A 288358-nucleotide genomic window follows, 5' to 3' on the forward strand; every position below is an offset into this window, starting at 1 on the left:
TATGTTTGTAACTGGAGAAGCAAGAAAATTATTCAACTTTTTTTTGGTTTTGGAGTTTTTTTACTCAAAATCTTCTTCTTTCCTAGAATGCTATCTCTGGGTTCCTAGGGGCCGCTTGCTGGGAAGAGACTAGGTGAAGAACTGAACATCGCCCCTCATTACTTCCTAACATTACACCAGCATCATTCAACTCCAGATTTCCTCCTGTGGTGTTTTTAGCATGGGAAAAGTCCCACACAGAAATTGAGTCAATGTTCCTCTAACGCAACTAATATGATCATGGAAATAAATGGGAATCTCTGATGCACAAGGAAACCCATGAAGTAACAGGATATTTTTTCTTACGGGTCATGTATCTAGAGGCAGTGTCTGACTTGGAAACCAGTTCTGTCACACAGAACTGTCATTCTTGAATAGGAATTGCCTTTTCATTGTCTTTAAGATTCACGAAGACAAGCATTATGCCTGATTTGTTCATAACTGTATACTGAGCTCCTAGCATTAGTGTCTGGCACACAGAGGGCACCCAAGGTAAATTAGGTGAATAAATAATGCTCCAAGAAAATAAAGTTTTGTAGGTTTATAAAAATTAAACAAATGTCACAAACCAAAATACAATAGCTACAAACATTTTTAAAGGTCTGAATATTAATAGATATGTACATCTAAGAAAAAAAATCATAACATTCATTCATCCAACAAATTCATTTTAGAAGCACCTACTATGTTGAATATGCACCATGCTAGAAGCTGCAGATAAAGACAGTAAGACACAAACCTTTCTGGGAAGCACAGGCCTACAGTGTAGTGTGGGAAAAGAAACTTCTACAGCAGTTCTCTGCATGCTCTAATAAAGTAGGGAGAGGCGGCAGCTCCTCTGGGTGTTACTGGTGAATAGAGGAGGAGAAGGTCAAAGAACCCTGAAATGCTTCCTAGAACAGCTGAATCTAAAAGATTTTTTTTCACTGTGCTTTGGTTTTTATTTTAGGCGAAATCTAATATGTTTATGCAGAACATTTACAGTTCAAATTCCACACCTCAGGAACATTTCCCAACATCTAGAAGCAGACATCATTTCTGATGGTAATGACTGGCTACCTGCTACTGGACTCTATCAGGAGAGGCCAAGGACATGTTAAACATCCTACCATGCACAGGACAGACCCCTACAACAAAGTATTACTCAGTCTAAAATGTCGATAGTACCAAGACTAAGAATCTCTGATCCAGCATGAGAGAAGAATTTGGAAGTCCCACACAAACACAAATACACCATTGAGCCAAGGTTCCTCTAATGCAACTAATATGATCATGGTAATCGTTTAACCAGCTGCTCAACTATAAATGAGTAAGTACAGATAAAATACTCACATTTTTGTGATGACTATGAATAACATGAGCATGTATTATTCAAATACATTAACCACATTGCTAACATTACATATCAAATCCAGCATCTCAAGAAAACACTGCTTATTTAGAATTCCAAGAAGAATATTATAATTAAATCCAAATTGTGAAGTTTTTATACCTTTCAGCTTTTAGCATGGAAAAGGCTTAGCCCATTCTTTTGAGTTTAAAATTATATTACATAGTCATATGTTCAGCATCCTTTAACTGGATACATTTATTCCCTATAGGAAGTTTATAACTTGTAAAAGGAGTTTTATGCAGAATACAAATTGGGAGTATTACATGACTACCTCTTGAGGACACAGAGTTGTGAAAACAACATTGCTTTGTCTGACGTAGTGGTTTTCTATTGGTCTATCTGTTCACCCAAGGGCTGTCTGGAATTATAGATTAGGGACATCACTGCCATACCCCAGCTGCTGCAGAAAGCTACTAGAAGAAAAGGAGATTTATGAGCATTTTGGTTTATATTGAACCAAGAATACAGGAGCTATACAACAGGGAGCGTGGTGGCTCTAAATTGTAGACATTATGCAAAAAAAAAATGTAGAGTTGGATGTCATGGGAGTCCTCCAGAAGCAATAGGATATCTTTGTAAAATCTCTAAAGAATAAATTTAACAGTTATTAAAGAATACCACTCTGTTGTTGCAGACACTGAACTTTATATCACCAGAAGGGATACAAGGGATTTTCAGGAAAACATCTGTCATTTAACAGTGATAGTGACCTCAGCACTGACAATTCAAACCCCAGTACAGCAGAGTAACTTAACCCTTTGCAGGTGGCCAAGCTTGAAACTCTAATATTAGCAAGTTATTGATATTCTTGTCAGCTGAGGACTTTAGATGCCAAAGGAAAAAAACTGTTAGCAACTACAATTAATCCTGTTATATGAGACATACATGGATTATTTCCTTTCAATTGTATCAAATCATCAGGCCTTGATTTTGTTAATTTTGACCAAGGCCTAAGTAAACTTTGAGTAGATACAATGTAATTTTTCAAAACAAGTTATGAAAGATCAAAACTAGGTCAAAATGATTTTTTTTGAAAACCTAAATGTATTAACTTTACATAAGGATTTACCAGGCCAATATTTTTTCTTTTATTTCTAATTAAAAACACATAAGTGGATCAAACGAGTGGCTCAAGTGGTGAGTTCATATCCCAGTACCGCCAGAAAAAAATTAAAAATACATAAACTCATCATAAACAAAACTGGTTTGTCTTCACTCAGGGCACCATGAGGATAGGTTGGCTGTTTGTTAGCAGCTTCTGATCTTTGCAGAGTTAAACATAAGCTCTGATTTCATGTAACAGTAGGAAAACCCATACTTTTACACTAAGAGCCAGCTAAGCACCCCAGACAGTGCTAGGTGTTTGCTTTACATTCATTTAATCTTTGTAACAATCCTGCAAGGAAAGTAACATTATATTCATTTTCTAGACAGAAAACTGAGGCTTTTCATTATTTAAACGTTTTTCTTGAGATGGGCAGAACTAGAAAATAGTGATATTGGAGAACACAGGGAATCAGCCGGATGCCAAAGCTGATAATCGTATTACACTGCCTGCCATGAGAAATCTCATTTTCATTTGTGTCAAAGGCATGAATAGTAAAATTCACCACCTGAAAGGAACAGCACTAACAACTTGTTGAACATGAGCTCCCCGAAGTGCCACAAACATGTATCCAATTGTCCCTTGGGCAAGCCAAACCTTCCTCCAAACCTTCCTCACCAAGCCTGCTCTTCTGTTTCTTAAGTCAAGAATAGTATTAACTTCTGTCTTGCTGCAAAGAAAGATAAGGAAGCATACAGAGGATCATAAGGAATGTACGAAAACTGCAGTAGTGTGATTCTGTCAATGATTGGATGCAAGGTTTTCATTTTATTCTGTATATTTCTGTTTTTAAGACTTTTGCTACCTTCTCCCAAGGTGGCTACTCTACAATCTCTACTTTATATTTTACCCATGATTTTAACTTAAACTGTGCATCTACAGGTTACACAGGAACACATGTAGAGTGTAACACATGTTTTACCTTACAACAAATTATTACACCTGTATTGATTTAAAAAATAAAAAAACAAGGCCAGACATGGTATCTCACCCTGGTAATCCCAACTCTCCCTGGAAAGCAGAGATTGGGAAGACAAACAATTCAAGTCCAGTGCCAAATAAAAGCCCAATATCCTATCTGAAAAATAAACTAAGAGCAAAAGAGTGCTGGGCGTGGCTCAAGTGGTAGAATGCTGAAGGCCCTGAGTTCAGTCCCCAGTACCGCCAAAAATAAAAAATCAGATAAAGTTGGGCAGGGGAAGAAGGGAGAGAGATAGGACACCTTCCTAATGAAAGTTCCCTCCTCACAGGTAAGCACTATTTGTATGTTTCCAGACATTTCTTCTATGTAAATATACACATTGCTGTACACATAGGTAGCTTGGAATTTGTATATTTACATACATATAGTTTTTCCTAAGTGGAATTCTAATATATACATCATCCTGTAACTTGCTTTTTCCTCTCAACACCATAGCTGCAGATTTTTCCAAGTCAAAACCCAGGGTTCTCATTCTAATAGCTGCAGGGTATTTGACTGGGACACCTGTGCCATAATTAAATTATTCCCCTTACTGCTGAATATTTGTTTTTTCCAGTTTCTCATTACTATCAACAATGCTGCAAAGACCATTCTTATATTGTTTCAGCAATTCTTAGACTAAAAACAAATTTCTCTCATGTTTTGTCATTTCTGCTGCTTGAATGCCTCTGACAACTGATGGCAGTGTTACGTTGCTGTCAGCTAGGTGGATCTTTTTTGAATTGACATCTTCCTCTGGGCTGGGGGGGGTCTCACACCTGAAATCCTAGCTACTTGGGAGGCTGCAGGTCAAAGCCATCCAGGGCAAAAAGTTTGAGAGACCCCCATCTCCAAAATAACCAGAGCAAAATGGCTTGGAGGTGTGGCTCAAGTAATAGAGCACCTGCTTTGCAAGTGTGAGGCCCTGAGTTCAAACTCCAGTGCCACCAAAAAATTTTCATCTTCCTATAATAAAAAAATTAGCTTCAATACTCCCTCAATACATTTTGGGTTAGATGAAATAGGTGATCTTTCATTCATTAGTACTTCAGGCATTTATTTGTTATTCCAGGCAAATACATATCTATTTATGGGTGGGACTGCTGGATTAGAGAATATGTGTTTTAAATTTTGCTTAGCTACACCCAAATTGTCCTCTAAATAAGGAACTATAGAATCATCAATTATTCTAGAAAGGACTTTTATTTAACAATAGTGTCTATTACAAATGTCCAAATATTTATAAATATAAGGGTTGATAAACTGAATTTATTGACTGACTTTTGTCACTTATATGGTATTACAAATATTTTCTCCCTTTCTGTTACTCTTCTTTCAATTTGGTTTATGATGTCTTTCACCCTCCAATTTTTTTTTTTTTTTGAGACTAGCCCAGGCTAGTCTTGAGCCAGTGACCCTCTGCCTCAACCTCCAGAGTGCTGGGATTACAGATATACTGTAGATTGGTCTACAGTTATCTTAGATGGACAGTTTTCTGGAGTAAGTTATGCTAGCTTCAAGACCAACTGAGGCATTTCAATATTCTGTATAATCGGCAACAGGTCAAAATAAAAATTTTCATTTTTAAACTTCTAAGAACAAGTGTTTTGCTTCTGATTAGATTTTTTTATTAATTGCCTTATTGTTATACACATCTTAATTTCCACTTTAATTGCACTGTAATGACAAGATGAAGCTTATGAGATTTCTACTTAATCAAAATTAGTTATATTTTGTGTTCTGCTTTGTGGCCATTTTTTGTTTTTTCAGGTTACTTGAAAGGAAATATTCTCAGCCAGGTGCCTGTGGCTCACACATGTAATCCTAAGACATGAAGGAAAGGAAGGGGAGAGGAGAGAGGAAGGGAGGGAGCTAGAGAGGAAGGGAGGGAGGGAGGAATGGAGGAAGGGAGGAAGGAAGGTTGGCTCTCTATAACTATTAAAACTTATGCCACTACAAGGGAGGCCAAAGCACAAAAACCTGCCTAAAAAAATTAGATTGAAAATAATCTACTGTAATTTGAGGATGGTATTTCTAAAGCATTATGATCTGCAAGTCAGAATAATAATCTATATATATATAAAATTTATTAACTATGATTCAAAATGTTTCCTTAATTTTGATTTCTGTATCTGACTTGAGAGCTGTGTTCAAACATTTAGCTCCAATTGCAATTTTGTTAATGTTTATTTACCCAACTTTTCTTTACATAATTTGGTATGTTGTCTAGTGAATAGTTTTATGGCAGTTAACATCTGAATCCCCTCATGTTCTAAAAGTGCTAAAATGTCTTTATTGTGTTCTCCCTTCACTGGCAGTTAAAGATAGAGTGAAAATTCAAAATAATTTTCCTCAGCTTTAAAAGCAACCCTATCTCCTAGCCCCCAATGCATACATGACATGACTGAAACCAATGTGATTTGGACATTTTAAGATTTTTCTCCTTATGCTGGGACTATGAACATTTGTCAGGATTTATCCTGCATGATTCCCTTTTCATTATTTTTTCTCATTACTTCAGCCTCTTTCCCTTCGTCAGAAAACTTTTCCCCTATTCTATTTTGTTTTTACCTTCTGGAACTTGTACAAGCATATATTTACTTGTTCAATAGACTGAACACTTACCAACTGCCTGGAACTGTGATATGTGCAACTGTGACACGTGCAAGATGTATAATGGTGGTTTTCTCCATATGGTTCCTAACCTCAGGAACTTTTAGCTTAAAATGGATGGTGCTCTCCTGGATCTCTTCTTGTCACTGTTTTTTGTGACAGGGTCTCATCATGCAGTCCAACCTGGCCCCAAACTCCCAAGTGCTGGAATTATAGCCCAGCTTTCTTTTATCTTCTTTTTTGCATAATTTGTGTGTGTGTGTATGTGTGTGTGCGTGCACGCACATGCCTCTTCTATGTCAACATGGCTTCTGACTTTTTTCATAATTTCCATCTATTTGATTTCTCCAGTCATGTTCATTTAACGATCCTAATTAGCAACTACTTTTATCTCCAATAAATTTTTGTTACGCTTCCACATTTTAAATAACTGCAATAACTTCTAAAATCTTCTAAAAGATGACAAGATATATATGAAATCAGTACTATTATTTACTATAATGCTAAAACTGTAACTCCAAAGTTAGGTTTTTCCCTGCATTGTTTCCAAGAATTCTTTCTATACATTGAGTCTGCTGCCTCTTTCCTGTTGCTCCTTTCCTGAAGTATTCACTGTTTCTTGATTGTGTCTGTCTTTGTAAATGAAAGCCTAGAGAGTCACCATCTATTCTGTAAAGCTCCAAATATAGTCAGTACCTTTCACATATTCTTATTTTGCCCTTTGAAAATGCAAAAATCTGGTGGCTCAAGCTTGTAATCCTAGATACGTAGGAGGCAGAGATCAGGAGGACTACAGTTCAAGGCCAGCCTGGTTAAAAAATTCATGAGAACCCATCTCAACAACTGGATAGGTACAAGGTGCCTCATGGTGGCACAAGGCTGTCATCCCAGCCATTCAGGGGAAGCACAATTAGGATTGTAGTCCAGACCAGTCCAGGCATAAATCAAGACCTTATCTAAAAAATACCCAACACTTAAAAAGGCTGACAAAGTGGCTCAAGTGGTAGAGCACCTATCATCAAGCATAAGGCCAAATTCAACCCCCAGCACCACCAAAAAAAAGTAAAATCTAGGCCAGGCTTGATGGTGTGCACCTATAATTCCAGCTACTTAGGCAGTGGAGGAAAGTTCAGGAAGATCACAATTCAAACCCAACCTAGTGCAGGAAAGTTAACAAGACCCTATCTAAACCAGCAAGTCAGGTATAAGGAAACATATATACAATCCCAGCTACATGGGAGGCATAGGTAGGAGGAATGCAGTCTCAGGTCTTTTTCCTCAGGCAAAAACACAAGCCCCTATCCAAAAATAACTAAAAGCCAAAAAGGGCTGAGAGATGGGGACCACATGATAAGAGTACCTGCTTACCAAGCTTGAGGCCCTGAGTTCAATCTCCAGTACCCTCCTACCCCCAAAAGAGGAAAATTTATACAAAAACAGATGGTGGGAGCCTAGAGATGATAGTTTTCTAACCACTAGCTCTTCCAGTATTATTATCTAAAGTTTTTCTCAGATTGAGTGAAAAAACTCCTTGGCAGATTTTCATTGCAAGGAACCCAGCATTTCAATTTTGTGAAGTAGGAACAACCAAGTAGATAAACAGGGAAACCAACAGCCAGCAGGTTTTTGTTGATTGAGGTATGAGGAATCAGAGCCTTCTGTAGTATTCACAAACCACCTGCCACATTGCACACTTTGATGGCATAGATAGACAGGTAGACAGACAGATATAGATCTTTACACACATACACATATGTGGAAAAAGAGGAGGGAAGGGAGGGAAAGAGGGAGAGAGGAAGGAAAGGAAAGTGAGAGAAAGAGAGGTGGACAGAGAGAAACTCTCCAAATAAGCATTGCATTTAGCAAACAGCAAGTCATGTTAATAGCTTTAGCTTGGAGGACTTCTGTGGATTAGCAGTTCTAAGCTAAAAAATTGTTTAAAAATCTGCTTTTCCCAAACCCAAAAGTAGTAGACAAAAAGAAATAATAAAGATTAGGGTGGAAAATAATGGAGAGTAAAACAACAATACAAAGTTGGCTCTCTGAACACAAGATACCCAAGAATGGCAAACCCTTAGCCAAACTAACCAGAAGAGAGAGAAGACCCAAACAAATAAAATGAGAGATGACAAAAGGGATATCACAACAAATACCAATGAAACTCAAGAATCATTAGGAATACTTTAAAAACCTATATTCTAATAAACTGGAAAATTTTGAAGAAATGGATAAATTTCTAGATGCGTATGACCCACCAAAGTTGAACCAACATGATATAAACCACCTAAACAGATCAATAAAGAGCAATAAAATTGAAAGTCTCCTAGAAAACCCAGGATTCAACAGTTTTGCTGAATTCCAACACACCTTTAAAGAGAACACAAATCCTATTTGTGTTCCTAAAATTATCCCATAAAAGAAAGGTACACTACCAAACTCATTCTATAAAGCCAGTACCACCCTGATGCCAAAACCAGATAGGTATATAAGAAATGAAATTATAGACCAATTTCCTTGATGAACATGGACACAAAAATTCTCAGTAAAATACTTGCAAACCAACTGGGCACTGGTGGTTACTGATTGCTTTGGATTCCATTTGTTTAAACTATTCCTTTCCATCCTTTTATTTTCAGTCAGTGTACCTTTGCCAGTGAAATGAGGTTTTTGAGGAAGCAAATAGTGGGATGTTAAAAAAAAAAATCCATTCAGGTGGCTCACATCTGTAATCTTTGCTACTTGTGAGGCTGAGATCAGGAGGATTGCAGGTCAAAGGCCAGCTTGAGCAAATATTTCACAAGATCCCATCTCCAAAATAACCAGAGGTGTAGCTCAAATAGTAGAGTGCCACCCTAAGCTAGCAAGCACAGAGCCCTCAGTTCAGACCCCAGTCCCACCGAAAATAAACTTTGCAAACCAAATTCAACAACACATTTAAAAATCATACACCATGATCCAGTTGGTTTCATTCCAGGGATGAAAGGATCATTCAACATACACAAATCATAAAAATAAAACAGCACAAAAAAAGAATCAGTGACAAAAATCACAACCTCAAAGGATGCAGAAAAGGCCTTTGACAAAATTCAATATCCCTTCATGATAAAAGCCCTAAAGAAACTAGAAATAAAAAGATCATACCTCAACATAATAAAGGCTAAATATGACAGATCTATACTGAATGGGGAAAAACTAAAGTATTCCCTCTAAACTCAAGAACAAGCTGGAGGTGTAGCAAAAGTAAAGCAGAATTAAAGCTTGAAGCCCTAAGTTCAAACTCAAAAAAAAGGAATGAGACAAGGATGTCTACTCTCACTACCATTATTCAATATAGTAAATGAATTTTAGCCATAACAATGTAGCAAGAAAAATAAAGGGGATACAAATAAGAAAGGAAGAACTCAAATTATTCTTATTTGCAGATCATATGATCCTATACTTAAAAGACCCTAAAGACTCTACCAGAAAACTTTAAGACTGGATGCATGCTTTCAGCAAAGAAGGATATAAAATGAATATGCAAAATCAGTAAGTAGCTTTTCTATATGCCAATAGTGAACATGCTAAGAAAGAAATCAAGAAACCAATTCCATATATAATGGCCTCAAAAAATAAAATACCTAGGAATACTTAACCAAGGAGATGAAATACTTCTACAATAAAAACTATAAAACATTGACAATATAAATTAAGACACTAGAAGATGGAATGACCCTCCCCCGTTCATGGGAGGAGGGTCATAAAATAGCTACCAAAACTACCAAAAGCAATCTGCAGAGTCAATATAATCCCCATCAAAATCCCAATGATGTTCTTCACACAACTAGAAAAACAATTCTAAGACTCACATGGAAGCACAAAAGACCCCAAGTAGCCAAAGCAATCCTGAGCAGAAAGATCAATGGTGGAGGTGCAACAATTCCAGATTTTAAATTACATACAGAGCCGTAACAAAATCAACATGATACTGGCACAAAAACAGAAATGTGGACCAAAGGAATAAAATAGAAGACACAGAAATAAACCCACAGTTACAACCACCCGGTTTCTGACAAAAGTGCCAAGAATATATGTTGGAGAAAAAACAGCTTCTTCAAGATATCTACTTATAGAAGACTGAAAGTAGATCACTATTTCTCACCTTGTACAAAAATCAACTCAAAATGGATTAAAGACCTTAACTGAGACTTTGAAAATGCTACAGATAAACATAGGGAAAACAGTTCAAGACATAGGAATGAGCAACACTTTACTGAATAGGACTCTAATTACTCAGGAAATAGCAAATATTGACAAATGGGATTACATTATATCAAAAAGCTTCTGTACAGCAAAGGAAACAATGACCATAGTGAAGAAACAGCCTACAGAATAGGATGTTTTCCAGCTATCCATGTGACAGGGAATTTCGTATCCAGAATTTGTTATAATAAATCAATCAGTAAATGGGAAAATGAACTGAACAGACACTTCTCAGAAAAGGCACCAAAGATCAATAAATGCATTAAGAAATGTTCAATATCCTTAACTATAAAGGAAATGCAAATCAAAACCACACTGAGAGTCTACCTCATCCCAGTAAGAATGGCTAATCATCAAGACAATAAACAACAAATGCAGATGAGGATGTGGGAAAAAGGAACCCCTATACACTTTTAGTAGGATTATAAATTAGTGCAGACACTATGGAAATCAGCATGAAGGATACTCAAAAAACTAAGAACAGAACTATCATATAATGCAGCTCTACCACTCCTGGGTATACACCCAAAGGAAGGAATCTAAGTCAGCATACAACCGACATACCTACATGTTCCTTACTGATCACCAGTCAAGTTATGGAAAAAGCACAGGTGCCCGCTGACAGACAAATGGGTAAAGAAAATGGAGTTTTATTCAGGCATAAAGAACAAAACTGTGTCATTTGCAAGAAAATGGGTGGAACTGGAGATCATGCTAAGCAAAATAAACCAGACCCAGAAAGACAATGTGCTTGTTTTTTTAAAGGGGGGGTGGAGGGGAGATTAAAGTACAAATGTGACTACTTGTTAACAGGAAGGGAACTAGTGGGAAGGAGAGAATAGAGACAAGAGAGGATAAAAGGAGGGCAGGAGTGAATATGATCAAAGTACTTTATATCTATGTTTATAAATCTCATGATGAAACTCACTAAAAGTGCACAAAAAAGTTTTTTAAAAATCTAACTTACCATTTATAGTCATCCCCTCTCATAGTTGCCTCTTGTTAGGTCCCTGGCATTCTTGAGGCGGGTGGAGGGTCCAGAGGCTAGCATCGAAACCAGACCCCCTCCAATTTATGACCACTTGCAAAACCGCAGGAACCTCCTGTTTCTCAACTAGCTATGCATCTCGACCCAGTCCATCTGGTGATCACAGATAAACAGAGGCCAGCAGCCTGGCTGTTCTCTGGGAGGAACACCCTCCCTCCCTCATGGTGTGGTCCCTCCTATAAAGCCCCCTACCCATTCCAGCCAAGCTGCTGCACTCTGAACCCAAGAGTCAGCCTGGCAGTCTGGCCCCCAATAAATGTTTCTTTTTCTACACATGGCGTGGTCTTTGTTCGGCAGTTCCTTACACCTCTAAAACTGGAGGCTAGTTTATTATCATCCATATGTGGCCAATTCCTGGGATCTCTTGGTTCCACCAACATCTGACTCCTTATTGAACATCTTCTACAAATATCTCCATAGCACACTTGTTTTTCAGGGTGGTTATATACTTATTACTATAATTTTTTATGTGTATTTCTTCTGTAATTTTAGTAGCAATTTAGAAAATAATGAGTTGAATCTAGCATGCCATTTCAACCTGGAACTCTAAGTACATACCTTATTCTCATCTAATAAATCAGTTCTTTATAGTTCCCTCCCACATCCATGCTGTTTCATCTTTCTCTGTCATCAGGGAGGCCACCTTGTTACAATCAACACCACACCACCTTATCCTATCCCTAAAATATTTATTGAAAATTTTGAGGTCTGACATGGTGGCTCAAGCCTGTAATCTTAGCCACTTGGGAGGCAGAGATCTCAAGGATCATAGTTCAAGTACAGTGGTTTGAAGCCAACACAGGCAAAAAGCAAGACCTTTATCTCAAAAATAACCAACACAAAAAGGGCTGGCAGAGTGGCTCCGGTGGTAGTTTCTGCCTAGAAAACACAAAACCCTGAGTTCAACCCTCAGTACCACCACCAAAAACAAACTTTTTTGGTTTTGAAAACAATAACTAGGAAAATCAAGAAAAGTAGGAAGCAGCTAGTATAACTGCTTCCAAGAAAGCCTCAGACATGGCAGGGCCTACAGCATCTACCAGTCAAGAAATCTGCCTTCAAAAGGGAAAAAAAAAAAAAAAAAAAAAAAGGAAGAATCTGCTCTTTGTTTGCATGTCAAGAAGGATTCAACTCTCAGGGTACATGCTATAATTATTAAATAAAGTCACATTGTTTACTTATAATATGAACTGTAACAGACTGGGACATTTCTGCCAGCATGACTCTGTTTTCTGTTTACTAACAGATGTCAAACTGTAATCAAAAGTTTGATTATAATTAGTGCCATTCAATTGTACACTCAACAGTGACTACATTGCCTAGACATATTGGTGCTACCTATAATCCCAGCACTCCAGAGGCTGAAACAGGATGATGATGAATTCCAAGCCAGTATGGGCTACATGGTGCAACCCTGCCTCAAAACACCAAAAACTTAAATGGTACATTTTATGCTATGAGTATTTTATCATAATAAAAAAGTATGCTTATATTCAAAATAAGGATAATTTGATAGACAAACCAAATGCTAAATATCTAAAATAACTTGACAACTACTGTAACAAAAGCAATCTTTACAAGACAAACAAGTCTCAAATGTTTCAGTATGTACTATTTTGCCTTTGGGTGTATGTGTGTCTGTCTGTCTGTCTCTCTCTCTCTACCTGAACAAGACAGCGTTTACATGGGAAACACTAAACTTTACAATATGGTGGTTAAAAAAAAACAAAAACCAAGGCCCAGACCCATTTTCTGACTCCCACAGGTCTGCTACACACCATTTCCAATGCTTTCATAAAATATGAATGCCACAAACCTATGCCTATTTTTCAGAAAGGCAGATACTCCTCCTTTGATGTGAGGGAACTAGTTACCAGAAATTTGTTTCAGGGTCTATTAATGTTCTTAAAGTGTAATTGCTTATACCCAAAAGACTGTGACACAGGTTACTCCAGAGGCACCTGCACACCCATGTTTATTGCAGCACTATTCACAATAGCCAAGGTATGGAAACAGCCAAGATGCCCCACCACTGACGAATGGATTAAGAAAATGTGGTATCTATACACGATGGAATTCTATGCAGCCATGAAGAAGAACGAAATGTTATCATTCGCTGGTAAATGGATGGAATTGGAGAACATCATTCTGAGTGAGGTTAGCCTGGCCCAAAAGACCAAAAATCGTATGTTCTCCCTCATATGCGGACATTAGATCATGGGCAAACACAACAAGGGGATTGGACTTTGATCACATGATAAAAGCGAGAGCACACAAGGAAGATATGAGGATAGATAAGACACCTAAAAAACTAGATAGCATTTGTTGCCCTCAACATAGAGAAACTAAAGCAGATACTTTAAAGCAACTGAGGCCAATAGGAGAAGGGGACCGGGAACTAGAGAAAAGGTTAGTTCGAGAAGAATTAACTTAGAAGGTAACACACACGCACAGGAAATTAATGTGGTTCAACTCCCTGTGTAGCTATCCTTATCTCAACTAGCAAAACCCTTGTTCCTTCCTATTATTGCTAATAGTCTCTCTTCAACAAAATTAGAAATAAGGGCAAAATAGTTTCTGCCGGGTATCGCGGGGGTGGGGGGAAGAGGGAGGGGGCAGGGTGGGTGGTAAGGGAGGGGATGGGGGAAGGGGGGAGAAATGACCCAAACATTTTATGCACATATGCATATAAATAAATAAATAAATAAAGTGTAATTGCTGATTACTACCTTCAGAGTCACCTGTAATACTTGTTAAAATTATAGTCTCCAAGCCAAGGTTGGTGGTTCACACCTGTAATCCCAGCACTCAGGAGGCAGCAGTAGGGGGACCAAGACTTTGAGGCCAGCCTGGGCTACACAGACCTTGTGTCAAAAAAATGAAAAGAAAGAAAGAAAATCATCACCTCCTGCTCTAGTTAACCAGGGTTGCTACTCCCCAAATCCTCACTTTTACAAAAATTTAAGTACTTCCCTATTATGACCTTAAAGAGAAGTCAGCCAAAGAAAAATGACAGGTATAAGCTACAGAAAAATGCAAAAGCTTTCTGTAGGGAAGTTTTGTCCAAAAACTAGAAAGCCATTATGGCTAGGGAAAAGAATGACATGATATAAACTCAGAACACCAACCCAGGACTGATCAGGTACAAAAGGAGATGACTAGCATTATCTCAATTACACTTTTAAAAGATTATACTTCCATGTGGGAAACTAAATCCAGCAGTGTAAGAAAGAGAGCAAGATTAGTTAACAAGCTATTTTGATAGTCCAGCAAAGATGATGGTGATTTGAACTGTATTGGTAGCAGAGGTGAAAAAGTAGACCAGTCAATTTTGAAAACAGAACAGACTTTCTGACAGATTGGGAGGAAGTGATAAAAAAGGAATAGTGGAGAGTCCCTAGGCATATGACTTAACAGTATAAGTTGTAAGTAGGGCTGAAGATGTGACTCAAGAGTACCTACCTAGCAAGCATGAAGCCCTGAGTTCAAACTCCAAACAAATAAAGAAGTTTCCTTGGTTATTAGAACTTCATATCTCTTTTTAATAAAGAAAATAACATTGGAAAACAGAAGTTGAAAGGTTATTAAAGTTCTTACATAACCCTCCTGATGCTTACTTACCACAGGCTGTTCTTATACTGACTATATAAAAAGAGGAGGGAAAATAAATCTACCCCATATACACCTCAGCCCAGGCCCTGTGCCTGCCTGGTCTGTATTGTGAATGGGAAGACATAGGTTGGGAGGAAAGAAAAACAAAAACCTTCTTATATAAATCCTTCTAAAAGCAATGAAGATAGAAACACTAAGGATCACAAATACTAATCTGCAAATCTATAAATTAGTCAATGGAAAATACATAAATTTGAATTTCTGAATTGATAAAATATCTTACAAAAAGCTGAAAAACTCATACTTCCCACAAAAATTACTACTTAGGTGCTCTTTCCTATCTCTCACTCTAAAACATTTTTGTAGAAGTTGTTACACAGATTCTTCGTACACACTTTCCAAATCTTAATCACATTACCAGAGACATTGCATTTAAGAAACCCCAAGGACCAGGCACCGGTAGCTAACGCCTGTAATCCTACCAACTCAGGAGGAAGCCCTCAGGAGGACTGCAGTTCAAAGCCAGCCCAGGCAAATAGTTAGCCAGACCGTATTTCAAAAACACCCATCACAAAAAAAGAGCTGGTGGAGTGGCTCAAAGTGTAGGCCTGAAGCTCAAGCCCCAGTACTGTAAAAATAAAAAATTTTTTAAAAACCCAAATTAGTGCAAAACAAACAAATATAATAATAATCTATTATTCCTTTACACTAGCATTTACACAATTTTTTGGGGGGGAGATTGGAATGGGGTTTGAACTCAGGGCTTCACACTGGCAAAGCAGATTCCACAAATATTTTTAAATAAAGGAGAATCAAAAAGGTTGATCAAGTCCTATTTGTAAGGTACTGCCGAATGAAGACCACACCACGTGTGGAAAGGAAAGATTTATTAGGAATCCAGACTGCAGGGCTGCCTCCTCCCCCCCCCCCCCCCCCCCCCCCCGCCCAACCCCACCCAGGTCAGGGAGCAGCAGCTTGGCTGAAATGAGTGGTATGTTTTATAGGAGGGTCGACGCCATGGGGGAGGGAGAGAGAGTCTGGTCTCCCGATTATCTGCAATCACCAGATGGAACAGGTCGACATGCCTGGCTAGTTAAGTGAGTAACTGGAAGTTCCTGAGTTGTTTTGCAAGAGAAACAATCAGGCAGAGAGAAACAAGCAGTCATAAATCAGGGGGTCTGGTTTTAAGGTGCTAGCCTCGGAACCTTCCACCCACCCCAAGAATGCCAGGGACCTAACACTATTAACCTTAAAATTTGAACTCTTGAACAAAAGGCTTTTCTGCTAAGTAAACAGACTACTAGCTGGGACCCAAATTTTCTTGTCATCAACCAATCTTCTCTTTAGTGATTAGTTCTCAGTGCTGTTTGGATTTGAACTCAGGGCCTCATACTTCTTAGGCAGGCACTACCACTTGAGCCATTCTGCCAGCTTCTAAGACTCATAATGATGCACGGATGACACGCACAGGAATTTCAGGTGCTCAGGGTTCTTGAGCCTGCTCTGAGAATGAAAGCACAGGCAGACTCTAACAGCAGAGGTCAGAAAGATTTTATTTGTAGAGAATTTAGCTGGAGAAAAGAGAAGAGAAAGACTGCATATTGGGGAATGCAGGGGGACCCAGAAACCGGTGATCCCCTGGGCCAGGGTGGGGAGTGGGGTTTTATAGCCTATTTTTGCATTGCCTGAGGGCAGAGATGCCTTTCAAATGCAAACAGGCATTTCCTAGGGAGGAGAAGTGTCTCCTTGACCACTTACCGCCCTTTTGGGACCTCCCGCAGTCTGTCCTTCAGTCCTTCATTCCCCCCTCTCAATGGTAGCCCTAACTGCTGTTAGGAATAGGGACAACGAAGTCTGTTCAGTAACTGCTTCCTGCTGACAGGGGGCGATGAAGGGGCCCGCAGCGTCAGGGCTGACCTCGAGAGGGGTTGTCAAGGGGACTGCGGTAGTAGGTCATTTTCATCTCCACCAGAGGCATTTGTAGTTTGATGGATTCTAGGCGAGAAGAAACAAACTTGACAAGTAAGTTTAAAATGCAAGTCCCAAACACAAGCAAGAGGACAAGGGCAACTATGGGCCCCAGAAAGGGTAGGAACCAAGTCTTGGAGGGAAGCCAGGATTTTATTTGTTCCCATACCTGAGTAGAAACCTGAGTTTCAAGAGATTGCTCCCAGAGCCATTTAGCCTGTTGGAGAATGTAATATACACGTTTCTCTACAATGCCTGAAGTGTTTATATATGTGCAACAGGAGATATTGGCGATGGCACATACCCCCCCCCCTTGTTTAGCCAAAAGAAAATCTAGGGCCAGGCGGTGGCCCATCACCATACAGGCAAGAGACGACAAAGACCTTTGCATGTCCTTAATGGCAAGGCTTACCTGGTCTGAGGTGTCCTCTACCACTTTGGTTAGGATTTTTGCAATTACATGATTGACAATCACCCCATAGCTGATTCCAGGAAGGGCTGCAACTAATGCTCTTATCCCTAAAACTATTAAAGTAACCTCCCTTTTATCCCTATGGGAAGCTGTTCCTGTTGTAATTAGCATTTCTTTTTTCTTCCAGATGGCTGCATGAGCATGCAGGATCAGGAAGGCATACTTAGAATCTGTATAGATGTTGACTCTCTGTTCTTTTGACAGTCTTAGGGCTTCTGTTTAGGGCCACTAATTCTGCCAGTTAAGCACTTGTATTAGGAGGAAGTGGACCTGATTTGAGGGTGCCAAATTCTGTCACCACTGCAAACCCTGCATGTCTGACACCATTCTTGACAAAAGAACTGCCATCAGTGTATAATTCTAGATCTGGGTTTTTTAAGGGCTGATCAGTTAAGTCAGGTCAGGCAGCATAATTTTCCCTAAGTACTTCCTCACACGAGTGTTCAGGATTTCCCTGTGCCTCTAGTAAAAGGGATGCAGGATTTAGGCTCCGACAGGTTCTTAAAGTTATTTCTGTTCCTCCCAGAAGCTGGGCCTGATATTTAAGTAGATGGTTGTCAGATAGCCAAAGTTCTCCTTTTGAGTTTAAAATTCCCCCTAGGTCGTGTGGGGTATAAACCATTAGAGGGCGGTTTAGGACAAGTTTCTGAGCTTCAAGCACTAGAAGGCTTACTGCAGCCATTGCTCTGAGGCATCCTGGCCATCCCTTGGCTACCTGATCTAACTCTTTACTTAAGTAGCCTACTGGCTGGGGAGTGATGCCCTGGAGTTGAGTCACCACACCCAAGGCCAGCCCTCCCTTTTCATAGACATATAATTGAAACTTGTCTTATACTGGGAGACCCAGCGCAGGAGCTGTCATAAGAGCATTTTTTAACTGGTGGAATGCATTTTCTGACTTGCCATCCCATTCAATAAAGGGCTGGGTATCCTTCCGTGCTTCCTTAAAGATTTGATATAAGGGCCTGGCTAGGTCTGCATATTCCAGGATCCAAATTCTACAGTATCCTGTGACCCCCAAAAAGGCCCTCAATTGTTTTAGAGTTTTAGGTAGAGGAAATGTCGGGATTGGACGGATTCTGTCTTCTCCTAGAGACCTCAATTCTTTCTCCAGGACAAGACCTAAATATGTAACCTTAGACTGACACAATTGGGCTTTTTCTTTAGAGATCTTATAACGTCTATCTGCTAAGAAGTTTAGTAAGGACTCAGTGGCTCATGAAATGACAGGCTCATTTGGTCCACAGAGCAGGAGGTCATCTACATATTGTAGCAGAGTAGCTTGTGGGTATTGCCATTCTGCCAAGTCTTGAGTTAGAGCTAATCCAAAGAGGTGGGGGCTGTCTCTGAATCCCTGGGGGAGGACAGTCCAAGTGTCCTGTCCAGACTTCCTTGTGGGGTCCTCAAAGGCAAAGATAGGTTGACTTTTAGGGTGTAAGGGAATGCAAAAGAAGGCATCTTTTATATCCAGGACAGAGTAGTAAGTAGTACCCGGAGGTATTTGGGCTAAAAGCGTATAGGGATTTGGAACTACAGGGTGGAGAGGCACTACTGCTTCATTGATCAGGCGGAGATCCTGGACTAGCCTCCATTTGCTAATAGGAGTATTATATGGGCTGGACCATTCTATTAGCAGTCCCTGTCTCTTTAAGTCTTTGATTATGGGAATTAGCCCCTGCTTAACTTCTGGCTTTAAAGGATATTGTTTTTGATGGGGAAACCAGGAGGGGTCCTTGAGATGAATTAGGACTGGGGCAGCTGTTCGTGCCCATCCCACAGTGTGTCCATCTGTCCACACCGTGAGGTCTACTTGTTCCTCTATTAGGGGCAAGCAAAAGTATTCTCCTGGGGGTAAAAGTAGCTGTACCCCCAATTTAGATAGAAGGTCTCACCCTAGCAGAGGAGTAGGGGATTCTGGGACAATTAAAAAGGAGTGACAGAAATGGAAATCTCCCCAGGAGCAGGCTAAAGGCTGAGTGAAATAACGTTCTAGAGGCTGGCCTGATATGCCTCAAACAGTAATTTTCTTGGAGGACCTGGGTCCGGGAGAGAAAGGAATAGCTGAGATGCTGGCTCCAGTGTCGATAAGGAGGCTGACCTTGTGCTTTTCAATTGTGAGTAAAACCCGGGGCTCCCCTGCTTTTATGGTGGTCAGAGAAACCTGTATGGGAGGCCCCAGGACCCGTCATTGGGTGGGAGGCTCTGACCTCGTTTCCCCAGGGAACCGGGAACAGTGTGCCTTCCAATGTTTTCCCCGACAAATGGGGCAGGGCAGGGTCCCAGAGGTAGCTTTCTCCAGGGGCACTCCCTCCTAAAAATGGCCAACCTGTCCACATTGAAAGCATGTCCTCGGGTTTGGACTTTGCCCCGGGGGAGCCTCTCGGAGCGCTGTGATCAGAGCCTCCTGCTGCTTATCCTTTCTCTTTTCCCTTTCCAAGTCCTTCCTTTCTTTTTCTAAGTCCCTGTTATAGTATACAGATGTGGCTACACGGACCAATTGGTCCAGATCTCTGCTCCCTTCAGCCACCAATTTCTGAAGCTTTTTACGGATATCTGGTGCTGACTGTGTTAGGAATTTATCTTTTAGGACGATTTCCTCTTCCTGTGACTCTGGTATAATGTTGGTATGCTTTTGTAAAGCATACTTAAGTCTCTGTAGGAAAGCTACTGGAGTTTCTAAGGGTCCTTGCTGTACAGCTGTGACTTAGGAGTAATTAAGAGCCTTTACCTTGGCTCTCCTTAGTCCCTCAAGAATGCAGTGGATGAAATGATTACGACTCCATTCATCCTTGTCATTTTCAGGGTCCCACTTAGGGTCATACCTAGGCACTGCCTGATCTCCTGTTGGAATTGGGAATCGAGGCTCCCTTCTAGGTATCCAATGTCTTTGTCTTTCTTCTCCCTCCCCCTCCTCCTCCTGTGAGGGCCTAGTAGGAGACAGGCCTGTAGGGCCACTTTCATCTAAGTGATAATTGTCTCCAGCTGTGACTGCCTGATCTAGAACCCGCTGTTTCTCCAGAGAAGTGAGGGTCTGAGATAGCAACAGCATTACATCTTTCCAGCTCAGTTCAAAGTTTTGGCTGACTTCTCTAAATGCCTGGATGTACTGATCTGGATTTTCTGTGTAATTTCCTAAATCCTTTTTTATTTCTTTAAGTTCGCTCACTCTAAAAGGAACATGAGCTCTGACCCTCCCGGAATTAACTGGAGGGGGTGGAGTCCTGTGGGACAGCGTCTAGCGTGTGAGGTGGCTGGGTAAGGGGGAAGAGGGGGAGCTGATGGAGCATTAGATGGGTTTTTTTGCTCAAGGGAGTTTGGGGGCTTTTTGCAAAGGGTTACCATGGTCTGGCTATCTAGCCTGCATTTGTTTAGCCATTCTGGGTGGTCTCTTAGGAAAAAGAACAACTGGAACGTATGGAACTTCGGTCCATTTTCCCTCCTTTTTATAGAACATATCTAATTGAATGGTATTATAATTAATGCTCCCTCCTTCTGGCCATCTTTCCTCATCTCCCAGAGGATACTGTGGCCAAACCTGGGTGCAGTAAAACTTGAGTTAATAAGCAGGCAAGAGGGGATCCTTCCTGGATCCTTGAGGCTTGATTTCCCATCTAAAAAGGGAAACAAGGGAAAATTGGTCACCTTAACAGAGGTTTCTCCTTTTATCTAGACATCCCCAGATGAGGAGAAACTCTAGTGGGAGAGGGCGTCCCGCTCTCCCTTGCTTCTTCCACTGCCACTCATGGGTAGTCGTGGAGGATTTACAGATAGGTATCTCAGTTGCACCCACCCCCCTGAGATGATCTTTGACCAATCTCTCATCTATTTTGACTTGCCTGTTTGCCCTGCGACCCAAGTAGGCCTAGTTCTCCTCTACCAGCTGAGCACTTGTAATTAAAAAGTAACTCTATCAAAGTAACCAAGAGGGCTTGCATGGCCAGGAGGACCCATTTAGGGCATGGATGGGGACTCTTGATGAAGTAGACTTTTGTTCCCCCATATATCCTGTGAGACATACATGTTTTCTATGAAAGGAGAGCATCTGGAGGCTTTTGCTCTGATAAGGGGCAAAAAAAACCGGACACCTGAGGTTTTTGCCTTTTAACTGTTTTTTTCTTTCCCTGAGGGCAGACTGTGGAACCTGTTTAACCAGTTAATCTGATGCTTGACAAAGACAGTTAAGCCTAAATTGGAGACTAGCACTTTCTATGCCTGTAGGGATTTTCCCAAACTCCCTGAAGAAAGCAGCTCACTGATACTTACAGCAAAGGCGGAGAGGGGGACACTCATCCTGAACTGCCTGGGAAAGGGGAAGGAGAGGCTGAGGGTTGGGGAAAAAGAGAGTTTCCAGGCTCAACGCATGAGGGATTATTGATCATCCCTGCTGTCCAGGTCGATCCTGCCCAAAGGCAGTACTGGAGCATTGGAAGCAAGAGGTGACCTCCACTCTCGGGCCATGGAAACCATGAAGAAAGCATGAGAGATCTGATTGTCTGTTTGCCACGGACATGGCTGGAGAGGTCCAAGACTTAGCCGCCTTTGGGGCCTCAGGGCGGGTCAGGAAGTTGCATCTCTAGCCTTTGGGTGACACCGGGGAGTGCCCCAGCCAGAACACCTTTTGTGGCTTGAAGACAAACTTTCCTTTCCACCAGCTGTTTTCAGACCTCCACTTAAGCTGGTCAGAACTTGAAAGAGAGTGTTAGCGTTTAAGGAGAGGAAAAAAGAAAAAGCCTTGGTGCACTGAAGTCGAGTTCCACCCACGTAGCATTGGCAGTGCAGTACAAACCCCTGCCCGGCCTCTGAGTTTCCTCAGATTGCCTGCCGTACAGCTGTAGTGGGCTCGGACCTTTTCCTCAGTTTCCCAAGGAAGAAACCCTCCTTAACAAGCCAGACAGAGAGGGAGGAAAGGTCGACCTGAGAGTTCCACCGTAGCTAGGCCATGGTGGGGGGGGTCTCTCCTGGAAAACAGACTCCACCGGAGTGCCGGACGCTCACAGTCATATTCCTAGGTAGTCTTTCCCAGTTTGGCACAACCTATACCGACCTCAGGTGAAGGCTGGTCCCTTCGTGCGTCGCCAAATATGATGCACGCATGACACGCGCAGGAATTTCAGGTGCTCAGGGTTCTTGAGCCTGCTCTGAGAATGAAAGCACAGGCAGACTCTAACAGCAGAGGTCGGAAAGGTTTTATTTAGAGAATTTAGTTGGAGAAAAGAGAAGAAAAAGACTGCATATTGGAGAATGCAGGGGGACCCAGAAACCGTTGATCCCGTGGGCCAGGGTGGGGAGTGGGGTTTTATAGCCTATTTGCATTGCCTGATTGCAGGAGATGCCTTTCAAATGCAAACAGGCATTTCCTAGGGAGGAGAAGTGTCTCCTTGACCACTTATAGCCCTTTTGAGACTTATTCTTAAAAGGACTATTTTTGTTTTGTTTTTCTTTTTGTTTTGAGGACTTTTTCAATGACATAGTAGTTTCAAAACAAATGACTTAAGAATATGAAAAACAAGTCACACAAAGGGGATGTCACTAACAGGAAAGGGAGGCTATAAAGGGAAGTTAAAAAGGTGAACATGGTTGATATACTTTCTATACAAGAATGAATATTGGATTTTTAAGCCTGCTGAAATCACCGTAACAAGGGGACTAAGGTAGAAAGGAGAAAAATAGAGGGGATGAACCAATTTGCCTTATAATACATATATAAGTGGGAATGTCACAATGAAATTCCCTATAGCTAACTTATATAAACAAAAATGTCTTTTTTCAACAGAACAGGAAGGTAAAACAGGTCCTATCTAGGGGTTGGCACCAGTTGGGGGAGGGTACATATAAGCAAAGGAACATGACAATGAAAAAAAACAAGACCTGTTGAAACTATTCCAGGAATGCGGGGAGAAGAGATAAAAGGAAAATGATGGTGGAGGGAGTGTGAATTCAACTATGATATATTGTAAAAACTTTGGTAAATGTCACATCCAATACTAATAAAAATAAATAAATAGAAGAGTCTCGTGTTCTCTTGTTGAAGGTACAGAAGAGAGAAATATCTGAAAGACAAGTAACTCATTTCGTTCTTGGTTCTTCAGACAGAAACATACATGACAAAAGAATTAGCACAACTGTGGTAACTTATTTGTATTCAAATGTATTTCCAGGAAGATTTCAAGATTTGACACAGGCACAGAGAAAGGAACAAACTAAAACAAGTATAAACGAGATCAGTTTACAGACTGATCTCTGAAATGTCTTAAAAAATATATTTCAGTCACACTTTTTAAAAATATGATTCAGAAAAAAAAATTTTTAATTCAAGTCTTCTTAATCAGTTTGAAATACCTATGAGCTAAACTCATACATTAAGGCAAATATTGATTTTATATATTCATTTAATTGATTGTATCACTTAAATTGTTAATCCAGGGAGAGTTTTTCTAAAAAAAAAAAACAAAAACTTTTTATTGCTACAAAGGGAACTGTGTACACAAAAAGCCTTTAAGGTATTTTAACTCAAATTACTATTCAATGTCCAATAGGGTTAAAAAAATACACAGAGCACAAAATACTTGCCCAGTTTATCTGTTCTAGGGTAAGTATTCAAAAAAATTAATACACACTTAAAAAATCACTCCCAAAAGCAGCATTTAAGTTCAAAAGATTAGAACAGATATACTAACAATACACGTCTATTATTCTTAACACCAATAAGGTAATAAAAATTAAGCATAAAAATTATACAAAGAATTTTATCAGATCTAAGTTTGGTAGCTATAAAAACTAAACTAAAATAATCTTGCCTTTATTTTATTAAACAAGTGGCAAACAGTTAGAAATTATATAAAACAAATTTTTATTTGTAGAATGCATGCAACATGGTTGTTAATTCATATTTTAAGCTATTAAAATTCTTACCCTTTTCCACAATAGGACAGAAATTTAAAGCTCTGTTTAAATCTAAAACCTTACATTTAATTTTCTTCAGGTTGCTCAACAGGGAAGTGAATAGACTCTCCCTTTATTGCTTCTTCCTCCACTTCTACTTCCCCTGCTCCCTCTAGTTTCCCCACTGCCTCATCATCCCCTACTGTCCCATCTTCTCCCTCGGTTCCATCTTCCCCCTCTGTCCCATCTTCCCCCTCTACCCCTATTTCCTCCCCTCCTTCTAGGTCCCCCTCTCCCTCTACTCCTCCACCTCCTCCTGCTTCCTCTCCTTCTTCCACTTCTTCTGTTTCCCCTGCTTCCTCTTCTTCCTCCTCTTCATCCTCCTCCTCTTCAATAGGCTCATCGATCTTTTCTTCGTCCTCTTCATCTCCTTCTATTTGCTGATCCTGAGAATGGTCTGGAATCTCAAAAGGATTCTCACCCTAAAAATATGATGAATGGCTTTTAAAATCAGCACATTCATTTATGTATCAGTAAAATTTTTATTTACTGTATCATGAAAAATACTGTAAGACTTTTTTTTTTACTTATGACAAATCCATTAAATATTTGAGTACCTACTTCATAACACAGTAGGATATAATTTACTGAAGTCATTACTTTATCCAAGCCCTTACCTCAAAAATAACCAGAGGAAAAAGAGCGGAAGGTGTGGCTCAAGCAGTACAGTGCCTGCCTAGAAAGGATGAAGCCCTGAGCTCAAACCCCAGAACAGTCAGAAAAGAGTGAATAATGGGAAGAGACCAATGCAGATTAAACTTTAAGTATGGTAAAAAGAGAAAAGACACTAAAATGGGCAGGGCCAAAGTTCAGGAAACATTAGGTCATTTTTAGTTTAGGGGATTCATAAGAACAAGATAGATGTCTGGATAGGATAAAAAATAAGGAAAAAAATCAGATCCAAGTAAGGGAAGAAATAATGATGAAAAGACAACACAGATGAAAGGCTAATACAGGTATTTTTCATGACTGGTAACATGTGAGGCAGGGTCTCACTATTACATTGTCCAGACTGTCCTCAAACTCCTGGGCTCAAGTGATCGTCCTGCCTCAGCTTCCTGAGTATCTGGGACGCAGGTAAATGTCACTGTGCCTAGCTCCGTGGCATTTTTTTTTTTTCACAATATCATTAATACAGCTAACTACAGGTACTACAAGTGTGAGGAACTGGTAAAGTGGTAGAAGAACAAATTTTAGAACAGCAGCATTGCATGTTTAAAGTGATGACCCAGGTGCCCAGGGTAGGGAGTGAATATAAACCAAGGTATGACTAGAAAATTAAAGAGAAATTTCTGAGCTAATTATCTTGATGAGGATAAATATTTAAAAGGGTATTTTGTCAGACAGTACCTGAAAGGAAGAGTGTTAAGTCATGACCAGAGCTAACTATGAGCAGAGAATGTTCTAGGGAATGACAACAGGAAACAGAGCAGGTAAGAATGCTGAACAAAGGGAAATCACTGTGCTTGAATTTTAACATGCAGACTGAAATTCTGCATTTCTAATGAGCTGCCAGGAATCCCAGTCAGAGAAACAAGGTCCTAGAGGAGTCCACCTCAATTCAGGTACTTTCTCCACAGTATTCAATGGCAAGCTGCTCCCACCAATTCCATGAGGTGACTCAACTGTGTACACTGAAAACACTATGTAGAAATCCTAATCTGTATTCTTCTCTCATTAAAAATTTCATACATCAATAGAAACCACAAACTTCCCAAAAATTTGTGATAAAGCAAGAATAAAAATATACTTTTCCTAATTTATTATTTTATTTTTAGCATCAGTCTTTTTGATGCCACACATCATTTTTTATTTTTTTAAAGTAGGGTCAAATTAGAAAACAGGCCCCAAGGAATAAGTCGAAAGAAGTGAGCTCGTTCAGTTTCGAAGTCATTTGATGGTTACCTTAACAGCTTCTTCAAAGGAGCTGCTAATCACCACAAAAGCCAAAATACATTACTTTACTGAGCCTGGATCTCACCAAGCAGCCCAGTCTGGTCCTGAACTTGTGGGCTTGAGTGACACTCCTGTATCAGTCTCCTGATTAACTAGGACTTCAGGCCCAAGACCAGTTTCAAAATAAACTTCTTTAATACGTAAAGATTTACTTACTAATACACACAACAGACTTTTTACAAATCTTCACGATAACAGTGTAGATTGACTTCAAATTAGATATTTTATAGTTTTAAAAACTAACATCTAAAATTTATTTCTATGATTTCTTAAAAATAGTAAGTTCTTGTTTATACAATAAGTGTTCACAGTAAGTTTCATATAAAGATGCAATCAAGCAGCTGGCATGCTGGTGCATGTCTGTAATTCCACCTACTCATAAGTACATGAATGAATGAACTGGCATCTTGTTAAAATGAAGCTTCTTACTCAGTAAGCCTGGGTATGAACTGAAAGGTTCATGGTCCAAGGCCAGCCTGGCCAAAAAGTTAGTTAAGACCCCATCTCAACAAAGAAGGTGGGTGTGGTGGTACAGGCTGTCTGTAACTCTAGCTACGAGACAGGCAAATGCAGGTCCAAGGTTAGTTCTGAGCAAAAAGTGAGAGATCCTAACTGAAAAATAACTAACAAGGGCTGGAGCTGGGTAGGGATGGCTTAAGTGGTACAGAACCAGCCTAGCAAGCATGAAGCCCTGAATTCAAACCCCAGTACCACAAAAAGAAAAAAGTTAAGCAATAATGTATGGCAAAATCCCTGAGTAAGGTGGGCCAGGTATACCAAGTAGTCCCCATCTGAGCTTCCTAGCAGAAGGAGAAATGTCCTTTCTCCTAGTCTCTTGATACCATGAGGGAGTTTCTTTGTGGAAAAACTCCTATGCCCTCTAGTAGGCTTGGAAGACAAAACTGGACCTGCACCCAATCCCTCCTGGGACCCACCTTTTGAGTCTTGCTAGGAACACAATGAATACATTCTAGTCTGTTCTATGCCACCTAATAAACAAGGGGAAGCTTGTGGCTGCACAGCCAGGTCAGGAACACAAAGTGGGGAGAGATTAGCTTATGTAATTTAGGAGTGAAAATATTATAGATCCATAACTACATATCTAAGACATATTCTCCAAGTCAACCTTTAAAAAAAAAGTAAAGCTAACATTTCAATCTTCTGTACTACTCTTGTTTAGCTCTCAACTGATTGAGAACTAAAAAGAGGATGACAGAACTGCTTACTGCTCCCCTTCCCCCCATGCTAAAATTAGGAAAAAAAGATGTTATTACCTGTATGCAAGATTTTAAGTAAAATTCTTCCTAATATGTTGTACTATGTTTCAATATCACAAAAAGGTATTAGTACTTCACCACTTAATTATTACAGTATTACAGTATTTTCTAAAAAGCTTTTGACTTAAAATCTTACCTTAACAAAACGTTCATATCGTGCCTTCACTATTGGATTGTTTAAGATGCTTGTAGCAGTCAAGACACTCTCTCTTTTTATTTGTTCCTTGTAAGCCTATGAAAAACAAAACAGTAAGAATACTAAAAAGCCATGTAATAAAAAATGTCTATATTAAGAAATGAAATTTTAGAGTCAACTTCTTAGACTTAAGACACTTCTTTTATGGCAAATTAAGCTACAGAGCAACAATAGCTATAGTGACCACAATCTAACCTACCTAAGGATTAAAACAACAAAGATTCATAAGTCAATCAGCTTCAGTAAAAAACACACATTCCCCAAATACAAGTTTACATCTAATAGACAGTTGCTTTCTCTCCTTTCTATTCTACACACACCTCCCCTGCCCCCAAATACTAACTTTCACGGTATCAAAAGCAGAATACTAGCCAGGCACCAGTGGTTCACACCTGTAATCCTAGCTTCCTTGGAGGCTGAGATCAGGAACAAAGAGGTTTGAGGACACCTGGGGAAATACTTCACAAGACCCCATCTCCAAAATAAGCACAGCAAAATGGACTAGAGGTGTGTGGCTCAAGCAGCAGAGCACTTGCTTTACAAGCATGAAGCCCTGAGTTCAAACCCCAGTCCCACCAAAAAAAGAATACTTTTTCACACTAAAAGTTAATCAATCTTTCTCCAGGCTACAGTTACAAGACTGTATTATTCAGAGAAGGGAAGGTAATAACATGGAATAACATGGAGTATCTACTGACAATAAGCTGTCAATACATGTTCAAAGTGCTTAAAGAAATCTGAATTAAATGAAGTTCATTTCACTACAAAATGGGAACTTATGAGTCAGATATGCTTATTTATAACTTAATGCTTTAATATTTGAGCCTTTAAATGTACTTTTCAAATGAACTAATTTCCTATAATATGAACATCTGAGTTATCTGAGGTAAATCCAACTAAATAAAACCAGCTAATATTGAACTACACTATCCAGGAAAACTAAATTTTTCAGGGATATCCCATTCAAAAAAACCTAACAAATAAGGCTGGTGGAGTGGCTCAAGTGGTAGAGCACCTACTGAGCAAGTGTGAGGCCCTGAGTTCAAACCCCAGTACTGCAAAAAAAAGGTAACAACAGATAGTAAGTTGATAATTCTAATTTGTAAGCTTTTGTAACTTATTCTTCCCAACCATCAGGAAAATGTACCAGCTATAATCAAATCTTCACTTTTGTTTTAAATCATACACACTCCCAAATCATTTTACACCAACTTTAAAAATAGTAATAACAGCAACAGTTCAACAGCCATGACTTCCTAAATGCTTACTATTTCCAGCCACCATTTTATATGGCCTTATGTACTAATTAAACTAATCCTTAAAGAATGATCATCCATCCTCATCTTACAGACAAAGAAACTTAGACAAAGAAAGATTAATTTACTTATTTAACACTTTTTAGGTACTGAGCCATAATTCAATACCACAAAGTCTTCCTCAAGAGCCCACAAACTTAATCAATACATGATTCTGCCTCTGAATAAATACAGTTATTCTCATTTGAGACTAATAGAACTGTATAAGGATAGGAATGAAACAGTGCCCAAAAGATAATACAGGATTGATGGATAATTCAAAGACTTTTTAAGAGAAAGGAAAAGTTACCTGTTTCCCTTTGATATGCTCAGGAGATTTTAGGTGCTGCTGAACTGAACTGTGCAAAGCAGGGACATACACACTGCAAGCACTGCAGTGAACAGTCTCTACTTTCATCATGTGATCATCTGCAGTAACACCTACAAAAGAAAGCCAATTATTAAAGAAATGATACACAAATCCTTGATGTTTGTTTGCTTTGTTTGCGATGGTAGGGATAGAACTCAGGTCCTCCACTTGTTAGGCAAGTGCTCTACCACTTAAGCCACTACATTCCCCATCCTTTTGCTGCTTTTGGTTTTTCAGACAGGGTCTCCAGCTAATTTTTCCCAGGCTGGCCTTGAACCTTAATCCTCCTGTTTTGCCTCCCAAAAGTAGCTGGAATTACAGATGTGCACTATCACTCCCAGTTTGTTTTTAAGATAGAGTCTAACTATTTGCCTGGGCTGGTCTGGAACTGAGATCCTATTGCCGCCTCCTGGGTAGCTGGGTTTACAGGTGCATGTACCACTAAATTTAGGCAAGATCTATACATTCTTATTTCTGAAAAATTTAGTTTTCACTACTTAAATTTTTCATAATCATTTATTTAACTTCCAAAAAAGGATCACAGTATATAGGTTTATGTTGAGCTCTTCTACCATATCTTATAAGTCTGTCTGCATAGTTTCTTTAAAATATGTAACTGGTTAAAATTATAAGGTGTAATTATATCGTATTTCCTAATTATGTTAAGACACTTATGTTGAGACCTATAAATCTATCTCCCAAACAATATAATATAAAGGAAAGAAAATATTTATTTTGTAGTAAAATAAGAATTTTCCTGATTATGAATTTGGGTGGGTAGAAAAAGAGGAAAAGATATCAAAATTAGACTCATAAGGAGCAAAAATTGATGTTGGATCTTAAAAATGATCAAGGTTTATTATAGGCAGAAGTATAAAGTAGTATGCAAAATATATGCAAGGGAAGGGTGTAAGGAAAAATAGCATTTTCCAGGAAATGTAATTCAGTATGCTAGGGCACCTAGTATAAAGAACAAAAGATAGAACAGAAAAATAGAGGAGGGCCTAAGTTATAAAAAGCTTTGCATGCCATGCCAAAGAATTTAAACTTATTCTGTAAAGGATGGAGAGTCACTGAAATTTGCTGAAGTAAGAAGATCATATCATAGAACTAAACATAAGAAAGACTGGAAGAGAACTAGCTAGTTAGAAAAATACTACAATTGTCAAGAGACCAGATAAGGATTTGAACAAATGCAGTATTTAAAGAAGTAAAGAAACAGTCTTGGTAAAAACTCAAAAGATACAATCAACAGTGCTACAGATACAGTAAAGGAAAAGTACCTCAGCTTCATACTTTGATAGATACTGGAACTTCTTTTCAAGACAAATGAAGTAACTATGAGTTTTTGTTTTCTTTGTGGCATGTAAATATGCCAAAGGAAATGACAAATATTTTTGGTATGTTGACTTTGCATGACTGTTTAATAAGTATCAACAGGCAGCTGAGTGAATGACACTGAAGTTGAGAAGACAGATCTGTGCTAGACACACAGATACATAAGTAATCATACAGATGTTAATTTACGCTCTTAAGTAATTGAATTCATCAGGAAGAAATATAAAGGGAAATGCTAAGGACTTAGGTTAATGACAAAGGACTGGGAAATGCCAAGTTCTCAAAGACTGATTAAGAGGACTGGGGACGTGGCTCAAATGGTAGATCACTTGCCATACAAGTGGACAGGTCCAGAGTTCAATTGCCAGTACTGAAAAAAATAATAAAAAGACTGCTCAGAACAGCAACTAAGAGATAGCATAGATAAATGGGACCTCATAAAACTAAAAAGCTTCTGTTCATCAAAAGAAATGGTCTCTAAACTGAAGAGAACACCCACAGAGTGGGAGAAAATATTTGCCAACTATACATCAGACAAAGGACTGATAACCAGAATATACAGGGAACTTAAAAAACTAAATTCTCCCAAAACTAATGAACCAATAAAGAAATGGGCAGGTGAACTAAACAGAACTTTCTCAAAAGAAGAAATTCAAATGGCCAGAAAACACATGAAAGAATGCTCACCATCTCTAGCAATAAAGGAAATGCAAATTAAAACCACACTAAGATTCCACCTCACCCCTGTTAGAATAGCCATCATCAGCAACACCACCAACAACAGGTGTTGGCGAGGATGCGGGGAAAAAGGAACCCTCTTACACTGTTGGTGGGAATGTAGACTAGTACAACCACTCTGGAAAAAAATTTGGAGGCTACTTAAAAAGCTGGACATCGATCTACCATTTGATCCAGCAATACCACTCTTGGGGATATACCCAAAAGACTGTTACTCCAGAGGCACCTGCACATCCATGTTTATTGCGGCACTATTCACAATAGCCAAGTTATGGAAACAGCCAAGATGCCCCAGCACTGACGAATGGATTAAGAAAATGTGGTATCTATACACAATGGAATTTTATGCAGCCATGAAGAAGAACGAAATGTTATCATTCGCTGGTAAATGGATGGAACTGGAGAACATCATTCTGAGTGAGGTTAGCCTGGCTCAAAAGACCAAAAATCGTATGTTCTCCCTCATATGTGGACATTAGATCAAGGGCAAACACAACAAGGGGATTGGACTATGAGCACATGATAAAAGCGAGAGCACACAAGGCAGGGGTGAGGATAGGTAAGACACCTAAAAAACTAGCTAGCATTTGTTGCCCTTAATGCAGAGAAACTAAAGCAGATACCTTAAAGCAACTGAGGCCAATAGGAAAAGGGGACCAGGAACTAGAGAAAAGGTTAGATTAAAAAGAATTAACCTAGAAGGTAACACCCACGCACAGGAAATCAATGTGAGTCAATGCCCTGTATAGCTATCCTTATCTCAACCAGCAAAACCCCTTGTTCCTTCCTATTATTGCTTATACTCTCTCTACAACAAAATTAGAGATAAGGGCAAAATAGTTTCTGCTGGGTATTGAGGGGGGGAGCGGGAGGGGGTGGAGTGGGTGGTAAGGGAGGGGGTGGGGGCAGGGGGGAGAAATAAACCAAGCCTTGTATGCACATATGAATAATAAAAGAAAAATGAAAAAAAAAAATCAGAAGACAAAAAAAAAAAAAGACTGCTCAGAGATAGAAAAACACAAAGACTTAAAAAATGACAAAGGAATAAAGAGAACAGTAGGTCACTGAGGTGCCTAGGAAGAAACTAAGGAAGAAAATTCACAAAGAATATAGTTAGTAAAAAGCGTCGCAGAAGATAATGATTCAAAAGAACCATCAGGGCTGGATATGAGGCTCAAGCAGTACAGCATCTGCCTACCAAGCACCAGGCCAAGTTCAATCTCCAGTGCCGCCGAAAAAAGTAAAACCAAAAGAACCTATGAAAGTGTGTGTTGGTAACATCTATCAGAGCAGTTTCAGTAGGCTAACACAGCACAAAGTTGTTTACTGTGTATAAAGTAATAAATGGAAGATGAAGAAGCATAGACTGGTGTGGACTACACTTTAAAACACATGGTTATTGGGCTGGAAGTATACTTCAGTGGTAGTGCTTGCCTAATCATGGCTGTTTAAAGAGAAACGGCAGATTTTGTGAAACCTGTGAAATTGTGAAAAGAGCAATTTGTGAAATTATGAAAACAGCAATTTTTTTGCCTCTTTTTGTCTTTTAAAATTATAGGCTTAGAGATGGAGTCAAAAGAGAAGGAAAGACTGAAAAACAGAAGAGTTCACAATCTGAATTTAAGAAGATGAGAAGGGGTAAGAGAAACAGAGGAAACGATACTTCCTTTATCTAAAGGAAAAAACCTACTTGCCTCTAAACTAAAATGAAGGAGGTAACTGGAGGCAATCATAAATTTGTAAGCTTGGAAAAGGAAGTCAAAGAAATTTATTTCTGATAAACACCTCAGAGCAACAGCATTTATGACTGAGTAATATATTGCTCTTGGGTATCATTTATATTCAAACAGGTTAGGACACATATAGTATACATGTAAATTTGTAAAACAATGTGTCTAAATACTCACCTTCCATAACATCTTTTTCAATTATCTTAACTTCTGTTTGATTATTTGTCTGTTGCTTACGAATAGATGTTTTTTTAAATTTATTCACCATACATTCCTAAAACACAAAACAGAAAGAATTCAAACTGTTTCACTGAGCACTTAATACACACTCACCACAAAGTTTATCCTCTGGAAGACACAATATCTGCTCTATAAGAACTAATACTTGTTCATAAGGAGTTCACAATTTAGTAGAAAAAGTTATCATAACATACTAGGAAGCTACAGAAAGTATTAACTTTTCAAGATGTATTTTTGGTCATTTAGAGAAAAGATCAGAAAGCTGAAATACTTAACAGGTCTCTTCAGGTAGGTAAGTCATTAGTCACAATTATGCAAACCCATTAAACAAAGATATTACACAAAAGAATTTTTTTGGGGGGGGTACTAACTAGGGCTTGAAATCAGGGCCTCAGCTTTCACTCTATCACTTGAGCCATTCCACCAGCCCCAGAAAGGAATTTTAATCAAGAGACACAATTCTATCTGGATATAAAGGTCTAAATGATCATGGTATTTCTAACCTAATAATTTCATCTCTTGTGCCCTAATCAGTTTTATGTACACTAACCCAGTTCAAGCCTCTTTTTGTAGCATTCCTGGTCCCAACTATCTTTTCTTTCTCCAAGCCCTTAAAGTACTTCTGCATTCTTGGCATTTCCACCAAAATAGATATACTCTCTGTATAGCTGTTCCACTTCTAATTATAATTTTTTTTAACTCAGGACCTCATGCTTGCTAGGTAGGCATTCTACCACTTGAGCCACTCCACCAGCCCTATTTCTAATTATTATTGATTCACTGAATGCAGTGTCTGTGATCTTCAAGAAAATCTATTAAATTGAAGACCATATACTGATAACATGAAGAACACTAAACAAATACCAGTGTCTCTACCTCTGAATTCAGACCTTGCCCTGTCAGTAAGTGGACTGACAGGGTCCTTTAGCTATTCTGAGTATAAACTTTTAATTATGATAAAAATGAGATGCTATGAGGCACAAGTGAACTAACACATTCAAGAACTGAGTACAATCCCAGGTATAAGAGTAAACTCTCAATGGATGATAGCCAAATCTATATCAATAAACAATTGTTAAAGGAATTCTTTTTCTGATACCTCACAGAAACTACTGCGAGAAATGTAAAGGGCTTTCTTAAATAACAAATCCAAATTGTATTACAGAAGAATTCACATCTAATGCTAGGTTAATTTTTAAATTTTCTTTAAATGAATAGTTATTAAATTTTTAGAAACAGAATGGGAAAGGTAAGGAACTATAAAAAGAAAAAAAATATGAAATAAACTCAGATCAGATGAAAATGTTTCTCACTCTGAAAATAGCTACTTACATGCAAAAACTCCATAACTATTTTATCAAATTTGGTTTGTTTCTGAATATGATCTAATGTTTCCTGATGTGAAGAACTTTCCAGATGCAGTTCAATATCTTTTTCTTCAAATGTTCGAAATTTACAAAATGAGCATGTGAATGCCATTCTAGAAGAAAAGTAAGTTTTCCTTTAAATGTTACATTTACTTAGCAATCATAAGAATATACCATCAAAAAAAGTAATTTTACTAGCATAAATAATTTCCTTTCTTCCATTTTGGAATTTGAATTTAACTTGAAAAAAACCAGTATTTATTTAAGTACCTATTTGAACAACACAGTCATTATACCACTTGGCATTTCTGGCTCACCCTCAAGCTTGTAGATATGAAAAATGAATGGAATCAGTAGATCTGTAAGGTATCCACTTCAAGCCTGGCCCAATTAAAGAACCAAATAAACTGCAAGAAGTATCAAGTTCCAGAACTTTTTGTGTGTGTGTGTGGTACTGGAGTTTGATCTCAGGACCCCATACTTTCTAGACAGGTGCTCTACCATTTGAGTCACTCCACTAGCTCTTTTATGTGATAGGTTTTTTCAAACCAGGGGCTTGCAAGCTATTTGCCCCAGAGGGCTTCAAACCATGATCCTCCTGATCTCTGCCTCCTAAGTAGTTAAGAATACAGACATGAGCCACCAGTGCTCGGCTCCAAAACTTATTTTACACTCTGTTCCATCCTCAAGTTTCTAAGTTGAAAATCCACCCCAGAATGAATTTCCCCATTGTTTCTACTTTATGTAAGCTGTTATTTCTTTTTTCTTTGTCATCATAATTTCTTGAATTATGACAACCATCTTCTAACTGGTTTCTGATTCAGATCTCCATTTTCCAAGTAATTCCTTACACTACTATTATATTCTCCTGGTTGAGAGCATGAGCTCCCAAGTTGATTGCTGGGTTTTTATGAGTTTATATCCTGGCCCCCTTTTGTGTCCACAGGCAACTTACTAAATTTCCCTGGCCTCATTTTTCTGATACTGATGCAATAAGAATCCTCAGAGGTGTCATGAGGATTAAAAAAAAAAAAAAAGGTAATACATAAAAGTCCTTAAAATAGCTCCTGGTACACAGTAATTATTCAATTAATTATTACTACTTTCTAAAGGAGGTATTAGCATATTACTGCTCAAATGCGTCACTGACTCCTTAAGGCTCAAAAAGCTCAAAAAACTAAGTCAAAATACTTTCAAGCTGCCATCCAGGAAATTTCCAAAAATCTCTTTCTCTTGTTTCTACCTGCCAATACCTTTAACAGTATATTGTACATTGTAGGTCTTCATTAAACATTTAAATTACAACTTTCAGACCAATACCATCACTTTAATCTACACAGTTTTCCATTTTCTAAATATCAATAAAACATGTCTATTTCTGTTTTTACCTCAAGCCATATATTCTACCTGCCTCTCACAGCTCCTCCTACAATCCTACCATTCCTAGAGATCAGTTCAAGTACTACCACCATCACATAGATCCCCCATGATTTGCCTGCTTTCTTACTTAGAAGTTATTGCTCATAGACCACTTTGTACTTCACTTCTTGCACTTCTTCACCATATAGTTGTCTGTTTATGCCTCTCACACATTCATCCCTTTCCTTCTCTACCAAAGGTTCCCTTAAGTTGGTATACAGTCACCTTCCCATTCTCTTTATTATGTTCAAAATATTCAAATATCAAAGGATATATCAGAAACAGTCATTTATCATCAAGCTCTAATCCTCCAAACTCAAAGTAAAACTACTTTGGTAAATTAAAATAACTACAGGCAGCTCAGAGGTAGAGCTCTTGCCTACTATGCAGAAAAGCCCTGGGTTCAATCCCAGCATCATCCAAAAAAAAAGTCTAAAATAATTGCTGGGTATTTTTAAAGTATTCTTATCTGAAAATAACAATAACAATTTAATTGAACTGACATTCTGTTGATTATATCAGATTTGTAATTAGTCATGAAAACAGCCATTAAATGAAAGTTCAGGTCCTTCATTTTCTTCAAATTGCAAGATTTATTGTATTAACATGGTTGCATCATATTCAAATATATAACTTTAATGGGAAAGTGCTCATGGGTCATTGAATACAAAAACTAATCTTACAATGCAAAATCATCTTTAGACTTCCATACATATGATACAAGTGTCAGCTTCAATTTATTTCCACACTAATAGTAACTATGCCCTTTACTTATGTAAAAAGAAGGTATTACAGGAAATGAGGAGTGGCAGAGATAGAAGAACCAAAAATAGCAGTCCTTCTAAAACTAAAACTGCTCTTTATGGATTCTAAATACAGTTAATTCTAATGTCTCTCAAATCCCAGTAAATTAGGGGCAACAAGCCAGAAACAGAAGATTGTAAAAGTATGATACAAAGATTACACAAGTATATCTAAGAGGTTAAAATCAAAGACACACCAAGGGGAGAAGGAGGAGGCAGGAACAGAGAAATGACCCAAACAATGTATGCACATATGAATATATGAATAAAGAAAAAAAAAGACCAAACAAAAGGCATCTGGGAATTCACATGCAATTTTCTTTTACGTTTCATATAAACAAAACTAATGTATATTCAAGACTGAGCACTAGCAAAGAGTTCCCTGTTTAATATGGGAGGAAATTCACTTTTAAAAACAGATCTCTATCAAGGGTCTAAAGACTTTAAATACTATCATTAAGTTTTAATTTTAATACCTAGAAAATTTCCTTATGCGAACATACTCTTTTTCTGCTACACAAATAAGTTGAGTTTTAGACTTAAAGAACAAAAATGTATTTTTAAATGGGAATTATACTAAATTTGCTTTTTAAATTTTATATTCTTTATTTTGCTAATATAAGCAGTACTTGGGAAGACTTCAGAAAAAATGATGAAAAAAATCAGCCCTCTTACAAATTTCCTAGTAATGTTTTTTCTATACATAATTTGAATTGTGTATGTCCTTTTATATTGTGCCTGCTTTTTCTCCATGTTATTCAAATTCTATAATCTTCTTTTTCCCCCTTGGTAGTACTGGGGTTTAAACTCAAGACTTTGCTCTTGTTTAAGTGGTAGGCAGGTCATGTGCACAATATGGTAGAGCACCTATAATCTTCATTTTTAACAATAACCAAAGAGTTCATGAAGGAATATGTCAAGCCTTACATCTACTTGATCATTCTCTAGAACTGGCATTTGATTCCTGGAAGGAGCTATTATAAATAACTTTGTAACAGGCATCTTTGCAGATTAAGCTTCTCTATATTTTCAGATTATTTTCTTCAAAAGATCAACAAGTACAAAGAAATTTGGTATTTTTAAAAACTGCTAGTTGCTTTCCAGTAGTTAGAACATTGTACAGTCACCAACAAATTTTTAAGTGTCTTTTGGGTGCACCTCAGTTAGCGAATCAATTATTTCGTTTCACTTCACTAATAAAATAGCATGCTATCACTTAAACTTTGTTTATTTAAATTATTTTGTTTCAACATTTTCTCTAAAATATTAACTAGTTGTTTCCCCTTTACCAAATTATGTATTAAATATCTTACTTCTCTTACTTAAAAAAAAAAAATTCAGTGATTTTTATCTAATTTACAAATGTCATGTGTTGTTGTATTTTTCAAGTTTATTTGCTTTCAAGTATTAAATCTTTATTTAGCCAAATCTGTTCATCATTTCCTTTGTAAATATAAATATAAACCAACAGTGTAGAGAGCTGCCTAGCAGGTACAAGGTCCTGAGTTCAAACCCTAGTACTGTCAAAACAAATATAAGTCAGGAACAAAAAAATTCTTACAAAGATTAAAATATTCCATTTTATAGTCTCAGTAATTTTCCACTGCTTTTAGGTTTTTAAACTATCTTGATTCATTCTACATGGCATAATAAGAGAATTTAAACTTATTTTTTGTTATTATTTAGTCTAACCAAATCCTCTTTTGTGTGTAGTATCTTCATTAGTATATATTACATTCAGGCACTGTGATCATAGGCTAATAATTCTGTCCCATTTGTCTACTACTTTTTTGCCATGCATTCTTCCATTGAGCCCCACATTACAGTCGTTTAATGTTTCAATACCTAGAAAAGCGAACTCATTTACTCTTCTTTTTCAGAATTTTCTTTGGGATCTGGAAAGAACTCCTACCTTCAAAATACTCAGCTTTCCTATCCAAGAATATCACTATGTCTCCATACAGTCAAATGCTAAGACCAGTTTCCTTCAATGCTTTTCTTTTTAAGAAAAATATTATTGCTACTATTTATCTTTTTCTTAATACTTTCCAAGCTGTAATTAAATATAAATACTAAAAACCAAAAGCATTTCTACGCATCTTTGATCAAATCTTTTCACTTGACTCTTAGGAATTTTTTCATATTCTAATTCATACATTTGCTTTTTATAGGAGACTTGATTTTTTTGGAAATAGGGTCCCACTACATAGCCCAGGCCAGTCTTGAACTAGTGATCCTCCTGCCTCAGCTTCCTAAGTGTTGGAATCACAGGTTTGTAACACTGTACCCTGGGTTAGAAAACTGAATTTTTTATTTGTTTTTATTTTTGGTGGTACTAAGGTTTGAATCCAGGATTTCACACTTACTGGGCAGGCACTCTACTGCTTGAGTCACACCTCTAGCCCAAGAAACTATTTTTCAATCTACGCACAATTTTTTGACCTTACTAAACACAAACCTGTATCCATCTCCATATTTCTCACTGTTTTTTTCTCTTCTACGCCTTTGTTTCTCTCGCCGAGCCTCAATTCTTCGCTTTTCTTCTTCTTCATTTTTAGAATCAGTTTTTGCTAGGATATCAGACAAAAAAGTCACAACTAAAATTCAGTTTTCCATTCTCCCTTTCAAATCACGTTTATAAAGTACAGACATACAGGGTTTACTCAGTCATCATAACCTACATTGAACTCACCAGGAAAATCAGAGTTTGAGACCACCCAAAGCTTGTAAAACGCTAGCAAACAAACTGCATTTCAATATACTGTGGATCTTGCCATTATGTGCTTCTCGTCTATGGATTGTGACATATTTGTCTTTAAATCTGCTCGTTTTTCCTTATTCTTACTGTAAGCAATAATATCCTTACGACCTAAAATCATCTTGAATACCAATACACTTTAGGAAACACTGAAGTTACCAGACCCACCATGAAAATGGAAATCCAATGAGCACTAGAGTGCCTTGCACACAAGAATTCATATTCATATTTATAGGAGGTTTCCCAAAATTTCTTAAGACATATAAACTCCAAAATAAAAGGCTTTTTTTTTTAAACTTTTGTTATAAAATACACAAACTATAAAATTCTCCATTTTAACTATGCTGAAGTATGCAATTCGGTGGCATTAAGTACATTCCCATGTTGGGCAGCATCACCACTTCCTAGCTCCAAAACTTGGTCATCACTCAATGACCCTAGTAGCCACTCCCATTTCAATCCCACACTAAGGTCTGGTAACTACTAATCTACTTTCTGTTATTTTGGGTATTTCATTTAAATGGAATCCTGTAGTCTTTTGCTTTTAGTCTTTTTTAGTGTGGCAACTTTTATTTAGTATGTATTCAAAGTTCATCCATGTTGAACCATGTAGATACTTCACTGTTACTGCTTAACGATACACAGTGCTACAAATGTTAGTGTACAAATCTTTGCTTGAATCTCTTTTCCAGTGTTTGGAATGTATACACATAGAAGTGGAATTGTTGAGCCATATGGACAGTCTGTTTATTCCGAGGAGCTTCACTAATCTGTTCCCCAAAGTACTACATCACTTTACAGTCCCACCATAATATGTAATGGTTCCAATTCACTTCCTTGCCAACATTTGGTTTTTGAACATTTTTTTTTTTATTATGACCACCCTAAGTAGGAAAGGAACAGTATCTCATCATGATCAGGTTCTTCCTTATGAAACACTGAACTCTACATTAAACAGCATCTTGAGCTGGGTATGACAGAACACGCCTATAATCCCAGCTACTCAGAAGGCAGGCATCAGAAGGACTGTAGCTCAAGGCCAGCAGACAAAGTTTCGCAAGGCTCCATCTCAACAAACACATTTCTAGTCCATATTTTGGACATCTATGTTACAGGTGAATATCATACTATATTATACAGACATACTACATGTTATTTACCAACCCATCCCTTGATAGATATACAGCTTTTCCCTACTTTCTCCTACTACGAATAATGCTACTATAAACATCCATACACAGTCATATGTGCCTTAACAAGGAAGACAGGTTCTGAGAAATGCATCTTTAGACTATTTTGTGTATAAGCATCATAAGGTGTATTTACACAAACCTGCATGAAAAGGGCCCCTGCCTAGCAGGAATAAATCCCTGAGTTCAAACCCCAGTACAACCAAAAAAACCTCACCTCATTGCCAAACACAAAAAACCTAGACAGTTCAGTCTACTACATACCTAGGATATATGGTATATACTACTGTATACAAAGTCCATCTTTGGCCAAAACATCATCATGAAGTACAGCAAGTGCATGACCACATGTTTCATGTATACCCATATTTTCATTTACCTTAGGTACATTCCTGGAGGTAGAATTCATATTATATGGCAACACTGTTTAATAGTTCTGAGGAATGCTAGACTGTTTTCCAAAGTGCTTGCCCCATTTTACATTTCCACAAGCAGTATATGAGGATTCCAATTTCTCCACAGCCTTGCTAAGGTCTATTATCTTTTTTTATTTTAGCCATCAGGATGGGTATGAAATAGTATCAGATTAGGATCTTGATTTGTATTTATCTGATAACCAACTGTTGAGCACCTGTTCATGTGCTTATCAGCCATTTTTCATATAAAAGTGAATTTTATTTATACAATTCAATGTATTCTAATTCATTTCATTAACAGAAATAAGTGGACTCTGAAGATTTAAAGTAGACTTTCAATGCTAAAATTTGAATGTGAGTTAATTTTTCATAACTTACTGAACAAAACTCAACAGGATACCGACTACAGTGAGTAAAAATTACATAAATTACACAGAATACTTAATACACTGGTACATACATATGTATGTATGATGTATTCAAGAGTTCAAAATTTAAAACTATGGAAAATTACTTTTCTTCTAGCTGCACTGTTAATTAGAATGACAAAGAGATTCCAAAGAGAAAACATAGTCCTTTGAAGGAACTGATTTCATAAAAGGTCAATGTGTGTGAAGGAAAACACCTCAGAATTTCTTATGAAATTCAAATCAAAAATTCATGGAAATTAGATATCAAATTATTAATAGCCTCTTATGTGTCCTTTTTTTGGAGAAAAATGTCTGTTCAGATTTCCTGCCCACTTTCTAATTGAGTTGTCTTATGTTGTTAAAAAACATCTGATTGTAGATATATAGTTTATTTCTGAATTCTCAACTCTATTCCACTGGGGGGGGAGGGGTGTGTGTGTGTGTGTGTGTGTGTGTCCCCTTATGTTAGTACCACTCGTCTTGATTATCCTTGCTTTGTAGTAAGTCTGAAATCATGAGTCCTAGTAAGCTGGAATTCTACATGTATAGATCAAGGTAGTTAATATGGTAATGCCATATTAACAACGTTGTCTGCTAATCTAGTTTAGTTTTTATTTTTATTTACATCTTTAGTTTCTTTCAACAATGTTTTATAGTTTTCAGAGTCTAAGTTTTACACTTCTTTTAAATTTATCCCCAAGTATTTTGTTTTTCTTGATATTATCATCAATGAAATTTTCTTGATTCCACTTTTAGACTGACTCAAAAAAAAACAATTTGTGGGGGGAGGGATGCTGGGGTTTGAACTCAAAGGTCTCGTGCTTACCAGGCAGGCACATTGCCATCCCTTTTTTGTATTGGGTATTTTCGAGATAGGTCTTGCAAACTATTTGCCAGGGCTGACTTGGAACCAAACTACAATCTTCCTGATCTCTGCCTCCTGAGTAGCTAAGATTACAGGCATAAGCCACTGGCGTCTAGTTGACTCAAAAATCTTTAAGTCAATGTTAAAACAGAAGTATGACTGTCTCATCATATCCAGAAGATTAAAAGCAAATTAATTTTCTAGAAGAAACACAGCTTTCCTAGTACTGAGGAACAGGAAAATATTCTTCCCTTTGTCCTCATAAAGGGGGATTCTACGTGAGATGACATACCACCACCTCTTTACACCTACATTAAATGTAGCACCCAAGAAAGGGGTCTGAATCAAAATCAAGTGCAAGGCCTTTTTAAATCCTTTCTGGCCCCACCACACAGGATTCAGAGAAAAGGAATACACCACAGCATGTGAATTTAAAAAATATATTTGGGTAGTCAAGATTGATTAATAACTGCACTAGGAGATTCAGACATCTAATTTTCATCATTATAATTATGCAGTTTTTCAATATAAACACTAAAAATTATCTTAAAGCAACAAATTTTTTTAAAAAACCAGCAATTATGTTTTGTTACTTACTAGGTGATTTGCTGAGGCTCATCTTCTCCATAGGTTTTGCTAGCTTAGGTTTCTTGATAAAAGTTCCACCAGGCTTATTAAATGGTTGCATCATTTTTCTCTTTAGTCCTCTTGCAGTAGCAACTGTCACATTGGTGGGTTTGTTTTGGTAGTCAACAACAATGCCAGGTCTATGAATGCTTCCAAAATCACCCATATGCTGTAAATTTGTGAAATCAAAAAATATAAACATAATGTCCAAAGACAAAATATGAATTCATGACAAATTTTCATGTCATCTATTTACTAGTTTCACCTGAAAATTCCCTGGAATGTAACTAAATTTTACATGTCCACACTGAAAAAACACATTTAAAAACTTTGTAAATTATTACATGAACTCAAATCCATTGAAATAGTATTTTTATTGACAGTAGAACAAATGTAATTATTTCCTACCTATTTTTTATTTTTACAATTCAAAATTACTTGAAATCATAAATACCATATGTGCTTGTCAGAAGGTTTACCACTTGTACAACTCTCTGACAACTCCTCTTCAGAGTTCCTAATTGATGTTATCCCATGACAAGACCTTAAAAGAAATCTTTATTTTACTAACACCTGCCTTAAAACTAAGATACACAAAGAAGATCATATTTGTAGTTTGAAATTAAAAAGATCCAGAAATCATTTAGGATTTCTCCCTGCTGAAAAAGGGAATGAGAAGGCGAGATGGAACATTAGTATGAAATAGGAGAGTTAAAGCATAACCATGCATCAACTTCCAAGACACACTTCAGATAAAGAATTGCATCTGACGTTCCATTCACATTCTTACCTAGAGAAACATTCTGACCCAGGAGCCCAAGAAGCCAAAGTTTACAGATGAAGAGTCATGCCATCAAATGACTCTGTGCATCCCTTCCTCTTCTCTTGCCATTAACAAATCCACTATACCAAGAGGCTCGTGTCCATAGAAATTTATTGTGCTAATCTTACTTTTAGAAGGGAAAGGTTGAGGAGTAATCTGAAGAGAAGGACCCAATGGGAATTGTACAAGTGAAGATTAAGAATGAAGAGCCTACTGATTCATCTACTTCATTAACAGAAGGAAAGCAAGAAAAGTCCATTCAGACTAGAATGGTAAATACAAAGTACAGAAATATTTGTATTTTTATCATAGAAACAAAACTGGTATCTGAGGCATCGTTGAGAAAAAAATCCTTTACCTAAAATAATACACAGCATGGAAAATGTTACATTTTTTCCAAATTTTCAAGCTGGAATGGATTTTCAATTCAAACCCAAAGTCTAATTACCAACTATTTTTAATTAACCTGCAATCATCAAGTAGGGTGAAACAGCAACATAGTTGCTTGTATTTGTATATTACACCTATCTAACCTAGATTTAAATAAATGTTTCCAAGTAATTTATATAGTCACATCAGAAAAAAAATCTTCATACTATCCATTAAAGGTGCAATGCATTTTACAATAAGTAAAAAGTAACTGTTAAAACTACAAAATTTCTACGCAAGTATGACAAGCTACACTGAAGCTACACTGATGTGTCAAAAGCTAATGAATAGTCAAAAACATGTGCCCTAATACATTTTTATCAGAAGTACTTTCCTCCGCAAAGAGACTATTAAGCGCAACTGACTTTCAAAAAGCTTTTTACATCATAGCAAAAATACAATCGTCCTTGTATGATCAAACTTCATAATCCCACAATCTACATACCTCATTAGGTAAAATTTTGTGTCAACCAAGTTACCTAAGAACATAAAGCATGGTCTTTACACTACATATCCTAAAATTAAACACCTGAAGGCTAGTATATTTACTCATTAAAGCAATAATTTACAAAATATTACTTCCTGGGAATGAGCCATAAACATAGCTATACAGGTAAGAAATCATTTCTGGGTAGTAGAGCTAGTGACACAAGGAGAAATAAAACCACCACCAATAAGACATATCATAAGAGCATGAATTAGCAAAATTATACTACCACAAATCATTCTACAATCTATTATACACATCACCTTCTTCACCATGTAAAGATGGCTAAGCTATCCTCATCTATCACCAACTTTTAGACTCTTGTGAAACACAGAGCTTTGAAGAAATTCTACTTGCAAGAGTTTAATAACAAAGTATAAACATTTTATCATACATTGCACCTTTAACCTACTCAAAAACTCAAAAAGGGTTCAGTTACCTTTTACAATAATCCAAGAACTGTCCCACCAGCAAAACTGCTAGTGTTTACAAGGAAAAATGCAACTCCTTTTAACCCCTTTTAGACCAAACCTATTATCTTCACCCTTTGAATAAAGGGAGATTTGGCATAACTTTATAAACAATCATCTCAAACTGCCACTTATTTTCTGAGGTGCAGGAAAAACTTCTATAGTCAACCTAAAACTTGTATTTATGACTCAGCTTTTGCTTAAAACACACTGGGATGAACAGTGTTCATTCTAGTTGGAAACCATGGTCTTGAAAGGGTTTAAAAGAGTGACTAGTGAAAAGAATCTGAAAAGATTCTGTTGTACTTACTCCTCGGCCTCGGCCTCTGCCTGTTGATGGTCCTCCAAAAGCATCATAGTTTCTGCTTCCAAACGTACTTTCAGGATAAGCAGGCGTTCCTCTCCCCCGAGAGCCTACAGGTGCAGGCTTCATATGGGGTGAAGAAAAACTGCTGTAGGAAGAGTAATTCTCTCTTCCTCTGTCCTCCACAAACCCAGGCCTCAATTTTGAACGGGAGTAAGGTGCTTCCCAGCTAGACCCGCCCTGGTTTCTACCTCCGAAAGAGTCAAGGCTATTCCGGTAGGAGCTCTCAAATCGACCACCATAACTACCTCCGAAGCGGCTTTGTTCGGGTTCATTAAAACCATAGCCAGATCTGTACAGATCTCGCCCACCCAGAGAAGACCTGGAGTCGTAAGACTCATAAGGTCCAAACCTGGAAAAGTTGCACAGTGAGGGAAAAAACAAAAGTAAGCTTACTAATGTTAGACAATTCAAAAGACAAATTATCAGATGACATTTATCAACTAAATTTCATTTATACCATACTGGTTTGTACAGTTCTACTTTTGTTCACACTTGATTAGGGCTGGGCAGTTCAACATGAGACCAGATAGAAAGCTATCTGAGTCAGTTTCTAATGAATTGACTTTAGTAAACCTTAGCTTACAAATCTGTTTAGCAACTTTTCTGTTTTATTAAGAAAAGATTTGTCTGTCATTACATAAGCCCAGCCCTAGTCTTGGAAAGGTCATTTGCTAAAGTTGACAAACTATTCAAACTTTCTTTGACTCCATCCCTAATATTGAAAATTACAAAGCATTTATGGTATTTTGGCTTTCCAAAGGGACACAAATTGAAGACTAAATGAAGGCTATTGGTAACACAAAGCACTCCTTTTGCACCCCAATAATCTGTGTCAAAAAACTGCCTCATTGTGTCTATAATAATCAAAATTTAATTCAGGTTATAAAATTTGACAATCTGCCAAACTTCAGCCAAGGACAATCATCAATCCTTAAATACTTTTAACTTGTAGACTAATAAATCTAACAAATCTAGAAGAATAAACACATAAAACAGAACATAAAAGATCACCAACATATATACACCCTCTGCATAGTTTAAGGCAGATGAGAAAGAATACATTTTGTAATATCTACAATTACTTGAAAAGCTATTTCCTATTAGGAAATTATCACATAAAACTACTCTAAAAAAAGGAGCACCCAGGCTCCTCAAGGTTTTAATAGAGTCAACAGAAAAAACAAGTCATCTTACTTTTCACAAATCTAAAACATGGATTACAAAAGTTGCTTGTTATCTTACAGCAGTTTTATAAAGGCCCACAATTACACAAGAGATGAGTGATAACATCTACAGAAATAGTTCATGCACATCACATTAACAATGTAATAGGGCAACAGCTGATATATTAAAACACTTAAATGTGTTACATTACTTCAATTACTTACAGATCACTAAATAGAAGGAACTATTTACTTCTGAATCCTAGTGACCATATAAGAATTATTCCTCTTTCTAACTGTTTATTTCAAAAGTTCTATCACATAAGGAAAGCTGTTAACTGCTAACTTCCTGATTTTACCTCTACTTAAACCATAATGGCACATTTCAATCAGAAAGAAGAAAAACAAGCATCATTCAAGTCCACCAGAAGGAATCCGGATCCTTCAACTTGTGAAGAAGGTTGATGGTTTCAAATTTCCCCTAACAAGTTTTACTAAATACTCAGCAGGAAGCTTTGTGCCTCAAAAAGTAAGCCCCCCTTTAAGGTTCCTAAAATATGGTGAACCCTAATGCCTACAGTGGCTTAACTAGGTTTCAGCCTCATACAGTATCAACAGTGAAATGTAAATACAATCTAGACTGTAGTGGAAGGTACAGTAGTCATGGCTTTAATACAATGCTAACCTTAAGCACAAGTGTTTTGGTCTAAGTAGCTTCCAGTAATTAACCTGGACATGATTTAAAGAACATTTTATAATCATATGCTCTTGCAACTTACTTTAAAATTAAATCTACCTTAAATGTTTTTTAGAAAGTGAGTGTTGCTAGACTGGTTCAGTTAAACCCATTCTAGTTAGACTGTTTTGCTGCTTTATATAGCACCCACATTAGAAAAAGTTTCACAAATAATATTTCCATTAACATTTCTGAATCATTTGTCCAAGACAATCTGACTGATAAGGAGTTAAAAGTAAAAGAAGTAAAAAAAAAAAAAAAAAAGTTCACTTCTGAAGACAGAATATTTTACTCTATTATACCAAAATGATGAATTACCTGTGGCTTTCCTAAAATGTCTGCCAGTGACCCTGAGATAATTTTTATACCCATTAATTAACATCTTAAAATATTTAGGGTGATATTCAATACCAAACAGTGAAGTTCATGTATCATAACAAGTCTAAGGAATACTTAAAATAATATATTCAGACTCTTAATAGTCGTTTAATTATTTGGCCAAGTGATTAAGCAATTTACCTGCTACCCCCACCACCACCATTGTGATTGTCCATGCCATATGACTGGTTTAGGTAGGAATCCATGGATCTTTGACCCCCATACGATCCATGGCCATAGTCACGGTCCATCCCTATAAGAGTTTAAAAAGAAAAAAATTAAATGATGCTCACCTTTACTGGGACTCAAATGAAGAATTTTTACATAAAGATCCTTGAATATCAGACCTCCATAAGATCCAGGGCCATAATCACGATCCATTCCTAAAAGAGAGTAAATAAGAAATTGTCAGTAAAACACACCATTCTCTTATAAATCTCTGCAATAAAACGTAAAATATTCACATCAATCACCTGAGATTATTCACCATTAACATTTAATCTAAATTTACACTAGATATTAAAGGGAAAAAAACACCAACATGATAACTTACTGAAAATCATTTTTCCAACAAAGCCTAATAGTTCAAAGACAAATATTATCAACTAAAAAAATTCTATAGAACTATTTTCATTTAACCAATATTTATCTGACCAGAGGACTGCTAACATAAGGCTTTGGTACTATAACCATTAATAACATATAATTTCTAGTCTCAAGAAAAGTGAGCATTCAACAATGTCAAGAGAATTTTTTTTTCCCAAGTATACTGTGACATAGGGCTGAGGTACAGCTCAAGTGGTAGAACACCTGCCTGACACACACAAGGCCCTAAGTTCAAACCCCAACACTGCCAAAATTACTATATTTGTTTCCACATCTAATAATTCTCAAAATGTCTAAAAACTCAGAAGCAGCCATATTTTCAACTATACATGTTTATAGTTACAGACTGTTTACAAAGTAAAATCACAAATTGGGACAAATCTCTGGCACTGTGCCAGTGAACTACAAGGACACAACAAATTGCTTAAATCCTTCAATCCTTTAAATAAAGGAAATGAATATGAATTCTAGCAACATAAGTTCTAAAAAAAAAAATTCTAATAAAACAAAGAGCACACTGCAAATCTACCTATATCCCAACCTCTGACGTGAAAAATACAAAGTCAAAAAATTCACAATGACTACAAAAGCGCACAGCTAAAACAATCATTTAAAATTTATGGCCTTATGATATCCCTCAAAATACTTCATTACTACCCATCCCATATTTTACATTATAAACACAATAGTATACATGAAGCAAATACCTCAATTTGTATTTTTAAAACACTAAATTTCATTTACAATCATTTAATATTTCTAGTCCTAACAATGATGATAACAATAATGATGACAATTTTATAAAACTACTACTCAGAATCTGGTAATCTTGAAACTGGAATGACCAAGAAACTAAATGATCAGATTTAATCTCATTTTATAGATTTAGGAACTACTGTCCAAAGAGATGAAATGACTTTCCCAGTCTCATAGGTATCCTCCTGTCTAGTTTCATGTTCTTGCTTTTCTATGAAACATTTTGTTCTACACTGCCCCAAATACCTATCTACTGAAATCTTCTCATCTTTTAAAATCTACTTCAAATACTAACCTACTCAAGAAAACTTTTACTGATACTGTCTTGGTTGAGTATTATCTTTTCATCTCTCTTTTATTTATAAAAACCTGCAGATCTTATGTGGTGCTATGATACTTTGTCTTACATTGTGCTATGGTATCTTCACTTGAATTTGTAAAATGTGCAGTTGTCAACAGTTTACTCACCACTGAGAGTTGCTGAGACACTTTCCAGTGGTCCATGGATCAAAACTATATTCTTAAATAATACTAGCGCATTATTTGCACTTTTCATGATGTTGACATTTGCATTAAAGGTACAGAAGCAACAGTGGGTACAACTCTTGGCACTTTAGCACAAATCAAGGCAGTAACACTAGACAGAACTACCACCTGACATATTCTTCAGCATCACACAACACAGTGAAAAGCAGTAAAATTAAACTGCCATCTTCACTTAAGAATGTCCTTGATGAAGCAGTAATTGTTAATTTTATTAAATTCTGGCCTTGAATGTAATCACACCTTTTTGATATTCTATGTAATGAAATAGTGAGTACACAAAAGAAATTTTGCTGTATACCAAAGTATCACAGTTCTTTCAAGGAAAAGCAATTATGTAAATGTTTATGAATTAAAGAACCCATTCTTTTCAAACATGGTTATTTAACATTTTTCTCAAAAGTAAACTAAGTGAAACTGTGGTGTAAACAACTGGAAATACTAACTACCAATACTAAAATTCGTACTTTCAAGTGAAAATTAACATTTTATAAAACTTGTATCTTTGGTGGTATTTTTTTTTTTATATCATACAGGTATGGCAATATTTGGAGAATCTACCTAACTCAGTAAATCAATGTTTTCCAAATAGTAAGTATTACAGAATCACATATAGTCAAAGGTCCACTGAAAGTGCACAACACACCAATGGATTTCAGTGAGTACAAAAAGCTTATCAATATATAAAACATATTAATGAAGTATTTTACTTTGTTTCTTCAAACTAAGACTTCAAATCCAAAGTGTACACTTCAGCATGTTATCAATTCAGACTGTCTATATCTCAAGTGTTCAGTAATCTCATGTAGCTAGTGGCTATGATAGTGTGGACAATAACTTTCTACACAAATAGAACAGCCAATTATTTGTGTTAAAGAGTTGGTAAGTATACAGTGTAACATATGCCTGTATAGTTTTGAGATGAAAATGTTTTTCAACATAAAAAGTTTTCCTATAAGGCTTCACATGAAAAAAATCTTAAAAATTAATGGCCGATCATGGTGGCACAAGCCTGTAATTCCAGCTACTTGGGAGATGGAAATCAGGAAGATCACAGTTGAAGGCCAGCCCAGGCAAAAAGTTAGGGAGACCCCATCTCAACTAACAAGTTAGGCATGCTACCATGTGCCTGTCATCCCAGCTACGTAGGATGCCATAAGTAGGAGGATCATAGTCTGAAGCCAGCCCAGGCAAAAATGACACCCTAATCCAGAAAATAAATTAAAGCGAGAAAGAGCTGACAATGTGGCTCAAGTGATAAGAATGCCTGCCTAACAAGCACAAGACCCTGAGTTCAAACCCCAGTACTGCAAAAATAAAAATATACCAAGTTTAGGCAGGTATATAAAGCAAAAATCTTCTATTTTGTTATTTCTTCTAGTTTTTATTTTGAGTTTGTAGTGGCTACCTTGTATACAAAATCCTTTGTTTTTGTTTTTTTAATTCTGTGTTTTTGTTTTACTATGGAGCAATAAATGAGTAGTATTTTATTAAACACCACGTCAGGTGTGTCTACTTTTATAAACAGTGATTCTTGTTACTATTCATACAACTGCCATTATTCAGTTAATTAAGTAGAGGAAAATCTTTATATTATATAAAATCAACACAGTTATAATAAAACTATCAAGGACATAACAGGATCTCTTTACTATTAATATTAAATGAGAAAGTAATTTACAAAGAAAAATAAAACTGGCCCAGTAATTTCAATCAAATCTTTTGCTTAGGTAACAGGTACTGAAAATCTGCTTTTGCTGAGAAACACGGACTCCTTACTTAACTGAAGGCAGGACAAAATCCTGGCATCCCAACCTCCATTATGTATCTATGTCCTCTGATTTGAGTCATTCTCTCCAGCAGTCATTTTTTAGGAATCCAGGAAGGAATGGACCACCTGTGAAGCATCAATGACACTTCACCTGACCAACCCTTAGATGCTTGACCACAGAAACACACCCATGAGTGGGACTGCTTAATTGTGCATACCTCTCACCCTATCCCTCAATTCTTCCTCCTAGGAAGAATTCTTCCTTCAGGGAAGATGGATGGAAATGGGTTGAAATGCTACCTTTCCTGTTTCCGTGGTTCCCCATGCCATGTAGTAAAATTCCTTTCTCTGCCCTTCACCATTACTCATCTTTTGTATCTGGCAGTTGGGACAAGTAGCTGGACAAGTAGTATGAACACAGGAGTTTGGGCCTGAGTCTTAAGACATCTTACAACACTTGGCACTATCATGTAATATTCCCAAAAGTTAAAACTCAACAATAAAATATAAAAGGAGTTATGGAGTAGTTAGGAAAAAACTAACATATTATCAAAATAACTAGCTAGTTGTGTAACACTTAAGTTCTGCATAGAAATACATCTGTGCACTACCAGCACAATAGTGTATACTACCAGTACCTATCACCTACATTATTCCAGATAGCCTCCAAAGTGGTTTTCCCACAGCCACTTTTACTCCCTTTCTCAAGACCAAAAGCCAGAATATTTCTGGTAAAATATAAGTTAAATTATTCTAATGCTTAGTACCATCCAATGGCTTATTAACCAAGAGCAATTCTGTATATAAGAGATACTAGCACTATCTGTAAACATTCTCTGGTTGTCACAACCACGTGACAGGTGCTACTGACAACCAGCATATTTGCTAATCTACGATGCTGCTGTTCGTTCTGCAATGTACAGGACACAAAACGCAAGTTACCCAAAATGTCAACAGTGCCAAAGCTGAGAAATCCTGCCTCCTATGATCTGTCCTCTCACCTCTTTCAACTTCACTATTACAACCTTGTTCATTCTACTCCAACTATACTAAGCTCCTTGCTTCTCCTTGAACCCAATAGATAAACATCCACTTTTGCACTTAGTGCTTGCTCCCTCTGCTTGGAATGTTCTTCCCCTGCACTATTCACTAACTCACCTCATTTTCTATTGCTTCTTCTATATATGCAAATAACCTTTGGTTTTCAATGCCTTCTGGCTACACCTCACCTTTCTAGCTTTGTCTTTAGACAGCTCAGCAAAAATAACCTATCCTGGCCAAACCAGTCTTCTTTTTCTCTTTGAAGCTCAGTGTACTCAGCCGTATCTTTCTTCATTCTATTCCCTCTACCAGGAATGTTTTCCCTTTTTCAATCTATTATTTTCCTAAGAGGTATTATGAAAACAGAAAAAAATTTGAGATACTGGAAATACAAACTTCTTTCAAAAAAATGGTGTGGAGGAAATCTGCATCTTGACACGTTTTCTCTAAAGCCTTCTAGTTCATTTCAGTAGAGAACTGGAAAATATTATGCTAACAGTAAGTATGTGTTGGTTTCATTCAGTCCCTACACAGAATAAAAATGGAGTTACATGTGCCATAGTGGTACATATGTATAATCCTGCAAGTAGCGTTAAGTTTGGGGCCAGCCTGGACCATGTATCAAATTACAGGCCAACTTGTACTGTACATAAAATGAGACCCTATATTTGCAAAATGGAGTCACTCCTGCAAACCTTCTCAAAAGTAACTAAAGCCAAGAGGTTATAAAGAATAGGTTCTTCTTTGTGGGTACCTCGCACAATTTCATTAGATATCTCATTCTTAGTAATTAAATCTATCCCATCATGATACATCAATCATTGATTATAATCTTGGTTTTATTTTTGCAAGGGGTCACAACATTAAATCTGATACCAGAAATAGAGACTAATGAAACTTTCTGTTCTCTACATCTCAACTTAATGTGTCAAATTCTAAACTACTGCCTTAAAGAAAAGGTTAACAACTAAAAACATTAGCAAAGAAATTAAGGTCCTTAACTTTAAACTGTGGAACTATACACCAGTATGCAGATGATCTCTTTAATTTCTTGGGGCCTTCAGGATACTAGATTTCTCAAAAAAAGGCATAGATCTCCCAACAAAAGGTAAAATATCTAGGCCATGTTGTAAACACAGTAACTGCTGCCCCTGAGAAAAGAAAGATGTTCTTAAAATGGGGGCCACCTCAAAGGAACAGCTCAAAACTTATCTGTAAATGGCTAGATTCTATAGAATTTGAATCCCTGGGCTTGCATTTACGTGGCAACCTAGGACATCACCAAGTAATAAAAATCAAGAGCATAAACAATGAAATAAGGTGGGACTGGCTTTTACACTGATACTTTATGAATATGAAGATAAAAGCTGAAATGTATTTGCTCAGTAAATTTTAAAGCAAATGAAAGAGAATACTTACCATTAAAGCCCTGATAAGTATTCCTGCAAGCAGTGTGTGTGAAATCTAAGAAGACACATGTAACAGAAAGGAATCAGTGCAATATTAGCAAAAATCCAAACTTATATACCAGTCTATTTAAAAACAAATACAATTTTTGAATGCCATTAACTCAATTGTCTGCAAAATGGGGGTACAAATAATTACCAATACCCACTTGGAAAAATCTCTCTCCACAATTTCTCAAACGGCAAGCTCATACCCAAATTATAGCAACATAAAACTCAGTTTGTAACACTAATAAACTGCCAAAAAAGGGGATCAACTGCTAATTTATACTGGATAACAAAAAGGAAAGCAGATTAAATTATGTATCAAATAATGCTGGGCAGATATATCTGAGAATTGCTTCTATGTAACACAAATTTTCAAGGTTATTTCTTTTAATAATTTGTTCTCTAAAGATTTCCAGATCTTATCTGACAAATGCATATATGTTTGAGTACAAGCTACATTCATCCAGGACATGGCATCACTGAAATTCCTTGAAAAATCACTGCCAATTCCTTGAAAAAACTAACCATACTAAATTCTTTAATTTTACAAATACTGAAGATTAGAATTTAACACAGTGGTCATTTGGATAAAATAAAACTCTGCTACACTACATAGGTCTAGGATACACTGTAAGCCAAATTCCATCTTCCAAACACAGCTGAGGACTGGTAGTAAAAGAGGGAGTACTTTACCACTAACTCTGTTTCTATCTGTAGGCATACAGTGATTAAAAAAAAAAAAACAAACATACTAAGCTTTATTATTTTTCAATTCTCTAAAGAATTCTCTAATTTAACAATGTTAAGTTATTTTATTTTACATACAAATACTGGATTTCCTTATTGACTTATTACTCCCATTATACCCTCACCACAATGGTAGCTTCTGCTGGACCTTGTATGTTGGTACAATCCTCAAACTTTGGCATGAGTCACACCCTTGGAGGTGTGGCTCAAGTGGTAGAGTCCCTGCCTACCAAGGGCAAGGTCCTGAGTTCAAACCTCAGTACTAAAGGAAAAAAAAACAATCAACCAACCTTTGGTATGAAAACACAATATATTTTATTTTCAGTCTCAACTCTGGCCAGTTCACAGTTTAAAGGCATCTGTATCTAAATATATCAAAGTCATGAGGCTGGAGGCATGGCTCAAGTGGTAGAATGCCTGTCTTGTAAGTTCAAACCCCAGAATTGGGGGAAAAAAAATATATATATATATATATATGTATATATACACACACACACATATATACCTGTATATATATGTGTGTGTGTGTGTGTATACATATATATCTCAAACTATATCAAAGTCGAACTGAAAAACACCACAGTGTGCCCACTCATCTGAGCATCCAGGGCTGGGGTGGGCTCAAGTGGCAGAATGCTTGCCCTGAGTTCCATTTTCATTGCCCTTAAATAGAGCTGACTTCTTATTCCAAAGCAACTACAAGATACACACAAAGGGTTATCCTGCCCCTTTTCTATTTTTAGATTTGGCAGTTTTAATACTTTGTAGCCTGACATCAAATCTAAACTCAAACCCCATTCAGTTAGACACCTTATTTAATATTAAAAATCATTTCTCTTTTTTTTTGGGGGGGTTGGGGGGTGAGGTAAGAGGCTTACCAATATTTAGTGAACTGGTTTTACTTAAAAATGCCTGATTCCTCAAAATTAAATCCAGTCTAATCATACATGCCGTGTCACTCTAATGTTGTAACTCTGTACCATTTTATACTGACGCTAATTCCTACAGAAGTTGGACAAGATTTGAGTTAATCGCGTCTAGTTCGTGATCTTGTGCAGGTGGTTTAAAGAACTGGTGTCAGCCAGAGGCGTGGCTCTAGAGCGCCTGCCCAGCAAACACGAAGCCCAAGTTCAAACTCCAGTACCACCAAAACATAGATAAAATAATTAAAAAACTGGTGTCAGAGAAGACTGAAAGATACTGATAAAACTCCGTTTCTTCAATCAGTAAGTCCCTGGGCACAGGTGTGAACGCGAAGGGCATCTGACGCTTGCTGTGCCAGAATTCCAACTTTAGGTCTCATCCACACACAAGCCACAGAGGGTGCTGCGGCTCACGAAGCTGTTTCAAACTGGGTAGTTACAACCGCAACAACCTTGGCGGACAGATGCGTGTGTGCATTCCACACCTCCGGCTCTGCGTGCCCGGCCACCTGTCCTATAACGCCTACGGACGCCCCATGACTCGTCAGGAACTAAGCAGCGTCAACACGCGCGTGGGTCAGACGCTGGGAGCCCACTCGGCACGCGGTGGCGCGGGGCCGGGGCGCAGGAGCGCACGGCGGGCAGGGGGTCGCGCGGAGGTCGGGAGGCCGGGGCTGGACGCGGAGGGCGGCCGAGGACGGGAGGCCGCCGCGAGGGGCCGCCCCGCTTCCCACAGCCCCGCGAACTCGCTAGGGTGCGGACTCCAGGTTCGGGGCGGGCATGCGGGCGGCCTGGGCCCGGCAGAACAAAGCCCACACGGCCATCTTGAGATGGTAAACAGACCCCCGGCGCAGGCCACCCCGCCTCCCGTCCGCCGCGGTGCCCAGCCAGAGGCGGCGCTTACCGTCCTCGAAGTCCATGGTGGAGGCTCGGGGCTGACGGGCCTCGGCAGCGCTGGTCTGAACGGCAGCCAGCAGCAAGCGTCCGCGACCCACGGTCCCGCACTACCGGTCGGCACAACCAAGAGCAGCGATACCGGCCGGGAAACCGCAGGCCACAGCGAGGCTGGGGGCGGGGCCGGCCGGCGCAGCCAGCCGCCGCAGCGTAACCTGCGATTGGCTGGCGAGGGTTGGTAGGCGGGCTCGCGCGTTGGGGCGGGAAGTAGGTCCGCTCTCAGGCTCGCGCGTGCTGACCCTGGAGTCACGAGGAGGTGGAAGGTAAAGGAAGCACGGAAAAGCTGGCAAGGTACTGGAAAGTGAGCTGCGTGTTGGGAAGGGAAGCGCGGCCCGCCATGTTTGAACCTGGCAAGAGCGAAAGGGCGTCGGGCCACTTTGTGCTCACGTCCCGGCCTTTGGGTTTTTATTGGCTAGAGATGACTGATCAGATTTTTTAAGTACTTTTGGAGTTTTAGTCTTGGAGACACGGAAGTGTAGAACGTGCAGAGAACAGATTGCTACGCAGGAAACAATTATGAGAATGAGTTCAAGACTGGCTGTTAGCCGGTTCTGAAGTTTAAGGTGCACGTGAAAGAGCTAGGGAAGATTTGTGGCAGAAAGAGTCGTCCAAATCTTGAAGGATGGCTTTCACAAACACAGAAACACACTGGTATTATAGCATTGCCGGTTTGGAAAGAGTGTTGGGGACATACATATAACGGCAAAGTTATTCACCCAGAGGAACAATATGAAAAAAAGCTGTTTGAGCCACAGATTTTTTTTAATTATTTGTTTTGGGGCCTGGAGTTTGAACTCAGGGCTTCGCAAGCACTTTACTACTTGAGCCACACCTCCAGTTCATTTTGCTCTGGTTAGTTTGGAGATTGGGGGGGGGGTCTCAAAAACTTTGCCCATGCTGATCTGAAAGCTCTATCCTCCCGGTCTCACGCTCAAGTAGCTAGGATTACAGGTGTGAGCTACCTGACTGAACCACAGATTTAATTTTTTTTTCCCACAGGGCAAATGGTGGCAACAGATTTGATTTTCTTATCTGGAAAAGCAAATTATTTTCTCTTCTTCAAGGTCCAACCATTTGCTAGAACCAAATTCCAATAAGGCAACCTCTGGTAATAGAATAGGAAGAAAAACTCACAGATATACTATGTGTAGTCCCACATCTAAGCAAGGAATTGGTGCCTCTCATCATTTTCCTTCTCCACCCTGATTGACTCACTCTGTTCTCCACCCTTTTCTTGTTTCCTTTTTCTGCCCCTCCTACACGTATTCTGTTCACCTGAGCTGAGCATGTTGAAAACTGAGCTCAACTTCCTCCTCAGACTTGCTCATCCTCCTGTATTCTTTCATCTGTTACTGGCATCATGAGAAGCCACCCACCAATCCCAACCAGAAGGTCGTTTGTCATCCAGTCAAGGCTCAGCCCTCCCCTTGCCTCCCACTCCTAATACATAATGAGGTTTTTCATCCACTCATTACCTCCTAAAATTTAAACCTCCCCCTCTCCATTCCCACTACTGCTACCTGAATTAAGACTCATTATCTCTACAAAAGTATTGCTTGAACTTCCTAATTAAGTTCCTTCAGACTGCAGTCCTCTAAATGCAAATCCAAACTTGCCATCACTGTGCCTCCAACATGGATTAGGTCTAGTTAAAGCTCACTAACCTGGAGCATATGCAGAAGGATTGGGACACGTCTGACCTCTGCCCTCTCCCTACATTTTCCCCCCTCCTCTCTCTCACCTTCCCTTTGACTAGCAATTTCAGGCATTTGGTTCTAAAAACTACCCTATAGTTTTTCATACTACTAAACTTTTTCTTATATTGTTCCCTGTACTTGGAACACCACAGCTGATGAGCCCAGTGTATCCTCAAAACACAGCTTGGGGGCTGAGGGTATTGGTTCAAGTGGTAGAGCACCTGCCTAGCAAATGTGAAGCCCTGAGTACAAACCCCACCACCACAAAAAAAACAAAAAAACACAACTTGGGATTTACTTTTCTAAGAAGCATGCCTAGATCTCATCCCCACACCCCTAGGCCAGTACTTCTCAAATGTTGCTATGCTTATGATTCACCTAGGGATGTAATTAAAACAGATTCACATTTGGTTAGTCTTGGATGAGGCTACAGACTATTTCTAACAAAATTCCCGAAGCTGCTCGTGCTATGTGGAACCACACCTGGGGTACCAAGGCACTGACTAATTACAGCACTGTCTTCTGTGCATTAAATACTCTGACTTTGTGACTCCCACATCCAAAGCTCTCATGTCTTCTTTATATTCTTAGTACCAAGCACATATGTTTACCAGGTAAAACTGAATTCTCCTATCAAGTTTTTAACTTTTTTTCTTGTTAATCTTTTTTCCCCCACTTACCTTCTGGTAAAGAAATGATTTTGAAACCTGCAGTCTTGGCATGACTGGAAAAGAATAAACACTGGGCCACTGTGTTGTGTGTTGTGAGCACACTACACCCACACCCACCTACACCCCTTGTCCCCTGAAAAAGAAAACTGCCAGACAAGGAATTCCCAATTCCAGAAGAAATCTGGCCTCAGCACAAATGCATGCAGAGCCAGAATACACACATCTCTTCTCCCCTTCCTTCCTCTTCCCCAAATAGGAAGAACTCTTACACAGGTAGTTAGATGGCCATACCTGGGAGCCACCCCTGCAGAACATAAGGCCATCCCGCTGTTCCCTAATTCACTTGTTCAACAGATTCTCATTGAGTACCAACTATGTGCCAAACATTTTCTCACTTCATTATTATCACTCAAGCACCCCACCTCCCAGAGTCTGAGTTCCCACTTTGTTAGATTCAGATTTTTTACCCTGACGGCTCAATCCTGTGTACAAAGTCGAATGTCACTTCATCTTCCATATATTTTACAGCAGGTGACAGGTTAATAAATTCCAGACCAACAAAGTTTGCCAAAAATTTTGAAAGAACAGAGTTGTTTTTTTTCTTGCATTGTTTCTTGGCAGTACTGGGGGTTGAACTCGGGGCCTCATGCTTACTAGATAGACACACTACCACTTAAGCCACTCCATCAGCCTTTCTTGTGTTGGTTATTTTTGAGATAGGATCTCACTTTATGCTCAGACTAACCTGGATCCATCCTCCTGTTTGTGCTTGCCCACATAGCTGAGATGACAAACGTTCCCAGCCATTGATTAAGATAGGATCTTTCAAACTTTTTGCCCAGGCTGGCTTCAAACCATGATCCTCCTGATCTCCATCTTCCAAGTAGCTAGTATTACAGGCTTAAGCTACAGCACCCAGCTAGAGGCTTCTTTAATTTTGTTTTCATTTTTGTTTTGTTTTGTTTTTAGTGCGCAGAGGTACAAAGCATGTGGAAGGCTGAGGTCAAGAGTAGACTGCAGGGGCAAAAAGGAAATAAGAGGTTGCACTTAGGATCTGTTCTTCAGGGAGTTATCAGAGAAGCCCCACCCCTGCACCTGAGAAGAGCTAGGGCTCCCCAGGGAACCAGGGACCTTTGTTCCTCAGCTCCTAACCCTCCACCTACATATGTTCTGCTCCCACAGCACAGGACCATCTGCTGTTCCTGAACAAACTGCATCTCCAATGTCCATGCCTTTGCTGGCGGTTCACTCTCTTACTGTGTTTCCTCCCTTCCTTTCCTGTTCCTTGGGCTCACTATACTTGATGCCTCCTTTTAAACCTCTCCCTACGTTTTTTTTTTTTTTCACTCTGTGTAAACTGTAACCTCGTTAATGGTTTCACTTTCGACTTAAGGGCATTGGGCTTGCTAGACAAGTGCTCTACCACTTGAGCCACACCTCCAGCCCTTTTTGATTTTAGTTATTTCAGACAGGGTCTCACATTTTGTTTTGTTTCATCCAGAGCTGGCCTCAGACTAGGATCTTCTTACTTGTACCTCCCGTGTAGCTGAGATTACAGGAGTGAGCCACCCCACCCAGCACACAGTTGGATTCTTGTTATAGTGAATTATTTATAGCCTATCTCCTTATTCATATACTTTTGGGTATGAAGACCCTTTATTGTGCTGTTTAGATGACCCTTGCAGAGCACTATATATGTTGAAGGGGAGGAGCATTAGCCGAAGCACCACTGAAAAGAATTAAACTGAAATAGGTTACTCACAAATTCATCTGCACAAAACCATAAAACTGAACCCATACAATTATTTTGCAGGGTGACTAGTAGAGTTGAGTCCTGATTTCACAATGCTTTCCTAATTTCCAAATAATTCTTCCTCCCCACAGTTTTAGGAAATGCATAAACACTTAGACAGGGAAGTCAAGAACTAAGAAATAACTGTCTTATAGTAAAGCAGCCAAACTTAAAGTAGTTCTGACTGAGGACTCTGAATACTTATCAAAAGGCGTTTAGTTACAGGGCCATGATGGAAAACTGAAAAGAACTGGTGTGACAGCATTGAATGGAATGTGTTTTACACAAATGACATGATGTCGCTCCCTGGTTTTAATATAGAACTTCAAAGAGATGCAGGAGTCTTTGAAAGCTGAAAGGAATAGCAACAAAATCATAGCTAAGCTTTATTAAGACTATATGATAATAAGTGTTCAAAAGCACTTTACTTATATTAAATCATTTTATCCACCAGAAAACCCTATGATGTAGGTACTTCTGTCATCCCCAACTTACCAATTAAGAAACTGAGACCAAGAGAGGTAAAGTTACTTGCCAAAGGACACACAGCTAGTAAAGGATAGCATCAAGACACATGTGCAGTCAGCCCAAACTTGTGTCTCTCATCCTGAAGTTCCTTTTGTGCCCTACTGGGCAGCTACTGTGTGTCGAGAATTCTGATGGACACTTTGCATGCCTTAATTCTGATATTTATGATAAGGTAGGCTATACCCTTTTCTGAGTGAGGAAAGCTAAAGAGAAGTTATTTACCTAAGACTATGCAACCAGCAATGCTAGATACATATTGATGATAAATATTATATAATCATGCTTAGTTAGGTCTGTTGATGTATGGGGAAAGTCTTATAGACCAATATCACCATTTGGGCCCTCAGGTTAAACAAAAGACTTTACTAAATTATTGATAATTTGACATAATTGTGCATCATATAGTCAAAGAGAACTACACAGCAAAAGAAGTGCTCATGAATGCTTTGTCTGCGCTCCAGGCCTTCCTTGGATTAGAAAATTGCTTTCTATGAATTTCCTTCCCAAGAAAGGAAGGTAAAGTTCCAAATGCAAAGGTACTTTCAAAATGTAATTGCTAACTTCCTTCTTTGACTACACATTATATGAACTATACTTTTCCGGAAATGAGTTTTATTTCACTATGTGGATTCAGTTAAAACTATAAATTATTGCCATTCATGTCATCTTCCTAATGTGTGGTAGTCCACCGTAAATTTTAATCTATCAGGGAAACTGAGACCAAGCTGTCTATGACATCTTTCAGCCCCACTGATTGCCAGAATCAACCAGGGTCTGCAAGGACTCAAGTTCTTTTGTTGGAATATCCAAATCACATGAGTAGGAAGTAGGTTACCCACTGGCGGTGTCTCTCCCACTAGATAATGAGCCCCTTGAAAGTGCAGATTTCATCTTTGTGTCTCCAGCCCCCAAGCACCATACCTGGCATGTAAGGTAGATTGCTTAAAATGTTTGTTGAATGGATAAAAACAGAAACAGAGCCACAGCCAGCTCCTGTATTTGTAAAGTTTCCATTATACTTTAAGAAAACACCTAGAAATAAAAATACAAACATGCACATATAAGGTCTAAACAAAACCCCATGGAGAGTCCTTTTCCACAATATACAGTTTACAGATAGAAAAAGGCACTGTCCTAGCATAGCCAGTAGAGGGCACCACAAACCAAATGTAGTCAGTGTTCAACTAGAGAATTTGAGCCCAAATTCTAATCCAAATCTGAAGGTTCCAAAATAAGCACACCAAGATAGAAAATGTCCCTGCAGGTCTGTGCTTCACAGGTACCTTTATTTCTGTTTTAGTTCCTGTTTGCCCGGTTTCATTAGATTTCATTTTAGAGATGATTTTGAAAGCATGAAAACTGCTTATTAGAATGTAAATTTGGAAAACAAGATACAAAATTGCGTATGGAATCTGGTAACTGTTGTAAATGAAATTTTTTGAAGATAAATCATAGAATAAGATGGAAAAAATTCTGAAGCATGAATAAATCATTCTTTTTTAATGACTTTTTATATGCCCATGAGTGTTTATTCTTTCTACATCCTCCAAATTTCCTGAGCACTTTGATAATAGAAAATATATATATCTGACATAAAATAAGATGTAATGTTTATTAGTGACTAGAGTTTATAAAAAAGTTCTCTTTAGTCAAATATTGTATTTCCTTCTCTAGAGATTGAGTGGGAGAAGTTCTACTGGCTGTTTAAGTTGGTGACCCTTGACGTTTGACTCTGCTGGATTATCCAGGGCATTTTTATTAAGTGCGAATACTCCAGCCTCTCCAGGAATTCTGATTTGATGATAATGCTAAAACTGTCACCAGTGTTTATTTACAAGAGATGTTATTTTGTATTTCAGTAACTTGTACTTAAGAAAATGTCAAGTCTGGTTAAAAAAAAAAAAAAAACTTTAGAGATTAAGAACACAGTACACATTAACTAATTGGCCTGTGTTGGGAAGTGTGTAACAGCTATTCTGAGTTAGAGCTGGGAAGAGGCACATGCACATCTTACAGCTCTAAAGGCTGGCTTGGTTCCAGTGTTCCCTCTAACTACCCTGCAGCCCTTGGGAAATAATTAGCTAATGACATTGTAAGGGGATTTTAAACTTGAAACATGTTGTAAATGCTAAACACAGGAAACAAAAGAGGATTTCCACCGATTGTCAATATTTCTCAACCAGAGACAATTTGATGCATGTTTGGCAATTTCTCTTTTGCAATTAAAATCTTTCTAACCTTTAATCTGAGGGAAACAAAAGGAGTTAGTGTTTTTAATGACTTTCCTACAAATCAAAGACCTAAGGAGATTACCCCTTTCTCTCTCAGAAGTGAAGCTCCTGCTTGGACAGAGCACCACATTGTAGTGTGGTTTATGTGGATGAAGTTTAGGCAGGTAACTGGCTTGCCTGGATAATTGAAGGCAAGTACCATACAAAAGAGAGTCATGCTGGGTAGTCCAGTAGGAATCCTGGTACCAAATCGTCATCAATCCTGTACATCATCTATTTTTGTTGTTGGTTTGGTTTGGTTTGGCGACTGGGATCTCCCTATATTGCCTCACTGGTCTCAAACTCAGGGACTCTAGTAATCCTCCTGCCCCAACTTTCTAAGTAATTAGGAACAGACATGTGCCACCACACCCCACTCATCTTTTATTTTAAAGCAAGATATGCGTGCAAATGGTAGTAATCACATTATATAAAAGAACCTCCAATGAAAAGCAGCAGACTTCCTCCCCCTTCCCCCACTGTGCTCTGTATATCTCTTCTTTGTTTACCAATTTAGTCAACAGCAGTTGATTCCACAATATGAAAATGAGCTAAACTTTCATATTTTTAAATAAGTAGTCAGATTTTTAAATCTCTGAATTCTTTTTAAAACACTATCTGGATTTCCTGTTTCATAAAACAAGAGTAGTGACTCCCTTTCTCATCCTTCCATTTTTCTTCCCCTTTCCATTTTTGTCAGCTATACTTTGTTTTTTTCAGTGCTGGTGATTGAACTTGGAGCCTCACACATGCTAGGCAAATACTCTACTACTAAGCTATATCACCAGTCCTCAAAACTATTGATATATCCCGTGACTCATGCCTGTAAGCCTAGCTACTTGGGAGGCAGCGATCAGGAGGATTGCAGTTCAAGGTCAATCCTGACAAATAGTTCCAACAAACCTATCTCAAAAATACCCAGTACCAAAAAGGGCCGGTGGAGTGGCTCTTATCATGTTGTATACTTTTAATAGTTTGCGATTATCATAAACTATACTTTCAATAAAGTTAATTGTCTTTTAAAACTGGTAAAATTTATCTTATTTTTAAAAATCAGAGAACTGGTAAGATGGCACTGGAGAATTGGATATAATGCAAAGCATAAGAAGTAACCTAATATCAATTAACAGATGTTTAGTAAAATTGATTAAGAATTTACACTACAGAACACTCTGTAACCATTAAAAAGGCTGAGGTAATTCTATATGTTTGGCCTTATGACATATACAGTGAAAAGGCAGATAATTCAATGGCATGTATAGCATAATCATTTACAGATTCTATATTTTATACATACATATGGATATTTATATGTCTGAAACTTTGCATGGGATCTATACTAGACTATAGAGTGGTTAATTGGGAAGTTAGCTGTGAGGCAAGGAATTTTTCATTTTCCTATTTTTCAATGTGCAAGTTTTATGAAAAGATAGATATAAATGCATAATCAGTGAATAGTGATCCTTCCATTTGGGAAAAGTGAAAGGTAATTGGAAATGGCCTGGCACATTCCAGGTATCACTATGAGTATCAATCATTTTTTCCTCCCCAAGTAGGGAAAAAGTTGATTAATAGTGGTTTTGGTTTAATTGGATATCAATAGGTAAGGATTCACTGTTCATTGCATAGGAAATAAATCTGCTCAATTCTCCCACCAACCAGCCAGAAAAGCATGTAATTGAATTGAGGAAGGGGATAGTGATGCCTGAACCTGGCAAGGTAGAAGATTTTCATGCTTAATCACTTTTCCTACCTCTCCAAATGGCCCAGTCAATATCTTCTAGTCTGGACAAAAAACTAAGAGCATGTGCTACTACCACAGGTCACAATGAATGACACACTCTTAGGGTAAAAGTGATAAAGACCAGAGCACTGCAACACCACTTTCTCTGCCCATCCTTGGAATCCTTGAAGGAATAAGATTTTTTTTCATGGTTTTGTTGTTGTTTGTTTTTCGGTTTTTTTTTTTTTTTTTTTTTTTGATGCTGTGGATTGAACTCAGGGCCTGTAGCACATGCTCTACCACTGGCCGGAATGAGAATTTTGACAACCTTCAATGTTCAGACAAAACATTCAAGACTCCCTTTTTACATAACAGACAGTGACAGGGACAGTCCTGAGAGCCATAGTTCAGTATGGTATTGTTCTCAAGAGAGACCTTTACAATCCTGTCATCTACATGTGTCTTCTCAACTCTACAATTAAATATTCTCTTACTGCCTTCCGTAGTTCCCCAAGTCTAGACACTATAATTATCATGACAATTCTTCCAATGCCCTAATTAACAGAATGAGAAGCCCTGCAAGAAAAAAAAAAAAGCCTGGACCCCCAGCAGTCATATCTGCCAATGCCAGTGAGGAAATTAGCCAAATATAGAGGAGAATGATTCATCTGCCTCTTCACTTTCCTATCTCCCCTTGCTTGGCCTTCCTGTATCCTTCTCAAAAGAATATATCAAAAGTTTGCTTCTACTTGTCTTGCCTCCTTTTAATCTTCCCACCCCACATGGCTCCACATGGGCACATCTCTGCCATCAGAATTTAGTAGATGCTATGTGCCAGACAAGGCATTTCAGTTTACACTGTGTTTTTATGGATAAATTATAGACTTCTGTGGCACATTTCAAGTAGTTCAACCTAAATGTGAGCAACCTGAGCCTATTCAAACAGGACCTGGCTTTCAGATTTGGGACAGGAGGCCTATCTATCTACCCTTCCTCCTTTTTCCCCCTCTCCCCTCCAATGAGGAGGGGCCTAGTGAACTTCACAACAGTCTTTGTACTCAGTCAGGGCCCCACCCTCACTGGCTACCTCTGCAGTGAGTCAGGGGGTCAGGGTGTCCACATGCAGCTCTGCCTAAGGTCAGAGCCACTTTTCATACAAAGGGCTTCATCCTTAGCAGCAGCTGCAGGATGTTTAGTTATATGAGCCAGAATTCCCCAGCAGCTTGGTTTTGTGGGCTGAACTGCCCTGCCCTTCTGGGAACTCATGCCCAGTATCTTGTTACTGCTGCCTATTCACCGTCACCTCTCTTTTCAACTCTCATTTTTTTTTTTTTTACTTTCTGTGTGCTGTTCCCTTTGTCTTTACAATTTTTTTTGAAGAGCTTAGCAGTGAAGTGGGGGCATTAGTGGAGGAGAGGAGAGACTATGAATAGATAGAATTCTTCCATTCTCTATCACTAATTTCTTACACACACACACCAATTGCTGACAGCCTGAGGACCAAGACTCCTGGCTAGCCATCCCTGGACATACCTTATCACAGAGTAACAGATCTCCGTCCTTCCCCGCCCCCCCGAACCCCATTTCACCACCATTGATCTCTGTTGTTGTTGTTCCCTTTCTAGATGAATAGATAGCCTTTCTGTAAATGGGTCAAAATGATCCAGGAGGTTATCTTTCTTGAGAAAAATATCATTAGCACACTATTTAAGTTTACAAAGCACTTTCACCTTTATTTTATATATACATATGGATATTATGTGTCTGAAACTTTGCATGGGATCTATCCTAGACTATAGAGTGGTTAATTGGGAGGTTTAGCTATGAGGTGAGGAATTTTTCATTTTCCCATTTTTTTGAGGTGCAGTTTTTACAAAAAGATAGATTTACATGCATAATCAGCAGAATAGTGATCCTTCCATTTGGGAAAAGTAAAAGGTAATTGGAAATGGCCTCCTTAACCTGAGGGACCACTGCTTTAGGTTAAGTTGGCAAACATCATTTCAGACAGAAAATGGAAAACCTCCCTTGGTCTCAAGGAGCAGAGGCCCAATGAGGCCTTCTAGGAGAAAGAGGGTTTGCCATAGATGTACAAGCTGCAACCAGAAAGCTGTTCTGGAGTTGAGGTAGCATAACCTAAAGCAGTGTTTCCCTCAGATTAAAGGTTAGAAAGATTTTATGCATTTATCCTATTTAAGCTTCACCTGTAAAGTAGGTTTCGTTATGGTTCTGTTTACCGATAAGAAAGTAGAGTGCTGACTGGTCAAGCAAGTTAAGCACATGATAGCATTAGAACTCAGTCTAGATGCAAGTCCCAGGGACTGTTATCCAACAACTGCTCCGAATAGGAACTGTCACAGCCATGTCCATTGCACCCTGGGATCGGGAAAGTCATACTGGGCTAGTGTCTGTGCACAAATGACCACTGAGTGGGCCAGAGGTGAGCACGTGACCCAAGGTAACCTGTCCATCTGCTAGTTACTGGCTTATGAAGATGCCTTGGGCAGAGAACTCTACTCAAAGGGCAACATCAATGAGCAATGTCATTTGGGACTGAGGAATTAATTGTATTGTTGACAGAGTGCCGGGATCACAGAGGTCCTTCACCCGAAAGGGCTCAGGGCAGGAATGAACAAGACAGGACATACGAAAGGACTCACTCACTCAGGAAGGGAATGACAAAACACATATCGAGAGGGCCAGAAGGCTTATGACCAACTGGCAAAATTTTATTTTTCTCAGCCAGCTTTATACAAAAGAGGAAGAGACTTAAACATCAAAAACACTCTGACCTAGTTACAACCTTTCTGTGTTTTCCACCCTGCATCCTTACTGCCAGTGTCCTTGACTAAGTATAAACTTCTTTTTAGTCAAGGGAAACCATTTAGCATTCCTTCCCACCGTGATAGAGGCATGGTGCACCTGCAGATTCCGACCTTGTCAGAATGCTGCTAAGCCACAGCAACCTTGTCAGACTGTGGCTTTTGGTTCCCAACAAAAGAGAGGAAAGTAAAACAGACACACCATGGGAAAAAGAAAGATAACAAAGCAGAAATGATATCGGCTATGAGAGAGGCAAAGGAATGGCTAGTACTTTGAGCTACCTCAACTCCAGAACAGCTTTCTGATTCCAGCTTGTGTATCTATGGCAAACCCTCTTTCTCTTAGAAGGCCTCACTGAGCCTCTGCTCTTTGAGACCAAGGGAGGTTTTCCACTCTATCTGAAATGATTGTTTCCCAACTTAACATAAAGCAGTGGCCCCTGACAGGTACCCAGTGGGAAGAGATGTAGGGCAAGGGAGTCTCTCAAATCTCACTATGGGAAATGGCTGTTTGAGGCAGGATCTGATCATATAGCTGGACTCAAACTCAAGATCCTTCTGTCTCTGCCTTCTGAGGGCTGGGGGGAGTGACTGTTCTTATTTCCAAATTTCCTGTGCTCTTTTTCCCTTTTTGTTCACAGAGAGGCTCTGGCCAAGCCAATAAATACAGTCATTACATTTTCCTCAATTCATCTGGAAGCAGGCAACACACAGAATGTGCTACTAAGACCAGGGTGCTACCTAAATGCTGAGGATCAGCTATATTTACAAAGATCAAAAATTCTAACCCAAGCCAGGTGACAGTGGCTCATACCTGTAATCCTAGATAGGCAGGAGACAGAGATCAAGAGGATGGAGGTTCGAAGCCAGCCTGGGCAAATAGCTTGCAAGACCCTCTCTCAAAACAACCCATCACAAAAAAGGGCTGGTGGAGTGGCTCAAGGTGTAGGCCCTGAGTTCAAAATCCACTACCAAATAAAAATTCTAACCCAGAGAACACTTTCTATAAAAAGGTAAACATGTAGTTTTGGTTTATAAACTTTGAGATTGTATTGCAACAGAAAAGACTCTTACAAATAAAGGGCAGACTTTTTCACTAAGAAAATACTTTTTTTTTTTTTCTGGTGGTGGTGGTGGTAGGGTTTGAATTCAGGGCTTCATGCTTGCTAGGCAGGATCTCTACGGTTTTAACCACACCTTCAGCCCAAGAAAAGACTTTTAAAATTATACTGTGGAGCAAAATCTGGTTGGTAAACCCTTCTCGGGGACTAAAGGTCTATTGGGAAGTAGAGAGACATATGAAAGAACTTTCCATCTCAAGGAAGGACTTTCTTTCAGGCGGGGACATTTTCCACTCACCTAGATCTGACAAAAGAAAGTATTATCTGACACACCACCAGAAACAACCTTGTGTACTTTTGCTTTTTTTTCCTCCTTACTTTCTCCTTTTTCATTTTCCCTTTAGCTATAACTTTTTAAAGCTAATCTGTATCATTTTTATTGTGCTCAGACTTTGGGAGGAGTCACTTTCCTGAATGCGTTTTACCTGTTTTAACAAGAACCATCAACTACAGAGCCCCAGGTGTTTAAATCAAAAGGCAGCTGCTCTGCAATCCTGAATACAATAGTCTCTGCAAATATGATTCAGCTTGAACTTGTGGTAATGCCTACAGCTTTCCAAGCAGGACTATCCTAACATGAAACAGAACTTAACTCTTCAAAGCTAAAGTGCAATGGTTCAATCCTCTGATTTTTTATTACCAGGAAGGTGGGGCATGAATATACCCGTTAGGGATGTGTTTAATTGCCAATAAACAACAGTGGCAAAAAAACACCTAAGGGTGAGAGATTCAGTAACCTCTCACAATATTTAAGTCAGGATAAATATTTTGGTTTTCTGGCTTCTGTGGCAGAGGACAATAAGGAAAAAGGTTTTGGTAAGCCAACCCCCTGTGTCTGCCACAGACAGAATAGGGGAGAAGTACCCTTAAGTCTCCAACTGAGATGGGAAACTCCCAGTCTTATCCCCTAAGATTAAAGTAAAGCCCCATTCTAGAGGAGACCATGCTGAAATGGTTCTCTTGCTAGTGCAAGGGTTCTATGTGAGTGACAGTTTTATGGTCAGGCAGAGAAAAGATGCCTTCTGTGAAAGGCTACAGGGAAGAAGGCACTGTCTGAACTGGAGGTGGCCTGATTGAGGAAAGCCTTCCATGCTTCTGCCTGGCTCCCAGTTACTTGATTCTTCAGGGCTCAGCACACATGGTGATTCCTCCAGAAGCTCTACCTTGACTTCTGATGCTAAATTATATGCCTTTGCTTGTGCTCCCACAAAACCTTGAAGTTACCTCTCATACCATCTCTTATTTGTGAACTTGTTTGATGTCTTTTTATCCTACTAGAAGTGGAAGATCTATGAGGATGGATCCACATCTGTCATGTTCACTGGTATTTTTCAAGCACTTAGCACAATGTCGTGTAATAGGTGCTCAGTAAATTTTTATTAAATGTAACTAAACTTATTTGGCTTTCCCATTAATTTGCTGTGCTCCTTTATAAGTTACTTCATTAATAATTATTATAATATTTTTAATTGGTTTTGTTTATTTGTTTGGAAGTACTGGGGTTTAAACTCTGGTACTCATGCTTGCTAGGCAGGCATTCTACCACTTGGGCTACTCTGTCAAACCCTTTGTGTTGGAGATAGGGTTTCACTTTATGAATCCATAGACTGAAGTTTGGGGATTCACCATAAAGATGACAAAGAGAGAGAGAACGAAAGAGAGAGAGAGAGAGAGAGAGCAGGGAGAGAGAATTTAAAGACACTCAGTTGGAATTTTTCCCAAAAGCTTAAATCTACGAAAGGTCCATGACAAGAGGAAGGAGTTATATTAGTTCTCTAGGGCTGCCATAACAAAAGTACCATAGCCTGAATTGCTTAAACAACAGAAATGTATTTTCTCACTCTTCTGGAAGCTAGAAGTCCTAGATCAAGATGTCAGCAACTAGCTAGGCACTGGGTGGCTCATGCCTATAATCCTAGCTACTCAGAAGGCAGAAATCAGGAGGATTGAGGCTCAAAGCCAGCCTGGGCAAATAGTTTGTGAGACCCTATCTCGAAAAATACCCAACCAAAAATGGGCTGGTAGTAGAGTGGCTCAAGTGGCAGAGCGCTTGCCTCGCAAGCATGAAGCCCTGAGTTCAAACCTCAATACCACTAAAAAAAAAAAAAAAAAAAATCTGCACCTGGGTTCCTTCTGAGACCTTTCTTCTTGGCTTGTGGATGACCCCCTTCTCTCTGTGTCTTCACTTAGTCTTCCTTGTGTTTATATTTATCTCCTAATCATCTCTTCTAATAAGAACACTAGGTATATTGACGAGGGCCCACCCCAATGACCTCGTTTAGCCTGAATGGCTAATTGTTATTTATTTTTATTTATTCATTTTTGGCAGTACTAGGGATTGAACCAGGGCCTCACACTTAGCAGACATTCTACCACTTGAGACACTCCACCAGCCCAGCCTTAGTGGTTATTTTAAAATTCCTATCTTCAAATACATTCTGAGCCACTGGCACTTGGTGTCTCATCATATGAATTTTGGGGGACACTGGACAATATGTTTGGTTTTTTTTGTGTGTAGTACTGGGACTTGAACTCAGGATCTTCACCTTGAGCCACTCTGCCAGCCCTTTTTGTGAAGGGTTTTTTGGAGATAGGGTCTCATGAACGATTTGCCTGGGCTGGCTTTGAACCGCAATTCTCCTGATCTCTGCCTCCTGAGTAGCTAGGATTACAGGCGTAAACCATCAGCGCCTGCCTAAAAATATGTTACTATGAATATATTTTTTTCAATGAGGCACTGAAAAATAGACTACCACTCTCAATTTAATTTTTAAAAACTCACTCTCTGGCAGAGGTTAATACATTTTAAAATGCAGACAGACTGTAAGAATGTGGTCTATCAGCCACTTTCTCCTTACTATAAAATTGCTTTCCTACCAACCATGGGGAAATTAGTCCAGGTGAGACAGAAGGTCAAGAAATCCAAAATAAGTAATTCTTTTTTTGGTAGTACTAGTGTTTGAATTCAGGGCCTAACACTGGCTAGGCAGGTGCTCTACCACTTCAAAATAAGTAATTTTGACTTAGGAATTGCTAGTGGGAGGGGCAGAGCTGGGTAGGCCTAGGAACAATAAGTAAAGTTCATTAGATGTGTGTCCTATGTGTTGTGCTAAGATTGGGTAACATTCATTCATTTCTTCTACTTATTCCTTGCATTAACTCGATGTGGTAGGTACACTATCATCATCCCCATGTTACAGTGCCTTAGGCTTAGATACAGAAGACTGGGTCAGAGCAGGGAGCCGAATTGAAGTCTGTGTGAGGCCAGAACCCATACTTCTGTCTAGACTGTTTGGGGACAGTTTTCAACATGAAACATAAAGACCATGAAGGTAGGAGTGTCAAAGGGGATGAGAGAGCAACAAAAACAAACCTCTTCTACTCTATACTTTTGAGGGAAAAAAAATCTCATGTATCCATTTAGACATATGTGCTGGAAGCTGTCAGTACTAGGACTGCAGATATCCAATTCCCATCCCAAAATACTAGCCCAGCTTCACAGATGCAGATCTTATTTATGCAGGAAGGGTTGGGGCTCAGCCCTGGGTGTTCCCCATTTTGGAAAGCCTGTGGAAACAGATCCTATTCTTAAACTCCTTCATGAGTCAGCTCTTTCTATAAGGCAATGAGTCTCCACCCCATTAGACTCAAATCCACCCCCTTTTTTTTAATAACAAATACTTTATAGCATTCCCTTTCCCATCATGAAATTAAATACTTAGAGCTTTGCACAGTGGCAGTATCATAGCCCATGAGGTTTATCTAAGATGCAATCATTGCTAAAAGAAATTAATGCTTAGATATTATAACCTATGTATGCACACAGTTTCAGGGGGGAAATTGTGTCGTAGCTAGACACACAGTCTAGCTATGATAACCAACAGTCCTGGTTTGCCTGGAACTGAGAGACTTCTGGGATACAGGACTTTGATTTCTAAACCTTAAGTACAATATTAAGGAGAAATAAGAGTAATCAAAATACATAAACAAGTGTTACAAGCCTTTGCTTGGACTGGGTTACATCAGAAGACACACCAAAGTAGTCACTTACACTTGCTTACAATGAGTGAGTTAGGATATAAGGAACTAAGAACATCTGTACAAGAAATACAAAAAAGTGAAAGAACAAAGGTATAGAGTACAGTAGAATAAAATCAGTGTTTAGAGAAGTAATATCAAGCTAAATGTATTCATATAAGAGAAGAGAAAGTGTTCATTTAATTGGAGTTGGGATAACATGCAAAACAAACTATACAATGTCAAGCAAGTCAAAGATAAGGAATCTGGAACCCATGGTAATAAGCAGGTCTTGTCATAAACTTATATTTCTATATGTACATGCATCTGCTATTCCATAAGTCAGGGTCATAAACTTTTCTATAGAAATCCCTTGGTGCTTTGAGGCATCCACACAGTTCTTAAAAAGACCCTGGAGGGCTGGTAAGCATAAGGCCCTGAGTTCAAACTCCACACTGCCCCCACAAAAGACTGTGGAGACCAGGCACTTTAAAGAACAACAGGAACAAGGGTATAGACTTAGTATAGATAGAATGTAGATAGTATCTCAGGGGTTCCATAGAGATTGTGGGGTAGAGCTCTAGGGATGGCATCAGAATAACCCTAAAATAAATAAAAGTCCTTTTATCTTGTCATTTTCACATTGTGGATTTCTTATCAAAGTCTTAAATTTGTTAAAATTCAGGATGACATATTTTTAAAACATGCTTTATTCAAAAAATACAATGAGATTGGTTCTAACTCTATTTAAAGCAATATTTTTTAAAAAATGTATTAGGCTATATTCATTTTATACTAGGGGAGATTCATAGTGACAATTCTGACTAGTCTTACATGTCCGTTAGTTACACTGGCCCCATCATCTCTCCCTCTCAACCCCCTCCCTGCCCCTTGAAAGCAGTGTTGAATCTCCTTTGTTACATATCTATTCATAACAGCCACAACACGCAGACTGATTCAGGTGTGGCCTTCTGATGAGTCAAACACCATGAGTAAGTAGCACTGTGTATTTTCTGAAATGGTGAACATTCCTTGAAAAAAGTTCCAAACAGTGCAATCTTCTCCCTTTCATTGGTGATTGCAATCCTAAAAGATACATACTTCTATGTAAAATGGATTCAGCCTTAGGTCTGGTGAGTATAAACAGGTTTTCCACCTATGTGAACCTCATTTGGTGGGACATTTGAAAATCACACATGATGAGGGAAAATTCACTATGGGCCATCTCGCATATGACAGTGTGTCTCTCCTTCTTGGTCTCTGCCCTCTAAATGATAATAAGTGATCACTCACCCACAAATTTCAATGATTGCAGTTGAGATCTACTTCTCTGAGTGCCATCAAAGAGGCAAGGAGATCCTAAGTGCTGATAGAACTGAAGGCCTACCTATAAGGTAGAGATGCCTTATAGGGATGAGACTCAAAATGAGAGAATCTACGCAAGTGCATGGAGCAATGCCTGGCTTATACCTACACTCAGTGAATGGTAATCATTCTAACTTTTTTCTGTTCCTTGAACAACTCAAACTTACTCCAGTCTGAAAGCTTTAGAGCTTTCCATGCCCTCTGCCTGGAATGTTCTTTCCTGATCTGGTTCTTTATCATTTAGGTCAAGCTCAGAGCCCTCCAGCAGGGATGCTTTCCATAACTGCCTACCTAACAGACTTCATCCTTTCTTACATTCCCATAATCTTGTTTATTTCATTCACAGCAATGTCACAATCTGTAATTGCTGCACTTATTTGCCTACTTGTTTATTTTCTCTTTTTTCTTCCTTCTGCAAAGTAGATTTGGTCATAGCAGAGACTCTGTCCTTGCTCTTGGTTCTGTCACCATAATCTACAGGAAGGCCAAGCACAGAGACCTTCATTAGTGACTGAATAAGTGTGACAGTTTACCAGCATAGACATGGTTTCTACTTGAAGCTGATCACGTTTAGAACTCAAAGGTCTTTCATGAGATCTTCCAATCTAGCTCTCCCCTTGTTACAAATAAGATGAGAAAGGAGAATTCTCCATAGTAGGGATACGTTAAGACTTGACCATATTGAGCCAACCATCTGGCACCTGAGTATAAGAAGCAAGGAAAATGACTATTCACATAGGCAACCTCAAATATCCAGGAACATTAAAGAATCTCTTCACTTCTTAAAAGGATCTGAACAATTAATTTCCACTGGTGTAAAGCAAGAGTAGAGCTAGAGCAAAGAGCTAAGAAGTTGACACCTGGTTCACATCAGAGCAAAAAAAAAAAGGGAGTGGGGAGAGGGGAGGGGTTAACAGGAATCTGCATTCACCAGAAATGCCCATCCAGAGGATTGATCTGTCAAATATGTGAGGCTTCCTAGAAGCCTGAGATTGTGCTGGCCTTGCTGCTCTACTCTTTTTATTTTTGGTGGGGCTGGGATTTGAACTCAGGACTTTATGTTTGCAAAGCAGGCACTCTGCCACTCGAGCCACACCTCCAATCCATTTTGCTCTGGTTATTTTGGAGATGGGGTCTTGCAAACTATTTGCCTGGGCCAGCCTCAAACCTCGATCCTCCTGACCTTAACCTCCCAAGTAGCTAGGACTACAGGTATAAGTCAATGGCCCGTTGATTTACTCTTAACTTTGATAAACAATATGACAAGTACATCCTGGGCAGTTCCTATATGCAAAGCAAAGGAGTGGAAATTGCTATTTCCAGCTGATCTTATTTCTGGGTTGACCTTGAGTAGCTTGGAGGGCCCCATCCTTTCATGGTGATTGAATATCTGGGTCTTTGGCGACTCTGGGCCAGCTCTTGTGAAGAAAAGCCCAAACAATCAGGCTGCAGGTAACTTAACTCTTTGGAGATTTTTTTTTTCCCCCCTTGAGAATTGAGACACAGTAAGTACAGCTGTGGGCATTTAGAGTCAGGTGTACATGGGTTTAAACTCCATCTACCAATTAACTAAGACTTTAGACAATTTACAGAATTTGTGCTTCAGTTTTCCACTTTAAAAATAGATGTATGATAAGCATTGTATGCACATATGAATAGTAAAACAATAAAAATTTAAAAATATAAATAAATAAAAAAAATAGATGTATGATACTTCTGTTCAGAGTTCTTATAAGACTAAACAAGATTGCAATGTGTATGAACTGTTTAACATAACTTTCAGAGGCTGCATGCATTTCCTTACTGTTAGGGAAACTAGTAATTATCTCAAAGTGGAAGAACACGATGAGGGGAAGCTTCCCACAACCTACCTCTTGGAGAAAATAGAAGGGACAAGAGGAGGATGCAAAAATGACAAATTCAGGGAGAGGTGACATCTGAGTTCCCAAACAGGATGAAATAACTTGGTTTGTAATCATTAATAGGAGGTCTCAGTATAGCATAAGTGACTGCTTGAGTTTTGTATTCAGAAAACCTGGTTTCCTGCCTCAGTTCTAATGCTTGCCTGTGAGCTGGTGAAAGTCACTTCACTTCTCAGGTTCTTTGCACGCAAAATGGGTTTAATAATACCCGACTTTCAGATTTATTGTGAAAATAAACTGAGATGGAGGGTAGAAGGCGCCCAGCTCCTAGGCAGACTGACACACAACAGCTCTTCACTGATTGATTGCTGTTAAGCCAGCATCTGAAGAGACAGGAGGAATGAACGTGAACTTCAGTTCTTTTTGGAGGGGTGGGTAGTACTGGGGATTGAACCCACGGCCTCATGCCCATTAGGCAAGTGCTCGGCCACTTGTGTCACACCCAGAGCTCCACTTGTTTTTAGTATGTCAACTGGATGAGGCTAGGCTCTGCCGAGGTCACAAATAACACCCAAATTTCACTGGCTTAGATTTAAAGATGTATGTCTTATCCATGGTACACTAACATGGTAATGGGAGGCTTTGTCCCACACATTTGAAGACTCAAGCTGACAGAGCAACCCCTTTCAGGAACATTTTGGTTGTCATATCAGGAAAAAGATAAGATGGTGAAGCCTCCTGACCTTTAATGCTTGAGCTCACATTCCACTGGCCAAAGCAAGTCACATGGCACACTAGCTTCAAGTGGGCGGGAAAGTACAATCCACTATAAGTCAGAAAAGAAAGAGAACAGAGTATTTGTGAACAATGCTAATGACTACTGTAGTTAGGGAACAAAGATTTCTGAAAGATTTAATTATCTCTTTTCCCAGAGAAAGACTTGCCATGAATTAGCTTGTTGAGAATTGGCATGTTACCAAGGATGTTTTTCTTTTCTTGATGAAAATAAATTATTAGTAAATAATCTTGCTGAGCTGTTGCACTTTTTGTAATTTTTTTGTTGACATACCAACTGCTAAGTTTAACTACCCTAAGTTGATTGCTGTAGACTTTTTTATTCTGAAGATTATTTTCTCTTTACCTGTGGATTGCTTCCTTCTCTCAAGTTAGAAAAGTGCACCTCCTTAAGTCTTTTTCCTGCACACATTTTGAAATCCCAAATTTCTGACAGCACCAAAAACATGGAATGTTCTATTAGAAACTATGGATTTGAAATGGTCAGTTTTTTAATGTGCCTTTCCCACTGAGTTGGGTCTCTTGTGACTCAGAAGTGCAAGAAAATTTTTAATAAGCAGGTGCTTCTCAGATTGCTCTTCTGTGGGAAGCCCTCCTAAAACTCTGGGGAAGCGACATCAGTTATCTACTGCTGCATAACAAGTTATCCTAATACACAGTGATATAAAAGATCAATAGACAATAAATGGACTGGGATGAGAGCTCAGTGGCTCACACTTGCCTAGCATGGTGAGGCCCTATGGTTCTAACCCAAGGAATGCAAACAAAACAGTAAACAGTACCATTTATCACAGCTTCTATGGGTCAGGAATTCTGATATTATACTTTTTTTTTTTTTAGATTTTTTTTTGATGGTACTGGGATTTGAATTCAGGGCTTTGCATTTAGAAAGCAGGCATTCTGTTGCTTGAGCCACACCTCCAGCCCTGGGTTAGGAATTCTGGAGCAGTTTAGCTGATAGTTTTGCCTTGGAGTCTCCCATGAGGCTGCAGTCAAGACATCAGCCAGGGCAGCGGTCATTTGAAGGGTTTGACCTTCCAAAGGTCTGTTTCCAAAGAGGACTCACTCACAGTCTGTGAACAGGAGGTCTCAGTTCCTCCCAACACGTGACCTGTATGTAGTGCTGTATGAGAGTGTCTTCTTGCTACAGAAGTGATCCAAGAAAGGCAAAGACAGAACTGAAATGCTTTTTTGTGACCAAAACTCAAAGGCAAACACTGACTGTTCCACAGTGTTCTATTGCTCACACAGGGCAGTGTGGGAAGGCATTAAACAGGGAAGTGACCACCAGAAGCCAAGGATCACTGGAGACATTGGGATGGTAGCTTCCCAGAAAGGTAGGTAGGGATTCCCTTCAATCACTTAAGTTCACCCAAATATAAAATTAAGACTAACAAGGTAAGTTCTCTGAAGGGAAGGATGTTTTTTTCCTGTTTGTTCCCTGTTTCATATTTTGGAATTACCTAGCACATAACAGCATCCTAATACATGTTTTTACAATAAATAGGTAAGAAAAGTCAGGAAAAAAACATTTTAAACACTGTGTTCTTTACCTTCAGGTAAGGCAGACACACACCTTGGGAACACGTGTCTTATTGTGGCTATCCAACAATCATTGAGAAAATAGTAAGAGCTACTACATTTCTTCCAAATTGGCTCAAGCTTTTAGAAGCTTTGATTGCATCAAGGAGGCAGTGTATTATGGTGAGTAGACAGAAAAGAGCTCAGATTTTAATCTAAGTTCTACCACCAATGAGCTTTGTGAATTTGGGCAAGTCACATAACCTCTCTGGGCCTCAGCCCTCAGAGACTCTGGTTATAAAACCAGAGATTTGGATTAAATGATATCAAAAACACTTCTAGCATGAAAACCCTGATATTCTTTATTTGACCTCAACTTGAATTTCACCACACACTTAAATCTAGGCTTATAATAAACTATTTCTGATCTGCTTTATTTTTTAGATGGTTGTTTCAAATGCACCAAGCTAGAGGCTAAAATATATGCATGGGGTTGGATTTATTTCAAGTCTGTAGGGTGAATCATTAATTCTGTATGTATGAAGATGCCAGATCCTCCCAGGAAAGAACTTATGCTAATGAAGTTTGGTTCATAATGTTTCAAGAATTGGAAGAGAAGGGCGGTTTTTAAAATTGCCCCTTGTCCACCTGTCAAATTATCCAATTTTGTAGATTCTATTTGCTCATGTCAGAAAGCCCAAAAAACAGCTGGAAGTAAAATGGATGCAATAAAATTTGCAGTAATGACACAGCTTTTTTTCATATGTCAACTAGATCTGAACATAGACCACTCTAAGAGCAGCCTAACTAGAGGAAGAGAATGCAGACACTTTTTTATTCAGGAAACTATGAAGCTAGAATTTTGTTTTGAGCTCGCTGGGATGTAGCTCAGTGGTGCACCTATTACAACATGCGTCCCTAGGTTTGATCTTCAGCACTGAAAAAACAAAAACAAAACAAACACATACAGCAAAAAAAAAAAACAAAAAAACCATACAACAACTGGAATTTTATTTGTGGGGAGGGGGTGGCTGCATCCTGTCAACTCTTGATGAGAACCAAAGCTTCACACAGTGCAGCAACTACATCTTCACCTCTACTTTACTTCAAACATCGTCTTGTTAGATTCATTTGGTTGGACTCCTCAGCCCAGGTCCTTTGGATCCTGCTTTATGTCATTTATGCATTAATGGCATTTTGGTTAGTATCCCAACAGGAAACTGACCAGAGTTCAGCAAACCCTCAAGGGCTGGTGCAGAGTTAGTAACTGTAGAGAAGCCCCAAGGGAAGAGTGAGGAACCAGGCAAAGCAACCTCATCACTCAGAATGAGAAGTCATCTGAGGTCTGAAGGGAGGGGCAGCATTCCATTCTCTCCCTCCAGCTGACCGCCACTGGAACTCAAAAGCCAGACCCCACTGTGAGCTCAGGATCCCCTAGGCACAATTCACATAAGTCAGTCCTGCCTGCCAATAGCAGAGGTGGATCTGGGGGAGCAAGTGGGCTTCTCTGGGTCATTAATTAAAATGTAGAACATCCAAGACTGTGGAAATCTTCACCATAGCACTAGACATTTTTCATTTGATATTGACCGAGTAATCTAAAACATACACTCCATATGATATATCTTAACCAGGAAAGTAATTCTACATTCTTAATACACTGATGCCTTTTTCTTCTGGTTCTTTTTTTAAAAACAAACAAACAAACAAACAAAAAAACCCCAGCTTTCTCTGAGTGCCAGTAGCCCATGCCTGTCATCCTCGCTACTCAGGAGGCAGAGACTAGGAGGATCCTGGTTTGGAGCCATCCTAGGCAAATAGTTCTGCAAGACCCCATCTTGAAAAAGCCCTTTACAAAAAAGGGCTGGTGGAGTGGCTCAAGGTGTAGGACCTGAATTTAAACCCTAGTACCACAAAAAAAAAATGCAATTCACTCATTATAATGTATAAATCACTGTATTTGTTTGCTATACACTGTAATTGTATTGTGATACAATTCTCCCATTTACACTGTACCGATTGATAGATTTTGGTGTATTCACAGAGGTATGCAACTATCTCAACAATTGATTTTAGAACATTTTCATTACCCAAAAAGAAACACTGTACTATTTATCATTTACTCCCAATTCCTACTCATTGTCTCTAGTCCCTGGCAACCACTAATCTGCTTTCTGTCTCTTTAGATTTATCTGTTCTGGACACTTCCTATAAATAGAATTATACAAAATGTGTTCTTTTGTGTTTTGCTTCTCTGATATTATAATAGAATAAGATAGATAGATAGATAGATAGATAGATAGATAGATAGATAGATAGATAGATAGATTGATTTGGTCTCTGCCCTAGTTCCTGGCACATAGCTCCTTCAACTCTTGGACTCTCTAGAGTGATAAGACTGTCTTTTGTATGCCAATGAGGTGACCAAGGGCTGGGGCTCCCCGATAGTTGGGCAGGAGGACAGTGGGATCTGGCCTAATAATGGTCAGGGCCCTCTGAAAATTAGAGGGAGCAATAAAATGGAAGGTGAAGATGCCCTTAAGAAGAGCTCCCATTCCAGGTTCAGGAGGTGATAGGGAGCCACAGGCAGACAGCCCTATGTGCTCATGTAAAGTGGCTCCCTGAGAGGATACAGAGGAGCGGTGCAGAGATAGGGTGAACACAGCCTGTTCTTCTTGCATCCTTGAGCACAAAATGCCTGTAAGAACTGCTTGGTTTGCTGGCACAAGAAACAGACTGTTGATGGTCATGTGGCAGAGTCCCTGTGGGAAGGCCCTGACCATAGGGCCCCTGGAGGGGCTTTGAATGGGTCCTGGCAGCAGTAAACACCAACTTTGGACTGGGCTTCACTTACCCAGTAGAACATGTGAATCATAAGCATGCCACAGGAAAACCAGAAAGGAAAATATTGCACCAGTTTGGGTAGCCAAATCACATATCCTCAAAACAAGAAACACGTTATATAATCTCCACGATGTCATTGAGCAAAGGGATATCCTCATCAGAGAAATAGCTTAATAGAAAGCTAGAATAGGCATAGAAGCACTGATTGTCTAGGATGGGGAGATAGAGGCCCAAGGGGCTGGCTTGCAAACCCTCAAGAGTGTATTCGCAATCAATATGAAGAGGACTAAGAGGTTATCTTAGTCCCACAGGTAGGTCTTCCAAGTATGGAAGGATGCTGGTTGTAACTGTGATTTTTGCCAAGGGAAGAGGATGCTGGTATACTTTCAATACTTTTTTTCCTCTCTTCTTCACCTCAACAATTTTTCCCCTATATGAGGCAGTGGTCTGCAATTATAAGTGCTGAAAGCAGGGATTCCTAAGAAAGAAATTTAATTATGTTTTTAAAATCTTATGCCAGAATTCCTAATGGCCTCATGGGACAGGTTGTATCTTTGTCCTATCTGACATAATTAGGGCCAGCAGTGAATATGTCTGTCTTGCCTGGTGGTTAAAAATAGCCCAGTAGTTCTGCACCTACTTCACCTTGAGGAAGGCTAGTAATAGGGAATCCCACCTACCATGGGACTCAACCTTCCTCGGTAAAAGGTCACTCCATGCTGAATTCCTCCTTGTCTCCACCCAGTGCCATCCTTCAACATCCCCTCTAATGTTCATTTTAAGGTCAGGATTGCAGTTGTAAGTTCCTTTGCATTTATAAATTCCCCCCAAAAGACCTGGGAATCTCTTGGCTGGTTCAAACCTAAAAATGGCACATGCTCAATGAAGGGAAATCTGTCCTCAATTTGACCTCTCAGGTAAACCTTCTACTTATGACCTTATGAATTTTGATCACATCTCAGACGTATAATTAAAAACCTGGGAATCAGCATAAGCACATGCATGGAATGCCCCATGTTATGTAACAAGACTTGTCAATCAAACCTGCCAATCACCCTAGCTCCTCCTGCAAAGAATGCCCACATTTTCCCAACTGTTTGCCCTTACAACTTATAAATTGCCCTGTAAACAAAGTTTGGGGCTTCTGTGCCATCTGCCCAGTGCCCACTGCTCTTTCTTTTGTGATGCCTACACTTGTCTTATAATAAAACTCTATTACTGCTTTGAAATCTGTGCCTCTATCCAGGTATTTTTCCAGAGATGCAAGAACCTGAGACCTCAACCAGGGTCTTCTGAAGACCATTTAGACCACTCACCAGTAACAGCCTTACTCTGTCCGAATGGGTGTGGACCAAGGGGGAGGCAGGTGCCTGACTAGTACTGCTGCCTGTACTTTAGATCAATATAGTGGCCTAATGCCTCAGTAAAGATGGAAAAGTTTGTTTATAAATAAAAAAAAAGGAAGAGTAGTAGCTGAAAGTAAAGGAATATGAATAAATGTGCTATGTAATGATGAAAATTGCCTACTACATTAACATCTTGAAAGAGGTTCAAAGAACATTGTCTCAGCTCAACTACACCAATACCTTAAAGAATAAAGGTACACGTTTGTGGAGACCACTCTTGCTTCTTTGGAACCTGGAAAGACTAAATGGTGGCCTGCAAACCTGTGTGACCTCATCTGGGGAGATATTTTCATACAATATGAACATGGCTCAAAGGCATTCTATTAATGTGCCAGTATCTTCTGAAGTGTGCATCATTTTGCTGTAAGGGGTCCATGATCAGAGGCCAGTGAGCCAACCATGATCTTGTCTAATAGATATTTGGACCCTGGTTTCTGATACACATCTCCAAGAACCCTCGGAAACTCTGAAGTGATAAAAATGGCATTTGTCTGCTAATGAGATCACTCCGTGGTCGCTGAGCTTTTGGATAGCTTCAACCTAGGGGGCTGGTTGCCAGGGGAACCAACCATGTGATTAGATGTTTGGAGCTTTCAAACCCAAGGAGGGGCCTAAGTGCTGAAGGTTGAGCTGATCACCAATAGCCAATGATGTAACAGTCATACTAAACAATAACACTTCCATAAAAGGCCCCCAAAAAACTGGGCTAAGAGTGCTTCTGTGGAGGTGCCCAGGGGCTGGCCCAGGGAGGGCATAAAAGATCTGAGCACCCCCCAACCCATAGCTTGTCCTGTGCATCTTTTTCATTGCTCTATATCCCTTGTAATAACTTTTATAATAAATGGGCATATGGAAATAATGTGCTTGTGCAAATTCTATTAGTCACTCTAGCAAATTAATTGAAACTTAAGACAAAGTTGTAGGAACCCTGATTTATAGCTGTTCAGTCAGAAGAACAAGTCACAACCTGGGACTTGCAGTTGGCACCTGAAGTAGGAGGTAGGAGTAGTTTTGTGGAACTGAGCCCTCAACTTGTGGGATCTGATGCTATTTCCAGGTAGACAGTGTCACAATTGTGTCCAACTATAGTGCCCACAGTTGGTGTCCACTAGAGAATTTGCTCCATGTGTGCAAACTCCACACCCCATCTGGTGTCAGAAGTTCTGTACTGAGTGCTTGTGTAAGAGTAGAAAAAACATTTTGATTTTCCCCTTTTCTATCAGCTTCTTTTGCTAAGCATGTTTTCAGAGTTCATGCATGTTGCAGCATGTTCAAGTACTTCATGTTTTTATTGCCAAAGGATGTTCCATTGTAGGGACATACTACATTTTATTTAAACATCGTTGATGGGCATTTGAGTGGTTTCCACTTTTTGTCTGTTCTATATCATGCAGCTATGAAATTTATGTACTAGTTTTAGTGTGGGATATGTTTTCATTTCTCTTAGATACTTAGAAGCAGAACTTCTGGGTTATATGATAACTCTATTTTTAGCCTCAGGAACTGTCAACATTTTTTCCAAAATGACAGTACCATGTTACATTTCCATTAGGAGTGTGTAAGGGTCCCAATTTCTCCACACACTTGCCAATGTTTTTTATTGTCTCTTCATTTTTATTATACTCACCCTAGTGTGTGTGAAGGGACATCTCACTGGGGCTTTGGTTTGCATTTCCCTGTTGGCTAAAGATGTTGAGTAGCCTTTCCTGTGTTTGTTGGTAGTTGATATGTCTTCTATGGAGAAATGTCCCTTCAAGTCTTTTGCACCTTTTTGAGTTATTTAGCTCTCCCTTTCCCTCTTTTGCAGCACTGGGGTTTAAACTCAGGCTCTTACGCTTGCTAAGCAGGCACTCTTACTGCTTGAGCCACTCCACCAGCCCAGTTGGTTCTTCTCAAACTGGCCTTTTCTCTAGTTCCTGATCCCCTTCTCCTATTGGCCTTTGTCACTTTAAAGTTTCTGCTGTGATGGGTTTTTTGAGATAGGGTCTCGTGAACTATTTGCCCAGGACTGACTTGGAACCTCAGTCTTCCTGATCTCTGCCTCCTGAGTAGCTAGGGTTATAGGTGTAAACCACCAGTGCTGGGCTTATTTAGCTTTTTTATTATTGAATTGTAGGTGCTCTTTATACATTTCAGGGTTTGGTTTGGTTTGGCTTGTGGCAGTACTGGGGGGTTGAACTCAGGCAGGCACTCTACCACTTGAGCCATGTCCCCAGCTCTCTTTAGATATTTTAGATACAAGTCTCCTTTTGATATATGAATTGCAAACTTTTTCTCCCATGCTGTTGTTGTTTTCATTTTCTTGATACTATCCTTTGAAGATTGTAATTGTGATGATGTCCAGTTTGTCTATTTTTTCTTTGGTTGCTTGTGCTTTTGGAGTTACAATGTGATGTTGTTTTGTTTTGTTGTGGTACTGAGGATCAAACCCAGGGTCTGAAAGTGCTAAGCCTATCCATGCTCCTCCACTGAGCCACATCCCCAGTCCTTAGTGCTATTTTGAAAACTAATCTTTCCTAGCTTCTTGTTCAGGTTTGGAAAAATAGTTCTGCTTTTCCTTTCCTGCCCCAAACTTACTTAGAACAGTAGACGCTAATATCGACTGCTTACTCACCATACACCAGGTTCTTGTTAAGAATTTGGAGCATTGGGAAGCAGCCCAGGATCTCTTGGCTTAGTCCAACCAATCTAACTCAGAAGTTCAGAGTTCTATGGAAAGTGTCTCCCTCATCTTGATGCTTGTTTCATTTTTGCAAGAGGAAAACGGTGCATTTGCTGTTGGTCTTGGACTAGTTACTTTGTCTATGTTCTTTGTTCCCTGCCCTTTCCTGAGGTAAATTCCCTGCCCCACCCTTTCTAGGACTGCCAGAATGTACAAACTCTCCAACACACACAAAGACTCATCCAAAAAGGCTAAACAACACCCTCGTTCGTGGCACAGAAATAACCTGTGTGACCCTGCTGCCTCTCCTTGATTCTCACCTCAACTTACCTATACTGGATCTCTTCTTGGGTTGTAATAGTCTAGGTTTTGACATCCAAGGGCAGCTGAGGTACTACTAGGAAGTGACTTCCCCTCTGTGCTTGCCTTGGAAGCCATGCTACAGCTTCCAGGTTTAAAATTGTTCAACTGTCAATTCAATCAAGGCCAATCCCTGGGGCCACGGATGATAAAAGCAAGTCAAAGCAGCTTCTTGGTTGTTCTTTTTCACTTTGACAATATTGATGTTTAGAGGCCAATTTTATTATTTGTTTTTAAATAAGGTCATAATTATTCCACAGGAGCCCAAGAGCTTCTTCCCCTCCACACTCCACCTCCACCACACTATATCCAACTGCCTATCAAATCCATTGAATCTACGTAAGATGTCTCAGCTGCGTCTCCCATTTCATCCTTCCAGTCATTGCATCAGTTTTGATCCTGGTCATATCTTAGCTATACTGATCTCATTTTTTAGCCTCTTCTTCCATCTAAGTGAATTGAATTTTCTTCTCAGGGTTGTTTTCCCCAGAAGATTCTGAGATTCTTAAGGTCAGAGACCAAAAATAATTCCCCCAGTACCTAGCATACAGCCTGCTATATAAAGGCATTTAATTAGCTCTTGTAGAAGAAATACTCAGTGCCATTCTTCTCCCACTCTGTACAAGTCCTTAATAAAAGGCTTTGTAATAAAAATAAAATTTCGCTGGGCTCAGTGGCTCACTTCTGTAATCCTAGTTACTTTGGAAACAGAGATCAGGAGGATCATGGTTCAAAACCCACTGGGCAAATACTGAGCCCCTATCTCAAAAATACCCAACATAAAACAGGACTGGCAGAGTGGTTCATGTGGTAGAGTGCTTGCCTAGCAAGTGTGAGGCCCTGAGTTCAAACCCCAGTTCTGGATAAATAAATAAATAAATAAATAAACAAATAAATAAATAAATAAATAAAATCTCACATGACCCAGGTGTACCAGGACCCCTTTCATCCCACTATGGGAATGGGCTTTACTAGTGCTCTAAGTGGGATCAAGACAAAGTAAATATCTTGCCTCCCATGATAAGGGTCATTTCCTGGCCTGTGTAAGAGCTAAAAAGATATTTTGTTTTGTGGTGTTTTTTGTTCTTGTTGTTGTTGTTGTTGTTTAAAGCAGGGTCTCATTATGTAGCCCCAGCTGGCCTCAAACTTGAGACTCTCTTATCTCAGCCTCCCCAGTGCCAGATTATAGGTGTGTGCCACCACACCCAGTAATGAAAAGGTATAATACTTTTTTGTCACTCATCACAAGGATTATGACCGACACTTACACAGCAAAAGACAGGTTGGCAAGAGAAAACAATAATGAATTTATTAAACAAAATTTTATGTGGGACAAGAACCTTCCGAAATGAAGACCCATAAACCCAAGGAAAACTGTATTTCTATCCTTAGGGTTGATAAAGAATGGACAGCTGTGTAGGAATGTCACTGAACAAAAAATATGATCTAATGGCAAAAACCTGACAGGGAAATCTAGCAAGGCCTGTTTGTTCAGTCTTCTCAGTGACTCTGATTAGATTCCTTCCTCTGGGTGTAGGATAACACATCTGTTACATGAGGATCTTCAGGAGAGAAAAGGTCAGAGAGTGACATTTCTAGGTCTTATGGATTGCTTTTGGCAAAAAGATTGCTAGTTTCTATGACTGGCTTTAGGGAAGGTAAAAGGGCAAGAGGCGGGATGGTGGGAGAAGATCAGAAACACCTTGCTTCTGAAACCCTTCTAATCTCCCTCAGTTCAAAGTACTCAGCATGCCAAAGCTCCATAGTTTGGGGTGTTATGTTCAGAGCCCCAATACCTGTAAACTTCTCTTTATCTCAGTGTTGGAGGAGAGTCTGGCCTGTGTCTCTTTCAGACCTATCAACAAATATCAGGATATTTGTTTCCTAAACACATACACACCCATGTTCACAGGTTCAAACACATCCTAAACACTAATAAAGGAGTAATCAAACCTTTTTTCTCCAAAACTTAGGTTTTACAAAATCAGTCAGAAGAGGACCAACAATTACAACCTGAGTAACCTGCTCCCTACTTCTATATGGGTAAAAGTGGAGGTAAGCAGTCAGGACAAAGACACAAATGAGGCCTTCAGGAGACATCCCAAACAGTTGCCTCCTTGTTGTCTAATTCTATCTACCGTAGCCTCTGCTGTCTTCCTGTTAAATCGTCTCTTTAAGATGTCTTTCTAGTGCCTATACCTTTACCACAGAGTTTTGCTCCATTCTGCCCTATTCCTCACAAGAGGAAGTAGTCCCAGTTGCTGCTGTCTTCCTTGTTAAGGGCAAAGATTCCTGCTTGGGCTTCTGCTAGATGTCAAAGGAAGTTTTCCTCTGCCCAGCCTCAGCCACGCAGGTAGGAGGAATGTGGGCTGTCCTGTAGTAGAATGGAAGGCTGATGACTGGGGCAAGTTTCTTTCTCGGTTGTCAAAGCCTTTACTCTTATTCCAAAGATAATGCTAATAGGCCAGGTAGTGCTGGCAAGTAGCATAGGAGCAAAGAAATTTTTAGGCTACTAATATGTTCTTAATCTAATCCTATTATTAAAATTCTCACAGTACGGGTTTGGGTTGCAGCTCAATGGTAGAGCACTTGCCTAGCATGCCTGAGGTCATGGGTTTGATCCCTAGTACTGGAAAAAAAAAAAAAAAAAAAAGATTTTCAAAATTTTCACAATACTGTGGTAAAGGAGTTTTTGTTTCCTTCCTGGAACTATTTCGTTGTCAAGTCCCTTGTTAGTTGAAAATGTTCATTTATTTCCTACCAAAGAAAAAAACCCCAGATCTCTGCCCAGATTGGAATAGAGATGGGGAGGATCTAGTTTACCCTGCCACAGCAAAGAAAGGAGAAGCATAATTAGAGATTTAGCAAGATAATGTTCAGGCTAGATTTGTAGATTCAGGCCTTGATCTATAAAGCATCCTTAAAATTTCAAAGGAAATCATGGGATTTATTTAACGTGTTCCTTTTTCTCTACCACCCAAAGACCTCTTCTTCCAGCTCACCATCTGCAAGATGAAAGGAACCAATCCAAGATTTCTAGCAGATTCTTGGAATTCAGTGTAATTCAATTAACATTACTGAGTATAGACTATGCACAGTGTTCAGTGGTAAAGTTGCAATTTTGTATCATACAGAGGAAAATTCTCACAGTTTCTACAGCCTTGCTTTGAGAAATAGTAGGACAAAACAAAGGTTGACACAAATAGTATTAATTCTTTTGCCATGTCAACCTAACAACAAAGAAAACATTTTTCCAAAATGATTTATACAAAAAGTTCTAAGCCTACCAGGGATTCTCCTGGGATATACTGTTGGGGCCCAGAAGTTCATGGAGATATATTCCAAATTCCTTCTGCTCTCCTTCAGGAGTGACTTCATTTAACCTTGAGAGTAACAAAGGAACTTTTTCAAGGAAAAACAATGTTGAAAGGAAAAAGGGATTTGACTAATAAATCACCCTTAACCACAGTTCACCTAGAAACATGAGTGACAGAAAATATAACAGTGGTGCCTAGCAAGCATGAAGCCCTGAGTTCAAAACGCAGTACCACTAAAAAATAAATGAATTAATTTTTTAAAAGAATATATAATAGTGGGAAAAATGTAACTTTTTAAAAAAACAACTCCAAATGAGAGAAATCATTTATGGGAATCTAGAAGAAACACTGTTATTTTACTTATGGGTCTTCAGAAATACCCGAATTTTCCACTCATCCTTGTAAGAAATCATCTACCTCCATGGAAAATTCCAGACATAGGCAAAATAACTTGTATTAAATGCAAAACATTATTTGCCAGAGTATTGCTGTGGCTAATCCAGCTAGCCTTTTTACATGACACATTATCACCAAGCATATTCTAAGTTGTCAGCTACCTATGCCCTTTTCCCTGCATCTTAATGTCAGACTCTAAATGAGATTTGCGTCAGCACACTCCAAACAGATGTTTTAGAAGGAAGTCCTTCTTGATGGTTTTCTCTTTTCTATTTACTAAAAATACAAATTGGCTGGGTTTGGTTGGTTGGTTTTGGTTTCCTATCGTAGGAAATGGTATCACTGCTACTTTTTGATCAAACATAAATCTAAGTGACATGCTCAATTTTTTTTTTTCTCATCTCCCCTTTATCCCACCCACCCATTTGTCCTGTAGGTTCTGCCACTAAGTCAGAATCCTAGTCTTCTGCTTCTGTCTCCATTGCTACTATCCTGGTCCAAGCCATCAACATCTTGCACAAGTACTACTACTCTAGTTTCCTGAAATCTATTCTCTTTCTCCTCTGGCTTCCTTAAAATCCATCCTTCTTCTGGCTTCTTGGTTGATCTTCAGGAAGCTTAAATTTGTTCATTTTACCCCCACTCTTTTGAAATCTTCCATCACAGGAAAACAAAACACGAACATTATACCACAGCCCATAAGCCCTCACGTGATTGGTTCTACTTCTTTGACCTTATTTCATACCCCTAATCCTCACTAACTATTCCCAGCCTCAGTAAAACTCTTTCTCTAACCCAAACATCAACATTTTTTTCTCATCTCAGCACTTATGTGCTGTTAGATAAGTGTCCTCTAAAGGACACTCCAACCCATGTGTTGAAGGCTTGGTGCCCAGCCTGTGATACAACTGAGAGGGTGGTAGAACCTTTAAGAGGTGGGGCCTCGTGGGAGGAAGTTAGGTTCTTGGGGGTGTGCCCTTGAAAGGGATATTGGCACCCCAGCCCCTTCCTCTTCCTCTCCACTTCCCAGATGCCAGGAGATGAAACTCTTTCTCCACCACATGATCCTTGTCATGATGTGTTCCCTTGCCATGGGTTCAATAGCAATGAAGCCAACTGACTGTGGACTGAAACCTTCCAAACTGAGCCAAAAATAAGCCTTTCCTCTTTTTATTATCTCAGGTCTTTTGTTACAGTAATGGAAAGCTGACTAATTGCAGTTTCCTATCCCTGGAACTCTTGTTTCTAAATTCTTTTCAGTACCCTTTGTGTCTAACATGCTGTCCTTGGACTAAGCAGCTTAAACATCACCTGGGTCCTTATTCAAAATGCAAAATCTTAGTTTGAATTATATCTACATTTTAACAAGACCCCCAAGGGATTCATATGCAAATTTTAAGTCAACTTAATTGCCAACCTCCTCAGAAAGGCTAAACTGACCCCAATCTAAATCAGCTCCCCAAATTATTGGATTTTTTTCCCATGTCAATTAGCTTTGGACAAAACCATGTTATTTGTTAACTAACATATGATTACTGTTTCTTCACAGTGTAAGCTCTGTGAAAGCTCTGGGTAATGCATATGTTGTCCACTACTGTTTCACTACTTAGCCTCGCTCATCAATAAGTACTCAATGGGTGAATGAATATTCCAATATATATTTAATCTTGATCAAAGAGATGATAGAACAAAACAGGCTTGTGTTTTTCTTAGTGGTATTAGGATTTGAACTCAGGGCCTCACACCTGTTACGCAGGCATTCTTAATGCTCCAGCCCTGCCAGTCCTGTTTTTGTGTTGAGTTTTTTCAAGATAGGATCTCTTGAGCCATCTGCCCAGTTTAGCTTCAAACCATGATCCTCCTGATCTCTCCCTCCTGAGTAGCTGAGATTATAGGCGTGAACCACCAATGCCCAGCTAAAACAAGCTTTTGATTTCTGCTTCATATGGCTTTTTCTAACCAAATTACTAGTCAGAAAAATTATTGGTCATATCAGTTACTTTGGCAGAAAGCATTTGCTGTACCCTAATTAAATTTAAGGAAGGAAGAGAAATTTAAGGAAGGAAGACAGAAGGTTGGCCCCAGAAGATGAGGTCGTAATGAATGAGATAGCAGTGGCCGGGTTGGTGGCACATATCTGTAATCCCAGCACTTACAGACTGAGGCAGGAGAATCTTGAGTCCTACGCCAGCCTGGGCTTCGGCCACAAGTGAAGCAGGATCACAGTGAGCTCACCAGTGTGTGGTTGATTATGCTGTTTGTCATCTTCTAGAGCTTGCACAGTACCAAAGATTGAAGCTTCACTTCCCATTGCACTGCATGGAATACACCACCAATCAATAGACAGTAGAAAGAAAAAGTATGTTATTAAGGTCCAATTAATCCAGGCACCAGTGGCTCACACTTGTGTAATTCTACCTACTCAGGCGGCAGAGATAAGAAGGATCGAGGTTCAAAGCCAGGCCTGGCGGATAGTTCTGAGAGACCCTACCTCAAAAAAAAAAAAATCACAAAAAAGGGCTGGTGGAGTGGCTTAAGGTATAGGCCCTGAGTTCAAACCCCAGGACCACAAAATACCAGTAAGCCACAGGGAGAGTTCTGGTTGAATGTGCATAAAAAATAGGCAAAGTACAAACAGTGACATAGATTTATTCTGCATTTCCACTGTTCTGTTAAGAACAAAATCCAGATGGATGGAATTGGAGAACATCATTCTGAGTGAGGTTAGCTTGGCCCAAAAGACCAAAAATTGTATGTTCTCCCTCATATGCGGACATTAGATCAAGGGCAAACACAACAAGGGGATTGGACTTTGATCACATGATAAAGCGAGAGCACACAAGGGAGGTGTGAGGATAGGTAAGACACCTAAAAAACTAGCTAGCATTTGTTGCCCTCAACTCAGAGAAACTAGAGCAGACACTTTAAAGCAACTGAGGCCAATAGGAGAAGGGGACGAGGAACTAGAGAAAAGGTTAGTTCAAGAATTAACTTAGAAGGCAACACACATGCACAGAAAATCAATGTGAGTCAACTCCCTGTATAGCTGTCCTTATCTCAACTAGCAAAAACCCTTGGTCCTTCCTATTATTGCTTATACTCTTTCTTCAACAAAATTAGAGATAAGGGCAAAATAGTTTCTGCCGGGTAGCGAGGGGTAAGGGGGGGATAAGCGGGGAGGTAAGAGAGGGGGCAATGGGGAAGGAGGGAGAAATGACCCAAACATTGTATGCACATATGAATAAAATAAAAATTAAAAAAAATAAAAGAAATACTCAACCACAAAAAAAAAAGAACAAAATCCATTTGTATATTTGAGCTAGGACATATAAATTGTGCAGTTTCACTAATTCTATATGCTTACATGCTTATATTTGCATTTAAAATGGAGATGAGGGGCTAGGGGTATAGCTCCAGTGGTAGACCACCTACCTAGCAAGTAGGAGGTCAAGTTCAAAATAATACAGCCAAAAAAAAAGAAGAGATGATAAGTGGTAAAATCTATAGTAATGATTTAAATTTTTAAGTTTTTTAAACTTAGAATGACATCACATAATAAAAAAAACCACTTTGACAAGTTGAGAGAAAGTAAAAGGGAGAAAAGATAAAATGTTATATTTTAGAAAATGACTTTTACTTGCCTCAAGCTATAGTCTGTGAGGTATCTCAAAGGGGTTTTTTAAAGGGGTCAAGCCTTTTCTCTCCACCCCTCAGATCATCAAATCACATTTTGAATGTACCCTGTTGAGTACTTTCTCACATCTGATATCACTTCCTTTAATATGAAGATTGGCTCATGAGCCAACCCCTCTTGGGGTAGAAGAGAAGCTGCAAAGCTTGAGTGGAGCTTGCTGCAGGTCTGGATGACCTGGCCGCCACCCATCAGACACATGGCTTCAAAGTTTAACTTTACACAGACAAGACAGTTCCATGCAGGGACGAGGTCCACAAAGAAAGGCCTTGAGGACTGGAGGTGTGGCTCAAATGGTCTGCTTTGTGAGGCAAAGCCCTGAGTTCAAACCCGAGTCCCACTTAAAAAAAAAAAAAATGAACATAAGAAAGGGCCTGACACCTTTTAGTCTCTTGATGGCTCTGGTTCATTAAGACCTTTAGGCTTCCGCTTCCATAGAGAAATACTGAGACACAGAAATTTCTTAGCATCTTGGCCCTTTGGTGCACAGCCAGTTGGCTAACTGGAAAGATTTCCAGAGCTTCTCCAGCACAGAAGTGGTAAGGAGGCATTTTGTCTTGGAGGCTGCATGGTAGTTGGTAGAAAGCCTGGGACAGAATTCAGAAGCTCACTTCTTACCACTGCCTCTCACCCTCCTAGGCCTCACTTTCCTATCTGTAAGGTAGGGGCAATGCTACTTGCCCTGCCTGCCTAGTGAGGTTGTTATGAAAACAAAATGAAATCTTTTTATGGGAAAATATTTTTTAATGGTAAAAACATGTCCAAAGTTACAATGTGACTAATGATGAAGTGTTCAGGAAAACATTTCCAAATTAATGTATTCAGTCATTAACAGATTTAAGCACCTCCCCTAGGCCAGGTTCTATAATAGGCAACAGAGAAAAATCAGTGAGCAAAGCCAGATGTCTTCACTTGGGTAGTTTATAGTTCATTAGCCAAGGATAAAAACTATCTAGAAAAGTAAGAGTGGGGTTGCAATTTTAACCAGGATGGTGTGGTACCTAATAAATCACGCATTCTGCTGTCCACATCCTCTCTGGCAATGGACTCCATAGTTCCTAACTGGTCAATCAGGAGCCAAGTCCCTAAGAGCCTTGAAGCTACCACTCCACTTTTTTGAAACATTTGTGTAGACCACCAAAGAATGGGATACCCCAGGAAGAAAGAGGCCCGCCAACAGCAGCAGCAATACCCCAGCCATGTCCGTGAGGCAATCGTACACCCTCTGCTCCTGCTCAAGCTGCCAGATGATCTCAGGGAGCCCAGTGGGTCCACAGAATTATGAGAATAATAAATTGGTGTTTTTAAGAGAAGACTGGAGAAAGTTAATATTTAAATAAGAGCTTGAAGGAAGCTGTTATGGATTAAAAGTTTGTATTCTCCCCCAAATTCACATTTTGAAGCCCTACTGCCCCACATGGCTGTATTTGAAGATGGGGCCTCTAAGGAAGTAATTAAGGTCAAATGAAGTTATAAAGAAGGGGAATTGATTCGATAGGATCAGTGTCCTTAGAAGAGATATGGGCTGGATGTATTTGTACACATTTATAATCCCAGCTACTTGGGAGGTTGGGGTAAGAGGATCTTGGTTAGAGGTCAGTCCTGGGTAAAGTTAACACAGAACCCTATCTGAGAAACAAAAGCAAAAGTACTGGGAGCATGGCTCACATGGTAGAGCACTTGTCTAGCAAGGTTGAGTTCAGTTCTCAGTACTCCAGAGAGAGAGAAAGACCATAGAGCACTCCTAAATTCCTTCTGTCCAAAAGCACATACTTAGGAAAGGACATGTGAGGACAGAGCAAGAAGGTGGCTGCCTTCAAGTAGGAAGACAGCCTGCACTAGGAGCTGAATGGGCCAGAACCTTGATCTTGAACGTTTAGCCTCCAGAACAGTGAGAAAAGAAATTTCTATTATTCAAGCCACCCATTCATAACAACATGGACTAATACAGAAGCTATGCAGATATCCAGGCAGAGCATGCCAGACAGAAGGACCAGCTGGTGCAAAGGCCCTGTAGTGCAGCCAGCTGGAGCACTGTGGATCTAGAGCACAGTAGGAGAGGGAGGAGCAGAAGGGCACAGGGGGCATGCAGTGAGCTGGCCATTTAAAGACTTTGCCATTTACTCTAAGTTCAAAGGGGAGTTGATAGCCAGTTTTGAGAGTGGACTGACATGCTTTCAAAGTGAAAGGAGAGCTAAGATGGGGGGCCCTGAGGTCACCAGAACCTGGAAGAACTGCTTCTAAGAAAGGTGGCTGGTCCCAAGCCCAGAAACAGCTGTCCTGAGGAAAAAAGCAGTGAGCACTATAGCGCAGACAGTCACCTTGGGGAGATAAGGAACCACTGCAGAGAGAATTCCCCATACCCCTCTGGGGGCACCCGGTTTCTGGACCCCGCTGCTTGAAGTATTCCTCAGCTTAAGAGCAGCCTTTGCTTTCTCTTCTTGGAAAATAAATCTTTCTTACTTTCACCTTGCTGGAGTTTCTATCATTAATTCATTCCAACCAGCCCACCACCCTTGGAGTCTATAGGAACTCAGATGCTTGTCCTGCTCATTGCATCGCTCTCCCACTCTTCCTTTTTTGGGGGGATAGAGGGGGTACTGGAGTTTGAACTCAGGACGCTGTGCTTGCTAGATAGGCACTCTGTCACTTGAGCCCTGGCCGCAGCTCCTTTTGAATAGAGTCTTGTGTTACTTTTTGCCTGGGCTGGCCTGGATGTGATGGTGGGATGGTGGGCCTCCTATTTAAGCCTCGAGAGTAGCTAGGATTACAAGTGTGAGCTACTGTGCCGGGCATGTGCCCCCACTCTTAATTGCACCTCTTTTGAGTTGGTGTATAACAGATAGGAGGCAGAGAGAGAGGATAGGTAAGGAATGAAACCAAAGCTTGGACTGAGTCCTTCCTTGCTAGGAATCAAGTACATACCATTTATCCTAGCATTAGCCCCTTGCCTAGCTTCTATATGGTGGAAACTTAATGACTACTTCTTGAAGAAATGAACTGTCCTGACCAGTTCCTTTAAATTCTTCTGCCTATCACCTCCCCATTCCTGCCATACCCCTTTGTCTGTACAAAGAATTCTAAATTCTGCCTCTAAACACAGAGTGGGTAAGATGGAGGGTTCATATTGCATATAATAAAACAACAAAAGTCTACTGTATTTAAGCTCTGCAGAACCGATGGTCTTTATAATTTTTCAAATGTAGTGAATGGAGTTGAACCTTCAAGTAAAGTTGAGAGCTCTCAGAGAACTCTTTACACCTCATCATTGCTTCTAAGTGTGGGTCAGCACTGACAGAGGTCAAAGTGCAATGGGAAGATGATATGAGTTGTGTTATCTTGTAAAGTAAGGTTTACTGTTTCTTCCTTCTTCGGTAGGCAAAGGGATACAGGAATAGACAAAGATGCTCAAAGTGTAGGTGCGCTTTGCAATAACCAATGGATACATTTCTTAAACATTATGAATAATTTACCTTTCATCCAGAGTCCTCTGACCCTGATGAGTAGAAGGAAATATTCTGTTTTGCAGATGATCATCCCCTTAGTCATCTGTTTTGTGAAGTTGGCATTTTTGGAGCTAGTATTTTTCTAATAGGGTACACACAAACACACATGCACTTGAAAGCAATTCTTCAAAAGAAGTAAATCACCAACTATTTGTGGTCATAGAAATGGCTTTTTGTCTTCTTGAGTAGACTTGAGGGACTAAAAAGTTGAACACTTTCAGTCCCAATAACCAGTCTTAGTATAAGACTTTCAAAAGAAACCCACAATATTGGTCAGCCCTGAAGCAAGTTCCTTATCTGCTGCACAACAGCACTTCCTGTGGACCCAGTACATTAGCCCAAGGTAGAACTCCTGGCCACTAGCCTTTACAAATCTGTCTTGGGGCTTTTTGCCAGATGGAGTACTGGGCCTGACCCAAGTTTAGAGCACTACTTAGAAACAGTCATAACCAACCAAAGAGGGTTCTTGACTTTGCAATGTCTGATTACCCCGACTCCTAAGCAAAATAAACATCAATAGATGTATAAAGAGGTGCTTGAGAGGCATTAGTTGTCCTTGCTGTCTTTTGAAAGAACAGAAAGGCACAATTTGACATTACTGGGTCCCTGTCTTCCTTAGTTCTAGTATAATCTTATGTTTGAATAGCCTTGCTTTTCAGGTTTTGTGTTTTTGCTGATGGACACATCTCCCAAAGGTTTCAGAAGCCTTATTTGTGAAAGACACTTGAATGTATTAAGCACTTGACCCCAGGCATTGTCCTAAGAGCATCATACGTATTAACCTATAATCTGCACAGCTCTGCTCTGAGGTACATGTTACCTTTAACCCCATTTCACAAAAGAGGAAGCAAAACTCCTCTGTGTGAAGTAGCTCGCCTTCCCAGAGGCACTTCCAGCCTTAACCATCACACCTGCTGCTACTCAGGCCAGTGGTGAGCAGGTGGTGAAGCTGCTGGCGGGAGGCGGAGGAGATTAGCTTCACTTCACACATTCAGGACTGTAGCGACTAAGATCTCAGCAGAGTAGGGTTATCCTAGGACCTCTTGTAATCTTTTCCAAAGCAACTGCACAGAATTCCCAATTTATTCAACTAAGCACACATGTTATGCTCTAGCTGGTGGAAGAATTGAGGCCATACTTAGAGAATGTCATTGGGCTAATTTTATTCTGTAAATATTAGAATAACTGTTTACAATATTTTAAAACATTCCCACCCCTTTCCTGACTTCCACTGAGTTCCTTCTTATGACTTTCTTGGTCACTAGTGACTCTAATTTTAGTCTTGGTGAAAATGAAGATTCTCCTACTAATATTGTAAAAGCTATTCTCACTTTTACAAGGGGTCAGAGACATAAAATACACACAAAATTGGCTCAAATGACAATTCATGCTTTGGTTAAAGTACATTCCACCAAACTGAGCTCATTAGAGGTGAAATATTTGAACAAAATACAATGGCTAAGGGAAAAGTTAAGACCAAAAAAAAAAAAAAATCATGGAGGCTTTGAAATGCAAATCTGGAGGGGGTACATTTATTCCAGCAGGGGTGAGAATGGGAATGTTGGGGTTTCCTCCACTTTCTGCCTTCCTTCTCTATTCTAAGCAGCTTCTTCCATAGGAAACTGGCTCCTTCCTCCCCACGAACCACAAATACCTGCCTTCTTGTCCTAGCCCAGATGGTGAGTACAGTGGACATCCACAGAGAAAGAGAAGATCCAGTGAAAATAAAGGTGAGGATGATGCAGGCCATGGTGTCACCTGGGTTGGTAACAGCTGAATTCGTGTTTGAAAGGCCATGCTGGAAAGAAAAGTCACATCTGCCCCGAGGGCCCAGCAAATGTTTTCCTGTACCCACCTTTCCGGATCTGTTGAATGTCACTCTGCACATGACTCTGCCTCAAATGGCTGAAACAGACTTTCTCATTTCTGAGTAAATGACCATGAGTAAAGACGGCCATGCCTTTAACATTTAGCAAGGGAAAATAATTACATTTCGTTGGGTGGATTGCCCTTTCATGACTGTCAGCAGCCTAACAGAGAAAACCAGTTGTAACACTAAGGACTGATGTTGAGACACATCAAAAACTTCTCTCTAATGCTAGAGAATGAAGGAAAATCCTACCTTGGGGCAGATTTATGTAATTGGATGTCAACACTGATTTCAAAACATCTTTTGGAATTGTTGACAGAACACCAGTCATTTACTGGAGTAGTTGAGTGGGAGAGCATAGCTCTGGTGCCTGATATAGCAGGAACCCTCTCTCCTGCCAGATGAGTGACCTTGTACAGATTGCCAAGTCTCAGTTTCTCCATCTGTAAAATGGGGAGAATTTGCATCTCCCTGGTCTGCTGTGAGGAACGGGTCAAGTATCCTCCTGGCAGATTTAGAGCTGGTATAGTGCTAATTCCTATTGTCTGGTCCACTTCCTAATGCCTTTTTCCACCTTTAGAAGTGGAAGCTCATCACACATAATCTCTTAAGAGCAGCAGTTACTTGCAATTGAGAAGTGGAAAGTATAGGCTGGAATGTGTCAGCTACTTCTCAAGCTAAGATGAACAAGTTGTCTTCAACTGTGATGATAAGTGAATAGCAGGCTGTATGATTCACAGTCGGTCTCCAGGGAGTGGTGAGGACTGTGTGACATCATCTTCGTGGTATTCTGGGGAAGAGGGGATAAGGGATCACCATGGTCAAGAAGATGAAGGGCTACCTTGTGTGACCATGCCACACAATAGGTCTAAGCTGCAGGAAAAAGCTGGGCTGTATCCTTGGACATGCTTTTTTTTTTTTTTTTTTTTTGTCTTTTCTTTTTTGGAGCTGGGATCAAACCCAGGGCCTCACTCATGCTAGGCAAGCGCTGTACCACTGAGCTACATCCCAGCCCCTTGGACATGCTTTGGTTTCTATCCAGGCAGTGCCTCATTTCAAACTGAAGTCATATGGTTAATACTTAAGAGTTTTTCAAAGGTAAATTGAAAAACCTGTTTCTGTATATTTACTGTGCAGCACAGCTTAACACCTACGGGATTCCTTACAGCAGGTCTTCCCCCAAATCCACCACACTCTGGCCGGTTTTCCTGCAGGGCTAGCTGGCAGTTTCACAGAGGCGTTCTGAAAAGGCTCAACCTGGCAGGTCCAAGGTTGCCTAAGTTTTCAGCAGCTAACCCAGACCCAGCCTGAAGGTTAAACAATGGCGTGAGACTGGGGCAGCTGCCTGGGCATGTGGACACGTGGACAGTGTCAGTGGATGAAGGGCTTAGCACAAGTACATGCCACTGGGACACTTACAGGGCCTTCAAAACCTCATTCCTAGAGCTGGAGGCATAGCTCAAGTGGTAGAGCACCTGCCTTATAAGTACAAGGCCCTGAGTTCAAACCGCAGTACAGCCAAAACCTCACTCCTGGAGGGCCATGTACATTGCGACCCCCTTGGCAGCCTACCACCCTGTGTCCTGCAGTTGCTATGCTGATATGGCTGCTACTGGGAGCAAATGGGTGTGGAAGTGGGTAGCAGCCACGAGAACAAGTACCTATACCTGCTCCCCCATAGCCCCCCAAACTTCTCTCCAAGTAGAGCCTGCCAGGAGGCTGATGGGAGAGCAGAAACCAGTGGTGATGGAAACACCAATCACCATTCCCTTCCCAGTTGGGGAAGGACCAATAGATTTCTTCCCCCTCCTTTTTCTTGATATGGTACTAGAGTTTGAACTCAGGGCCTTACATTTGTGAGGCAGGCACTCTACCACTTGAGCCAGGCCTCCAGCACTTTCTGCTTTGGTTATTTTTGAGATAGGATCTTGCTTTATGTCCACTGGCATGGACTGTGATTCTCTATGCTTTCCTCGTATCTAGGATGACAGGCCTGCACCACCACACCTAGCTTTTATTGGTTGAGATGGGGTCTTTCAGACTTTTTGCCTGTGTTGGCCTCAAACCTCCAACTTCCTGACCTTTGCCTCCCAAGTAGTTAGGGTTACAGATATGAGTCACCTCAACTGGCCCAGCTGATTCATCCTTCTCAAACTTTACTTTTTCCTGGAAGAACTGTAGTTTGAACTCAGGGCTTTGCATGTGAGAGGCAGGTACTCTACTGTTTGAGCCACGCCTCCACCTCACGTTTCTCAAACTTTAATATGCTCACAAACCACATGGATATCATCTTGCTAAAACACAGATTTAGATTCAGTTTGGGGAGGAATCTGAGATTCTGCTTTTCACAAACTCTTGAGTGCTGCTGCTGTCTGTGCACAGGAGCAAGGTTTTAGGGCTTACTGCACGTATCAGAGCCCCCTATTAATGGTGGGTTAAATAAGGCAGGAGGAATTTGTTTCTCCTTATGAAACCCTGCTCCTTTAAGTTGTCAGGAACGAAGGCAGCTTACTGTGTTGCTGTGCCATGTGTGCTAGTTGCCCTGACCTGCAGTCTGAGTTGGATTCATTTCTAATCTGCAGGTTAAGCAGCAGGAATGGGGAAAGTGTACGGCTGCCCTTCCCTTTAAGGGTCCAATCCAATCCAGAGAGAACACACTCCACCTCTGTCCCATTTGTTTACTTACAAGTCAATCACATGGCACCTTTAGCTCCCAGGAAGGCTGGAAAATGTTTCATCTTATACACATTTTATTCTGTGTTCCAGGTGCCAGCTGAGCAGTCCACTAACAAGGAAAGAAAGAATGCACGTTAGGGAAGGCTAACAGTTCCGGTTGCAGCTAGAAGAAAAGTAATAAAAGTTTTATCAAGTACTTACTGTCTGCCAGGCATAATACCTTAAAGGAATCACCACATTCAGTTGTCACACACACACCAAAAAGCCCCATAAAAAAGACAAAAGACAAGGGTGGGCATGGCTCAAGTGGTAAAGTGCCTGTGTAGGAAGCATAGGGCCCTGAGTTCAAATCCCAGCACCACCAAAGACAAAACAAAGCACAATATGGGGTTTGAGACAGGGTCTTGCTTTACACCCACTGGCATGGACTGTGATTCTTCGATTTATGCCTACCTATGTGGTAGGCACTACCATATGGTGATATTCCCATTTACAATAAAGAAATAGATCTAGCCAGGCACAGTGGCTCATACTACTCAGAAGGCAGACATCAGGAGGATTTTGGTTCAAGGCCAGCAAGACCCCATCTCAAGCAATAAGGCAGATATGGTGCCATGTGCCTGTGATCCTACTAAAAGGAAGGCCATAGGTAGGAGGATCATGATCCCAGGCTGGCTCTGGGAAAAATGAGATGAGAGGGTAAGTAACTTGCTCACAGTCATGCAGCTGGTACAGCACAGGATTCAAATCCAGGTGCTCTCACTGGAGAGCTTGGAATTTTAGGAGTAAAGGAAGGATGGCTTATATTGACAGCAGGCAGGCCTGGGGAGTTTCTACCATCAGGGGTCCCACAGCTGAGGGGGTGGTGGTGGATGTGACTCAGAGGTCACCGTTTGCAGAATTGACTTTAAACAAAGAATCTCAAGATTTCCACAAGAAAAATGATACTTGGCTGGGACAATGTACATTGTATTTCCAGTGCCAAAAATTCAAAGAAAGTGGAGCCAGGTGTGGTGGCATATGTCTGTAATCCCAGCCCTCAGGAGACAAAGGCAGAAGAATCACAAGTTTGAGGTCAGCCTGGGCTACAGAGTAAGACTGTCTAAACCCTGATCCCCTAAACAACCAAAAATCCTCCTTGTCCCCAAAGAAATGCCCAAGCAAACCAAACTGTCAAAAAGAGGGACTGGGGGTATAGGCCTGGTTCCAGGCTTTCTGCTCTTCAGCCTGTCCCTGCCTGTGGCAGACACAGACCCTGAATGTCAGGGTGAACTTTTCCTAGAGACCCACAGCTGACAAGGACCAGAAGGGTCCTTATGTCTTAGTCTTAAGTTAGAGGACATTGGAAAACATGTTGCCAAGGGTTTGTTCTTTTTTTCCCTTCTTTTCCTGAAAGGGGCTTTTTGTTTGCAGAGCCTTTGTTTGGGGATTCAGTTAATAAAGGGACCATTTTATTGGAATGAGTTACTGACGCAAGCACTGCCAGAACCCTTGCAAAGGGACGGCACTCTGGTTTTCACTCAGCAAGGTGAATGGAAATAAGTATTGGGCACTGGACTGGGCTCAAGAGCACTCTGGAGTTTGCTGCCATCAGCAATTTGAAGAGTTTGGCTACTGGATAATGTAGAAACTAGGCAGGAGACAGTCAGAGGAAGTGCCAGAGATATTTATAAAATATAAAACCTTCCTTTATACAAGAAAAATGCCAAAGGGTTAGGACCTGCTAGCCAGGAATTATACAGAATGAAATCTTTTTACCTATTAAGTTACAAAATAGCCACTAAGAATGGGGTCTCTGTAATGTTTTCAAGCTCACCTTTATGAACCTTTGAGAGAGCCGAGCCAACTGAACACTAGTGAAAAAAATGTCCAACAGTCACAAGAAAACCATATTTTCTCAGACTTTATAGGACTTACCCAAACATAGGCAATTTAAACATACTTTAAAATAGTTTTCTTCACGGGCTGGGATGTGGCTCGGTGGTAAGAGTGCTTGCCTAAAGGCCCTGGGTTCCACCCCCAACACCAAAAAAACAAAAACAACAACAACAAAAACTTCAGATGGGTGCTCAGGGGACTTTGGAGAAAGGTTAAGAAAATGTGTAAAACTTGTTTTTCCCTCATTATCCAGGACACGTGATACCAACATAAACTCCTAAGGACACATGGGTTCACACAGTCCTTGGACCTGTAATTCCCTGGTGTTTTGCTGAGACTCCAAGACCCAGTGTAATTAAAGTCTGTTAAGTGAATCAGCATTTCTCAGGGAACCTCCTTTGGATGCTGCTGTTTGCAAACAGTGGAATGGAATGTGGCATTTAAGTCAATTGACTGCGAACTCTTCAGATCCAAGGTCATTATTAAGGGCTGATAAAGTTCATAGAAACTGGGTAAGAGAAGAGTTCCCCCTTGATATTGTTCCAAGGCCTCTAACACCCATCAGTTCTAAATGACTGAACTCCAAGTATTGATTAGGTAATGGGCGCCTACGGGCAGAGCTGCCAGTGGCCAAGCTTTGGGAGCGCTGCACATTCCAGTCCCTGCACAATGGCTCTTTTCTGAAAAGCAAGGTGAGCCATGGTGGGCTGCTTCCACCCTTCAGTCTTAAGACTGTCAACACATTTAAATGCATCCATTTTCAATGTGTATGTTTTACCTTTTTTCCCCTCTTGTGGTGCTAGGATTAAATGTTTTTCTTTTAATTTCAAAACAGAAAACAATGAGAATTAAATAATAATCCAGTCTGAATTACATCCATCCTTGTAACCTGTAACGTTGTTTTTTTTTTTTTTAGTGGTGGAGAGGCTTATGTGAGTCAGTGTGTGGCATCATTAAGCAGGTCACTTAGTCTCCTATCCTGGAGTGTTCAGGGCAGAGGGCCTCAAGCTTGCTAAGCAGGCGCTCTACCACTTGAGACACTCCACCAGTCCTTTTCCTCATTGGGTATTTTCGAGATAGGGTCTCATGAACCATTTGCCCGGGGCTGGCTTCAAACCTCAATCCTCCTGATCTCTGTTTCCTGAGTAGCTAGGATTACAGGTCTAAGCCACTTAAATGCAATCATCCCTGAAGCTCTTTACCTAAATTCACCCCTACTCCAGCCATTATTCATTCACATAGACTGTGCACCTTCTCACACTGTACAATTGAAATTAATCACTTCCATTATTTGCATATTCATATTTCTCCTACCTGGCTGCATGTAGCCAGGGCCTGTGACTCCCTCCATCACTGAACCCCCCCCCAGTTCCTTGTACCGGGTAGGCGCCAAGTAGGTGCATAAAATACTGGTGATTGTGTTAATGAATGCTGAGAGAACTGGAAGATGTGTATACAAGAGAGAATTCACTATTGTCCTCTGGTTTTCCAACAGTGAACTTTTATATACTAATCTCCTACCCTAAGCCTTTAGAAAGAAGAGAAGGAACAGCCAGGATGCTGGAGGTGGGGTCAGTTCCTAATTCAGTGACAGTGGCTGCAGCCTTTTCCATTAGTGACAATACTTCTCAGTCTTTATAAGTTCTTCAACAGGCAAAAATTCACCTCCACTGGCCAGAATGCAATTTTTTTGGAGGAAAATAAGGATATGAGTAATCAATCAAGCTGTGTTGACAAAGGCCAAGATATTTAGTGTTTCATTGAGTGAGTCCAATCTTAAAGACAGAGGACACTTTTATCATTCGGAGTGCCAAATAATTCCCTTGAAAAAGTACTCCTGTAGAAGGCCTATGAAACACCTGCCAAACTAAGACCTAAATGCAGGACAAGGAACTCTTGTTTTCCTGAAGTTGATTTAGACACTGTAAGTTAAAGGAAAAACTGTAATCTAAAAAGTATATTTTCACCATTTCCCTGGATATGGCCCTTCCTAGCTGAAGATGAACACAGGAAATACAGCTTGTCACTAAAACGAATAGGGAAAGTCAAGGGTTTCCCAACTCAATGAACTACAAGTCCTACTTTTTTAACACCACTATCATCACCACACACCACCAAAAAAAAGGGAGGAAATGAAGTGATACTTGCCTTGACTTTGTGTTATCTTCCAATCGGTGATACAGGAAGGTTGTGAACCATTAAGTTACTAAAATGATTTTGGTTTTAACTAGATAAATTTATTTTTAAAAAGTATTTCCTATTTACTGACAATCCTAAAATATTGGTACAAAAGTGTACCATGTAATCAAAACTCCAGGCCATGGAAACAAAGTTACTATCTATAGTTGTGTTACCAATCTTTATTGCAGAACTGCTCACAATAGCCAAGCTATGGAAACAATCCAGATGCCCTACAACTGATGAACTGATGAAGAAAATGTGGTATATATACACACAATGGAGTTTTACTCATCCACAAGGAAAAATGAAGCCGTGTGGTTTGACAGTAAATGGATGCAACTGGAGGACAACATGTTAAGTAAGGCAGGCTCAGAAAGACAAAGGTCCCATGTTTTCTCTCATATGTGGAAGACAGATCCAAAAGATAAAACATATACACAAAACCAAACACGATCATATAAAACTTATATGCAGAACATGTTTGTAATAGTGGAACTATTCTATGGAACTTGGGGGTGGAGGGAAAGGAAAGGAGAATGATATAGTCATTAATATCAAAATACATTACATCTGTGGGGGTAGAGGATATAATGATATGTATTGACAGCTGCTGAATAATGGGGAGTGGAAGGGAAGGGGTAAAAGTGAGTAATAGCAGGGGTTGAACTGACCGAAGCACAATGTATTCACAGTGGGGATACTTCCAGAAACCCCTTTGAACATTGACCCTGGAACTAATAATGAAAGATAAGACTAAAATCGTCCCAGGTATTTGTGGGAGAAGGGAGGCTGAATGAAGGAGATGAAGGTGAGGGAGTATGGTTGAAGGGCTTCATATACATACATGAAATAGAAAGATGAAACCTCTTGCAATTACTGTGTGTGTGTGTGTGTGTGGTATTGGGGCTTGAACTCAGGGCCTACATCTTGAGCTATTCCACTCCATCAGCCCTTTTTTGAGAATGTTTTTTCCAAGATTGGAGCCATTTGTCTGAACTGTGATTCTCCTGATCTCTACCTTCTTGAGTAGTAGGATTACAGGTAAGAGCCACCAGCGCCCAGCTTGCAATTGCTTTAAGAGGGGCGGGGAGGTTTTTTGTTCCATGGGGGCAGTCTAACCAACGTACAATATAAGGCTATTCAGAACTGTCACAATGAATGTATTTTGTTTTTTTTCCTCTTTATTTATTCATTAAAAAAAACAAAACAAAACAAAACCAAAAAGCCCCAATAATCACACCTTAGGCCCGTTGCTGGTGGCTCACACCTGTAAACCTAGCTACTTGGGAGGCTGAGATCGGGAGGACTGAAATTCAAGGCCAACCTCGGCAAACAGTTCATGAGACCCTATCTCTAAAAATAACCACAGCAAAAAAGATTGGAGGTGTGGCTTTACAAGCTCGAAGTCCCAAGTTCAAACCTCAGACTCACACACACACCCAAAAATCCTTATACCTTTACTGCATCTCAAGCCTTCAAGACTACAAAATCTACAAAATGGGATCTCAGAAGCAGCACTTGTCAAGTCATAGGAAGTGCTTATTTGAGGTGCTTTAAGTTAAAACAGTAAATAAATCAGTATTTCAGCAAATCTAAAATTATAAATTTAGACCCTGTATGTTGATACTGATCCAAATTAAAGCAGTATTGCACCAACTAAGCAAAATAAATCATGACACCTCATAAAAGGTACTGTGGTAAGAAAAAGTCAATTTAATCATTTACTTCAGCAGGCAAGCAATTTGTAAACATTCAGTAGCGCAGCATCCAAGTTACAATTTAAAAAGAACCAAGATTAGTGATTATAATTCTTCCTTCCCTGTTCCCAGAAGAAAAAAAAAAAAGAGAGAAAAGATTTGGAAATGAATGATTTAAAACACTACAAACATTTAACATTCAGTTATGTCTTCTATCAGCCTTCTACGCATCCTCTCTGTGTTTTAAAAGATGTATTTACTCCTAAAATGCAGTATCTTGCAATAACTTGTACGCGAGCATCTGCATTCTAGGAAGTTGTTCTTGCACATGGATGTGCACGCATTTTCTCATCTTAAATCCCATTTGCAAAGGGAACATTTATGTCTTGATTCAATGCTTCTTTGACTTCTAGTGGCAGTGTGTCAAAAAGGTGATCTTCCACAACAAGCCCACTTTTCTTGAGCATTCGACACTGGCCCAGCTGGGCTGGCAGGCGGTCCAAGCAGTTCCCTTTCAGCTCCAGCTGAGTAAGCTGCGAGAGCTGACCAATTTTCTCTGGAAGGGAGGTGATACAGTTTTGCCCCAGATTCAAAGTCCTCAACTTCACGCATTTAAACAATTGTTTTGGCAGAATGTCCACTTTGTTCCCAGTGATATGCAAATGCTGCAGGTTCTGAAGCAATCCTATTTCTATTGGAATCACAGAGATATTGTTGTAGCTTACATCTAAGCATCTGAGTTTCTGTAAACTAAATACTGCCACTGGTAAGGATTCGAGCTTATTATTGGAGAAATAAAGTGATTCCAAGTTTTTGACATGGGTAATGGAGGGAGGAATGGTGACAATTTTATTATGCCATAATTTTAAACAAGTCAGTCGTTTCAGATGCTGGAAACTGATGATCTCCTCGATTGTGCGTATGTTATTTGACTTTAAATCCAGTTCTTGTAAATTAGAGAGGCTGAAAATGGCATGTGGAATTCTCTCTAGCTCACAGTTCTGGAGTTCCAGCTCAGCAACATTCATCATTTTCTTAAGGCTGTTCAGTACCAAGAGTTTAGTGCCGTCATTATGAATGACTAACTTTGTAAGGTGTGGCGCCACATCCGTAATGTTGGAGGGAACTTTGGTCAAATTACTCTTCACGTGGAGAATTTTAAGGTGCCGCAACTCTCGGAGAGATTCAAGTCCTATCATCTTATTGTTTTCTGAGTTCAAGTTGCCTATCAAGTACAACTCTCGAAGGTTTTTGAGCAGATACACCCAGGCGGGGATTTCAGCCACATCGGTGAATTTCACGTGAAGGCATCTCAAGTGATCTCGAAGAAAGCTAAAAGCAGTCTGTTCAACTTTTGCAGGGCAGTGGCAGAGGTGGAGCTCTTGGAGGTTAGTCATTTGAGAAATCTTAGCAGGAATTTTAGCTTCTGGAATCAGTTCAAGTTTAAGCACATCCAGGTCTGTGAGGTCAAAGACAGCATCAGGCACGCCCGACAACATGAACAGGTGTAATTCCTGCTTATCCTGGGCATTACGTGACACATGCTGCCTGAGCTTTTCAAATGTCCACTCATGGTTCAAACTAATCTCCCGAAGTTTATTTTCACTGACTTCCGACAAGAACACACCAAACCGCTTGGAATACAACTGGTCATACTGGTCTACCATGTGTAGAAGGAACGCAAAATCGTTTTTGACATCTGGAATGTCACTGAAACTGCTCTCTTCTCTGACTTTTTCAAAAGAATATTCCTTCAGAGGTATCCTGAATAACCAGAAGAGAGTGTAGAGGCAGATAAAACCATAAACACAAATAATGGATATATAACTGATGAGGAGCTTTTTCAACATGTAGGCCATATTGTGAGTGCACTCGAACACTTCGTAACCAGTCAGGTGCTCGACTTTAGGCTTGCAGATATGCTCAAAGCTGATTGCGTTGACAAAGTTGGCAGTATAGCAGAGAATAAAAATAAACTTGGCTGTTTTGATAACTGTTTGGACTACATAGAGTTTATAGATCAAGTCACTGTCTTCTACGTGGGCACGGAACTTCCTCACTTTCTCAAACAGAGCCTTAGCCTGCTCCCCATCTTTTTTATCCAGGATGGTCATGCTGGGAACTTCAATCACGGGTTTCTCTGCTGAGAATTTGAAGCCAGTTTTGCTGATCATTGGGGTGCTGGCACTGGGGCTCCCCTCATCACTGCTGGTGGACACATGCTTTGGGAGAGTCTGGGCACCTGTTATTCTCTGCTTGTTTTCCTCTGAATCTTCACATGCCGTCTCAGACAATGCTTTCGTAGTCCAGGGAGATTCAAAACACTTTCCTAGTATGGAAACAAAATGCTCTACTTTTGAGCATGTTTTGGGATATTTGAACCAAAAGTTGCTACTGACCATGAGAATAATAGTATGTATAAGAGCAAGGTATGGAAAGTACTTAGAATACCACGGAAGGGCCAGATGGTAACACATCTGATTAATAAATACATATTGCTGAAAATCCAAGTTTGTTTTCCGGCCCGTTGGGTCTTTCTTCTCTTTCTTTGCCTCCTGACTTAGAACTGTGGAATCTGTGTGAGGATATGTGGCTCTAAGAGGTATGTCAGGTGTCACAGCAGATGTGCCAAAGGAAATGTCATTTGCTGCCCGCCCGTCTTGGTCTTGGTGAGTGGTTGCTTCCATCTTCTGGATTTCGGTGGTGACGTCAGCATTCCCTGCTGGTGTGTGTGCCTTTGAATTTACAGGAGATGGCAATACTGGCAAGCAGACCACCTGATCTTTGGTAAGTTGCATGGTTCCTGCAAAGATGGCTACCATCAACATAACAACAGCCAGGTAATCCATAAACACGTCCCACCATGGTTTAAGGATTCGGTAAGTTGGTTGAATGTCATTAAGTGAAGCAACTTCCGCAAGGGTAAACATTCCTAGAAAACAAGAAAACGAAAGACAGTATTACAGAGAGGCAAGTGAATGAGGCTTGCCCCAAAGCCGTCTCATCCAGGTCCTGATCTTTGTATTCAAAATAAGCATGGTAGAATAATGAACTAAAAGGAACATATGAGGAAATGGTCACTTGTTTCCAGCAGCTTTTCTCTCCTAGTGCAAGAGGCGAAAAAGCAAGTAAGGACTGTCTTCTAGGTGAGACAACAGCAGCGTGCATAAAATCCTAGACTAGTGGTTCCTGGACTGAAAGGAACAGTAGGATGGCGTTTGTTGCAGACTGGACTGATTTGAGGCTAAGGTGGAAGGTTTGGAGAAGCAGGGTAGGATGACTTCTGTTTGTACAAACCAAAACTGTAAAAGTCTGGATAGCGGTGTGTTCCAGACTTAGTCCTGCCACTTACTAAAGGTGTGACTCTCCAAGCCCTGTATTTATCATTTGTATAAGGATGTTGGAAAGGTTAAATTAAGTAATGACTGCAAAGCACATCCTCTGGCCACGAGTCTCTAGACAGTTATTTTTGTTAGCTCTTAAGTCACCCTGTTAGACAGATGAAACTAAGGGTCTAGCGTTCAAGCGTAATCTTAGTATACGTGGTTGCCATTTATTCAACATACCAGCTGAAACTGGCACTTGTAAATGCGTAGTTCATGGCAAGTATGAGGATAATACTGTGACAATGCCACTGAATCAGTCCAGATCTGTGTGATCTTTGACCTTGATCAAAGCAGGTAACCTCAGCAGCAATGAAGGGAGCCCTGATACTAGGACACTGGAAAATGTGGTCACCATTCACTAACAAGTGGCGCCTCACAGCATTGAAACTATTTTATACAAATAATAAAGTACAAGGATAATCACTGTGAAAGTAACCAAGAAACGCACAATGTTCACAGTGGCAAGTAATGGGAAGGGATTTCCAAAATCACATGCATGCATCAAATGAATTCTTGAATTTGGAAGGCTTGACTTCTTGAGAAACAACTTCTGCTATGCTTTTCTCAAGAGGTTCCCAAATTTCAATACTATTAAGTAAAACCATCTATTCCATTAAAAAACCTAACAAAAAAAAAAAAAAACAATGAAAAGGTGAATACTCAAGTCTTTGGAATGTACTTATTTTTTTTAAATGAAGGACAGAAGATAGATTTTAATCGACCTATATAAGCAGTCTGCAGTGTTGTACTGAGGATTCTGAGGCTAGACCTGATCATTACTGTCTTTCTTGGATAACAAAATGGAGAGGTGGCATTAGAAACTTGGATTCTGTTGCCTCTGTTTTACATTAAGTTTCTGAAAGCAGGGACCATGTCTTTTTTTTCTGAAAGTCTTCACATAACCAGTACTATACAAAGCAGGTGAAACGACTATTTCTTAACAAACTACAATGATTATTTGCTCAATTGTAACAGCAATTCTCTCATCTTCAGTTGTTTTTGTAAGTGGAATTTCTCTTATGTAATCAGGTAAACAAAGCCTGAGAACTTCACCCATCTAAATTACTGAGTTGTACTTATATTTTGTGAAAACTGCTAGAAACCACATTCCCAGACTTTAGGGCTTAAGTATGAAATGCCTGGTATCCAGTGGTTTGTTTTTTTTTTTAATTCCCAAGGAAGTAAGGAAAGAAAAATAAGTATTTGTATCTTAGTAGGGGAAGGGGAGATAACAGGCCCACCTAAGCCCCTTTTATTCTGAGCCCCTGTATCTTGTTTGTGTTTTGCTTTTGTGACTGGTTAGGGAATCTATGCAGGAACAAAGGCTGAAACACAGCACTGAGTCATAGGTCATGAGTGACTCTTACTTCATATATATGGAAAATACATCTCACACAGGTTTAATCCTGGCAAAAAACTTATGACCTACCCTGGGACCATTTGCATGGAAAATAGAAACAAAATCTTTTGTACACAACTTTTCTTTCTTAGGATTTTTCTTTACTCTTCAAATAGTTGTACTGGGTTCTGGAGAAGTGAAGCTATTTGGGTTGGAAGATGGAGGGAGAAGTGAATTTTGACAGTCTCTGTTCTAAAACATTAGTTACTTGTCTTTTACACCTTGATTATTGCTACTGGTCTCCCCAACTCCAATCTTGACCGCCTCCAATCTGTCTTCCACCCTCCGTGGGTGTTTTGGTTAGAATCCTCTCCTCTCCAAACTATCTATGCTCTAGGTCTACAGCCTCCAGCTTCTCCAACAAGCCACTCTCCCTGTTATTCAGCTGCCCCACCTCAATGTTTCCTCCATCTGGACTGCTTCCTTCACATCCCCTTAACTAGGCTAAGAGGCTTCTGTCACCTTTTCTAGGGAGCCTTCCCTGGAAGGGAAAGGGCTCTTTTGATGGGCAATCTTGCAAGGGACTCTGTACCTCCACCATCACAGCCCTTACCACACTGTGTTTGCTTGTCTGATCCTCTACTATGTTATCAATTCAATGAGATGGACCATGGTCACCTTCCTTCCTTGACCTATATATCCAATGCCTGACAGATGGTAAGTGCTCAATCAAAGAATTTGTGAGACCTTGATAATCATCTTTAGAAGCATAAAAACTCTGAGAACATTTATTAACTGTCTACATGTAGTACTGGGCAGAAGAACATTTTATAAAGCTGACTTGTCACCACAAAGCAACCAGGAATTGTGCATGAATAAAAACACAAAGCCAGGACTCAGCACAAAATAAAGGGCTACGCAACAGAGAAATTGTTGAATCCTTATAACTGGTGTATTTTGCAACTGTCAAAGCTTCAATGGTGAGCTGGGGATAAAGCCTAGTGGTAAAGTGCTTACCTAGCATGCCTAAGTTCCTGGGTTCAATACCCAGCATTGCAAACAGAACAAAACAAAACAACAACAAAAGCTTCAATGGTGTTTTTTAAGCACCTTGTACTTGGGATTTGCTTTGATATCAGGAAAGAGAAAAGGCTCATGGCTTTCCTGGTAGATGAAGAGTGAAAACGTGATAGCAGAAGACATAGCAAAAAAGTACTGAAATGTCACATATGGTCACCAGCCCGTCCTTCACGTTTTCTGCAATAATAATAAAGCCAAGTAATAGAACAGCATGCAACAACTCCAACTTCAAATAGCTCTTTTCCTCCAATGCACTGTCTACTCTGCCACCTCACCAAAGGGTTTGTGCCCTTAATTTCCTCCAGCCATTCCCTTTTGCTGACCTCTTTTACACACTCATTAATTCCCAGCTCGATTAGTACCTTTTCCTGAAAATTCCGATCATACTGTCTAATAGCAAATATGGCTTCCAATCCTGGCCTCTGCAGTTAGTTCTTGAGCTCCTGGTAGGCGAGGACTATGTCTTACGACTATGTCTTACTTTTGTGTCTACCATGCCCCACTCCACCCCTGAGAGAACGAGAAGGCATCTAGGGACAATATTAATTATTACAATAATAATTATCATTTGCCACCTTCCTTCTATATGCCAAGCACTATCTTAGCACTTCACATGACACAATCCCCTATTTTTGTCCAGAATGCATTTCTGAAAATGAAGGTCTTAGGGAGTCAGGGAATGGCTCCATTTCCAAAATTCTATATAGTATAATCCACCAGAATTCCTAAAATCAAAAAAGACAATAGTAATACTCAGTGCTGGTGAGGATGTAGAACTGCTGGTGGGAGTTATGAATCTGCATGACCACACTGGGAAGCCTTTCGGTATTATCTACTAAAACTGAACAGATACCAGGTCGAAACACATAATTCATCCTAAGACATGTACAATGCTCGTGGCAGCACAATTTGTAAGAGCCTCAAACTAGAAGCTATAGAAATGACTACCAACAGCAGAATGGAAAATGAAGTGTGGTATTTTCCACAAATGGAGTATCATAGCAATGAGAATGAATGATCTGTGTACAGAGATATTTGCCTTTTGGGAAATGTATACTTTCACTTCCATAAAATGTTTCAGAGAAATGGTACATGAAGCTTCAGCACAAACAGGTGTCCTAGAAATATGCTGTGACATTCAGCCCTGTCCCAAGGCACAGTTAAGTTGGCTGGGGTCAGAGTCCAAGGAAACTTGTTCCTTTCTCTGCCCCTCTCCCCTTTCTATCTCTCTCCCTGATCTGAGAGAAAGTTCCCACTCTCTCTGGAGTACAGAGGACTGAATTTGACACAGGAAGAAAATGGAGGACCATATGACACACAGAAGCTCTGGCCCGAAGAAACTGAACATAAACAGATGGAACACAAGGGGAAAATCCCCCGAATCCCTTCTAACCTCCCAACATGCCTATGGCTGCTAATGCATGGTGATTTACCCATGACAGGTAAAGAAATAGGCTCACAGAAGTTAAGTTGCAGAAGAGACAGATGAGCAGTGGAGCCTGGATTTAAAAATCTCATCTAAGGCCAAATGCACATGTTCTTTCCAGCAGATCACACCGTCTCTTTTTCTCATGTTTGAGATACTTTACAGTCTCCAACTGCTTTCCTATGCAGGCATAGGAGCTGATTATCACAAAAACCGAGTGACTTAGGCATTATTGTTGCCTAATAGGAGGAGGAAACATGAGGCACAAGAAGCTTAAATGAGGGGGCGGAGTGGGTGGTAAGGGAGGGGGTGGGGGCAGGGGGGAGAAATGACCCAAGCCTTGCATGCACATATGAATAAAAAAAAAAAAAAAAAAAAAAAGAAGCTTAAATGACTGTCCTGAGCTAATCAAGTGAGAGAGCAAACAGAACCTTTCATCTCCAAATCTCTCTTTTTCTGCCAACATCTGTGTTGTTAGCAAAGGGTTGACTACTGAAGGAGGGAACTTCTCACTGTTGCCCTTGGTTGGAGGAGAGAGAGTAATGAAATTACGTAATAACCACTGTTCCTAAGGCAATCTTTCATGACCTTCACTCAGAATTCAAGAAAATCACCAGCTATGTTTTAGGCACTATGGAGGTGAAGGGGGGCAGCTGGGATACAGAGCTCAGAAAATAGTCCTTGCCCTCAAGGGGCTCCCAGCTTAATGGGGGAAGATGAGCAACACATAGGAAGAAAATTGCTCTGACCTGGTTAATATTAGGTATAGGAGCTGCCCAGGACAAGAAAGACCCAGGTCTACATGCAGGAATTGGGAGGGCTTTCACTGAGGGATGGTTTTTAAGATGAGACAGGAAGGAGGGGGTGAGACCCAGGGCAGTAGGCAAGGTATGGAGTAAAATTTTGACCAAAGAAAGGAGTGCAAAGGCTCAGAAATATGAGAGAAATTATGTTAGAGAGACTACCAATACTTGTAATGGTTTCCCTGTAGTTTTCTGGTACATGCATATAGTTCCTGTACAGGTAGCTTTTCTTATGGATGGAAAGCACAGTCTGAAGGAGGCACCCAGGCCACAGGCAGGAAATCAGTACCTTCCTGCAACACTGGCCACTGATTTGCTTGGATCTCAAACACAGTATGTAAATTGGCATGTCCGTTATCCCATTTTAACCCCTAAAGTAGGATAATAACAAATGCTGGTCCTCCCTCCCAGGGGGAGTTTTAACCATGAACTGAAGTAAAGAAGCAGCATTTTGAAAAGCAATTTTTGTGTATTGCTCATGTATGTATATGTGTAAGAGAAAGGCTATTTAGTAAGCATTGTTGCATATATTCTTTGGGTTCTCATGGAATTAACAGTATGTCTGTTGCAAAGGACTTAAAGAACTACAGTATGAGGAAGTGAAATTTCACTTTCAAGGCTTCTCTTTGATGTTGAAAATCAGTTTAACAATCCCATAAACAGACATTTCATATGGAAGTCAAGGAAACGCTTTTTGTACTAGAACTGAAAGGGGGATGTTGGACTCTGGATGGACAGAGTTGAATCAGAAAATAACAGGGGTTGACTCTAAATTCTTTTGTGATCATCTAGTTTTCTTTTTTAGTGGCACTGGGGTTTGAACTCAGGGCTTCACGCTTGCTAGGCAGGCACTCTACAACTTGAGCCACTCTGCCAGTCCTATGAACTGTTTTTCTTATCCAAATGTATGGTTAATAGTAATAAACCAGGTTCAAAACTTTACAAATCAATAAGAGTTGAAAAATTAGAAGCCATGATGGTTGAGCAACCTTGTGAATATATAAATATACTTACAATAAATTATATATGTAAATTGTATGGTGTATGAATTTTATCTCAATAAAGTGTAAAAATGTAGTGGCCCACAATCTTTTTTTTTTTTACTAAGCTGTCTTTGAACAAAACAAGGCACTGAAAGGCAGTAAGTCGGAACATTCTAAGTTCATTTTGAGTTATTAAATGATTGCTAGGTTATTATTATTTTGAGCAGGTCCTGGAGAAAAATCTTCAGCATTTTACTTATTCCTCTTTGAGCATCCTTGCTTTATCTATAAAATCATCAGTAACTTTACCAGGGCTGTATTTTAGAAATATCCACTTCATAGTCTGGCAGAAAATAAGCCCCGAAAGATGCTTACAAGGTCTCAATGTAAAAAAGTCATTGGGAGAGAAGCAATCCTGTCTTAGCAGTCTTACCAGTCTTACCAAAGATCAAGCAAATTTCTTGAATTCTGACTATCATGTGGCATTATGTATATACTGTGATCCTGAAATAAATCACTGATGACAAAAATGTTACTCAATTTCACTTAGTCTTTTAAAAACATTTAAATTGGGCTGGGATGTAGCTCGGTGGTACATCGCTTGCCTAGCATGCGTGAGGCCCCGGGTTCGATCCCAGCACCAAAAAAGAAAAGACCAAAAAAAAAAAAAATTTAAATTACAATTACAATTACTTGATCAGAAGGTGGGAAATAATACTAGAAAGGGTCCAACTGTGATGCCCTAGAGACCTGGATTAAAGTCTTGCTCTCTGTTCACACTTATTACAAGTGTAAACATGAGTAACCTAAGTGACTGCTGGAAAATATTAATGACATTATTACTAGGAACCAGCAAAATGCTATTATCAAAAGAGAAACATATGCTCACCTAAATTAAACTTTAAAAAAGTTAGGGCCACCCCTAGCAAGTGTTCTTCAATGTATTTATTTAAAAAAGGAAGTTAATGGTTAGACAGTCAATTTAATACTTAAATTTTCATGTAGGTACAAATTTCCTAGCTAATCAAATGTCTTTTACTTTCTCCCTACAGTGTTCTAAATTCTTCACTGAAATAAGTTAAAGGAGACCCACTTAACGTTTATAAAGAGCTGGAAAACTATACCACATCTCCAAATAACCTTCCCTCCAATATTCAAGATATAAAAATGATACCTGCTGAAACCATTCTAGGAATGGGGGGAGAGGGAGATAAAGGACAATAGTAGAAGGGGTAAGCTCAAGTATGATATATTTGATATATAGTAAGAACTTTTGTAAATGCCACAATGTACCCCTACCCAGCACAATAAAAAAAATAGTAAACTTGAACCATCTTTTAAAGATTCTTTAGAAAGAGGTATCTAACACTTCAACATATAAAATGTATAAACATGATACAGTAATTCTGTATCTAAGACTCTGTGGTCAAGAAAGGTAAGAAAATTAATGAATACATTGTTCCTAGTGGTAGGAATGTTGAAAACTACCTTAAAATTCAGTATTAATTAGTCACTCTAAAATGTTTTTGCAGACATTGTATGACATGTAAATTTCTCAGGGTAAAATGAGTAAAACTTATAGAAAGCTTTACAAACAAAACTGTATTAACATAGTTAAAAGATTTTTTTAGCTAGTAAAAAAAAAAGAAAGGTACAAATAAGCATCTACATAAGCACCTGTGTTTGTCCACAGTCTCACATATACCCAAATCAGATATAAAAAATCCATACTGTTAAAGAAATAATGTTTTAGGTACAAGATGGGAAAGAAGGAATGGTTTAGTTTTTTTTTTTTTAACAGACCTCTGTATTACTGGCATTGTTAAGTGTTAATGGTTATGGATCTTACAATTATGCAAGAAAATCACTTGATGGTGTAATTGTATATTGAATTAGGATCACTCTCTTTCAAGATTGTAAGAAATTATACTTTTTAAAAATTTTCCATCTAATACTACTTTGGTTTAAATAGCTCAGAAATAACTGAAACAAATTTTTTTGGGGAAAAAACAGAGGAAAAAGAAAATACTTCCAACCTACTATTATCAGATTTTGCATTGGGCAAAATCCATCCATTTTGTTAACCATCAAAATACTTTCTGTGCATCCATTCAACACCTGAAAGATTAAGAACTTGTGAAACAGAAAAAGAACTTTACACAAAGAATATTTTAGTACCTCTTTCGGGGTTTCTCCCAAGAATACTGCTATTCACAGACAAAATTTGCTAAGGAATAGAATACACTCTAGTAGATGTAAGACAAACTATCTTAGCAATTAACAAAAATGTGTTCCAACGCTGTGAATTTCTCGCTTTTCATTCTAGCTCTCAATTCTAAAAGTCAAGGTCCACTTTTGAGAGCTTTAGAGGGAGATCTGACTTGTGAACAATACAGAGGAGGCTCACATTTTATTTCATACAACCAGAGTTCCTCTACAAACCAATACTAACATTCCCTTAATCACAAACTCAGGGCTAATTTCACAAATGCTTTTGTTCCTATAGGCTCCACTTAGCATAACATCCTCCAGTATAAATGTTGTTTCACTTAATATCTACAGCGTATTCTCTACATGCTAGGTTCTGAGGATTAAACAGGGGAATAACTGAAAATCAGAAGTGCCTGGGAGGCTGAGCCAGAAGGATTAAGAGTTTGAGGCCAGCTGGGACTACATAGAGAGACTGTCTCTCAAGAAAAAGAAAGAAAAACAAGCACTTTCCTCCAGGATATGAAAGCATCCTGGAGGAAACAAGAACAGGGATGGGGCAATAGCCTGACCAGCCCCTAAAAGTCCATCAGCAAAGAGACCCCATGAAGGCTCCAGACAAGACTGTCCCAAGCTGAGAGTGACGCAAACCAGTCAAACCTTTATAATCCTAACTTCACCGACTTTACAAAGCAGCCAGTGGATTTCTAAGAGGAGCTTTGCTTGCATTTCTAAAATCCCTTCTTTCAATTTGTCAGATGGACACCTTAGATCACCAAAACTGAAGATTTTCCTGTTACATTTGCTTGCCTAGAGTATGCATGGCAATCCCTGAAACTGGGCTAAAGAAAGCACACCTCAGTGGAGCTCCCTGATGTCCTAAGCAGCTTTTCACGGTCCCAGAAGCCTTCTCTGGTCACAAATCCAAAGAATCTGCTATGGATGTGGACAGCCTGGATTTCCTGATGTGGTAAATAAAAATGGCTCCTGGAAAGTGCCAAGTGCTTATTCTATAACCCTCAACGACTTCTCAAAGATAGTTCAAGAGAAAGACAGATACGGGTACAAATTCTACGCCTTTGATAGGGAGCTTGTTTAGCGAAAGGGGCTCCTGTATTAGTGTATTAGGGAACCTTAGCCAATAGGACTAAAAATGAATGCAGGTCAGACAATGGTTGCTGATGACATTTATACAACCCTCACTTCTGTCTGTCTCCCCTTCACCTTCCAAAAATGGATTTGAATTCCTCTCCTAGTGGGAGGAGCTTCTTTTATCTGCATGTCCCCAAATAAAGGTTTGTAAACAGAATGAATTACCAGACTTTTTTTTTTTTTTTTCCTTCTTGCAGTGCTTTGTTGAAACCCAGGGCTTTGAGCATGTTAGGAAAGCACTCTGTCACTGAAGTACACATCCAGCCTCACATGGACTTTAAACAACATTCTAGGATAGTGCTCAAAAGGCACTGAACCTGAACCAAATATTGTCAGCCAGAAAAGGTCACTATTAATTATGCCCAAGTAAAAGCAATCAGCATTGACAGGCATTTTTTTCAACATTCAGATGGACAACACATTATAGATCTTTGTACTGGGTTTTTCGGAAGCTAACTCATTCCAACAGACAATCCAGACAAAAAAACACAAAAGTAAATGTGGGCATACCCTTACTAGGAGAGAAGACTAAGACCTGATTCCTGATAGAGGCCAGGTGATAAGCCAGCCTTCTCTTTGCAGTGGAGAAAACAAATCCAGTCTTAGCACATTACCAGGTGTCACAAAAGGCCAGGGAGGATGGAGTTCCAGAGCTTCCTGCCCTTTCACACAGGCAGAGGGGCAGAGACTGACTGAAGGTAACCCTTGAGGTAGTGGTGAATGCCATATCTGACTGTGTACATAGTTTGCTGGAGTCCATAAACAAAGCAGAACACCATGTCAAAGTGTCTGGCACACAATAAGCACGCAATAAAAGTTAGCTAGTGTTATTAATCACTGTGTTGAATAAGATGTTTATTATGTAAAGAATTCTATAAAAACTCATCATTCCCACTTGATACTAAGTTGGCCTTTCATGATGAACTGATAGGGAGCCGTGGAACCCAGATGGTCTCCACTTGGCTTTATGAAATGCATCTTTATTTCATACAGGCATTATAAACATTAACATTTACTCTTCATTTAATTATCCATTTACTAATTCATCTTTGCATCCTAGAAGCTTACCATACACTCAGGCATTAACATTCTGCAAATTCCTAGAGAAACCTTGGTGAGTAAATACAGACTATTTCCTCACTTACACAGTGCACTGTAGGAGAAGGAAATACTGATCTAGTTAGACATTACAAGGTCACCTCTGAAGACCCACCAAGAAGAGCACTGGCAAAGGAAGATGAACCATGCAGTGAAAGAAGCTTGGGCAACTGCATTTCACCTCTGCACGAGCCCCAAGGTTCCACACTACTTTATCTCTAATTTTCGGGTCTTTTTAAAAAAAGAGTGCTCCCCAAATTGCATAACCCAGGTTGCCTGGGATCCCCTGGTTGCATGGCAATAGTTAAGTGGAAAATGTGGGGCTTCCAGCAGTCAGCAAGATAGGGAGGCATTTTCTGAGAAGTTATGAGTGAAGTGAGGCATGAAGAAAGAATACAGCAGTTGCTGGCTGAGAACAAGCAAAGGCCATACGGAAACAGGAAGAAACATTACCTGAGGAAGGTCAACGTCTGCAGCTTGGAGAGTGAGCATGCAGTATGAGACACTGAAACATGCAGGGCTTTTGAAGCTTCACTTGATGTCATCAAACTAAGGAGGTGGGGAGTCACTGATGTGTTTTAGCTGTAGGTGGGTGAAAATCAGATTTGTGGGTTTTTTTTTTAATGAAGAGATTACTGTGGGCAGGGATGCCCACGCCTATAATCCCAGCTACTTGGGAGGCTGAGACCTGAAGGATCTCAGTTTGAGGCCAGCCTAGGCAAATAGTTTGTGAGACCTCATCTCCAAAATAACCAGAGCAAAGTGGACTGGAGGTCTGGTTCAAGCAGCAGAGCACCTGCTTTGTGGGTGCAAAGCCCTGAGTTCAAACCCAATCCCACTAAGAAAAAGAGTGAGACAGAGAGAGAGAGAGAGAGAGAGAGAGAGAGAGAGAGAGAGGGGCCTAGCCTTTAGATTAGTGAGGGATAATGTGGGAGTAGGAAGGCAAAGGACACAGTAGTTTAAGCTAGGCTGGAGTGGTAGAGGGGATGAGTATAGGTTTATGAGAGCTAATGAGGTTAAAAAAATAATGAATTGTATGGGGCGGTGAAGGAAGAAAGGTGTCAAGCATGATTCTCAGATTTCTCTTAATTCTCCATTTAGTTGCCCCACCCCTTCAAATCTCTTTGAAAAGTAAGCAGATTATGGGCTAGGTGTGGCAGCATATGCCTATAATCCCAGCTACACTGAGGAAGTGAAAGCAGGGGAATCACCAGTTCAAGACCAACCTGGGCAAAGTAAATGTAACCTATCTCAATAACAAAATATAAATAAAATGTCTGGGGGCATGGTTCAAGTAGAGAGGGAGGGAGAGAGGGAGGGAGGGAGGGAGGGAGAGAGAGAGAGAGAGAGAGAGAGAGAGAGAGACACACGAGGAAAAAATAGAAGAAATACAAGCTCTCATAAGCTTAGTTGGAAAAATATTACTATGGTGATACCAATTTACAGGTGATTGGAACTATCCTTTTGCAGTATTTCTGGAGTAAAGTATACTTTTAAAACCAATGTCTTTACCTATATTTCAAGAACACATACATATAATGCAACACTGTACAAAACTGTGTACAATGCAATCAAAAAGGAGCCAGCTTACCTTAAGAATCCTACAGTCTTAAGAATCAAGCAGTAGAGCTCCTGCTTGCTGCTCTGTAGGAACCCAGGGCTTTGAGCATGCTAAGAAAGCACTCTATCACTGAAGTACGCATGATTACTTTTGTGAACAGAACATGGTTTCTGGAATAACTATAACAGATACTATCACACACACACACACACACACACACACACACACACACTCACACCCTTCATTATTTCTTTTAGGCAGACAGGGAAAATCAGCAGTTTCTTTTCTTTCCTTCTTTCTTTTCTTCCTTCTTCCCTCCCTCCCTCTCTCTTTTTTCTTTTTGTTCTGCTGTGCATTTCAGTGGGCCTTGTGCATACTAGGCAAGCACTGTGAGCTGTTTCTTCAGCCCTAGTTTCAGTTTCATTCTTTATTGGAGTTTCTTTCTTTCTTTTTTCTTTTTTTGCAGTACTGGGTTTGAACTCAGAGCCTACACATTCAGCCACTCTACCAGCCCTTTTTTGTGATGGGTTTTTTGGGATAGGGCCTCCTGAACTTTTGCTCAGGCTGGCTTTGAACTGCAATCCTCCTGATCTCTGCCTCCTGAGTAGATAGGATTATAGGTGTGAGCCACTGGCACCCAGCTTTATTGAGTTTTCTTCAGGTCAATATAACAGCCAACATCCATTTATAAGTAAACAATAGCCAAGAAGTAGTGTAACAGTGAAGAGTGGAGGCAAAGATAGGAGGGAGGGCAACAGAGTGAGAACAGTAGCAGGACTGGGCATCAGTGGCTCATGCCTGTGATCCTAGCTACTCTTTAGGAGGCACAGATCAGTAGGATCACAGCTTGAAGCCAGCTGGGCAAACAGTTTGTGAGACCCTATCTCAAAAATACCCAACACAAAAAAGGGCTGGTAGAGTGGATCAAGTGGTAGAGTGCCTGCCTAGCCAAGTCTGAGGTTCTGAGTTCAAACCCCAGTACTTCAAAAATAAACTCATAAATACAATTAAGTACTTAAAATCTGTATTTATCATCTATATTATCATCAGTGTCATAATTTATACACAAATAGCCTACAGTCTCTTTTATTGAGCCAATTTTAAAAAGAATTTCAATTTTTTTTTTAACAGTTATAGGGGTTTGAATTTAGGGCCTCACACTTGCTAGACAGGCGCTCTACCACTTGAGCAACTCCATCAGTCCTTTTCTGTATTGGTTATTTTTAAGATAGGGTCTCGAGAACTATTTGCCCTGGCTCGCTTTGACCATGGTCTTCCTGATCTCTGCCTCCTGAGTAGCAAAGATTACAGGACTGAGCAACCAGTGCCTGGCTAGAATCCCAATTCTTTTCTTTCTTTTAAGAATTTGAATTCTTAAATTGGCAGCACGATGGATAAGAATGGTGCTTAAGGCATTCTTGTCGTCCTTAAGTTGTTACCCTGTCTCCATCTCTTACCAGTTCATCCACAGGGTGGGATAGCAGACAATGTTTCACATCACTTGTGAACCTGGCTCTTCATTTTCTTATTAATGACATGAGATAAAACACCACTGTGACAAGGCACACACACTGAATTTTTTTTTCCACCTCAACCACTCCCTGGGATTGGCTTTAGGTGTCCAGAATTTTGGGGAAGGGAAAATGAGGAAAACCCAGGATTTGTAATGTTGTGTGATAACAGAGGATAAACAAAGATCATGAAAGCCTTGAGGAAAAACAAATCAATGAACAGGATAGGAAAATCAAGAACATCAATAGGTAAGGTAGAAGACTTTGAGAGGAAAATTACAAAGTAGTCAAATAATACAGAATTAAGGACAAACAAGACTCTTAGAAATCATTGATGACTTTGGCAATATAACTTCTGCTATAGTGGAATTCACTATTGACATTAGAAAACATGTTAGAGCTAACTAAAAACTACTCCAAAGGCTTGGCCTTTTAAAGTAATATAGGAAAAGCCTCATTTTAGAATTTGTGATAAATTGGTAAACTTGGCTGAATATTACTTTTGTCCTCTTTCAAAGGATTTAATAAAACAAAGAAATGCTTTATTCATATTCAATTTTAAAAATCTCGCTTCTAAATACTTACAAATATTGGTACAGGTCTTGTGAAAATTACAAATCCAATTGAGAAACACAGTTTGTAAAATCTTGTGGTGGGAAGTTATAAAATATAAACAACCATACCAGCACAATTTCTTTCTTTTTTCTTTTTGAGTGTAAAAGTAGAAAAGTTTATTAAGGGAAAGAATGGATGCTCCTGCAGGAATGGAGGGCTCCAGAGTGGGTTGCCCTAGCATAATTTCTAATTCAGAATGTGGTCACTTTAAATGGCTCCTTTGAAGGCTACTCTGAAGATCTTTGATTGTGGATGATTTTTTTTGGGGGGGGGGAATGGTGGTACAGGGATTTGAACTCAGGGCCCCAACACTTGCTAGGCAGGCACTCTCACTTAAGCCACTCGCCAGCCCTGTTTTTGTGTTGGTGTTTTTTGAGATAGGGTCTTGTGAGCTATTTTCCCAGGTTGGTTTTGAACCTTGATCCTCCTGATCTCTGCCTCCTGAGTAACTAGGATTACAGGTGTGAGCCACCAGTGTGGCCCTGGTTGACTTTGGATAATTTTGAATATTTACTTTCTGATAAAACTTATCTGTTTAACTCTGAAAGAATGACTCAAGATAACATTTCTTAAAAACTGTTTTGCTTACTTCAAGTGTCAGTGATAATGAAGTATTTATTTAAGTGCCTGCTATTTTAATTATACAGTTCACTAACAGAGTTTCACAAACCATTTCTTGTCAGGGCCCTATGGGAAAGGACCACACTTATTCACATCCTGGGGTAAACTGAGGTGGGTGAGCACAATCAGACCCCATTCAAATGAACTGACATTTTGACCACGTGGCACCCATTCCTTGAATGTGCACTGGGAACTCCAACCTAAAAATATCAGACTGTATATAAACTGAGGTCTAAATCTTATGAGTGATAGAAATTACTCATCTGAGATGTGATACTTTTTAAAGTTAGTAAATATTATCTTTTCCTTATAAAAGCATGACAGTAAATAGATCATTAACCAAGAAACCATTTGTTTATCTGTGCAACTTTTTTTTTTTCCCACTACTGGGATCTTCATGTTTGCAAGGCAGGTACTCTACTGCTTGAGTTGAACCTCCAGCCCTCATTTTGCAACTTCATGTACAACACATTAGAATTATAATTGCATTAACATCCAATGCCATGATACACCAATTTCATTAGAGACTGCTAATGCAAGAAATATATAAGATTAAAGGTGGCTGCTCATTCATCAAGTGTCATTGCAAACATGGCCCGCTGGATTAGGTGTTGAGGATTTGCACTTGGTGATAATCACCATTTCATCCTGAAGCGCATGAGCATCCATGTTTTAACAGGTGTTTGGCTTAGATAATGTGTTTGTTGTTGGTGGGCATATGTACATTGTAGAGCAAGATGCATACAGTCTCTGCCCTCTCACAGGTGAAAGATCTACCCATTCTTATTACCCTAAATACTCTGAAAAAGATGGGGTAAGGACCCCTGTCACATTCTGCCCAGAATTATTTAGTGTAAACACTATTAACACCCCAAATGATAGTAAAGTATGTCAAGAAAACTATGATAACTAAGACTAGAAATACGCAACAAAGGTAAACAGAACTGGGTGCACCATTAGGTGTGTGCCCATAATCTTAGCTGCTTAAAGGGTCAAGGGACGAGGATCAAAAGTTTGAGACCAGCCAGGGAAATTTAGGGACAGCCTGTCTCAAAAAGTGGTAGAGCAGTTGCCTAGCATGTGTGAGGTCCTGGGTTCAATTACCAGTACAAAAAACCCAAAACAAAACAACCCCTCCCACTAAGCCCCCAATTCACTATAGAAACTGGAAAATTTCTGACAGTGACAAATGTTAAGGTAAGATAACAGGATAAGATAAAAACAAGAACTCTTCTAAGAAAATCAGGTATTACTGTCACCCACCTGTTCTAGAAATATCTGATGCCATAGTAAGGCTGCTGCACAAACTCAAGTCTAGATTTTTTTAGGCACTGAACCTACAGAAATAGCTATCTTAGATATCTCACAGTGACAGTCCATTCCATATGGTTGATGTCTCAGGATAGCCTTTACTGGTTTATGAATGGGGACTGACCTGTAACCATGATAATATATTACATCTAATTATTTTCTAATAAAAGTTTGAATAAAAAGGATAAAATAAACATAAACCATCAACATAGGATTTCCCACATACATATGTATTTCCTACAAATGTAGAAAGTGACAGCATTTGTATTACACAAAGTAAGAAACAGCTGACGGATTTGTATTCTGGCAAGCAGGTATTCATTCTGCACTAGTGTGCCAGGGAACACTGGCCAAGGAATTAACTCAAATTATACAACATACTGATATTCACATCTGAGAGTAAAGAACACATGACAGCAAGGAATGAATGTAATTCTTCCACTTAAAACAAGGATAGCTTTGAATACGGTGATAAAATGACACAAAAATTGGGCTAGGGATGTAGCTCAGTGGTTGAGTATTTGCCAACATGTACAAGGCCCTGGGTTCAATCCCTCCCACTTCTCTACTCCCCAAAAAAGGACACCAAAAGTTACACTTAATGTACAATTATGAGTGATAAGACAGACATGAAATGTACAGGGAAAGTCCATGCTACAAAGTCTGTACACATGCTCATGCACCTGGCACCACCAATTTTCATTTAAAATAAAAAGCATTGGTTGCGGATAAGAGCTATAAAACTACTTTTCTGTCCTTAACTCAGTATGACACACTTTTTTTTGGAGGGAAAAGGCAAAAAAGTAATAGGTAATTAATTTTATTACCTACATGTAGCAGCTGCTGAAACTTTCAGGGTAGGTTCAGATGAATTTGAAAAAAGAAAGGGAAAAAAACCCCACAAAAAACTCTTTTCTTCTCAGGTTGACTTTTTAATCAAAATAGTTCTTCATTCTTGTGAATAAAGATCACTAAGTGGGGTTGGGAAAGTAGCTCAGTGGTATATCACTTGCCTAGGATGCACAAGGCCCTGGGTTCAACCCCCAGCATTGCAAAAAAAAAAAAAAGAATAAAAGCCACTAACGACACCCCCCCTCCAAAGAAACCATTCTCTTTCTCTGTTTTTTGGTAACAGGCCGTGCCACCATCAACACCCAGTTTAGCTGTGTACATTGGTGACTGTCTAGAGATAATATTCCCCAGTCTCTTTTGCAATGAAATATGACTATGCAGTGAAGCTGGAGCAAAAAGGATGTGAGAAGTTCAAATTCAACTTCCTGGTAACCTCTAGAAAGACAAGGCTACTTGATTTGGCCTTTCTTTTCCCTTTGTCCTGCTGGCTGGAAACAGGGAGAGGTATGATCTTAGAAACTGTGAAGTGTAGCAGAACTTGGCTGCTCACATCTGCCCTGTTCTGTGCAAAGGAAACATCTAACCTATTTAAACGATTCCATTAGAAGTTTCTTTGTTATAGTAGTTTAGGTACTATCATAATGAATAAACTCTCTGGCTATTAAGAAAGTACTTCTTAAGTAAAAACATCTACAAATAGAAAAATTGGAGTAGACTTACTTTATAGTTAACCCTTATCTATAATGCAACTATTTTTATAAATACTACTGAAGGACTTAAAGTGGAAGATGTAAGTGTTTTATAGTAATAAATAATATATTATAATTTGTTATTATCATAGCAAATTAGTATAAAATCATACTAAAATAACAACAATAAATTATATGAAAATAACTATAGCAAAGTTAACAGGGTAAAAGCTGTGAGAGTTAAAATGCTCAGGACAATTGAGATGATTTAATTTTAATTGAGGCTCTCATTAATGAATGTTTTATTCCAACAGTTTAAATTAAAGGGAAGGAGAGGATCTGGAGTTTTATAGGACCTGGAGTTTTATAGAGACAGGTAAACAGGGGGTCATCTGAATCTCATGGAGTCAGGAAGAAGAAAGAAACTGGTCTCTCTCAGAACATTCAAGGACAAACCTTTGTGGTTTCCACGACCACAAAATGATGGGGAGTTTCTGGAAAACTAAATGGTATATTTTCCAGGAGCAGAACTTAGGGAAAATTTGACATTGACAGATCAAAATTAGAAAGGGGCATAAGGAACCCTTGAAAGGTTTTAACGAGATGGGCAATGGGATGAGTACACTGTGGAAGGAAGTCTTCCCAGAGCGTGTAAGTGGGACAGGAGAGAGAAAAATACTGGAGACTTGGCAGTGAATGAGAAAGGTACTCTCTAGTCAAGAGGATTTCTAGATACATTCAATTTTTTCAGTTTGGATGGCTAGGATTAGTATAATAGACCTAAGTAGCTGACCCGAATCTCAGGAAAAGGAACTGGGATAGAATTAGATTTCTGAACTAATCAGAGTATAAAACATGAGATCAACCCAGGAGAGAAAAAAGCGGAAGGTAGAATCCTGAGGATCACTAACACTTACGAAACAGGCAGAAGAAAAGGACTTAGTAAAGGAAGGAAGAAGGAAAGGCCAGAGAAGAAGGAAAGCAGGAGACAGCTGACCTGGAAGCCAGAGCAGGGAAAGCCTTCAGGAAGACAGTGGTAAGCAGCATGTGTAACATAGCTACCAGGGATGTCAGGAGTACAAGTAACTGCTCAATCTGGTAGTGAAGAGCCACTTGAGGCCTGCAGAGCACTTTCACAGAAGTCTGGTGCTGGTGGCCAAGAACCAAGTGAGAAAGACAATACTCACTTCTCAAAACTTGCTGGGGAGAAAAACAAAGGGTGGGACAATAGCAAGAGAGAAGTGAAGACAGATGGAGGGATGGAAAGGAGTAGGGAGATAGAAGTTGTAAATAGCTGGGTAAGAAGGTACAGAGATGTTTTCCTTATTTTGAACATAAAATCAAATCACAAACTCTAAACACATTTCTAGTAGGAATTATAATTCAAACACGAAGAATTTAATCTTTACGACGGTCTAAAGATTAAGGAATTCCGATTCCTAGGAAAATGCTTAAACACATTTTGGATATACAGTGTTTGCTTTTCCCTTCAGTATGTTGGTAAACATTAACTTTGCTAACCACCACCTTACTCATCCTGTCATACAACCTTAAAGGGTGCTTTTTTGGAAAGTCAAAGTAAAAAAGGTGCCTTGCAAGATGAATCCACAATCCCTGTAACTTATTCCCCTCCAAAAAAGAACCCCCACCCACCACATACCTCATGCCCATATGGTTGAATAGTTCTGTGTATGTTCAGTAGTGAAAGTGTCAAACTCCTTGGGAAGGCTGAACATTCAAAGAATTCAACTCAGTCAGATCACACTGAAAAGAAGAAATATTTATTAGTCCTAAGGAGAGTGTCAGTGACCTAAGCAGCTTAATTTACTTCTTATTTCCTTGGCCATAGTATGGAGGGGGAAAAGAGGAGGCAAGGAGGGGATGTGTTGTGTGCTGTTGGTGTCTTCACACAGTAATCCTAAACTATGCTACCATTCAACATTGAAAGTATGCTGGAAGAGAAGAAAGGTATCCCTATTGGGGAGCCAAGTACTCACATCCTTGAGTTCATCAAACTGGCATATCTACCCTGGGCAGTAGGATTATGTTTTTAGTTTTACTGAGAGGAAATTCAGATGTAGAAAGTTTGAATAACTAAGATCACATGGTTAAAATATGATGGGAGCAGGACTCAAACCCCAATCATCAAACCCTGACAAGACCTTAGCCGTTCCCTTCAGTTTGTCTTATGTTAAAAATTAGCTCAAATTACTTTCCAAAATTTCGTAACTCATTAGAAGGAACCTTTATTTGAAGGAGACAACTTGCTAGTGTTTAAAGGCTACCTCAGGACACCAGGAGCAAAGTCTAAAAAAAATGAAACCATTATAACCTTAATTACTGCTAAATGACAATGTCACCTAGTGTCTTTATCATCACCTCTGCTTTTAAAGAGCACTTTCACATGATTCAAATGAATTTGATCCTTATAAATAGCTAAGAGATAAAGAAATAATGTCAACTTCATTTTATAGCAAAGAAACTGTTGCAACAGGGAGATGGCAGAACAGAGATTACAACTGGAGAGCCCTAGCTCACCAAGCATACTAGAATGGGCTCCATCTAGTGTCACAGTCTCCAATTTTTACTAATCTTCAAAATGGGTTGTTAAACTCAGAGCAAATATCCAGCATAAGCTCTTCTTTAAACTTAGCTTAGGAAGATTTCCTTTTAATACTGAGTTCACTTAATAGTGACTGCAATTCTTAAAGAGTAAATACTTAATCGAGCCAGTATGTAAGTGCAAAGAACGTACTGATTGTCCCTGTGAACAAAGTAGTACTTTCACTATGATTTGTGATTTTTATAAAGGAGGAGCTAGGGGGCCTAAACCAGAGCTAAGAATTCTAGGGAAGGGGATTTGGTATATTTTCTATATTCTTGTAATTCTACTTTGCCAGGTAGCACTACTTTTCCTTTAGTGCTTCTAAAAGATGCCTCATTGGACATGTTCTGTCTCATAAATCGGGAAATGGATGTATTATTAGAGAAAAATTTTCTATTACTTTTAGTTTCAGAGTCATCAGTTACACAATCAAACCCCGCAGGTTGTACCCCCGTAATCTATGCCAATGGCAATGGCTACTTCTGGTAAACAATGGCTTGTGAGGAGGTAGTGTTTCCTAAATGACTCAGATCTCTATTCACTAACGTCACAAGCAGATGAAAAAGCAGACCTGAATTGCACAAGTGTAGCCTAAGAGATAGCAAGACCAAAAACATAAATTATAGGGCCTCCTAAATCAGGACTGTCATCGACCTCATAGAACTTCCTGCCCAGTCAAATCTACCTTGATTGGTTTTCATTCTGTTGTTGCTGAAAAACATAAAGAGAGTGACCTAAACCCATCCCAGGCAGCATCACGGGAATCTCTCTCACACATGCATACCCTTTAAAAGCTGCAGGGAGTCCATCCAGTTTTTGAGGAAATACTAACAAGGAACAGGTTGAGGGTATTTTCCACTGGTTTAAAAATAAAGCATTCTATTCCTTAAAAAAAAAAATAAATTTCCAAATTATAGGAACAGGAAGCAGCAGCTGGATTTATCAGCCTTCATTTCCTCTCAGAGTCAGAGTAAGAAACTCCCCATTGAGACAAAAGCAACACAGAGGTCAGCCCCTCCTGTGCAGAACTACACAACACACACAGCTGTGGCCACTTACAACAGCAGATGCTGGCTGCCACTTCAACATCAAACTGTTCACTTCATCTCTCAGAGCTTTCAGTGTCCATGCCAGTTTCGATAAAATAAAAGATCTGACCACCATCAAAATACATATGATTGGTCCAAAAGGAGCCTGGCTCTTATCTCTCACAAAGGATCTTCTGGGGCTTACTCTGAAGGCTTCAGGAACCCTGAAGATCAGAAGACCATGATGCATCGCAAAGGACTCTGCAGTCCTGTTCTGGTGGCCATGCTGGGAAGAAGCTGAGAAGAGCTGGGTGGGTTCCAGTTTTCTTTCAGTCACTTGTGATCACAGCTGAAGTAATTAATCTCATTCAACCTCAGTTCTCTCATCTGTGATATGGCAATGAGATCACCTACTTCACTGAGGGGTAATAAAAAGTTAATGAATGAGATGGTGACTGTGACATAGTTTGTAAGTCACAAGGAAATAGCAATTTATGCACTTAGATAAGTGGCTTTCCAGTCCCAAAATTTAACAAATATTATCATTTTATTTGAGTCTGAAAATGATACAGAATGGGTGGCAATGACAGTATCATTTGTTGTCACCATCATCATCACTGTGCAAGTGCTCAGATTATTTGAAACATTTCTGGCTGCGTGTGAGTGATAATGTAGGAGACAGGGAATTATGAAAGCCACTCACATTCCTGCTGCTCTGGGCAAGTCCCTTTACCTCTCGGGCAGCATGATTCATCTACTTGTCACCAGGCTGGAGGCCAGACAAAAATAAATTAGACCTGGTTCCAGCTCTTGAAGAATTCACATGGAGACAAGGGTGGGAGGTGGAAAGAAGTGACATATAAACAGATTAATTACAAAACAGCACTTACTTAAAATACGGAATCTGAACAAAATGCTGTGGGATCACAGAGCAGGAAATGACTAACTTTGTCCAGGGACTCATGGAAGAATTCCTCTAATTTGTAAACTGGGGAAAGAAGGAAATCAAGACTACAAAGTAAGTCATCAATGCTGGTTCTATAGTTAAAACTCTGAGAAAATTAGGCATAGAAAGATTGTCAGCAATCTCAACACACAGAACAATTCCTCTTATTTATCTCCTCATAGGCAACAAATATATCATACAAAAGAATGTAGATATTTTAAGCACTAGAAAACTGTGTTACAAAATTCTAAAAAATAACATTTTTTCACATTAACAGTCAAGTACATTATCATACTCCTAAGTCTGTAGAAGTCTAGAAGCTGGGTCTATATCTGACCTTGTAGTAACTGAGACTGAATCCTATAGCCAGACTGCATGGGTTCAGATTTTGACTCTGTAGTCACTAGTGGTGTGTACTTGGGCAATGTACTAGAATCTCTTTGTGTTCTGGTTTCCTCACTTACAAAATGGTGCTGGTGCTGGTGGTAATGACAGTAGTGGTCACTTGCCTTTATAGGGCTGACATGAGGACTAAGTGAGCTAATACACAGAAGCTTATAGAACACTTCCTGGCACAAAATAAAGTTGGCTGCTATTGTAAATTGCAAAAGTGTAATAATTGGTATTGTTCTGCTTGCTATTCAAAAAACACTGTTACAGTTGAAAGCTTCACATTGGGTTCTAATCCAAGTTTCATTTTTTAGAAATTTATAGAAGGTTCAGTTAGTCAATGATGAAATGTAGGGTGCCTGCTTCAGAAATATAGTTAGGCAGAATTACAAGGAATGTAACACAAGTATGATCTTAAAAACTTATTTCCAGTGGCAAATATGAAGTTAGCATACCAATACAGGTTTAAGTTGATGGAATCAGAAACTGTTGTATTTTATAAAATGATATTCCTTTGAAGTGATCATATCAGAGTTCTGCATGATATTATGGAAATTACAGAAAAGCAAAAACAAAGAAGGATGTCCATATTCTCATGAAATTCCTTTTCCTCACTGTTTTAGTATTATTTTTTAAAAAGTTTATAGTACTTGAAAATTGTAAGGATTCAATGTGACATTAAAGATACAAATTTGTCCACCTATTAGGCAATGACAATACCAAAGCTATTTTCACTTTTTCTTATTGCAATCACACAGATTTTAGAAAATTATTTGGGCTGTTAACAGTATTTTATAATTATTTCATAGTAACTGTCAGATGAAATGGGTCATATTCAGATAAAATTAAACTTCTGCAAATCAAACTGGATGTTTTAATTGACAGCACTTGCAAACTCAAAAGATTCTCCATTCAGTATTTAATACATTAAACACCATTCAGCCACTGGCTTTAATCCAGCACCAATACTTTCTGACTCTTGGGGCCTGTGGTTTTTATCTTAGTCAATAATGCTTAGGTTCAGGCCTCAAAATTAATCACTACACCTGCTGCTGTGAAAATGCTTACCAGAAACCCAAAAGAGCAAAGAGCAAGGGAGGATATTTATCACACCCTTATTACTCTCTGCAAAGAAGGTGATTTTTTTTCTCATTACAAAATAGGTTTGCTTTGTGACTCTTCTTAATGCTTTAAAACATACCCATAGGAAATGAAGCAAAATAACTGAAGCTGTAATTTACTAAGATTCAAGTACATCCTGGGCACACTGGCAGAGGGATTTTATAAGGCCATTTCATTCAGTTGGTTGAATTTACTTCTTGAACTGGATCATTTCCCCCATTTTTCTGGAGAAATGTCTTCATAAAGTTACAAGGCTAAAAGTAATAGTCAAGGAAGCAAAATTAAATAAATAAATGAGAGAGAGAGAGAGAATGAATGAGAGTGAGAATATGAATTTTTTTTTTTTTTTGCAGTACTGGGGATTGAACCTGGGCTACATAGCAAGACCCTGTCTCAAAAAATTAAATTTATAAATGTTTGGTGGACTTATGGTCAAAAATTTTAGAACACATAGGTACAGACCTTTCAGGCATCTGCATATGGTAAAAAGGACACATTCACTCTCATTTAAACAATCTTTATAATCAGAAAAAATTAAAAAGAAATAGCAGTGAGAATGTAACATTTTATAGAATAGATTCAAATAATTCAATGGGTAACAGGATTTGTTCTCAGGAAACAGGTAAGATTCCTTCATTCTTTCTTTCATGTGCTTAATTAAGTTGTGTGATGGTCTAGTACATCTGGTACAATAATTTATAGTTCCTAGACTTCTTAGGGGCCACAAATTATTACAATTAACAGGTTTTCAGATGTTCCTGCCTTCATAATAAAATATTAAAAAACAGCGCAGGTAGTCCACGCGCAGGACAGTTGTTACTTAGGCCTCTACAAAAGAAAATTTAACAGCTCATGCTTCTAAGGCAGCTTTATGATTAAGTTAACTATACGCACTAGGCTGTATCATGAGAAACCATACTCAAAGTTGATTCCACTTCCCCCAAACAATTATTTTTATGGGAAGGACACACAGGTGGCACAAGCCCTGATTCCAGTAGAAACAGGAGAGCTCTGGCAGAGCTCCAGCTCCGACTCTCATTAGCTGCTGGACCCAGTAAGGACAACTAACATCTCTGGATCTCAGGTTCCTTCTGTGTAAAAAGAGAAGGCTGTGTGAGATTGTGTGTCAGGCCCCGTTCTGACCTAAAATTCTAAGATTTAGTTCATATTTAAAACCCAAACTGAAATGTGTCCTTCCACCTCCCTTCCCTCCAAGGCAGAGTTAGCTGGGCCTCTGAGTTTCCTAACTACTTATTCACAGTTCACTAGGGTAATCATTACTTCTAAGTAATTACATCTTAATGATAGAAGTAATTATTGTTTACCCAATAGACCACATGTCATTTCAGAGGAGAGACTATGTCCTATTCATCTTTGTATTGTCACCTAACAGATTCTAGATACCTGGTACACAAAAGACATGCTACAAACAAACGTTTGTAGAATAAACTCTTCGAATCACACTATCAAGCATTCATTTGGTATTTCCCTTTATTTAGGCCCCTGGCTATATTCTAAAGATATACCAGCATTCTCATCCAAAAAGAATTTGCAATTAAGAAATAAGGCAATCGTGTGTGATGATGAATAATAATAATATAAGTTACACGTTTAGTATATCTTAAGCAGCAAGTGCAAGTGGGTAATACATTTAAGGAAAAATGTGCTCTTGCTGCTTTAAGATCGTCAAGATCCTTAGGTGCTTTGACATTTTGTGATTCACCTTGTAGAGAGTTTTAATAGGTTTTCCTCCTCCATTACTCCCGTATATTATGGGCATGAATTGGGTAGTGCTTATTTTCACCAACCCAGCTTTTCAGAAGAAAAAGTTATCTCAACTGGGTAGTCTGATTCAGGGCTGGAAAAGATGAAAACACTTGAAGGGAGGGCAAAGGAAAAAAGTTTAGGGAAGGTTAACAAAAAATTTTAATGAGGTAGTGTAAGTTACGAGTGAGGTTACCTAAGGTCAGGGGAGAAAAGGAAAGAAGAAGTGCCTTTTGGCTTGAAAAGTGGTTAGCTTTCAAGTTCCAAGACAAAATTTCATGTAGTACTTGTCTGTTCTTCAGTTCATCTTTCTTCTTGTTCATGCACAGCCCTGGTAATTAGGAACAAAGGGAATGCAGCCTGCAACTCAGGTGTAAGGCACAGTGGAAGGATAGGACTCCCAGCACTTGGAAGATGGATGGGAAGCCCTTTGGAACCCTTTGTGACAAATCACAATAGCCTCCCTGCATGAAAAACACTGACAGGTTGTTTGGAGGAGCTTGGGTAACCCACTGGTGTTTCTTATAATAACTGAATTACAATGAGCTGGGATGCAAATTGCAAACTCAGAGCTGGGCTTCTTCCTGAGTTCTCACAGATGCGCAGAAAGGAGCTGCTGACAGGCTGGAATGCAATGGGCAGGAAAACCAAACTAAATACGGTCTGGGAGGCTGTGCCAGCAAGGCTGAGCCCAGGTGACTCAGCGGGTTAGAGCTGTGACGCTTAGCTTGTGAGTCTTATTGCAATTCCTGCCAGTGCCTCCTACAAATGCCTACTCAGGGACTGGTCGCAGTGAGCCCATCTGAGAACAACAGAGTGGTCAACACAACTTGGCACAACACTTAGACAGGTTTTTCTCAAGGTCAGCCATAGTTCTGAGTGACACCAGCTCCAAAAGTTTGGCTGAGAACCAACAAAAGGACAGGCCCCACAAGTGAGTAGACACCTGGCCAATCATGATCTACCCTAAATTAGGAAGGGTAGAAAGGGCAGGGTGGGCTGAGTCTGTAGGGTTTTGTTGGATCCGAGTCAACTTCCACAGCTAAGTGATCAGTAACTGTAATAAACTTCGTTCTGTGGTGATGGTGGCTCCACTTCATCCTGTTCCTCAGATGAGATGAGGTGGCTTCTGTTGATATTTTCTGTTGATACTCTGCATATAGTCTACTCTGCTCATATTTCAGGTAAAATTCACCTTTGGGCTGTGTTATGTTCAGCACCAGATGTCTGGCACACAGATCTGTCTAGTGCCTTATGAAGAGGAATCATTCCTCTCATTTTTTAGTCAAGTAAGGATTAATTTTTAAAGGTGCTTTTAAAAGAAGCTTCAAGGCTGGTGGAGTGGCTTAGTGGTAGAGTGCCTGCCTAGCAAGTGTAAGACCCTGAGTTCAGCCCTGAGTGCCATAAATACATAAACAAACCAAAAATAAAAGAAGCTTCAGAGGTAGGAAAGGGACCAGAAATGAAAAACCACAGGTCCAGGGCTGCAACAGCAGGGGATGAGGAGGCACAACAGAACATGTGTCCCCTCTCTGCCTAGCCTGAGCTAAGGGCAAGAAAGGGCATACAGCACTCAGTTACAGCTGCAGAGATGCCTTGTCTTCAGTCCCCCTCTAGGGACCTGATAAGCAAGGAACAGGTCTCCCTCCCTTTGAAGACCCCAGGGCAGGTGACGAGGTGAGAGGTCACTTACTCACTCTCTCATGTTCCATCACAATCTCTCTCTCTCTGCCTCTTCACTAATTCCTCCCCCTTCCTTTCTCCTCTTTGAGGTCTGCCTGCCTGCAGAGGTGATGAATTCTGGACTTCTTTTCTGTGTGGTTGATAGCTTTTCCCTGATGGCCGCCAGCTGCTTTTGTCCTGCTGCACCAGGGAAAGGGTGGGGAAGTCTTTCTAATTCAGGGGTGAAATTTCAGGAGGCCCACCCGGCTATAGACCCAAACCCATATTCTCCAAAAACTATTATTATTATAAAGACAGCATTTAGCTATCTTATCAGACTTATTCCTTTGTCTTTCTAGCTAGTTTATGAATTTGGCACAAAAGGGGCTCCCAATGGCCCCTCAAAATTCTAGAGTAGTTAGGAGTCCTTGCTTTGTGTGTGTGTGTGTATATATATATATATGCGCAAAATATGGTGAAAAAATAACTAAAAAAAATTGCTTGGTCTTACTTATTCATAAGTGGATACTTGATCATATCCTATCCAAACAATTCTTGGGAATGTAGTCCAAAAATATCCCAGAAATTTCTGAGTAAATTCTGAGGGAAATAATACAAAATATATTCAAAACAGAAACAGCCCTGTTACAAATATCACTGATGACTTAGTCATGAAAATAGGTTTTTGATCCCTGCAGACCACTGATCCATGGAGTTTCTCCTAGGTATTTTATATGCCAAATGACAGGGGGAAATGTAAGCTCTCTTTTATGAGAGCTGAAATAAAACCTGAAGGGCACCCGTGACATTCTTCACAAGGTCTTCGTCATTTTCCCAACCACTTTAAGCTACCATTCCTTCATAAAAGGGTTTTGTTTAAATCCTTCAGAATGAGATGTTTCCATGTAAAAATCTGTGCAGCCAGCCATCTGCCTGCAAGTGAAGTAGCCAGTTGTGGTGGAACCGTAGTAAGGCTAGCCAACATCATCCACAGTGACTTCAACATGTGTCATCATTTTAATTCATTTCCACAACTGCACAATAACCTGTGAAATTAGTGCTAAGGGAGAAAACTGGGTTAAAGAAGCTTAACTCCTTACCCACAAAATTACTCAGCCAATTAACTAAAGTGGTCCTGAAACTCAAACCCAGGTGTTCTGACAATAAAACCTGCGTGCTTTGTCTTGATTCTGGAATGAGGAAGCTAAGGTGTCACATTTTTCCTTGCAGTTTTACTGTGTCCAGTCCTCAGACCTGGCACTGCAGGTTGGCAGATACAGCCTAGGTAGAACATGCCAGCAAGAGCCAAATGAAACTTTCTGGAGCAGGCAGAAAAGCTAGTTAATTCATGGAGTTCAGATCCTTCCAACTCTTCTGTGTTCTGGCACAGTCCTTTTAAGTAAGAAAAGTGAGTGAAGTCCTTTCATTCCCCTGGTCTGACCCAAAAAGGCACAGCCCAGGAAACCTGAGCAGTGGGCAGCTGATGGCTCTAAACAGTTTCACATCTGTTCAACTACAAGTCCCATCGACTCAAAAAAGAACCTGAATAGCCCCAACTTTCTTGAATTCACCAGTGGTCACATGGTCAACTTAGAGCTGCCATGAAAACCACAGCTGAGCCTTGAAGGAGCCAAGCTAAAGGTGAAATGGTTTTGACAGCAGTACTGGAGACCAGGGAGGGAAAGCCCTCCAGAATGCTTACAAGGTATCTCTACTATAAGCTTTTCATCCTGCTTATAGTACCCACTTTTGTACTCAGGGCCTCATGCCTGCTAAGCAGTTCTACCATTTAACCTACATCTCTGGCCCTGTTTGCTTATTTTATTTTTCAGGTAGAGTCTTGCTTTTTCCCTGGGACCACCACAATCCTCCTCCTATTTATGACCCCCCAGCAGCTGGAACCACACGGCATGGGCTTTGTTTGTTACTAACTTTTTTGCCCAAGCTGACCTTGATCTGCAATCCTCATTTCCACCTCCTGAATAGCTGGGATTGCAGGCATGAGCCACCACCCTGGACTCCACTTTCATTCTTTAGGCCCCACCTTCTCTGGCTTGTCCTTGGAGTCACAACAACAAGCTTGGATCCTGAATGAGGGATGCTGGTTGTGGTCTCAGGCCAAACTAGGAATTCAATGATGATAATTATGAAGGTCAAAAACAATGAGTAAAAGGAGCCTCCCCCCAAGCTACTACAATCATTAAATAAAATGATATATGGATACTATATTCCACAGTTAAGAGAAGTTTAAAAGTATACTTAATTTGGAAGAAATCAATTCAGTCAGAGCTGGCTGTCAATTTTTGGGATCAACTTGAGACACTCAATTAGTTTACAAAAGTCCATTCAAGGGAGATTATTTCTTATAATTCACAGTTATTACTACAGTTATGAACATAAGCAAACACCCCCAAAAGTGAGTGTGGAAAAGCAGCAGAAGAAGTAATGTTTAACTTCCGGATGGAAACCCTCCTTACACCAATCAACTGTATTGGAATTCTGAAAAGACAGTCCAGTGTATGTATCTGTACTTGCTTGTAGAGTAGGAAGATCAAATGTCTAATCCCCCTTTCTGCTAATCCTGCCATTTCTCTCGGCAGAGAGAATAGTGTCACCTGAGTAAAAACGACACATGGCAATGCAATACCCTGAATCTCACTGAAAAGGCATCCATAACAGGCAACTTTTATTTGTGATCAAATACTGGGTAAAAAGTAATGAAGAAAGCCAGGTGCAGTGGTGCATGCCTGTAACCTCAGCTACTCTGGAGGCTGAAGCAGAAGGATAGTGAGTTTGAGGCCAGCCTGGGAAACACAGTGAGACCCCATCCCAAAGAAAAACAAAAGTGATGAGGAGAACTGAAAAGATGATATTATGGGGAAAAGATATTCACTAATATATTCAGGGAAAGCAGTTTGTGAAATCTCTGGTTGACAATCTGAACAATTTCCATCATGATGGAAAGGAAACGAGTTCTTCTTCTAATCAAATAAAGGATGCTACTACTTTCGCCATGCTGGGTTCCAGGTGCTCACCATATCACCTTTACCTCCTTTTCTTTGAACTCACAGTGTAGTCGGAAGAGGAGGCTCAGGAATCATACTGCTTAGAGTAAGATTCTTGGATCTGAACTTTATTAGCTGTGTGGCTTCAGGTGGGCTTCTCTGTCCCCCCCTTTCCTTAGCAACAAAAGGGAGACCACAGCTCTCACTTGCGTGGTTGTAGTGAAGATTGAGTAAGTCCATACAAAAACACATGTAGCTCAGGGTCTTGCATCTACTAAGCACTCAGTACATTTAACTTTACAATAACAACATGGGTCAAGTAGGCTATGAAAATAGGAACTGGGGGTTACTCAGGACCAATGGGAAAGCTCAAGGTTCCCCTAGGCAACCACACAGACAGCCTCAGGGGCCTCATTTTGGTTATTCTCAGGGGCTACAGCAGCTTATCAAAGGGGAAAGGTTCCCAGGACCAAAACCAGGGCATGAGAGATAGGGAGACAATAGAGGATGCCGAGTCTGGGAGGAGCTGGTTTGGAACAGGTAGTAGTAGCCAATAGTCCAGTCAGGGGATTCAGAGCCTGGAAACAAAGCAACAGATCATTCAGGTCCATACATACGTAAGATTCTGGACCACCTTCCCCTCAGGGCCCTTCTGCAATAGCATCTTCCAAAGGCTGCTGTGCCTCCCATAGCACACCTCTGAACGCTTTGGTGCCACTTTGGTCGTAATTGTCATGGAGAAAACTTAGGTCTTAACTCATTTATAAACTCACTTGTCACCTCTCTCCCTGGTCTGCCTCTGCTTCTGCCCCAGCATGGAGATGCTTAGCAGAAAAATAACAATAAAAGTGAAGACCTGAGTGAGTGACTGAGTGGTGAGTGAGGCATGCACTAGAGATGCATGTGCCCATTCTGGCTTGTCTCTGCCTCTGCGAGGCTTTGATGTAAAGGCTGAGTCTGAGATGTTTAGAGGGAGGAAGAAGATGAAGCTGTCAAAGGTCCCAAGTGCTGAAAAGATTAGAGTGTGTCTCTAAACTGAAATTAAATGAAAATGATAAACCATGAAATAAGTAGAAGTTCAGCAAAGGCATGCTTTTCCCATGATGACTGCTTTGGTATTTTGCAGTGAATATCAAATTGCTTTTAAAAACACTTTCTAGTGGTAGTTCTGCTCTCAGGGTGCCAGAAACATGTTTATCTAATCTGGTAATTGAACCATGCCTGGCAGCAAGGATTTCCTCCAGATCCACAGAGGTAAGCATGAAAGAACAGGGGCAGGTCAGGTGGGAAGGAAAGCAGAAATGAAAGGGTGGGTAGCAGTGAGTACAGCTAGGACCAGCAGTGATGCAGTTACAGTAAGATTAGCAACTTTGATTCCTGTCAGCCTAAATGTACAGAACTTCAGAAATGATCTGAACCCAGTCTGCTTTTACAGGACAGAAACCATAGCCCATCAATAACAACTGACTCATGGCCCAGGTGGCAGTTAGAAGAAAGGCAGGAACTGAAACCCGGCTCCCTGGTTGCCTCTTTAATGCTCTTTACACTTACAGGCATGAGGAATCAGAGCTCAGTCACGAGTGGTTGGAGAGAACAGGCCGAGTTACCATAGTTTTTGAGAAAGCCATATGGCCTTTAGACTGCTGCTTTGCTGGGCTAGAAATATATGGACACTGTCTGTTTTTCAGTCCAGAGGAAGTCTGGTAGGCACCTGGATACTTGAGACACAATGTTTCCTGTCCCCTTCTGCCTCACCTTGCCATGGCAGAAGAACTGAACTTACCACTGGACACCTGGCTTTGTGATTCTTGATTTTTAAGATTGTGCAACCTTGAAGGAAACAGGGCGAGGTAAGACACACACCAACCAAGGCACTTGTATCAAGGACAGTCTTGAAAGGATGCTGCTGTAATTTTGCCGGTTAGAAAATTGGGGCAGACACAAAACATTACCACAGGGCTCAACAGAAGCCCTAGTTCAGTATTCTGTATGGTTTGTGGACCAGCTCTTCAGCTGAACTGCAATTTGGACCTCCTGAGGTGAAGGCGTTCATGGTAAAACCCTCCTCCATCCTCTGAGAGATACTCTCTATTAAGTACCACTATGTTTCAAATGTTAAACATATATTAAATCTGATCTGGACAAAGGGTGATTTTTAACCATGGGTTTTGATGATGTATGTAAATCATTCAACCTTATTCCTTTTCCACATCTCAAAACACCTACACAGAATCAGGCAAACAAGACCAATGACTGACAAAACAAGAAAACAAACAAAAACAAGACCCTATAGCTGTTTTAACCTACATTTATTGCCTGCTTCATCGTTTGAATTCTCTCCAATGTACCATCCTACCTAATAAAAACTCACTTCTCCAGAGGGAAAGAATTGCAAATGAACAAACAAGCACCCCCCCCAAAACAAAACAAAAGGAAATCACTAGCATTAATTTCACAATGCCTCTCTTCCAGGTTCTCCCGTCTTCGCCATTGGTGTCTGCGGGAAGCATTCCCCAAAATCTCAATGCCAGGAACTCTGTCCTAATTCTTCCTTGATGCTCACACAGTACCCTGTGCATTTCTGCTCTTCCACATTTTCTTTTACAAATACCTGGTTTTGAGTCTCTTTCAATACTGCAGTGCAATAAATACATAGCATAAGGCATCATGCATTGTTTATTGGTCTCTAGGTGTGACGCTGTAAGGCAGAAATTGTTGGTTTCAATTTATAAAGAAACTGAGGCTCACACAGGTATGACAGAATCCCCAAAGGTCATCAGTTCTGACACCTCTGGTTCCTAGGCTGGATTTTTATGGATGACATTATAACCAGTTAAGTATACAAGGTGCACATCAAGACAAGAGAGAAAGCACTGATCCTCCGATGTAGGCATATATGAAATGACCTGGATACATGAAGAACAAACAAACACAACTTTCTAATATGGGTAGAATAATCATTCTGAAAGCAGAAATCTGATCAGCTATGGAGATTGAGTTCACACTAATTCTTTTCTCAAGGATCTTTCAGTCCCAAAGTTCTACAGAAATGTCTGGTAGACAGGAATTAGATGCAAATAAAGTTTATCTGGTTATAAGGTCATGAAACAAACAGCCTCTGGTTAACTGCCAACACTGCCTCAGACATCTTGAAAGAGCTGGACATGGGACAGCTGCAGCAGAAGGAACTTGGATGTGGCTGATTCACCATCAGGACCCAAAGAAGCAAACAGCAGGCAAGGATGGGGTTGGTCTGGGTCTGTGACCTTCCATGACCCTCTAGAGCACATGAGACTCAGCCTAGGAAAGTGTTTTGAGGGCAGCTGCACCCTAGAATAGTATAAAGCAGTCTCTAAAAAGCAGCCACCCTCAGAGGCACTGCTGTAGTTGGCCTAGGTTGTGGCCTGGGCACAGGCCTGTGCCATCCTCACAGGCAGTCAGAAATAAAGGACTGGGCATTTTCAAAGTAGCTCATCTGGATGATGCTACATTAAGACGAGTAACTGAAGCTTCTTCTGAAACTTTTATCAAATGCCCATTGGGGTCTCAGACAATTAAGCAAATGGTAGCCACGTAGCACTCTGCAGGAACTGAAACCCCCAGATTTCAGTGACTTAAAATCAACCTTCATAGAGATGGAAGTAGGATGGTCCTCTATCTGGGAAACCCTCCATCTTCTCTGCACAAATATTTCCAATGACAGGAAACTTGCTACCTTAAAAGGCACTTAGGAATTCTGTGCTTTGAAAAGGTGAATGTTACAGTACACAAATTGTATCTCAGTAAAGCTGTTCATTAAAAGTATTTTGTTTTATTTTGGGAACAGCACTTATCACAAGAAAGTGCTTTGGGATCATTCTGAGAAATTAATCTCCTCATACCTTATACCTGCCAGTCCTAGCTTTGTTACAGGAAATACTGAGATTCAAGTCTAATTCCTCTTCCACTTGACTTTGGATTTACTACCTATGTGACCCACAAACAAATGAGCTCTCTCTGTGCAGTTTAATTCAATCTCTTGATCCACAGGAAGTATACATATTTTCTTTGTAAGATTTGTGAGGACTGGAAAGCACCTAGTATCTGGGACACTACAAGATGTCTGAAGAATAATGCTTACCTTCCTCCCCCTTCTCCGTACTGGTGGAGCACAAACCTTTCCCCCCAAAGTTCTCCCTTCTTTGGCTGAACATCCAGATGTCTAATGATCCACAGATTTTTAAATGACTCCTCATTGGGTTGTGGTTTTCCATTCTTCAATGTCTTATGAGCTGCTTTTGGATTTCATCAATGTTTGCAGGGCCTCACTCCCACAGTTATCAGTGAACATGTTAAATGGTTTTAAAGTTTTAGGAATCCCCAATTTTTCCTCTCGGTATCAATTGTCTATAGGTCTTAAACCATATTCCAAAGTTCAGCCACATTTCAGACATCTTTATTATATAACAACTCAGGATTAAGTAGGAGGACGGGGTGGAGATTCCTTCTGATACCTGCTGTAATAGGAGAGGTGGCCTCTGGCCAATATCAAGACAATGCTGGCCTTTGCTGAACTAGGTAAACACTATGGTATACCTCATCCCATCCCCAACAGACAAAAGTATCTGTGATTCTGGCTTAGCAATATGACAGTCTGGAAATCTAATAAGATTTCTAGAGCTGGCTAAGGCACACAGCCGCAAATCATGGCATACTCAAAGCAAACGATCTCACTAAAAACTCTGCAAAAAGGAAAAAAGGAAAACACATCTTTCTGAATGGATTTTTATGAAAAACGAAATATGTTGCAATAAAGTATCCAGTCCAATTTCTAGTACACAATTGGTGTCCATTAAGTAGTAACAGTAATTCCCAGCACTAGCTTAGTGAAGCAATTTCCCATTCTTAGGAATAGGGTCCAGATCTCCTGCTTAGTTCCTACCATTTCTGTCGGTCAGGGATGATGAAACCTGATCATCATATAGGAGTTCCCCTACTCCTGGGCAGCCCTCACCTATATCAGTCACAAACCCAAGTGTGTGTATCTCATCTCATTTTAGCTCCTGAAGTGCATACAGTCTGCTTGTCCCAGACTTGCATTCTAGATCCTACTCCATCACTAGCTATGTGATCTTGGGCGAGACACACAACACTTTGAATCTTTGCTTCCCCTTCTGTAAGACACAGCAAAGACAACATGATTTTTAAGGTTTCTCCCTAATTCAAAGTTTTATGGCCTTCCTCTTCCCATCTTCTTCCTAGCTATCCTTCACCTCCATCCTTCCTCTACCTTCCTACTTACCTTCAGGGGAGTTCTCTTAAACTGACCTTTTCTCTACATTCTGACTTCTGTCCCAACCTCTGGAAATATAACATTGGCGGCCACTTGAGACATGGATTTTGTGGGTTCATTTGGAAACTTAAAACTCATTGCCATAGTTTGAATCTGAAATGCCCACCAAAGGCCCAGGTGTCAAAAACCTTGGTCACCAGCTTGTGGCACTACTGGAAGGTAGTGGAACCTTCAGGAGGTAGGGCCTAGTAGAGTTAGGTCATTTGATGTGTGCCCTTGAAGGATATATTAGGACCTCAGCCCCTTCTACTCCTCCTCCTGTTTCCTGGCCATCATGAGGTTAACAGGCCTCCAAGCTCTCACCATGATATACTGTGCTGCCACAGAACCAAAGCAACAAGGCCAAGTGGCCATGGACTAAAGCCTCTGAAACTGTAAGCCAAAATAAACTTTCTTCCTTTAAGCTGATTATTTCAGGTACTTTGTACAGCAACTGAAAGCTGGCTAACATACTAATGTAGATGCTGTATCTGCCAGAAAATATACTTGTAAATACCACTGAGATTACATTAAATGTAAATTATTAAACTTATTTTATTGTTTATTTTAAATTTAAATTAAAAAATAAATGTAAATATTAAATTATAATATCCAAAAATGTTTCCAACACTTGCCTATTAGAATACGTAACAGCTACATTGTGTAAAATGTGCAATACACATTTGCTGCTGTATCTTTCTTTTCCTTGTGTTTCTATGGAGAAGTTACCCCATAGCTGAGTAGGATATTTTGGAGTATCAGACTTAAGAGACATTCTGTCCTGAGCCTTATAGATTACACACAGATGTATGTTGCTTTAAGAAAACATGATAAACAAATTTCTAGAGTATGGAAGAATGAGAAGTGATCATTCATTTTCTCAGAGCTCTTTCAAGACATCTAAAAATATATGATTTGTAAAAAGTTCAAGGTCCCAACAACTTTCTAGAAGCTCAATTGCTGCATAAAATGAAATATGTCATACGCAAATAGAAACTTATCAATATCAACTCAGGGCTTTGCACTTGCAAAGGAGGCGCTCTGTCACTCGAGCCACACCTCCTGACCATCTTGGTCTGGTTATTTTGTAGATAGAGTCTCCTGACCAGGCTGGTCTCATACCGAGCTCATTCCAATCTCAGCCTCTCAAGTAGCCAGGATTACAGCTATGAGCCATTGGTGCCCAGCGATACAAACATACTTTTATAATTAAAAATTTTAATTACGTAAGTCAAATCTGTTCACAGGAAAATCAGAAACTAAAAATGGGCAAAAAAGGGGAAAAACAGGTAGTCTTTATGAAAATTTCAAGCCAACGTTGTCACTTAGAAGTTAACATGTACTACATGGGAAAAATTTTATCACATTTACATTTATACAGTTTTTGGAGCTTGTTCAGAGATAGTATAAATTGCCTTTGAAATTAAGCAGATGTATGCGATATAATCACCTAGCTGGGAATTTTCCAAACATTTTGTTTATAATGATGACTTAAAGAAAACATACCAAATCTGCCAGGATTGTAAATACATAGGGATTTCAAAGTCTTTTAAAATAAGAAAAGAAAATTAAATTTAAATACCACTTTATAGACTTCATAATATATTTTATAAAGATAGGAGGATTATCTTTTCTTTTATAGCAAAAGTTCTGCATGTGGTCCAAGCATAACGTTTATGAGAATATGTAAAACAATTTCCCAAACATGTTCACTACAGTATCACACACGATATTACTAATTATCTAGTGCCCCGATCTGCCCTCAGACAAGCAAGTATGGGAGGCAATCAACACTGGTCACTGTGGCCCCTGAAACTGCTCACTCACTGAGGTCTCGCTGGGTGGGGAGAGGGGGAGACTGTCATCTGCAGGCACAATGGGTCCCGGAGCTAACGATGAATGAACACTTGTGGCTGGGAATACAGTTTTCTCCTCTTTTATGATATAGCTCTTTCTGAACTTGACAGAACCTCTCACCCCATGTAAGTCAACACCTTTCCTCATCTATAAGATACAGTACCCTTGTATCCTGAGCAAAGAGACAACTGTTGGAGCGATTAGTTATATTACCTTTATGAATATACTTATGCCTCTCACATCCAAATAGTACTAAATATACATTATTTTTCTACAATTCTGTTCACTTAATATTGTGCTTGTAATGTGCAGGAGCTTTATCTTCTTGATTGTCAATTCCCTTTTAGCCAACTCACATCCCCAGCCTTGACTACGCTAATTTCCATTACACCCAACAGGCTGCAGTTGAATCTCCAAAGGAGGTAAATTCAATTTACCTGTCTACACTGCTGTCTAAAAGAAAGTTTAAGATAAGGCACCCTATGAATTTCCTACGTCCTAAAAGTTACCACACCAGAGATGAATGAGCCAGCATATTGGTACATACCTGTAATCCTAGCTACGTGTGAGGCAGACATGGGAGGATTGTTGGTAGAGGCCCAGCAAATTTCCATGAGACTTTATCTCAAAACAAACTAAAAGCAAAAGGACTGGGGTGTGGTTCAAACAGTAGAGGGTTACTCTAAGTTCAATCCCCAGTACCGCACCAAAAAACAAATAGGTACAAAAGAGATTTAAAAAAAAAAAAAAGCTCACACTTCTACTATACTTTCCTATCCCGTTGTGCTATTGATGCCAAGAATGCTACACACTTGGCTCGCTCAGAGACAGCAGCAAAGCGAGAGATGGCAGGAGATACAAGCTGCTACAACAACTTATATAGGCTGGTAGTTTAAAAGAAGCCAACATGTATTTCTCAGTTCTGGAGGCCAGAAGTCTGAGGCCAGCATAGCTGGCTTCTAGTGAGGGCCCTCTCCCTGGTTGTAGTCAACCCATTTTCCTTATAACCTCCCAGGGTTGGAAAAGGGAGAAAAAGCTCTTTGGAGTCCTTTTTATAAGGGTACTAATCCCACCTGTGAGAGCCAAAGCCTCATCCCCCCAGTATGATCATGTTGGGGGTAGGGTTTCAACACATTCATTTTGTGAGGAATGTAAACATCAGACCGTAACGGGAGCCCTCTGCTATCAGAATATATTGTTCCAATGAGAGTTATACAGGGAGGGTTTTAACAGATTATATCATAATCTTTTTGGTTGGACTCAACCAAAAAGATTGGTTTGGGGTTTGAACTCAGGGCTTCATGCATGAAAAGCAGGCACACTACTGCTTGAGCCCCATCTCCAGTCCATTTTTGCTTTGTTAGTTTTGGAACTGGGGTCTCACAAACTATTTGCCTGAGTTGGCCCTGGACCATGATCCTCCCAAGTAGCTAGGATTACAGGCTTGAGCCACTGGTGCCCAGCCACATTGTAATCTTGAGGTAATTCAGAAATCAGTCAAAAACTTAAAACATCAATTACTTGCAAATACCAAATCAGACACACATCTAACAAAACTTTCTTTCCACTATGCTCCACCGAAAAAACACTAAGTCTAGTCGATCAAAAGGTCTTAAGTCTAAAAACCATGTGCATGTCTCAAGACAGTATTTACACTCAGTATCAAAGCATTCAAAATAATAATCTGTGCCCATTACAGCACACACAGGTTTTCCACCATGGAAGAAATGTACAATTGGGAGACATGAGCCCATCATTTCCAGTATTTTGTTTTCAGATACTTTGTTCCTAGGGAAATGTGCTAATTTTGTTCTTGCAATTCTGGCCTACCCTTTTACCTAGCTATCTAAGCAAACAAGGTCAAATGCTAAGCCTAAAGTTAGATCTTTGCTAGGAAAAATAACAGAGTGTGTCCATCAAGTACCTGGAAGTTATAACCATGTTCCAGCCCACTGAATACCATTCTCTTCCACCCCACTAAATACCATTCTCTTCCACGTATACCAAGCTCACATGTGCCTCGGAACCTTTACACTTACTTGTCCCTCTGCAGGACTGTTTTCCCTCTAGATCTCAATATTCACTTCACAGCTCAACTGTCACCTCTTCCCTGAGGCCTTTCCTAATTAGACTCCACTCCATTTCAATGTCTTCACAGCATTTCTAACTCTGAAATAATCTTATGATTTGTTTTCTTGTGTTTATAAGCTTAGACCTTGTCTGTTTCATCCATATTATATTCTAAGCATGTAGAACAGTATCAGTTATATGTGTTCAATAACTATATGTTTAATGAATAAACAAATTAACCAGAAGTCAATGAGAAGTCATAAAGAACATGTCATTTCAAATGAATTTTGTTTGATCAAATCTTGCCTCTCTGTGCTGTTGGGAGGAATACCAGAGACAGACTACCCTGATTTTAGAAAAGTACTTGACAAAGCAAAAAGTAATAACTTGTAAATTTCATAAAAATAGCAATCTAGTGAGAGTTCTGTGGATTTCCTATAGGTCAAACCACTCTACCAAAAGAGTGCTGAACTTCCAAGGGGTGTCTCTCTGTATGTGGCCCTGTCTTATCCTAAACTATTATCAAACGAGCATTTGGAAGGTGAAAAATTTTTAAATGCACACAGCTGAAAAGGATACCAAATGGGCTACAGAACAGAATCAGGCACCAAAACAATCTCCACCCAATAATGTTGGGTGCTACTCTTATAATCAACATGGCTGTTGTGATTACTACTAAGAATGAATTATTCTTGACAACTCTCTTTTAGCATAGAATTCCAGTTAACACACAGAGGGAAAGGATGGAAACACAAAAATCACCAGAAGGCAAGTGTAACAGCAGTAATTGTTACAGGCAAGTTTCATTGATGGATGCTAAAATTAGTGGACTAAGGATGATGAAAAGCAAGATAGCTGCATAGTCTCAAAGCATCTCCACAAAATACTTATTACAAATGGAAAACAGTAATTTTATGGTAGACTGGCTGACACCACCCTGACCATGAGATCACAGTTAACATTCCCAGTGTTGATATAATGACCTAGGAAGAGCACATCACTTCTGTGATATTCCAGTCAAAAATGTATAATCCCAATCTAATCATGAGAAAACTAAAACTAAAAGACAGTATACAAAATGACCAACCAATATGCTTCTGGCCAATGTCAATATCATGAAAGACATTGAAGAAGAACTTAGAACTATCAAAGATTGGAGGAGACCAAGTACCATGTGGGATCTGAACTGGATTCTGTACCAGAAAAAGGACTTTAATAAGAAAACGGACAAAATTTGAATAAAGTCTTTGAATCAGTTAATAGAGTTGCATGATCATTAATTTCCTGGCTTCTATCACTATACACATGACATTAGCCTCAGGAGAGAAACTGGATGAAAGATATTTGGGAACTCTATGCATTATTTTTGTGACTTTTCCTTAAGTCTAAAAATATTTCAAAATAAAACATTAAAATAATGAATGCACTTGAGCCAGGATCCATAGATTCTCACAGGGGATAAAAAGGATGACGAGAGGCTGACTCAGATCTGAGCATTAGTTACTGGGACTCCTAGGCCAAACCATGTCAGGAAGAACACCGAATGGATTATAGACTACAAAGAGCCTGGGGCTATCAATACAAAAAAATTGGCTCTAACCAGAAAAATATAGAGAACCGCTGTTGGTTCTCAGGGCATAGCTGAACCTGTTCATGATGACTCAGCTCAAGTATTAAGAGGATTAACTGACATAATGTTTTGCAATGCACACCCCCCCCCAACTCCTAGGTTGTAGTCTACAGTCTTCTACAATGCTTTAGAGTCTTGGAGCCTTTTCTGGTTGGGTTTGGAGGAAAGAGGCTTGTGAAGAGGTTGAGATCTGATCTTGCTATGTAGCCCAGGATGGCCTAGAACTCATGATCCTGCTGCCTTAGCCTCCCAAGTGCTATGATTACAAATGTGTGTCACCATAGCCAGCTTTGGGAACCTTTTTGTAAAATAAATAAATAAACATTTTTAAAATATAGTTTTAAATTTACAGAAAAGTTGTGAGGCTACCACCAGGAGTTATAATCTGTCGCACACCCAGTTCCCCCTAATATTAGTATCATGTATTAGTAGGGTCCATGTGTCACAGCTAATGAACCAATATACGCACAGTATGACTCACTTAAGTTCTCACTTTTTGCACATTTCCTACTTGTTTTTTCTGTTCCCAGATCCTATCCAGTGTACTGCATTACATTCATTAATCATATCTCCTTAGGCTACTCTTGGTTCTCGTAGGTTCCTTAGACTTTCCTTGTTTTTTTTTTGATGGCCTTGACAGATTTAAGGAGTACTAATCAGGTATTTTGTTAAATAATCTTCAGTTGGGATTTGTCTCATGTTTTCCTCATCCTCTGCCTGAATTATGGATTTGGGACAGCAAGAACTCAGAGGGAGAGGGCTATTCCCATTACTTCGTATCAACAGGAAATACAAACATGACTTACCACTGTTGATACTAACTTTGATCACCTGGCTGAGGGAGTGTTTATCAGGAGTCCCTCCCTTCCCTCACAATACTCACTGGAAAGAAGTCATTATGCACAGCCCACACTTAAGGAGTGACAAGTTATGATTCACCTGCTCGAGGGCAGAATATCATAAATCAGTTGGACTGTTTTCTTGCGCAGATTTGTTTATTCCCCCTCATTTGTTTATTCAATCCTTCATTTACGTGGGCATGAATTAATGAGTATTTCATAATTTGGGTCATAGTCCATTGCTAGTTTATCTGTTTTGTTGCTCAAATTGTTTCAGTTGTGGCCAGTAAGAACTATTTCACTTAGATTTTGTGTCCCCTTCATAAACCTCCATTGCTGTGGGTTTTTGGAGCATTTCTTTACTTTCCAGAACTACGAGATGCTCCAAGTTCATGTTCTATATTGTCTACCCCAGTCTTGGACTCTAGAATCAGCCATTCTGCCAGGAGCTCTGGTTCCTTTTATAGGAGAACGGTATTACAAACTGAGGCCTGGGTGCCAGGATACACTAGTTGCTACTGGGCATTCCTGCTTCCAGACCCTTTTCAGTTGACAGAACAAAGAAATATATGTGTGTATGCTAAGCCACGAATACACATGTATCTATATTTCTATATGTATCCACCTATTTCTATTTCAAACTAAACTTGAATTGAAACTGATATCCCCAACTAATCCAACACTACATTAATCCTCCTCCCCAACCCATGCTTACCTGCTACTCCAAAGTAAGAAACCCAACTCCTGCCACCCACTGTCCATTTACTTAATTATTCACTTGCAGGATACACAAATAAGGGTTTCAGAATCATTAACCTATACCCTCACAGGAAACTAGAGGGTACAACTAGAGTGCAGTGCTTAAATACAATTTCTTTGCCTTTGGCATTACTGTCTCCACCCTTTTCTAAGAAATCTCTTTTTATTGTTCCCTAATCTGTCATTAGCCAAAAAACTAAACAATGAGTTTTGCTAACATTACAAAAGATATAAAAATATGCAGGTATGAATAAGGGCCTGAAATGTTTACCTGTGCCAACCTGTGGGAAAGCCTCAAATGCTATGATATAGGGCTATCTGTCCCGTTCCACATCTTAAATCCATATTATTGCTTTTGATTATACAAAGCTTAAGAGGATAGCAAATGGGATAGAAAATAAAATTAGCAATAAAAACACCTTAAGAGACTGAAAAATCATCCCAAACAAAAAAGGTTACAAGAGCAGGGATTTAATTAAATAATTTGATTTTTAAAAAGTACCAGTCAGGTTCAAAGAACTGGCCCACAGCTTCAGCATCCCTGAGGAAAACTTATTGACATTGCACTTGTCAGATCATGTCAGTTCAGTTCTGGGCATCAGGTTATGTAAGTAGATGAACCAGAGTTGTGAAGGCAATGGAAAAATTAGTTCAAACATGCATTTAGTGAATTTTACCATCTGTACAAGATATTATAAAATGTACTAGCATTCAAGGGTAATAATGAAGAAAATAATAATTAAAATAGCTAACTTATCATATTTAAACACTGCTCCAGGCATTTATATGTATTAATTAATTTAATCGGTAAATTGCTTCTGGGTAACTCTGAATATCTGAGGTTTCCAGATCATGCCCGTCTGAATGATGACTATATTCAAAAGGTTGTATTCAAACACTTATTCTCCCACATTTCACATGGTTTTCCCCCCATTTTCTTCTCCTTTAAAAAAACAAAGTTTAGCCAAGTACCGATAGCTCATGTTTCTAATCCTAGCTACTTGGGAGGCTGAGATTGGGAGGACTGCAATCCAAGGACAATCCAAGGGCAAACAGTTCATGAGAACCCCATCTCCAAAATAACCAGTGCAAAACAGACTGAAGGTGTGGTTCAAGCGGCAGAGCACCTGCTTTGGGCTTCACACTTGCAAAGCAGGCACTCTATTGCTTGAGCCACATCTCCCAAAAGTGCCTTTTTAAAAAGTGAATTATTGATTATACAGTTTATAGTACTCAACAAAGAAAATCTGGAGAATAAAGACATACAGAAATAAAGGAAAAACAAATTAGGTGAGTTTCCAATTATCATTAACATTTATGGTATTTCCCCCTCTTTGCTGTGAATAAATTTGTGATTTTCATTTTATAATAATAGTTACACTGCATATGCATATTTGTATTTGACCTGGTCAACCTCATACACATATTTCCCTTTCATCAAACAGGCTGCATAAATGTCAGCTTATGGGCTATGAACTTACCATGTTTTAAGACAAATAAAACAAGGAAAGTGTTTTCTTTGCACCGCCCTGCCTTTAGTCACTTATTACTAAGTACTTTAAGGTTTTAAAAAAGATGTTCTTGATCTTATAAACGAATGCTAAAATAAAAAGAAAGGCAGCCTCTTAATTGCTACTATTATTTAATGAGCACTTACCTTGGTGGCTAAGGAGAAATTCTACTGAGTGATCTAGACTGCAAGAATTACCTGATTCTTCTTTCACTACACAGACTTCTAAGTGGAGACATGGAGGAAAAAGAAAATCCAAAGTGTGACAAATTACAGCCCCTGCCAAGGCCTCTGGAGAAAAGGGCTCTGTGTCTTAAGACAAGCTCTCCCACTCTGCAGGTCATAAACAGGCATGAAGCGAGGTCCACTAACTGCCATGGATGAGGCACTATACACCAGAAAATGGGGTGGGGGAGGGGGAGAATTTTACGACTAACGAAATTTGTCATAAATGAGGTATGACACAGAACAGATTCTCATTAATTCTTTCTCTTCCCCTTACCTCTTCCTGTTTCGTTAAGGAGATAAAAGAATAGGAGGAAAAACGCAAGTCTTTGAGAAGTATCTCAACAAGCCAGAACAAATTTACATTGTGAAGATCAAGCAAAAGAGAATTTGTCTAAATATCCAAAAAGTCTAATTATACCTTAAGAAAACTGGGGAGTAAACATCAAATGACTTTTTACCTATTCTGCTTCCTGTGAAGTTTCCTGGACAGACAGCAGAGCACTCTTTCCCATACAGTGCCCGGCACGTCAGATCCTTATCAATGCCTCAGCACAATGTGTTTATTCCATGTAAGTAAACAGAGTTAAGGAAAGACAGTAAATACCAGAAACAGCAAAATAAGGATTCTCTGATGGGTACAGAGAAACATTTCTTACTTCACATATGTAGGAAACATTACTGCCTTCTTACCACAAACACACTAACATCTTCCTCCCAGCAGTAAGTACTCTGTACTATCTCACTAGGATGCCCTGATGCCCTTAGGAAACTAATGTGTTTCAACACTGTCAGGAAGAAACAACATGGAAGGCAGGAGTGGGGACCCAGCTCAGTGGTAGAGCACTTGGCTAGCGTGCAGGAATTCTCTTTTGCTTTATCTTCAATCTCCAGCCCCACAAAGAAGGAGGGGGAGGACAAAGGGAGATGTACCAAGGTATGAATTTCTTTGTCATTCTTTAGAAGGAAGACATGTCTCTTTCATGACTAAGAATACATGCATAATAGAATCAGTGCTATGTGCAGTATTTTAGGCAAAAGAACGGCATGAGCGAAGGCATGGGGGCAGGACTGAGCTCCTACTATGTCTGAGCTTCAGACACCTGGTATGACCAGAGCAAAGACTTTGTACTAAGTAGTCACAAGAAATAAAAGTTAGAGGGAAAGGTTTAGCTAGATTTCAAAGGACATGGAAATCCAAAGAGAGTATGGTTTTATTTAGAAGGCAACAAAGAGAGTGAATTCACACCATGAAATATTGAGATACCACAGGGCGGATAGAGATAGGAGAATGAGAGACAGCGATTGCCTGGAAGGTTGTTGCTATAATTTAGGTGGAGGTGAGGATATCAGTGGGACTGAGGCAGAAAAAGCAAATGTTATGTCTCAAAGGAGCCATACAGGTGGGAACTGTGACAGTCTCGGGATGGAAACTAAGGTGAAGAAAGGTCCCAGATGGCAGGATCTAAAAGAAACTAAAACCAAGATCTAAACAAGTAATCGTTATCAGGTATCACACACTCCTCTGGTTCAGGCTGTGTTAGAGAAGTTTTATAGATCTAACATTGTCACAACTCTGATAGGAATTATCATTCTAGTTTACAATGAGGGAGCTGGGACTCAGAAGCATTAAGCATCTTGCTGAAGGTCACCTGCTAAAAGCCTTGGGATCTGAACTTATGTTTGTCAAACTCCATGGCTCATATCCCCTTCTGTCTTCCAGCCTTCCCAGTGTCAGGGATGAAAAACAGAGGCAGTGTGCTCTTCACCACAAATCCTTCCCTAAATAAATACCCTGCCCTGGACACCTGACGCCTATGCTTGTTTGCATTGGAGTATAACATCACATACACGATTTTGGATACTTTGGTGTGAATACACGAGGCACTTAGGAGATCAAGTGCTGAGCAGATGTTAGGTATTATTTTTATTACGAAGTGGGCGTTTTCCTTCAGTGACTAATGTCAGGAAATAGAAAGGGCCCCAATGCTCACAGACTACCTTGTCTACAGCCCACCCCAAAAAGAGGAACTTATTAAGGCTTACTGTGAGATCATTTTCTTTCAAACCAAGATACAGAGAACAAATGAGGAGTCTGTATTTACGCATTTGGGTCTTGCAGAGGCCCATCTGCAGTTTTAGGTAGAGGCTGAAGCACGACAGATGCTGCTCAAACACCATGCCCTACTTTCTTCAGCAGTGAGAAAAGAATAGGTTAGCATGCAACACTCTCAACTAGTTGCATTGTGTTCCTATAAACCTTATCTACAGAATACCAGCAATAATGAGCAAGGAAGAGCAAACTGAAGTACCCACTCTTTGCTAGGACTAGATGCCCTCCCTGAGCTGGATGCTGGCAGGGGTGGCCAGATGGGCTTTCACAAAGCACCCAGCTTTTCTAGAGTCACCGTGTCACCACTGACATTCACAGACTGCTAGTGCTAAACAGGATTGGAAGGATTACTTACAAAGGAGGTAATGAAGGTCCCAAGAGATGAACACCCAGAATTCTGTAGTTTCTGTCCCATTGTAAATTATACTACTGTACTATGTGCTAGAGGTTGTGGAAGATGTAAGGAGGCTACCATACATCTTCTGGTTTTCCTTTCTTGTGCCCCACACAGCTGACACCCGATGAATAGTCATTTTAACAGCAGCCCCAAAGGCCCAGAATTTGCGGCATGGATTCTCTCCAGCTCCTCCAGAACATCTTTCTCCAGCATGGATTCAGCTGAGATTGTCCTGTACTTCAGAAAAGCCAACTGGGCTCTTCCCCTTAGGCTCCATTCATGCTTGGGTTTCCTTTACATTTTAAAATATAAAACTCTATTTTGATTCCACAACCTCTCCAATCTGACCACCACACTGCCATCAAAAGCAGTTTCTCTGAAACAGCCCATTAAAAACTCCACTACTGTTGGACATGGTAACACATGCATGTAATCCCAGCACTCAGGATGCTGAGGCAGCAGAATTAAGAGTTTGAGGCCAGCCTGGGCTACACAGTGAGATCCCGTCTCAAAACTGTAACAACAACAAACCTCCATTACTTACTAAATAAAGTCTAAACTCACTTGACTGGCAGTCAAAACTCCACCTGTCCCATCCTTTCTCCTCAGCTTTCCATTTTTCTACATGTCCCATGGTCATCCCAAACAGAACCCCAGCTGTTTCCTGGGCTTCCTGACTGGGTCGTGACATTTCTAGTGCTTGGCATGAATCCTTCGCTCTTCCCAAGTGGACTGCTAACAGCTCAAATGTCACTCTTTCTAAAAGAACCACTCTCTACTGTATCAATGTGTCAGTTTATATCTTTCAATAAATAGCTACTTGCCTATTATTCAACCAACATTACTGCACTCTCCTGGGGCTACAAAGACACTTGGAGTCTGAAACACAAATTAACAAACAGTGACAATTTACACAGCAGTACATACTTCTGGAGGAGCCATGGTTTTCCTTCTTCCAAGTAAACTGTAAACTTCCTCAAGATGGGGGAATGAACTTGCTATTGTTTTTAGTATCACCTACAGCACTAGCAATCTGTGGACTCATAGAATTTAAACAATATATCACAGAATATATATAAAGGAATTGTAATTTATCTGCTTATCCTTCAGTGGACTCGCACTAATTAACTTTTAAAATTTTCTGCTCTGGAGGAAATGGATAAAACTCTGACTATGTCACTTCTGGGGCACCCCCTTTCTTTTGGGACCTCCCAACCAACTCTGGGAACACTATGCTCCCACTTTACATTTTTCTATTTCAACTCTCCCACTTTACACTTAAAAAAAATAATTTTTCCAAAATCCAGTCCAATGCACGGCACAAAATAGTCATACAGTATTCTGATGAATGAATGGATGAGTGGAAGGAAGCAGGAAATAAATCACCATGAGAAAAGGAATATGTCTGCCTTGGTCATCTTTGTGTCCCTGAGCCCAGGACAGGCCTTGGCACACAATGGGGACATAAACATATGCCAAATAGTCACGTACACTGTTCTAGACAACCCTGTCTCTCAACTAACAGCTAGTTTCTGGTCTCTGGTCCCAGTGCATTTCTAAAAGAAGAAACTTAAAACAAGAAATGGAGGGCCCAGTCCCAGCTCTGATGGGACCAAGGCCTTCTCTTCACACTCCCAGGAAGCTGCTCTGCCGGGTGGGACATGGATCTCAACCACCTAATACATCAAGGTCAGGGGCATGGATGAACTTCTTCCAGACGAAGACTCAGGAACAGCTCACAGAAAGACTAAATTAGCGATCTAATTCCATCTCTTTGTTCTTGGCTAGAAGCACCCCGAGCATGACCTTGCTACTCTAGACCAAGGGTCATCAGGCCAATGACCACTTCACTCAGCTATCAATTTGAAAGTGAAAAGCAGAAGTGAAAGATAAAGTTTAGTGAAACCTATCAAGGTTAATGGAATGGAAACCACAAAGAATTCAGACCTGAAAGCAAGGCTGGTGATCCTGGGACAGCACCCAGGTCAGCACGTAGAGCTTCCCACAGGCCCATTCCCAGAACTGCTCTGAGTCTGTGGCCCGTGCAAACACTCAGCACCTGGTTTGCCTTCACTCGGGTAGCTTCAAACTCCTTGTTCAAGAGAAGGACAGATGCATTTCACATACATGAATTTTATTTCCCTCATACGAAGAAATGCCCTCAAAAGAAAAAAAGAAAAAAAAAGGTAAGTTGGGGGTCAAAATACAACTTGTCATTGTGTTAAGCTCCAAAAAAAAAAAAAGCCAGCCATTTATAAACAGGAAGACTGCAGGTTTAAATCCTGACTATTTTTAAATACTAGAAGATCTAGCAGCCTGGGATCCACTCCCCCATAGTAGTAACAATTATAGTTCAGCTGTACCCTCTGAGAAGGACCTTGTGCCTGTAATTCGCCACAGTCCTCCCCTGCTCTTTACTTTCTGATGCTCTGGCTTGCCTCGCCCTGTGAAAATGAGTCTGAAAAGCACAGTGACCTAGCCAACTCAAGCTCAAGTCTAGGTGTCATCCATGGCTTCATTCCTTCCCTCACTCCTCACATCTAATCAACTCAAAAGTTCCACTTACCTTTCAAACATTTCTGAAACTCTCAGTTGTCCAAAGCACTCCCTCTGATATTTACTCTAATGATCTATCAATCCACTGACCTGTACCTCTGCACCATCCCTCAGCTTCCTCCTGTCTTCTTTTCCCATTTGTCACTCCACATGCCCTTCCCACTGCAGCTCCCTTGTCTCTTCTTTCTTCATCTTACCTGGAATGTCTCTCAAAACCCCACATGCTAAAGGCTTAGCCCCCAGCTTGGCAGTACGGGGAAGGTGGTGGAAACTCAAGGAGATGAGGGCCTTGTGGGAGGTCTTCCTGTCACTGGGGCATGCCCTTGAGTAGGATGTTGGGACCCTGGATTCTCCTTTTCCTCTCGCTTTTGTTCCCATCTCTGAGGTGAATGAGCCTCCTCTGCCATGTGCTCTCACCGTAACGGACCATATGTCCGAAGCAATGGAGTCAATCAGCCATGGACTGAAACTTCCAAAACTGTGAGCCAAAATACAGCTTTCCTCTTTAAAAAATTCATTATCTTGGATATTTTATTATACTAACAGAAAGCTGTCTAACACTTAACACCTTGCAAACCACAGTTCTTACTCAATCCAAATCTTTGCCTGCTCAGCACCTGTACCTGGGCTACTGAACTCGGCTGGAGAAAGCACTCATCATGGTGACTGACAAGTTGTATTTTAAATTTGACCACTAATCTCCAGTAGGGGCATAATTAGCCTGGCAATCCCAGTGTAACTGCTGGCCCATCACGCCTCCCTTCCTAGATGACCTAATACACATTTTTGGCCCATCCTTAGCCAAAAAACCTTGCATTTGATACTTTATGCAAATGAAGGGAGAATTTCCATATTCCCACTTCCACTTTTATGCCCACACTTTCTCCCTTCTGTCTGTGGCTGAACTATCGCCCCTATCTAAAGCAAGGCCTGTGTCTGCGCACTAACTCCCAGTGTCTCTTCCAAAGGCACCTCATTCCTTCAGCTAAGTCCCTCCTCTCCAAGTTACCAGCTTTCCTTTCCCTTCTGGATCCTTCCTACCACACATTCCAAACTGTCATCTCCCCATCTTTAAAAACTGCCCCTCACTTCACATCCTCCTCCAGATTCTGTTTTATTCCTCTGTTCCACTTTACAGGAAAACTCCTCAAAGGGGATGTCCATACTCATTCCAGTCTCATGACAGCCCAGTATAATCAGGCTTTCACTCCTCCCAAGCTACCAAATATCCCACTTCAGCCATTCAGTTGTCTGCCGATCCTCCTCTGCCACAGCCCTTCTGCCTCGGAACAGAGGCTGAGTCTCTTCTGGGTCCTCTTCCCCAGGAAGTAGCCACAGAGCTCACGCCTTTGCTTTTCACCCTCTTGCACACGCAACTGCACACGCCCTAGTCCTCTTGCTATTTTCTTTTCTTCCACAGCACTTACTGCCACATGACATATTGTACATTTCTTTATTTGGTTGTTATCCATCTTTCCCTCCCCTCTCTGACGTTCTACTTATTAAACTTTTAAATGTCATTATGTGTGTTTTTATTCTATGTAACTTATCAATCTTCTAAGGTCATAGAATACTACCTGGATTGTCCCAAGGCTGACAATTCAAAATATACCTAATTTGGACTTGTTAATAGTTTTTTTTCCTAAGGAGGCATGTCTGCAACTGGGAAGGTTCTAGGAAGCATTTCAGGTGTGTCACTCCACAATGTAAACACCATGAAACAAATTCTTCACTTATTGTAATGCAGTGGGTTTCACAGAAACTTGTCACTTACAAATCACAAAAAAAGTTTGTACAGAGTATAAAACTATTTGACCAAATGCTTGTCAACAATGTTTGCAAGATTATTTCACCATCATTAAAATGCTATAGTCAGTTGGTGGTCAATGGCACAAAGCCTTTTTTTTTCCCCCAAAGTATTCAAGCTGTAGTCAGCATAATATATTCAAACTACTGTTTGGACAAAGTGATGCCATTTTTCTTCATTAACTGTCCTGGGAGGGGATAAATTGGAAGAAAAACATATATCATATTTGAAAAAACCTATTCTGCTGTGACATCCGAAGGAGAAACAGTCATTCTGTAAATCTCACCTAAGGAAACATGCCAAAGTCTACACACAGTTACAGGCACACAATTACCCACGTCACAGGTTGTAATATTACAGAATTTTGCATAGCAGGAAACTCTGCCAACCACCTGATCTCTAGCCACAGAAAAGTGATGGAGTCCACTAAGGAGAATATTATATAGTCATGCAAAAATGTGGTCATGTTTTAATATTAAAAAATGCAGTGCTTTAAATGCTCTCCCTACTATAACTGTAATCACACTTTTGGAAATAGAAAGGAAAGAGATCAGGAAATTAATAATGACTGTACAAGGGTGTTTTGTTCTTTTCATTACTTTCCGAATTTTATTGCATTGCCTTTGTAAGTTAAATACATAGTACAAGTTTTAAATTAAGAAAAGACAATTTTGGACAAGCATATATTAACACATAAAGGCTGAACTGCATTCTCTATTTTGCCAACTACCACATCTTGGTACTTGAGTCTGAATCCTGTTCCAAGTCCCTACTCGGTCTCAGCTTCCTCTTTAACTAGTCTAAGACAATATTCTGTACTTGGTGGCTGTGTTTTACTTTCCAAGTAGTTTAGATTTCTGTTAAATAAAAAAAAGTTATGCCTTAGTCAACGACAGTGGTACATGGCTATAATCCCAGCACTCAGAAGGCTTAGGCAGGAGAATCACAAGCCTAGGCTACATAGTGAGTTCAAGATCAGCCTGGATACATAGTGAGTCCTTGTCTTAAACAAACAAACAAACAAAAAAGTTATGACTTAAATAGAGAGAAGGTAACAGATATCTTAAAACGTTTCCCCTTTTAACAGACTGAATTACATATGAAATACTTACCAATACTACTTTTTTTGTGTGTGAGGAATCCAAAGAACAGCAATTTTCTTAACTGCTCATGATCCTGTCATGGCATAAAAGGAATGATACCCTCATTTTACAAAAACACGAAGACCAAGTAAATGGTTAACTGTGTTACCGAAAATTCCATGGTACATCTACTGGAATTCAAGAAATTGAAATAATTCTAAAAAACTAACAAGACCTTAAGTATTTATTCAACATATATCTAGATGTCATAAATACAAGGTGTCTAGTGCTATGCAGAAATGTATAAACACATAGTTTTAGTCCTCAGAGAGCTTATGGTCTAGAAGAAGAGATAAGATATGCATACCTGTAAGTAACACCAGGTGATAAAGTAAGTATGTGACACACACAGGCGTTTAATATATGCTGGCTGAGTAGATGACAGGATGAAAAATGTCACAAGAGAGGTAAAGAGCAATAAAGAAAGGGGTAATCAGTTTGGGCAAGGAGGACCTGGATAGAAATGGAGCCGGAAGTGAGAAGACACAGACAAGAGAGATGACCACAAGAACAGTCAGAGCCAGTAGAGTAAGAACCTGCTTTTCATTCTGTGGGAAATGGAGTGCCATAGAAGATATTTAAATGGGACAGTGACATGACACATGCTATACTGAAAAAATTAATCTGCCATTCTACATTCAGGATAGCAGTGCACAGATCAATTCAGAGACTACTGTAATAGTCCATGTAGGAAGAAATAAGATGATGAACTCAAGGTTGATTAAGGATAGAAAGGTACAGTGTATATATGAGGGTATGGGGCAGACCAGAGAAGAGCTGCTACCTTATATCCTGCTATCTGAGTTAGAACCAACCAATACTTAAGGCTTTCCTATATATGCATAAGTCTGGAACTTTCACATACTCATAGTGCAGTTTTATTACCCCTCATATAATGGATAAAGAGATTAAGTCTCTATAGGACACTCAGCAAGTAAATGATAGAGCCTAAGTAACCAATTAAATTTAGGTCCCTACCCTTACCTACTATTCTGGTATTCTTAGTGGTTAATGACAAAAGTTCAACCTGATGCGATTTAACTATGATCTAGTCTAGCAGTAGACTCTAACACCAGAGTATTTTGCAGTAAACACTTTGTCTCTGAAGGTCCCAGAAGTAATGCTAGGAAGTCAACTTCTTCATTTGGATTAGCCGATTTGATCCAATGTTGCTTTCTCGTCTCTTATACAATTCCCTGTCCCCATCAATTCTATATTCAGCTACACTAAACTACTCAACATTCCCTTTCTTACACATCCTAACAAATTCTCTTTATCCCTAACCAATTTCCTCATCCATAAAACAAGGACAATAGTACCAAACCTCTTAGAGACAGGCAAAGCACACAGCAAAGTGCCTTACACATATAGTAAGTGTTAACTATTATTATTCTTGCCCCTTCCAACCTAAGTTGTTTTTTCAAAATTCAGTCCTCACTACCTCGGGATTGCTCTGGAGATAATTAAATGGCTCCTACCTCAATTTAATGCTTTTCAGTCTCATCTACATTCTGACTCATGTGCACACGTCTGTTTCTCCAGTCAGAATGCAAAAGCACCACACTTCCTTTATATTTTATCCTGAGGTTAACAGAGTGATGGGGTAAAGGAAATTCAACATAAATTGCTGAATATAGCCAAGTATACTGTAATTAGGAAATCATTAATTTTAGATGAATCTCATGTGATTGTACAACACACATCATTAGAAGAATGATCAATAGTACTGCATTCGATCATTTAGTCTCATTCACCTACAATTTAGGCAAAGAAACAGTTCTTTGAAGACAATATTAAAAATGAGGTAACACCACAGAGTGAGCAGGAAATTTTACTTTTGTTCTAATATTTTCAAAGTGTACAATATCAAAGCATACAAGACCACTGTGACAGTTTCTTACCCATTCCAGCATCCTGACAAGAGTCATCTGACTGAGCACGTCCAAGGTCTTTCAATAGCAGGCTTCTCACCAGCTCTAATTCTCAACAAATGTTTTCTTACATTCATTCAGCTTAGGTCAGTCTTCTTGGAACATCTACTGATTAATTCTAGCTCTGTAGTTTGTAAGGTTTACACCCCTAGGAAATTGGTAATTGGAACCACAGACTTCTAAACTACAAGCTGCACCCTCTCTCTACAGATTAAATAAAAGAAGGAAAAATACTGAAAATATAGCAGGAGAGATGCTTTTATTGCTTACTCTCTTTCAGCTGAAGTGATGCACATGGGTGTCAGTGGCACAGATAAGAGTGCAAGAAAAGCAGTGATAAAGTCTAGCAGGCAGATGTAGCTGGGAGACACAAGGATGCACAAAGAAAAACAGATCCTGCAGCCAAACAGCTGTGCTTACTAACAACCAAATCCCTCATGGGCCACATCACATCAGAGACTTTCATACTTCCATATCCTCCCTCTGAAGGATGACCCAAGTGTCAGGCTCCTCATGGTTTCAAGCCAGAGGACAGTAACAGTTGGTCACTTTTTCATTCTTTCTGCTCTACACAAAAAGAGCCCATAAACACTCAGCAGATTCACTGCATCCCAGATACATTCTAGAATTAGAAAACAGAACATAAACAGGGCATGTGGCCTAAAAGACAGAGCTGCCAGCATGGTTCCAATTATGGCAAAACAGCCTTCTATTATTTGCTTACCAACGAGCACTGCATCATCTCTTACAGATCAGTAAGACAGTCTTGGAAAGCAACTGTTTGTTGGGCATGTTTGTTAACACTTGTCCAACCTTAGAGAACAGATTTAAGGACTAAAAAGTGACACCTCTGCTGTCTCAGAAAGGGGCTGCATTCACTGGCTTCTTTAAGTGATATTGTTTACCCACGGTAAATATACAGGACTAGGTTATCAGTATGTAATACCGACAATGAGAAAGTTAACAAATCATCATTCAAAACCCATAGTAGGACAAGTCTAAAAATTTTCCACTTTTCCACTTTTATCACTGTTACCATTTACACAAATAATTGAACCACCACCTCCCAGAATGTTCCTACCATCCTTCTCACATTTCTATAAAAGGAAAGACATCAAGTTGACTCCTGTTAGGAGACTGACAAATCCTCCTTTCAAATATTATTAGGATTTTTCCTGCTCAGGAATAAGTACTAACACTAGAAATGTTCTGCTTCTAATTAAATGCATTTGGCTTCTTTTTGAAGAATTTCTGCAGAATAATCTAGCCATCTATCCATATATACAGTAACTGCCAGAAAAACCCAGACCATATCACATCACCTATGTCACATGCTGGATCCAACCAACTTAGTTGTAATGAGCCTACTTGGAAGGACACAAAGAACGGCTGATCTTCAAATTGGGAACAGATTACATCAGTCAGGAGAATGTACAAATGGCCCTGGAATTCAGAATCCCCTTTCCTTAACTCAAGAAAAAAGTGAGTGGAGCTAAGTATGTAAGAATTACTCTTCTACACTAGGTCACAAAAAACCTCTGGAATAATAAGCACAGTAAACATTTGTGAAGTTTCTACTACAGGTAAGTCACATAAACCTCCTAATAATCTAACAGGGAGGTATGAAAAATATCCTTGTTTTACAAATGAGGAAATCAAAGCAAAGAACAGCTAACTTCACCAATGTCAAAAAGTTAGTAAGTGGCAAAGCTGGAATGTAGCACAGGTAATTAATTCTCAATACCCTGGGAAAAAAATGAGAATGTCTTAAATTTCTTCTACAATGCATTCTTTCCTTAGTCTCCTCCCCAGAGGCCAAAGTAGACTGTTGTCAGTATTTGAAACTTTATAATCAACCCTAACCTGACACAATCACTATAGAACAGTGTCCAACATGTAGCCACTAGTCAAATGTGTCTGTATACATTTAAGTTAATTTTTAAATGAAATTAACTAAAGATACATATGAAAATTTTACTCAGTCTAGTATTCTTTAGTTACTCTTTAGTTTCTCACACCCACACTTGAAGTACTCCGAAGTAAACTTTAAGTGCCAGTGGTTACCATGTTGAAGAGAAGAGATAAAAACATTTATCTGTTACCTTAAAGCAACTGAGGCCAATAGGAAAAGGGGACCAGGAACTAGAGAAAAGGTTAGATTAAAAAGAATTAACCTAGAAGGTAACACCCACGCACAGGAAATCAATGCGAGTCAATGCCCTGTATAGCTATCCTTATCTCAACCAGCAAAACCCCTTGTTCCTTCCTATTATTGCTTATACTCTCTCTACAACAAAATTAGAGATAAGGGCAAAATAGTTTCTGCTGGGTATTGAGGGGGGGAGCGGGAGGGGGTGGAGTGGGTGGTAAGGGAGGGGGTGGGGGCAGGGGGGAGAAATAAACCAAGCCTTGTATGCACATATGAATAATAAAAGAAAAATGAAAAACAAACAAACAAACAAAAAAAAAACATTTATCTGTGAAGAGACCTCTTTGGATAGCTCAACTGCCTAACAAACTTTTTCTATAAAGGGTGAAATCATACATATTTTAGGTTTCCAGGCAGTATGTTCTTTGTAGCAATTACTTAACTCAAGCACTGCAGTACAAAGACTCCACAGACAATTCATAAACAAATGAATGTGGCTATTTACTGGTTCCTATTCTAGGTAATTCTGGAAAGCTTATTTGAATTTCTCCTTAATACCTGATCTCCCTCTCCCCTGTAATCTCTCTAAACAGCAGAGAAGAGTTGAAGCAGGATTATGGAGAGAAAACTTGTCTCGTGTATCTCATTTCACCTCTTTCCTCTTAGTGGGGCAAATATACATCCCCTAATCCAGAAGTTCTTAAGAACTTAAAATGCAGATTTCCGGGCCCCCATTTGCAAAGTCTGATTTAGTGGTCTGGGAATCTGCAATAGTAAATTGACCCTGTTGTGTTTTTTAGTCCTGGTGGTGTGTGGACCACAGTATGAAAAGCAGTGCTCTCCTTTTACATGCCAGATTAGAGAAAATACCCCTCTGGTAATTCCCCAGCCAGAGAGAGGAAGCTGTCATTTTAACATCAATAGCACCAGGAAAGATCAAATGTCAACAAAACAGACAGAAGTGTAACAGATACTTCCAATGGATCCACCAGGAAAGGGCTGTGAGTGGAAAGAGGCCTGGGGAAGAGGAAGCGGTATCTGCCCAGCCTGGGAAGCAGGCAAAAAAAGAGCTTTTAAAAGGCTCTTAGGGACTAGCTTGCTCTGTCCCCGCCATGCAGAGTCCCACCTTTCTGGTATTCCTGGAACCCAGAGACAGCACAATGAATCTCTGAGAGTCTATCTTTCTTCACATTATTTTCTTCCAGTCTATTTTGCTCTGATTATTTTTGAGATGCGGGTCTCATGAACTATTTGCCTGGGCTGGCCTTGAACCATGATCCTCCCAATCTCAATCTCCCAAGTAGCTAAAATAATAGGCGTGAGCCGCTGGTGCCTGGCTGGATTTATTCAAAATTAACTGTGACCTTGAAATGTTCTTCAACATTTCAGAGCCTTGGTTTCTTCATAAAATGAAGCAGTATACAAAGGGTTTTCCTAAAAATCAAATATTTGCAATGCATTTAAAATACTGCTTGGCACAGAGTAAGTGCTGTATAAGTGTTTGTTAATAAATTTTAAAAATCCCATTTAACATTTAATGAACACCTCCCACCTCCTATGGAAAGATGAAAGATAATGGAAATAAAGAGACCCTCCAAGGAGATACAAGCTAAAACACTTGTGTATGAAAGGCTTCTCTGGGCACCTAACACCTCCGTCATCTTGATTTTTTTTTTTTAAATAAATATCCAAGAAATACATACTGACTAGGTTCACTCACCAAAATGTTGTTTGTGAAGATGGAACTTTGTTATCACAACAGTATCTCTGGCTTCTAAAACAATGCTTGGGGTTCAGCAAACAATCAGAGGATGCTAATGAAAGGAATTAGTGAGTGAATGAAGAACATGTAATAGATTCCTCTTAGGGTATTTTGTAAAAGCCAGGTAGTCGTATGTTTTAGAGCCTCTTGCTTTTTAATCACATGCATATTCAAAAACTTGTAATCTGATAAACTCCTTCCTTATTTTAAAAAAAATCAAAGAGCAGTATCTGACTCTGAAAAGGGCATATGTATTTTGAACCAAGTCCAAAGAGTCTAACTGGCTACCTGACCTATATAAAATCACACTGGTTTATAGCATCATTTACATATTTTCTTACCCTCATAATGTTTTTGAGAGGCAAAGATGGGCTACATATTTCCCCCACTGAGAAAATGAGCAAGAAAGATTGCCTTGTTCACACACACACTGACAGACACACAGCTGGAGCTCAAGCACTTTCCTCCTCGCCAGCTCTGCTGAATGGGTGGAGTTAAGTGATTCAAATTCCATGTATGAGTTACTCCCACCATAGGAACTGCTGAAAGGACAGTCATGGCAAAGGCTTAGTGGACTAAGAATTAAAAGACTGTAAGAATAAGCATTCTCACCAATTCAGCCAGCCTCTTCTGCCAATCTCTTAACATCTATGGATTAGTGTTGAAGACAACACCTTTACTTTTGTCTACGTGCAAAAGTTATACTCCTTATAATTATTTTGTTGTTTTTGTAATTTTTAGTATTATATTATTATTGTACTGGGGGTTATTTTGTTGTTTTTGTGACAGGGTCTTGCTATGTGGCTCAGGCTTGCCTAGAACTTGTGATCCTCCTGCCTACTCCTCCCAAGTGCTGGGATTACAGGTGCGTACCAACACATCTAGCTGTAATTACACTCCTTAAATGCCACAATTTGGCTAAGTCAAATTCAACACTGACAGTTCAGATAGTGCATACTTCATCACTATAAGATGACACAGGGCAACCTTTGTTAATGCTGAGAGAAGGAAGGGAGAGAAAATCAACAATCCTCACTGAGCATGGGTTTTTGTTTTTATTCGGGGGTAAAGTTAGTGAATTAATAAGCAATACCCCTATTACCTCTGATATGAGGAGATAACATAAGTATTACACCTCTCAATGTATACACACTTAAAATTTCTTACCTATGAAGAACAGTCTCATTACTTAGGGGTCATGTAGCCCAGGTCTATCTCTTACAGATGAAAAGACTGCGGCCCAAAGAAGACTTGTCCAAAGCCACATTGCTGGTTCTGTCTGCCCCACAGCAGCAGTCTGCACTTACAAGCCTGATAATCCATGTAAAGTAGCACTTCTTTCTCCTAGTTTTTCCCTTTAATGATCTTTCTTTAGCTTTGTGCAGAAGAAATTTAGTCACTAAACAAAGTGCCCACAGATGTTTGGGTCATAAATGCCCCATAAATATTTGAGCAAGCCGAACCAAATCTGAAGCACAATGCTTAATACTTAAGACTATCCCATTTTGTGATTTTTGGTTTCCATAGTGATAAATAACATTTACTGGTACATGTGCTCTGGCTTACATCTATGAACAAGCATTTCCGGATGAATGGCAACTCCACAAGGTATAATTTCCAAATTATTTTAGACAGCTGATGAAGAATAAAAAATTACACATAGGAAAGATTAATAAACCAATTAGGCCATTCAGCATTGGAAGGTACTCTACATTTGCTAGCATACAGCTGAAATCTGTCCCTAAAAATTCATTTTAAGAACATAAGGGAAAACACTTAGGCTTAATTAACAAACTTAACAGGATTACAAAATTTAGGATTATAAGAACTATGCCATAAATTTGATCCACAGGTTTAAATTATGGGACCTTTCATTCCTACGTGATGGCAAAGATATATTTCATATTTTAGTTTTCCAGCTGTTAGTTTTAGTTTTATAGAAGGATATTTCATATGACAGTGGCATTTCTCATCAACTATTTCCACACTTACGTATTTATTTATTTGTTTGTTTGTTTTGTCTTTTCTTTTTTGGTGCTGGGATCAAACCCAGCGCCTCATGCATGCTAGGCAAGTGCTCTACCACAAAGCACATCCCAGCCCTCCACACATTTAAACAGCTAGCACCCCTTCATTGTCTCCAGCTGGCTTTTGTGTCTAGTAGTTTAGTGTTTCTGTAAGAGCTCAGTTATCAAAACGTTCAAGGTATTTGGTCAACAAATATGAAATTATGAAGGGTATACATGAAAGCACATATTTAGAAATATTTTTCTTCTAGCATCCTCTTCCCACAACACTGTTTCACAGAACTTGATTTTAAGCACCTTCCTGTTTTGCAGCTTGGTGCTGACAGTTCTGAGGAGTTCCTGAGTTAGAAGCAATGGGTGAAATATTCAGCGGGGACAGGCTGAGTTAGCATCCTGATGTTCCTTGGTTCTCTGCGCTCTCTCCCCTGTACAATCACAGAAGCCTGTACACACTGTTGCTAAGAACATTTCAGCAAAACTGCCTTTGATGAGAACAAGACAACTGTTCACAGTCTGGACAGAATAAATACATCTTTTATGTTTCTGGTCAAAAATCAGTATTTATTAAAAATTTGTATTTATTTGGGGTCACAAGTATTCCCACCTAAAATTTCCATATTCTATCTCAATCAACTCTATACAAACCTGCTCCCAAACTTGTGGAGATTAAGCAGAATAGTAAGAGCTAAACTCCTTAAAAATATTCATTCATGAACTTTTGTATAAGCCTTACTAAGCACTTCCTGTCAACCTGGCACAATGTAAGAGGCACAGGCGTGGTAAGCTTGCTGGTTATGTATACTCAACTAGGAGGGGATGGCGAAGTTGAGGAGAAACAATAAAAGCACAATCTCCTGTAGAAAAATATTGGAATTTTTCAATTTGAAATTTTTATTTTGTTTCACAGATATGCAGTTGCATTAAGTAATCAGAACCCCAGAGGAAAGTCAAATAGCTGGATACAGACATTTCATCATCAATTAGATATTTTTGGCATTTTTCTTAATCCTTAAGGAAGTTATCTTGGAGATAAGGAATAGAGAGGCCAAAGCAGGACAGACTACTAATGTGTTTGGGTTGACTCAGGTCTTATCTCCTCTGTGACAAACAACAGAGCAAAGTCCTAGTCACTACCGTAGGACTCCCACAAAGAGTTAAGAGAGAGTCAACAGCTTACTAACCACTTCCTATCTGACAGGGCAGTTTTAGGCCTCAAGTCTTGGCACTGAGTGGTGTTGCCTGGAATGCGCAGGTAACATCTTTAACTACAGATGGAAGAACCCTCTATTTTCCACTTCCAGATAATAGCACTGTCCAGTATGCACTCCAGGCAGCGCTATCCAATGAGCACTTCCTAAGAAAGCACAAGGTGGTCAGCACCATGATAGCACATGTTAGTGGATGCCCTCATCCCCAAAGAACTTATATCTAAGTTGGAGATAGAGTATGTTCTCAGGAAAGTGACATCCAAATTTATAACATATAGATTTCAAATTCTGCAAGAGATTATCAGGTGCTGAAGAAGAGACCATCTAAGGAGCTGAGTAACACTGGGTCGACAGAAATGCCAAATGAAGGTAAATGCTCTAAGTGCCCAAGAGCAAAACTGGAGAAATATGAGGCAGCATTTGGAAAGGAAACAATTCAAAAAGAAGATGGCAGAAGTACAAAAAACACTTAAGATTTTCCATGAACTTTAATTAACGAAAACAGGCACTGAAGGTATTAAAATAAATCTACCTGTTATCCCTACACTAAGCCATATGTAACAGATGCTCCTACACTTCCCAATTGTAAATCACTAAGAAGTTTGCTCACATAAACCATTTAAGTTTTGAGATGACAGTTAAACTATACTGCTAGTATTCTATCAGTAGTAGAAACAAGTCTTACTAAAAAAATAAATAAATAAACCATAGCCACCAGAGATCTAAGGGTAATTATGCCCTATGTAAATTAATGTAAATGCAAACACCCTAAGAATCATAAAGTTTACATTCTGTTTAAATATCTAATATTTAAGTCTAAGCACATAAATGTATGTATACATGCATATGATATGTATACATATATTTATTCTCTTAGACATAAAGTATCTTTAAAGATAGTGGTAAGGCAGTATCTCCTGAATATCTGAACCCCAAAGACTGCTATGTGCAGGCACTTACAAGAAAAAGTATGTCTGTGTATTTTCAATAAATCATTAATGAGGCTCCAATCTCAGGTAATCATCTACTCACTTTTTTTTTTTATTATCACTCATTTTATAAAAAAGAGCATTTTAATTATTGTCCTTGGAAATTATAAAGACTATACATGATTTAGAAATGAGATAGTACCAAACAACGGTCAAAGAAGACTCATCCCTTCTTATGCCTTTTCTTTTGTCTGGTCACTCAAAAATATAATGTTATCAGCTATGATTGTCATTGCTTGTCGCCTTACATTGTTTTTGTCCATGTATTCACCATAGTCTACTTTCCCTTCCACATAAATTTGAGACCCCTTTTTCACATACTGATACGCTACATCTCTAAGGCCTGGCTGGAACACTGATATTCTGTGCCATGTTGTCTTTTGACTGACATCACCCATTTGGTATACTTCACTGTCCCCTGATCGCCACATCTCATTTGTTGCTAGAGAAAATATTGTGACTGGATTTTTTCCTTCGACCTGTCTCATGACAGGGTCCTGACCCACTCTCCCAAGTAACTGCACATGATTCAAAGATCTTTCCAGAACCAAACTGCTGGCTATTTCAGACTCATGTCTTACAAACTGATGAAGCACCTGTAATACAGGTCTTCGAAACATGGCTTCTATTTTCTTTTCTTACAATCTAATCTTCAGGATTTTCCATACGACTCGTGCACTTCCTTCTTCCCTCCTTCACCTGACGCTCACCTCACTTTTTTTTAAGAAAGCACAAAATACAAACTTTGTTACATTACATTAGCCATGAGACTGTGACACTTGACCCTAGATAGACATAAGATAATTTGACTTTGTAAACATAAGACAGCTGTAAGAAAAGCCCAAAGATAGTCATCAGCCCAAATGCTTGGGGTCTGTACCTCCTAGCAGCGGCAAATGAACTTTTCTTCACTACTTTATTGTAAACAGCTTATATAACTTTGCAACCTTCAGGCATAAATGAATACACAGGAAGTAACTTCATCATGTATCACTTCAGTGCTATATTATTAACTTCCCCGTTCTAGAAACTGATTTTGAAGTACAATTATTTAAAGTTGACTTCTATGCCTATCTTATAGAAACTCTCCAAATTTACATCTTCCAAGAATAAGATGGCCAGAATACTAATAGTTTACTTTAAAATTACCAAACTGCACAGATGTTTATAAGCTGAATTAGGAGGGAAACCTAGGTTCCAGGCTGTCACTGGTTCCAACAGGGTCTGTTTTCCTTACACTACAGATCAGTTTGAAAGAATCTGAAGGCTGAGGCTGGGACTTGGCCAGCTGTGAAAGCATCTGTACAAGTCAGGTTGAATCCATTTAGAATGGGGGGGGAGCATGTAAAATGAGTCTGCCTCAGTCACAAAATGCGTTTTGAGTTTCCCTTCTAAATGCACCTACTTGAGAAAAAATTTCTTAAAAACAAAGAAGAAACTGTAGTAAAAGTACTTATAGTTAAACAATCCTTTTCTTGCCTTAGAAAACTACCTGAGGACAATAGATACCTAGTGCTCATCAATTTTCTAGAAAAATGCAACAGCAGGAGAATGAAATTTAACTTCTTTTACCGTCTAATTAGGTTGACAAAAACACTCAAGGATCAAGAGAACCACAAGCATTCTCTGACCTGAATGTAGGTCCACCACTGGTTTTTATGTGCTTCTCCCCATCTCTTCTCAACCCTACAACTCAGCATCAAGGATAGGACCTCTTTCATGTCTCCCACACTAGAATCCTTGAAGCCATGCTCAGGTTATCTATCTCACAAGCAGGTTACCTAGTCCTAATAGTTTCCCCTGGAAATCTTTCACAATAGTCCTCTCCTGTCCACTGCCTAAATCTAGGTTTCAACTCAAAGTGAACTCCTGTCACCCATCCCACCCACTTCTATCCACCCTCTGCAAGTCCACAAGTTATATTTTGTTAGGAAAAAAAAAATGTAAGTACAATCTCTCCACACTAAAAATCCTTTGCTGGGTTCAAACTTCCAACACATGGGCAAGAGTTCAACTACCACTTTCAGGTGCTGGTGTGACAACCCACCTGGGATGTCCCTACACCTCAGGGAGCAGGCCAAGGTAGCAGTCACAAAGTCTCAGTTGAAACAGTACAGTATCAATTTGCATGCCATGTTTTCATTTTGTATCTTTTCAATTTGTGCTACAAAGACCAAGACAGGTAAGAAAGACTTTTATACTGAGCACAGTGGTTGAATGCAGTCTGGAAGCCTAGAATCCTCGTGGACTACCTCTACAGAGTATGTGATCCTCAGCAAGTTACTGAATCAAGCTTTTCTATAATATGATAAAAAAGAGCAGGACCAACCTCACCGAGTTGCTGTCAATTAAACAACAATGTGTACAGTTTAGCACAGTGTCAGAACCGAATATCAGGTCTTTGTTAGTTTAGGAATTGATCTGGACTATTTGAGGGGGATAAGGTGAGACATATTTACATAACTAAACCTCACTGGGATCACAGAACTCACAAATACTTTTCCTGCATGCATGGTGGTAATTGTGGGAAAGACAAGAGTAGGCAGACAGTTTTGAAGAAATCTGAGTAATCTGAGGGGGAGTTGGTAGATTGTAAAAACTTAAATCCAGGGACGCTTTCTTTGGCAATCCCCTTTTACTTAATGTAAACTTCCCTGTTGGATATACTACCTTCAGCCTTACATTTCATGATTGCAAGGCTGTATTCAAGGTTACATCATCTTCAAAACCAAGAATACACACTTTGTGCCAGAGCCACCAAATGAGGTACTCAGGCACACAAATGGCTTTTCTATTTCACTTGGCTTGCTGGTGCTAATAATTTAGCATCTCGCAAGGGACGCTCTTCCTTTCTTTGCTTATCATAGACAAGGACCCCTTTTAGTCAGTTCCTGAAAATGAGAGATTGGACTCTTCCTTCTTAAATCCTGTCCTGCCAATGGTCAGTCCTTATACTGATGGTGCATATTTGCTCTCCATCTTTGAATCCTTGTAATTTGGGCCACAATTTACACCAAGGATTTTTTTTTCAGAATGTCAAGGATTTTTTTCTTAAGGTATAAACCTGAGAATCAAGGAAAGTTGGTTTCAAGGAGAGGAAGTACATTTTAATTAAATGTCTTCAGATGAAAAGATGCTTTGCACCCTTAGTCGTTTGAGAAATGCAAATCAAAAACCACAATGAGCTACCACTTCACATCCACAAACATGGCTATAATAAAAAAGATAACAAATACTGGCAAGAATGAGAAGAAACTGAAACCACACCCTGTCAGTGGGAATGTGAAATGATAATAGTCATTTCATAGTTCAACACAGTGAAAAGAGAATTAAAGATAGGGACCTGGAGCCTGTAATCCTAGCTACTCAGGAGGCAGAGATAGGAAGGATCACCGTTTGCGGCCAGCCTGGGCAAAAAGCTGGTGAGACTTCAACTCTACCAAATGACTAGACAAGGTGGGCTGTGCCATAATCCCCAACTACTTGGGAGAACACCAATAGGAGGACCATGGTCCAGGCCAGACCCTACCTCAAAAATAACCAACACGGCAAGGGTTGGTGGCATGGCTCAAGAAGTAAAGCACCTGCCACGCAAGCACAAGGCCCCGAGTTCAAACCCCAGCACCACCACACACACACAAAAAGGATTAATTACCTACCAATTCTATTCCATTCCAAGGTATATACCCAAGAAAATAAAAACACATTTCCCATCTTGAAACTTGTACACATATGTTCAAAGCAGCATTATACAAAATAGCCCAAATGTGAAAAATCATCCAAATGCCCATCAACCAATGAAAATGGATAAACTCCCAGATATCTAGTTTCAGTTTTGCAAGATGAAAATTTTGTTCTGAAGATCTGTTTCACAACAATTTGAATTATGTAACCCTATTGAATATACACTTTAAAATATGTTATATTTACATAATGGAATATTATATGGCAACCGAAAGGAAATACTGATACATGATACCACACTACTGAATGTTAAAAAAATTCAGTGAAAGAATTTGTATGAAGTGTATGATTCTACTTATACTAAGTGTTCAAAATAAGAAAATCCACAAACTGTTATTTGCCAGGGACTGGTGGGATTGCGGAGAATGGAGAATCATTTCCAATGGGCACAGGGTTTCCTTTTTAGGTGATAAAATGTTTAAAATTGTGGCAATGGTTTTGCAATTCTGTGAATGTACTAAATTGTACACTTTAAATGGGCCTGTTATAAACTATAAGAATTATCAATAAAGTGGTTTATGCTAAAAACTTAAAGTGATTTGCTGGGTTCTTAGGCTAAAGCCCTGCTGTTAGCTTAACAAAATGTCTTCAACTTTGGGGTCCATATCAGCACCAATGTTTCCTTTTAATATTAAGTCTAAGAATCTGATACACTTAACGTCCTTGCTACCTCCCTCAACTCCCGCCGCTGCTAGGCAAGTTTGGACTACATTCCCTCCTCAACAGGTACTTCAGGCTACTGAGGAGCAGGGTTCAGAGTTTCCTAGGTAACCAGAAATAGCCAGAGAGAGACTTTAGTCTAGAGCTATGATGGCCTCAGTGACACCAGAAAGCAAAGCTTCATCATTCCTCTTGTCAAGAAGGGTTTTATAAGACACAGGAACAGGCTAGGACACTACAGAGAGTAGAGAATGAAATGAACAAACCACATAATCCAGAACACTTCCAGAAACACAGTGATCTGGCTGTATGTGTGTGCACAGGCTGCTCTGGGTACTAGGAGCAAGTGTTCTCAAATGGGGAGAGTAAAGCTCTTGAGAGGACATTCAAGCCTGTGACTTCTCCAGAGTCATCTTTCAGTTCCATGTTTTCATTTCAATGCTAACCCAAAAGAAACGGATACACCCCAGAAGGAAGGAGCGGTTCTTATCAGTACGGTACCCAAGGCTGCATTTACGACTATGGTGGCACCCAGTGCTCCTCATCCCTAGTAGTGGCATGCTATCAGCACACAAGGCAATAATAAAATGCAACTTCAGAAACTTTCACAGAGTAAGACTTTGATTTCATGGCACCACGAAAGGACAAAGCAGGGAGTAACGTACTGTACTAATTGCAACAAACAAATGAGGGAAAAACAGGCAGGTGTGATACACCAGCCATACAGTGATACCCAGCAAAGGTTACATGACATGAAGGTCTGTTCCATGGAAGAAGCTACTGCAGAATTAAGGTTCGAAGATGACAAAGAGAAGAGAATGATGAGAAAAAGGGTATGTTCAAGTTGTTTTCAAAACAGTGTGGATGAGTCATTTCTATTACTTATTGACTTCCTTCAATAGTCTAGCAGCATGGTGAAAACATTTAAAAAATTCCACATCTATAAGAACGAAAATTAACAAATATTATACTTCTGTTTCTTTCTGGTTCTAGCAATAGCTAAACCAACATATGCATTAGATCTTGATTTCAGTAACCCTGAAAAGTTATGTTAGAACCTTCTCTTGTGTGTGGGGGGGGGGGTGGGGAGGGGGGAATGTTGGGAATTGAAACCAGGGCTTTCTGTGTGCTAGGCAAGCACAGTATCACTAAGCTACATTGTCAGCTGCTTTTTAAATATTTATTTATTTATTTACTTACTTATTTTTCAGTACAGGGATTGAATTCAGGGCCTGCTCTGCCCCCTTAAAAGCTAAGATTACAGGCATGAGTCACCAGTGCTAGGCAAAATTTTAATGGTTTTAAAGTATTTGCATTTATTTGTGATCTTTCAAATGCTTTAATTAAAGTCAACAAAAGGCTTTGTTCCTTTTAAAGGAAAGAAATTCATTCACAGGCTAATTAGTACTAGTATACACAATAACATGGGAGTGATTTGCTCATATTTATTCATTCAAAGATCATACTGTGTGCTAGGCACCAGCTTACAGAGAACAAGACAGACATATTTAAGCTCTTGTGGGGCCTGAAATCTACTGGGAAATGCAAGTTAATATAACAGATGCCACATGGGAGATATGCAAGGTACTATGGAAACAGCAGGGGACCTGGTGTGGCTTAGAGGTTAAAGAAGGCTTCTTAAAGGATATGACATTTAAATTAAGACAAAAGGAAGCAACAACAACAACAAACAGAGCAGTTAGTCAGATAAAAGTGAAGTAGCAGAGGGGGAAAGCAAGTGCCAGGGATGAGACACCCTGTGTTGAGCCTCGTGGTCGTGACGCATGGCAGCTCAGAAGCATGGAGGGAGGTTCTGTAATGTTTGACATGGAGTGCAAGTGGAGTATGGGTGCAGGGGATGGCAGAATAGCTCTGAACTGAAGACAGAGGAGGGAACTTCCTCATGCAAGGCCTGACGTTTTCTTAAGGAGTCTGGCTTTTAATTCCTTATTATGGAGTCTTGAGGACAAGGAGAAGTTACTATAGGTCACTGACATACTGCATTTTTGTTTTGTAATAACCCTTTAGACTTCAATGTGTACAGAGCCCTGAAGCTCAAAGGCAGGAAGGGCAGCTGCAGACAGCTGTAGCAGGCCAAGCAGGACATGATGGCAGCCATAGGTGGAACTAGCACACTGGAAAGACTGAAAGAATACCAGATAAAATGTAGAAGTTTAAGTTTAGAATAGAATTGAGTAGACTTGGCAATTCATTCCAGGTGGGAGTTAAATGAAAAGGATATATTATGGGAAGTGTCTTCCACAAGATGGAAAAATTTCAAACGCTTATAAATTGTGGACCACCTGCACTCAAAGACTGCTTTGTACAAGTTGTTTGAAAAAAAAAAGTGTTTTTGTTTTCCTTGCAATTTCATACCTCTGCATCTATTATGAACAGTGTTTTTACAAAAATATTACTGACTTGCATAATCACTCACACCCAGAGGCGGCAATATTCAAAACAACTCTGTGTTCTTTCTGGAAAGTCCTGGTTCAAAGACAAAAAGCAGAGAACAGACAAATCTTTTGATCCTCATTATTGACATGGTGCTCTAATGCAAACCCAAGCACTACTTCAGACCTTTCTTTAATGGGACAATGGCAAGAGCTCAAGGAGAGCTGGCATTTAAGTTTGAGGCTTTTCCATCAGAACAGGGATTTCAGTACCACAGGAACTGAGAACTCAAGTTTCAAATGACCAGTGCACCTGGCAGAATTTAACCCTGCATAAAACCTCTCCATGCAAATTCATAATTTTCTAAAAACAAACAACTCTGAGAAATTTTTCCCATGACTCACCCTCTCAAGAACATTTTTAATATTTCAAAAATACTTAAAAACCGGAACAAAGCAATTATAAAATCTCAAAGGGTCAGGGCAACTGGAATTAGTTTAAGAATGCATTATACATGAAAGACACCAAAGCTTTCTTTATAAACAGGGCATCTTCTTCACACCAAAGTACAACAAAACAAAGGAAGAACTAAACTAACACAGACTACAGAAAATATCACATGAAAGGCAATTCATGTCTGGCCTTGTCTCTAACTGAAAAATTTAAGATAAACAGGCTTAGTTTTCATGGGTTCCTTAAAAGTCAGAGGTAGACAAAGGAAAAGTATAATCATTTTTAGCACCATGAAAGTGAAAGACAGGAGAACTTGGATTTTAATATTGTTAGGATTACTAAGGAAGCCAGAAGAGGAGAGGCCTCTGATCGCTGCCTGTTTCACACAGCCCAGTCTATCACCCGCTCACACACTCGGTGATTACATCCTGAGTCTACCTCCACCTCTTTCTCCAGAGGCCGCAGACAGGAAGACTATTTATCTGAGTGATCATTTATCTTACTTAATCAACACTTGTGTTGCACTTACTGTGAAGTTTTACATGCCTCAGAAATAAAAACCCACGGAATCCTCACAACAACTTATTTGAGGCAGCTCTTTAGCACTCTTGTTTTACATAAAGGGAACTGAAGCATGCAAAGGCTAGGAAATTGCCCAAAGTAAAATAACTAGCAAGTGGCACTGCTGAGATTTGCATCTACTCTTAGTCATCTGAGATGGAGCCACAAAGGTTATTTTTAGTTGTCGCCTTTATTTTTTATATTTTTATTAAATGAGGACTTAATATTTTTATAAAAACAAAGAACTAAAAGACACTTTTTTATTTTCAAACAGCAAACCAAAAAATAAATAGAAAAAGGCCTGAAATACCTCATCCATGAAATCATAGGAGAAAACACCTTATCTGCTGGAAGGCGAGGGTGCAGAACAGATGTTGGTTGGTTCATTTGTCCCAACAGGCTCTTCAATCCCAAGCCCTGTCCCCCTCCACACAGGCAGTAAGGAGTGCAGAGAGTAAGGAGATGGGTAGCAATTATAACACACTCTCTGGAAAAAATGCACCTTAGGGTCTAATTTAAGTTTACAAGCTGTATAACCTGGAACGAGTTGCTACACTTTGCAAGCTTGTTTTCTCCCGACAAATGGGTCCAGTTAGACCTGTCTCCTAGAGGTGACTCACATAAAGCACTTAAAAACAAACATGTCCAGTACAGTTAGAGGTCAAAAAGTGATAATTATAGGAGAAACAAACTGTTCAAATACTTGCTTATTTATATTATTCTTGTGTTAGAGCAACCAAATAACCCAAAACTTGCATAAAGTCATCAAAGAGGGACAAAGACTGGGTAAGAATGGAGACCCAGTATTCCATTAATTCTCTGGTAAGCAGTAAGGCCTAATAGGATGGAGGTCATCCCTGAGCCACAAAGAAATGAATCCCAGGTCTAGAGTCTGGCGTCTCAGTGCTGCACTGGGATGTAAGAAAATTACTCTGATATTGGAGGCTATAGCTTCCTGATTTGCCTTTTTAGTATGAGGACTTATGTTTTAAGGAACAAGTCACTTCACCTCTCTGAGTCTCCATTTCATTAATTACAGAAGAAAATCATTGCATTAAGGAACCCAAATGTTTCTTCTAGTGCTAAAAATCTGTTTCTCTCCTGATTTCTTTCACTCACAAAGTGTAGACTAATGAGAGTCCATCATACTTCTAAATAACAGCATTCTGCCACGCAGGTGGATCTTCAGACAATTCGTAATGAATAAAACTTTTTATGTTGCCTTTGTAGTGCCTACAGTTATTCCCCAAAGTTATGTTAAATGTTCCTCTTCCAGAGTATGAATGCCTCTGGCCTGTGTGGACTAGAGATTATTCCTCTCTCAAATACAACATTTGCAGTTAGAAACCTGGCTCCACAACAGAAACTTCAAAAGAAAGGAAAAAAATAAAACGTTACCAACACTGCTTTCTATTCTTTAAGTCCTATACAAAAACATTCGTCTCTATCCATAACCAACCCTATCTGATGTTTCATGACCCTCAACTATGGAGCAGAGAGTGGTACCAGCTCAGACGAAGCTGAAGTAGCAATGTACCTTGTCTTCAGGGCTTTCCTCTATGTCACTTCCAGAGGACACAGAGGATCAGTACTGTTCACTGACTTGCCCAAGTATCACACACCAACAGTGATGCCACCAAAGGAAGGCAGGGCACAAAGAGGGAAGAGGGCAATAAAAGGTGAAAAAAGTTATTAAAAGCTCTCAAAGAATGAACGGGAAGGCAGAAAAAGAGCAGAGAGACAGGAAAAGGGCCACAGAATGGAAAACCGCAGAATCACAACATCAGCTGGAAGAAATTTATATAACAGACCTCGCATCATTTTATATTTCTTTCACAGAGGAGGGCACTGAGCCTTAGAGCTGAGCCTATTTTCCTAGGGTCACACAGCCAGCGCAAGGCAGGAATGGTGCCACCCATGGATCTTTGTAGCTCCACACATGTGACTGAGTGGTAACACGCTCAGTGGCCTTGGAGAGCCTCTCTAGCCCAGCCTTCCTTGGGACAGTTCAAATCTATGTCCTGGGCAGGACAGACAGCTTTCAAAATTGCCAGGGACTCCTGGCAGCAGGCACCAGTTTTGGGGGGAGATGTGTTTCTGCTCTGAAGCTAAAATCTTCTCCCTGCAACATCACCTGCCTTTATCCCAAATCATCACATCTGCAGCACATGAGGTTTCTTGTCAAGGTCCTTGTCAGTAACTTTAGGAGAGGTGATAAAGAATATTGAACAATTTCAAGGAAAAATTTTTTTAAAAGTCCTGTAAAATATTAAAAATAAAATAAAACCAACAGTCTTGTAAGGTAAGTGTAAAGAGATATGGAAAATGAATTGCATTCCTATTTCTGTTCATTTGTAAGTTTTAGCATAAAAGGTTGAATTTCAAATGTTACTGACTGAGAGGTCGGGGGTGTAAGGGCTTTTATGTCTTCCACAAAAGCTTAAATTGTACATCTTCTTAGTCTTGGAACGGCTTGAGACAGAGCGCACCATAAGAAGAAAACATGTAAATTTCCTTGCCTAGCACTGACCAAGGACTGACCCAGTTCACCTAATGAATGACTTTGAATTCGAAGTACTAGGCTTTTAGGTTCCACCCATAAAGTGGGAATATGCTCAGCCAATAGCAATTTGAAATTTTTGTAAAATGGTATTTTAGGCCCGTCACTGCCCCTCTCCAATTACTAATTATTCACCTACAATTAAACACTGAAAAAGGAAAGGAAATTTACTTTTGCAAATATCTGAAATGTCTTTGGGATTTTATACATTGTATGTAAATATTTATAAAATGAATATTAATTTCACAATCACAAATATTATTTTGGCACTCCATATTTTTACAGGGTACAGCCAAAGTAATTTTTGTCATTTTAAGATTTTGATTTCACTTTTCATAATGCACTGCTCTTATATTAGATTTCGTACTGGGTATTTGTGGCAAGACAAACCACAAGCTCTCAGTTCTTTCAAAGAGCAAATGATTAGCACACAGAGGAGTCATCATGAAATAAACAGATGAAAAGGCAAGTAGAAATTAGTACCTACCAATCTTTTCCTAAAAGGAGTCATTAAATCATTATGATTTTCATTTATAAAAGCAAAGATAACCTATTATGCTATCTATTCTTTCGGGGTGAGAGCTCAGGGTTGCAGATAATCCTCTTTCCCTTACTGAAAAGAATGAGAGGATTATTTCTTTCCTCCATTTACAGTCTTTAAACCCCATTTCTTCCTCTGATTTTTACAGCTGTTATGTGAGAAGCAAAAAGGCACAGGGGATGTTACACTGTGAATTTCAGCAGGTTAAAAACACAGGGAAGAGACCAATGGCAGCCTGTCAAAGACACCATGGCACAGGTATAGTTTAGACACCTGAGCTGAGACAGTAACAGCCTCTAGAATTTCTATCACTGCTCCCCCACAAACACTGCCCTCCACAAGTCAAGTCCCTTAGTTAGAAATGAGTAAGAAAAAGTAGTTACCTACCCTTACTCCCCACATCTACTGACTACTCTTCTTACTCCCTTAAAGAGCAATTATTTATGTGCTTGTGTTTCCTTCAACCTATGTATAAACTTTAACATAGTTGAAGTCATCAGTGTATTGTGACCAAATTATTATTTTACTTATTTCATGCATTTTTCTAATTGTTTTTGTTATATCAAAACAGTTCTAAACAGAATGTGACTACTACTTCATTTTCTGGCTCTAATAAGATATATTAAAATGGAGACTTATAATTTTTCACACAGATGTTCAGAAAAATGAAATTTGCTTTTATAGACTCACTTCTTTCAGGAGACACAAAAAAAATCACCCACTTGTCATTTGTTTACTTGAATGACACAGGTTAAGTAGCAAAAGATAACAGTGCTGATTTTATAGGATAATAAACTAGTATTTATGAAACTTATAACTTTCAATTTTTTTCAGGGGGGCAGTACTGAGGATTTAATTCAAGACCTTGCGCATGATAGGCAAGCACTATACCACTGAGCTACGTCCCCTGCCCGTTTTATTTCTATTCTGACACAGGGTCTCGCTAAGTTTCCTATGCTGGCCTGGAACTTGAGATTCTTCTGCCTCAGCCTCCTGAGTAGCTGAGATTATAGGCATGAGACACAACACCCAACTATGACTTTCTTGGTAACACCTGGGAGGTTAATGAGTACTAAAATCATTTTTAAAAGTCAACATTCCATCTGTTTGTTCTATGCCATGCCATTTTCCTAAAACTTAGTTTAGGTTTGGTTTACAATGTAACCTGCAGTCAATTCAGAAGATATAATAAACAACAATGCAATAGCTAATGGTAACTTTCTTTGATTTTTCACATGGGGTCTCAGTTTCCCAACATTCAGAGAGAGAGAAACAGTCTGACACCAGCCACCATCTTCTCAACTTTCACAACAGATCCCACCCTAACATCTTCTCTTCACAAATTTCATACCAGCAAACCAAACCCTATCACAAGTCTTATGTGAAAAGCTATACTTCAGTTTCTAAGTGATCTTATTCAGCTCATCATTTTTTCAAAGATAAGAAAGAGTCACAAAGAAGTTCTGTGTAGAAGAAAACCTCAATTATGCAGACAGAGAAAGAGAGAGAGCGAGAGAGATCCAGTGAACTCTGTTAAAAAGAAACCTTTTTCATGCCAAACTACAGGGTGGACTAATTCCAAAGTCATTCTTTGAGTCCATTCTCATTATGCAGGCTGAGAAGGAATAGGACAGAGGGTGACGACCTTTCCAGTGCGAGGTAAAAAGCAGCCAACCTTGTCTTCTTCCTATCCATACAGTGTAGGGGTGTGGAACTGTGTGCTTATCACAAACAGGATGAGAATTTATAACCACAGGCGACTTTCAGTTTGTTTTTCTGTGATTTGCCTCTTTTCTCTCGAAAATGAAAGGAGCTTTGTTGTTTCTGATTATAAAATCAACACGTTTATTTTAAAAATCAGATAATACAGAAAGTCATAAAAAGAAAGTAAAAGTCATCTGTAATTTTATTACTCTTAATGTCCTGGTGTACATCCTTACAAATTTTTTTGCATGTATATTTTCCTTCTAAAAACAAAGATCAGTTGCAAACTCTAGGGCAACCACTAAGCACTGGGGGCATGGTTCAAGTGACAGAGTGCTTACCTAACAAACTCAAGGCCCTGTGCTGCCCCCAAAAAACAACCAACCAAACAACAACCCAATATAAAACCACAGAAGGCAAAAGAAAATGAGCAGAGGGAAACAGAAAGCAAATGCAACAAATATAATTACAAACATGGTAGATATTAATCCAATTATACCAAAGCACATTAAATCTGAATAGTCTAAATACACGAATTAAAAGTAATGGACAGCCAGAGTGGATTAAAAAAAAAAACCCAAATATATGTTGTCTACAAAAGATCCACTTTAAATATAAAGGTTTAGTTTAAAAATAAAGAACCTGAGAAAGAACTCATATGCTTCATACTGATTAGTATCTTTTACCTTTTCTGTCCCTGTACCTCTGCTTGAAAGGCAAAGGCAGAAAAAATTACAGTCTATTGAGAAATTCTATGAAACTGTCAACATATACAGAATTTTCTAGTATAAACATTTTTTGTGATATTTCAAAATGCAGATCGATTTTACACATTCTGGGGAAACACCAAATTATGTATTATTTGACACAAATTAATGACAGATGACTATGGAATGGATGTATTTCTTCCTCATTTTTAAAAATATAAATCTAGCAGTGACAACTGAATTGTGGAGCCTTCTTTAAAACAGTTCTTATGCCTTATTTCTAGAATAGCTAAGTATTAATAAATGTCCTTATTCCTACCTAAGGGAGGTGTATATACCTAATTACTACAGCAGATTCCATTTTCAATGAAGTTCACTGTTTGAGCTGCTAAACTTTTCCTACTGGAACATCTATGAAATAATTTACTGATCTAGAGGGTTTAAATTCAAGTTTAGGGCTAGGGATGTAGCTCAGTGGTTGAGTGCTTACCTGGCATATGCAAGGCCCTGAGTTTGATCCCCAGTGCCCAAAAAAAAAAAAAAAAAAAAAAAAATCAAGTTTCGATGCTAGGCAGATACAGAAAGTCAAATGGTTTCCTCTAGTCTTCCTAAATTAAACACCTAAGAAGTATATTTTTCCACTACTTATATCTATGCTAACCAAATACATTCTAGAAATACTCTTGGACATATTAGAAAGTCAAAATTTATGCTAAGACAATTTCAAATATGCTTAAGGTACATTCTGTACATGTATATTCTGATACATCATGCCAAGACCCCCAGAACTATACTTAATTTTCCTAAGGTTAGAAAAATGACTGATTTGTCATTGAGTGATCATGTTGGAATCTTTGATCTTTACTGCTCTGAGTTCATAGTCAAGCTACTTAGTTTATTTTGAGAAAGAAAATCCTTCCTGTCATTTCTCAGGAAATGGAGGGCAAATTTATAGACTATCACTACAAGTTTAAGTGGTTTTAATTTTTAAACAATGTTTCACTTTGAAGAATATTTAATTATAGAAAGAAATTAAGATCTTCAGAAAGAAACTAGAGAAGTTGAGAGGAGAAAGACTAGTAGTCTCAGACTTAAGCTAAAAGGGTGAATTCTGTAAAACTGCCTCACGAAATGTTACACCCCATTTCTTCCTGTGAAGAATTTTCCAAGCATTAAGTTGTATAACAGCATAATGGGAATAAAGGGAAATGCCATGTTTCTCTTGAATCTCTAAGAGCCTAGGCAAAGATTAGAGGCTTACTATTGATAAATGGTTTGAAAAGTAAGCCATCCAAGAGGGACAGAATACACCCAACTCAGAAGAGTGATGAAATGCTTCCGACACTTTCAAATTTCTCTAAGGGCAAAGAAATTCAAAGTGGAATAAAGGAGGTGACAAACAGAAAGAACTCTTCATGTAAGGTGCTGTAAATACTTAGCCTTCTCCAACCATTCAATTCTGTTCTGCAATGCCACACTTTTAACTAAGAGAAAGCAATTCAGTGGTGGGGGGGGGTGTTGGGGGGGAGATGCAGAGAGAGAAACAACACAGAGATGAAAATAAAATCATCTCCCTCTGTAAAACTCATCTCCCTCCATATAAAAGACCAAATCATCTGTGACCAGGGATTTACCAGGGAACCACATCACACAGCAAAAGGGACATATGGCAGATCCACCCTGTCTGCCTCATGTGTAACTCTCATCACATGCTTCTCGCCATTCCCTTTTCTGACCTCCCTTATTGCTATGCACAGCCACAAAGCTGACACCTGGGGCACAGTTATCTGACAGCAGTCCTGGTCTCATGTTGTCCTCTCCCTAAAGACACTGGTTGAAAGCTGCTGTAAGAACCCATAGAAGATAAATGACAGAAATCTGCTGTTTACTCTTACCCACTCTTTTTTGTCTAATGGTGTACAGGTCTCACAGAAGTCCTAAGACATACAGGAGACTTGAGAGGACATTTTAACTTCCTCTAACTGAAAGATGGGGAAACTGAGTCCTCAAGAGATAAGGTGATCACTACTAAGATTTAATATTTGGAGCTCAGATGAAGTATCTTGACTGTCAATTATGTTAGGATAATAAGTAAAAGAGGAGGTTGGTAATTGGGCACCCGTGGCTCACACCTGTAATCCTGGCTACTCCAGAGGATGAGGCTTGGAAGGATCACAGTTCAAGACCAGTCAAGCAAATAGTTTGGGAGACCCCATTTCCAAAATAACCAGAGCAAAAGGACTGGAGGTATGGCTAAGCAACAGAGCACCTGCTTGGCAGACATGAAGCCCTGAGTTCAAACCCCAGTTCAACAAAAGGAAAAAGAGAAAAACAGAGAAAGAGAGAGAGAGAGAGAGAGAGAGAGAGAAGGTTATTACAATGCTGGGGAGGATAATGTACATGATAGATAAGATTTCTATCTGAACAAAAATGGAAAACATCGTACTGAGGAAGACCTCCAACATACACAAGTTCAGTTAAGTCGCTATCGGGGCTGTAATACCTTACCATGCAATATCTATTTTGAGACCCTAATTTGTTTCCCATAGATTAATTTATAATAAAAAGTCATATAATGTACACTGTACTTTGCACAGGCATGCAAATGTCCATTCATCAACTAAAATAATATAGCATTCAGTGTTATATAAATTAGAGACAGAAAGAGAAACGAGACACAGTCAACTGAGAACAGACTTGAAAAAAGTAAACTTATAAGAAACCAATAAAACTGATGAAACTTTCCCAATAATAAGGAGACATCTATAATTAACAGCTTTTAAGCGTATATACCACATATATACACCATACCAGGAATGCACATCACAGCTGCACAAGCACATGTAGGCAGTGAAGAAGAAAAAAAGCCTGAAGTGGGACACCACTGTCCTACAGAGAGGATTGCATGTGAAAGGGAGCAACAACTGCTAAAAAACAAAACAAATAAAAAAAAGTAATGTTAGGAATGCTAGTAAATTGCCATCAAATATGGTAATGAAAGAATGTTCCCAGAAAAGTACACACATTTCTAGAAAATATATTTCTAGGTATAAACAGTTAATAGACATAGGATGGAGGTGTGGTGGTCCTGAGTTCAAACCCCAGTACTGAAAAAAAAGAAGTTAATACACATAAATAAGAGCAAGAAACCTGCTTAAAAATAATTTTAGGTCTGATGTGTAGCTCAGTGGTACAGCAATTGTTTAGCACTCGCTAGGCCCTTGCTTCCCCTCCAGCACTGCAAAAAAACATTTTTGAACTTTAAAATTTACATTAGTATATCAATCATGCTAATTAAGATGCAGTTATAGTACCTATAACAATTAAAAGTGCATCAAAGGCCCAGGAACATACAAATAAGTCAACTGAATAAAATAAGAACTTCTATGCTAGCAGCAGCACTGAAACTCTTTGGAGAACGTGTTGTTATGTGTTGAGGGAAATGGCTCAAAATATGACCTTTTTTTTTTTAATTCATTTATTCATATGTGCATACATTGTTTGGGTCATTTCTTCCCCCTGCCCTCCCGCCCACTCTCTCTCCCCCCAACCCCCCTCGCTTCCAGGCAGAATCTGTTTTGCCCTTTTCTTTAATTTTGTGGAAGAGAAGACATAAGCAATAACAAGAAAGACAAAGCATTTTTGCTAGCTGAGATAAGGATAGCTATAGAGAGATTCCTAGCACTGCTTCCATGCACAAGTGTATTACAACCCGAATCGAGACCTGTTTTTATTTTTTTAAATTGATTAATACTTTTACTATTTTAGTATCTGGTTCTTGTTTTGGTTTGGCTTTGGGTTTTAGAGACAGGGTCTCGTTACAGAGCCCAGGCTGGTTTCAAACTTGCAATCCTCTATTTTGAATATGATTATTTCAGAGTAAACTATAAAGCTAATGAAAGAAAGTGAGCCGAGTAACAGGGAAGAATTTCTTACATGACACTAAATGTACCAACTATAATATTAAAAACTTTAAAATCAAAAATTGTTGGGTTATACTGAAAGGCACCATAGCCAGTTGTCATATAAGTGACATACGACAAAAAAATTCACAATTATCTAAAAGTATCAAAGGGTTAACTTCTAGAATATACAAGGAACTGTACAAAAATTCTTTCAAGGAACAGAACAAGAAAAAGGTAAGAAGCTGGGTGGCGGTGGCTCACGCCTATAATCCTAGCTATTCAGGAGGCAGAGATCAGGAGGATCACGGTTTGAAACCAACTTGGGCGAATAATTCCTCGAGACCCTATCTCAAAAAACGCTTCTCAAAAATAGGGCTGGTGGAGTGGCTCAAGGTGAAGGCCCTGAGTTCAAGCCCTAGTACCGCAAAAAAAAAAAAAAAGAAAAAAGCAAGAAAGAAAACCAATAAGGAAATAGGTGTGTATGTGGGGAAGACTAAAGGTATGAAAAGGCAACTCACAGAAAAGGGAAATTAAGTGAATGAAGTGATCTCAACCTCAAAAGTAATCAGAGAAAGGCAAAATTAAACTATGAGTTTTAATTAAAATCTATCCAGTTGGCAACAACCAGGAAATTTGTTTTTCGTTTTATTTTGTCTTTTGTTTTTTTTTAAAGAAGTCACTATGTGGTATTTTGGAGATAAAAACTTGATAAACAATCTATGCAGTGCCTATTAAGGTTAATATGATATAATTCAGCAATGCTACCTGGGAACAACTATCTCAAGAACTTGTGAAGGCCAATGAACTCCATACACTTAGTCTCCTTTTGGGGTGGGGGGGGGTGGAACCTGTATGTCACACACAAATCAAAAATACTTAGAAACTGTTGACTCTCTTATGTCCAACATCTGTAAGTATATTCTCTACGTTTTAACTCAGTGCTTCATGCTCGCAAGGCAGGTACTCGACCATTTGAGCCACTCCACCAGTCCTGTTTGTTGTTGAGCTTTTTCGAGATGGGGTCTTGCAAACTATTTGCCCAGGCTACTTCGAACTGCAATCTTCCAGATCTCTGCCTCCCAAGTAACTAGGATTACAGGTGTGAGCCACCAGTACCTAGAAATCTCTATAATTTTAACTCCTTTGATAAAAAAGGTAGGTTAAGACTCACAAACCCTGAAAACATCTCTTCATAGATTTGGTTAAGATCAGAGAAAGGTGGAGATCAAAGAGATCTGTGCAAATCTGGATCTGAGTCCAGACCTTGTCCATGTGACCTGGATAAGTTACAATCTCTGTCTGCTTCAGTTTCTTCACATTAACAAAAGGTTATTTCCTACCCTGCACAATACCAAAAGAATTATGGATAATCTACTTAAGATGTCTAGAAAATATGTTATATTAAATAAATTAAGAAGTGGTATTTTTAGCTAGATAAAAGAACTTCATGCACTAACCCTAATAGATTTCAGAGCCCTCCTTAACCCATCTTAAGTAAAATATACAGGGTGAACAGTCATAACAACAGGCATGAAAATCAGAGCGACTGACTCAATATGAACTTCTATGTCAGTTTTTCCCACTGCAGAACAGGGATAGATAGTATCTCCCATTCCATGCACCTACTGCAAAACTACAAAGGTTAAAGTGGGAAGGCACTTTTAGCTTCTGGGAAATGAATACAAGGCTGGTGGTGGTGGTGGCAGCTATGACAGTGGTGATTCCGCAACTGGTGTCACAGTCTTGGCAAACATAAGGAAGGGATGTTCCCAGAAGCACTGTAAAGGAAATCCTCTTAGAAGAAATCCCGTTATTCATGACTGAGTAAATGCAAAGACCTCAAAGTTGACCATGAAAAACAATTAACCCAGAAATAAGGTTAGATCCAAAGTCATGACTGCATCACCAATTTACTGCATAAAAAAAAAGAAAGAGGAAAAATTCCACCTGGGGGAATTTTTTTGTTGCTGTTATTTGTTAGTTTTTGAGATAGAGTCTCACTATGTAAACCAAGATGCCCTGGAACTCCCTGTGTAGCCCAGGCAGGCACTGAACTCTCAATCCTCTTTGCCTCAACCTCCCATGTGCTGGGATCACAGGCATGGCACCACCATCTGGAAATCTTTATAACTTGATGGGTAATATGCTGTGTTAAAACACTATTCAGCATTTTCAGTCTGAAGCAGTTGTTTTAAATGGCCCTGGTTTTCAACCTGTGGGTTCTAGCGTACAGGGAGAGGTCTACGGATGGAATCCCTGTCTCATACAGCTATACACTACTACTTTACAAACACAGCAGATGCTGCAATCATGAATATTTATCCAGCTGAGTGACATTAATTTTATCACAAAATATTTGCAGTCACCAGAAATTTAAAAAAAAAAAACAAAAAAACCTTTGAAATCTTTTAGGATTAAATAAAAGCTCCCTGACTTATATAAGAGTTGAGAACCACTGGTTTATGGTTTACAATTTCTGGCTGAGAAGATAATTTTTACTTCATACGCATGAGTAAAAATTAGAGAGAGGTTTGAAAAAATGAAAATCTCAACATGCATTTATCTCCACTCTCAGTCCTCTTGTGGCCATTAACTTTTCCTTGGCATTTAACATCAAAGCTAGTTACCCTTTCATTCTTAGTCTTTCTGTTGGAAAAGTCAAACAGCTACTTCACTTCATAAGCCATTGCAACTCACAGTACACACAGAAATGGCAGGATGTTATGTATTAAAGATACATCCATGTATCATTTCATTCCTCCTTATGAAAAAGCAAGTACTCATTTTACCTCTCCTTTCCTATCTTCTCTTTTCCCCTTATGTTTTGACACAGTATTATAGAGGGGGCATTACAGACCATTAAAGACACTTTAGTTATTGAAGAGAAAATAAGTATTTTTTAATTTAGCATTTCCCAATGAAAATGTACCCTAAATTTTAATTTATATTCTTCTAGATGCAGTATTAAAACTCTAGCTGAAGAGAGCGTCAATTTTAAGCACTACAAAGATAAAGAAACATTTCCACCTAGGGAATATTACAAAAATATTTAATATATAGTTTAAAGTTATTTGGGTTTCCCATGCTTTTCTGTAATGTGAACTTCTCAGGCGGTTCTCCTGGACTGGAGTAGAAGGTGAATGTTGGTGGAAGTGGCACTGGGGTATAGGGAAAGACATATACATCAGTTACTAATTACTTAATTTCCTGGTACATAAACTGTCCTAGAAGTAAACCAAAGGGTTTTTTGTAGTTGTTGGCAGTCTAAGAAGTTAAAATATGCTAACCTGACTCCTGGAAAAGATACATGCCCACTTAGACCTGACAAAAGGTATCTGTAAATTAAAATATGCCATTAGAATTGTGGCAGAATATAAATCATATTTATGCAAATACAGCTAAAACTAATTAGACACAAAAAGGTAAATTTCAAACATGAAAAACAAAAACAAATCCCTGAGCTATAGGCCAAGACTGAGAGAAGAGGAATGGGGAAACACCTGGAAATCAGGGGCATTCAGTACTATTTGCAGATGTTCTTTAAGAACAGCAAAGGCCCACCTGAATCAGCACTGCTTGCCATCTCTTCCTGAGCCAGCAACTTTCCAGACTATGAAAGAGCCAAGAACTCTAAATGGAAAGACCCTTGTGTAAGGCTCAACATTTCCTTTTACTAATATAGCCATTGACAAGTCCCATCTTATTTGCCTCAGTTATCTCTCCCCATAAACTGGAGTGAATGAATCCTGTTTTACCACATTGTTGAAAGGCCTACTAACTGTAAATAAGACACAGAAAATATGTTCTATAATACAAAATGACAATCTAAAGGCCAGCATTATCATTCCCGGGTTTAAAGTCTACTAAGGTATGTCCTGTTCCTAAATATAACTAGCACAGGTTTGGAGGATCAGCAAAACCACTATACTAGAGCAGAGTGACTAGAGGGCAAGATAAATACCTGTATATAACAAGAGAGGCAAGAAGGCATAGCTCAGTGGTAGAGTGCTTGCCTAGCCTGTGCAAGGTCTTGGATTTGATCTAAAACAGAAAGGAGAGAAAGAGGGAGAGAAGGAGGAGAGGGGGACAGAGAGGGAGGGAAGGAGAGAAAGAGAGAGAGAAGGAAGAACCTCTTCTGATGACTTTACTCTTATGGTAGATTTGGTAAGCAAAGAGGCATAAACACAGACTTCTCACAATTAAATTCAAACATAAGTCCACATCTATCTATCTAGTAGAGATAAAATTAATTGCTCAGTTCTTATAGAATATCTTGGCTACTTATTGTTAATGTAATTGCAACAATTACTGATATTATCGCAGTGCTTTTAGCACCTACATTTTAAAAGAGATTAAAATGCTGAACAATGGGATCTTATAATTCAAATTACTTCCACACTGTTGGTACTAGAAAAGAGAATGGTGGTACAAACTTACCAGCCTGCATACATAGGAAAGATTTCCCTTTCAAAGCAAAATAAATTATGTAGTAAATATATTTTAGTATAAAAAAATTCACCATCAAAATGGTATAGTTAGCATCCTATGGCATGAATTTAAATACTACATCTAAACCTGCCTCCTGAGAAAGCTTGGCCCAATGAGGTAAATGAATGGAAATGTGCAGAAAGACCCTTCAGTGGCACAGTCTCCCCTTTCTTCCCTCCAGTCACTTGCTCACTGCCTCCTCCCAAGTAAAGACTAAGATGCTGATGGCTTTCATACTGCTCAAACATTTGTCATCATCTAACCATCCCATCAAACTGATTCTTCTCAACCACCTCTCTTCCTTCGTGTCCCTCCCCAGTATAGGTGGGACTATGAGGCAGGCCCACACTGGGGGAGAAGGTTACTTAACTTAGTCTGCAAAGAGAAGGCGGCCAGAGAAATGAAGAAGCAAAGTCTGTAACATAAATCAACCTTTCCCTACCATTTTGCTCTAATCCTATCCACATAGGGAAGCCAGTATGAATACGAACTCTATAATCTACCTGGTGAATTTGAGAAAAGTCACTCTCAATTTTACTTTGGTGACAAATAGAACTTAATAAATAAAATGTCTGGTTCCCACTTTCAGAGCACTCTGCACAGTAGAAACCTCAGTAGAGTTAACTAGCCTGCCAGACACCAGACTAAACACCTTGGAACGCACTACCTCCCTCATTTGGGTCCCTACCTTTCCTGTGTGCGTCTGCATCACTAATTCCCTCAGTTTGTGATGGCCTGGCTCTAGAGGGCAAGGACACCAAGACTTCTTTCCACCTTACACTTCACCCCAACTCATCCTCTCCCTCCTCCCCACATTTGTGCGGACAACCCCAGGCCAGGCAGTGAGGAACAAAGCCAGGCAGCTCCAGGCAGCAGCTGCAGGGAAGCGGTGGGGGCAGCTGGGGACAGCTGGGGACTCAGGGAAGTGGCCGCAGGCGGTGCCGCCTGGAAAGCGCCCAGCGGCAAGGGACCTCACTGCCCAAAGCCTTCCGTCTGGTGTCCCGCACACCTGGGCGAGGCGACAGCCAGTTTAGCAGAGCCCGGGGTGAGGCAGCAGCAGCAGGGCCGGGGCAAGGCTGCAGACGGCCCTGGCCCCGCGCCTCCCCGCCCGCCCCCCTACCCCCGGCCCGCCGCGCACCTGGACCAGGCGGCCGCCCTGCTCCCTCGGGCGCTCTGGGACTCGGCTTCGGCGGGCTCCGGAGGCTGCAACCGCGGCTGGGCGGGCGGCGACAGGGACTTCACTCCTCCATCCTGGGAGCCGGCAGCACGTTATGGGCAGCAGTGCACTTCCTGTTTGAAAACATAGGCAGAGACCGAGAAAGAGAGAGAGAGAGAGAGTGCGAGCGAGTGTGAGCAGCATGCAGCAGGAGCCGCGGCTTGCATAACCGTTCGTCCGGGCAGCATCACCACGCTGTCCCAGCACGCGGCACCCTGGCCGGGCGTCCTTCTCTCCCTCCCTCCCTCCCTCCCCACCGGCCTGGGTGCGGCGCTGCCCACGGTACCTGCATGGGGACCCGTGCGTCCCTTTCCTGGTCTTTGCCTCCCTTCCCGCCTCCCGCCCCCGCAGGAATCACCCAGGGGAGGGTGTAAGGACAAGACTGAGCCTCTCCAGGGGAGTGGAGGCTGGAATTATGCAAATGCCGAAAGTTAACCGCCACATCCCAGATACCCAGCCCAGGGAGCTTCGGGATGGGAAATGGCTCCTCTGGTGCCTGGCTGACTTTAGAAACTGAGCGCACAGCTGCCACCGCAGAGCTGTCACCGAGCGGGGGAGAACGGGGAACGCCGATCCCACAGTGTTGTGGGTTCCTTCCGGGGGTCCTACTCATCCTCTACCCACACGCCAACTCCCCGTGGAATTCCCCACGGACAGTAATCTTAAAAGTGCATTCTTCCACACATCGATTCTTCATTTCTTTGTGTATGAATCATGGAGAAGTTCCAAACTTCTGGAACCACGTTCACTTTGTTGAACTCTAACTTAAGTGAATTTCAGAGTAGTGTGAAAAAAAAAAAAAAAGTAAACATAGGGCTTAAGAGTGTGCTGGCATTTATAACTTGCCTGCCTTTGCACCCAGAATCCATCAGGTAACAGACACACACAGGGCTGTCTCTAAGAAACAGTTCTTTTTTATCAGTCATTCTTCTTTCCAAACTCAAAAGAGAGCACAGAAAGTAAAGGATAATTCTTCTATATAAAAAGCTACACTCTGAAGTAGAAACTGACACTATTCAAGGCCAGTGGGCTCTGTATATTAGTCTCCTCTTGGCCTTACACATTTCCCAAAAGATCAGTGAAAAATCCTATTCCCATATTCCCAGCTGAGGAAACAGGGTCAGAGATGTCAAGTGACTGTCCTGGTGTCTCAGCTGGAAAGCAGTCAAAGGAGGGTTGAATGCAGGTCTGTGCTAAGTAGAAAATCTGGGCCATTTCCTCCACACTCTAAATTCCTAAAACAATAGTGAATTCCAGGGGAAAAGTCAAGCCCAGAGGCCATCATCCATCCATTCCTTCATCTCAGAAGGGTCCTGCAATTTTCAAGATACTAGTGTTGAACTAGCTGGATTCTTCACCCAAATAATTCCTCTGTACCTTGATGACTCAAGCAAGTGACACAGTGCTCTTTCCATTATCTATCACTGGCTCTGCCAGCCTTTGCAGAATTACTTGGTGGCAAAAGTTCAAGAGGTTCTAGGATAGTCACTCATATGCCAAGGTACAAAGTCTGTCCAGTGCAGAACCTATTCAGCTAATATCTGTTCCCTGGATTTATTTGGCTGTTTTTAAGAAGGCAAATGCTATTCACAAAACCAAATGCAATAATAGCAGTATCTCATTTTCCATTTCCTTTTGCGTTAGCACTTACTTCACGATCACCTGGCACCAGAATGTAGCAATTAGCCTCCAGAGGTAGGCTAAGAAACAGAGCACATATTAAAGGATGACTAGGAGTCTGGGCAATGGTTACATCTCCGAACAACTGCAGAGTGAACTGCATGCCACCCACCCTTCCTCATTACCTACTAGAACAGCACAGACTGGAGTGATAGGGCACACAGATGGCCTTCAAGTATGGCTGGGGCTGGGCAGAGGGGCCACAAAAAACAGTGACACACATTCCCACCCTTCAAACACTCACCCAGGGTTCTTCACATACTTTTAGGTCCTGCTCTGTTCATTTGTTTCGTTTTCTCGCTCCCCTGCTTTGCTTCCCAAAATTATTCCTCTCTTGATATACAGTGCTTTTTTCCAAAGAGTCACCTTTCTTTCCCACAAAGTACCTGTGGGAGGGGGAACTAGGAGGGGGACATTTAGCTCAAAACTTAAAAACCCTGTCAATAATTACCATGTTTTAAAGGTAAAACTCCATTTAAGACTATCTTTTGGTATCCCTGCCTTCATTTTGGTTATTCATTATATAACCCCAAGAGTCCAGAAGGCCAATCTCTGAAGAAAAATAAAATTCTTAAAAAGCAAAGGAAAAGCAGGGAGTGGCGCTACAGGCCTGTAATCCCTGCTATAAGAGAAGCTCAGAGGCCCATCCCAAGCAAAAAGATGAGACCCCTATTCAAAAATTAGCTAAAGCAAGAAAGGATTGGGGTCAGGGGCATGGCTCAAAGTGGTAGCGTGCCTGCCTAGCAAGTGTGAGGGCCTGTGTTTAAACCCTGGAGCCAGCAAAAAAGAAAAGAAATAACAGGCTAGACCTCCCAGTAGAGACAGGTGTGGAGGCATGCCTACATCCCAGCTACACAGGAGGCCTTAGTAGGACGACAGTCCAAAGCTTGCCCTGGGCAAAAAGAAAGGCCCTATCTGAAAAACAACCTAAAGCAAAAGGGCTGGAGGTGTGAAAGAAAAGGCAAAGGAACTGTGTTCAAATTACCCTGCAGAGCCTTATCTTCTGTCTTTGGGAAGTCATGAGATTAGATTACTTAACTTTTTAAAATCTCTACTAGTACTGGAAAATTCAATCATTCATATAAAAACGGTCAATCATAAACTATGCCTATTTTGTCCTCGTACTGTGCTGAGTGACAACTTTATGATGTCCACTGTAGTATTGTTTTAACAGGTAACAAAAATACAGAAGTGCACCTGCAGGGAGTCAAGGACTCACAGACCCTCATGCTCCATATTCACACCTGATTTGTAACTCTCCTCCCCAGAGCTGGAGCCAGCCTAGGTATAACCCATTGCCCTTTTAGGCTCCTCACAAATAAAACCCTCTTCTTCACCTGAAATATTTATTAGAATTCTGTGTACAGACCCCAAAGTTTATGGTTTGGAGAATATAACACAGTTCCTAATTGTTTCTTAACTCTACAACCACAAGGCCTATGCATTGGATCACACTCTCCCAAGATCCAGGAGCTCTCTAGTTTCTTCTGTGTTTCTAGGAGCAGTGTTTCTTCCTTACCACTGCTGAACAGGAAAAAATTAAACAACCTCATCAGAAGGGAAAAGTATGTCCTAGGTAGGCAGAAATGATGCCACAAACATGAAACTGAGTTTGGAAGAATTCTGGGGTTTTCTTTGAAAGTCTCTCCTCCTGACAGCCTTGGTACTTTAGCAGCATTGTGAAAACCATTTTGAAGGCTCCAAATTAAGTTAGAAGAGACAAACTGAACTTCCAAAGCAATGCTGCTTATCTTTCTTCATCTTAATAGAGAAAGATCTTACTTTGGAGGTTAAAAATGTTTGCCACAAGGACTCTGTGTGAATATCATGAGGACTCTTGGTGACTATTACAGATGGGCTTTTGCAAACAAGAACATGAAACATGACAAGCTGTCTTGTTACCGAAGAGATGGCCTCTCCGCACTGGCAGCCTCCACAGCAAAATGTTCCTGCCTTCACTTCCAGGGTAGCATACACAGCAGGATCTTCCAAAAAGGAAGTCTGGCACTCGGTCTCATCTCCTGTCCTCACCAAAACCTGGCCATGGCTTTCCAGGAAGTCTTTTTCAGAGCCAACTGGCTGGCTTGTCTGGCATTTCCTCACAGAGGGCTATCAGCCATCTTCAAGGAGCCAGAGTGTGTGTTATTTCCCATGGCAAAGTGTAACAAGGGGCTGCAAATCATCTTTTTAAAACATCTGCCTGCAAGATGCTCCCTTTGGGGCAGAACTTCCGGTTCTGAGCAAGTGGCAAAGGGAAACAGTACTTAGAGCACCCCACAGCATAACTTGGGAGACCCAGCCACATGGCAGAAGCAGAGTGCCAGGGTGGCTGGCTGTGGCCTGGAGCTGGCATCTCCCAAGCCCAGTGCCTCAGGGTCCTTAACTTCTAAACACGGACTGGATGAACCTACTCACCTTGCCTAGGGTTACTATTCCCACAGGACAAACGTGCATGTGCTCGGCCTCACTGAATTCTCAGAAGCGCCTTTGCAGGGAGGAGTCATTATCACTGTATTACAGGCAAAGCCTAGCGAGGCTCACAGATGTTAAGTGATTCCTCAGAGCAGTGAGTAATGGGGCGCAAACTCACCCTGGGTCTGTTCTTCCTCCTTCTAATTGGACAAAAACGAGTGGGTGCGTGCTGGCTGTGGATTTATTATTTTGTACTCAGAAAAATCTCACTTTTGAAACATAACTTGTAATGTTCTGTCTCAACTGCATCACACTATCTCATCCCTTAGCCAAATTTTGGTAAAATGTATAGTATAAACGTGTATTACCAGTGGTTGACTAACTTTAAGCCACGACAATGGCTACAAATATAAATGTGGATGTAAATATGTTCTTCAGCTGTAGCTGGAGATGTGCCTCAAGTGGTAGAGCACCTGCATAGCAAGCTGAAGCTCCCTGAGTTCAAATCCCAGTACCACAAAAAAAGGAGCTCCTCTGATTAAACTATGATAGACAATACCTTAACATGTTTTTCCAAGCTCCCCTCTCATCCTTCAGTGAATACAGTAGGTATTCATGTTGGCTGATGCACTATCATTTTGTAAGCATATAAAAGAAGGATAAAACACTGTGGAAATTGGACTAAATACAAATGTGTGTATTCAAGTGAAGACTGTTCAAAAGATTCCTGGCAGAGACTGGTGCCAATGAGCAGTCTTGAGTTATTTGCTGACTGCTGACCATGCATTGTATAGACTGAATGCTGTCCCATAATCTTTGAAGGCACGCTTTGTCTGTTCCTCTCTTGTGGTGGATCTCTGCTTTCTTTTTTTGTTTTTTGGCTGTACTGGGGTTTGAACTCAGGGCTGTGCGGTTGCTAGGCAGGCGCTCTACCAGTTGAACCATGCCCCCAGCTCTTTGCTTCCTTCTTTAAAGAACTGTTTCATTCTCTCTGGGCACTCGTATTTTATAAATAATATACCTAAATGCCAAACAATGTAAAAGAATTGGTCCTAACAAGTCTAATAAATATAATGCTCATTGCTAAAAGAAAAATACTTTTAAAAATTATTTTAGGGTGTGGGCATGGTTGTACATACCTATAATCCCAGCAGTCAGAAGGCTGAGGCAGGAGGATCACAAGTTCAACCCCAGCCTGGGCTACATAGTGACATCCTGTCTTAAAAACCAAACAAAAACAAAAACAAACAAAATGACTTTAGGGCTAAGAGCTTAGCTCAGTGGTAGAGCACACGCTCAGCACATATTCAGTCATGGATTCAATACCCAGCCACCCCTCCCCCCAAAAATTAAAAATACAGAAACATCTGTAAGATCATAGATGTGGAAGTAGCCAAATACAGGAGCTAATATCACTATCGGGTACATCAGGCATCCATTATACCAGAGTCTAAAAGAAGAGATACAGCATGTAAATAATTTAAGGTTGCAAAATTGGGCAGTGTGATTTTCATTCCTTTTCCTCGGCCTTATAGTAGAATGGCCATAGTACACAGTATCAGAGAAAAAACAAAGTGCCTGGAAAATCCAGAAAAAAATTTTTTTTTTCCCAGACAGAGTCTCACTTTGTGGTTACAATCTTCTTGCTTCAGCCTCCCAAGTCTTGGATTACAGGTATGTACCATCATGCCCAGCTAAAAAATCCAGAAATTTTATTATGAACTCTTATTTGGGGTGGGGGAGGGCTTTAACTCAGGGGCCTCAAAAGCACTTTACCACTTGAGCCATACCCCAATCCTATTATAAACTTTTGAAAGTTTATTCATCAAATTTTTTCAACTAACTCTAGGTCAATAAATGCTAATCACTTTACAAGTATTAACTCATTTATTGCTCAAAGAACCCTTTGAGATGATCTTGATATCGCAGAAACAGACACAGAGATTTTAAGTGATTTGCTCAAAGTCACACTACTAGTCATCTCAGGACTTGGGTGCCCAGCTAGCTACACTATACTTTTACTGGGCATGGTACCAATAGAACAACAGGCTGGATTTGCTTTCCCCAGTGGAAAAGTTAATGGGGTACATACAGTAGCAGGGATACAGGAGAAGGAATGGAATGGGGTGAAAGGTTCAGGGATTTTCCTTTTTTGTAGCAAGAATGTAACTACTGGTGACAAAGGCACTAGACAGAAGGCTTCTGGAGGTCAGGAATGCAAAGTCTGGGACACACTGCTGAGTAAATGAACACTGAAAAGCCAGGAAGAAGAGCTGCTTCCTCACCTTGACCAAAATACTAGATTTCAAGGCTCCCGGACTGCCTGGCGACAGCACAAGTGAATTAGCAACGGAAGGGAAGGCAATGAACCCCATGTACTTTGATCTTGGAAAAGCAGTTGATACAGTGTCCTGTGAAGTCAGGATCACTAAATCAACTGGAGCTTCTGTGGCTATAAGAACCACATAGCAGTTAACCAGGCTAGAAAGAAACACACTGGATACATTTAGTAGCATGATGAAGAAAAAGAAGAAAAGCACAAGGAATAGTATTTAATCTGTATTTAGAAGTGATTTAGAAATTATTCACACTGTTATAATCAAATTTGCACATAATATTAATTTGGGAGGTGTGAAAAGGACAAATGGGGACAAGCCAATGCACTTAGTTAAATTAACAGAGAACTGAAGAAAAACAGGAAGTTCAGTTGCATTTTGTGTGTGTCCCTGAATTTGCAGGGAGAGCTGAGGTCCAATAGCAACCTCCTCGAAACCTGAAATGCCAAGACTGAACTAGGCAAAAGAAAACGGGATATGTTTAAAACTTTAGGATCTAAGGTGTGAACTTCACAAAGTATGAACCTATTATTCCACATATCACCAGTAAAGTTCCGTGAGAAACAGTATTCCCTTTCAAAAAAAGGACTGGGTTAGCAAAACTCAAAGAGATGAAAGAGTTCAAAGGCTGAATTTGGGAGACCAGATGAAAGTCAGTGAGTGGTGTATAATCTGGTCCCACTACAACTATGCCACACACACAAGGCCACGAGAATGGTTTGAAACACACGGCAGCATAAAACAGTGGAGAAAGGGGAGAGTAAATGGCTAAAACTTGGACCAGCATTATTGTTTTAAGCATAAATTATAATTTCTAATTTCTCTAGTGTTGAGAAATAGCTTTTCCTTGGTAGAACTGTTTATCTTCCCAGCAAAAATTAAACCTTAAAAGTTAGCATTTGATACAGAACTGAAGAACTGGGAGTGAGAGAGGTAGCCGTGCTTGACCGAAGTGACCCATGTGCACTCTGGATCCCAGAAAATGCGCATCCTGGAAGTGAACACCACGTAGCTCCTAAGAAACCAAGGAACTCAGAGCTCTGGAGCCAACATTTAGGGAAAGCTTCTTTCCCGGATATGGGCTCCAAATATATCCTAGCAGGCTTCTTTATGGGAGAAGAGCATGATTCAAAAAATAAAAGCCCTCTAAGAAAACAGTGGACAATGCATACTTAAAGCTTCCTCCTATGTCGTCCTTATTTCTCTCAACTGCAATTTGTACAGTTATTTTTTAAAGTAAAGCTTTTAATATGTGGAAAGTAGAGGAGTAACTCTGGGTAGCTATGGAATTACTGACAATAATAATAGTAACAGCAGCAACAGCTAATATTTGAGTGTAAACTATGTGCCAGAACTATACATCTTATATAAATCATTCTCCAACTAACCCTGGCAAGTTAATACTGTTACATCTTCATTTTACAGACATTTAAATCATGGTCCTATGGCTAGCCAGGGACGTAGCAGGATTAAAACTCAGGCAGTAGGCTCCAGAGCTTCAACAGACTGTCAAGATAGACAGACAACAATAAACCCTGCATCTCCCACTTCCTTCTAAATAAACAAACAGGAGAGAAAATTAGCACAATGGCATAAAGATAAGAGCCATACAACATTCTAGAGATGAGTGGAAAATGAATATGAAAAACTTCTGTCAAATGGTTGTGCTCCGAGATTACTGCTTATTCACAGGGAAGAAAAAACAAACCATAAAACCTAAATAGAATTTCCCATGGTTTGATGATCAGTCTCTTCCCATGATTTAAAAATCATCCATATATGACAAACCCCATATTGACATCAGTCCAGATTGTTCTCCCAAATGTTCAAATGCCCTTAGAGACTGGTCCCTCACCAGGCTGCACAGTCACCTGCAGGGCCTCACCCCAGATCTGCAGCGTCAAGAGGCACACAAAAGGTGTGCTCCTGGAATCTGACATCTCAGAAACCTCCAGCTGATCCTAAGGTCCAGCCCAGTGGAGAAAAGCCTTCTGCAGACATCCCATGCCTTTCTGCACCCTACCCCTACTGGAATCGCTGAAGTCAGAGATCATAGCACATTAATTCCTTTCTCTGATAGAATGTGCTTTGTTCAAAATTGGTGGGTGAAATGAAGTCCAAGCTCCTTAGCAGGACACCCTAGGCCCTCAGTAATCTGTCTCGAACTACTCTCCTCTGGCCTCCATTCCTCCTTCATCCCTCAGTCTGTCACTGCACCATTCCCCAGACACATTAGCTCCTTTTATGGCTCTACACTTTGCCATTATCCAAACAGTTCTCTACCTGTCACCATCTTTCCCATCAATCAAGGCCCTGTTCAAGTCATCCCTGATCTTTCCAGTCAAAATATCCTTCCTCTGAGAGAGTGTCCACATAGTTTAGCCAATTTAGAATGAAGCATAAACTGTAAAATGTGAATTGTACGAAACTGTTTATGTGCTGGTCGTCCTTCCCGTTAAAGTAGGGCCATATTTTTCTTATCTTTCATACTGTGGATGAGAGACAGACTTAATTTCAAAACAATTCTTCCAGTTACTAACTAGCACTGTAATGCCAGACAAGTTATTTAAACACACTCAGTCTCGACTTTCTAACCTTTGAAATTAGACTCTAATGACACCAACCTCCCTAAGGTAAGAAAAAAAACATGAGAAGTGTGGTCCACTGTGGATCACCTAAACTGCTCTAACACGATAGTTCACTTTCACTTCCCTTCCTACTACATTGTAGACACAGTAAACACTCACAATTTTTGCCTTTTCTCTAAAAAAAGAGGAGAGAAGGTTTTGCTTTAAAAGTAATGAACAGTAACTTGTTAAAGTCCTTTCTCCTTCCTCAATTTTGTTCTAAGAAGGACATTTCATAATATTTCTATGGAGAAGTCATCTCTTCCTTTCCTTTCTTTCCTTCAAAAATCAATGTACAAAACTCTAAGGAACAAGCCCTGTCACTGTCCCTCCTACTCCAGCTTGCTTTTTACTTTGAACTACAGTAACTGCCTGCAGCCAGCATTGCTGCCTAGAGAATCGCCTCCTTCACCCTTACAACAAACAGTACTTTGTCAGGAGACTGGAGGCCAGCCCAAAGTAGGAGGGGGAAAAGCCAAGAAAAAAGAGTTTAGGCCAGAAACAGAGTCGACACCCACTCTTTGGTTCATGCTGTAGCACAGGTAAGCCAAGATGGGGAAAGAAAGGCTACCAGGGCAGCACAAGCTTTCCCCTCCCACGCAGACTCACAAAGAGTACTGCTGATCAGCTCACTGCCTAATACATGTGCTTTCTGTTGTTAATGAAATATTGTCATATATAATAGCGCCTTACTCTCATCAAACCAATCGTGTTGCCATGATTATGGCCTCCCACATTTACAGATGAAACCTGAGTCTTGAGAAACCCAAGGTCACACAAAAAGTCTATGAAAGGGATGCTGGGACCAGAATTCAAGTTCTGTAAGCCCTAAACCCATACCCTCCTATCAATTATAAAAGATAATTTGAAAAATGCTCTTGGAAGTTCACCAAATACACGATTTGTAAAGGTAAAGGTAAAGCAAGGCAGGTTTTGTGCCCTTGAAAACAATTCTAGTGCCAGGGATGAGGGTTGTCACAGCAACAAAGGCTCCAACTACAGCCCTTACAATAATCAGCCCAGTATCGGAGGACAGAGTTCCAGGGAGGTCCTTAAGTCAGTGTTCTGACCCTAGATGGGCACTGTCTCCACTATGTCATCTGCTCATTGGTTTGGGGAAAAGAAAGAGAAGGAATATAATTTTCTTTTTCAATCAAACTCTGATCCAACTTCAAAACTGAAATGATGTAGAAATCGAAAGAAGTTTCTGAAGCAAACTTGTGATTGTTGTTACAAGGGTACAAGGTTCAATAATCCACAGATCATGAAGTCAGGCTGCTTGGGTTCAAGTCCCAGCTCTGCCACTTTGCTAAAATTCAACTATGTGACCTTGAATTACTTGGCTGTTCATGGATGACTGGGAGGAGCAGGCAGACTGGAAAGCCAGTTTTGGTTTCCTCTGCTACAAAACAGGACTGTTTGGAGTAAATGAGTTAATACATATGTAAAGTGCTCCAAACCATGGCTGGCACACAGGGCACGCTCCATAAGCATTTCCTATTACCACTTCCAAATTAGTCAGTAGAAGTGGATTCTTTTTTAAGCACACTTTGTAAGGAGGTTAAAAACTTCTTGCACAACTTTTTAACCCAGAATGCCCTAATGGCACAAAGATTCTTTACAAATTTTTCTTTCTGATAGGTTCTTCCAGGAGCTCCATTTGTGAACTGCAAGTAGTGAAATTTAAAATGTTTTCTTCTTCCCAACCAATCAAGGAAACCTGCATCCATTCTCTCAATACCACAAATCAGTTTCCATAATGATAAAAAAAAGATCCCTATTGCACTTACTAATACGGGGACACACTTTCAAATGCATTTATTCTTGAAGCAACTAAAGTGTTAGAGCTTTAGCTACACCAGTTAGGAAAGATATATATGGTTCAGCTCAAACCATGGAATGAAATCTGCTGAAAGGGTTCTTTCCCAGAAAACTCCGAAATTGCAGAAACAATGCAATTGAGAAAAACATTTTTAAATATCCTCGGACTAAGACGGTAGACTCTGCTAGTTACAGAGATCTGTCCAAACACTACCAAACTCTCTTCTATCAAAGAGGACACATGTATGACGAGTTACACTTCAACCTCATTAGGATTTTCCTCAGAGCAGATAAAACTATAAAGATAGGAATACTAGCATCATCACAATACAGGTCTGAGGTTGTGTCCTGTACAGGGACATGCAGCCAGGAGGAAAGGCTAAAATCCACAGACCCCTGTTCTCCAAGCAGTGTGCCCAACAGGACAGCTGCAGCCCTGCTGTCACTTCATCATGCACAGGCTCACGGGGGCCAGTCCAAGTGGCACTGAGCACACCAGCCCTCCATAAGCCAAGCAAGCAGTGTCCCAAGCCATGTTTCCCCTGGGGACTACTGTGCACACCCTGTTGGGCAATGTTGTAGTAAAAAACATTGGTCTATACGCCAACAGAGTGAACTTTCCAGCTTTGTGGATTTACTTTTTGCTACTGGCTGCTCCAAGGACCCTATTTTCCCATTCCACGTTCTCCTTTCTGATCTGAATCCCTTCCCTTCCACGTCACCTTCTGAACAGCCCCCCACAATGTGACTAGAAAGGGCAGAACAGTGCTTTGCTCTTCCCAGATGGGCTCTGCACTATTTCTAAACTCACTGAGTTACAATGTTCCCTTTCTCATGTAAGGAGCCTCCTTCCTGGCTCTTCTTTCCACACTTAGCCCCCAAATCAACTTCAAGGTAGTAGCAAATCTTCCCCGTGCCCCCTTGCCTTCTGGGCTAGCTGATCTCTTCTAGCTCCTACCTGTTGCTCTCTACCACTGGGTCCATCTGTCCTTCCTCATGCTCACACTCAAATTCTGCAACTTTTCCCTGCACCGATTACTCCTCAGGGAGGACAGTCTCTTCGGATGCACCCACTCCAGATGTAATACACCAATGTAACAGTCAGAAATCATGCCCGCTGCTAGCAAGGTGTTTTGAGTTTTATTCTGCTTTGGGAGATGGGTGTGTGTGTGTGCACAAAAGAATGCCAGGTTTTGATTTGATTCTATTTAAACTGATTTTTAAAAGTGTATTCTGCAAATTCTATGCTCCCATTTATCTAACCACTAAAGGTCTGCCTATCTCTAAGGGGCTAAGTTCACAGGCTATATTTAGACCACAAGTCTATTTTGTTTAGTTTATAAGAAGTTCTTATTTAAGATGGTGAATTAGCCAACCTTTGACAATCAGATTTTACATAATAATTCAGATTCCTGGCTTACACTGAGTAATCAAAAGATGTGGCCCACATTCCCACAGGGCAAAAATGTTTTTCTAAACACCCCTATTTAGACAGGACTTTCACCTTTTAGTTTAGCCCAGCTCACCCCAGCTCCCTCCAGATCTCTCTAACCTGAGGCTGCTCATGACTGCCACAAACCAGCTTATGTGACGCCCACTTCAGGCAGTGTTTGGTAGTTTGCCTGAGACAAGCTCCCCCTACCCTCTGCAAAGCTATAACTAGCATCTTTCTGTATCTCCTTCCTCTCTTTAGTGCAGAAATTACAGTTGTAATTATAAAGTTTTTACTTGATACACAATTTGTCAGATATAAATAGTTTAGAAAGAAAATAATTTAGTTGTAGTAGTGGAACTACCCTATGGAACTCAGGGAAAGAGGGATAGTAAAAGAACGATAGAGCATCAGTAATATTACATAAGATATAGAGGATGTAAGGATGTGTATTGACAGCTGTTGAAAAATGGGGGGTAAAGGAGCAAGGGAGAATGGAAAGGGTTGAATGGACCCAAGTAAAGTATACCCACCCCTTTGAACATCAATTTAAATATTAATAATGAAAAACAGGACTGTAAAGTAGGTATATTTGCAGGGGGAGTACAGTGTGAGGGGAGGGTGACCTGTGTGAGGGGAGGGTGAAGGAAGGAGTGTATGGTAGATGGACTTCATATACCTATATAAAATAGAACTAAGAAACCTCTTGCAATTGCTTTAAGTGGGGAGGAGAGGGGGTTGAGGGGGAGAGACGATGGGGGCAATGTAACTAATGTACAGTATATCTAATCAAAATTGTCACTATGAATCCCCCCGTGTAATGAATATATCCTAATAAAAATATTTTTAAAAGAAAATAATTTAGAACTAGTAAAAGAGAAAAGGTTTTGTAACAGGAAAGTATTTTTCAAAAATTAAGCTGAAGAGGAAGTACCTCTTTCTCACTGTATGCGTGTACAGAAAGGGGGCATTTTTGTGCAAGACGTGTAATTACAACCTACTTTCCAACTGTCTTCATCACTGGCTAAATGTTAACATGAAAAATAAAACTGTTCAAGTACAAAGTTTAACCAAATGAATCCACTCCTGAAATTATACCTGAGTATAGCAAATGCATAAATAAAAAAGACTGAATGATAGAGAGAGATAAGGATACTTGTTTATTCATTTTTGGAGACATAGGAAATGATTGTTTTTATTATATATATTTGTTACAGCATTTATTCAGCAAGCATTCATTATAACATTTTCAACTAAGACTTAACACCTTACTTAACAAACTGCTACATCTTTACAGTGTATTTATTTACAATTATTGTAGGGTCAGATCTAATTAGGAGGAGGTGCTTATGTGCACTATTGTGACATTCTATCATCAATATTGTTGATGAAAGAGAAGAGGGCTAAAGAAAACACCAAAACAATTACGTGATTTTAAATTACCCTCTCAATTCTAGTATAAAAATTCACCTGAGTGGTACTCCGTATGTACTTCCTAAAACCACAGTGGCCCGGATGCATGAGCACCTGGGCCCCACTACAGCCACGGTCCTCAAACGAGAAGCAGGAGTTAGATAAGTAGGATGGTCCCTTTACACCTCAAAATCTGATTCTCTTTTTCACTTAACAGAAAGATTAATGGCATTAAAAAATGAATACAGAAAGGTTGAGAAATAAGAAAGAAAAGTACAGTGAATATGAGAATGGGCTTTGAAGTAAAACAAGCCTAGTTTCAACATCTACCTCTCTCATGTCTTTAAGATGCTTATCTGACGTACCAAATTTCTCCACCCTATGACCTCATCCATAAAGTGGGAATAAGACCACCTTCTACTTAGGATGGTTTTGAGGATTAAATGAGAATGCAGGTACATTCCAGGGCATAACTGTGGACAATCAGTAAATGCCTAATAAACAGTAGAAGTTATTTGGTTTTGCTTTTTTTTTTGCGGTACTGGACTTTGAACTCAGGGCCTATGCCTTGAGTCACTCCACCAGTCCTTTTTTGTGATGGGTTTTTTTTTTGAGATAGGGTCTCCAGAACTATTTGCCCGGGCTGGCTTCGAACCTCTATCCTCCTGATCTCTGCCTCCTGAGTACCTAGGATCACAGCTGTGAACCACCAGCACCCAGACCAGTAGTTGTTAAGAATTCTGGGTATTCCATAAATTGTCCAACTACTTCTTGACTAGCAAAGTTTTAAAAAAAAAAAGTTCTACCTGAGAATAAACTGATGTGAAAAGCTCATTCCATATGGTGCGCAAGCATCATGTCAATCTCCTAAGTACTTTAATTTTCCAACATTACTTAAAATCGGGTAGAGAACAATCAGCAAAGAGAATTGTTACTGATGGCTTCTGTCCTGTGTTCATAGTGAGGTAGAGAGAGGCGGCTTTCTGGCAGTCAGCATCCTTCATAAAGAAGGGTTTCTTACACATCTCTTCTCCCTGCCCTGTAGAACTCACTGCAGTTCTGCATATGGTGCTAAGATCAGCAATGGGATTTATGTGTTGTTGGGGGAGTGAAGACTTCTCTGACAATGTTCCTTACTACTAGCAGCAAACAGAGGAGGAGGAAAAAAGACTTTAAGGAAAAAAACGCTCTTAATGGAATCTAATACTGTATTTGTGAGACCAGCAGGTTATCAGGAGAGGATATAAACATCTTGAATACCTCAGAGCAGTGGCAGTCCTTAAACTTTTGATTTCATAGGCCAGTAAAAAAGAAAGACCGTCATAGAACTGCCAGGTTAAAACCTGACCAAGTACTGGGCATGGTTGTGCACACCTGTAATTCTAGCACTTGAGAGGCAGTCAGGAGGGTTTGGAGTTCGATGTCAGTCTGGGCTACACAGCATGACCTGTCTCAAAAGACTTTTGAAACTGAATAAACTTAGCACTGAAATCAAAAAAGCCTGCTGCATCATATTTATTCATCTCAGTTTTTCATGGACTGGTGTTACTGTCTCTCCAGACCCCCTTATGGAAACAAGTGCTCAAGAATAGACAGCCTGCCCAGGATGCCTGGCTCATGGAGGCACTGTGAACCATCTACTGTCTTGGTCGTCATCTTCTAAGGAGTAAAATGTCTCCTTCAAGCATCATTTGTCTTAATAACCCATTATTGGCTTGTCAGAAAAAAATGTTTCAACACCTTAAAGGGGTCTTCCGTCAGTATGCAGTCTTTGTGCCCTACTAAGTAAGGTGCTCAGCCCTGGCAACATATCAGAATCACCTGGGCACAGGGAGGACTTTTATCAAAACTGAACTCCACCTCCAGAGACCCTAATTCAGTAGACATGGAAAAGTCTGGATACAAGTACTTTAGAAATATTCCCTGGATACTAACCCTGATGCCAGCCAAGGTTAAGAAGATCTGGTATTCTATATTTTTGGTGGTGTTCACCCTGAATTCGTGTCTTACAAAGCTTTAAGGTAAACCTTTTCATTCATTCCTTTTGGCAACAAACGCTAATGGAGGACTGAAGTGTGTGGCACTAGAAAACCAGTGAAGAACAAGACAGAGCTGTCCCTGCCTTCACCAGAGGCAGGCAATCAAAACATCACATGCAGGTTCACTGGAACGAAGCAAACAACCAACGCTTCCCAGGTCCTTATCCTAGTGGTTTCAGGGTCTTCAATAACATCTCTCAACTGAGTCTTTCCAGAGACTGGAAATGCTAAATATTTTTATCAGAGAAATGGGTCCAGCAAGGACTTGTCCTCACGGAGCCCACATTCAAACAGCAATTTCCAGACTTTCAAGGTCTTTCTTAAGGCAAAGAGCTTATGACTTTGAACAGAGCACAGTGGAAATTCAGTAAGACTATGTTTTCTTCCAAATCATTTTTGTGATATGTAGCATGTCCTGGCCTTTTTATCTACAACAGTTAAGTTGGAAAACATTGTGAAATTATTTTCAGAGCCCTTCCATGGGTTTTCCCAATAAAATACCATCCTATGAAAGTTCAATAATGTCTAATTAGATACTTGTCCTCCTGTTTGCCCACAAAGAAACTCACCTACAAATCTTCTGCTGGCTAATCCATGCCAGTGTGGTTTCCTTGGAGCAAATCCCTATTGGTTAGGTATTTCATAATCCAGAGAGCTTACTGTCATCTGTAAACCTAGAAATTCCAGTGTGTGCTCCTTCTTTTGGTTCAATTATGTAAATAAGGCCTGAGGGACCTCACTGTTTACACACCTCCAAGCAGAGGAGAAATCTTTACTCAGTCTTTGAGTTCTTCAATGCGGATAGATTCTATGGCCTGCTGTGTAACTACATGCATAAACTTAACCACATCGCCTCCCTATGCTGCCTGGATGTTCTCATCTATAAAATTCAAGGGTTGATCCCATCCAACTATAGTATTTGGTGTTTCTGGCAGTATTGGGGATTGATGGTCTCACGCATGCTAGGCAAAGCACTCCACCAGCTGAGCTATGCCCCTAGCCCTTTTGGTTTCATTTTTGTTTTTCAGACAGGGCTTCACTACTTTTTTTGCACAAGCTAGCCTTGAACTTGCAATCTTCCCAAGTAGCTAAGATTATAGGCGTGAGCTTAATAGTCTATCTTTCTATTCAAAATGATACAACAGCATCCTTAATTCCAAGGTGATTTCAATTTTGACCAGCCTTTGAAAAAGTAGGAAATATCTAAGGGTTTTCAACCGTCAAGAAACCTCATATATTCATGAAACATCCCTTCTTTTTATAGGATTATTCTTCAGCTTTGGAAGATTTATTCAGGTTTCCCATGTGGGCCACTAAAGAAATGAGACCCAGCAGATTGTGCCATCTAGACAGATATGACCACCAGCAAAGGATAGGACACAATGGATATTCATGACAAAGAGGCTGAATGTGTGGGCTATGAGATTTGGAATTTTGCTCTAGTGTTCCCACAATACTATGGGATAGCTACTACCCAAACCAAGGAGCTTTAAATCTGGTTTGCTGGATAGGATCTAGAACATTTGAAAAACCTGGCACTAAGTTACCTGGGATTTATGACCTGCTTGCTCCAAAGGACATCTGGGAATGGTTATTTCTTGGCAGGCACTCTACCACTTGAGCCACTCTGTCAGCCCCTGGAATTCCTAACATTGAAGATGTGAAATCCAAGTTAAGTATGAAATTATACCAATGACAAGTTAAAGCCCAGGTACGGGGAAAAGGATTGTTTCTAAATCTCAATCCTCTCTCCTGACCTAAACCTAAAGCTGTCACTAAGTATTCTGGGTATAGCAAAAGAGAGAGACCACAGAGCTCAGCCTGAGTGGAAACCGAGTTCATACATGGTTTAGCCAGGCAACCTGTCTTCCTCCTCACAAATTCCATAGCAATTCTGATCTGACAAGCTTCAGATTTATAAAACATTAAAAACTCTTCCAGATGTATAAAGAGATTTGAGGTGGTCTCAGAAGCTTGCAGCAGACACAAAGGATTTCAAATGGCGCCTCAGGTGCAAACAAATGTTGAGTCAAATCTAGACTCCATAACAGAGACAGACCAAAAAAAAAAAAAAAAAAAGAGAGAGAGGCAGATAACCCAGAAGACATCTAGAAAGGATGTCTCATGAGGGATGGTGACAACAATTGGTACTACTTAATAAACTTAGAAAAGTTTATTGTCGGTGTGTTCAAAAGAGTGTTCTGCTGTAATTCCCAGATACTCAGGAGGCAGAGATGGACCCTGGTGTGCCCCACGACACCCACAAAAATGGGCTGCAGGGCATGACTTAAGCAGTACAGCACTTACTTGCCTTGCAAGCTTGAGGCTGAGCTCAAAGGCCAGTACCACAATAAAAAAAAAAAAAAAAAAAAAAAAAAGGCTGTCCTGTGTAAGTGGGCCGCTCCAGAAGAAGAGAATCAATGGAACAAAGATGCAAAAAGACAGTCTTCAGACCAAACAGAAATAACCCAAGCAGTCCAAAAATGTAATGACACATCTTCCTGTTCCTCAGAGTATTTAACAAGAGCTACCCAGCAAGTGTAAGAATTTACTGAAGAAGTCAGACTGGTTCTCTCTAAAATGCCAATGCCGAGTCTGTGACTCCCCACTTAGCCCAATATTACACTGTCCTGCTAGCTCACAAGCTTACCTCAAAACTATCCAAGCCCTAGTCACTTCAGGCCTAAGCACAGCAGAAGTCTCCTAGATTGGCTTCCTAATAACCTCCATGTTATTCTTCCTCTCATGTCAAGAACCACCCTCCTCCTCCAAGGTCTATTATGAAATGTAACTCCACTTCTCCCAATGCACAGTGGCACTCACATTTGCTGTCTAGGGCCGGGTTTCTTGCCTTTGATGCTACTGACATCATGGCAGGATCATTCTTTGGGGGTAGGAGGCTGTTCTGTGCATCTCTGCCCACTAGAGGCCAGGAGAACCTGCTCCCTGGCTGTGATAACCAATTCTCCAGGTATTACTAAAAGTCTGCTGAGAGGCAAAACTGTGCTTTAGGGAATCACTGGGTCTTTAGACAAGCGATGCCCATCAATGACTTGCAGTCAGATTCCCCACTAAAGGTCAGTTGTATTTGCTGCCTTTGATCTGACACCCCATACTATGTGCTCCTTCCCCCTGCCTTTGCTCAACCATTGTAAAGTCAATTCAGATTTAGAGCCCTCCCTTGACACACACATTTTCATGTGGCTCTAAACACCCTGAACTCCTCAACAACTGGACTTTATTTCTGCCAGTATCCTCACCTCTACCTGTCTTATCTGCTCTCTCATTAGGAGAATCCTTTCCTTCTTGTGAAGGTCCAATAGCACCCACGCCACCTTCCCTGCTTACTGCTGATACTCAGTAAAAATTAACTGGTGTTTCTTAGAATGTCAAACACCACTTCCAGGTATAAACTGAAATTCCTTACAAACTACCATTTCAAGAACATAAGTGACCATAAATACAAAATTTGGCATAACTCTGACCTTTGATGGCTAGTGCCAATTTACCTACAGTACTAGAAATGTCTAACTTCCAAAAACAGATGCCAAAACATTTTAACCATTTGGATATGACAAACACACCAGAATTTTCTAAAACAAACAAGCAACAACAAAAAGCTCTGTACAATGTAAAACTTAATGAAAAAAACTGTCAAGTTTTGACCAAGTTTTTTAAAATGAGCAAGGAGAGAAAGCTATGGCTGTGGCTCAATGCTTTGTTACATCATCCTGTGCTCCACATGGTAAAGGAGAGTCAGGGAGGGGAGGAACTGGGTCATTTGAGGCCAGTTTCCTCTCCAACCTGCTAATGTTAAGTTTTATTCAACAAAGTACACACACACACACCCTCAATAAAAACTAGACGAATTGCAGATAAAATGTCCAAATGTATAAATAAACTGTACCAATACAGTTTGGAAGTTTTCGGTCCAGCTCTATGGATTACCTAATAATTTTATGGAGGACTCCCTAAATAACTTACAGAAGCAAAACACTCCAAATCAACTTTCCCCCATATTTATTTTTAATCATCTAATTTTAATCTTAAAATTCTTTTCTATCTCACACTTTATCTTAACAGGGTTGTTAGTCACTTGGTGTCCAAACGGGAGAAGCAGAACTCTAATCCTGGCCGAGCTGACAAGACAGAATGTGTTTGGTCAGTATTAATGGTCTGTAAAAACAAATGCTGTCTGAAAGCCCCGTTTACCTGCTTATGGTGCAGGATTCTGCCCAAAGGTCTGTAGGATGTGGAAGCCCCAGAAGCTTTGGAGAGGAAGGTCTGACTCACTGTCATTCTTGGCACGTGGATGGGGACCTCGGTTGTTTATGAAGTAAACAGCCGTCCTGAATACTGCGGACGGGAATTCCCTGCCTGTCCAGACTCTTCCAACAATGTGCACAGACCATCTAATAAGTGCTCAATAAATGCTGCCTGAATGGAATTTTATTATTAAGGCTGCCAAGGAAAGTTTGCAGAAGTTGGCTCTTTATGCTTGTATCTCTTCCAAAATACGTCCTCACAGCTTTCTTGCTACCCCCAAAAACAAACAAAAACACCCGCTTTTCAAAGACAAGGAAGAGGAAATCTTCACAGCAACAGGAGCCCAAGTGGCTCAAGGTTAGGCTCCCATTCGGCTAGAACTCCCCAATACCTATTCCCCGTCTCTTTGCCTATCTCCTTCGGTGTCATCTTCGTGCCTCCCTTCACTCTCCTGAAACCTCACCTCCCCACTTTCAGCCACACACACACGCGCGCCCTACCTGCGTGTGTACCACTGAAACCTCACACCCCACCGCTCCCCGTCCAGCAGGGACCTACCTCTCCTCCCCTTGACCCGTAGCAGTTCTTCTTCACTGCAGATGGTTTTTAAAAAATTCCAAAAAGTCTCATTTCTTTATCTGCCAGGGAAACCCCAAATAATGGAGGAGACAGAATGACAGAGGTCCCCATCGACGCTCCAGTAACAGGAGGTGATGGTGCTCTAAGCAAGCACCCCTGTTTTCCTCTTTCAGAGTCCCTGAACAAGACTCTAGCAGAAGTCCCGCTCCCAAGAGCCCACGCTTCCAAACAAGCTGGAAGCGGATTATACCGGTACCCAACCCGGAGACAGCCCGCGGCGCGCTGGGTGCACCTGCGGCCCCAGCCCCTCCCTCGGGCGCGGGGGGCGGGGCGCCGGCCTCACCTCCCCGCCAGCGCCAGCGGGGCTCGCAGCGCGGCCCACCCGGCGCGGGACGGAGGCGGAGGAGAAGCGTTTCTGGAGAAGTTCAAGGGCTCGCCTTACGGGCGCCGGGCCAGCAAGGCCAGACGGCAAGCCCCCGACCTCCGGGAGGAATCTGGGCAGCGGGGACCGGCTCTCCCCGCCCCTCCGACTGAGCGGAAGGAGGCAGAACAGGGAGCGCGCGCGGCGGGGAGCGGGAGCCGGGCAGTGGGCGCTCGCGAGTCGCCGGGCCCACCGCGGGCCGCCCAGGGTGCCGAAAGCGGAACCAGCTCCGACCACGGACGCTCGCAGGAGGCAGCCTGGCCTGGCTCGCCGCCTCCCGTCCTCATCCCCCGAACCAGTCCCCAAACCAGTTCCCGGGCGCAGCCCCGGCTCCGACCGCGGGGCCGCGCGCAGCCAGGCAGGACGCCTGCGCCGGGAGGGCGCGCTCCGGAGCCACTCCACCTGCGCCTCAGCCTCCCCCGCCTCCCGCGCGGCCCGGAGGGGTGCGTACCAACCTTAGGGGGCCGCTCGGCCGCCGAGCCAGGGCTTATGCCGAGGCGGGAGGTGGCGGCATCACCTTCGGCGGGCGGCGGCTGCAGCGGGACGCGCCGGGGCGGCGGTACAGGCGCGCGGCGCCCTGGACCCGCCCGCGGCTGCCACCTCGAAGCGCGGCGGAGGAGCCGGGGCACCCCGGGCGGCGGCAGCGGCGGCGACGGGAGCAGCAGCACATGACTCTGTAACGAGGGGAATTAGACAAAGCGTAACATGGACTCCGGGCCCGTGCCGGCGCTGCAGCTCTGGGACCAACCGCTGCCTGCGAGCGTCGCGACTGGCCCGGCCGCAGCCAATGGGGCGGGCCCGGGCCTCCATGTGATTGCCGGCTCGGTCCCCGCCAGCCCGGCCGCGCCCGCCGGGGGTCCCGCCGCTTCCGCAGGGGGCGGGCGGGCCGATCCGAAGGCGCTGCGTGGCCAGGCGGATGGCCCGGACCAGGGGCCGTGCTAGGCACCGAGCAGGTGCCCTGGGCGGAGAAGAATGGCAGCCGGCTCTCGCCGTGGGCGCGGTACCTATCCGTCCTGCGCGCACCTGGGTAGTGCTTAGGAGCAGCAGTCCGCGCCTGTCAGCAGGGAGGCTAGGTCCCCCAAGCTTCGTCCTCCGAAGGAGTCTGTGTTATGGACTAAAACTCATTAGAAGACTGGGGGGAGGGGTTACATAAAAAGTCGTTTTAAGTGCCTTCCAACTCTAAGAAGAAAGTGAATGCCTGAGATTTGGGGCGCATACAGTTGAATCTCTGCGCACTTTTCCAGCTTCGTTGATGTATCTCTGCCACTAAGGCTGTACTGCAGAGTGAGATTTTGTTTGCGTCTGAACCTGACCTTCCCGCCCCCGCCCCCATCCTCATACACACACACACTCTTTTCACCAACATGTTTTTCCCTACGATGTAGGCTAAGAAGTGTTTTCCAACCTGATAGTTATAGTTTGATGTGAGGCTGAAGTTCCTTTGCAGTCTTTTTTTTTTTTTTCCGGGTGGAGAGAGGCAGGAGCCAAGTACTGGAGTCAGGCAGGATGTTTGCAATTATTTGGTTCAAACAGAACAAATGGTTCTACTCGGTACTTCAGTATCTCCTTTAATCTGAATCCATGTGATTGTCTTCTAGCAAGATGTCTCCACGTCGGCAAACATTCAATCAACACTTACTCAATATTTAAATGTTGTTCTAGAGCAGGCTCACTGAAACTACCCGGGAAAGGGTCGGGGTGAGATACAGTGAAATATTAAAAAGATTGGTTTTCCAGGGTTTCAGGAATGACTTCAGAAAGGAGATGACAGAACTGCCCCTTGGATGGTGCGCACCTAGTCATCAGGCAGGACAACAGCGCAGACAGGGAGGAGCATGAGCAGAGAGGTCCCGAACATACACCGGGTGCCCTAGGCCAGTTACAAGATGACCCAGATCTGGGTAGAGCCCCTGTCCTCCTCTTGCCTTCTCACTTTCCTTCCCTCATCCTCCTATTCCGCCACCCTGCCAAGGAGGAAGTGCCTGGGCAGCTGGGGTGTGATCTAATTACAGTCTCAGGTTTTCTAATCTGGGAGGTTAGAGCAGTTTTAAAACTACAACAACTAGTGACGTGATATTTCGATTGAAAATATCCCACTGTTATCATTAACTGAGAATGTTTTTGCTCTGTGTAAAAACAGCTCCTGTACTTTGCTCTACTTTCCTATCTTCCCTAGATTTTAAACTGTGATTCTAGATTTGAAGAAAATGATTTCAAGACTCATAGAAACTGAGAAAAGAAAAACTTGATATTCAGGAAACAGTCAAATGTATCCTGTACTGTGATGCACACCTGTAGTTCAGCTGCTCAGGAGGCTGAGGTAGGAGGCCTGGGTAACAAAGAGAGACCCTTGCCTGTCAAAAGAAAGCAAAGAGGGAAGGAAGAATAGGTTGGAAATGGGCAAAGTGTGTATTCCTTTTCAACAGACAATTCCACATCTGGGAATTTACACTTTGAGCAAAAGTTATGTATGCTGGGCCGGTGAAGTGCCTAGCAAGTGTGAGGCCCTGAGTTCAGATCCCAGTACAGCCAAAAAAAAATGATGTCAAAGATATTTACATATGCGTATGAAAATACATGCAGGAGTGTGTTCACTGCAGCATGGCTTGTAACAGTGGAAACAATGTAATGGCATAAAAGTCTAATAACAAATCCCAGTAGAGAACTGATTAGGGAAATTACTTTAGCTCTGTAGAAGGAGCTAAACTGTTAGCAAAAATATTACAGACGCATTTGTATATGGAGAGATGCCCAAAATCTGTAAGAGAAAAAAGGAAGCTGCATAAACAATGAGTAATAGGAGCCTATGATTTTTGTACTAAAATATACATGGGACTACCTGTATGCTTAAAAGAAATGTGGACGCATATATAATAAGCTGTTACTGGTGGTTGTCTCTTGATATGGGATTACCAAGCCTTTCATTCTCGGTTACTAAGTTCTATGTGTTTGAATTCTTTTTATATTGAGCACATTTTGTTTCGATAATCAGAACAATAATAAGAAGATTGTCTTAGTCCTTTCAGTTTGCTGGAAGAAAATAGCAACTGGGTGGCTTATAAACAACAAATTTATTTCTCATAGTTCTGGAGGCTGGGAAGCCCAAGATGGAGGCACCAGTGAACTCAGTGTCTGGTGATTGTGCTCTGATTCATACAGGATACTTGCTGACAGGGTTTTCACCTGGTAGAACAGGTGAGAAGTCTCTTGGGCATCTTTTATAAGGGCCCTTATTTATAGTCATGGGAGCATTGCTTTTATGAACTATGACTTCCTAACACAGTGCAATGTGAATTTTCGCAGGACACAAACATTCAGAACTTAGCACAGATAAAATTATTAAGTGCTCTACCAATGAGGCTGAGGTGTAGCTCAGTGGTAGTGTTTGCCTTGGTTTCGTGAGGCCTGGGTTCAATCCCTAACACTGAAAACAACAAAAACTTGCTTTGAAAAGTAATGGAAAATAACTCTTGATAGTCTAGCATGAAAAAACAAAGCCAGAAAACTGCCAACTTCCCCTTTTTTTCATGAAAACCTTGAAGGGAGAACAAAGGAGAGTAATTGATGTGACATTTGAGTCAAAATTAAGAAATATGACAGGTGTCTGAGGCTAACTCTAGATATGTCCATAGGGATGAGGACACACAATAAGGCTTCAAGGAATTTCTGCACAATATTTATACAGCACTTACAGTCCTCTGATGAGTTGTTTAGGTCAGGAAGTAGCAACTGTTCCTGCACATGGCAAGCCTGTATCAGAAAAATAACAACCGCTACTGCTTTCTCCATGCCTGCACAACTAACACCTGGGCACCAGCTCTAAATACTTTTAGTCTTCACAGCAACCCTCTGAGACATATAGAATCCTTCATTTCTTAGCCCAGAAACAAGGCATAAAGAGATTATGTAACTAGCTGAAGATCACACAGTGTTTAGGTGGCTGAGTGAGACTTTTAAACAGCCTTGCTGTGAAAGTTCAAACATTTAATCCCAGAACTGTCTAAAAGGACCATGTATGGACTAGGGGTGTGACTCAAGTGGTAGCGTGCCTGCCTACCAGGTGCAAGGTCCTAAGTCAAACTCCACCCCCACTCCCACCTCCACCCCCTATCCCCTACCCCCAGCTTCTGCAAAAATAAATAAATAAAAGGACCATGTATGATAAAATGCCATTATTGGCCTGGCATGATAGTACACATCTGTAATCCCAGCTACTCAAGAGGCAGAGATCAAGAGGATCCCAGTTCGAGTCCACCTCAGGGAAACCACTTGAGAAACCCCCATCTCAACCAGTAAGCTGGTAGAAAGAAGATTGCTGTTAAAAGATGACACCAGGCAATATTTGCACTTTTATCAAATTTAATTCCAAATTAATTTGTATTTACCTAAACCATAGCACTTAGAATGCTGGAAGACTCTCAAAAACTCTTATTGACTGAATGAATGGACAATTGACTTTGCCACTAGAAAAGAAGATGGGAAGATGGGAGAAGAGAATTTGCATTCTTTCCATCACCTAGTACCTCCTGATGACCAGCAATATGTCCCAATGACCTGTAAACATGTTTTTGAAAAACTGTGCAGGAATCAAACTCTACAAATTGGCCCCAAATGCACAGGGGTAGGTATCTTATGTGTAATTGCATGATGAATTCCTTGTAAGATGAAAACTAGCCCGGGGGAAGGGGCTAAATTTAGACACAACTGCATAACCACTACAAACATAGAATTTATTTGCTTGAAAAATGGTAATATTGATTAAAGATTGAAAATTCTCTCTCTCTCTCTGTCTCTCAATTCCTTCATCTCCAAAATGGGGATATTAATAGATATCTCAGGTTATTATTATTAGGGGCAATGACTAAACCCTGACATAGGTATTGTTCAGTAAGCATTACCTATTATAATTATGTGCATATATTGTAAGTGTGAAGAAAGTTTCTGAGACTATTGTGTTTTACTAATGCCATAGCAAGCAAGGCGAGAATTCCTATAGAGAGGCTGCTTTGAATTACATAGTAGGAGCTCAGCCTAAGCATTTTTTTCTTTCCTCTCCTCTTCCTCCTTTTTTTTTATTTCTTAAATTAGGGCCTCACAGGACTCCATCACTTGAGCCACACCCCCAGCTCTTTTTGGCTTTAATTTTTTGAACAAGGTCTTGTGTTTTTGTCAGTCCCAGCCTGGATCAAGATCCTCCTATTTATTCCTGCTGCTGAACTGGGACCACAAGCATGTGCTAACACACCTAACTTCTTGGTTGAAATGGGGTCTTATTAACTTTTTGCCTGGGCTGGCCTGAAATTGCTATCCCCTGATCTCTGCCTCCCAAGTAGCTGGGGTTACTGACATAAGCCACCTGGCTCATTTCTCTCTCTCTCTCTCTCTCTCTCTCTCTCTCTCTCTCTCTCTCTCTCTCATTTTTTAGGTGGATTTGAACCATCTCACTTCTTAGGCTTACATAAACTCCAAGCTCTCGAGATAGGAGGCAGATTGTCTCCCTTTGTCACAGCTAAGGAAATTAAATGAAATGAGTAGAAATGAATGGTCTAGAGTGAAGCAACATGGAGAAAATGTGATTGGGTAAATGTGTGGGGTGGCTCCTAGTGAGTAATGTAACATGAAGTCCAAAGAGGAAGGGAAATTGCCAGGCTGCTGTAGTTAGAAATAGTATGATGAAATTGAAACTAGAAAACTGAGGGTACATGTCTTAATCAACCAGAAAGAGAAGAAAAAAAGTGGATGTATGTCCTCTAGAATGGATTCATAGAGTGGTGCAATTCAGATTGCCTATCTAGGTGAGCAGGTGCTTCCTCATCGCTATCCCTGGACTACATGCTAAATTAAGAAAATGAAACCCAATAGATGCAAAATTCAGATCCCTGAAGACCCGTACTCATGTACTCTGCCATCTACCACTATGGGTAAAAATCCCACACCCTCCCCTGCACAGCCTCACCGGGGCTCATGGTAATCACAGCAGCACCTCCACCTCCTATTTGCCCCCTCCACTGTGTTATTGCCATCACCATTTTAAAAATTGTATTTCTCTAAGTAAACTGGAATAAAATTCCTCTTGACTATGCTTTCTCTACCCCATTTCTCTTATCACCTTTGCACCTAAACATCTCAAAAGAAATTTTTATAGTCATCATTGCCAATTCCTTCCTCCCCTTTTCTTTTCTCTTAAACTCAACTGATTGAGGGTTTCAACTACCACACTGTAACTGAAACTGATCTTGCCAAGGTAACTGATGACTTTGGCATTACTAAATACAGTGAATGATTCTTGGTCCTTAACTGCCTCTCAGCAGAGTCTGACACCATCCACTACTCCCACCTCTGCAGTGCCCAGCCTTCTTGTTCCTTCCAAGACAGCAGACTCACTCCCTTCACTGAGCTTATCCAGTCCAATGGCTTTGAACTCCCTCTCCAGGCCAACAACTCCACATTTATATATCCAGCCCAGTATATACTGAATTTACTGTTGAATGAATGAATTCATCTCAAATGTCTAATCAATAGAAAACTATTTCTCAGGAAGATATTTTTCCATATCATACTGTTGTCAGTATTTGTTGATTGAGAAAAGGCACGTATATTCAGAGCTTCTAAATCATTCCTGTTACTAAAATAGCACCTAGTAGTTTACGTAGCCAAGGAAGAAACCTAGTTGAAAACATTACCCTCTTGCTACTCTCTTGTAAGGAAAAACAATCTGACAGGATTTAATAAGCAGACAAAATGACAAAATAGTAACTCCAATGTCCTAAATTATATTCGTATTAAGGAGAATATTTAAGCAAAGTTACAAAAAAAAAGTGAATAGAAGAAGTTAGATTTAGTATTTGTTCTCCCCAACATTATTTACTTTAAAGCTGTCGTGTAGTATAGTAAGATTGCTATGTATTGTAATCTGTCTAAATTAAAGGTTTAGTGAGAATGAAAAGAACGCAGATGTGACATAAAATAACAAGTGGCAATCTTACAGTTTTGCCAATTGAAAATTAAAACAGTACAAAAATCCTCAGAAAAATAACCATGAAAAGGAATTGGGAAATTCTTTGGAAAAAAATAAAAAGGTCCCAGAGAAAATGATTTGTTTGGTCATTTGGAAAATGGAAGAATAATTGCTGCTTCTAAATGTTGAATTGAAGATTTGAAAATCCACATGGAACTCACTCTGTTGGGACAGCTCCTCACAGCTCTTGACGGTGGGAAGGGAAGATGAGCACAGCCAGAAAGCTTAAATGTCAAGATGAGGCTGAGCAGTGCTTGAGTTGGAGAGAGGAATGCAGGGAAGAGTGCAGCCAGCCCATGGGGTGTTCTTACTCAGGGGTGAAATTCTAGCATTCTAAGTTGAAAGGATGATTGTGTCTGAGCATTGTTTGAAACTTCATCTGACAGCTAGCTCCTCACAGCAGGGGGAACTGCAGAAGAAAATAAGGTTTAGTCTGAGAGGTTGTAGTTCTGGAACAAGAAGTCAGCATTGTCCTATGTGAGCTCTCCCAGCTCTGCCCCTGACCATTCTGGAAGTTGGTGGCCTTGCTCAGCTCAGGCAGGGAGCCTAAGCCACAGGCAAGTGTGATGGTTAATTAAGATGACAACTTGACTGGGTTACAGGATATCCAGATAACTGGCAAACTATTACTTCTGGGTGTGGCTTTGAGGGTATTTCTGGAATAAATTGACATTTGAATCAGTGGCTCTCACCCAACATGAGCGGACACCATTTGTGTGGTTGAAGGTCTGGATAAAACAAAATGATAGAAGAAAGGCAAATTTGATCTCTCTTTTGGTGCTGACACACCCATTTCTCCAGCCCCTAGATATCAGAACTCCAGGTTCTCAGGCCTGCAGATTCCTAGACTTAAAGCAGTGCAACCCTACACCCCTACTTGCCAGCACCCCAGACCCTGCTCCTGGGATCTCAGGCTTTCAGCCTCATACTGAGAATTATACACTGTGGATTCCCCTGGTTCTCAGACCTTTGGACTCAGATTTTATTACACTGCTGGTTTCCCTGCTCCCCTAGTTTGCAGAAGGCTTACTGTAGGACTTTTGAGCTGCCATAATCATATGAGTCACTTCCCATAATTAATCTTCTCCCATCTATGTATCTATATGTCTAATCTATCCATTCATCTGTAGCCTGTTGGGTCTGATTCCCTGGAGAAACTTACTGAAATAGGGAGCTAAGGCCACGAGTCTGAATCATCCATACATGAGAGTAAGTGACCAGGTACCTTCTATTTCTGAGATTCTATGATACCTCCACCCATGCAATATTATAAAATACATATTTTCTTTTTTACCCCATTTCCTGGCACATAACTTCTAAAATCCTTAGAATCTTCTAAGTATTAAGTATTTTTGTGTTTTTTTCTTCTGCTAATATGTTGACTGATGACTGGCAGCTACTAAGTAGCTTCAGGCTGGGGGCTGGTCAGCCAGAAAACCAAGTTAGGATTAGAGGATTGGAACTTTCATCCCCACCACCCAACATCTGGGAAGGGCTGGAGGGACTCAAGGTTGAGCTGACCACCAATGACCAATGATCTAATCAAGCATGCATAAGAATAACGCCTCCATGGAGAGGGGGCTTGGGTGGGAGGGACGATGGGGGCAATGTAAAGAATGTACACCATAAGTCTAATCAATATTGTCACTACGAATCCCCCCTGTATAATGAATATTTCCTAGTAAAAAATTTTATATATATATAAAAGAATGAAGCTTCCATATAAAACCAAAGGACATAAAGATTGACTATAAATAAATAAATTTTAAAAAACCCAAAGGACAGAGTTCAGAGAGCTGTCAGATAGCTGAACTCATGGAGTTCCTGGATGGTGCCACACCCAGAGAGGGCCTGCAAGCTCTGATCTTCTTCCCCCATACTTTGCCCTGTGCAATGTCATCTTTAGTCTATGTGATTTCCTTAACAATAAACCAGTAAATGTGCTTCCCTGAGGCCTGTGAACTGTTGAGCCCAAGAAAGGGTTTGTGGGAACCCCAATTTATAGCTGCTCAGTTAGAAGCACAGGTCACAACCTGGGGCTTGCAAATGGCTTCCAAAGTTGGTGGGGGGAGAGTAGTCTGGGGACTGAACCCAATCCTGTGCTATTTCCAAGTAAATAGTGTCAGAATTTAATTGAATTAGAAGACATTCTTCTGTGTCTGCTGTAGAAGTCATTGCTTGCTTGCTGGTGAGGAGACATCACCACACTGTTTGAGACCACAGAGTTCTCTATGTTGTATGTTATTGAATAAGGGTATAGGAGAAAATTAATCTAGGTTTGTTTTTTTCCTCTCTATCATCATAGCCTGCAAGTTTACTTTAGCCCACCCATACATAGTTCCTCTCAACACACTCTTGGCCAACATTTGCCTACCTCCTAAAATCTGTGTCCTTCTCTCTTTCTAATGGAGTCAAATTTTGTGACTTCACTGTTAGTCTTCCATCTCTTTTTGTGTGTGACACCTGGATGACAACCTGTAAACTCAAAGCCTATGATGTGGTTTCACTGCACAGTGTTCTAAACTTTAAAAAAAACTAACTGCCAACATTTAATAATCAGGAAATTGTACATAAATACCCAGCTTCCAGCACCTTTCAATAACCAGAACAAAGTGCAAAGTGGGGTCAGGAACAACCCAGAAAATAGATTCTACAGCTGATTGAGTACCAAACATGGAGCTCAAGTAATCCTCTTGGAGGAGGTAGAAAGAACTGAAAGAGCAAAGCTCTGATACCCTCTACTTCCACTTGAAACCATTCACTGTAAGATTCACCATGAGTTGTTGTGTGTGTCCCAGGCTCTTCAAGGGTGTTTCATTTTCAAGTGTCACCTAGATTCTGTTTTCTGTTTCTTGTCTCACTCACTGCTTTGTACCATGATGGGACAATGACAATTTAGGAACTAATGTCTAACCTGCATCATTATTTGTTCTCCTTGGCACTGCCTGTGTGTGAATTCAACAAGCATTATATTTATTCATTGCTTTCTGAGAGCTCAGCATTATACTGCATGCCAGAAGGCACTTATCAATAAAACATACTCCCACTTCTTCAGTTTGGTGAGGAGAGACAAAAATGCAAAAAGAAAGATTATATTCTGCCTGGATGCATCAAGGGAGGCTTCAGAGGGAAGAGGAGATTTTTGCTGGGTCCCAAGGGATGAATAGGAGTTCATCTAGTGGAGAAGGGAGGGAAAGTCCTATTGGCAGAGGGAACAGACACAAAGCTTGTCTTCATCTCTCTTCTACTTCATAGTCGTGAAACAAGGAACAAGGCCCCTTAAGAACTCAAATTTAATGACGACTTGAGTAAGGAATACACAGTTTCTATTTACACTACGCAAAGAGCAAACACTTTTGCCTCGCTAATAAAGATCGCAGATAATTGCTAGTCAAGACTCTTCGCCTTTTTCATATGAGCACCAGACTTGAGTGGCAACTCAAAAGAATTACTCTTCTCATTCTGTCTCCTCTTCATTAATTAAAGTTGTATGCATCAGGAAGAAATACTTCACACTTTTTTTAATCACAAAAAGTTCTCCTTTAAAGAAATAAATTTTAAAATGATTCCTATGATTTACAAATTTTTCTTTTACTACTCAGCATCTTTTCTGAAAATCTTTTCTTTTAGCCAAGATGGTCAAATACTACTTTATCCTGCCCCGAGCAAGCACTTTTATCTTCTGAATTATCCTGGATTGCTCAAAATAACATGGATTCTCAAAAAAAAATCTACAGAATGGTGCATTATAACCCTAACACAGGTCAGAGAGAATGAGTTGTTTATCAAAGGAGAAAGCTTTTCCTCTGATGAAATTAAATACCTTCCTCTTTCCTCCAGACCTTAGACACACTAAGAGCAGTTACGAAGACACTATTTCCAAGTCTCAAACTGCAGCCAAAGACTTCAAGCCACAGAGCATTTATTTTGACTCCATTAGGTAAAGGCCTGGCTAAGCCCCAGTTAAGGACAGGAACGCCAGGAAGGAGATGGTGATCAGCCAATTTCAGAATAACTGGTAGGGCTGGGTGTGAGCATCATGACCAGCTTTTACTCTCACACCTAGAAAGACCTCTATGGTACTTTAGCTAAAGTCCAGAGAGCAAATGGTCATCCCTAAGTGCTGTGATACTCCTGGGGACAGTGCTGCAATTTGTAACTTGGACCTTGTGCCATGTCACAGCTGGAAATCTTTCCCAGAATCAACTTTGACCTAGGTTGACTCTTGAGTTTGGGTGGATGAATGGCTGAGAAGTTCATTACCACAATTTCTTATCCCCAGCAAGAACACTTGAGCTCCTTTTTGCTTGCTTAGTGCCGTTGGTGACAGGGTTGTTTGTGTGCATTAGTGTGTGTTAGTTTTACGAGATAAATGAGCTAGAATCTGAAACATAGCTAGCTTTTCCCCCACATGCTTCCCCCCATCATTCCCAATGTAGTTGATTACAAGCAATGTCCAAGAAGGCACAGGTGTGAGGTGCAGGAAGCAGCTACAGGTAGTCAGGACTTCCCGGGAGCCCTCCCTCCTTCCCCCAGTTGCCTTCTGCATACTGGAGTGCATTTTCTAACCCTCTTACCTACAACTTCAGTTTCTTCCAAGTTCACAATGAACCCCCGTGTGGCATATTTGTGATGTGTGGATGCTGTTGTCTAAAAATAAACTATTGTCTGGTAGAGGGAAAAGGCTGGTTTTCAGAAGTCTGCCAGCCAGCCATGGTGTTCCATAGTAGTTACTGGTTAATGTCTGCAAATTTTCTTTTGCTACAAAAAGCCAAGTGGGGCTCATTAAACTCCTCTGGTACAATTTTTTTAAAAGAAAAAACATGTTAAAAATAGCCTAAGCACAAATATTGGAGGCTTAGAGCTGTTAGGAAGAATTGATGATGAGGTTTAGGGACTCAGCTTCACATCACAATTCACAGGCCTGCTGGGTCCGGGAACAAGAGAACTTCAGCGCCGAGCATGGCTTCCAGGGATCACACTCAGAATAGTCTTTTTGTTTTTGCATTGCTGGGAACTGAACCCAGGGCACTTGGACTGAGGAGGCATGAGTTTGTGCATGCCTGCCTCCTGACAACTGCCATTTAAGACTCAGTGGTGATGCCCGTGACACCCAGTCTCCCTGACCAAAGGGCTCTCTGCCTTGCACATATGTTCACCTGGAGTCACAAATATATGAGCCCTTCCTGTCTCTCACCAGTGCCTGAGGGGCAAAGAAAGAAGTGCAGTGAGGATTACACCCTGATCCCCACCCCAGGCAGGTCCCATATGGAACAGAAGGACTCGACTTACAGATCTTGAAAGTGTTGTCCAGCAGTAACTTCTGGGACTCAGGCTCTGTCCCCAGCCTTCCTGGTCTGAGAGCAATGGAGGGGATGAGCAGGTGGTGGCTAAGATTGAGACGGAGATTAAAGCAGAGACAATCACTTGGCAGAGATGTGGCAGGGTATGATTGTATCCGACTGGGGACCTGTGTGGCTTTTTTAACCCATGCTGCTATGGCTCCACAGGGGTAGGTCAGGGAGGGGCGTGGGTTCTGAGCCTAGGATGCAGAGGGAAGAGCTGCAGCACCACGTGGTGGGAGGGTGGGGTGGAAGGAGGCAGATAGGCCCTTTTCCTGCCTCTTGCTGTGCATGGGCTTAGGACTGTTTTGTGGAACAATTCATCCCGACAACAGTAATCTGGTGGGGCCAACTTCTGGAGTGCAAGAATATTAGAAATCCCTTAGTGAGGGCTTACTATTTGGCATGCATCATGCCAGAATTTTATCTACATTATCCTATTTATTCACCAGCAAGTCCTAAGTTCAAATCCCGACAGTGTCACTTATTCTCTGAGCCAGGCAAATTACTTAACCCTTCCAAATCAGTACGTTAATCAGCTTGGCTGCTGTAACAAAATACCACAAACAGGGTGTTAGTCAGCTCAGACTGCCATAACAAAATAGCATAAACAGGGTGACTTAAACAAAAGATGTTTATATTCTCGTAGTCATGAAGAATAGAAGTCAAAGATCAAGGTGCCAGAAAGTTTGGTGTCTGGTGAGGTCTTTGTTCTGAGGTTGCATGTATCCACCTCCTTCTGTGTCCTCACATACCCTTTGTGGTGGGGGGTGGTGGGAGTTCTCTGGTGTCTTCTGAGAAGGACACTAGTCCCATAGAATTGGGCCCTGTTCTTATGACCTCATTTAATATTAATTATTTTCTTAGCGGTCCCATCTGCAAATACAGCCACACTTGGGGGTTAGAGTTTTAACACATCAATTTGGAGGGGACACAAACATTCAGTGCATGACAGCTAGCTTCCTCAGTTGTAAAATGTGAATAATATCGGCACTTTTTTAGACACGGGCGGGGGGGAGGATTAAATAGAATGCATGGAGAGTGCTTGTCAGAGTGCCTGACATGGAGTGCAAGAATGTTTGTTACCTGGTGTTACATTTGGTATTATTGTTATTGTTATCAGACTACTTTAAACCTGCAGCCCAGGTGCTGATGGAATAATCAGTGTGAGGGGCCAGCTTTGGGTTTATGCTACTTTAAAGCCCGGCCTCTTAAGACTTATGTTACATTATGTGGCAATTATAAGACAGGGCCATTTAAAGTCTCCTGAGTGGAACAGTGTCATTTCTTGTTTTCTATCAATAGTTAAAACACATTGGCATATCAATCACAAAATGGTTTCACTTTAAATATCACACCCTTCATCCAGGGACTGGGTCTTACAATTTTTCTTCCCCAGTTCTGGGCCTCGAGTATGCTAGGCAAATGCCCTACCAGTGAGCTACACCCCGAACCCCATACTCATTTTGGTTCCCCTATGTCTAGCATTAGTGCCTGTCACATCAAAGGCACACAAAACAATATGTGTCGAGTTCAACTATCTTAGATTCCCAGGGAAATGAAGTTTGTGAAGTAACTAGGGTATCACAGCTCCCCGGATCTACCACATGGTGCTCCATCCTGACCTCAAAGGCAGTTGTCTTCACATTTCACATGCCTATAAAAATCAAGGTGATTTTTTTTTTAAAGTGTCTTCTCCTATGCTTTTCTCCTCTTAATCGGCCTTCTGTTTATTGATTAACTTGTTCTGCAAAGAATCGTTAAATGCCTACTATGTATCAGATTCCTTTTCTTGGACCTGGTATACAAAAATAAAGAAAACTAAAGCCCTGCTCTCATAAAGCGGGTACAGCCTGGACCTGGTAGGGGAGGTTGGAATAAAGTTTCTGAGAAAATACAGGATGTGCCCCACGTGTCCTGCTTGGGAGGGAGAGGAGCAGGGGCCCTGGCAGTATGTGGTCCAAATGCTTCACCTGGACTCAGAAAGATCACTGTGAGCCATTTATCCTGAGCTGTGAGGAGACGGGGAGGAAGTTATGTTTTAAATAAGGACAGATGCTGGCAAGCTGCCAAGCTGATGAGGTCTAATGGTACTAAAGAGGAGAGCTGGAAAAAATTGTTGGAGTGTCTGCCTTTTGTGACCTCCCACTCTTTTTTTTTTTTTTTTTTATGGCACTGGGGCTTGAACTCAGGGACGCACGCATGCAAAGCAGGCACCCTGCCACTTGAGCTACTCCACCAGTCCCCTCCCACTCTTGAGAAAGAAATATAGAGAAATGAGTCATCTTGAGAAAAGTAACAGTAAAAATGCACGTCACTTTAGATGATGTAATATATGAGTGTGAATACATTTAAATAAATGCAACAAGAGGTATTTTGTCAAAATGAAGTTCATATTCATTGATCAGAGTCACCTGGGATGCTTAATAAACGTGCATCATGTTATCCGAGACTCAGGATCACACTGTCCTTGGGTAGGGGCTGTGCATCTGCATGTTCAACATGCACCCTGGAAGTCTCATGTCTAGGAAGATTTGAGAGTCATCATGGGCCAGTATTATTATTCTTTTGGTGGTACTGGGGTTTTAACTTAGGGCCTCATGCTTGCTAGGCAGGAGCTTTACCACTTAAGCCACTCTACCAGCCCTTTTTGTGTTGGGTATTTTCAAGACTGGATATGAGGATAGGTAAGACACCTAAAAAACTAGATAGCATTTGTTGCTCTCAATGCCGAGAAACTAAAACAGATACCTTAAAAGCAAGTGAGGCCAATAGGAGAAGGGGACCAGGAACTAGAGAAAAGGTTAGTTCAAAAAGAATTAACCTAGAAGGTAACACACATGCACAGGAAATTAATGTGAGTCAACTCCCTGTATAGCTATCCTTATCTCAACCAGTAAAAACCCTTGTTCCTTGCTATTATTGCTTATACTCTCTCTTCAACAAAATTAGAGATAAGGGCAAAATAGTTTCTGCCTGGTAGCGAGGGGGTGGGGGAGAGATGGAGAGAGTGGGGTGGGTGGTAAGGGAGGGGGTGGGGGGAGGGGGGAGAAATGACCCAAACATTATATGCACATATGAATAAAAAAAAAAAAAAAGACTGGATCTTTTAGACTATTTGCTCGACACTGGCTTTGAACCACGCTCTTCTGAACTCTGCCTCCTGAGTAGCTAGAATTCCAGGCATGAGCCACCAGCACCCAGCATGGGCCAGTATTTATTAAGCACCTCCTGCAGTTAGAATGAGAACAGGGTAGTCTAAGGCCCAGAAGAGAAGGCAAAGAAGACCCTAGGCATGGGCTGGGGGCATGGCTCAAGTGGTAGAACGCCTGCAAAGTGAGCACAAAGCCCAGTGTTGAAACCCCAATACTGTACAAAAAAAATCCTAGTCATGAGGGATGGTGTTCTCAGAGGTGAAGGAAGAAAAGAGAGGATGTTTCCAGTAAGTAAGGATGGAAAAAAGTCAAAAAGGGAATCCAGAATGGTATGTTTACAGAACAGCAAAAGTAGGGGACTGGCTAGAGCAGAAGGGCAAGGTTGTAGAATAATAAAGTTTTGACTGAAGAAATTCTAAGGAGTTCTGCAAACAAAAGACACTTAAACGTTCAGCAATAAAAAGCCCTATTGCTTTGAAAGTGCTATTTGAAGGAGGTTAATAGTAAAATACTTTGCATTCATGACTTAGGGCATATTACTTAATTTCAATAAACCTCAAGTTCTTAATCTATTAAGATAATAGATTATCTATTATCTATAAGATTATTATTAAAGATAATAATATCTACTTTTCAGAGTTGTGAGGACAGCCTATTCTTTCTGGATCAAGGCTATATTTAAACTAAAACCAAAGACACAGACACACAGTCACACACTGACACAGAGACCTCTTCGTAGCCATTGTGTGGCTTGTGACGTCTGATCTGGTGACAGCTGTTGGTTTTTACTGCTTATTTCCTGTCTTCTTGCCTTTCTTTTGCTGGTCTCCACTTGGTCCCAGAGGCTTCCTGGGAATCTGTGCAGCTAGCCTTCTCATGGAGTGCCCTCTAGTGTCACGTGCGATAATGACTCATTCTTTCTCCAAAATGTCAGGATGAGGTTTCTGATTCAGAAAACTTGTCCTTTGGGGGAGCTATGCGAAGCTTATTAATGTAAGCTAAATGATAAAATGTACCTAAAAATAACATTTTTAATAGAAAGCTGAGCATTGACACCAAGGGAAAACTGGTTTGTAATTTTATAGACACTACATCAATAACTGACAATTTTCTTCTTGAAGCAAAATCTCAGTAAGCACTGTGCAAGTTTAGAATAGGACTCAAGACCCAGAGATTCCCACCCTGAGGCTTCCCCTTTCATGCCTCCAAAGCAACTGAGAAATGTTTCCTTCAAATTTTTCTTGGCAGTACTGGTGTTTGAACTCAGGGCTTTATGCTTGCAAAGCAGGCACTCTACTTTTGGAGCTATCCTACCAACTGTTTCTTTTATTGATTATGATTTCACTTACAAATGTCTTCTTATTGGCTTTTTAAAGAGTAGTGGGGATATTGAGAGTCGGGTTTCTGTGGCCATTTCTGTTACCAGATAGTTGGGTGACTTTGATTAAGATACTCCACCCCTCACCCCACCTCTGGATCTTACCTTCTGCAAATCTAAAATGAGAGATGCAGACTCCAAGATCACTTGGGTCTCTTCCAGCACATGGTTCTTTCCCTAAATAGAGAGGCTATGAGGGAGTGGATATTACATTTGGGTAGGAATTTCGAGAACTAAATTCTTGCTGCTGTTTCAGTATTTATAGTTCTGGAATCTTGGTCAATCATTTAGCCTGTCTGGATCTTTGTTTCCTCATCTGTAAAATGGGGGAAAGGCTCTCTCTGCCTTATTCACAGTTATTATGAAGTTAAAAAAAAAGATGTCATTAACAAAATACTTTGAAAAGTACAAAGTGCTATACAAATGCAAGGTTCTAAAATAAAGACTCCTTACTAGATAAAGGCTTTAAACAGACATCTGAAGTTTGTCTTTATGCAGAACATAGAGGATTAGATCAACTTTGTTGTGGGGATTAAATAAGAAATATATGAAAGAACTTAACTCAGGGCCAGCCACATACATGGCAGCTATTCTTTTTCTCCAGCCAATTTCATTATAGCATTTAATGGGTAAAGAAGCTGAGAAAGACAAGTTAAACAATTTTTCAGGTCATTAAAGACTACTCTGAGATCTTCGAATAGGGTTATTTTCAAACTGCTATGTATCCCTACATACTGAAATCTAGGACTATATTAATAGGAAAACCATCAGAAGGTCTCAGACTGTGTGAGAAGGACAGGCTTGGTTTAGAGGCTTTTCTGGCAATGTACTTGAGTAGACAACTCAGAAATTCAGTATCCTCAGGTGGCAGAGATCAGGAGGATCATGGTTCAAAGCTAGCCTGGGCAAACAGTTTTCGAGACTCTATCTTGAAAAAAAACTCATCACAAAAAAGGGCTGGTGGATTGGCTCAAGGTGTAGGCCCTGAGTTCAAACACTACCACTGCAAAAGAAAGAAAGAAAGAAATTCAGTATCCTGATTGTTTTTGGGAGGCAACAGAAACAGGAAGATTATACAAAAGGTCCTGATATCTCTCTGGACTTTGAATCCTCTACCCTGCTAGAACATGCTGCATAGGGAACTGGCACTGACTCAGCCTGTGTAGGCCACTGTTCTCTGCCTAGTTAAAGACAAAACATTATGACTAATGGCAGGACAGACACTCCTTATCACTGGGTCCTTGACACTGGTAGCTACATTGTATCCTTTAAAAACTAAAAACAAATCGTAACTGGAAGCCCAGTGAAACAGTCTGAGCCATTGTTAGAGCAAAAAGTTTTTGATGATTTAAATAGGCTTCTTTGATCTAATTGTCCAACCATATCTTGGATCTGTGGTAAAGACTGGAAAATATCCCAGGGAAGACAGCTGGACCCTTTTGCCCAAAGGATTTAGAGGGTAGATGCAGGGGGACTGAGTGGTCTTTCCCCTGGGTTTTGAAAAATCTGTTACAGTTGTGTTAACTGAAAGGGAGAGGTTGTGTGGCAAACCAGTACTATTAAGAGGTCTATGCCGGCCTCCTTGTTCTCCTAGCTCAGTCTCCCTGACTGGACTGAGGAGTCCCAGGAGGAGGACGGAGAGGATCTTGTGGAGAAACAGGTGCAGAGAGTTTAAAGTGATTCCTCCCACATTTCTCTTGTTCTAAAAATCAAGGCTCCTGCCAGCAATATATTTAGCATGATATGCATTCATTTAGAATGAGTGACCAGACGGCATTTGATGCCCACACAGCTGTGAAGTGGACATGCAGGGATGAGGAAGCGGAGAAGCAGGGCCCCTCATCCACAAAGGACAGCTTCTTTTCACCTTGTTCCAAAAAAGTCCACGAAATGGGCCTCCCTGCTTTCTGTGGGGCTTCTTGCTTTGTTGTCAGTATCCCGTGAAAAATCTAGATTCAAATCCCTGTGGGATTTAGGACAGATCCTCAAGGGCTGTAAATAGAGCATATTGAGTCTTCCCTGGAATCCTCAAAGGGTGGTTATGAGAATGAAAATTTAAATGTGATTTGGTTTATGCAAAGGCTCTGGAGATAGAATGAGGTTATTTAAGAGTGCCTGCCTGGCCTTGGGTCACACCCAGTGAAAGTCTGTGGAATTGGCTGCTAGAGTGAGATGTAGATGTCAGGCACAACAGGCAAAGTCGAAGGGGACATATTTTGGGCTGTGTCTTTGCTTACTCCCTCCAACAGTTTATACAAGAAACTGGCTTCGATTTTCTTTTCTTATTTTGGTGGCACTGAAGTTTGAACTCAGGGCCTCATGCTGCTAGGCAGGAGGTCTTACCACTTGAGCCACTCTGCCAACCTTTTTTTTTTGTGTGTGATAGGTTTTTTCAAGATAGTGCCTCTTGAACTATTTGTCTGAGATTGGCTTTGAATCTCGATCCTTCTGATCTCTGCCTCCCAAGTAGCTAGGATTATAGGCGTGAGCCACTGGCGCCTAGCATGCTTCAATTATCTTCAGCCACACTGTCCTTAATAATCATCAGTCACTGACACAGGATGCACAGAAGACCAGATTCTCTAATGCCAGCATGGCAGCCTAAGCCATCATCACTTGTAATCAATCCCTCCTAACATCAATTCTAGTATCCTGGGAGGCCCATGAAACAGTCCACTATGGGTTCAAAGAAAAAGGAATACACACAGTAACCTCCTGGGCTCTTCTAGGCCCACAGTTGGGTTAAATTTTTCACACTGTAGAACAGAGCTGCCCAAATTTTAATATGCATGGAACAACTAAGTGGCTTGTAATAAGTAGAATCTGAGCCTCTAGGCCGGGAGCATGGCCTGCCATTAAGCTCTCAGGTGATACTAATGCATCAGACTTAGAGTAGAAAAGCTCTTGATCAGCTTGATCAAGGACAGAATCATCCCACTTCACACCCCTATTTTCATTGGTTGACCTATAAGCTGTAAGCCTTGTCCCATGACGTCATCCCAACAACTCTTGGTTCTCTCTCCCACCTAGTTTACAGCTCAGTCTCTCCTCAAACCTTCCCACTGAGCTATCTGGATCCTATCTTCCCAACTCTTTGGAAAGACGGGGACAGTACTGGGACTTGAATTCAGGGCCCCATACCTGCTAGGCAAATACTCTATCACTTGAGTCATGCCCCCAGTTCTTTTAGCTTTAGGTTATTTTTCAGATAGGAGCTCAATCTTTATTTTATTTTTTTGCACAGGGGACTGCCTGGGACTGTGATCTTCCTACCTATGCCTCCTGTGTCTCTGGGACTACAAAAGTAGGGGCTACCATGTTGGGTTAGTTTTGCCCAGGCTTACCTTGAAACTTGATCCTCCTAATCTCTGCCTCTTGAGGAGTTGGGATTACAGGCATGAGCCATTGCATCTGGCTCCCAGCTTCCTGACTCTTGCTCAAACCTGTGAACCCAGTTCCTTCATGGCTCTTGCAGACTTCCTGAGCTGCTCTTCCTCACTCATTGATGACTATGGATGTAGCCCTCCTCTGTCTCCAGCCTGCATCACCTTGGCTTGTGCTCTTATCTAATGGGTGGCCCTGGCTCTCAGCTTCCTTAGTTCTCCATTTCTGGGTGACTTTCCTTTCTACTTCAGTCCACACACCACTTCTTATAACCATGTTCTTCATTTGGAAGTCACCTTGAACTCTTCCATCACTCAAAGTCTTTCAGAAACTCCCTCTAACCTCAATTCCCACCCTTCCTCTCTTCACATCCTCTTTTGCTGCTGCTATGAACTTTTAAGATTCTTCTCTGTCTAACACCCTGCCTGTGCCCCCCTTCCCTCCTCCCTTTTTAGGTCAACACCTGTCACATGCATGTATGACTCTATACACTTCTCTTTCATGGTACAAGTGAAAGGGCAGGACTCAAAAGCCTGATGTTTTATAAAGCAAATTTATTTTTCTTCACCATTGTCCCATACACAATCCTGGTGGGATATTTTTCCCTGGTTGAGGTTCTTGCCAGCCCTGTGACTTATCTAGTTACACAAGGATCACGAAAGCTGCTTTTGTCACTTTAGATCTCAGGACAGTTTCTCTTTCCTATTGCATTAGTCATCTTTCCTTTACTATAACAAATACCCAAGACAATCAATTCATAAAGAGAAAAGTTTTATTTTGGCTTACAGTTTTGGAGGTTCTAGTTCATGACTGACTGGCTCCATTGCTTTGGACCTGTGGCAAAATAGCACATCTTTTCTTGTGCTTGTGTGTTTGAACTCAGGGCTATAGCTTAAGCCAAAAGCCAATCCACGCCTTTTTTGTGATGGGTTTTTTTGTTTTTGTTTTTTTTTGAGATATGGTCTCTTGGACTATTTTGCCTGGGTTGGCTTTGAACTGCCATCCTCCTGATCTCTGCCTCCTGAGTAGCAAGGATTACAGGCATGAGCCACCAGTGCCCAGCTAAGGCAGCACATCTTAGTGGAACATGTGGAAGCACAAACCTATTCACTTCATGGCTAGGGAACAAAAGAGAACAAGAGAAAGGGACCTGCATCTCACTATTTCTTTTAAGGGCACATTTCCAATGAACTAAAGACCTCCCATTAGGCCCCACCTGTTAAATATCCCACTACCCTTTAATAGCACCATCTTGTGGACCAGGCTCTTAACACCTGGGACTTTGGGGGAACATTTAAGATCCAAACTACATCGATACTTAGTTGTGCTCAGTCCAGAAGAATAATAAATACTGCTGGTAGGGTTTACAGTAAGGGCAGGCACAGACCCCCTTCCCCTTATAGCTGGCTTACTGGAAACTCCTCATCCAACCTCAAAGAATAACAAAGGGACAGTTGTTAACCTTTATCTCTGAGTGCAAGGACAGTTGAATAGACAAGTGAATTAACCACAAATTATCTTCCTTAGTTTTCCAGCAATGGCATTCTTTAGTGGCGCATAAGAAAAATTTTCCCACCTAGCAGCCTTTTTTGTACTTTTCCACCAGCTCCCCCTATATCTACCCCCATTCTGAAGTGGCAATGGGCTCTAACTTCTGCTAGAGACCTACTTCCACAAGCTCTTTCCCAAATAAAGACTGTGCTGATGTTGAGCTGTCTTTCACCTATCCTTCCTCTTTAGTCCAACAAATATGAACCTTTCAAACTTGGCCTACTGTGGGAAGAAAACTTTCAGTAGAAAAAGAGGGATGTGATCAGCTTCTGCCCTCTTGACAATCCAGTTCCTCTCCCAGCGATCACCAGGTGCAGCTCTGACCCTTACTGTACTGAAAGGGAAAGCAGGATACAGGGGCAGAAAAGGTCCTGTTGGGAACTAATGGTTAGTGTTCTTCAGGGTGGGCAAGTATTCAAAGTGGGTTCTTTCTTGGTTGAGCTCCTGGGAACCACTCACCTGCGCTTCCATGACTTGTTGCTCTCTCACTAACTGGCCACTTGGATTGCCTCCTTTCACCTTATTCTTGAGAATTTAGTGCTGTTGGCCCTTTGGGGCAAAGTCACTTTAAGGAGGCTCCAGGTCGACTCACAGCACACTTTTTCAGTATTTGGACTTCTACGTCAGGGTATACACAGCCATCTGACCTTTTGTCAGTGGGAAACTTACCTCCCCCGCTGTGACCTCTATGCTATTGCCACAGGCAGTTCAGTTGATTCCTGTCCTTTGATTTCTGGCATGAAGCAGACACCAGTCCAAGCCCAACCCCCAGAGACACATTCCAATTGCTTCTGCAGACTGCTGCCTCTTCTGCATTGTAAGGATACAGGGCAAACCATGCACTGTCCACCTGCCAAGTCTTCCTCCAGCAGTCTCTGCCTCTTCTACCCGACTCTCCGATCTCTGGCGCAAGGTGGGTAGTCAGCTAAGATCTCAAGATCAGTTCAAAACCTCTTTTGCAAGTCCCACGCAACTGAGTTGGCAACTCAGGAATAGAGGAGCATGGGTTCATGAGTTCTTAGTCACTGTGACAAACTACCTGACAGAAACAAGGTAATTTACAGGAGGAAAGATTTATTTTGGCTTTCAGTCCCTTTTTTCTGGGACTGTGGTGAAGCAGTATGTTAGCTGGGCACTGGTGGCTCATGCCTGTAATCCTTGCTACTCAGGAGGCAGAGATCAGGAGGATGGCAGTTCAAAGCCAACCCAGGCAAAATAGTCCAAGAGACCATATCTCATATGGCAGTATGTCTGGTGGAAGGATGTGCGTGAAGAAGCAAAGCTGCCTACTTCATGGTGACAGGGAAGTGGAGAGATAGAAAGATAGAAAGAGGAACAGTCCAGGAGCAAGATGTGCCCTTCAGAGGCATGCCCCCAGAGACCTACTTCCTCCGAGTATCTCCAACCTCCTAATAGCCCATTGGGCTATGAGCTCACCAATGGATTAACCCATTGACCGAGTCAGCACCTTCATGATCCATTCTCTTCTCAATAGCCCCATCAGCTGGGATTAAGTCTTCAACACATGAGCCTTTTGGGGGACACTTTAAACCATAACATTTCTTCCCTGACCCCCAAAAGGTTCAAGTCCTTCTCATTATGTATAATGCATTTAATCCATCTCTGAGAGTCCTTAAAGTCTCAACCGTTCCAGCCAGCGTTGCTCCAAAGTTTAAGCCCAAATCTCTGAGACTCAAGGCAAACTCTTATCTGTGAGTTCTGTAAAAAGACAAAACAAGTTACTTCCAACACACAATGGTGGAAAAGACACAGGGTAAACATTCCCATTCCAAAAGAGAGGAATGGAGGCACAGAAGGAGGGATGGGGCCAAAGCAAGATCAAAATCCAGCAGTAAACATTAAATCCTATAGCTCCATGCCCTGTGCACTGTGGTGTGATGCAAACCCTGAAGACCTGGGCAGCCCTGCTCCCATGGTCCTGCCAGCTACCACCTCTAGCCCCCCTCCAGGGCTGGCTCTGATCACTGCCTGTGACTTTCCTTGGTAGATGTTCCACATTTCTAGCATTTCTAACTTCCTAGGGTCTCCATTGCAATTTTTCCCTCACTCTATTTTTTTTTTTTTTGTGGTACTGTGCAACTCAGCACCTTCACCTTGAGCCATTCCACCAGTCCTTTTTGTATTTTCAAGATAGGGTCTTTTGAACTATTTGCCCAGGCTGGCTCTGACCCGTGATCCTCCTGATCCCTGCCTCCTGAATAGCTAGGATTACAGGTGTGAGCCACTGTGCCCAGCCTTGGCTTCATTTTTATAGCTTCACACACAATTCTCTTAAGGGCTCCCACAGGTCCACAGGTATTCTGGTACTGCCACACACGGCCTGGCCTTCTTTTGAAATCTGAGTGGAAGTGAAGCAGGCTAGATTAGGGACTCATGAAAAAAATTACATCTTAGATTAATCATGCTTTGTTTTTTGGCTCAGCTGGGGACTGCCCATGCCCCACCCAGTCATTTATTATTGGATGGGAATCTCCTTGTTCTCCCCTTCCTGTATGATACAGGTTATTGTAGATTTTAAAAGCGCCTGAAGAGCAGAAACACGCTGTCTTGGCTTCTGGCTTCCACCTGGGCCTACCACGCTCCCCTTTGTGTTTCCCTTTGATGCACTGGTGTGTTGTACCCAGCCAGTGCAGGTCCTTGTTCTCTATGCATTAATAAATTAAAGAGAAAAATCCAGAAAGGTAAAAGCAAGAAAGGTTTATTTGCCAAGAAGAGAAACTAAAAGCTATTCTTCATTTGAGGAGTGTCTCAAGTAGGACTGGGTACCCACACCAAGGGGTGTGGGCAGGCTGTTTTTATTCTCCTGGTCATCATTTTTATCTCCCCTGGGCAGCAGTCCTTGGGCTGTCTCTTCAGGCCAGCTGTTTCTGGGCTGGGGCATGCTGCTTTCAGAATTTCTTACAAGCAGCTTCCCAAGGTTCTGGTGATCTCTGTCTCAAGGCCTTCATTCTAGTTCTCCTTTCACCTTTCCTAACTTTTAATAAACTCCATTTACACCCATGTGTCCTGCCATGATTCTTCCCCATGGGACAAGAATTTGGAAGTCTTCTGATCACAGAATCAGTGCCATTCACAGAAGGCTCTATGAGGCTTATTGCTTTTGCACACCTGCAAAATGAGCATCATATGGACAAAGTCAAGGTCTGTTGCCAGCTCCAGCTGTAGCTGGATTACCTTGGACTATGCTGTGTTAGGTAGCAGTTAGCCATGATTGATGGGGATATGCAAAGGGAACTTAAAATGGAAGACTCTTCAAGATCTCTGAGAGAAAAACATTGTCATTAAACTTTCCAACTCTTAACAGTCTCTGTCAAAGTACCCCACCAAGACTAGAGGATATCACAGGATGCTTTTAAGCCCACCACTCACCTAAAGCTTAATTCTTGCTTTACTCAAAAGTAAGTGGAATACAGGAGGAATAGGGAAAGGTATGAAACCCAAAACTTGAAAGTGTCTGATGTCCCCATGTTAGGGTACAAACATTAGGGTACCTTTGAGGCTTGCAGCCCACTCAGCCTGAAACCCGCCATGGCTAACATGACCCAAGCCACCACTTACTGGAACAAAGGGAGGTGGGACGGTTTCTGGGAACAGAGACTGTTTCTGGTTAATCTTGCTAAAATGGTATGTGAGTCAATGAGTTGAGACACCTGATGTTTACCAAATTCCTGATAAATAATCTTCAAGTAATCTTGCCCCACCACCAAGATGTAGGTGATATCAGAAATATGTGACCCCAGGGACCATAAAAATTGCTGTGTAACCGTGACTAATGTCTAAAAAAATATAAAAGCAGCCTGAGTTTTGTATTCGGGGTCCGTGTTGAAACCCACTGTGTCGGGCGGATACCCGGACCCCAGCTGGCTGGAAATAAACCTCGCTTTGTGGCTTACATTATCGTGAGTGTCTTTTTGTTCCTCTGAGGGGTGGTCAACTCTGGACCCCAACATCTGGAGGCCCCAGCGAGATCTGAGCCCCTCCCTGAGAGGAACAAACGGCCTCCGATACCGAGGTTTAATTGGGAAAGACCGCGGAAGGAGGATTGGCCACCTCCGTTTGGAGGGACTTAGAGTCCCCGTCTGAATTTGGTTGAGAATTCTCATTGAGTGGAAGGAAGGGGTTACAGCCCTGGAGGCTTCACTATTGGAAGTCGTGGGAGACATCCCCGACGGTCAGGAGCCGCGCCGGCATCCTCAGTGGACTCCGTTTGGGTGGTCTTTGGGTAAGGATCCAGAGTCTGGTGTGAATGGAATTGCGCCTGTGAGAGTGGTCTGGTTGACCGGCCGGTACTTGTGTATGTTAGAGAGTCCTGTGCGAATTTGTTTGTCTGCTGGAATTGTCTCTTTTGTTCTTTGCTGTCTCCTCTGTCCATCTCTCCTGATCATCATGGGACAGGCTCAGGTAATTCCTAAGACCCTTCTTCTGAGTCATTTTTCAGAACTCCGCGCTAAGGGACACAATTATGGCGTGAAAATTAAGAAAGGTAAGTTTGACACCCTTTGCTCAGCAGAATGGCCAACCTTTAATGTAGGCTGGCCTCCTCAAGGTACCTTCTCCTTGGACACGATTAAGAAGGTCCGAGATGTCATTAATAGACCCGGTCTTCATGGCCACCCTGATCAATATCCCTACGTCCTTATGTGGCAGACTTTAGTAGAAGACCCACCTTCCTGGCTGCGGCCATTTATCCATGGAGCACCTACAGACCAGCCCGCAATACTGGCCGTGTCGGGGAACACCCTCACTCCCGTTAATTCCCTAAGAAGCCTATTCTGCAGGAAGACCCAACTCTCCATTCATCCTTGATAGACTTAGATTGTGAAGTAAATCCCCCGCCATATGCTGCTGCTGCACCACTCCAGCCAGAGGCAGCTGGCTGTTCTGAGCCTCCCCACTCATCAGCCTCCCCATCTGCACCCCCTGCCCCGGTCTCCGGACCGGCGAGGGGACTCAGGCCCCATAGGCAGCGAGAAGAAACCCCAGAGGAGGAGCCCTCCTCCACTTCCACCGGGCTCCCCATCCTCCCAGTGCGGGCCCTGGGTGGTGCTGGTCCCGATGGGGGATGCAGCTATCAGTATTGGCCTTTTTCAAGTAGTGACCTGTACAACTGGAAAGCCCAGAATCCTCCTTTTTCTGAGGACCCTAGAGGCCTGACTGATCTGTTCGAGTCCATTTTGCATACTCACAGTCCCACATGGGATGACTGTCAGCAGCTCCTTCGGACCCTATTCACCACCGAGGAACGGGAACGGATTCTCACTGAAGCCAGAAAGAATGTCCCCGGCGACAATGGGCGACCGACCACCCTGCCAAACCTGATTGATGATCGTTTTCCTTTAAACAGACCTGACTGGGACTATGGGACTGCAGACGGTAGGGAGCATCTCCAGGTCTACCGCCAGACTCTTATGGCAGGCCTCTGGGCGGCAGCCCGCTGCCCTACCAATTTGGCTAAGGTAAAGGCAATAATGCAGGGGGAAAATGAAAGCCTGGCCACGTTCCTTGAGCGTCTTTATGATGCATACAGACAGTATACCCCCCTAGACCCACTAGCGGAGGTGAATCAGTCAGCTGTGATAATGTCCTTCATAAATCAGGCTGCCCCTGATATTAGGAAGAAACTATATAAGCAAGAAGGGCTTGGGGAGATGACTACCCGGGATCTGATGAAAGTAGCTGAAAGGGTTTTTAACACCTGAGAAACCCCGGAAGAATGAGAGGATAGAATCAGGAAGGAGAATCAGGAACTACAAGAAAGGATTAGGAAAGAGGACAGGGAACACCAGAGTAGGGAAAACAAGAAACAGCAAAAAGAGATGGCTAAGATATTGCTAGCAGGAGTCCAGGGTCTGGCCAGACCGAGTTCTGGATGGGCCGGCCCCACACATCCCCGAAGAGATCGACCCAGGCTAGACCAGGGACAATGTGCCTATTGTAAGGAATATGGACACTGGAAGAAGGAATGTCCCAAACTCCAGGGTCACCCAGGACCAAATAGCAGCCCTAATAATGACGCCTGAGTCCTGTTAGCTGGAATGGACAGTGACTAGAGGGCACGGGACTGGGACCCCCTCCCCGAGTCTTGGGTAACCATATATGTGGAGGGGAAGCCTGTGAGATGCATGGTGGACACAGGGGCCCAATATTCAGTCCTTAATAAACTTACTGAGCCACTGTCCCAGAGAATTAGCCTTGTGCAGGGAGCCACTGGATCCAAGGCATATCAATGGACTAGCAAACGTCAGGTGGATTTGGGCCGACATCAGGTGACCCATTCCTTTCTGGTCATTCCTGAGTGCCCTGGTCCCCTTCTGGGACGCAATCTGCTAACTAAGGTGAGGGCTCACATTCACTTTGAGCTGGACGGTATCAAAGTGACAGATGGACAAAAACAGCCCCTCCAAGTCTTGACCATGTCTCTCGAGGATGAACATCGCTTGTTCTCCTTGCGGGACCCTCCCCCGAAACCTATTGAGTGGTCCCCTGAAATGGCTTATTGGATTCAAACCTACCCCCAGGCTTGGGCAGAAATAGCAGGTGTGGGGCTGGCGGAACATCGAGCCCCGGTAATAGTAGAGATCAAGGCTTCGGCTCAGCCCATCCGAGTCCGTCAGTATCCCATGTCTTCCGAGGCACGGAGGGGCATTGCCCCTCACATAAACCATCTCCTGGAGGCTGGAATATTACAGCCCTGCCGTTCTGCTTGGAACACTCCACTCCTCCCCATTAAGAAACCCGGGGGAAAAGACTATAGGCCAGTCCAAGATTTAAGGGAGGTAAACAAGAGGGTTGAGGACATCCACCCCACAGTCCCCAACCCCTATACCTTACTGAGCCATTTGCCCCGCTCCCATGTTTGGTATACCACTTTGGACTTAAAAGATGCTTTTTTTAGCATAGCCCTGGCACCCAATAGTCAACACATTTTTACCTTCGAATGGCATGATGAAAATACGGGAACCCCCGGACAGTTAACATGGACTAGACTTCCACAAGGTTTCAAAAACTCCCCTACTCTGTTCAATGAGGCTCTTAATCAGGATCTGGACTCATATCGCCTGAGCCACAGTTCCATCACACTTTTGCAGTATGTAGATGACTTGCTTCTGGCAGCTGCATCTGAAGCTGAGTGCTGGCAAGCCACTGGAGACCTCCTCCAGGAGCTGGGGAAGTTGGGCTATTGGGCCAGTGCAAAGAAGACTCAAATTTGTAGACAAACAGTCACCTACCTGGGGTATGAACTAAAAGAGGGAACCAGATGGTTAACAAATGCTATGAAAGAAACTATTCTCAGACTCCCCGTCCCCATCTCAGCTCGAGAAGTCTGCGAGTTCCTGGGGATGGCAGGCTACTGCAGGCTGTGGATATTGGGGTATGCTGAACTGGCAAAACCCTTATACGTGGCAACTAAGGACAAGGCCCCTTGGGCCTGGGGGCCAGATCAACAAAAGGCCTTTGAGGAGCTCAAGACCGCCCTCTTGAGAGCCCCGGCCCTGGTGCTGCCAGACCCTCTAAAGCCCTTCACCCTCTTTGTAGATGAAAGAAGGGGATAGCAAAAGGGGTACTAATGCAGCACCTAGGGCCCTGGAAGTGGCCAGTTGCTTATCTATCCAAAAGGTTAGACCCAGTTGCAGTGGGCTGGCCCCCATGCCTGCGGATCATAGTGGCAGTTGCCCTAATGGTAAAGGACGCAGATAAGCTCACTTTTGGGCAACATCTGAAGGTGGTAACCCCCCATGCAGTAGAGGGAGTCCTAAAGCACCCTCCAGGTAGATGGATGACCAACGTCTGACTGACTCATTACCAAGGGCTCTTGCTGGATGCTCCCCGAATCCTCTTCTCCGACCCGGTTTCTCTAAATCTGGCCACCTTGCTGCCAAATCTGGACCTGGAAGCCCCTCTACATGACTGTCAGGAGATTATAGCTGAAATCACCCAAGTGCGCCCCGATCTCCAGGACTCAAACCTACCCAACAGTGAGCTGGTATGGTATACAGATGGGAGTAGTTTTGTCTCGGATGGGGTGCGTAAGGTGGGCGCAGCGGTGGTGGACCAAGGTGGGAACATAATTTGGAGTGTCCCGCTGCCCCTGGGGACCTCAGCCCAGAAGGCCGAACTGATCACACTGGCAGAGGCACTCGAGCGGGCTGAGGGAAAACGAGTGACTGTTTATACCGACAGCCGTTATGCTTTCGGCACCGTCCATGTACATGGCGCCATCTACCGGGAAAGAGGTTTCATTACAGCGGAAGGAAAGGAGTTACGTAATCTCCCGGAGATCCAGAGACTACTGACTGCGGTGCAGAAGCCCCAAGCTGTGGCAGTAGTACATGTTCCTGGTCACCAATCTGCCCAGACTCCAGAAGCTACAGGGAACCAGCGTGCGGACATAGCAGCCCGAAATGCTGCTTTGGCCTCCACGACCCTAGCACTGACCTTACCCGTGCCTGAGCTTCCATGCTTGCCACTGTGACCCGAGTACACCCTGTAAGACAAACAATGGATCCAAGATCACCGGTGCCCAGAGCCCAATCAGCAAGGCTAGTATCGTGATATCGAAGGGCGGCTGATCCTTCCTGAAAAGTTAGGACTGTTTCTCTTCTCCAATTTACATCGAGCCAACCATTTAGGCAAGAAGAAACTACTCGCCTCCTGGAGTCGGCCCGCCTCCGGTTCCCACACCAAACAGCCCAGATTCAAAAGATTGTGGACCAATGTGCCAGGTGCCAGGCTATGAAACCCAGCAAAAGGGGACTCCTACATACAGGTACACGGGTACGGGGGAGGGCGCCAGGACGGAGCTGGGAAGTGGATTTCACTGAGGTGAAGCCGGGAAGGTATGGGTATAGGTATTTGTTGGTTCTGACAGACACCTTCTCAGGCTGGGTGGAGGCTTTTCCTACAAAACGAGAGACTGCTCAGGTTGTAGCTAAGGTTTTGCTGGAGGAAATCATACCCAGATATGGCATCCCCGAAACTCTAGGCTCTGATGATGGTCCGGCTTTCATCAGTAACGTCCTACAAGGGCTGGCCCGGGCAGTGGGGACTAATTGGAAGCTGCATTGTGAATATAACCCCCAGAGCTCAGGGCAGGTAGAAAGAATGAATCGGACCCTAAAGGAGACCTTATCTAAATTAGCCATCGAGACCGGCGGAGACTGGGTGGCCCTCCTACCCTATGCCATCTTCCGGGTTCGAAATTCACCATATGTACATGGATTGACACCTTTTGAAATTCTATACGGGGCTCCGCCTCCCATTATTGTCCGAACCCTACCGGACCAAGACCCCAGTACGGCCCCAAATTACTTGGCCAGCTTAAAAGCCCTACAGGAGGTCCAACGTGAAATCTGGCCCATAGTGCGTGCCTTGTATGAGACAAAGGATACATCGAACCCGGAACATGGCATCGTCCCAGGGGATTGGGTATGGGTAAAGAGGCACAGAGCCCGCACTCTGGAAGAAAGATGGAAAGGCCCTTACCTGGTCATTCTGGTTACCCCCACTGCTCTTAAGGTTGACAGCATCGGGCCTTGGGTCCATCACTCCCACGTGCGTCAAGCCAATCATCAGGAACAGAAAAAGGCTAGAGAGTGGACCGCATGGCGGAACCCAGATAACCCATTGAAGCTGAAGCTTTTGCGACCCCGGGAACATGCAGAGTCTTCAGGAGCAGCCACGGATGGGTTGGCTGGTCGCTCTGATCTTGCTCAATGTCCAGAGTAGGAGCCTCGCAGAAACCAACCCTCACCAGCCCTATAAGCAAACCTGGATACTCACCGATGGGGAGACTCATACCACCCTTAACGAGACTACTCGCACTGCCCCCATAGGGACTTGGTGGCCGGAGCTTCAATTCTACTTCAGAGACATCAATCCTGCCTACAAGTCTACTGCCCTGGAGTCAGCCCGACATTATGGTTTTTATGCTTGCCCCAGCCACAAAAAGAACAAGGACTGTGGAGGGATACAATACTCCTTCTGTAAGTCATGGGCATGTGTCACATCCAACGATGGTGAATGGAAGTGGGGGATATCAAAACCAGACCTAGTCAAATTTGCCTTTGTAAATGGGGTATCCTGGGGGCGCAGAATTCCGTCACCCACCCATAAATGCCAGCCCACAGATACAGATAGAATCAAGGTCACCTTCACTGACAGTGGCAAAGAGGACACCCCCGGGTGGATACAAGGTAAGGTGTGGGGACTTGTGTTTTATAAATATGGTGGACATTCTGGCTCGACCATAGTAATCAGATTAAAAGTTGAGCCCATGGGGCCACCGTCCAAAATGGTAGGCCCCAACAAAGTACTTAAGCCGCCCTATGTAGAGCCACCTCTCTGACCTCGCACAACCCCAGTCCCTACCCAGCCTCACACAAAGGCTAGTATTAAAACTCCAGGACCATTAGGCACCGGCCCTCCCTTGGTGAAGCCCAGTCTCATGACCGGGTCTACAGACCCCCTCTGGAATCTGGTAAATGCTGCATTCCTAACATTGAACCACACCAACCCTAATATGACTACCTCCTCCTGGCTGTGCTATGATGTGAGGCCCCCATTCTATGAGGCAATAGGGCTAAATGTCACCTATGATATCTCAACTAGTGAAAACCCCACCCAATGTTCCTGGGGAGACCGTAAGAGAGGTCTGACCATACAACAAGTGAGCAGCCAAGGAACCTGCTTAGGGAAGGTGCCAATGGGAAAACAGGACCTATGTGCTGTTGTAAAAGACAACCCCACCTGGGGCGATGGTATTAAGTGGGTAATTCCAAAAGGCAATGGATGGTGGATATGCTCACAGTCTGGGCTCATCCCTTGCCTATCAACTAATGTGTTTAATGGCTCTAAAGAATTCTGTGTCCTAGGGAGGGCTGGAGGTGTGGCTCAAGCAGCAGAATTCTGTGTCTTAGTGGCTGTGCTGCCCCGCATCATCTCTCATTCTGAGGAGAGCCTATATTCATACTGGAATACAGGAACAGGTGAGAGAAAGAAGAGAGAGCCTATTTCTGCATTAACCATTGCTACCCTACTTAGCCTAGGGGTGGCTGGGGCAGGAACTGGCATAGCTTCCCTGGCTACTCAACATAAAGGGATGTCCTCGCTGCGCGTGGCCATAGACGAGGATATAGAGAGGATAGAAGCCTCCATTAGTCACCTAGAAAAATCCCTTACCTCTCTATCTGAGGTAGTGCTTCAAAACCGATGGGGCCTAGACTTATTGTTCTTTCAGCAGGGGGGAATATGTGCTGCCTTAGGGGAAGAATGTTGTTTTTATGCTGACCATTCAGGGGTAGTTAGGGATTCTATGGCTAAAGTGAGGGAAGGACTGGCAAAAAGGAAACGAGAAAGGGAAGCCCAAGAAAATTGTTTCGAAGCTTGGTTCAATAGGTCCCCCTGGTTCACTACCTTGGTCTCTACCCTGGTGGGCCCTCTGGTCATACTACTGCTTATCTTAACCTTTGGTCCTTGTATTCTGAATAAGCTAGTGACCTTCGTGAAAGATCGAGTTAGTACAGTCCAACTAATGGTCCTGAGGCAGCAATACGAACAATTACCTAGCCCTGAGGATGTTTATGCTCGTCACCCAGATGAGCATAATTCCTCATTATGAACAACTAAAGGGGGGAATGTTAGGGTACAAACGTTAGGGTACCTTTGAGGCTTGCAGCCCACTTAGCCTGAAACCTGCCATGGCTAACATGACCCAAGCCACCACTTACTGGAACAAAGGGAGGTGGGACGGTTTCTGGGAACAGGGACTGTTTCTGGTTAATCTTGCTAAAATGGTATGTGAGTCAATGAGTTGAGACACCAGGTGTTTACCAAATTCCTGATAAATAATCTTCAAGTAATCCGGCCCCACCACCAGGATGTAGGAGATATCAGAAATATGTGACCCCAGGGACCATAAAAATTGCTGTGTAACTGTGACTAATGTCTAAAAAAATATAAAAGCAGCCTGAGTTTTGTATTCGGGGTCCGTGTTGAAACCCACTGTGTCGGGCGGCTACCCGGACCCCAGCTGGCTGGAAATAAACCTCGCTTTGTGGCTTACATTATCGTGAGTGTCTTTTTGTTCCTCTGAGGGGAGGTCAACTCTGGACCCCAACACCCACTGCAGAGGAGCTAATACAGTAACCTTAAAACAACAGAGGTCAGTATGGGAAGGTGACCAGGAAGTAGCGAAAAGGACTGGTAGAGATGAATCAATCGGGTTGTAATACACTTGCGCATGGAAGAAATGCTAAGAATCTCTCTGTATAGCCATCCTTATCTCAACTAGCAAAAATGTTATGCCTTTCTTATTATTGCTTATGTCTTCTCTTCAACAAAATTGGAGAAAAGGGCAGAACAGCTTCTGCCTGGAAGTGAGGAGGGTGAGGAGAGAGGGAGGGGGCGGGGGCAGGGGGAAGAAATGGCCCAAACAATGTATGCACATATGAATAAGTGAATAAAGAAAAAAATTGTTTATTCATAAAAAAAATAGTTCTAATGGGAGAAAAAAAAAAGAGTAAGTGGAACCCTAGGCATCAGACAGACCTGGGGCTGGGAATTTCACACAGGTAATCTCTTTAATTTAGCAAAACAAAGATCCAGATCCAAGAGCTGCACCCTAGGCATCAGATGGAAATTCCTGACCGGCAACCTCAATAAATATTTCAGCTCCAAATGCTGTCATCCTCACTTTTCAGTCTATTGAAAGTGTACTCCTCTCCCATTCAAGTACTAACCAGGCCCAATCCTGCTTAGCTTCTGAGATCAGACAAGATCAGGCGCGTTCAGGGTGGTATGGCCATAGACTGTACTCCTCTCTTAATAAACTTTACTACCATTTTCACTTCTTGCCCAAATTCTTCTCTCCCTGGAAGCAAGGATAGAGGTAGATGGCAGCACTAACCTTTCTGGTAACAGCTGCCACTAGTGGCCTCTGAGTGCTTGATGGTTGATCACAGGGAAACACTTCCAGGACAGCCCTGTGCAAGAAGAGCACAGCCAGGCTGTCTTATCAAAGCAATGTCTTTCAAATGAGTTTACACTTCTATACCTTGAGCCTGAGGTGGGCAAAATTGGCCAATTCCCGAGAAGCCCTCTAGGCATCGTTCCTTTGTCCTCATGCAAAGTACTTGGCTTTTTAAAAATGGAATTAATCTCTTCAGCAACCACACCTTTCTTGGCTCCTACTTGTTCAAAGTACTCCTTTTCTGGCCAAACTGCTAGTTTTTCAAATTCTTCTGTTCTGCTTTTTGCTTCCAATTCTCACTGTGAATCTGACTTAAAGCAACCAGCAATTTCCATGCCATTGCCTGAATGCTGTGCTCCTTTGTATTTTCCCCCACCAAAATTAACTAGCCAGTCACCTTTAAACTCAGCCTCTCACAAAGAATCAGGGCATGGACAAATGTAGACAAATTCTTTGCCAGCGTGTAATACAAATGACCTCTACTCTGGTTCTTAGTAGAGTCCTCATTTCCATATGAAACCTTGTAAGCAGACTCACTCTCCAGTTCTGTTAGCATTCTGGTCCTCTGCGGCCCCCACCAGAATTGCCCATTAATGCTGGGTTTTCTCTAGCCCACTTCAAATGTTTCCAAACTCCTCCCTCAAACCACTTCCAAAGGTTGTCATATAGAGTCATAGCAATGGCCCCACTTCTTGGTAGCGATTTTCTCTGTGTGTGTGTGATCACTGTGACAAAATACTTGATAAAAACAAGTAATAGGAATGTTGGGTCTGGGGACCTAAAGGACAGATGAGTGAGTCAGTATCCCATCCCCCATGGAGAGCACTATAAACCCTGCACCCTGAGAAGGAGTTACATGGTCTCATAAATCTGCCACGGGGCTGATAAACAGAATGCTCTCGAGGTTGTTTCCCCCCACAAGAGGCAAATAGACCAGCTCATTGAAGAGAGCCCATGCTCATGAATCCACAGCCAATAGAAAGAACACCTAACCCTTACCCTAACCCAGAGTTAAAGCATCCATAAAAAGCCCCAGCCTTCACCTGAGCAGGTAGCCACCAGTTTCTGGGATGTACTGCACTGCTGTAGCTGTAGTCTTTCCTTTCTCTAATAAATCCTATGTTGTATGCCGACCTTGTCTCACGAGTCAATCAGCTGCCTCACGAGCCAGTTCTTTGGCCTGTGAAGGCAAGAACTCTCTTGACACTGGCTCATAACACTTCTGGCAACCACAAAGGGACACTTCTCCTGGACCAATGTTGGTACAACTGAGCACCAAACCAGCAGGAGTTTGCCTAAGTTGCGACTGTGAGCCTCTGGCACCCTACTGGATACTCCTGCTGGGGGAATTCCCCCTGCTGAGGACTAGCCAAAAGCAGATTTCCTTGTGCCATTCCCCCTGCCTGTCTCTCTGTTCCTGTCTTCCTGAGGGACTTTCCTGTCATGTTATTGGACCAAAGCTCTTAGCCAACTTTGGCCTCATAGCAATTCCAGCTCTGGGGGAGCCCTCTGCTCCCTCCCTGTAAGTCAAGACTGAGCCTGAGGTTGATTTGGGTATGCCTTATGCTACATGGGAGCAGGCCTGTTTGGTTTTGGCACTTGGTGTTCTTCTTCTTCCCCCACCTGCCCGTACCTCCTTCTGCCGGAGGCAGCTACCTGAGAGTAGAGATTTTGTGTGGTTGATAGTGTTCCAGTATCATTTAGTGGGAATGACCTGAAAGCACACCAAATCATTAATCCCTCAAGTGTGTGTTCTGTCTCTTGGCTCTGTTCCCACTCCCTCACCTAGAGGGATTTCTGTCCCCACCAGAAATGGCAGACATACTTTTATTCACATGCTCCCTCCCCAGTCCTGTGACCTTGTTTGTCTCTGTCCACCTTCCCTTCCCTGTGTTTACACATGGGACCCTGGCATTCCATGGGAAACTCATACCATAGTTTCTTATAACTTTCTTGAGTTACTTCTGCACCTAGTTTGTCATGCCCCTTGGTCCTGGCCATGGACAGTAGAAGGAAATCATGATACAGGGATGCCTGCTTTCATCAGATCAATCCCCAGTTGGGACACCAACAAGAGGGGAACTGACCCAGTCTTTTTTTGTTGTTCTTCTAGACAGGACCTGCCCCCTCCAGTCTTCAGGCCTCAGTACCCAAGCAGTATCCACTGGTCTGTCTGCTGAAACATTGGTAGGACCTTGGCCCTAATAATCTAAAAAAAAAAAGAAAAAAACAAACAAACCCTCATCTTTCTTTGTACTGAGGTCTGGCCCCAATATCTCTTGGGTGACCAAGAGAAGTGGCCTTTAGAGGGCTCCTTAAATTATAATACCATACTCTAATTAGGCCTTTTCTGTAAAACAGGAAAAATGGACTGAGGTCCCTTATAGAGAGCTTTTCCTTTATCTCCAGGACCACCCAGAATGGCTCCATAATTGCTATTTAGATACTCAAACACTGGCTGCTCTTTGTAAGCCACAAGACAAACATGGGGAAGGAGGACCAAAAAAACCCCTTATCAGTGACAAGGCCCATGGCCCTACTGCTTCCTCTTCTGCTCCACCTTCTGCCCTGCCTTCTGAGCCAACCCAATATTTGGAACCTCCTAATGGATGTTTCCCCCTTCAACAGGCAGTGGTAGGAAGAGGGCGAGTCTATGTCCCCTTCCAGTTATCAGATCTAAGGGAGATTAAAAAGGATCTGGGTAGCTATACTGATGCCCCAGATGAATATACCCAGGCCTTTATTTCTGTGATCCAAACCTTTGAATTGGCATGGAAGGATATCATACTTCTCCTGGACCAGACTCTTTCCTCATTAGAAAAGCAATGGGTCTGGGCCCAGGCCACTTAAGTTGGAGACAATTTCCATCCACAATGAGCCCCAATACCTGTGGCACCTGGAAATGAGGGAATAAATATGCCCATGCCCATGGGAGCGCAGGCAGTCCCCTTGGCAGATCCACACTGGGATCAAAATGATGAGGGGGATGAATGGCATTGACGCCACTTAATCCAATTATAGTGGAAGGGCTAAAAAGGGCCAAAGTTAAACCTCTAAACTATTCCCAGGTGACTGAAGTACAACAAGGCCCTGAGGAAAACCCCCTTACCTTTCTCTCATGACTTGTATGAGCTCATCCTGGCAACCTAACTGGCAGCAACAGGAGATTAAGAAAGGACAAAAGAAGACAAACATGCAGATTGGGCACTTGGATGGAGACACACAACAGACTTGTCCACCCTTGGTGAATTTATTATATACAGTGGCAAACAAGGAGGTGGAGCAATATTCTCTGGGGGGCATGCCAGTGTAGTTATCGGGAACAGGGGGACCTGCGATCACTGCTCTCTGAACATAAACAACTTAGGAACAGCAGCTGTGCTGCAGTTGCCTCTCACTCTCTTCTGCAGCTGGGGCCATGCCAAACTCAGCCTGTAGATCACTGAGCACAACTTTGCTTACGACAAGTTTTCATACTACTCTCATACTCTTCTCTCCACACCTTTCTACAGCATCTTAAGGACGCTATCCGAAAGCATACCAGAGTGGACCCAGAGTCACAGGTGGGAGAGTCTCTCCTCAAAGATAAATTTCTAACAGTCAGCCCCAGATATTTGTAGAAAACTCCAAAGGTCTGTGGCTGAAGGAGAAAAGTCATTGGACCAGCTAATGCAACTGGCCATGTCTGCATACTACAACCGGCACCTCACTAAAAAGAGAGAAAAGGATAAAAATAATCATGACCTAGTCACATCTCTCAGGGAGTGCCCCACTCAACAGGGGCCTACAATCCAAGCTTGCTACCATTGTGGAAAAGAGGGGCACTTCCGCAAAGAATGCCTAAAACAGGGACAGCCTGGGAGACAGCCCTGGCCCCCATCAGGACCTTGCCCTCTCTGCAAAGGTAACCACTGGAGGTCTAAGTGCCCCTGTCTAAGTGTCCTGTGGCTTGATGGGTACTGGGGCCTCCTGTCTAGGCTCTACTTCTTCACATCAATATTGAGGAGCCTTAGGTAACCATAATAGAGAGAAAGGTCATCTTCTTCCTAGACAGTGAAGCCCATTTCTCTGTATTACCATTCTCTCCTGGTTCCCAGTCCAATAACAAGGTTACCATTTGGGGCTTATCTGGCCAGCCCCTAGAGTGCTGCTTTACTCAGCCTCTGGTCTGCTCTTGGGGAGACCTCCACTTCTGTCTGTCTACAGTCTCTGAGACTCCAGTGCCCCTGCTGGGACAGGATTTAGTATCTCAACTAAAGGCTCAAATTCTACTCCCCCAAGGGGACTATCTCTCTTGTCCCCTTCTTCAGGAACAAGTAGATCGCACAGTGTGGGCTGATGAAATGACTGTGGGGCAAACAAAAATGGCCCTCCTGATTCAAATAAGACTTAATGATCCGTACCATTTCTTTTTCTTTTTTTTTTTTTTCATTTTTCTTTTATTATTCATATGTGCATACAAGGCTTGGTTTATTTCTCCCCCCTGCCCCCACCCCCTCCCTTACCACCCACTCCACCCCCTCCCGCTCCCCCCCTCAATACCCAGCAGAAACTATTTTGCCCTTATCTCTAATTTTGTTGTAGAGAGAGTATAAGCAATAATAGGAAGGAACAAGGGTTTTTGCTGGTTGAGATAAGGATAGCTATACAGGGCATTGACTCACATTGATTTCCTGTGCGTGCGTGTTACCTTCTAGGTTAATTCTTTTTGATCTAACCTTTTCTCTAGTTCCTGGTCCCCTTTTCCTATTGGCCTCAGTTGCTTTAAGGTATCTGCTTTAGTTTCTCTGCATTAAGGGCAACAAATGCTAGCTAGTTTTTTAGGTGTCTTACCTATCCTCACCCCTCCCTTGTGTGCTCTCACTTTTATCATGTGCTCATAGTCCAATCCCCTTGTTGTGTTTGCCCTTGATCTAATGTCCACATATGAGGGAGAACATACGATTTTTGGTCTTTTGAGCCAGGCTAACCTCACTCAGAATGATGTTCTTCAATTCCATCCATTTACCAGCGAATGATAACATTTCGTTCTTCTTCATGGCTGCATAAAATTCCATTGTGTATAGATACCACATTTTCTTAATCCATTCGTCAGTGGTGGGGCATCTTGGCTGTTTCCATAACTTGGCTATTGTGAATAGTGCCGCAATAAACATGGATGTGCAGGTGCCTCTGGAGTAACAGTCTTTTGGGTACATCCCCAAGAGTGGTATTGCTGGATCAAATGGTAGATCGATGTCCAGCTTTTTAAGTAGCCTCCAAATTTTTTTCCAGAGTGGTTGTACTAGTCTACATTCCCACCAACAGTGTAAGAGGGTTCCTTTTTCCCCGCATCCTCGCCAACACCTGTTGTTGGTGGCGTTGCTGATGATGGCTATTCTAACAGGGGTGAGGTGGAATCTTAGTGTGGTTTTAATTTGCATTTCCTTTATTGCTAGAGATGGTGAGCATTTTTTCATGTGTTTTCTGCCCATTTGAATTTCTTCTTTTGAGAAAGTTCTGTTTAGTTCACATGCCCATTTCTTTATTGGTTCATTAGTTTTGGAAGAATTTAGTTTTTTAAGTTCCCTGTATATTCTGGTTATCAGTCCTTTGTCTGATGTACAATTGGCAAATATTTTCTCCCACTCTGTGGGTGTTCTCTTCAGTTTAGAGACCATTTCTTTTGATGAACAGAAGCTTTTTAGTTTTATGAGGTCCCATTTATCTATGCTATCTCTTAGTTGCTGTGCTGCTGGGGTTTCATTGAGAAAGTTCTTACCTATACCTACTAACTCCAGAGTATTTCCTACTCTTTCTTGTATCAACTTAAGAGTTTGGAGTCTGATATTAAGATCCTTGATCCATTTTGAGATAATCTTGGTATAGGGTGATATACATGGATCTAGTTTCAGTTTTTTGCAGACTGCTAACCAGTTTTCCCAGCAGTTTTTGTTGAAGAGGCTGCTATTTCTCCATCGTATATTTTTAGCTCCTTTGTCAAAGATAAGTTGCTTATAGTTGTGTGGCTTCATATCTGGATCCTCTATTCTGTTCCACTGGTCTTCATGTCTGTTTTTGTGCCAGTACCATGCTGTTTTTATTATTATTGCTTTGTAATATAGTTTGAAGTCAGGTATTGTGATACCTCCTGCATTGTTCTTTTGACTGAGTATTGCCTTGGCTATTCGTGGCCTCTTGTGTTTCCATATAAATTTAACAGTAGATTTTTCAATCTCTTTGATGAATGTCATTGGAATTTTGATGGGAATTGCATTAAACATGTAGATTACTTTTGGGAGTATAGACATTTTTACTATGTTGATTCTACCAATCCATGAGCATGGGAGATCTCTCCACTTTCTATAGTCTTCCTCAATCTCTTTCTTCAGAAGTGTATAGTTTTCCTTGTAGAGGTCTTTCACATCTTTTGTTAGGTTTACACCTAGGTATTTGATTATGTTTGAGGCTATTGTAAATGGAATTGTTTTCATACATTCTTTTTCCGTTTGCTCATTGTTAGTGTATAGAAATGCTAATGATTTTTCTATGTTGATTTTATATCCTGCTACCTTGCTATAGCTATTGATGATGTCTAGAAGCTTCTGAGTAGAGTTTTTTGGGGTTTAAGGTATAGGATCATGTCATCTGCAAATAGGGATATTTTGACAGTTTCTTTACCTATTTGTATTCCTTTTATTCCTTCTTCTTGCCTAATTGCTCTGGCTAGGAATTCCAGTACTATGTTGAATAGGAGTGGAGATAGTGGGCATCCTTGTCTGGTTCCTGATTTTAGAGGGAATGGTTTTAATTTTTCTCCGTTAAGTATAATGCTGGCTGTAGGTTTGTCATATATAGCTTTTATAATGTTGAGGAACTTTCCTTCTATTCCTAGTTTTCTTAGAGCTTTTATCATGAAATGATGTTGGATCTTATCAAAGGCTTTTTCTGCATCTATTGAGATGATCAAGTGGTTTTTGTCTTTGCTTCTGTTAATGTGGTTTATTACGTTTATTGATTTTCGTATGTTGAACCACCCCTGCATCCCTGGGATGAAGCCTACCTGGTCATGGTGAATAATCTTTTTGATGTGTTGCTGAATTCGATTTGCCATTATTTTGTTGAGGATTTTTGCGTCAATGTTCATTAAGGAGATTGGCCTATAGTTCTCCTTTTTGGAGGTGTCTTTGCCTGGTTTTGGGATAAGTGTAATAGTGGCTTCATAAAATGTGTTTGGCAGTTTTCCTTCCCTTTCTATTTCATGGAACAGTTTAAGGAGGGTTGGTATCAGTTCTTCTTTAAAGGTCTGATAGAATTCAGCAGAGAATCCATCAGGTCCTGGACTTTTCTTTTTGGGGAGACTCTTGATTGCTGCTTCAATTTCATTTTGTGTTATAGGTCTATTCAGGTGATTAATTTCCTCTTGGTTCAGTTTTGGATGATCATATGTATCTATAAATCTGTCCATTTCTTTTAGATTTTCAAATTTATTTGAATATAGGTTCTCAAAGTAGTCTCTGATGATTTCCTGGACTTCCATGGTGTTTGTTGTTATCTCCCCTTTTGCATTCCTGATTCTACTAATTTGGGTTTTTTCTCTCCTCATTTTAGTCAGGTTTGCCAGGGGTCTATCGATCTTGTTTATTTTTTCAAAGAACCAACTTTTTGTTTCATTAATTCTTTGTATGGTTTTTTTGGTTTCTATTTCGTTGATTTCAGCTCTTATTTTTATTATTTCTCTCCTTCTATTTGTTTTGGGATTTGCTTGTTCTTGTTTTTCTAGGAGTTTGAGATGTATCATTAGGTCATTGATTTGGGATCTTTCAATCTTTTTAATATATGCACTCATGGCTATAAACTTTCCTCTCAAGACTGCCTTAGCTGTGTCCCATAGGTTCTGGTAGGTTGTGTTTTCATTTTCATTGACTTCTAGGAACTTTTTAATTTCCTCTTTTATTGCATCGATGATCCATTCTTCATTAAGAAATGAGTTATTTAGTTTCCAGCTGTTTGCATGTTTTTTGTCTTTACTTTTGTTGTTGAGTTCTACTTTTACTGCATTGTGGTCAGATAGTATGCATGGTATTATTTCTATTTTCTTATATTTGCTGAGGCTTGCTTTGTGCCCTAGGATATGATCTATTTTGGAGAAGGTTCCATGGGCTGCTGAGAAGAATGTATATTGTGTAGAGGTTGGATGAAATGTTCTGTAGACATCTACTAGGTCCACTTGATCTATTGCATATTTTATATCTTGGATTTCTTTATTGAGTTTTTGTTTGGGTGACCTATCTATTGATGATAATGGAGTGTTAAAGTCTCCCACAACCACTGTGTTGGCGTTTATATATGCTTTTAGGTCTTTCAGGGTATGTTTGATGAAATTGGGTGCATTGACATTGGGTGCGTACAGATTGATGATTATTATTTCCTTTTGGTCTATTTCCCCTTTTATTAGTATGGAATGTCCTTCTTTATCTCGTTTGATCAATGTAGGTTTGAAGTCTACTTTGTCAGAGATAAGTATTGCTACTCCTGCTTGTTTTCGGGGGCCATTGGCTTGGTAAATCTTCTTCCAGCCTTTCATCCTAAGCATATGCTTATTTCTGTCAGTGAGATGAGTCTCCTGTAAGCAACAAATTGTTGGATCTTCTTTTTTAATCCATTTTGTCAAACGGTGTCTTTTGATGGGTGAATTAAGTCCATTAACATTAAGTGTTAGTACTGATAGGTATGTGGTGATTCCTGCCATTTAGTTATCTTAGTTGTTTGAAGGTTTGATTGTGTGTACCTAACTTGATGTTACTCTCTACTGTCTTGCTTTTTCTTATCCTGTGGTTTGGTGCTGCCTGCCTTTTCATGGTTAAGTTGGGTGTCACTTTCTGTGTGCAGGATCCCTTGCAGAATCTTTTGTAATGGTGGCTTTGTGGTCACATATTGTTTTAGTTTCTGCTTATCATGGAAGACTTTTATTGCTCCATCTATTTTGAATGATAGTTTTGCTGGGTAGAGTATCCTGGGGTTGAAGCTATTTTCATTCAGTGCCCGGAAGATCTCACCCCACGCTCTTCTTGCTTTTAATGTTTCTGTTGAGAAGTCTGCTGTGATTTTGATGGGTTTACCTTTGTATGTTACTTGTTTTTTCTCTCTTGCAGCCTTCAATATTCTTTCCTTAGTTTCTGAACTTGTTGTTTTAATGATGATATGTTGTGGAGTAGTTCTATTTTGATCTGGTCTGTTTGGTGTCCTGGAGGCCTCTTGCATTTGTATGGGAATATCTTTCTCTAGATTTGGGAAATTTTCCGTTATTATTTTGTTGAATATATTACGCATTCCCTTTGCTTGCACCTCTTCTCCTTCTTCGATGCCCATGATTCTCAAGTTTGGTCTTTTGATGGAGTCGGTGAGTTCTTGCATTTTCTTTTCACAGGTCTTGAGTTGTTTAATTAGTAGTTCTTCAGTTTTTCCTTTAATTACCATTTCATCTTCAAGTTCTGAGATTCTGTCTTCTGTTTGTTCTATTCTGCTGGATTGGCCTTCCGTTTTGTTTTGCAGTTCTGTTTCGTTCTTTTTTCTGAGGTTTTCCATATCCTGGCTGTTTTCTTCTTTATTGTTGTCTATTTTTGTCCTGAGTTCATTTATCCATTTATTCATTGTGTTCTCTCTTTCACTTTGGTGTTTATACAGTGCTTCTATGGTTTCCTTTATTTCTTCTTTTGTTTTTTCAAATTCTCTATTTTTATTGTCTTGGAATTTCTTGAGTGTCTCCTGTACATTTTGGTTGACCCTATCCAGTATCATCTCTATAAAATTCTCATTGAGTACTTGTAGTATGTCTTCTTTTAAATTATTCTTGTAGGCTTCATTGGGTCCTTTGGCATAGTTTATCTTCATTTTGTTGGAGTCTGGCTCTGAGTTTCTGTTCTCTTCATTCCCCTCTGGTTCCTGTACTAATTTTTTGCTGTGGGGAAACTGGTTTCCTTGTTTTTTCTGTCTTCCTGTCATTGTCCTTGGTGTTGTTACTGTCTCTGTACTGTGTGTAATTAAGTATTTTCTAGCTTGTAATAATAACAATGGTAATATTGAGAATGGAAGAGTGAGCTGAGATGGAAAGCAAGAAGTTAAAAGAAAAGGGGAAAACAAATATACAGACAAGAGGGAGAAAGCAGAACAAGGTATCAGACAAGAGAGTTTCAAAGGTATAAACAGGGAGTGTTAGTGTACTAATCGACAGTAAGCTGAACAGACAATAGAGTGACAGAGAGAGGATTGAAAATCAAAGATAAAAAAAATAAAAAATAAGTATATGAAAGTAATATCTATTTATAAAAATGAATTAAAATAAAATGGAAAATAGAAAATTAAAAAAAACAAAAAAACCCAAAAAACCAAAAAACTTCCAAGTTTATATGCAATGCAATTTCAGTCTTAATAATTTGGATGTCCGTCTCAATCTCCAGTCCTGGAGTTGGTGCCTCAGATGTTGTTCTGTAGTTGTCTCATCAAAGGGGATACATAAAGTAGAACAAAACTACACTCACACACACACAGAAGAAAAAAAAAAAAAAGCCCCACCAAGTGTCCCCAGTTCAAATGCAATACAGTTTCAGTAAGTTTTTCGGCTTGCAGGTGTAATTCGGTTGTTCTCTCATCAAAGGTAGGGAGAAAAAGAAAAAAAAGCGTCTGGAGGCAGTTCTGAGAGTGGTATCTGCAACTGTGGCTTGCCTGCCTGCTGCTCTCAGCCTGTAGCTGGCGGCGTTATTTATGCAGATCTCTGGGGTGAGCTTAGCACTCACCTGGTCCCACAGGCTTTGTTTGCTCAGAGTTCTCCTGTGCGGGGGAGGGGGGCCTCTGCTACAGGCTTTTCCCTTTCCAAGCACTGGGAAAGGCGACACTGCCCCGCGTTGTCAGGCCTGCGTGTTTATTTACAGTTCACGTGGGAAGTGGGTCTTCCCTCCTCTCACAAGCGTCCCCGCTCCTGGTTGCTGGCGTGCCCCGCTCCCGCCAGAGCCTCTCCAGCCCGCCCGGCTCGTTTATTTACAGTCCTGGGAAGGATTCCCTTCCCCCAATCTTCAGCACTCAGGGCGCCCCACCCTCTTTCCAGCGTGTCTTAACTGTTCTTATTGCTTAGTACTCAGTTTCTCTTTTTTTCCCGGGTGGAGGTCAGTCTGTCCAGGGGGCTATGCTGCTCTGGCCCAGGCTTGTCTGTGGGGGAACCGCGGTACCGCGAAGCTCACCTGGTCTGCGTCTTCCCAAGCCGTATGGGCGCCGGCCACTGGCGGCCCGGGGGCCTCCTCGGTTCTCCGTTTAACGTGAAGTGGAGATTCTCTGCGCCGGCAGATTAATGACAGCAAGGCTCAGTGGGGAATTGAAACTCCATTTCTTAACCAGCAGAAATGAAAATGCCTTGATTGCCCTGCCCAGGTAGTGTCAGTAGCTCTACCATTTCTATATCAAAAGCAGTATCCACTAAAGCCTGAGGGATGATGAGCCCTCTTACTTACCATAAATTCCTTAAAAAAAAACAAAAAACCAAGGGTTACTAATCAGTTGCTCCAGTCCCTACAATTCTCCTATTCTTACTGTCTAAAAAGGACCAAATAAATAAAAACTTCAAGATCTCCAACTCATTAATAAAACAGTCATTTCCCCTCCACCCAATTGTTCCCAATCCCTATACTCTATTGGTGCAAATACCCTCAAAAGCCCAATATTACTCTATATTAGACTTAAGGATATTTTCTTTTGCATTCCTCTGCATCCTGACAGTCAGCCTCTGTTTGCCTTTAAAGACCTCACTAACCCCTTACAATAGCGAGCTAGCCAATTTGTGGTCCGTCTGGAACAATATATGGAGCTGGTCTCCTTGGGCACTGCCTCTGGCTGGCCCCCTTTGTATGCTCCTTCTAATATTCCTATTTGGGCCATCTATAATAAATGCTCTCTCCAGATTCATATCTCAACAGGTCCAACTGATCAAATTCCAGCTTTTAGTCAAGGAATACTCATCTCTACCTATGCATGAGCCCTCTGTCAAGATCTACTGGAGGCTTCTGGAGACTACATGAGTCAATCCCTGAGACAAATACCACCACACCTACCCCCTGTCACCCTATTGCCAGCATGAATCAGCTACATGAGTCATCTCCCCTCTCCCCAACAGCATTTGGGTACTTGTATCAGAGGGGGGACTTGTTGGATCTGGGAGCCTAAAGGACAGATGAGTGAGTCAGTATCCCATTCCCCATGGAGAGCACTATGAGCCCTGCACCTTGAGAAGGAGTTACATGGTCTCATAAATCTGCTACGGGGCTGATAAACAGAATGCTCTAGAGGTTGTTTCCCCCTACAAGAGGCAAATAGACCAGCTCATTGAAGAGAGCCCTTGTGCATGAATCCACAGCCAATGGAAAGAACCCACCTAACCCTTACCCTAACCCAGAGTTAAAGCATCCATAAAAAGCCCCAGCCTTCACCTGAGCAGGGAGCCACTGGTTTCCAGGCTTTGCTGCACTCCTCTAGTTGTAGTCTTTTCTTTCTCTAATAAATCCTACTTTGTATGCTGACCTTGTTGTCCTACGAGTTAATCACCTGCCTCACAAGCCAATTCTTTGGCCTATGAAGGCAAGAACTCTTGACACGGGCCTGCAACAGGAAGAAACATTTATTTTGCCTCATGGTTTCAGTCCACACCAGCTGACTCCATAGTTTCTGGGACTATGGTGAGTCAGTATGCTGATGGACAGGCATGATGGAGCTAAGCTGCCCATTTGATGGTGACAGGGAACTAGAGAGATAAAAAGAGGAAAGGTCTGGGGACATGTTGTGCCCTTCAAAGACACCCCCTCCCCCATGAACTTCTCCTAGGCCCCACACCTAATCCATTGATGAATGGATTAACCCATTGATGAAGTTTGTGCCTTCTGGATCCAATCACCTCTCAATAGTGCCACCAGCTGGGGACAGTCTTCAACACGAGCCTTTTTGGGGGATGTTTCAAATACAAACCCAAACAGAGCACTTGTCGACTATTGTCTTGTGTCTTGAACTATTTTAACATTTTGCAACAGGAGTTCTTCTCAGAGTAGCCATTCTATATTTATTTTATAATTGATATTCATCTCCCCTTCTGAAAGATAATCTCTATGAAATCCGAGACTGTGCCCACACCATATCAACACTAACCACAACATCATTAGGTGAGGCAACCCCACCTTTTCAAGCCACGGCCCTACATTTCTCTCCCCCTTCCCAGACAACAGTCTTTACTCTCAATGTCTCCACTTCCTAACTCTTGCAAGGAAGGAGGATCTGAAGACTGGATTTGATAAAAGTTCATGGAGATGACACCTGGCAGCTAAGCAGAGGCTTATGGGATGGTCTACAATAGCTGAAGCCCTATGTTAGTTGGCTGCCCTCCAGGTTCATGACCTCTGCCTCTCCTTTCTTGCCTGTTCCTGGAACCCTGTTTCACACCACTGCGCAGACTTTCTAGGGGAAGAGTCTCAGCTAAGCATGATTCCTAGGCCTCAATAAAGGGTCAGGGTTAGGGTCTGGGGCTGTTGAAACAAAGTACCACACAATGGGTAGCAAGAACTTATTCTCTCATAGTTCTGGAACCTGGAAATTGGAAATGAAGCTGTCAGCAGGACTACACTCCTTCTAAAACCCTGTGGAATAATTCTTCCTGGCCTCTTCCTAGCTTTTGTTGGCAAGCCTCGGTATTCCTTGGTTTATAGATGTATCACGCCAATCTCTCCTTTCACTGTTACATAGACTTCTTCCACGTGTGTCTTTAGGCTTCACATAGCCGCCTTGTTCTTCTTCTTCTTCTTCTTCTTCTTCTTCTTCTTCTTCTTCTTCTTCTTCTTCTTCTTCTTCTTCTTCTCCTCCTCCTCCCCCTCCTCCTCCCCCTCCTCCTCCCCCTCCTCCTCCTTTTCTTCTTCTAATTTGCAGTTCTGGGGTTTGAACTCAGGGCCTCATATTAGCTAGGGCAGATGCTCTACCACTTGGGCCACTCTGCCAGCCTTGTTTTGTGTTGGGTTTTTTTTGAGATAGGGTCTCACGAACCACGTTCTCCTGATCTCTGCCTCCTGAGTAGCTAGGATTACAGGTGTGAGCCACTGGCACCTTGATAACTCATAAATTAAGTAAATGTAAAAATAGAAATATGATTGTCTCATATCAAGAAGATCAAAAGCAAATTAATTTTCTAGAAGAAACATTTGTTTCACTTAACTTGATTCCAACTTTCCTCTTTTGTTTGGGACCTGGGTAATACATGATGAGATTACATATCTCCTCAAATCAGAATCCAAAATTCATTTAAAAGAAGGTGTACATGTGGATTGGCAATGTAGCTTAGCGGTAGAGCACTTGCCCTGGGTTTGATGCACAGTGCTGCCAAAAAAAAAAGGTATGCCTATAGATATTATTACCTCAATCCTATAGAATGCTGTGCTAATTCCATGCTAAATTTTCCATGGAATTAACATGTTCACCAGGGGACGCAGGGCAACATTCTAGCACGATAAAGCTCCTACCAAGCTCTGTGTAATGTAATATCCCATACATAGTTAGTAAATGTAAAGCAGTTATCTGTCGCTGCATAACAAACTAGTCCAAAATATAATGGCTTAAAACAACAAACATTCAAATTATATCACAGTTTCTGTAAGTCAGGAATTGGAAGTGACTTAACTAGGTATTTTTTTCAAGCTTTATTAAGGTATAATTGACAAAAGCTGTGTATATTCAAGGTGTACTTGACATGACGATTTTGTGTAAGTATACACTGTAAACCATTATCACAACCAAGTGAATCACATCGGATGGATGTGCTGTGTGCGCTAATGACACTTAATGTCTGCTCTTAGCAAATTTCAACTAAATAATATATTATTTTCAACTATATTCTCCATGTTGTATATTAGCTCCCCAGAACTTACTTATTAAATAACCAAAAGTTCTTGCCCTTTGGCCAAGACATCCTCATTTCTGCATCCACAGTCCTTAGCAGCTACCATTCTACTCTGATTCTATGAGTGACTTTTGAAAGAGTCCTCAAATAAATGAGATCACACAGTATTTGTGTTTCTGCGTCTGGCTTATTTCAACCAGCATAACATCCTTCAGGTTCAACCATATTGTCACAGCGGGCAGCATTTACTCTTTATGGCTGAATAATATTTCATTGTCTGTGTATGTGTGTGTGTATGTATAATCTCATTTTCTTTATCCATTCATTCACTGATGGACATTTAAATTGTTTCTGCATCTTGCCTATTGTGAACTGAACTTCAATGAACATGAAGGTACAGATAGGTCTTTGGTGGTGATTTCATTTCCTTTGGATATATACCCACAAGTGGGATTGCTGGATTATATGATTATCCTGCTTCAAATTTTTGAGGGACCTGCAAACTGTTTTCCATAGTTAGTTAGTTTATATTTGTGTTCTGTCCTGAGCTCTCCTGGGACTCCAACAAGACATTTTCTGGGGTTGCAGTTAGGAGAAGTTGACTGTTAACTGGAGATTTCAGGTCCTTGCCCACAAGGGCCTCACTGTGAATCTCCTCATGACACTGAATTCCCCAGAAGGGATTTAAGAGAGAGAGAATAGGCACACTCAAAGACGCTTTTGTGATCTAGCCTCAGGAATCATACAGTCACTTATATTTCACTGGAGACACAGACCAACCCTGACACGATGAGGCAAGCAGGCTGTCTATTAGAGTTAAAAACTCATTTTTCTTTTGTGATCACCTAAGCTCAGATCAAATCAAATACTCTTCTTGTTTGCAAAAGTGTAATTTCCTCTATTCTCTTATGTGAGTATATTACTTTTGTTAGGATTAGATTAAATTTCTGCAACAAAAGACCCCCAAAGTAGAGTAGCTAAGATAAAATAGAGATTTCTTTCTATTTCAGATACCAGTTCAGAGAAGGGTAGAAGGGTACAGAGTGGCCCTGCTGTTTTGACCAAGGATTCTGACTTAATCTGCATCTTCAAAACTAGTTTACCAGTGCTAAAGCTTGAGTGGGGGACTGCAGGATAGGATGTGGGATGATAGCAGCTTCCTTTATAAGGACATAACCTGAAAAGTGCACACATGAATTCCACTTACTTTCCATTGGCCATAGTCACAGGGTCATGACTACCTGCAAGAGAAGCTGGGAAATGTAGTCTTCGCTGGGATGCTGGCGGGACAGAACAAAAGGAGAATGAATCATGGGGACAGTTGGTGCTCTCAGTCTCAGAAGTGAAGATAACAAATAGGCACTGGTTTGGGAGTTGAGATCTCCTACAGGTGTCCACTACTTATGATCAATATAGGTCCTGTTGTAATGATTAATACACGATATTTAAAGTTTTATCAAGTTTGTAGTTATTTTTACCTCATTAGATACATTTTCTTAAAGTCTATAATTATAATTTCTATCATATAAGGTACTATGACTTTTTTAAATTAAAGAAGGATCTTTGTAGTTGAATTCCCAGCACATAATAGGTACTCATTCAGTATTTGTTGACCTGGTTAAATAAAATGTAGGGTACCACTGAATCACATGATCCCTTTGTCTCTGCCAACTCTAAACTCATAAATTCGTTAACTCTGAGGCAATTTTCCAGTTTGAATTTTACTGTAACCAATTATTTCTACATAATTAAAACCAGCTCTGGCCCACTGCTCCAGTTCCCAAATACTGGGAGACGTTGCCATTTCACTTGCACATATCAGCTCTGCTCACTTGGTATTCACGTCTTCAGAATCCCTTCCTGGAAATAATCTTTCCTTGTTGTAAAAATGAGGTCTGTGGAACTTACATGCTATTCTTTAAAGGTTTTGCATCATAAATTCACTCAAAACATGGATTATATCTGACTGTAAGGACAAAATTAGGAGACAACATGGCACATCCCCAGTAGGGGAAGAGGATTTCAAAGGCTTTTCATAAAAACTCTGCCATTTATTATTTTATGCTGTGTAATGATATTAATGCCTAAAATATTGACATCAAGAATATAAAATAAAATACATTGACTTGTGGGTAAGGGAGCTCATGGTGCTTCTCTTTCCCCCCTCACAGAGGAGGGGTTGTTACTATGGACTGTCATCTCAGGATACTCTTGGGTCATGCTTTCTAAGGGGGTGGGGCATTGGAGGTGATGCTTAAGTAAGCTTGATTTTAGGACCAGTATACTTCTGTCTGGGAATGTTGGCTTTTGGAGGCACACAGTTGTATCCTCACAGTGGTTGTCATGGCTGAAGAGAATGGCTTCACTTAGCACCCACTCTCCAAAAGAACAGTCACCACCTTTTTGGCTGATACATAAAGACCTGGTCATCTTGCCTATGATAGGCAGAGTAATGGCCTATGTCCCAGAACTTGTGAATATTCTAGAGCACATGGTGAGTTAAATTTACCAATCAGTTAATTTTCAGATAGAAAGATTATCCTGGATTTTTTTGGATGCCCAATATAATCATAAAAGTTTCGTACAAAAGAAAGAGAGAGGCAGGGGTTGGTCAGAGATGTGATGACAGAAATGGAGCAGTGTAGTTTAGTGGGAGAGCACTTGCCTTGCATGCTGAAGGTCCTAGGTTTAATCTCTAGCACTGTAAAACAAGAAAGAGAGAGAGAGAGAGAGAGAGAGAGAGAGAGAGAGAGAGAAATGAAGGAAGGAAAGAAGGAAGGAAGGAAGGGGAAGGAAGGAAGAGAGGGAGGGAGGGAGGGAAGGAGTTGTTGGAATGCAGGAGGTCTCAGGAAGTTGGAAAAGGCAAGGAAATGAAGTCTCCTTGAGCCTCCAAAGGAGTGCAGCACTGCTGACCCTTAATTTTAGCATATTGAGATTCATTTCAGATGTCTGACATCTAGATCATAAGATAACAGATTTGTGTCATTGTAAGTCATTAAGTTTGTGGTAATTTGTAACAGCATCCATAGGAAGTCAAAACAATTTTGGATAACTTCCGGAGGCTTTCACAGTTCTAGGGATCCCTGTAGGATTGGAGGAGGTTCCAATGCCACCATCTTTCATGTCAGCTTCTGTCTGGCCAGTTTTGCCTGTTTCATATTCTTACAGAGGAATCTCCCCAGGGTGCTCCCTGATAGTGTTCTGCATGCAGTTCCCATCTCAAAGTTGTTTCCAAGGATCCCAAAGACAGTTTCTCACCTGAATTGTCAGAGAAGCACCCTGAATGTTCTTCATGCTTATATCCTAAAAAGACCATCAAAACATACATTAGATCAAAACACTGCCTAACTGTTTTTTTCCACTCAGAATAAAGGTGAAAGACTGCCCAACCACCTGCTGTTACCTCTTTAGCATCACTTCTGTGGCTCAACCCCATGCCCACTGCACTCCAGTCACATCATTAACCTTGGTCTTCTTGAACAAACCCAGGACTTTTGCATTGACCTTTTCTTCTACTTATATTCCACCTTTTCTGTGGGGTCCCTGAATATTCTGTTTCAAAAAGCAATTACCTCTCATCCTACACTGATATGCTTTATCCCTCTTTCTTGAATTATTTTTTCTGTGGGCCTGTAACTTTCTTATGTACTACACAGCTCACTTATTTATTTACTGTTGTTATCTTCTCCCACTAGACTGTAAACTCGATGAAGGCAAACATTTTTGATATCCCCAGCGCTCAGGACTGTGCCTCACAAACAGTACCCACTTAATAAACCTTGAATGAATAAATGCAGGTAAAGCATTTAAGTAAAGCATTAATTTCTGCACGCAGTGAATGCTCAGTGAGTGTTGGCTATTATTTTTGCCAGTCGAGAAAGAATTAAGAAATTCTTGACACAATAGGAGCTACTTATGTAGTGTTTGATCTGTGTTCCTGTAAGAAGACACACAATATGCATGTGGTAATTTAGGACCCTATTAGTTTCCTTGCTTTTTTTAATATGTGTCCGCCAACCTTTGGGATGAGCTAAATTTCCTTTGGAACAGACTTAAAAGTACAAATCTGAGCCCCCCACGTGGACAAAAGAGGTGATCAAAAGTAGGAGAGGAGAGTGTGGGATGGAGCTGTTTGGAACTACAATTTGGGCCCAGGAAATAAGAGCTCAGAAATCAGATCTGGCTTCAAGTCAGGGTCCTTTGGGAGGTGGGGAAAGTCCAGCATTATACTGTGACAGTAGTTTGCACTGATTTTAACTCTTTGTTTATTGAACCCCGCTCTAATGAGATTTCTATGAAGAAAGAACCCAGAGCTGTGTCTCATAGAGTTGTTCATTAGCTGCGGCTTAATAAGAAACACCTATTTGGGTTTCGTCCCGGTTCCTGGAGCAGAGCTCTCTGTAATTTCCTGAGTGAAAGGAGTGTCTCTTGTCCTGATGAGGGAACTTATTTAGGAGATATTTTTTGTTCTTATTGTTGTCTCTTTTTTAAATTAAGTTAAAAAAGTTTATTAATACAAATCGCTTGCACAAAAGGGTCTCATTGTAACACGCAAAACATGCACACAATACCCCCTGATCAAATTCATCCTGATCAGATCCATCCTGATCAGATCACTGCCTCTTAACCACCCTTCCTCTTCCCCCTCTTTTTACAGCTTTTGGAGGTTTTTCTTTTGTTTGTTTTGTTTTTGGTGCTGGGGTTTGAGCTCAGGGCCTGCACCTTGAGCCACTCCACCATTTGGGCTTTGGTCCTGATTGGTAATATTAGTAACAGTCAGATCATTTTTTTCTTTCTTTCTTTTTTTTTTTCCTTTGGCAATACTGAGGTTTGAACTCAGAGCCTTGCACTGCTAGATAGGCACTCTACCACTTGAGTCACTCTGCCAGCTCTTTTTTTGTGTTGAGCATTTTTGAGACAGAGTCTCAGGAACTATTTTCCTGGGCTGGCTCCCGAGTAGCTAGGATTTCAGGCTTGAGCCACAGACGCCTGGACAGAGTCTTTTATAATAACCCTATGAATTATATATGTGAAGAGCTACATAATATTATTCCTATGATTCTCTCCCCTATAAAATTAATTTCCAATTCTTTAAGAATTCCTTTTAAGAAAATTGATTAGGGGCATTTTCCTAAAATTTGGATAGTGTCTAAATCATAGCACAGTGATGTGAGATTTCCATACCTATTACATAGTACTTCCTTAATGAGAGGAAAATTCTTAAATTTCTGTAAAACTTAATCCTTCTTAAAGAAAAAATACTTGTAAATACTCTTAAGTAAAACATAATATAAATAAGAATATTCACACAGAGCATTCATTTTAGCACTTAAGTAACATATCGTTCTTAGTCATACTTCTGTTAATGCACTTCTATATCTCAAAAAACTTGAAATAGCACGTATTGCTGAAGCCTGGTTTCTAACATAGAAAGCCTTAGCTCTTTTTCTACTTCACTATTATTTATCATTTATTTTCCATCCCATCTCAGGACATGAGATGAAAAAGATATGCAACCTCATAATCCACCTTAATTGTATTTCACCCTGGTTCTGGTGGGTGGGCCATTTCATAAATCTAATTTTGAACAGTACCATTTCTGTTCACTCCACTCACTCTCCTCATCCCATCCTTGCAGCCAAGGGCTTATCATGTCCCTGTCCCATGGACATGGGCTGATGATTGTCATTTCTAGCCACCTAGGTCCCCATCTCAGCAATTTTTAAAAATTGAATTTCTTATTTCAAATACCATGTATGACAGGGAGTATTTCCACAACTCCTGATACTTTGCTGAGAGCATAGTTAGTGAACAATTTCAGGTCAAGTGCTGTCACTGATGCTTCCTCCATTTCTCATGTGTGTCTGTGTCAACATGATACATGCTTGAACATATACTTGTGTTTCAAAAAATTCTGATTTAATAGCTCCTCATCCTTTTCAATTCTTTCTCTTGGTATCTTAGCAACAACTCACATCCTTGAGCAATAGCGATCAAAACAACCTCCTTGGTTGCTCACTGATTTTTTTCCAGGAAACCTATTTTTATTTTAGGACTATAATGATGATATAAAAGCTAATTGTTTACAGCCCTTCTATCTAGTCCTTAAGGCAGTTCTTGCCACAAGAACATTTCCAGAGAGTCTGTGACTGTCTTAAGGAGTTTCTATTTTTGCTAATAGATTATAAACTGTCACTTAGCATTTCGAAGCATCCCAAAGGTGGCAGAGCATGTTAGAATTAGTTCAGACTATGTCTTGATGGGAAAATCCACCAAAACCACATATTAACATGAACCCTGTGAACCTCACTATTTGAGATTTATTTATTTTGTAATTTATTTTTTTCAGGGCTGGGAAAAAACTCAGGGCTTTGTGCATGCTATTTAGGGGCTCTACCACTGAAGTATATTCCAAACAACCAGAGATTTTAAAAAATTTTAAATTGAGACATAATACATCCTTAGTAAAGTACACAAGTCTTGTGCAAACTTGTTGAATCTGCATGTATACACATACACTCACCCATGTATCCACTACCCAGATTAAGACATGGATTACTTCTAACACCTCATAAGACTTCCTCTTGTCTCTCTCATTCCCCTTCTCAATTAATATCCTACTTCAGGTAGCCACAAATCTGATTCCTGTCACTACAGATTTGTTTGTCTGACCCTTAACTTAATAATAAATGGAACCATATAGTCTCTGTGTTTTTGTATCTGGCATCCTTCCTTATCATTATGTTAATGAAATTTATCCATATTAGTATCAATATTATGATTGAATTCTTTTAAAAAATTGCTGTTTTTTAATTCCATTGTTTCAATATTCCACAAATTATTTGTCCATTCTGTTATTGACATATAAATTGTTTATGATTTTGGGCTATTGTGAATAAAATTGTGCTTAGAAAATTTCACATGTATAAGAACACTTACTACACACAGTTCTGATAGCTAAAGGGTCCCTTATACGATGATAGAGTAGAAAGCCAAATTAAGAAGCCTAGGATGTTCCTTGGGTGATATGCAAGCATCCACGGTGAAGTCAACTGGAGGAGCACAAGTAACAACAACAAAAAAGATAAATTGTACTTTATCAAGACTAAGAACTTTCCATGTCAAATGATACTACTAAAGTAAAAATACAACCTACTGAATGGGGGAGATATTTGCAAGTCATGTTTCTGATAAAGGATTAATACCCAGAATATATAAAGAACTGTTAAAACTAAAAAAAAAAAAAGACTCAAATAAAGATTTCTCCAAAGAAGATATGCACATCGCCCCCACCTAACAGGATCACTAGAATTAAAACAAAACAAAATGGAAACTAACAAGTGTTGGTGAGGATGTGGTGAATGTGGATCTTTGAGCATTAGAGGTGAGAATGTAAAATCATGAAATCACTGTGGAAAACAATTCTATAAAGTTTAAAGACAAAATTACATATGATCTGGCAATTCTGTTCCAGGTATATATGCTGAAAAGAACTGAAGGCAATTACTTGAACAGATTTTCATATACCAATTTATACAGCAGCATATGGACAATAACCCAGGTGAAAATAACCGAAGTGTCTACCTACAGATGAGTGATAAATAAAATGTGGTATATAGCAAGGGCATATGATTTAATTCTAAAATGAATGTAATATTCATATTTACTACAATATGAATGGACTTTGAAACATAGTGCTTGGTGAAATAACACAGACACAGAAGGATATACACTTGCATGATTCTCTTATTTGAAGTACCTAGACTTGGCAAATCCAGAGACAGAAAGATGAATAGAGGTTATTGGGGGGTAGAAGAAGCAGGATAGAGGGAGTTATTTAATAGGATGAGAGTTTTTGTAGGGGATGATAAAAATAAACTTTTTGGTACAGATAGTGGTTATGATTACACAACATTATAAATATATTCACAGTGTTATATACCACTGAATCGTTTACTTACAAATGGTTAAATGATAAATACTATGTATATTTTGCCACAATAAAACAATAGTTCTATAATATTCACTTGTTTATTTATAATTTTTTATTAGGATATCATTCATTCTGTGGAAGGGGGATTTGTAGTGATAATTCAGATTAGACTTATATTATACATTGTTTACATTGCCCCCCATTGTCTCTCCCCCTCAACCCCCTCCCCATCCCACTTAAAGCAATTGCAAGAGGTTTCTTAGTTCTGTTTCATATAGGTGTATGAAGTCCATCTACCATATACTGTCACCTTAATCTCCTTCCTTCATCCTCCCTCCTCCTGCTAATACCTGTCCCTCCCTGGCCCCCCCCCCCCGCCCCGCACACTGTACCTATTTTACAGTCCTGGTTTTTATTATTAATATTTAAGTTGATGTTCAAAGGGGTGTCTCAATGTATGCCCACTGTGAGTGTGCTTTACTTGGGTCCATTCAAACCCTTCCATTACTCTCCCTTACCCCTTTACCTCCCATGCCCCCTTTTTCAACAGCTTTCAGTACACATCCTTATATCCTCTACCTTCACATCTTATGTTATGCGATATTACTGATGCTCTTATGTTTTTATTATTAATATTTAAGTTGATGTTCAAAGGGGTGTCTCAATGTATGCCCACTGTGAGTGTGCTTTACTTGGGTCCATTCAAACCCTTCCATTACTCTCCCTTACCCCTTTACCTCCCATGCCCCCTTTTTCAACAGCTTTCAGTACACATCCTTATATCCTCTACCTTCACATCTTATGTTATACGATATTACTGATGCTCTATCATTCTCTTTTCTTTTCCCCCGAGTTCCATAGAGTAGTTCCACGGTTACAAACATGTTCTACACCTGAGGTTATATGTGATCATGCTTGTTTTTGTGTATATGTTTTCCTTTGGCTCTATCTTCCATGTATGAGAGAAAACCTGTGGCTTTTGTGTTTCTGAGCCTGGCTTTTTTCACTTAACATGATGTCTTCCAATTGCATCCATCTACCTTCAAACCATATGTCATTTTTGTGAATATGTGGTACATATATGGAGTAATACTCCATTGTATATATGTACCACAATTTCATGATCCATTCAGCAGCTGTAGGGCACCTGGGTTGTTTCCAAAGCTTGACCATTGTGAATAGTGCTGTGATGAACATCAGTGTACAGGTGTCTGAAGTTGTTGCCTATACCTATGTGTTCCAGTGTATTTCCTACTACTTCCTGGAGTTGTTTCAGAGTTTCAAGCCTTATAGTAAGGTCTTTGATCCACTTTGAATTGATTTTGATACAGGGTGAAAGATAGGGACCTAGTTTCAGTTTTCTATATGTGGATCCCGTTTTCTCAGCAGCATTTGTTGAAGAGGCTGTCTTCTCTTTTGTCGAAGATCAGTTGGCTATAGATGTGTGGGTTCATGTCTGGATCTTCTATTTGGATCCATTGGTCTTCCTGTTTGTTTTTTTGCCATTACCAAAATTAATGTTAGGGCTCTGTGTATAGTTTGAAGTCAGGTATTGTGATGCCTCCAACATTGGACTTTTTGCTCAGAATTGCTTTGGCTATTCGAGGTCTTTTGTGTTTCCATATGTATTTCATGATTGTTTTTCCTATTTCTATGCAGAATGTCATTGGAATTTTGATAGGGATTGCATTGAACGTGTAGATTGCTTTTGATAGTATGGCCATTTTCACAATGTTGATTCTACCAATCCACGAGCATGGAAGTTCTTTCTATCTTCTGATGTCTTCTTCAGTTTCTCTCTTCAGTGGTTTATAGTTTTCATTAAAAAGGTCCTTGGTTTCTTTCATGATGTTCACTTATTGAATACAAGCTTATTGAATACCAACTGAAAGCAAGACCTGGTGTTAGACATTTACAGAAAGAAAGATGAGTCAGATGTATTGTTTTAGGTTCCTACTGTTGCTCTAACAAATTACCATAAACTTATGACTTAAATCAATACAAACTTATTATCTTACATCTTTATAGAAGAGAAGTTCAAAATGGGTTTCAGTGGGCTAAAATGAAGGTTCCTTTGGAAGCTCCAAGAGAGAATCTGTTTCCTTATCTTTTCCAGCATTTGGGGGCTGGTCACACTCCGAGGTTCATGACTCCCTTCCAACTTCAGAGCACAGCAATTGCATCCCTCCAACTCTGCTTCCATGATCATATGTCCTTTTCTGATTCTGACTGTGCTACCTTCCTGTGATAACATTGGGTCTCTCTGGAGATCTGGGACAACCTCCCTATCTCTTCAGCAGATTAGTAACTTTAATTCCATCCACAATTTTAATTTATCATTTGCATGGAATCTAACATATTCACAGGTTCAAAGAATCAGCACATGGTTATCTTTGGAGGGACCAGTATTCAAATTCTTCCTAACATTGCAGATTAGCAGGAAAGAGGTGACAGAAACATAAGTCATGAGTATGACAGCTGACATGCTCTGAGAGTTCAGAGTGAGATATATGATTCCAGCTGAGAGAATCAAGAAATTCCTCTCAGGGGGCCTCTATCAAAGTCAAGAGCTTTTGGATTCTCAATGCTTTGTGACACACATGAATTACATTGCACATTCAGTGGCCAGGCAGGACCATGAGAAAGCAACAGGTCAGTGAATGCCAGAAAGCAATCACAGTGTCTGCACAGTGGCGTTGATACCAGTGGTGGCGGTGGGGTGGGGCAGGGAGAGAACAGTTCTGCTGTTGTTGCTTGACAGACATGGGCACCAGGGCCACTAACTCCCAGTGTGACACACATCCTTATGTGGTGCCTGTCATTAGCATTAAAAGTGAGTGTGATATACTGGCAGATGGCAGCCTGGTTTTGAGCTTATTTCCCACAGTGTGGCTACCACTTGGGTGGGTTACCAGGGTTTGCTCTTGTACATCATCAAGAAGCGATGTCACCAGCATTTTCAGATTCATTGCTGCTAATAAAAAGCATCAATACTTGTTGAGTCTTCTGGCAGAGCCTTTTTGTATGGCATCTTTGCACCCTAACAGCATCAGAAAGCCCCTCCTCACAGGGGTGGGCTGGGAAACCTGCTCTCCCCAGCAGAAGCATGCTTTATGCCCTTCAACGCCCAGCATAATGGCACAGCTCTTCACGCTTCAAGCTCTGCAGTGGCCTCTGCCTTTTCCCTCCCTGGCCAGTGAGGTTTGTTTTGTCCCCATGTTATTGAATAAGTTAACCTTCTGGTGATGTAAAATTGCTCAATAAATTTTTAAAACATGAAGGAAACAGGAATAAACAAGTGAGTTCAGGTATCTAAAATTCTTTATCTTTCTTTTTGGCAGTACTGGGGGTTGGCCTGCTAGGCAGGAACTCTATCACTTGAGCCACTCCACCAGACCCCTAAAAGTCTTAATCCAGGATTAGGTCATGGTTCTGGGGATCACACCTGCCTGATTACATGTGTTTTCTTACAGTGGCCTCCTTGCCTACACATATTCTTGCTTAGCCAATTTAACAAGCTTGTTCTCAGTCTATGTGAATTCCACTTAAAAAGTATACTTAAGAGTATTAGTAAAAGCATTTTTTTTTCCTTTGAGGTGCTGGAGATGGAACCCAGAGCCTCAAGCCTGCTAAGCAAATGTTCTACCACTGAGTTACATCCCCAGACTAGAAAAAACATTTATAAATTATTTTATAAAAATAAGAAGTGGTTTCTCTAGAGGAAATCATTTCAGACCCAGGCACACTGTGCTTGTCTCCCATTTCTCTTCAGGACATCTGAATCACCTGATTCAGCTGGCTGCTTGAAGCTCAGGACTTTGTGCTCTTTTCCCTCCTCCTCTGCTCAGTGAAGTCAAGAATTTGTAAAAACTCTTTAGTCATGTGACTCCAGATCCACCTGGTCCAAGGTGTCTCACTCAGTGTTCACCCTGGGGAATGTCCAGGAGAGTTGTTGATGGGCTTACAGACACTGGTCAAAGATGTCATCCCAGAACTATGATCTTCTGAGAAATGGGTATATCCAGGACCTTGTGAAACCCTTAAGGAATAAAGGCCTATCTTTTTTTTTTTTTTTTGGCTTTTTATTTCATTGTTTATTAGGAACATTACTAAAAGTCTTACTGGAAAGAATGGAAAAACTTATCTAGTGAGTGAGGAGGAACCCAGGGTCAGGGAAGATCAGGAGGACAAAAGGAGGAGGAAGGGGATATGTCTTAGTCCACTCAGAGAGCGTGTTAGTCAGCTTCCCATTACTGAAACAAATATCTAAGATAAACCATCTTACAAAGAGAAAGGAAAAGGTCTGCTTGGGGTGTCAGTTTTGGAGGTCCCAGACCATGGTTCATTGTGCCTGTTGCTCTAGGTCTGTAGTGAGGCAGTTACCCGGTCAGGAGTGAGTAGCAGATCAAAACGTGGCGGACAGGAAGTAAGGAGAGAAAGGGAAGAGAGGGCATCCTGCAATCCTCTTTGAGGGCGTACCCCTCCCCCCACCCTGACCTGAGACACCTGTGAGGCCCAACCTGAAAGGTTCCACAACCTCCCAATAGCTCTAAGCCATTTGGATCTGGAATGCCCACATTCCAATAGTAATACATTAGGGATCAGCATTTCAACCTAGGGATTTGAGGGCAGGGGACACAAACAGTCCATAGCTGGGCTTTTTTTTTTCCTCCTTCAACTTTCACAAAGCAACCATAGAAACAGAAACAAGAAAGTTAATCACCTCCTCCTCTTACCCACTAGTTAAGTCTTTAACAAGCCTTTGGGGGACATTCCAGATCCAAACTCTGTAGCAGAGTGCTATAATAAAAATACCATAGGTTGGATAGATTAAACAATAAACATTCATTTCTCATAGTTCTGGAGACTATGAAGTCCAAAATCAAGATACGGGCAGATCCAGTGGGATCAGGCCTCCGAGTTCTCACCGTGTGCTCGCACAGCAGAGAGCACAGAGAGGGAGAAAGCTCCCTTGCCTCTCTTCTTCTTCTTTTTTTTTTTTGTCTTGTCTTGTCTTTTTTTTTTTCTTTTATTATTCATATGTGCATACAAGACTTGGGTCATTTCTCCCCCCTGCCCCCACCCCCTCCCTTACCACCCACTCCGCCCCCTCCCTCTCCCCCCACCCCCTCAATACCCAGCAGAAACTATTTTGCCCTTATCTCTAATTTTGTTGAAGAGAGAGTATAAGCAATAACAGGAAGGAACAAGGGGTTTTGCTGGTTGAGATAAGGATAGCTATACAGGGCATTGACTCACATTGATTTCCTGTGCATGGGTGTTACCTTCTAGGTTAATTCTTTTTGATCTAACCTTTTCTGTAGTTCCTGGTCCCCTTTTCCTATTGACCTCAGGTGCTTTTAAGGTATCTGCTTTAGTTTCTCTGTGTTGAGGGCAACAAATGCTAGCTAATTTTTTAGGTGTCTTACCTATCCTCACACCTCCCTTGTGTGCTCCTAGCACCACTTGTTAAAAACATTGTTTTTTCCCCTCATCCAATGCTCTTAAGATCCTTGCTGAAAATCATTTGACCATATCTAAGGGCTTATTTGGGGATGTCTGAGAAATGGGTATATCCAGGACCTTGTGAAACCCTTAAGGAATAAAGGCCTATCTTTATTAGGCCTTGCATAAGCTTTTTTAAAGGCCTATGTTTATTAGGCCTTGCATAAGCTTTTTTACCCTCCCTCCCTCCCTCCTTCCCTCCTTCCTTCCTTCCTTGTATTTATTAATTCAACAACTACCATTGAGCATCTAAACATGTAAGGGACTGATTAGGAAGTAAGGAGTCAGCTTAGAATAAGACTAAGAAGGCCTTGATTCCCTGGAGCTTACATACAGTGAAAGTATGAGGAGATGAACAAGTAAATGACTTAAGAAAATAGCTATATTTCATTAATATAGCTATATATATGGTATATATAATTATATAATATATAAGATAAAATATAATAATAAATAATAGGCTAGAAGATGTGGCTTAAACCTGCAGTCCTAACTACTTGGGAGGCAGAGATCAGGAGGATTGCAGTTTGAGGTCAGCCCAGGAAAAAAGTTTGAGAGACTCCATCTTAACCAAAGGTTAGGAGTGGTGGCACACACTCATCATCCCAGCTATGCCACTGGGAAGCACATACAGGAGGATGGAAGTTTAGGTCATCTTGGGCATAAAGTGTCACCCTATGTCAAAAATAACCAACAAATATAGGTGCTAGTGGCTCACACCTATAACCCTAGCTAACTGGGAGATTGTGATTGGGAGGATTGTGGCTTGAAACCAGCCCAGGCAGGGAGTTTGCAAGACCCCATCTCATCCAGTGGCTGAGCACAGTGGCATGAGCCTGTCACCCCAAGCTATGCGGGAGGCTGAGATCAGGAGGATGGAAGTGCCGGGTTAGCTTGGGCAAAAAAGTTTTCGAGACCCCATCTCAACAGAAAAAAGCTGGGTGTGGTGGCATGAGCCTGTCATCCAGGTGATGGCAGGAAGTGTAAAGCAGGAGGACTGCAGTCAAGGCCAGCCTGAGCAAAAACCAAGACCCTATCTCCAAAATAACCAGAGGAGATAGGAGGCATGGCTCAAGCAGTAGAGTACCTGCCTCACAAGTGTGAAGACCTGAGTTCAAACCAGAGTACTTCCCTCCCCCCAAAATAGTAATAACCAACACAAAAAGGGCTGAGAGTGTAACTTCAGTTGTACAATACCTGCCTAACAAGTGTGGAAGCCCCGAGTTCAACTCCCAATGCTGCCCCAAATATATAATATGTAATAAGCCTTACATATATATATTTATACGCTATAATAGCTGTATTAAAAGCTATAAGCACCAAGAAGGCGGTGGGCAGGGAATGATGTGGGGAGAACATAGGATTTCTCATGTAGGGAGACGTGCATACCTGGACAACTGTCTGCAGCTGTGTGAGCAGCACTGAGCTAGTCTTTTTGGGCATCTCTTCAAGCTCAGAATTTCAGACAGTTTTCTTGGTGAGGGAGGGAAAAGAGAAGTTAAAATTCCAGGACAATTTATGCTGTGACTAACTCAGGAAGAACGAGTTACATCTGTGATCTGTGGGGGGCAGGGACATCCATCAAGAGCACTGCAGCATGTGTGGTGCACAGCAGTGCTGACGTACAGAAAAGACTCCTAAAGCAATAACTGATGGAAAACCCAACAGATCCTGGAAAGCATACATTTATGGGGCTAGTTCTTCCTCTTTTTTTTTTTAATAATAGTTCTTTCTTTTGACATAGAAGAAAAACCAGCAGTAATAGGTTCTGATGCTCAGGCACCTTCCCAATGATGGCAGACTCCATAGCTCTGGAAGAGTCTTCTAGAAAGGCACTTAGTAAGGGAGGAACAGGTTCAGGGATACAAGGAGAGTTTCTTCCAGGCCTCTTTAGGCTAACTCACCAGAAGGTACCCCTTGGAAGAATGAAGACATGGTGCCTGCTTGATAGGGTGTTTGGGAAAGGATTGGTCTTTGGGCTCAAATTAGTATTAACTGGAAGGAGGTGCACCCCACGGCCCATCTGAGAAGGTTCATTAGGAAAACACAATTCCTTATCATAGCACCTACCCACTCATAACTTATTTAATTGTACACGTATCTTTCTCTTACTCCAACAGAGCACAAGAGAGGCAGCTTTAAACATTTAAAAGGCAGAAGATGCTAAATCTTGCCTTAAAGCTGCATTTTCTTAACAAGCATATGTTTTGATACAGATCTTCTTTGTGCTGGGGTTTGAACTCAGGGCTTTGTGCTTGCCTGGCAGGTACTCTTTGTCAATTGAGCCATGTCTCCAGCCCCAAGCATATGTTTTGAAATTATAGATCTTAGATCCACAAAGACGGCATTTCTGCTCTTCTCATGAGATTTCTCACTTTTCACTTGTTAGCATCTCTGTGGTATCTGGGTGACTTTGAGGTGGTTTCTGAGATTACGGTCAGGACAAACCGCCACCCCTCATTGACCCCCTCCCCTTTCTGGTTGATCTTTGTAATTTTCTGTGTTAACACAGTGGTTATAGTGATTGTTATATCGAGTATAAACATGAAGAATAAAGAAATAGTCAAAGCATAGACTATAAATGTTAATCTTATCTTTCAATACCTGTGTTTTGCATGTTTCTCATCGTTATTTTTAGCATTTCCAAAGTGCTAAAATCCAAAATGGTAATTCAAGTATTCATTTTAATGCTGTCTCATTTAGGGTATGTGGCTTATTTCCTTGAAATAGTCCATTTAAGGTGAGCTTAAAGAGCACCTTCACGTTGGGTGCACATCAGACCTTTCTAACTGCTGCTCCTGCTCCTGTCCTCTCTCCAGCCAAACTGCTTTGACCCCAAATCTCCAAGCATTCTGTCAGGCCAGATGCAAGAGGCAGGGACTAATGAGCCCCTGAGAATAAATAAACTGCAGTTTCCATAGGACCACTCATGAAAGCCCCTAAGCTTTCCTGCTCCAGGATACAATATTAGAGATCTGGGCTAAACTGATTATCACAGGGCTGCTGCCGGCAGAGAATATCATATTCCCAGCTTAATACAAAAGAAAAATGTAAGTGGAATCCAAACGAAATTTAAACCTACTCTCCTTTTATCTAAGAGATTTCCGAGGACAAAGGATAGGGGCTCTGCCGAGAGTAAATTAAGTGAGTCCTTTGATAAATCACAATGACTTTTAGGACAGCCATGAAGAGGAAGTAAGGAGTTCCCGCTCCCCAAAAACACATATCAGAATGCATGAGAAAAGTGGGAAGGTAGGCAATGTTAGGCTCCACCTCACTGTGTTTCTTCTTATGAACAGTGAGGAGTCATAGAAGGTTCTTAAGCAGGGGAGTGACATGACCAAAGTGGTATTTAGGATACATTGTTTCCCTAAACCAAAGTTTAGGAAGTGAACTTGTCAGATCTCAACAAGTATTTGTTGAATGAATGCTTCATACTGAGACCAAGACAGAAACATCTGGTCACTTGGGAACGTGAATTTCACTAGAGCCCTGTGAAAAAGGATCAGAAAATGATATCAGATGGAAACCATGATTATAGCTTTGCTTTCTGTTCTGAAGTTAATGTAACAGAAGTGTTGAGCAATGTGACTTATAGAATGTGATGAAAATACAACTTTTCTGTTTCTTGCATGCACTAATCCTATAAAGTTTATTTTGTGTGGTAATCTTTCCTTGCCCTGGGTGGTAAAGCTCAGCCTAAGATAATACGCAGTCAGTTCTGTGGTCATTTTAAGTCACAAACAGTCCACTACATACATTAGAACATCTCGTCCTGAAAGGAAATTAAACCTTGAATTTTATTGCATGCTGCCTGCAGTGAGAGAGGGAGGCTGCCTTTCCCTGTCTCTACTGCTCCTCCTCCTCTCTGGGTGCAACCCTGGGGGAACACAAAGAGGAAGGGAAAATGAGAACAGGGAGCTTTCTTACTTCAGTTCTCTCTGCAGTACTTTGGCTTTGTGCCGGGTTAGGCTGATGTTTAAGGCTGACATTCTCTAGAGGGTACTTTTTGCTGACTGCCTGCTAGGGTTCTCTGGGGCTGGGTTGATGCCCCTTCTTCTTCAGCAGCTCCCCTTTGAGGGGTCCAGCCTCATCCACTATGGGAGTGGGTTGCTGCTTCTAGGAGCCCTATCAGATGGATCCTAAAACAGTCTTGGGGTGATCAGTGGTCCTTTGCGATCCACACTTGGAAGCAGCTTTTTTACTGTTACTGCTGGAGTTGAGGTTGCAAAAACTACCCAGAGCTAGCAGCTGCTTGCCTGGGCTCCATCAATTTCAACACAGCTCGCCAGCTTCCCTCCTACCCTGTGGATTTTCTGGGGCAGAAATCATCCCTCAGCTCACTGTGTCTTCCAAACTTCAGGAGACAGGTATAAGGCTCTCAAGATGGCTATGTTGAAGGACCCCCAAACTTGAGGGGGATTCAGGGGCCACCATCACTCCTCACTTCCTCTTGAGGGACAGGACTTGAGGCTTACTGTATGTCACGTCTCCAAAGAAATCTTCCATCTTGTTTTTCCCACTCTCAAAAAACCTTTTATCTTCTTGAAGTGAGAAAGAAGCCCCTGCATTACTGGCCTGAGGTTTTGAAACAAATCTTAGATTTTTTTTTTTCTTTAGAGCCTTCTAATGACCTTCTGTTTCATATGCACTTTGTTACCAGAGAGCTGTAATATCAGTGCTAGAGGAGAAACTGAGGTCTGAAGCGTTCTATTTTAACATCAGGTTACATTCACCACACCTCTATGTAGGGCATTCCATAGATTAGGCCCAATTCTTCTCATTTAACATTCTTGCCTTTTTAAATCCTGAGGTTAAAAGACATTCCAAAGTGACTAGACAAACTGGTCATGTTCCTGTCACAGTGTGACCTCTGGCATTGCATCTGCCTGTCAGATGCTGAGTGAGTGAGCACAGGGGTGTTGGGAACATTGCTGCAAGCCATTTTTATACAGGACAGCCAGCAATAATGTCTATGTAGAAGTGAACCACCTAGATGTAACCTACTTAACCCAAATTCTGTATCTTCCATACTACTTCGCTTTAGCTCAAGTCCACTCAGTTCTTGTCTGTTTAAACCTACCTGCCACCCAAAAAAAGGCAAGTGTAGTAGAGGGGAAGCTGGAGAAGAAAGAGACCTTAGCTGATTGTGGCTACATAGCTTACAAGTTTTACAAAAGCAATTGACCATGTGAGCACATTGCTTGGGCCTTACAAAGGGCTTGTACAGTACAGGAGATGGAACTTCATTAATACTCCACAGTAACTCTGCCAGCCAGTCAGAAATGAGCTGGTTTGGGTCAGCCACCTATTCCTCGTGCTTGTACATTTTCAGGATGACACACGGTGTGCCTGGCTGCAAATATAGGTTAATACTTTTATTGTTGAGTTTTGCAGTTGGCTAATCTCCAACAAAACTTAGCAACTGAGTAGTACATTTGCCTCATGGCTTTAGGAAAGTCACTGACCTCTTTAGCATGTTCATATATTATGGAAAGATATTTGACTCAGAAAATGAAGGTATTTTAGTAAACTGGCAAGGACCACGAACAGGGTGTATTGAGCTTACACGTTGGGAAAATGAAAGTCAGCATGATAAGATGCCATAATTATCAGTATATAATTCTTTTTTGTACACTTGGATTTATGATGGAACAGTCACAGTTGGGAATGATTTCAGCTGCAGGTAACAGACCCATTCAATTAATGGTGGCTTAAATAATAAAGCTAATTAACTCTTAGAACACAGAATCTGAACATAGGTGATTGATAGGTTCTGGGACCTCTTTAACATTATTATTTTAATTATTCAAATTTATGGGACCAGTGTAATAATTTGATAAAGGTATACAGGATATAATGATCAAATCAGGGTAGTTAACATTTCCATCTCCTTAAACAGTAAAAATTTTTTGATTAGCACATAATAATTATACATATTTATGGGATACAGTGGTATTTCAATGAATGTGTACAATGCATACTGATCAAATTAGGCCAATGTTTCCACATCCTATCATTAGTTCATGTTTGGAGCATATAAACTATCATTCATTTAGCAAATACTCTGTTCTAGGAACTTGTGCTAGCTGTGAGATATACGTTATCAGCAATTCTCCCAGCAGCCCTGCAAGATGCATATTATTATCACTGTTTTCAGAGAGATTAGGCCCCTTCCCACAAGGGGACTTCTGACTTCTGTTCTCAAGTCCTGCCATTCTTGAACTTCAAGTAAATTAAGTCATACAGAAGGTACTCTAGCTTCTGGCTTCTCTTGCTTAATATTAGGTCTGTGATTCACTCATGCTGACAAGGAGTGTCAGGAGTAAATCTTTCCCAATTGCTGTGTATTTGTTATTCTATTGCCTGAAAATATCACAATTTATTTATTTGTGTACTGTAGATTGATATTTGGCTTGTTTCCACTTTAAGGATGTTATGAATAGAGCTGTTAACACTCTTATGAATCAGGTATGATGGTATATACATTTGTAATGCCAGCACTAAGGAGACTGGAGCAGGAGGATTGTAAATTGAGACTGTTCATTGCTACCCTGTCTCGACAACAATAACAAACCCCACCAAATACTATTTGCAAAGTGGGGAACAAGTGAGAGTTAAGGGAATATAATAGATGGGGTGAACTTGTTCAAGGTACACTGTACACATCTACTGAACTGTCACAATGAAACCTCCCTGCACTATTAATGTATGCTAACAAATAAAAGCATCTAACAAAACAAAACAAACAAAAACATTCTTACACATGTCTGGTGGTGGTCATAAACACTCCTTTCTGCTGGATTTGAATGTAGGAGTAGGATAGGGTATTTTTAACTTTAGCGATAGTCTCTAAACGATTTCCAGTGTAGTGGTACCCAGTTACATGCCCATGGAAATATCACAATGAAACCTCTTTGTACAATTAATATATGTTAGTAAAAAACAAATGGCCTGCAAAAAGTTATATGCCAATCAGCAATTTGTGAGCAATTCATTTGTCACTGCAGGGTTTGTTATATATTATTCTCGAAGGTGGTAAGTGCTATAGAAAAGGAAACTTTGAGCAAGTCTCGGGATTGGCAGTGCTGGAGGGAGGAGAACAGTTTGAAGTTTTAAAGATCGTGGTCAGAAGGGGGTTTGTTTTTATCTTTTGGGAGGATGGCAATCAAGCAAAGTGATTCATGAGAGTAGGGAAAGATCAATGCCGGCCTATGAGGACAATATCACAGGCAGAGGGATGAGTCAGTGCAAAGCTGTAAGCCAATGCTAGTGTGGTCAAGAAATAGAGCGAGTGAGGGAGAGAGAAAGAAAAGAGAGGGAATGTCGCCTTTCAGGACATGGTAAGGACTGTGACTCTTCCTCTGAGGTGAATGGCATAATCTGAGAAAATGGTTTAGGTGTGGTGCCTGGGTTGAGAACAGACAGTAGGGTGGGAGCAGTAGATAGTCTATTGAAGTTGGTGACGGTGGTCTGGGACAAGGCAGTGGATGTGCTGACTGTGGATATGCTGACGTTGGCCAGATTCTGAATGGATTTTAAAGGTAGAGTCATCATTACCATCGGCATCACTAATTTTGTTATTAGCAGTGCTGTGGTAATAGCATTACTTTGTCCGTGCTCTCTGTTTATTATCCTCATGAAGTCCAAAGAGGCTAAGCAGTTTCCCTACGGACGCCGTTTGATAGGTAGTAGACTAGGTGTTCAGTCTTTCTCCAGCAGATTCAAAGCAATGTTCTCAAAACCACTTCATCACTGCGTCAGGTTTCCCTTATACCTTGCTCAGTTCCTTGTTCATAACAGGTATCTTATATTTAGCTAATTGATGGTGCCATTTACTTTATCCTGTACTCACTGAGATAAACTCCATGTTTGCTTCTGAGTTTAAATTTTTTCATCTTTAAGTTAGTGTACAATAAGTGTTAGTATTTTTTGATATACAGTTTTTTGTGTTCCAACATGTACACAGTTTGAGTAACCACTACCACAGTCAGGATATAGAATATTGCGCCCCCCCCCCCCAATTTCTTTATGCTACCCTTTTCAGCCACATTCTGTCCTGGCAACCACTGTTCTGTTCTCCATCCTTATGTGCTATAAA

General features: G+C 40.7%; 2 protein-coding genes, 1 long non-coding RNA gene, 1 other non-coding gene and 1 pseudogene across 19 annotated transcripts; 1 reads left to right on the plus strand and 4 right to left on the minus strand.

The window, feature by feature from the left end:
• Positions 1 to 15001: 15001 nt before the first annotated feature.
• On the plus strand, positions 15002 to 15139 carry LOC141424520 (small nucleolar RNA SNORA51). The gene has a single exon (XR_012449430.1). It is a non-coding gene; the product is annotated as a small nucleolar RNA SNORA51 (small nucleolar RNA).
• Positions 15140 to 23581: 8442 nt separating this feature from the next.
• On the minus strand, positions 23582 to 57163 carry Znf326 (zinc finger protein 326). 7 transcript variants are annotated; one of them, XM_074076519.1, is made up of 12 exons: positions 56989 to 57163; positions 54380 to 54424; positions 48537 to 48626; positions 46155 to 46315; positions 45910 to 46026; positions 43361 to 43559; positions 39583 to 39694; positions 34868 to 35015; positions 33473 to 33569; positions 29430 to 29560; positions 27765 to 27860; positions 23582 to 24817 (listed from the first exon to the last, which is right to left on the minus strand). In XM_074076519.1, the coding sequence occupies exons 1-12, from the start codon at positions 57002 to 57004 to the stop codon at positions 24422 to 24424; spliced, it is 1608 nt and encodes a 535-aa protein (XP_073932620.1). In that variant the 5' UTR covers positions 57005 to 57163; the 3' UTR covers positions 23582 to 24421. The 7 variants fall into 7 exon arrangements, with proteins under 7 accessions (XP_073932620.1, XP_073932623.1, XP_073932618.1 ...); XM_074076522.1 differs by lacking the exon at positions 46155 to 46315 and adding an exon at positions 48385 to 48496 and having other exon boundaries at positions 45910 to 46051; positions 48591 to 48626; positions 56989 to 57162; XM_074076517.1 differs by adding an exon at positions 48385 to 48496 and having other exon boundaries at positions 45910 to 46315; positions 48591 to 48626; positions 56989 to 57162.
• Positions 57164 to 107702: 50539 nt separating this feature from the next.
• On the minus strand, positions 107703 to 217708 carry Lrrc8d (leucine rich repeat containing 8 VRAC subunit D). Of its 10 annotated transcripts, XM_074076532.1 has the most exons (5): positions 216663 to 216926; positions 196001 to 196152; positions 130002 to 130105; positions 121635 to 121763; positions 107703 to 110638 (listed from the first exon to the last, which is right to left on the minus strand). In XM_074076532.1, exon 5 carries the CDS (start codon positions 110634 to 110636, stop codon positions 108060 to 108062), a length of 2577 nt encoding a protein of 858 aa, XP_073932633.1. In that variant the 5' UTR covers positions 110637 to 110638; positions 121635 to 121763; positions 130002 to 130105; positions 196001 to 196152; positions 216663 to 216926; the 3' UTR covers positions 107703 to 108059. The 10 variants fall into 10 exon arrangements, with proteins under 10 accessions (XP_073932633.1, XP_073932634.1, XP_073932632.1 ...); XM_074076533.1 differs by lacking the exon at positions 130002 to 130105; XM_074076531.1 differs by lacking the exon at positions 121635 to 121763.
• LOC141410509 (single-stranded DNA-binding protein, mitochondrial pseudogene) lies at positions 173211 to 178548 on the minus strand (annotated as a pseudogene).
• A 5008-nt stretch (positions 217709 to 222716) lies between the features above and the next one.
• On the minus strand, positions 222717 to 239610 carry LOC141424103 (uncharacterized). The gene is made up of 3 exons (XR_012448943.1): positions 239392 to 239610; positions 229415 to 229512; positions 222717 to 224531 (listed from the first exon to the last, which is right to left on the minus strand). It is a non-coding gene; the product is annotated as an uncharacterized lncRNA (long non-coding RNA).
• Positions 239611 to 288358: the final 48748 nt, after the last annotated feature.

The sequence above is a fragment of the Castor canadensis genome, chromosome 6 (assembly GCF_047511655.1).
Source record: "Castor canadensis chromosome 6, mCasCan1.hap1v2, whole genome shotgun sequence".
Lineage (NCBI taxonomy): Eukaryota > Metazoa > Chordata > Mammalia > Rodentia > Castoridae > Castor > Castor canadensis.

Excerpts from the sequence above, each read along its gene's own strand:
- Lrrc8d (XM_074076527.1), bottom strand. The coding sequence starts at position 110,636 with ATGTTTACCCTTGCGGAAGTTGCTTCACTTAATGACATTCAACCAACT.
- Znf326 (XM_074076517.1), bottom strand. Across the intron at positions 48,497-48,590 it reads TGGCCCTGGATCTTATGGAG|GGATGGACCGTGACTATGGC; the intron begins GTCTGATATTCA and ends AAACTCTTATAG. Across the intron at positions 46,316-48,384 it reads GGTGGTGGTGGGGGTAGCAG|GTTTGGACCTTATGAGTCTT; the intron begins GTAAATTGCTTA and ends CAACTTTTCCAG.